Raw genomic sequence first — 215,161 nt, forward strand, 5'->3', positions numbered from 1 at the left:
ATTCCCCCCCACCCCCCCCCCCCCCCAGAACCGATTTGTGCGTCTCGCCACCTGAGCAACCAGTCTCGTTTCGGCTGGGCTGTCACTACCAGTTGGCTAAGGTCCAGGTGTGCCCCCATGAGACGGTTGACTGTGAACAATTCCCCCTTGCCCCCGATGTCCAGGGTGAACGTCTTGCCTGAGCGGTGCAGGACTTTGTAGGGGCCTTCGTAGGGGCACTGGGATGATACCCAGTTCCTGCAGTCGGGAAAACTCCTCCTGAGCCAGTTGCAGCTTCTCGGGGGCATCCACCTGGCTTTGGAGTGAAGGGGAAGCCCTGGGGGCCTTGGGTCGAGATGTGGTGGCAGTCTCCATGTTGGGGCATGTTGGAAGTAAACTGCGGCTGCAGGATGGAAGGGAACTCGTCAAGCATGTCTCGTCTTTGGGGTTGCTGATGGAAGCTATCCCTGGGCCGCACACGTCTGTGACATCAAGGTGGATAGACTGGAAAGTGTGAACGTTTACCAACCGCTTGTCTTTGATGACGCCCAGCAGGCTGTGCACCCAGAGGGAATTGGCGCCAAACAGCGCTGTGCCCTCCAAGGACTGCACAAACTTCCAGCAGAACTTGTCCTTGCCGATCTGGATCTGTGAGCTGCATGTGCCGAAGATCTTGATGGAGGATCCATTGGCCGCCCGTAGAATTGGGCCCTGTGCGCAGGTGCAGGTCTTGAGGGCGATATGGGGGAGCATGCTCAGTTCGGCTCTGGTGTCTATCAGGAAACGTCGGCTGCTGGACTTGTCAGTCACATGCAGGAGGGTGTTCGTGTGGTCAGACGTTCCAGCCATTAACTCGGTGGCTGGCTGGGTCATTTCCCTGGAACATACAGGGCTGCCTACACTTGTGGGCTTGAGCCCCCCCCCCCCCCCCCCAACGTTGATGGTAGAAACACCAGGTGGGGTGGTTTTCGTCTGGTTTGTGCTTGGAGAACGGTTGCAGCTGACTGGGCACTGGGCGAGTGACCTGGCTGAGGGCGGCCTCGTTTTCTCGCTTGGTCTGCCAGAGGACGTCTGTGCAGACCGTGACTCATCATGGGTCTGAGAAATCCTCATCTGCCGGCAGGAGTTGTATGTCCTCAGGGATTTGTTCGAGGAAAATTTGTTGGAAAAGGAAACAGGATTTCATCCATGAGGGCAGATGGGGTTCTGTCTCCCAGACCATCCAGGTGTAGGAGCCTGGAGGTGCACTGCTGTGGGGAGAGGCTGAAGGTGCTGAGGAGGAGATTTTTTAGAGTGAGGTATTTACCTTCCTCCAGTGGGTTGTAGATGAGGTCGTCCACCCTGGTCGTGGTTTCTTCATCAAGCACGCTCATGACGTGGTAGAACATCGTGTATCTCATGTGATGTGTTGGAGGTGAAACTGCGCTTCCGCCTGCCTGAACCAAGTGTGTGGGTGATGTGTCCAGAAAGGGGGGGGGCGGAGTTTCACCGTGACCATGTTAATTGCTGTAGAATCCATCTCTGGAGGCCAGAAAACTATCTGGGCTCACTGGGGTCATCAATGTAGCGGCTGCACAGCTTGAAACTCACCACAACCACATTGGGCGTTTCAACGAACTGTTTTATTCAAACTGCGCACATCCCTTTAAGGGCGGCATGAGCTCCGCCCCCACGTCGGCAGTGATGTCACCACGCTTGCCCGAGGCACATGCTTTGTTGAAACCCACGTGACACGGAGGTCCCCCGAAAGCGCCATCTTCTCTCGGTTGCCCCTTGGCGTGGCGGTACAAGCAGGGTCGGTTCACCATGAGTATCTGCACTGCCACACAGTCTTTATTTCAGTATTCCAGGGTTTCAAAGGAGCTATGTATATTGGAGATAGAACCACAGACTTCCCACCCCCACCCTGCACCACACTCCCCCATCACCCCCCACCACCAAGACAAGATTGGTTTTTTTGACTGGTCAAACAAAGTCACTTTAAAAATGCATATTGTTCAACAAATTGACAGGCGCATTAACAGTTCAGCAAAAGCAGGAACCCATCAGAAGCAGGAAATATTTTCCTAGGCAAACAACAGCTGTTGGAGCCACTACAACTGTCAACCACAAGATAACTATTAAAAGGTGAAGTGCTGTAGGCTTCACACTTCATTGAGAGGCACCAATAATCTGTCTTTTCCTCTCCTTTGTGAATCTTAACAACTCAACCAACTCAATTAATTCGAGACTTCTAATTTACATGTGTTATTTAATTCTTGTAAAACTCACATACACAAGGGATGGATATAAAGGTGTATTAGAAACATACCTTCTGAACAGGTTGTTATCCGTTTGTAAGATGTGAAATTTTACCCAAAATCTCTTGTACATTTAAATAGCTAATTGTCAATCATTTACATTTCTTAAGGAAGGATGTTTGTAACAATGTACTTCAAATGAATTCAAAGAGATCTGCTTATCAATTTGTAAGAGGTATGTAAGAAAATACTATATATACTCTAGGTTCTCACTGTGATCTTTGAATGAGCTTCTATCATTGAATGAGGTTCGATATTAGGCCCTTTCATAAAGCAAAAAATATGAACATAAAGGCGGAGATTCTCAGCCCTCACATCAGAAAACTTACCTTCCTGAATGCTCCCCAACTGGTTCCAAGGCATCAACTCCAATCCCTCTCCGAGGTAGAGTTAGTGGTGGAGCGGAATGTATCATGAATGTACTTCTGCTGCAACTGACTGGCTAGGGTTTGGCTGATGACATCATGGTGCTGCTGTCAGTTCTCTCTCCCACTCACTCACTCCTCTCCCTCCATAATGCCCTCAGGGCAGAGCGGCCAACAGGAGCCATCAGAGAGTGGCCAGAGTGGCTGTGACAGCCCCACCAGCCTTTCCAGCCTCCAGCACCTCACCAGCCACTTTGGCCTTCCGGGCTGCTTGTCAGCACCAGTGGTTCAATACACAGCAGAGCGATGGCCGTCTTCCCTACCCATAATCCCCACGCAGCTGGGAAACACAGAGCAGTTCCAGCTGTATGGAGGTTTATGGATAACGAAGTCGCCATTGCTCAACTCATATGTATGACATCATGGCATCAGTAGCCATGCCTCCTGAATACCGCATCAACGCCCCAGCCGCTTCCACGCTGAAAATAGACATCTGAGCAGGCTTTTCTGGGCCCGCATGAAAAGGTTAAAAAAAACCCTTTCATTCAGCTTTTAGCTTTCCTCCATGCGGAGGCCGACTATGAAAAGGCCTCGTGACTAAGGCGACATTGTCTACCTGACATTAATATCACTCATTCCCATTAGCGTAATTTAATAAATCTGTGTTGTATGCTCTATGGTTCTGTTTTGTGTTTTTCTACCTTGACAGCACGGATGAAAATAAAGTAAAATTCTTTAAGGTTTGTATATTCATGCAAGTGAAGTTTGTTCAATGTAAGGGCAGTATAGTATTTTTGTCTTTTAAACGTTATTCTTAATGCAGATGTATTAGTTAGGCATTGTAAGCGTTAGTCTCAAGCAACTAGGAAAACTCCAACATTCAACCAATCCCCATATGTGCTGAATATTGGGGTTTTTGCTGTACTTTGCTCATAGTGGAGTGTCAAGAGACACTGCAAAATCAAAAAGCATTTAATGAAATAGATGCACACTTTATTAAATGCCATTACAAGCTGCAGTGAAAAGTACATTATTTCATTTGTAGATTGTAAATGCTCTCTGATGTTAGGCTTCAAAGACATTACACTTCAGGGGCCATACTGAAATAGTTCCATCTCCTAAGAATTTGGGCTACATCTGTGTGGATAAATCATTTCAGATATTTGATGGCTTTTTTTTCCCCTGAAAATCAGCATAATCTTAATTACATTTGAATTTATCTCAAACTGACACATATTCAACTTTTCTATGCCTAAATATAAACAGTAAATCCAACAGAAGGTTGGATCATGAACTTGGGTGGAAAAAAAGTATCAGTCTTCAATCAGCTTTTAAGTATAGATATTTTTAAAAAAAGCTGGTAGCAGAAGGTATGAAACTAAAGCAATTTCGAAGTCTGACTAAAACACAGGTTAATGAAGCCCACACCTGCTCTCCAGGATATTGATGGAGAAGCTAACTTAAATAGATTAGTATACAGAACTAAACTGTTTTTTATTTATGTTTTCAGTTTGTATCTCAACTGTATTATCTAATATGTTTATTAGAAATACATATCTTTTTGACATGAGGCAAATTGAACAGTTTCTAACTGCAGTATTTTATTTCAGTAATTAACAATACCTATTTCTCCCATTGAATTGTTTTCAAACCTATTATTGTTCATTTCAAGATTCATATTCTGCATTGCCTTCACAAGATCATCTCTCTGATCACCTCCTGCAGCGCATTCCAATACCTCTTCATTTGTGTCTTCGCAATATCTATCATCTGGCTGAATTATGGTAACACCATAGCCATTATTGGAATGAACATAATTGTTATGGAGTTTCAGTTTTGGTGGTGGCAGAACCTAAAAAAAGAGTTTTCATTCAATAAAATATTACAAATCCCCTCAACCATATTCATAACCTTAGTGGAAACCTTTCAGCATTTTATAAGATGCTCGACCACAGTAAAACATCTGAAACTACTTCACAGGTGCATATCAAAACAAAGATTGACTGTACCTCAGTATGAGTAAATGATCACAAAATTTGGCTGCTTAGCACATACTGCTTGGTTAATATTAGGAGTTGATTTGTTTACTATGAGTCATGCTAACTGCCATAATGGCAAGACCACACAGGTTGCAAGGAAAACGCCTGCTTTTATATTTATATGGAAAGCACAAATGGCATTAAATAGGACGTAGACAGTATAGTTAACATTACATAATAAATAAGCAGAACATTTTAGCTTTCAGAGATGGGAGCCCTTCCCCCTTCAATCTCTGCACTATTTAAAAGTGGTGTCACATGTAGGCAGGGTTGTAAAGAAAGCTTTTAGCATATTGGCCTTCATAAATCAAAGTATTGAGTACAGGGGTGGGATGATATGGTGAGGTTGTATAAGACATTGGTGAGGCCAAATTTGGAGTATTGTGTGCAGTTCTGGTTGCCTAACTACAGGAAAGATATCAGTAAGATCAAAAGAGTGCAGAGAAGATTTACTAGGAAGTTGCTGGGTCTTCAAGAGTTGAGTTACAGGGAAAGATTAAACGGGTTAAGACTTTATTCCTTGAAGCGTAGAAGAATGAGGGAAGATTTGATAGAGGTTCACAAAATTATGAAGGATATAGACAGAGTAAATGTGAATAGGTCTTTCCACAGAGTAGGAGAGATAAATACAAGAGGACATGGCTTTAGGGTGAAATGTTTAGGGGGAACTTCTTCCCTCAGAGACTGGTGGGAGTTGGAACGAACTGCCATGTGACATGATAAATGCGGGCTCAACTCTTAAGTTTTAAGAATAAATTGGATAGAGACATGAATGGGAGAGGTCTGGATGGTTATGGAATGGATGCAGGTCAGTGGGACTAGCGGAACAATATTTAGGCACAGACTAGAAGGGCCGAATGGCCAATTTTCTGTGCTGAAGTTTCTGTGCAAGTTGTACTAAGCAGTGCGAGTAGGTTTGAATTGGGACTATTAATTTTAGATTAAAATTAATTTTTGTTTAGACATACAGCATGGTAACAGGCCCTTTCAACCCACGAGCCTGTTCTGCCCAATTACACCCAATTAACCAACACCCCTAGTACGTTTTGAAGGGTGGGGAAACCCACACAGACACAGGGATAATGTACAAACTCCTTTCAGACTGCTCAGGATAAGAAAGATGAGGTGGGATAGTTTTTTATTTGTGATGTCATTTAGGATGTGATTTGTTACAACTGCAATTCCTTGAAGAGATTGTGTTCAAGTGGGGAGAAATGATGAAGTGACACATTTAATGACTGGAAAGAAAACCACTGAAGTTAATTTCAAAAGTGAAAGAATTGAAAAACAGAAAAGTTGCCTTAAATTTGTACAGAATCTTGGTTAAACCACAGTTTGAATACTATACGTTGTTCTGGTCTCCTTATTTGAAGCAGGATGTGGAGACATTGGAGGTGATGAAACAAGATTTCTAAGAATGTTATGAGAGTTTATAGCTTTATGAAGGATTGACCTGTAAAGATACTTTTCTCTCAGAAAGGGTAAAATGTCTGGAGGGTTTTTTGATTATTAAGGGTTTAATTAAGTAAATGGAAACTTCCACCTCTGAAATCATAAATAAAATGCAATTTCATCAGTCTGATTGGAAATTTCAGAAATATCTCGATCCAGAAAGTGGATAAATGTGGAACTTAAAATACAAATAGCAGTTGAGGCCAATAGCATGGATGCCTTTAATGTAATTCTAGTTAATCATCTAAGGGATATGGGAATCAAACTACATGCTGACAAAGCTCAACAATGCCATGTTGGGGAAGGCTTATTCAGGGCACAAATACTAGTATATGCGAGTTAGTTGTGAAAAGCTTTGGGAAGATATATTGGCAACTATAAAGTATGGTGTAAATAATTCTATATACACATAGATATGCTCTGCTACAGGGTGCACAAATTCAGAAAGTTAATAAATTTATACAAGTTCTAGCTCAAAAGATGACCTGATTATGGTTGCCTTGGTGCCTTCATGGTTTCAGGTTTCACTCCAAGTTACTGCTGAATTAGATAATGATCTTAACCAAGAATAGGACATTTTGAAGTAAAGAGAGGATTAAAATATTCAGTCAGGGCTCTAATTCCACAAGTCTGCTTAATGGCCTGCATCTAAAATGTTTTATGATAATATGATTTGATGAGAATAGGATTGCATTGATTGGAATATTGCCTAAAGATTCATGATGATTACTGGTAATAGCCAATACCTTCCAGAATGTGTGGTAAGGAAGAGAACTTTGTGTGAGAAATCTAAATTCCACCTGTCAAATAGCAAGGTGTGGCAGTACACATCGCTCGTGGTGAACTGGTGGGGCAGCCACGGGAAGATGGCACCGTTGGGGTACCTCAGTGCTTCGTGGCTTAGGCCAAAGCGCTCGCCTCAGGTGAATGTGATGACATCACTGTCAGTGCGGGGGTGGAGTTCACGCCACCCTTAAAGGATGTGCATGAAATTTGAATAAACAGTTCCTCGGAAACCCCCTCCGTGTTCAGTGGTGTGTTTCTGTTTGCGTAGCAGCCGCTACATTAGTGACCCCAGCGAGTCCAGACTGGTTCGGGCAAGCGGAGGCACAGTATCACCTCAGACACCATGATGATCTACCATGTTGTGAGCGCGCTCGATGAAAAACTGCGGGCAGGGTGGACGACCTAATCCACAACCTACCGGAGGAAGGTAAATACCTCACGCTCAAAAGCCTCCTCCTTGGGACCTTCGGCCTCTTCCATCAGCAGCATGCTGCCAGGCTCCTACACCTGGATGGTCTGGGTGACAGAACCCCATCTGCCCTCATGGATGAGATGCTTGCGCTGGCAGAGGGTCACAAACCCTGCTTGATGTTCGAACAGGCCTTCCTTGAACAGATGCCAGAGCACATCCAACTCCTGCTAGCAGATGAGGATTTCTCAGACCCATGCAGAGTCGCAGGTGTGCTCTGGCAGACCAAGTGAGAAAGTGAGGCAGACCTCAGCCAGGTCACCCACCCAGGACCCATTTGGCTGCAGGCGCCTCCCACCCCCCCCCCAACACAAACCAGAAGAGCACCACACCACCTTGTGTGTTTCTACGATCAATGCTGGGGGGGGGGGCCCAAACCCGCAAGTGCAGGCAGTCCTGTTTGTTTCAGGGAAACGGCCTGGCCAGCTGGCTGTGACGGCTGGCTGCACTAATAGCCTCCTGAAGGTGATCGATAAGACCAGTGGCTGACGTTTCCTGGTAGACACTGGAGCAGAACTGAGTGTGCCTCCCCTGACTGCCTTCGAGACCCACACCCATGTACGAGGCCCAACCCTACAGGCAGCCAACAGTTCCTCCATCAAGACTTTCGGCACACGCACCGCCCAGATCCAGATTGGGAAGGACAAGTTTCGCTGGAAGTTCGTGCACTGCTGGGAGCCGATTTCCTTTGGGCGCACAGCCTGATAGAGGACATCAAAGGCAAGTGGTTGGTGCACACCTGCACGTTTCAATTTGTCTGCCTCAATTCCACAAACACATTCAACCAGGGAATAGCTTCCATCAGCGCCCCCAAGGACGAGTATTTTTGCATGCTCAATGAATTCCCTGCCATCCTGCAGCCAAAGTTCACTTCCGCCATGCCCCAACATGGAGTCCACCACCACATTTCGACTCAGAGCCTCCCCCTCCATGCCAAAGCCAGGTGTTTGCCCCCCGAGAAGCTGCAACTGGCAAAGGAAGAGTTCTCCCGACTGCAGGAGCTGGGGATCATCCGCAGTTCGGATAGCCCTTGGACTTCCTCCACATGGTCCGGAAGGCATCAGAGGGGTTGGCACCCACACAGGGACTACCATCGCCTCAATGAAGGGACCACATCAGACCGATACCCAATCCCGCATATACAGGAATTTATGGCCAACTAGCATGGCGCTCGAGTCTTCTCGAAGGTCGACCTGGTATGAGGGTACCATCAAATCCTGGTCCATCCCGATAACATCGGCAAAACCACCATCATCACCCCATTCGGCCTATTTGAGTTTCTGTGGATGCTTTTCTGCCTTAAAAACGTGGCCCAGACATTTCAACAGCTGATGGACGCAGTAGGCAGAGACCTGGATTTTGTGTTTATCTATCTCGACAACATCCTCATTGCCAGTCTGGACCACAATGAACACAAGGTCCATCTCTGTGCACTATTCCCCTCTCTGGCAGAGTTTGGCCTCACCGTCAACGTGGCCATGTGCCTGTTCAGTAAGCAGTCCTTGCAGTGCCTGGGCCAACCATCTCCGCGGATGGGGATGCCCCAGCACTCTAAAAAGTCTACAGGAATTCACTGGGATGGTCAACTTCTACCACCGCTTCATCCCGGGGGAAGCTCGCATCATGCAGCCATTGTACGCACTGATTGCCACCAAGAATAAGACCCTGGAGTGGACAGAAGAGGTCGAGAATGCTTTCACTGCGATGAAGGACGCCCTGGTGAGCGCCACCCTACTGGCTCACCCACAGCCTGATGCCCACACTGCACTCTCAGTGGACACGTCAGCCATGCTGTCGGGGCGTCCTGGAGCAATCAGTCAATGGCCAGTGGCACCCACTTGCGTTCTTCAGCAAGCACCTCCGCCACCTGGAAATAAAATACTGCGTCTTCAACAGGGAGCTTCTGGCCCTGTATATGACCATCAGACATTTCCGACACTTCCTAAAAGGCAGGCCATTCACCATTTTCACCGACCACAAACCGCTCACTCAGGCCCTCGCCATGTCCAAGGATCCCAGGTCAGCGTGCCAGCAGCGACAGCTATCCTACATATCGGAGTTCACCACTGACATCCGACACCGAGTGGGTAAGGACAATGTCATTGCAGATGTGCTCTCAAGGCCCACCATCCACAGCCTATCCCCCGGCCTGGACTATGCCTAGCTAGCAGAGGCACGGAAGGAGGATGCAGAAACACAAGCTTTCTGCACCGCCATCATGGGCCTCTGACTCGATGACCTCAAATTGCCTGACAGCCCTGACACACTGCTCTGCAACGTCTCCATCGGCTTGCCACGTCCAGTAGTCACACTGCAATGGAGTCCACAGGCCTTCAGCATGGTCCATAACTTGGGTTACCCCTGCGCATGGTGGCAGAACAATTTGTGTGGCATGGCTTCAAGAAAAAGGTAGCCCAGATGGCGAGAAGCTGCATGCAGTCCAGCGTCTTGTCAAGGCCCTGGTACAGTAGTTTGATTCCCCGACCAAGAGGTTTGAGCACATACACATCGACGTCGTGGGCCTGCTACTGGTGTCCAGGGATGCCTGCTACTTGTTGACTGTGGTCGACCGCACGACGAGGTGGCCGGAAGCCATCCTGCTGAGAAACACTTCTGTCAAGTCCTGCACCAGAAATCTACTCGCCCGCTGGATCGCCAGGTTCGGCGTTTCAGCACACATGACGAGCAGCGGGCCACCCAGTTCACATCTGCCCTCTGGTTGCACCTGGAAAACTTCCTGGGGAACAAGCTCCACCATACCACTGCATATCATCCCCAGGCCAATGGTCTAGTGGAGCGTTTCCAATGGCACCTCAAGTCAGGGCTCATGGTTTGCCTCACCGGCCCCAACTGGACGGACGAACTACCCTGGGTCCTGCTCAGCATCAGAATGTCCCCAAAGGAAGACCTACAGGTATCGTCCACGGAGCTGGTCTATGGCGCACCGTTGTCGCTACCCGGGGAGTTCTTCGGCCCAAGCATTATTCCATGACTGAGAATCGGACCTTACTGGCAGACTTGTTGGGCAAGCTCGGCTCAATAGCGCCCCCACCACCGAACCACCACGGCAGCCACCCGTCTTGCATCCCCTAGTCACGACTGATTTTGTTTTCGTCCAGCGAGGCTCATATCCTGCGCCCTTGCAACACCTCTACGAGAGCCCTTACAAAGTCCTGAAATGCTCAGGAAGGACATTGGGGGCAAGGAGGAGATATTCACAGTCGACAGACTCAAGGCAGCACACTTAGACCTTAGCCAGCCAGTTTTGTCGGCCCGACCAAAACAATGAGGTCGGTCACTGAAGTGGCGAGGCTCATAAGCTGGTTCTGCGTGGGTTTGTGTGACGGTGCACTTCGCTCGTGGTGAACCAGCCCCACTTGTATCGCTGCACCGGCAGGGCAGCTGCGGGAAGATGGCGCTGTTGGGGGACCTCATTACCTCGTGCCTTAGGCCAAAGCACGCACTTCGGGTGATCATGATGACGTCATGCCAGTGCAGGGCTGGAGCTCACGCCACCCTTAAAGGACGCGTGCAAAGTTTGAATAAACAGTTCTTTGGAAATCCCCACCATGTTCAGTGGTGTGTTTCTCTTTGTGTAGCAGCTTCTAGAAAGGACTAAAAACTACCTTTGCTCTTTAGAACACAAAATTATAAAGGCAGACTTGTAAATTATTTAACTAAAAAAATTCTTTGAGCAGAAAATTTCATTTAACTACACTTAAAATATTTCAATTTCCATTACAAAGCAGTTTCCAATTTCATTATTCGTACAGTGTTAAATAACTCTGAAATTCTTTCTGTTAATAGGAATGAATGAAAATTATATTGGCATTACCTTTAGTTTAATTCCACCCAACATGCTCTTGAGGATATCAGAACTTTTAATAATACTGCATTTGTGTATATCATTGCCTTCTAAAAAAGCCACACTTCCTGGATATAGCTCAACGCCTGGTCCCTATTAAAATAACATTTCCAAGTTAAACTTCAACATAATATATTCAGATGTGTATCTCATGTTTTTATGGTCACTGAAAATTACTAAACTAAATTATCAATTTTGGTGGAAATTGAATTACAAACTAAGATGAAATATTATGTTAATCAAGCAAAAAAATCACATTTCCAAAATTAATTTGGGGAAAAGACAAGTAATTAAAAATATCCACTTGTTCTTCCTAATCAATCATGCAGCTGTAGTTGAAAAATGTGCTTCAAGGTATAATTTAAGTGAATTAACTGAGAATTAGGAAGAGATCTAGGAATAAAAGACTTTTAAAAATACATTTTCAACTTGTAGTTTGGGTGAAATATTGATTTCATGAACTAGATGCTCATTACAGAAGTAGCTGTCAAAAACACTAACTGATATATAATTCAGTAACTCTTACAAAATTCCAACTGGGCTGTGTTACATGCTTAATTCAAATTACTGGATAAAACAATGATGTTAGACTAATTCAGGATAACACTGTACTGCTTGGTCATTGACACAGAGAATGAATGTCCAATGATAATGTACAGATTTGGTTTAATTTTTCTTTTGCCTTGCTGAGACATTGTTGCAAGTATCATGAATCCTCCACAAAAAGGGTGAAACTTCTGAAAACAAATATGCAACAACATTAGTTTGTCTTCCACCTCAAAGGAAATGTCACACGTTCCAAATGCGACAGGTTTTGAACCCAGCAACAATGAGGGACCAACAATATATTTTCAAGCCAGGATGGCAGATAAATGGAGGGAACCTGTCTTCCTCAATGGAAAAGGTTGAAGATTTAGGAAGTGCTGACTCAGCAGCCTTAGAGTTTACCATTTTATGATAGTAGACACAACAAAAATTGTGTACCAGTGGTGATGGGAATTAGTGGTGAATGGGGTTGGTGCGAGTCCCCATCAAGCCAGTTCAATATATTTTCCTAAAATGTTCCTATTTAGGTTGAATCAAATTAAAACTTTAATTTTTTCCGATCAATATGGAACAACTACAATTGGTCGTGGCCTTATGGGAAATGACTATCCTTTTGTGAAAATTTACCAAATCAAAAACATCACGTTTGTCAATTAAGTGACTCACTTGCAATAGTGATGCAGATGTGTTAGGAAAGCTATTAGAATCTAGTCACAGAAAATATTTTACTGACTGAGTGGTGTTACTTTTCACTTCTAAACAAATTTGGAATCAAACACAAACTTTCATATTTTCATCTCCATACAGAGTGACATGCTACATTCCTATCCTTCCATGAAGATTTTCTTAATGGTTAAAATCCATTGCTTCTACCCATTTTGAACAAAATTAAAAGTATGCTGGTATAGCATCATCCCTATTTCCTTGCACTTGATATCATAGCAGACCATAAGCTCAAACACCTCTTTGATTCAAATTCTATCAAATCCACAAGGTCTGCAATGAATTCCAGCCCTGAATGCTTAAGGTACTAATAAACATTTTACATTGTCATTTGGAGAGCTGGAATATCCTTCAAGATATAGACAGAGCTGTGAATGCCTTTCCTTAGATGGCATATGTTCACAACTCCATTTTGGAGAAATATAGATATGTATCATTAGGTATTTTTAAACTATCCTGTGAAATGGGGTTAACTGGGCAATTTGCCCATTCACAGGGCAGTTTGAAAGATTTTGTCACAGTTAGGTATGTTGGAAATCAACTGGGTCCCTGCCCTACCTTGGAGGTAGTTAGGGAACCCATTAAAACTTACCTAGATCTCGTCCTCATGTGGCTTGAAAGAGAAAATGGCCGACCCAGTTACTCCTGTGATATCAGCGCTTGTGTGCTGGCGTCACAGGGAATCCCCAGCAGAAGGGGAGAGAGGGGTCGCCGGCATGGCAGAGGGGTCCCCACGATTGGCAGGCTCGGGGGAGGATGCTGCGATCAGCTGCCGTGGGGTTGGCTGCTACGGAGTGGGGGGGTAAGCACTATTGACAGTGGGAGGGAGACTGACAGCTGGTGTGGGGGGACGGGAGACTAGTTTGTATGACGCATCACTTACCGCGACATTGTGGGGGTGGGATTCTCCTTAAATCGCTGGGTTGGCAATTTACTGGGGCTATGCCCCCTCAGCTTAAAATGTGCTGGAGGCACCTTTGCCCCACTAACTGCACCTGGGTCCTAGGGAGACTACCCAGGTACTGCAGCTTAAAAGCACCTAATGATTCAAAAAGATTATGACCATAAGCCAACAAAGGACACGAAGACCATCCTGGTTGTGGATAAGAACACTGGAGGATAACATTCTTATTCTCAGGGTTCTGCAAAGAGAGGAATGTTTTTTTGTCAAAACATTTTGTCAGATTATCTCAACCTGTTCAATATGGGGAAAATTTAGGTTGCAGTAGGTGCTCTGTGGTTAGTAAGGGATAACTTAAGGTGGTATTTGAGTGGTTAAAAAAATGTTGAGAACCACTGGTATATAGGATTCATAACAAATATGATCTATTGCAAAATGTTGCAAATTGTCCACAGAAATACATTCAAAGATAATGCTGTTTCAGTTTGTACACAGAATTGTGAACTGAGATGTGGTTAAGTGATAGATGCATGAAAAGTTTGCATCTGGTGTGGTGCGCTGTTAACCAGAATCAGACACACACAAGATAAAGACTGTACAACAGGCTTTAATCCACAGAGCCAGGCTGGCTGTCGCTGCAATAACTCTGAGTGAGCTTTGGGAGGCCGGCGCAGGCTTATATCCTGGAGGTTGATTGACACCCAACCGGATGGGGCTTGATCCCTTCAGGCTGACTGATTGACAGCTGGCCAGGTGTTGTCCTGTCCCCCTACACTCCTGCAGGTACAGAGGTTGCCCCCTGCAGTAGGCCGGCAGTACACTCCTGCAGGTACAGGTGTTGCCCCCTGCAGTAGGCCGGTGGAGTACCACCACATTCACCCCCTTTAAAATTGTCCTGGGATGGGGGCAGTAACAAGGAATCTTACCCACTATACAACATACAATATTTACAGGTTGAGATGATCCGGAGGTCGCTGGGGTCTCTGTGACCGTTGTAGGACTGGTTCCTGGTCATTGGTCGAAGGGGAAGTTGGGGGGGCTGTTGGCAGGGGTCTGTGTGACTGGTGTGGTGCCGCACGGAGCCGTGGTTGGGGGGGCCATGGTCGACGTATGAGGGTTGTATTGGATGGGTAGGGGGACATGTTTGTTTCCCAGGGCTGAAGTGGGCCCCTGGTGGTCAAGGAGGTCCTGCGTGCCCCATAGCTGCTTGGGGACAGGGATGTATGCCCAGTCGGCTTCATCCTGGGTTGAAAGATGGCATGGTGTGGTGGGTGTTCCTGCTGGTGCCAGGTCCCTGATTGAGACGGTGTCCTCCCTGCCACTGCCACCTAACATAGGCGTAGTTGTGGTTTGCAAGTAGGAGGAAGATCTGCTCGACCTCAGCTTCTGCCTTGTGTGTCCGTACATGCTTACGCAGGAGTACCAATCCCGGGGGTGTGAGCCATGCTTGGAGGGACATTCCAGTCGTCAACTTCCTGGGGAATGAGAACAGACATTCATGAGGGGTCTTGTTGGTAGCCGTGCACAGCAGTGACCGAATGGCATGGAGCACCTCAGGCAGGGCGTCCTGCATGTACTCAATGGCCCACCCTTTCGACTTGAGAGCCTGGAGGACTGCCTTCCAGACCACCCCGTTTTCGCGTTCCATTTGCCCATTGCCTCTCGGGTTATAGCTTGTCGTGTGACTGGTCGCGATGCCCCACGCCGTCAGGTACTGGCGCAGCTCATCCCTCATGAAACTAGATCCCCGGTTGCTGTAGATGAAAGCGGGATAGCCAAACATGGTGAAGATCTGCCCCACGGCCCTGATGACAGTGGCCGTGAAGGTGTCCGGGAAAGGGATAGCGAAAGGGAAGCATGAGTACTCGTCCATTATCGTGAGGAAGTAGACGTTTCGGTTTGTGGAAGGCAGGGGCCCTTTGAAGTCTATGCCGAGACGCGGCCGAGTAGCCTTTACAACATGGGCCTGGGGCGGGCGGAAGAAATGGGGTTTACACTCCGCGCAGACCCGGCAGGCCTTAGTCATGTCCCTGATGGTATACGGCAGGTTCTGGGACTTAATTAAGTGGTACAACCTGGTGACACCCGGATGGCAGAAGGATTTATGCAATGCCTGCAGCCTGTCATCCTGCATAGTCGCGCAGGTGCGAGAGAGGGCATTGGGGGAGTTGTTAAACTTCCTGGGGCTGTACTGGATGTTGTAGATGTAGATTGCCAGCTCGACTCTCCAGCGCAGGATCTTGTCGTTCTTGATCTTGCTCTTGTGGGTAGTATTAAACATGAACATCACAGCCCGCTGGTCTGTGAGGAGGGTGAATCTCCTCCTGGCCAGGTAGTGGTGCCTATGGCAGACCACTTCCACAATCGCCTGGGCCTCCTTTTAAATGGCGGAATGCCCGAGCTCAGAGCCGTGGAGGGCCCTAGAGAAGAAAGCAATGGGGCACCCCTCTTGGTTGAGGGTAGCAGCGAGGGCTACCTCAGAGGCATCACTTTCCACCTGGAAGGGAGAGTCCTCATCCACAGCCTGCATCGTGGCGTCCGCGATGTCTTTCCTGATGCGGATGAAGGCTGCCTGCATCACGGGTGGGAGGGGAAAAGTTGTAGCTTGGGCCAGTGGGTGGATCTTGTCCGAGAAACGAGGGACCCATTGTGAGTAATAAGAGAATAGGCCAAGGCACCTGCGGAGGGCCTTTAGCATGGGGGGGGAAGAGTTAACTCCATTAATGGGCACCTCCTTTCTGTATCTGGGCCGACGACCCCATGGGCCATGATGTACCCCAGGATGGCGAGGCAGGTGGTGCTAAACACACACTTCTCCTTGTTATAAGTGAGATTCAGCTCCCCGGCCATCTGGAGGAATTTCTCCAGGTTAGCATCGTGGTCTTGCTGGTCACGGCTGCAGATAGTGATGTTATCCAGATATGGACACGTCGCCTTCAGCTTGTGCCGGTCTACCATGCGATCCATCTCCCACTGGAAGATGGAGACCCCGTTCGTGACCCCAAAGGGAACTCAGCGGAACTGGTACAGGCGCCCAACCGCCTCAAAGGCAGTGTAGGGCTTGTCCTTCGGGTAGATGGGGATTTGGTGATATGCTGACTTCAGATCAATCGTGAAGAAAATCCGGTAGTGGGCTATTTCATTGACCATGTCAGCAATCCTCAGCAAGGGGTCAGTGTTCAGTTGGGTGTACCGGTTAATGATCTGGCTGTAATCCACAACCATCCTCGGCTTACTTCTCCCTTTGACCACCAGGACTTGAGCTCTCCAAGGGCTGTAACTGGGCTCTATGACACCTTCCGCCAGGAGTTGCAACACCTTAATGAAGTCTCTGTCTGCGGCGCAATAGCGCCTACTTCTGGCGGCAATCGGCTTGCAGCCTAACGCAAGATGTGGGAAGAGCGCCGGTGATGTGTGGTGTGGAGAGGCCGCAGGTTGGCCGGGGCTGGCAGGTTGGTGTGCTGTGTAACGTGAGTGGAGGATGTGACCCCCCCCCCCTCCCGAAGGCAAGGGTGACAATCTGCAGGTGGCACTGGAAATCTAGGCCCAGGAGGACTGGAGGGCAGAGTTTGGGTATGACCAGAAGCCTGAACCCTATGCAAGTCTCCCCTCCCACAGTTATATCGGCCGAGCAGCGCCCGAGGGTACCAACAGTCTTATCCTTGGCGGCGAGGGCGATCGAGCAGGTGATGGAGTGGACTTTTAATCTCAGGGAGTGGGCCACGCTCGGGTGAATGAAGCTCTCGGTGCTGCCACTGTTGAACAGGCACTTTGTTACCTGCCCGTTGACTTGCACATCCATCATAGAGCGTCCAAAGTCATGAGGGATGTCCCTGGTCCTGGTGGCGGCCAGGACCATCCTGGAGTTGTCGCTCTCCGGTTGTGCGCAGTGATTTATGGCGCAGAGGCATGGGGAGCATCGCTAGGGCGGCCTGGTCATCGCCAGTGTTGACCATGTCGACATTGGTCGTGGGTTGCGGCGTGCAGTAGCTGATGGCTTCCGCAGGTGTTGGGAGTGTCAGTAGGGCAGCCTGGTCATCTCCCGTGTTGACTACGTCGACGTTGGTCATAGGGTGAGGCGTGTGGCAGCCGTTGTCACCCGGAGGCGTGGGAAGCGTCAGTAGGGTGGCCTGGTCATCGCTCATGTTGACCATGTCATTCTCATCGTCGTCGGGACCATCCGTGTTGGCCGCTGCCTGGCCCAAGATGGCGGTGGCATGTGAGTGCCCGCTGCGTGGCTGGCCTCCTTCCGCTGTGTGGCTGGCCTCCTTCCCCAGCCATGTTCATTGCGCCAGAGGCAGTGACATCATTTCATCAGCCAGAAGTGATGTCACTGTAGTTCTCAGCGAGTGGCGCTAGCGAGGGCGGGGGCTGGTCCAGATGCTTGGGGCACACGCTTGGGGCTGGTCCAGGTGCTTGGGGCTGGATGCTGCACCGTTGGAAGCCGGGGAAGGCGGAAATTGTAGCGGGGACAATGGCGCCGCCCGGCACGCGCATGTGGAGGTGTCCGTGGGGAAGGTGGGGAGGTCATAGAGGGCTGCTGAACTGCCGGCTGGTTTTGAGAGGCACACTTTAGCAAAGTGGTTATTCTTGCCGCATCAGGAACAGTACTGGTTCCTAGCTGGGCAGTTTTGATGCGATCGTCAGTCAGCACCCACAGTACTTACAGGCCCTGCCGCAGCGACGTTTTCCTCCCTAGCTTGGTCTGGGGTTGCAGCTGCCGTGTGAGAGGGCTGAGGGAGCCTGGGGGAACCTGGAATCGAAGGCTTCGACGTGCAGGGCTGCCGTTTCCAGGGTTTATACCACATCCACTGTCTTGGTTAGGGCGTAGATATTGTCTTCCAACAGCTTCTGCCAGATGGCCCTCAAGCGTAGTCCTCGGACGAAGGTATCCTGGATCAGCCTCTTGACCTCCTCTGCGCCTACCCCGGTTTCAGCCAGACACGGTTGGGCCAACTCTCGCAGGTGTCCCAGGTAAGACTCAGCCGTCTCCCCGGGCTGCTGGGCTCAGATGTTGAGGATGTACCTTGCACAGACTGCATTCATGGGGGGGGGGGGGCTTGTACAAGTTCTCGAGAGTGTCCATTGCACTCTTGTACGTGAAGCAGCCTTTGGTTGCCTGGAAGGTGTGGGGACCCAGCTTTGACTGGAGTAGGACTAGCCTCTTCTGATCTGAGTCCAGAATGCCACCTTCGTGCACCTCGGTGATTTCCTCGACTGCATGCTGCCAGATCTTGAAGCGTGTCTGGGCTTCTGGGTGGCGTGGGTCGACTTCGAGGCTCCCTGCGCTCAGGAGTTTTTCCATGGCAGCTGTGGGAAAATTTTGTAGATTAAATTGTGGTGCACTGTTAGCCAGAATCAGACACACACAAGGTAAAGACTGTACAACAGGCTTTAATCCACAAATACTTCCACAGAGCCAGGATGGCTGTAGCTGCAGTAACTCTGAGTGAGCTTTGGGAGGCCAGCGCAGGCTTTTATCTCAGAGGGTGATTAACACCCGTCCGGGTGGGGCTTGATCCCTTCAGGCCGACTGATTGACAGCCGGCCAGGTGTTGTCCTGTCCCCTTTCGCTCCTGCAGGTGCAGAGGTTACCCCCTGCAGTAGGCTGATAATGTACCACCACATCTGGTGTGGGAAATCATTGGGAAAAGACCTCAAGAGCTTTTCTGATGGCAGTTACAAAATATCTGCCATAGAGGAGAATGGCAACACGATAATCTTATGTGGCTCTGTGCAATGTCCATGGAATTGTTTGTCCTGAATAAGTCTCATGCTGTGAGCAGTCTCATGGCACGGTCTTATCAAAAGGGTAACATGCAGCTCCAATGTTAATTATATAAGAAGATGGTGTGGCATGAAAACATTCTGGTCATCATTGATGGAGTGAAACACAAAAATCTGCAGATGATGTGATTTTAGTAAAAACACAAAAGTGCTGGAGAACTCAGCAGGTCTCACAGCATCCATAGGACATAAAGAGCATAGATAATGTTTCAAAACTGAGCCCTTCTTCAAGGTATGAGCAAAGAGCAGTCTGGTGCCTGAGGAAAAAGGCTGGGGGAGGACTAGAGCCATCAGGCAAAAAAATGCTGATTGGACATGGACTGGAGGACAGGAGAGGAAAGGTGAGAATTGTAGGGGGAAGGAGGTGGCTCTGTGAAAGCAGAGCTGGAGGAAAGGAGACAGGGAGAAGGGAAAGAGAAAGATGCAGCTAAAAAGGAGACATAGGGATAGGGGGAAAGGAAGAGATGGGGGGGAGAAATGAATGTAAATTGGAGGTTACTATTAATGCCATCTGGTTGGAGGGTGCCCAGATGGAATACGAGGTGTTGTTCCTCCAATTTGTGGCTGATCTCCTTTGAGCAGTGCAAGACCAGTGACAGATATGTCAACATGGGAATGGGGCAGGGAATTGAAATGGGTTGCCACTGGGGCTTACCCACTATTGAAGTGGACATGATGAAGGTGCTCAATAATGCGATCTTCCAGATTGCATCTAGTCTTTCCGATATAGAGGAAACTACAATAGGAGCACTGGATGCAATAGATAACCCCTGTATATTCACAAATGAAGTGTTGCATCAACAGGAAAGACTATTTGGGGCCCCAAATAATGGTGAGGGAGGAGATATGAACACAAGTGGAGCACCTCCTATGGTCACAGGGGGTGATTGATGGGAAGGGAGGAGTGGTTGAGGGAATCACGGAGGGAGTGGTCCCTGTGGAAGGAAGGGGGGAATGTATGTGTGGTGATGGGATCAAGTAGTACGTGGCAGAAATGGCATAAGTTAATATGGTGGATGTCAAGGCTGGTGGGAAGGTAGGCAAGGAAAATCCTGTCCTTGTTGTGCATGGGGGTGCAGGAACTAGGGCAGATGTGCAGGTAATGGAGGAAGAAGCTGAGTATTACTTTAAAAGTAAGGACTATTTAACAGAGCGGTAATTGAGAGAGTGGTCATCATCGGAGTGGGTTGAGTCAGAGTGGTAAGGCTCAACAGACTTTGGCGAGAACAGGTAACAGGTGAGGGATTGTAGGAGATGAAGTGAGAAATGACCATCATTCAAGGAACAAAAGGGATTCAGCACGTAGGCACAGTTAAGGCCCACGTGAGGAGGGCTCATTGCCGGCCATGATGGATTCAGCGTTGCAGTGGGCTGAATCTACAGTCTTCGCGAGCTGGAGGGCTCCCTGCAATGGCAGCCTGTCTTCCTCTAGCAGACTCTGGCAGATGTAATTGGAGCTCACCCCAGCCATGCAGGTGTCCCGAATCAGCTCTTCCACATACTGGTCTGCCGATACTGGGGCAGGGATATTGCCACTGCATTCTCCCCCCAGATCGTGCAGGATCCAAAAGAAATCATCCAGAGACTAACCAGGCTGCTGTTTTCTCGAGGCCAGGAGGTACTGTGAGTAGACTTCATTTACCCACAGTCTGTAGAGGTTGCGAAGCATGGTCATAGTTGTGGGATAAGTTGTGCAGCCCCTGATCGCCAAGAACACATGGTGTCCGACTCTCGCTCGCAGTAACTTGAGTTTATTCTCATCAGAGTCCTTGAAGTCCTTAGAAGCTTTAGGAAGTATGTGAAGTACTCAATCCACTGCTTGTACAGCTCTGGGGCTCTGGACTTCTGTGGGTCTGTTGGGTTGCAGTAGTTTGTCCATCCCATGTGGAAGATATAAAGTATAATAAATTAATAGGCTCTATCAATAACTTCAAAGCTGTAGAGTGAGGAACGATAGGTTTTATTATACTTTAGACTTGTAGCTGGCCCGATTCCGTGTGCTCAACTGAGGACGGGGAGAGGGAGGTCAACCTTTATTCCAGGGTCACAAGGGGAGGAGTCACCAGTGGGGGATGGGGACAGTCACATATTCGTATAACCACAACAAGAAAGTGATTAGGGATAGTCTACATGGCTTTGTGAGTGGTAGGTTATGTTTAACCAATCTTAGAGTTTTTCAATGAGGTTGGCTGGAAAGTTGACGACAGAAAGATTGTGTATGTTGTCTACATGGACTTGACAAGGAAGATTAGTCAGGAAGGTTCAGATGCTAGGTATTCATGGAAAGTAGTGAACTGGATTTAACAATGTCTGGATGAGAGAAGACAGAGAGTAATGGTGGGTGATTGCTTCTCAGACTGAAGGCATGTGACTTGTGTGTCTCAGGGATCGAAGCTGGGACCATTGTTGTTTGTCATCTATATTAATGATCTGGATGATAATGTGGTAAATTAGAACAGCAAGTTTGCAGACGACACTAAGATTGCAGGCAGCACGCTTCCTATTTACTTTTGAATTCAACCTACATCACAAGTTGCTCCCAGAAGCTTAATTTATCCGACGGAAGAAGACATGGATTGTGTAAAAATGTTAGCAGCGTTAAAGTGAAATGTGCACAAGAGTATCAATTTCCCATTGAGCATGATTTCATATGGAAACGATCACCATTATAATTCATCTTCTACAAATGAACTGTGGATGTGAAATGATTGGTAATAGATCCATCCTAAGATACAATTTTTTGTTTTTTAGATCAATAAATTTTTTTATTTTATTCCATTATCTGTTTATCTGTTCTTAATTCCTTTCTTCAAAGGCATATATCTGATCTATTTGTGCCCAGAAAGCTATTTTATTCTTTTTGTCCTGGGTTTAGCAAGGCAAAATCCTAAATCATGTAAAATATTTTATTATAGTAGTGCGGTATTTCAGCTGATAGTAGTTTCTACATTATCACTTACGTACACTAACCTGAGCTCCTGTCAATTCACAATTTTTCATGGTTAATGCTGCTCCTGTGAGGACGCAAACACCAGTGCCTTCGCATTTCAAAAAACAGTCGTCAAGTGTCATGTGACCTGATTCAACTACCACAATGCCATCAGTAGTTCCCCTCTGTTCTAAGGTCAGGTGAATTATGCTAATATTTTCAGATTTAGATGCCACAAAATTGTCTTGTGTAGGGTCTGAAAAAATTATGACTTCTTCCCGGCTTCCAGCTCCTGTCAGTGAAACAAACGTATTTTTGTCTTGAATTTAAGTTTTAGTGTTCCCATCAGTTGCTTTCTCAAAAGGCTAATTAATATATGAAGTTCAATTTTAGAAGACAAAGACAAAATCTAGAAGGGTGGTTGGGAAGAGGGAGATGATGATCTGTCTTTTACTTACTTCAATTACCTCACTAGAAATTAAAATAAAGTGCTATATAGGAGATATGGGTTAATTTTCATTCTAGAATTTTTAATTTGTGGTCAAAGTGAAAAACACTCCTTTGGTTGACTAAGGAGAATAGTGGAACCCAACTATCAATTCCAGCTTTTCCAAAGTGGAAAGTGTGATTTTGAGAAGAACAGGAGAGAACAAAACCTGGTTGACTCTGAGGTTTGTATACCCTCAAAAATAAATTTCAATGTGACATTAACCCAATCATCTGGACTCGTATTTATCATCTGTTTCCCTTTTGTTAAAAGTTTCTTGAAAAAAGAATTTAATCTTCAAAAAACCTTAAATTAAAACATACTTTATTACAGAAATAAAATCTGACATATACACAATATTTGGAGATGTTAGTTTAAAATAAACAAAAGGCATATCTCTACTAAAATAGAATTTATGTTAAAATAGTAAAGTAGATGAATGCATTCTTATACCTAAAATCCCATAATATTTCTGTATTATCTACTTACATAATTCAAACTCCACAGCATTTGGATTTGTACTGTTCAAATTGTAAAATCATCTTGATATTTCATATTAAAAATTATGCTGATTTTCCAACAATTCCTTTCCCCAATGTTTTCTTTTTGATTAGAGAATATAGCAGGTATCTCAATAAACAATTGTTCAAATGTCAATTAAAATTGCACCAAGAAAATACAACCAATGATTATGTTGAAAGTGAGCCTTCCAAGCAGAGGTTGAATAATCTCCAATGTACTAAATATTCATCAACCTTCAAATGTAATCAAAATGGTGATATAATAAAAGTACATCAATGACTTCATCATATACCTTTTATAATTATATTGTCTGTTAGCATTCCAAATCCCGAAGCTTGATACTCCCCTGGAAATATTACTACTGTGTCACCACTGAAACAATTATCCAAGGCTGCATCAAAGTTATCATGCTGTTGAATCAGTGTATTAGCAGAGAATCCCTTAACCTGGAGAAAACACACAGAATAGTAACCCAAATAAACATTTATATTTAGTATAAAAATATTGTACTTTATCATCTTCATTTTTATTTTTCATATGAGGAAGCCAGCACATAGAAAGATATATCAAAATTTTTACAGATGAATAAAGCAAATGAGAAAACTACAGCTACTCGTTTCCAAATGGAAGTGAAAGAGGGAAAACATCAACTGTTTATTTCTTTTCACAGATACTGCTTGATTGGCTGAATGCCAGCATTTTCTGCTTTTGTTTCAGATTCTAGCATCTACAATTTTATTTGTACTACTGTATTTGATTATCTGGGGGCTTCTTTTAAGCTGTCCTTGTGGTTTTATTGAGGTTCAGTCTCACATTGTGACATTTGCAGGCAAATTTATCTTAAGTACTTCTAAGAATTTCTACACTATCAACTCGCTACTTTTTTTGTAGTCTGCTGAATGTCTTAGCCTTGTTCAACATTTTCCTTGTGGTTTACTGTGTAAAAGAAAGGGTATGGCAAATTTCATTCTCTTCCCATTTCATTTTCATTGAAGTAATTGTGCTCTATATGTTATCAAGATTCATTGTAATTGATTCTGTGCAACCTCCAAGATGATTTCAAAATCAGATAAATAAGAATTAATGCTAAACTGGAAATAATTAATAAAAATGAGAATGGTGGACATCAACCATTCATTAAATTTTGCAGTCAACATATGGATGAAACAACATATGGATGAAATAGAAGTTAGTTCCCAAAACATTAATCTGGAAATCCATCATTGTTATGAAGGACAAGGCTACAATGGAGAGAATTTTAAAAATCAGCTACTGTGGTTAGATCAGAATCAATGGCATCTGCCAATAACATGATTTTCAAAGTATAACTTGTAATAAATTATATTACTTTTTGTTTCAGAAATTAATATTGCAAATTATTAATTATGTACATATCAGGGTTGATACTCAAACCTTGCAAGGTGACAGACAGACATCTTTAAAAAACCCAAACTAGTTGTAACCAAGTGGATAACTCACCATTTCAGCTGTCATAATTTTTGCCACAATATGAGTTACAAATTTTCCAGAAGGTCTTTGCCCCTTCTTACGTCGCAGTATTCGTGGGAAGAAAGGTCCCTGTGCTCTGGAATGATAAACAAAATAAACCACTTTAACTCTTTGGGTGTTGGTTGAGATACCCAAGGGAGAACTTTTGCAAGAGTAGATATTTAACTTTAAAAATTTTAGCAACAAAAAAGCACTCAGCATTGGAATCCTCATCCTGAGATGTTTCAGAACAGATCCACTTTAACAAAAGACAAAACAGCTCTTATATGTGTTGTGAATGTCCGATTTGGAATAAGAGGTCACCATATCTATGGATCACACCTGTATAGACAAAAATCAGAATGGTGCAGGTAACACCCATGAATGTCTTTGTGCATTTATATTTATTGAATATTTATTTTGATGTCATTACCTCAGTCGCAAGTCTTCCCAGATTTTTAATAATCCACAAATCATTAGGATTTCATAGTATTTTTTCCAACATTCCACTGCTTCAGCTGCTGATGGGTCTTCTCTTATATTGCTCTGGTACTCAATCAGCTCTACACGTTTGTTTCTATATTTTTCCAGTGTTCTTTTAAAACGTTGACCTATAGGGCCTGGTATTGTACCATCCTGAATATCATAAAATCTAAATATGGTTAAAAAGATCAATGTGAATATAAACACTAAAAATAGTTAATATGCTACATCAGTTTAACTAGTTTACTAAGATCTGTTATCCACTGTATCTTCACTAACAACTAGATATTTCTCACCTCGTAGAAAATTAAAGAAAAAAATTCACATCCCAATTTCAGTTCCAATAGAAATTTGAGTACCAACTTTGACCTTCTGAAATAAATGATCTGTGGTTACATTTTTTAAATTCGATGCAAATATCTGAAAGAAATCAATCTGTCCCAGGATAAACTATAATCCAATGAGAACTATGCTGAGTTTTTATAATTTTTTTGAAAATTTTATTTTTTCATTTGCATCAAATACAAATAATTAATCATTCATCTAATAATACAATACAATAAAGATTGATACAAAATGATACATTTTTTCTCCCTTCTCCCTCCTTCGGTCGTCCCCCCAAAATAGAAAAAGAAAGAAAGAAGAAAAGATAGAAAAGAAAGACAACACCTGGACATAGATCACTATTCATACTATTATAATATAATTATTTTATCTTCTAACTATCAATTAGGAGGAGCAGGATATGAAATCCATATATGGTTTCCAAAACAAAAAAAATTCCCAAGTTGATTCCTTAAACTATAAGTAATCTTTTCCAAAGGTGTACAATTTTGTACTTCAATCTGCCATATGTCCAATCTTATAAAATTATCCAATTTCCATGGTTATTGCTACAGTCAAAAACTTCTTTTTATATTTATGTAACTTCAATTCAGTATCTGTTTCATATATATTGACAAGTAAAAATTTTCTTGGGTCTTTTGGTATTTGTACCTTCATAATTTGTCCTAGTAATATATTCAAATCTTTCCAAAATTTTTCCACAAGACCAAACTGAGTGAACTAAAGTCCCTATTTCTTTATTACATCTAAAACATTTGTCAGAACAATTTGAATTAAGTCCATGTAATTTATATGGAGTGTAGTATAATTGGTGCAAAAAATTGTATTGAACCATTAGGTAACTAACATTAATTATATTTGTGACACTCTCTTGGCACAGTCTTGACCACACTTCATCTTGAATTTGTATATTTAAATCTATCTCCCATCTTCGATTTGATTTATATAATTCCTTTTTCTTCATCATACCTTGCAGTTTTATATACATATTTGTAAAAAAAATTCTTAATAAATGTATCCATAATTAAATATTCCAATTGACTTTGTTCCAGAACTCTTATATTCATGCCTAATTACTTTTTAACATCTGATTTAAGTTGATAATGTGAAAGTTTTATTATTTGGTATATTATATTTCTCTTTCATTTATTCAAAAGTCAAAAAGAAAGAATCTAAAAAACAATCTTTTATCCTCATTATACCATTACTGTGCCAAATATATAAAACAAGAGTTATTTAAAGTAAAAGGAATAAGTTGATTCTGTGTTAACAACATCTTAGGTATTTGATAATTCTTAATTCCACTTTCCATATGAATTCCATTCTAAACCTTAAGTAAATGAGTTAAAATTGGTACTTCCATTTTTCTTTTCAAAAATTCATCATTTCATTTATACAAAAAAATACTCTGGGTTAGTTTCTCCTATTTTATTCATTTGTCTGTATCCACGCTGTTTTTTTCTCCAGTTTGATAACAGGAGGACAGGCATCTTAATTGTGATGCTATATAATAATTTGTAAAATTAGATAATCTTAGTCCTCCTTCAAATTTCCAGGTTAGTCTTTCAATAGCTATTCTTGGCATTTTATCACGCCAAAGAAATTTTGTTACATTTTTATTTAATTTTTGGAAAAACCCTTCTCTGGAACTGAAATGGGTAATTGATTGAAATAAATACTGTAATCTAAGAAAAATATTAATCTTGATACAATTTACCCTCCCTATTAAAGATATTTGTAAATCTGTCCATCTTTTTAAAATCCTCCTCAATCTTTTTTAATCATAGTAAATAATTCAATTAAAATAAATTATTACTCCTAACTATTTATTTTTGCCACTTAAATTTTGTTTTTCATTTACATTGTGTAAAATTCCCACCATTCATAGGCATTACTTCACTCATGCTGCCAGTCTTTCCCCCTTGCCTGCCCCACTCGCACTGCCGGTCTCTTGCCCACCCGACGCATTTTCTACATTTACTTTGTAATCTGATACCTGACCATATTCTACCAATCTTACATTTATTTTCTTCAGTAATACTTCTGGTTTTGTTACATATAATATAACATTACAGGTACACAATCCTTTATCTGGACATCTAAAATCTGGAAAGTTCCAAAATCCAGCAAGTGGCAGCGCGAGTCGGGCGGGCAAGGGGCGAGAGACCGGCAGTGCGAGTCAAGCGGGTAAATGGGAGAGACCAGCAGGCGAGGGGCCGGCAGCACGAATCGAGCGGGCAAGGGGAAGAGACTGGCAGTGTGAGTCGGGCGGATGAGGGGGAGAGACCGACAGTGTGAGTCAGGTGGGCGAGAGACCGGCAGCATGAGTGGGGTGGGTGAGGGGGAGAGACCGGCAGCACAAGTCAGGCAGGTGAGGGACCGGCAGCATGAGTGGGGTGGGTGAGGGGGAGAGACCGGCAGCACAAGTCAGGCAGGTGAGGGACCGGCAGCATGAGTCGGGTGGGCAAGGGGAGGTGACCGGCAGTGTGAGTTAGGCGGGCGGAGGGAGACGGCAGCGTGACTGGAAGTGGGTGGGGGTGTATATGGCAGCACAATTTGGGTGGGCTTAAATCTGGCTTTCCGAAATCCGTAAAAATCCAAAATTCAGAACACACTGTTCCCCAAGGGTTCCGGATAAAGGATTGTGCACCTGTATTTGCAAATAAACTAATTTTATGTTCTTTTTCACCTATCTTAAAACCTTTAATCTCATTATCCCTTCTTATTACCTCTGCCAAAGGTTCTATAGTCAAAGCAAATAAAAATGATGATAATGGACATCCTTGTCTAGATGATCTTTCGAATAAAAATATTTAGATATTTACTTATTAGTAACCATTTTAGCTTTTGGTTGATTATACAAAGCCCTTTTCCAGTTTATAAAAGCATTTGGAACACAAAAAAAAACACCTAACACTTTAAATAAAAAGTCCCACTCTAACCTATCAAACACTTTTTCCGCATCCAATGCAACTGCTACTGCAGACATCTTTCCTTTCTGTGCTACATTTCATAAGCTCATAAATTTGACTATATTATCTACTGATCTTCTATGTTTAATAAAACCTATCGTCCATATTTATTAATTTAGGTAAATGCTTGGTTAATCTATTAGCTAATAATTTGGATACAATTTTATAATCTGTATTCAATAATTATATTGGTCTATAAGAAAATGTTTGTAAAGGATCCTTTCCTTTTTTGGAATAATCGTCATTATTACTGTTTTAAAAGATTCTGGTAAATCATAGGTTTCTCTCATTTGGTCCAATAGTCCCATTAATACTGGAATTAATAATTTCTTAAATTCTTTGTAAGAAGGAGGGAAACAATCTTCTTCCAGAGCCTTATTATTTGGTAAAGATATCAGAGTCTCATAAACTTCTACATCTGTAAAAGAGTTTGATAATTCCAATTTTTATCAATATTTATCTTGGACAATATAACTTGTGATAAATATTCCTCTATTTTTTTCATCATTTAATGACTTAGACTGGTATAATTTTTTTCATGGAAGTTCCTAAAATTATCTATTATTTCTTGTGTCTTATAAGTGACTTGACCAGTTTCCCTCTTTGTTGTGTGATGGAATATTTAGGAATGTTTTTGGGAGGTAAAGTGGTAAAATTAGAGTAGGTTACATACATACACTTTTAAACAGATCTTATTTGAAATACTGAAGAATTCATATTCAGTGACTTTACAGCAACTATGGAGAATGCTATGCACATTTCACAAGTAGGTGCTAATTGAAATTATGTCATGAAATGAATGGCCTATTGTCTTGGAAGAACAACCAGGAGTCAGGTGGTCCATTTTGGACCTTTTTGCAAGGCTTTTGACCTCTCTGCAAAGTGCTCACTCAGAGGTCATTATTGTTTACCTAAAACAACAGATAGACCAGAAGACCGACTCCTATTGTTTTCAAGTGAGAGAGAGAAGGATATCCTGCTGGCAGTTTGAATCTTAAATAGAGAGAGAGAGACAGAAGGGAGTCTTTGACTGTGTGTGACAGAAAGCTGTAACAAGCCAGGAGAAGCTTGTTGGAACTGAAACAGAAGCTCCAGAGTGGCAGATGGCTGGAAGTGCTATCTGTCTGATGTTTCTCTTGGAACAAGTGGAACAGAAAGGAATTCTGTGGTAGCCTAAAAGAAATAGGTTATCATCTGGAGAATCCTGATGGGCCAAGTTTCACCAGCAAGACATTAAGGTGGGGGCATGGCAAGATGGCATAGAGTCTAGACGCGCAATCTCGACATCTCTGGCCAGACTTTTAAATACCTGTTTTTTAACCCTTTGTTTCCAAGTTTAATTTTTTTAAATTTTAGTTTAAAGTATTAAGGAATTATTATGCCACTAATGGTAAAAAGACTAAATCTCAAATTCAAAAGAAAATACATTTTCGAAATGTTGAGGATTTGGGGCCTAGACGACTTGAAGCAGCCCCAAACTCAACTTCTTCATTGCCTAAATCCCAAGGATCGCCTGTGGAGGCTGAAAAGGAAATACATCAGGCAGCATTACAATCTGAAGAAGTCGTTTTTCTTCGCAAATGGATGAGAAGACAACAAGATGCGGGGGGAGACCAGCGGTGACTCCCTGAAGAAGTCGGGATGCCGTCGCTGGGAGTCCAGACCCGCAGTAAATCTTTTAAAATGCCTTTTGTTGAATTGCAGCAGGAGCTGCAGTTACCTTGTTCTGCCACTATGTCAGAGATAGCAGAGCTGAACTTTACTGATTCACAATTGAAGGCAGCTATTCAAGCTGTTATAAAACCTGGAATGGATTTGTTGATATCTCAAATGAATGCTGATATGAAGGCACGTGTGGGTGTAACTTATGAAAATTAAAAAAAATTCAGACTGCTTTTTTGGACTGTAAACAACAAATGACTTCAAACACAGAAAAAGTATTAAAGGTGGAAAAATCAGTCATAGAATTAGGAGAACGTGAGAAGGAGCTAGAAATAAAAATATATTATTTGGAAAATCAAAGCAGAAGGAATAATGTGAAAATTGTTGGTTTGTCAGAAGATATAGAAGGACAATATCCTCTTTGTTTTTTTAAAGACTGGATTCTGCAAATGTTAGAGCAAGAATTTTTCTCTGGGGGATTGGCACTGGAAAGAGCCCATAGAGCTTTAAGAAGAACACCCTCAGCTGGTCAACCACCGAGACCGGTAATAATTCGATGTTTGAGTTATTTGGATAGAGAAGCAATACTTCGACTTGCAGTACAAAATGCGAGACAATGACAAACCGCATTATTGATTCAGAATAGCAGTCTTTTTTTTATCCTGATCTGAATCAAGGGGTAATTAAATTCGACGTTGATTCAATCCAGTTAAAGAAGTTTTGTGGCGTAAAGGTTATAAGTCTACTTTTCATTACCCTGCAGTATTGAAGGTGTTTTATGGAGACTATCAATTTCAGTTTTTTGAAACTGATCGTGAAGCAATGTTTTTTGCTGATTCATTGGCAGAGGAGAAAGAGGAGAAAGACGTAGTCCACCATTATCTCCTAAAGAAAAATTTGGTAGCTCTGGAAATGGAAAAAATGGGAAAAATAGGAATGGAAAGAGTCCAACTTCTTTCAAAATGGGATCTTCGAGATTGGGATCTTCTGGATGAAAAGAAGAATTTTTTAATTCTATTTTTTCTTTTGTTATTATGAGATTTTGATGTTACTGTTTGGCTGGGGAGGGAGAGATTTGCACTAAGTTCTTTACTAGTCATCAGCTTGTTTAGGGGATTACTACTTTTTGGTAGTTTTTTTTGGGGAGGATTTTCTTTTTTTATTTTTTTTATTTTTTAATTTGTGATTTTTTTTATTGGAGGGCCTATATACGTTGATTTGAGCTTTTATATAAAGATATTATTGGTATTTAGTAATAATAGTAGATATGTCAAAGTTGAAGTTTGCTACTTTTAATGTTCGAGGATTAAATAGTACGATTAAATGTAGGCGAGTTTTGGCGTATATTAAGAAAATGAAAATTGATATTGGCTTTTTACAAGAAACACATTTGAATGTGAAGGAAAGCATGAAATTAAAAAGGGACTGGGTTGGGCATGTATATTTTTGTTTAGGTGGAATATAAATTTGTTACAAAAATATAATGTGCGTATACTAAAAAAATTTATGAAGTTATGGATAAAGAAAAATAAAATGATAGGTTTTAGGGGTAAATTATTGGCTTTGACTCCATTGTATAATAATCAACTTATTTCTTTTTCAATACATAATCAAAGTTTATTGCATTGGAGACTTAAAGGTGTGAAAAATTTGGGAGATTGTTTTAAAGAGGGTAAATTTTTATCTTTTAATCAGATGCGGGAAGATTTTGGTATTGATAAGAATTCTTTATTTCTTTATTATCAAATTCGATCTTTGGTAAAATGTATGTTTGGTAGAGATATGATTTTACCTAAAATGACTAAATTTGAGACTTCTCTTATGAAGGTACCAGAGAAGGGGTATATTTCATTTATGTTTCAAATATTACAGGATGGTATGGATAAAAAGGGTTGGGATAGATCTAAAATTAAATGGGAAGCGGATATTGGTTTTATTTTTTCTGAAGAGGATTGGTTAGATATCTGTTATGATAGTGTAACTAGATTGATAAATGCACGTTATGCAATGATTAATTACAACTTTTTACATCAATTATATTTGACACCTGAAAAATTTTAAAAATATGGTTTTAAAGAATCAGATTTGTGTTTTAGATGTGGTGATATGGTTGGAACTTTTCTTCATGCTGTTTGGTCATGTATACATATACAATCTTTTTGGAAAAAATTCAATCATTTTTAGAATATCTGTATAAGATTAAAATAATTTTAGATCCAACAGTATTTTTATTGGGTAGTTTGCAACTTTTGAAAGGTTTGGGATTAGATAAGTTCCAGCTTGATTTTGTATATTTAGCTTTATCCGTACAGAAAAAATGTATTGCTAGAACATGGAAAGATACAAATATGATTGATATTAATAGATGGCATAATGAGATGAAATATTGTTTAATAATGGAAACAATTACATATGTTTTTACATGATAATTATAATTTTTTAATTAATAAGTGGCTGTTATACTCAGAATATTTACATTTCAATTTATATTGATTAGATTTTAATATATATATTTAATTTTTAAAAATATTCTTTCTTTTTTCTTTTTTTATGGATCTCCTTCGGAGAGTTGGCTGAAGGGGGGTGGGGTTCTTTTTATAGAAAAAAATGTTCATGTTTAATTGCTGTATACGTCATATATTATTTGTTTTTTGAACAAATAAATAAAGTTTTTAAAAAAAGCCAGGCATTAAGGTGACTAATGGTGGTACCTCAGTTGTGGAAATCATGGAACAACACATCTCTATCTGCAAACCTACAAGAACCTTCCTGAGTGGTAAATATTTACCTTTCAAGCACCAAAGCCTGGTGAACTTTATACATGTTAAATTCTGTGCACAGTATAAGAATTGCCTGCAACCAGAGAACTTGGAAGAATGAGAAGTGAGATTGAACTGTGAACCAAAGATCTTTCCTTAAATTTACACACACATTACATACACATACACTTAGAATTAGAAGAGGGTTATGTTGGGTTAGTTAAGTTAATAGTGATATGTTAAAATTTGATTCTGTTTTCATTTTAAAGATAATTAAAAACAACATGTTTAAGTAACTACTTGTCATGGTGAATATCTATTGCTGCTGGGTTTTGGAGTCATTTGGGCTCATAACAGTTGTTATTATTGTTCTTGATACTTGCTCAGCTTTTAATTGCCATGCTAAAACTTAATGGGCTCTATCACCTAATTTATAATATTTCTGCTGGGTTCTCATTATATCTCTTTCTACTTTCCAAGATTGTATTGTATTAAGTTTCAATTTTTAAAATTCCAGTAATCTTTTTTCTCTTCATTGTTTTGAACATGCAATTCCTTTTCTAAATCCAAAATATTTTTCTCCAATTGATCTACCTTTCTTTCTTTATTTTAGATATATAGCTTATTATTTGCCCTCTTAAATACACTTTCATAGAGTCCAATAGAATAAATTTGTTCGTTACTGAATTTTCATTAGTTCCTAGAAACAAAAATATCTGTAGTCTTATAAAATCACAGAATTCCTTTTTCTTTAAAAGAATTGTATTAAATCTCCATCTATAACCAATATTCTGATCTTCCTCCAATGCAAATTACATAATTAAAGGTGACTGATAAGATAACACCCTAGCTTGATATTCAATCTTATAAAATCTAGCTTGTAAATGTGCAGAGACTAAAAACATGTCAATATGCAAATATGTTTTGTGTCTAAAAGAATAAAAGGAATAGTCCCTGTCCTTTGGATGAATTTTTCTCCAGCTACCAGCAAGTCTAATCTCATTCATAACATCTGTTGCAATATTAGCTACTTAGTTTTTTGTAACAACACCACCTGATCTATCTAATTTCAGATCAAAAGTAAAATTAAAATCTCCATCTACTAGTATTTTCCCCTTTGCACCTGATAATTGCATAAATATATCTTGCATAAATTTCCCATCATCTACATTTGGTGCAAATATATTCATTAATGTCCAATATTCTGAATAAATTTGGCAATTAATCATTACAATTTTATCTATAGTGGTATCCAATATTTTAATTGGTTAAGTTTTATGTATTAATATAGCTACCCATCCAGCTTTAGAGTTGAAAGAAGATGCCAGGGCCCATCCAACCCAATCTCTTCTTAACTTCTCATGCTCTGTCTCAGTCAAATGAGTCTCTTGTAAAAAATCTATATCTACTTTGACTTTTCATATAATTTAATAATTTATTCCATTTTATTGGGTTCTGTATTCCATTTATATTAATACAAATAAAATTCAAATTTCCTGTCATTAAGTACCATCATTAAATCTCTTGATCATCCATTGTCCCATTCTCACTCCTCTCACTCCCAAGATATTAATAACATATATCACAGTACCCATAGTTAATCCAAGCATAAAATAAAAATAATAAAGACAGAAAGAAAGATTAAAGATAGAACCCATCCAGAGGCATGTGATGTGATTACACCCTTAAAGCCATGATCTGTCCAGGATGTGATCAAAACCACATATGTGCACATGATTTTGTAGCAGTTAGCTCCATATTCCCAAATAATTCACTCAAAATACCCATGTTGAATTAATATTATACATATCATTTTTATAGATCTTTTTATGTAGATCACTTATAGGCTAAACATTCCTCTCCATTTCAACTCTTACAATTTTTTTTTCAGTTACAGCTAAACTCTTTCTGTTAAATAATCCATTCAAATGTCAACTACCACCTGTCGTTCTTTTTCAGGCAATGAATCAGCATACACCTTTGCCTCATTCGGTTTCCATAAAAAATCAATTTTTCCCCTCTGGAACAAAAACTTTCAAAACAACTGGATACCTCAAGGCACAGCCTTTGTTCCATAGGACATTTTTAACTGGATTAAATTCTTTTCTCTTTTTTAACAAATCAAAACTTATATCAGGATAGAAAAAAATCTTATTCCCATTATAAATCAAAGGTGATTGTCTTTCTTTTTAAAAACTGCCTTTTTTCTTTGTGTTCTGTGCATGTGTGACTCCTTGTGTATGTGCAGTGTTACTGCTTCACTCGAAGCAGGCAGCCATTGTCGAGGGGGACTTTGAACAGTACCTTCCGGATAGCTTCAAGGTAGGCCTTTCTTCTTTATCTTGTTCTGCTTCTTGTATTACTGCTTTTGTCTTTGGTGTCATTTTGACTTGTTCCATATGCCTTTAAACACTTCTTTCTTCTATTTTTAAAAACTTTTACAACCTTTTTTGACTCTTTTATCCAATTTTTTTAAGGATAAGTGGGGATTCATAGTCATTACACGCCCCCGAGTTTTTACAATGCTGATGACCAATTTTAAATGAGGATTTTTGAAAAAGACATGTATCTTGGTTTTTTGCAGTTGAGGGATGCAACTTTCAGGTAAGACAATTGGCAAGGAGTGGGAATCAGTCAAAAATGAAATAGGGAAAGTTCAGGTCAATATGTTACTGAAATGACGGCTAACAGGTTAAGGAAATTTGGATTACATGGAATTTTGTGGATTGGTTAAAGGATAATATAAAATGAACCAAAAAGGGAAAGAAAGGTTTGACATGAGGGGCATAGCATATAAGAGTACAGAAAATGCAATGGGAAGATTATGAAAAAATTAGGGGAGGAAAATATGGCACAAAATAGTACTGGGGCAAGATAAAGGAAAATCCCAAAGTACTTTATAAACAATTTGAAAAGTGGGTAATTAGGGCAAAAGTAGAGCCTATTATACTACAAATGGAGAAAACCTGAGCAGATTCTAGCACTCTGAAAGAAATGTTCACCTTTTCTTTGATATAATTGAATTGTTTATTGTCATGTGTACCAGGTTTTTGTGTGATATCCAGGCAAGTCAACCCATGCATACAGTGCCCTCCATGGTTTTTTTCTCTTTATTTGCCTTTGTGCTGCACAGTTTTACATTTATAATCAAACAATTCAAATGTAATTGAAGTGCATATTCCAGATTTAATTCAAGGTTATTTATATATATTTTGGTTTGACCATGTAGAAATTACAGCACTTTTTCTTTCTTTTTAAAATATTTTTTTATTGAATTTAACATATAAATCCTACATACATAGTCTTAATAAAATAGGCACTTTTTATACATAGTCCTCTCATTTCAGAGCACCATAATGTTTGGACATTTGACTTCACAGGTATTTGTAAGTACTCAGGTATGTTTAATTGCTTCATTGATGCTGGTATAAGGAGATGGGCTTGCTTCTAAGCTTTTGATCACCTTTGGAGTCTGTAGTACTCAATTTTCAACATGAGGAACAGGGTTATACCAATGAAAGTCAAAGAAGACATTATGAGGCTGAAAAGCAAGAATAAAACAGTAAGAACATCACCCAAACCTTAGGATTACCAAAATCTGTTTGCCACATAATTAAGAAAAAAAGAATGTACTGATGAGCCCAGTGATTGCAAAGGGACTGGTCGGCCAAGGAAGATCTCCACTGCTAATGACAAGAATTCTCATCATAATGAAGAAAAATCCCTAAATGTATGATTAACATATCAGAAATATTCTTCAGTAGGCAGGGGTGAATATGTCAATGACTACTATCCTCAGAGGACTTCATGAATAGAAATACAGAGACTACACTGCAAGATATAAACCATGAAAATAAACCATGTATGCTTTGGACTTTGGGCAGTTCTTTATGCCTCCTTACTTTGCTTTTGCCATCACTCTGACACCGTTTAATCTTGGTCTCACCTGTCCACAAGACCTTTTTCCAGAATTTTGCAAGCTCTTTTAAATACTTCTTGGCAAACTGTAATTTGGCCATCATTGGTTTTCATCTTGCTGTGTAGCCTCTGTATTTCTGATCATGAAGTCTTCTGAGGACAGTAATTATTGACATATTCACACCTGCCTCCTGAAGAATGTGTCTGATTTGTCGGGTGTCTGGTTGGGGATTTTTCTTTATTATGATGAGAATTCTTCTGTCCTCAACAGTGGCGGTCTTCTTTGCAAGACCAGTCTCTCTGTGATTACTGAGCTCACCAGTACACTCTTTCTTCATAATGATTTTGGAAATCCTATGTTTTGGGCAATGTCTCTTACTCTTTTTTTTCATCCTCATAATGGCTTCTTTGACTTTCACTGGCACAACTCTGGTCCTTGTGTTGAAAAATGGCAACTACAGACTCCAAAGGTGATCAAAAGCTAAGAAGCAATCTAGCTCTCTGTTTTGGGTAAACTTATACCTCTCATTTTGTTCGTTTTAGATTGGTCACAGTGTTTGAGCTACTGAAAGAAAATAGACACACACACACACACACACACACACACCGAGAGCAGTTTAGTTTATACAAGTCTTTATTACTAAATCTAACGCTGAATTCACACTACAATTATACTTATCAACGCCTGGACTGGTCCCAACTGCCGAAGCAAGGCAACGACTGCACACTTGTAGTAGGTTGTTGGGGCTTCTCCACCTCCCTCGACCGGGACGTTAGCTGGACTCGGAGAGTCTCAAACTTCAGCAGTGGGACCATGGCTTATATTACCCAAAAGTTGTTTACTTCAGATTTTATCTCTTTGAACAAATGATTTAATTATCTTCAAAGGTCTCGTCTCCTGACAGTCTGCGACCAACAAAAGACAACTGCATCTCTGGGCTTCATGGTGGAAGTTGGATAATGTCTACTGATTCATATGCATCCCTGGGCGCCATAGTGTAAATTAGATAATGTCTTCTGATTCAACTACATCTGGGCCCCATGGTGTAATTTAGATGTGTCTACTAATTCATATTCCTGGGCCTCATGGTGTCAATTAGATTATGTCTGCTGATGCTAAAAAACAAGCAGGTTCTCAGCCTTGCAGAAGCAAAGGATGCAAAAGTAAAACACACGGTTTAAATCTTCCATTACATTCCACTCCTGGGTCACAGGCTGTCAGACACAAGACTTAACAAGCATAAGAGTACAGAAGAAGCGAAAAAGAGAAACTAAAACTATAATAAGCACAAAAATAAGAAATAATGTGAGCAACCAATGGAGAATATTGTGGTCCAATCCCCCAAATGTACCATTTAACCACGAAAAAGGATTCCAATCAAAGCTCAAACTATCCTTGTGGGCCACAATACCCAGACACCGAAGCTCATGAACAGATTTTGAAACATGCTTAACAATATCAGATATATTAGTGGATACATCAGGCCGTGTCCCCCATGGGCAACTCCCTCGGTACGTCCTCGACATTACAAATCCAATTGCTGGCATCACAAGCCACGGTTAAGCCAGATCAACAGGAGCACAAGATGGAGGACTTGGAACAAAGAAGCCCGACATATGTCACTCACGATGGCGTAAGCATTCAGTATTTAAACAAACAAAACCATCCTGTCCCTCAACAGCTACCCACTGAGTGTTACCCTGGGCAGGTGTCACTATTTCCCCTTTTACAGGAGGGCCACAACCTGTTGGTGCCACCCATACCTTTTGTCCGGCATTCTCTGGCTCGGGAATGGGGGGGCAGTGACTGTTTTTCCTCTGGTCCTCCATCAGCCAGCTCCCCACCATGACTACCAGCCCCCCCACATCTCCATCGGGCACACAAAACTCAAAACGGTCAACCAGTTTACCTATCTCGGCTGCACCATTTCATCAGATGCAAGGATCAACAATGAGATAGACAACAGACTCGCCAAGGCAAATAGCACCTTTGGAAGACTACACAAAAGAGTCTGGAAAAACAACCAACTGAAAAACCTCACAAAGATAAGCATATACAGAGCCGTTGTCATACCCACACTCCTGTTCGGCTCCGAATCATGGGTCCTCTACCGGCATCACCTACGGCTCCTAGAACGCTTCCACCAGCGTGTTCTCCGCTCCATCCTCAACATTCATTGGAGCGCTTTCATCCCTAATGTCGAAGTACTTGAGATGGCAGAGGTCGACAGCATCGAGTCCACGCTGCTGAAGATCCAGCTGCGCTGGGTGGGTCACGTCTCCAGAATGGAGGGCCATCGCCTTCCCAAGATCGTGTTATATGGCGAGCTCTCCACTGGCCACCGTGACAGAGGTGCACCAAAGGAAAGGTACAAGGACTGCCTAAAGAAATCTCTTGGTGCCTGCCACATTGACCACTGCCAGTGGGCTGATATTGGCTCAAACCGTGCATCTTGGCGCCTCACAGTTTGGCGGGCAGCAACCTCCTTTGAAGAAGACCGCAGAGCCCACCTCACTGACAAAAGGCAAAGGAAGAAAAACCCAACACCCAACCCCAACCAACCAATTTTCCCCTGCAACCGCTGCAACCGTGTCTGCCTGTCCCGCATCGGACTTGTCAGCCACAAACGAGCCTGCAGCTGACGTGGACATTTACCCCCTCCATAAATCTTCGTCCGCGAAGCCAAGCCAAAGAGAAGAGGCTTTAGTTCAGAAGCGTGAAGAAGTCGATGGAAAGGTGTACCTCCCTTCAAAGGGCGATGATTTAAATTGTTGACTGCCTGCTGGAGCACATGGCACCACCCCTTCAGGGTCCCCAGTGGTGTTAACAAATGAATTTGTTCCTTCAGTAATCTGTTCATTCGTTCAACTAACCTGGTAGCCTGCGGGTAATAAGGAATATTGTGGACCCATAAGATACTGTTGTCAGTTGCCCAATCACATATTGCCTTCCCGGAGAAGTACGAGCCATTATCAGACTGAATTTCCTCTGGCACATCATAACGAGAAATTAAATGGTTTAGTCCTTGGATAGTGCTAGCTTGATCAGCCGTCTTGGTGGGAAAAGCTAAAACCAGGCCCGAAAAGGTGTCAACCATTACTAGGATGTAATATTTACCCATACAGTCTGGCATAGGGCCTGGTTTTAGTTTTTCCCACCAAGACGGCTGATCAAGCTAGCACTATCCAAGGACTAAACCATTTAATTTCTCGTTATGATGTGCCAGAGGAAATTCAGTCTGATAATGGCTCGCACTTCTCCGGGAAGGCAATATGTGATTGGGCAACTGACAACAGTATCTATGTAATCCATTTGCCAGACCGCAGCTGAGCGAGCACCCCGTCTTATTCGGCCATGCGGACTAGGAGGAACGGTGCGGGACTTCACAAGCTGGCATGCTGGGCATGTCCACACGACAATGTGGACATTGTTCTGATGGATGGGTAAGGCATGTGTACGGGCCCACATAGCTGATCCCTTCTCCCCCAAATGACCACTCTATTCGTGTGCCCATCGAGCCAGGTGGACGGTATCAGCATGGCTGATAGTGGCAAGCTGATCTGCTACTGCATTATGTTGTGCCATATTCGTCGTCGCATTGGTATGGGCGTCAACATGATATACGGTTATCTCACGATGATGGGAAGAATCCCACAACAGCTGCCACAACTGTTTGCCCCATACTGGGCGGTCATGTACCAGCCAGTCATTCTTTTGCCAATCAGGCATCCATACCACTAGTCCATTAGCCACAGCCCAGGAATCAGTAAACAAGCGAAGAGGGTGATCATGTGGGTCTAGTGGTAAAGTGACCACCTTCAACTCAGCATACTGACTGAGCCACCATCCCCTTCCTCCAATAAGTGAGTTCCTGACCTGGGATGGTAAGCCATCGCCTTCCACTTCTGCTTTCCACCGGCTGCTACCATCCTCTTGTTCTGCTTTCTGTACCATCTCTTCCGTGGCCCCTTGGATCATCACATCATCAATATAACGATGAATTGAGAGGGAAGGCGATACTGGCAAAATCTCCAAATCACGGGCAATTAGGCTGTGGCAAATAGTGGGAGAGAGTACATAGCCCTGAGGGAGGCGGGTGAAGGTATACTAATGCCCCTTCCAGGTAAAGGCGAACTGATCCTGTGAGACCTCAGCTATAAGAATACTGAGCCGGATGGCTCCTGGAGAATGACAGTTGATTATTGTTTCTTGAACAAACATGCCCCACCACTTGCTTCGGCAGTTCCAGACATTGTCACCCTTATTGAAAACATTGCTACTGGGAAATCAGGAACATGGTATGCTGTCATTGATCTCCAGTCCAGAGGTTGGGGTTACCAGGAATCACCGAGTGCTCCGCATCGGAGTCGACCAAGGCCTCTGCCATATCTCAATAGAGTAGATATGGGGACCCTGCCTGTACCCTCATGCTTTAGTAGGGTTCGGGGGCTTCCAGGCCCACATGCCACTATTATCCATAAGAGCCTTTTTAACCATTTGTTGTATCTCATCACGGATAACTGGAGCAAGAGAAGCTGGCTGGATAGGAGCAGCAGTGGGAGCAGAAGGCACAGTTGGGCCAGGAAGATTCAACAGCTGGGGATGATGTTCGCCTGCCTTTCTCTTATAAAGGGCATAAAGGATCGCAGTAGGTTTCCCATCAATATCACTTTTAGGTACGCCTAACTTTAACAAGGTTAGAAAAAGGTCCTTTCTTGTCGGTCCGTTATTAGCGGCAGCCCTTCTCTTTTCATCCTGCTTGTCAGATTTAACCTGGGTTGTACGTGAGTGGATTTTACTTCCCAACTCTAATTCTCGAAGCCCAGATAATGCGTGCACTGCCTCAGACACAGGGTGCCCAATTAGCGGACTAGTTACGGACAGAACCAGTCCCCGTACAGTGGGTTGGGTGGAACGAACCAATTGGATATGCATTCCTGCTGTAAATATCTCTTCATCAGGGCTCCGCCCATGTACCCACAGCCTCAAACACCCTGCATACAAGGCAGAAGCCAGAGCCTGCTGACGAATTACTGCTATACCCTCCTCTGGGGTGCCCCAATTGTTCTGCAAATGTAAATCCCAATCTACTGGTGGTGGGTATACTCGTAGCAGGGCATCCCCTAGTGTTGCAAGTAAGTAATCCATCTCTCCTCCTCTACTCCGCACCTCAGCAGTGACCTGGATATCAGTAGTCAGTTCCTAATCCCAACAATTTCTCAGGGGTTAAATATACATTACCCCCTCCTTGCTCCCAAACACGCAGGAGCCAGGCTGCCAGAGTTTCTCCCACCTTTTGCCTATATCGATCTCCAATGGCAACCAGCTCTTTTATAGAGAAGTCACGTATCATTGACTGCTCTCGACCTCTGCTCCCACTTTGGCCCACAGGGTTCTTTGTCCAGTGGACAGGACGAGGCCTAGGCCATCCCGTAGAGGGGTTAGGCCATAGAGTATAAGCAGGAGTTTGGGTATTTTCCCCTGGGTCCGCTTGGGAGATTGGGGTATCTATCCCTTCAATCTCTACCCTTACATCATCCCCCCTTCCGTCTGTTTGGGAAGTCTGCTGCCTTATGGGGCGGGCGTGAACAGCAGGTGGAGAGGGCAGTATGTTAGGCACATGCTGAGGAGTATCCGCAATATGACCAATATCTGGTCATCATTCCAGATATTCTCGTCCCATTCATCAATTACATCAGGATCGTCACCATTTCTTATCATGGCATGAATACGATGTGGATTGGGTTCTACTCCATGCCTTTCTTTATCTACACAGAGCTGCTGCCAGAGCTTAATATTACAGCAGATCGTTTGGACATGCTTATCTTCCCATTCTTTGGCTCGGTCCTGACTGGTGTGAACAATCTCGCTCATCATGGAACAGCGTTGTTGCATGGCTTCTAGCTCCTCCTCTAATTGCTCTCTCTTGTGCTGAGATTCTACTTCTCTTTGAACTAATTCTGCTTCACGCTGAACGGAGTGGTGTAAGGCTGTGGCCAGCAGCCAAAATCCGTCCATCAGTATCCCCTTTTTACCAGGAAATTTACTTTCTCGAAGGAGAGTGGCAACCTGCTCTCCCAGAGGTGCACTTGATGGGTCTAACTTCTCATCCCAACTAATAGGTGGTCCCAACAAAGATAGGGTATTGGCCAACATGCCAAACCCATCGTCTTTGGAAGTCCATCCCGGAATCAAGAACTGGTCAGGGCTCACCTCTTTCTTTCGGTGAGACATCTTGAGACCAACCCTGCTCGCAGCGCCAATTGTTTTGGGTAAACTTATACCTCTCATTTTGTTCATTTTAGATTGGTCACAGTGTTTGAGCTACCAAAAGAAAATAGACACACACACACACACTGAGAGCAGTTCAGTTTATACAAGTCTTTATTACTAAATCTAAAGCTGAATTCACACTACAATATGCAAGCCCTTCCCAATTATACTTATCAACGCCTGGACTGGTCCCAACTGCCGAAGCGAGGCAATAACTGCACACTTGTAGTAGGTTGTTGAGGCGTCGGTAGCAGCTTCTCCACCTCCCTCGACCGGGACATTAGCTGGACTCTTGAAGTTCTTCTTCTTGCTGAGAGATGTTGCCACCTCTTGGAGAGTCTCAAACTTCAGCAGTGGGACCATGGCTTATATTACCCAAAAGTTGTTTACTTCAGATCTTATCTCTTTGAATGATTTAATTATCTTTAAGATCTCCTGACAGTCTGCGAACAACAAAAGACAACTGCATCCTGGGCCTCATGGTGGAAGTTAGATAATGTCTTCTGATTCAATTCATATGCATCCCTGGGCCCTATAGTGTAAATTAGATTAATGTCTTCTGATTCAACTGCATCTGGGCCCCATGGTGGAATTTAGGTGTGTCTACTAATTCATATGTATTCCTGGGCCAATGAAGCAATTAAACATACCCGAATACCCTCAAACACCTGTGAGACCAAATATCTCAAATATTATAGTGCCCTGAAATGAGGGGACTATGTATAAAAAGTACTGTAATTTCTACATGGTCAAACCAAAATGTATACACATAACCTTGAATAAAATCTGGAATGTGTACTTTAAATTACATGTGAATTGTTTGATTATAGATTTAAAACTGTGTAGCACAGGGGCAAATAAAGGAAAAAAAGCGGCTTTGTCCCAAACATTATGGAGGGCACAATATGTACATCAGTTGTACAAAAATTAAAAAAAAGTGGAGGGTATAGTTTTACAAGAGAAGTTAAAATGTTGCCAGGGCTGCAATGAGATGGGGTGTGTAAGATCAAGATGTAATCTTTTACTAATGGAATTTCCTTTTGAGAGGTGGGGGAAGAAGAGTGTTAATGGGATGGGATAGGTCCTTAACATGTTTGTCTGCTTTCCTCAGGCAGTGGGAAATGTTGGCAAGTCCATGGAGTGGAGTCTGAGCAGCATTCACACTCTTTGGATTTTCTAGGAAACATTGGCAGAGCAGTTCCCATGGCAAGCTACTGTAGCCTTTTTCTACCTCTTACAAATTCCTTGTGGGTACAGTTCTTTGAGAGATGAGTAAACTTGACATGAAAATATGAAAGATGAGGAAACTAGTAGACACATGGAGTGATGGATTAAACCAGTATGAACAGGCTAAGCATGGAAATTAGGATGCAGGAAGCAGAGTCAGCCTATGTAAGATAAGAACCTTCTAGTCCTTTCGACAGGATCAGTGAGCCCACCGTATGAATAAGATAAGGAGAGGCAAGGAATAATAGAATGTAGGAAGTAGAAGTAGTCTGGGTGAGATAAGGGTCTCCTAGCCCTAGACAGAAGTGCCAAGTTCTACATATTTAATTAGTAAGCCTTACACGGATGTACCAAGTTATACATATTAAATTGTAAACCTTAGACAGGATTAGCGAACTCTGCATATGAAGAGACTGTAGCTCTGAGAGGCGGCAAGGTGTGAATGGGGACAAGGGCAGGGTTGTGAATAAGGACAAGGGCAGGGTTGTGAATAAGGACAATGAGGATAATAACATGAAGGGACACCGACAGGATACCCCCTGGTCCTCCAAGTCACAGAAACAGCACGTAGGCAGGTAGGATCGCCTAATGCCAAACCCATCCAGGAGGCAGAATGTAAGGGGGAGGGTATTACTATATTGAAATTCACTGTATCAAAGTTGGGTGAGCCCCAGTGTGTGTGTGTATTCCCAGGATAAGGGGAAGCACCCAACTTTGCATTGTTGTTATAATTAATGTTCTTTGTTCTCAATTTTTGTCTCAAGCAATTTCTGTTAAGGTACTTCTATTTCTAACAAATAGGGGATCATCCGGGATCCCACTCCCTCCACTGACAGAGTGCCCGACGATGAGAGTAGGTGCACCCCAGCTGATTCAGCTGGACTCACAGACGACGGGTGGCTGGTCAGTGGAAGAAGCGAGTGATATCTGAGAAGAGGCATTGAGAACAAACGACGGGAGAAAGTTAAGGAAGTGCGATAAGAGTAGCTACTGGATCTGGTAAGAGAAATTTTTATACCTGTCAGTATGGGAGGTATGGGCAGTAAGAAAGAGAATCCTAATGAAGGATTGGATGATCAGATAACCAAACAGAGTTCGTTAGGAGTAATGTTATCTGACTGGGGTTCGGGGAGAACCCGGGGAAAAGACAAACTTATCATGATTAAGTACTGTTGTCTGTAATGGGTTAAAAGCCCTATTAAAGGGAGCTCGGTATACTGGCCGAGGCTCGGATCCGAGGATGACTGGATGTGTCAGGAACTGAACATCCGGCTGTATAAGAATCAAAGGGATAACATTGAAAGCAGGGAATATGCCACCTGCTGGCTCAGGGGATCGGTTGACCAACTGGTCCTGAACGAACAGAGAAGTGAGGACAAGAGGGTTGAGGAACCCCTTGTACCTGAAACGCAAGGATGGGATGTGTTACATTCCCTTCCTCCACCCTATGCCCCTCCTTTACCAGCTCCTATCTCTCCCCACCTCCTGTGCTCTACCCTTCTGCACTTTCCCCTCCTCCCCCGCAACTAACGAAAGGCGAAGAGAATAGGGGTGGCATGTTAACCCGCTCGCAAAGTATTAGATTGCCTCCACGGTCGACGAGAGACAGAGGCAAGGTTAGTTTTGAGCAGAGTGAGAACCTACTGGAAGAAAGGACAGGATACTGTGAGTCAGTTTCTGAAGAGCAGGATTTCAGAAATAATAAGCTAGAAGTTAGCTGGATGAGACCCCTGCGGGAGGTTTCCGTGGGAGGGGGTCTCGGTTTTGTAAATGTGCCCTTGAACAGTACGGAGGTGCGTAATTTTAAGAGGGAAATGATTTCCCTGATAGAGGATCCCCAGGGATGCGCTGAACAATTGGATCAATTGTTGGGACCGAATATATATACATGGGATGAATTAACGGCTATATTTAGGACTCTGTTTACCCTGGATGAGCGTGGAATGATTTGCCAGGCAGGGATTAGAGTCTGGAATCGGGATCACCAAGGGGGACCAGATGCGGTACCTGGAGAAGCTAAATTCCCCTTGGCTAGACCTAAATGGGATAAAAATACCAATGATGGTCGGGTATTAATGGAAGAGTATAGGGTTAATCTGATTAAAGGAATCAGGGAATCTGTTCCGAAGGGACAGAACTTTAAAAAGGCATTCGAAGTTCCTCAGGGACCCGAGGAGACCCCCTCGGCATTTTTGAATAGATTGCGTACAGCTATACGGCAATATGGGGGTCTGGATATAGAATCCCCAGCAGGGGAACAATTAGTATTAACGAGTTTCGTTACAAATTCAGCCCCAGACATAAGGAGGAAATTACAGAAAACTGAGAATTGGCATGAGCAGGGAATAACCCAGCTTCTACAAATTGTGCAAAAAGCCTTTGTACAGAGATCTGAGGATAAGCAGAAGGGAAAGGCTAAGATTTTAATGCAGGCATTTAAGGGAGCTGTGGAGGGACAGCAAGGAAAAGGTAGGGACTTTGTGCCAGCTCCTGGGCATTGGGAGGAGAGCCAGGGGTGGGGAAATAGGGTCCAGAGTAGAGGAAGGAGTAGAGGAGGATTCCGGGGACGCCGACCATTCCCGGGACCCTGGGGAGACCCAACTAGGAATTGGGAAGTGGGAACAATGGTTTGCTACTATTGTAACAAGGAGGGACACTTCAAGAGAGAGTGCCCCATGCGAGCCAGGGAGACGCGATCGTATGCCCTGATGGAAACAGACTATGAATAGGGGAGTCACGGTTCTCAGTCAATACACACTGTGGGGTTGCACGGAGAACCACTGGTAAATTTAAGCATAGGACCCCACAGTGATAGGATGATATTCTTAGTAGATTCCGGGGCAGCCCGGTCTAGTATATTACACCCACCCAAGGGTGTGAGGATAGAAGGGACAGTAATGATTTCGGGGGTAGGGGGAAGAGATTTCCCGGTCCCTGTATTAAGAGATGTTAGGATACAGATGGGAGAAAAGGTTATAACGGAGGATCTCTTACTAGTTCCCCAAGCTGGAGTTTGTTTGTTTGCTGGGACGGGATTTACTAGATCAATTGGCTATCGGCACCAGACCACAAGAATCAGGTATTGGGGTTCAACTATATGTATTAAGTGAGGAAGATCGGGAACTCATAAATCTTGGAGTATGGGCAGGAAGAGGCAATACAGGAGTGTTAGATATCCCTCCCCTACGAGTTACCTTAAAAGATCCTGAGCAGATTATTAGGCGAAAGCAGTATCCCATTCCAATGGCTGGCCGAAAGGGGCTGCAGCCAGTAATTGACCAATTGGTGAAAGATGGCATTCTAGAACCTTGTATGTCACCTTTTAATACCCCAATCTTACCCGTCCAAAAACCAGACAGACTTGAGGGAACTAAACAAAATTATTCTCACCCGTCACCCTGTCGTACTTAATCCATACACAATAATGGGTAAAATCGATCCCCATAGTAAATGGTTTAGTGTGATTGATCTCAAGGATGCTTTCTGGACCTGCCCGTTAGCAACAGAGAGCAGAGATATGTTTGATTTTGAATGGGAGAATCCTTTTACGGGACGTAAAAATCAATACAGGTGGACTGTACTCCCTCAGGGCTTTACGGAATCACCAAACTTATTTGGCCAGGTCCTAGAACAAATATTAGAGGAGGCTCCTCGGAAAGAGAGTTGTCAGTTAATTCAATATGTAGATGATTTATTAATTACGGGAAGAACGTATGAATCAGCTAAACTATATACCATTGCACTTTTGAATTTTCTCGAAAAGAAGGGTCTCAGGGTGAGTGAATCCAAATTACAATTCGTACAATCAGAGGTGAAATACCTGGGTCATTTGGTAAGTCAGGGAACCAGAAAGATCAGTCCAGAAAGGATACAAGGTATTCTACAGATCCCACCTCCTAAGAATGCCCAAGAACTCAGGAAATTCCTTGGTCTAGTGGGATACTGTAGAATTTGGATAGAAAATTATTCTAATCTAGTTCGATTCCTTTACGATAAACTCGCGATTCTAGGGGGCGAAGCGCTTGTTTGGACGGAAGAAGAGATTAATAATTTTAACTTGGAGAAACAGCGCCTTATTAGTGCCCCAGTGTTGGCTTTACCCACCTTAATAAGTCTTTTGACCTTTATACTAATGCGAAAGGGGGTGTAGCAACCGGTGTTTTAACACAAGAAAGGGCAGGCTGCAGGCAGCCAGTTGTTTTTCTCTCAAAAGTTTTGGATCCTGTTTGTCGTGGTTGGCCAGAATGTGTTCAAGCTATCGCAGCCACTGCTATTTTAGTTGAAGAAGCGCAAAAAATTACATTTGGTGCCCCAATGATAGTGCACACTCCTCACACCATTCGCAATATTCTGTTACAGTGTGCTGGTAGGTGGCTTACAGATTCTAGAATTTTGAAATACGAAACGATCTTGATGGATAGGGATGATCTAACTCTGACTACAAGTAGAGAACATAATCCAGCAGCCTTTTTAGTCTCTCCAACCTCTCCCAACACAATCAATGAGTTAGAGCATATATGTTTGGAAGTGATAGATCTGCAGACTAAGATTAGAGAAGATTTGAGTGATGAGCCTTTACAGGAGGGAGAACGGTGGTTTATTGATGGCTCTTCCCGCTGTATTGATGGGACTCGCTATAGTGGATATAGTATAGTGGATGGGAATGAGGGGGTAGTTATTGAAGCCGGTCGCCTTCCCGGTCACTGGTCAGCCCAGTCTTGCGAATTATATGCCCTCTGTCAAGCTCTCCAAGGTCTGGAAAATAAGGTGGGCACAATCTACACAGATTCAAAATACGCTTTTGGGGTAGTTTCCCTTTGGGAAAATCTGGAAGGAACGGGGAATGATAACGGGAAAAGGACAGAAATTGATGCATGAGAACCTAATTGTCCAATCCTTGGAGGCTCTGACGTTACCTGAGGAAATAGCTGTGGTCCATGTACAGGGCCATCAAACTGGTGACAGCCCTGAAGCACAGGGCAACAGACAGGCAGATGCAGCTGCTAAACAGGTAGCGCTCACTGCGAAAGTGGACATGCAGCTGTTACTCCCCATCCCACAGGAGCTTAAAAAGACTCCCATCTTTTCACGAGAAGAGGAGGTTGATATGAGGGATCAGGGGATGCGTCAAACTAGTGATGGGTTGTGGTGGACAGCCGAAGGACGCCAAGTGCTGAACAAAGCATTGGCACGGCAAATGTTTGATCAGCTCCACCAACAAACACACTGGGGAGCCCAGGCACTTGTCGACACTTTTGTACGCTCCTTTCATTGTTCAGGCGTTTACCTATAGCCAAGCAGAGTACTCAGGGGTGCCCAATTTGTCAGAAAATTAATAAGAAAGTCATGCGCCAGGTAATGCCTGGCGGTCGCGATATCGCTGTACGCCCTTTCCAACGGATACAAGTGGATTTCACAGAGTTACCTAAGATAGGTGTTTACAAGTACCTGTTGGTGATGGTAGATCATTTCACGCGATGGGTTGAAGCTTTCCCGACCCCGAATGATCGTGCTAGCACCGTTATCAGAGTACTGCTGAATTCTGTGATTCCACGGTATGGGATGATCCAGACCACTGACTCGGATCGTGGTACACACTTTACTTCTCGGGTATTCCAGGGGGTTTGTAAAAGATTGGGCATTGACTGGCAGCTCCATACCCCATGGCACTCCCAGAGTTCGGGCCGGGTTGAGTGAATGAATCAGACTTTGAAATATCAGCTCACTCGACTTCATGAGGAAACTGGCCTCTCCTGGATTAAATGCTTACCTTTAGCTTTAATCAGGATTCGCACAGCTCCTCGTAAAGACCTTGCTGTCTCACCATATGAGATGATGTTTGGTCTTCCTTACATGGGATTCCACACTGATACTCCCATCCCTGAGGCTAATGACCAATATATCTCTAAATATTTACAGGAACTGTCTGCTTCGCTCCTTGATTTAAAACAGAAGGGTTTACTAGCTCAAACTCCCCCCCTGGAGTATCCAATTCATTCTATTAAACCTGGTGATTGGGTATTTGTTAAAGCTTGGCAAGATACACAACTAAAACCTGTCTGGGATGGCCCCTACTGTGAACTTTTGATTACAGACACCGCTGTACGGACGAAAGAAAAGGGTTGGAGCCACATCCAACGAATCAAATGAGCTGCTGAACCACAGACTACAGATCTTCAAAATCCACCCTTCACCTGGCGTGCAGTCCTTCATCCTGACTTGAAAGTTACACAATGCCGGGAAAAAGTCTTGTAATGTTGTTTTTATTATTTCTTTGGCTTGGCTTCGCGGACGAAGATTTATGGAGGGGGTAAAAGTCCACGTCAGCTGCAGGCTCGTTTGTGGCTGACAAGTCCGATGCGGGACAGGCAGACACGGTTGCAGCGGCTGCAGGGGAAAATTGGTTGGTTGGGGTTGGGTGTTGGGTTTTTCCTCCTTTGCCTTTTGTCAGTGAGATGGGCTCTGCGGTCTTCTTCAAAGGAGGTTGCTGCCCGCCAAACTGTGAGGCGCCAAGATGCACGGTTTGAGGCGATATCAGCCCACTGGCGGTGGTCAATGTGGCAGGCACCAAGAGATTTCTTTAGGCAATCCTTGTACCTTTTCTTTGGTGCACCTCTGTCACGGTGGCCAGTGGAGAGCTCGCCATATAACACGATCGTGGAGGGGGAGGACGTGGACCTGTCCTCGGGCCTGCGCAAAGGAGCTTTTAGGTGGAGTGCAGTGCGCGCAGTACTGGCCCCACCCTTTACACCCATGGTTCGTGTGCCGTGGCCAAGCAAGCTGGGTCGTGGCAGTGAGGTCCTTGGGTCGTAGGTTTTATATCGGAGTGGCCTTCTCCTATGCAGGTTTCTTACCCGGGCTGGAGGGGCCTGCCTCCCCTCCTAGGTCAGTCCATACTGCCCGGACCGGGGCCGGGGCCGCCGCAGCTCACCCTGTGCCTGGACTGGGGCCGCCGCCTCCCACTCTCTGCCCGGATCGGGGCCTCCGCCTGCCTCACTCGACTGAGGCTGGGGCCGCCGTCTCCCCCTTGTTCCTGCCCAGATCGGGGCCGCCGCTGCCTACCCTTCGCCCGGACCGGGGCCGGGGCCGCTGCTGCTCTCCCTGTGCCCGGACTGGGGCCGCCGCCTCCCACTCCCTGCCCGGACCGGGGCGTCTGCCTGCCTCACTCGACTGAGGCCGGGGCCGCCGTCTCCCCCTTGCTCCTGCCCGTATCGGGGCTGCCGCCGCCTACCCTTCGCCTGGGCCGGGGCCGCCGCCTCCCACTCCCTGCCCGGACCGGGGCCTCCGCCTGCCTCACTCGACCGAGGCCGGGGCTGCCGTCTTATTTATTTATTGTACTGTTTAATTGTTATCTCCCAAATTCTGAGACATCACTAAAATATTCAAAATGTATTAAGTCCTCCTGGAATAGGGGCAGCATAGATGGCCATTATTTTACTTTAGAATATAGACGGGACATAGATATAGGGTACGATCATAGTAAGGTAGGGGTTAATATAGATTTCAAATGTGGACCAGGGGAACAGAACACCTCTCAATATGATGATTTTAATGGTATTGTGGACTCTACAGATATTAACAAGATCAGTTTTAAGCGTTTAGCACAAAGCAGATGTGGGCATAAAGGCAGACAGGATAATTGACAGGATTGTACATGTGGCAGAGAGAGAGTTGATACATATGCTAGTGTTCGCAGACAGGCTACAACTCACAGATTAAGTGACAAGAAACCCCTCCCCAACCTGTGCTAATCTAAAGCATCCTTTGGGTTACACAGCCATTCCAAATGTTAAATACCACCACTGTAAGGGGAGTTCCAATGGTCAACGAAGTAAACAGCTCCAGAATACTAAAGCTGCTGGGCATTTAAATCGTTTGTTCACACTCCAGGCGGCTTTGGAGATCGTCGCCGAACGGACGGCGATGGCCCTTAATGTAGGGGCTGAAGAAAGACGGCAGCTACTAGCAACGATTCAACAAAACCGCCTGGCTCTCTATTGCTCGTTGGCTGCTGGAGGCAGCATCTGTGCGAGACTCAGTACTGACAATGCTTACAACAGTCAGGCGGTTAAAGACACTGCTTCAGGACTTCGACAAGAATCTGCCCATGCCCATGTTCAGACTTGGCAACCTTGGACTGATGTGAGATGGACTAGACTTTTTACTGAAAACGAGCCTGATACTCACAGCCCTTATAGCAGCAGGACTCACTATTCTGGTCATTGTGGTGCTCCCCTACCTAAATGCTTGTATTCATTTCATGATTTTGTGAAACCCTATTTCTATAATCTAAAGGATGTGTGTTTCCCAAATGGATGCTTATGACATTGCAATTCATTTATTGACCCGCTGGGAGAAAGACCAACTTTGCCAATAGCACAGTTAATTTGACAGATCAGTGACACTGATCTAAAAGAGAAGTGAGGATTGTGAGAGATGAGTAAACTTGACATGAAAATATGAAAGATGGGGAAACTAGTACAGACACATGGAGTGATGGATTAAACCTGTATGAACAGGCTAAGCATGGAAATTAGGATGCAGGAAGCAGAGTCAGCTTATGTAAGATAAGAACCTTCTAGTCCTTTCGACAGGATCAGTGAGCCCACCGTATGAATAAGATAAGGAGAGGCAAGGAATAATAGAATGTAGGAAGTAGAAGTAGTCTGGGTGAGATAAGGGTCTCCTAGCCCTAGACAGAAGTGCCAAGTTCTACATATTTAATTAGTAAGCCTTACACGGATGTACCAAGTTATACATATTAAATTAGTAAATCCTAGACAGGATTAGCAAACTCTGCATATGAAGAGACTGTAGCTCTGAGAGGCGGAAAGGTGTGAATGGGGACAAGGGCAGGGTTGTGAATAAGGACAATGAGGATAATAACATGAAGGGACACCGACAGGATACCCCTTGGTCCTCCAAGTCACAGAAACAGCACACCATGAGGCAGAATGTAAGGGGGAGGGTATTACTATACTGAAATTCACTGTATCAAAGTTGGGTGAGCCCCAGTGTGTGTGTGTATTCCCAGGGTAAGGAGAAGCACCCAACTTTGCATTGTTGTTATAATAAATGTTCTTTGTTCTCAATTTTTGTCTCGAGCAATTTCTGTTAAGGTACTTCTTTTTCTAACAGTTCCTATCATTCAAAAATATGCCACTTGTGAAACAAGAGCAGAAAATGTCTGTATATTCTGTTTGTTTTTAAAATTTGCAACATCTGAAAATTTTTGTTTCAAATCATTTTGTAAAGGTGTTTTAAAGATTCTGGCAAGCCACTATAAAATTGGAGCCTCAAGTACAGATTAATATATTACAGGCAAAATTAGTGTTAGTTGGTAAAATGACATCAGTATTTGGACTTTCTGTGTCTAAAGATATTTGTCCTTGATTAAAGTTTAAAGATTAGTTGAAAATCAACTTAATTTTATTGAAAAGACTTACAAACGTATACGTTCCTCTATAAGTGCAGTGTAATTTTCACAGCCTTCCTCGTCATCCCAATCACGCCACAGAAAGTCATAAAAGAATCTGAAAATGTTAGTAACAAAAATATAATTGAAATAAGGATCCACAGAAAGTGAAGTAATAACCAATGTATAACTTTTACTTATTCACCTAACATTTTCCAGAGCTTCAGAAATGGCACATACAGCAGAATCATGATTGTCTATTGGATAAACTTCCAACAATGGAACACAATGGTCTAACTCATCCAAAACCTCTTCAACAAGTTCTTTTGGAAGATTAGCAATATTGGAAGAATATGGTTCTGTAACTGATACCGTAGCTCGTAGATGAGAAGATTGGTTCTGCCATGGTGGCCTACATGTAACCTGAAAAGCATTACATAAGCATTAATGAGAATGAGTTTATTGTTATACATGTTGTATATACATATGCACCAAAATTCTTATTTGCTATGGGTACTTAATGGAAGAAAATTACAATTATTTATATTAAATTAAAATAGGCTATAAATAAATATTAATTAAAGATTAAATTGCCAAAAATAAATGTGAAAATCAGAAGGTGGTTGTGAGAGACTGAAGAGTGGTTATAGGACTGCTTCAAGTCATAAGATTGGGCGATGTTCAAGAACTCAGTTGAGGATCTGAATGATTAAACTAGGGCCATTTTACATTTTATTAAAACAGCTGTGGATGAATGTGTCCCCAACAAACCCTTCAGTGTTTTACCCAACCAGGAGCCCTAGACTTACTGAAAGCCAGATCACAGGCATTTATGTCTGGAGATCCAGAGAACAATAGAAGGAGCAGACACAACCTACAAAAAGCCATCTCCCAAGCAAGAATGGAAACAACGAAGGATAGGCAACAACTAAGAAAGGGCCTAAATTACGTAAACTGCTGCAAAACCAAATCTGGAGCAGTAGGAGAATGCAAAGCTTCACTCCCAGATCAACTCAATGCCTTCTATGCCCAACTTGACCACCAGAACAAGAAAGAACCACTATGCATCCCCCTGTCCACTGATGATCCTCCACTGTCAGTTTACGAAGATGATGTGCAGGCTGCCTTCAAGTGAATGAATCCAAGGAAAGCATCTGGTCCAGATGGAATACCTGGCTGAGTACTGAAAACTTTTGCTGACCAACTTGCCAATGTATTCACAGATATCTTCAACATCTCACTCTGGCAGGCATGGTGCCCACCTGTTTCAAACAGGCCTTTTCTTGAGCACTGGTACAATTAAGGCCTGTTTGAGTGTAGTAATCTATCTAATTAATTATCAACCAGTGACACTCACATCCACAGTGATGAAGTGTTTTGAGAAAGTGGGTAGAATAATATCAGCTCCTGTCTGAGCAGCAACATGGATCCATTCCAATTTACCAACCACAGCAACATATCTCTGGCAGATACCATCTCATCATCAGATTGCTAAACAACAAACTCAATCAAAGCCTCATTTAAGGATATTGTACTTTTTTTTTGTTTTACAGTTTGTATACATTTATTCTTTGTTTACATTTCTCTCTTGTAAACATAACTTTTCTTGAGTACAGTTTTTTTGCACTACCGATAAGTAGAAATTCGGCCTGGCTCACAGAAAAAAGAATCTCAGGGTAATATGTGATTTCATGTATGTCCTCTGAGAATCAATCTAAACTTTGAACTTCAATTTTCATTTAAATTAATTTAATTTAAAGTGTATGCTCAATATGTACCATGTACAAAAAGGTAAGGGGGAGAGGTGACTTCTCTGGTTTTGGCTAACCCGCTCTCCTTTCTCCCTCCCTTTCCTTCCCTTCTCCCTCCTTTCTTTCCCTTAGCTGTCCACCCCTTCCCTCTCTATTCACCAGGCCATTCCTCCTTCCCCACTTGCTGCTGTGCCCTTACTCCCTTCTCCACCTATTACCTCCTGCCTTTTGGACCATGCTCCTCTCCCAATCTTCCCCCCTTACCTTTTTGTTCAAATCCCTGCTGACAATTATCCATGTCTTAATGAAGGGCTCAAGCCTGAAATGTCAGATATGTATCTATCTTTGCTATATAAAGGCCACTATTTGACCTGTCGAGTTTTTTCAGCATTGTGTTTTTATTTCAACCACAGTTTCTACAGACGTCCGTGTTTTACACCTGAATTAAAAGACTGGGGAGAAGGAAAGAATGGGCAGAGGGAGGAGTACAGACCAACAGACAAAAGAATTTAATTGGATATGGATTGGAGGACAGAAGAGAGAAAAGGTGAGAGTTGATTGGGTAATGGGAGTATTTTTGGCCTATGAAAGCAGAATCACAGATAAGGTGACATAAGGAAAGATGAGGTTGGGGTAACATAATCTGGAGAAGTTGACATTAATGCTATCAAGTTGGAGATACCCAGATGGAATAGGAAGTGAGTCAGTGAGCTCATCAGGGGCGCATGAGGCAGCACCAAGCTAGTGGATCCATCACAAAACTTCAAAAACCCTCCATCACTGCAACAATTTCCATGAACATCCAATCACTATACACCTCCATCCCCCTAAGTCTTTCATTTCTTTCTCGATAACAGATCCAACCAGTTCCCCTCCACTACCACCCTCTGGCAGAACTTGTCCTCAGCCTCAATAACTTCTCCTTTAGCTCATCCCACTTTTTCAAAGTCAAAAGGGTAACTATGGCTATCCATTTGGGCCTGCCTTTTTGTTGGCTACATAGAGAAATCTATGCTATAAACCTAGAAAGGCAAGGCTCCTCAACTCTTTCTTTGCTACATCGACTACTTTTGTGCTGCCTCATACACCTGTGATGAGCTTGTTGACTTTATCCACTTTGCTGCTAACTTCCACCCCAGCCTCAAATTCAATTGGTTTATCTTTTGAAACTCCCTCTATTTCTTAATCTGTCTCCATCTTGGGAGACAAACCCTCAAGAGACATCTTCTATAAACCCACAGCTACCTCAACTCTATTGGACCTCTTCACACCTGTCCCCTGCAAGGATTCCATTCCTTTCTCTCAATTCTTCTGATTCCAGCATTTCTGCTCCCTGGTCAAGGTTTTCCCTGCTCCCATTCTTCCAATCAATCCTCACCTTTCCTCTTTCCTGTTTCCTATCCATATCCAATCAACACTTTTGTCTGTAGCTTTGTACTCCTCTCCCCTGCCCATTCCTCCCTCTCCCCAACCTTTCGGCTCAGGCTCAAAACATTGGTTATATATCTTTACCTCATATGGATGCTGCAAGACCTGATGAGTTCCTCCAGCATTTCTGTGTTTTTAATATTTGTATCATCATTCAACGTGGATGAGGTACTGGAAGACTAGAGGGTAGAGAATGTTGTGTCTTTATTTAAGAAAGTCTGCAAGAATAAAGCATGGAACTATTGGTCACTGAGCTTATCATCAGTCTTGGGTTGTCTTGGGTAAACTTATACCTCTCATTTTGTTCATTTTAGATTGGTCACAGTGTTTGAGCTACCGAAAGAAAATAGACACACACACCGAGAGCAGTCCAGTTTATACAAATGTTTATTACTAATTCAAAAGCTGATTTCACACTACAATATGCAAGCCCTTCCTAACTATACTTATCAATGCTTGGACTGGTCCCAAATGCCGAAGCGAGGCAACGACTGCACACTTGTAGTAGGTTGTCAGGACGCTGGTAGCAACTTCTCCACCTCCCCCGACCGGGACGTTGCTCGGACCCTGGCTGTTCTTCCTTCTTGACAAGGGGTGTTCCCACCCCTCGGAGAGTCTAAACTTCAGCAGCAGGACCACAGGCTTATATACCCCAAAAACAATTAATCATGCGCCTACTCCTTCTAATATTTGTCAGTCAAAATCAAAACTGAACATTACATTCTACAATTTAGAAGATTAATTATTATGGAACCAGGATGTTATAATTTCCTGGTTTATCTCGTAGATACAAAGACTTATTAAAACTTCTCGAGCAAGACAGGTTGTGACCAATTCGTCAATTTCAGAGTGTTGCATTTGACAACTGCTTTCCCTGGGCCTCACAGTGGAATTCCATTTCAAAGTGTATCTTCAGATAAGTCCCCATGGCTGAGTTTAATTACATCTGCTAGTTCTGAAAGTAAGGTGACCTGCGTGTGGACCCAGTGTCGTCAGTTCCACATAAGCAAAAAGCATCTGGGTACATGGTTTTAATCCTCCATTACATTCCACCCCTTGGTCACAATCTGTCATTTGCGAGGCCTAACCAGTATTTGAGTACAGAGGGAGCGAAAAAAGAGAAATCAAAACAACAATTACAAAGATAAGCAATGACGCGAGCAACCAACGGAGGATAGTGTGGTCCACTCCCCCAAATGTAGCAGTTAGCCATGAGAAAGGATTCCAACCAAGGCTCAAATTATCCTTGTTGGCCACAATACCCAGATACTGGAGCTCACGAACAGATTTTGAAACATGCTGAACAATAACATATTTATATAAGCTGCACTTGAGGCTGGTGACCGAGGACTTCCTTGGTGTAATGCATTGGACTGTGTTTCCCACGGGGAACTCCCTTGGAACGTCCTCGACATTACAAATCCAATTGCTGGCATCAAAGCAGCTGTTAAGCCAGATCACCAGGAGTGTAAAATGGAGAACCTGGAACAAAGAAGCCTGACACATGTCACTCACAATACCATAAGCGTTCAGTGTTTAAACAGACTAAATCATCCTGTCCCTCAATAGCTACCCACCGAGTGTTACCCTGGGCAGGTGTCACTATTTTCCCTTTTACAGGAGGGCCACTACCTGGTGGTGCCCCCCATACCTTTTGTCCAACATTCTCTAGTTCAGGGATGGGGGGCACCACCAGGTAGTGGCCCTCCTGTAAAAGGGGAAATAGTGACACCTGCCCAGGGTAACACTCGGTGGGTAGCTATTGAGGGACAGGATGATTTAGTCTGTTTAAACACTGAACGCTTATGGTATCGTGAGTGACATGAGCTTATCATCAGTCTTGGGTAAGTTACTAAAGGGAGGTCTAAGAGACAGAATCTACATGCACTTTGAAAGTCAAGGACTAATTAATGAGAAATTGCATGGTTTTGCATGTGAAAATAATGTCTCAGAATTTGATTGAGTTTTTTGGAAGAGATGTCCAAGAAGATTGATGAGAGTATGGCAGCTGATGTTATCTACATGAACTTTACCAAGACCTTTGACAAGGTCCCACATGGTAGGCTAGAAGGACATATTGCATGGGATCTAGGGTGAGTAGGCTAATTTGATATTGAATTGGTTTGATGATCAGAGTCATTTTATTTTAGTGTAATTTTGTTATTCACATTAGATGCCAGTGACCACTGGTGTGCTGCAAGGATTGGAACTGGATCCACTGTTCTTTGTCACGGATCACAATGCAATCGTATTGTGTATGACACCAAAATTGCTGGTATGGGGTACACTGAAAAAGATTACCCCAAATTACAAAATAACCTATATCAATGGGAAAAGAATGGGAGATGGAACTTAACTTGGACAAGTATGAGATATTGCAGTTTGGTTGGTTAAACCAGGGCAGAACATCAATAATAAATGGGAGGGACCTAGGGATAGAAGAAAAATGTTCCATGAAAGTTGTATTACAAATAGACAGGGTAGTCAGGGTAGAAGGTGGCTGGCATACTTGCCTTTAGGGCATTAATTACAGGAGCTGAGTCATCACATTACAACTTTACAAATTGTTAGTAAGACCACGTATGGAGTAATATGTGCAATTTTGGTCACTCAGCCACAGTAATTAATCTGGAAAGGCTGCAGGAAAGATTCACAAGAATTTTACTGGGACTGATGACTGATGGCCTTAAGTGGCAAGGAGAGACAAGATAACCGTGGGACTTTCTCCTTGAGGCAAAGGAGGCTTATGGGAGGGGATTACTAAGCTAGGGCTGAACTCTCCCAAGCAATCTGGAAGGCAAAGTGAGGATATGCACAGAAGATCCACAGATAGCTGTGTGACACCGGCGACACGAGGTGCATGTGGTAAGGGATCAAGACCAATGTTCCCTCTAATTATTAGTAGTCAGTGTGCGCAAAAATCTTATGTTGTGCAAATTTTTTTCCTGTGACAAAAGTATGTATGTGCACTCTGAATGCTTGTGCAAATGTAAACTTGAAATTGTTTCAAGATAATGACATAAATTAGTGATGTGCAAATGTGGTATTTGAAAAAAAAAACAACTAACTAGTTAATAGAAACAGTTAGCTAAGAGATTATTTTCAATAAGTATTGTTATGAGCCCAGAGGACCCCAAAACCCAGCAGCAATAGATATTCACAAAGACAAGTGGCTTTCAAAACAAAAGTTATTTTTAATTAACTTCAAACATGAAAATATAATCAAACATTAACTTAATTCTATACTTAACTAACCCAAATTAACCCCCTTCTAATTCTAAGTGTACGTGTATGCAATGTGTGTGTAAATTCAAGAAAAGTTATTTGGTTCACAGCTCAATCTCATTTCTCCTTCTTCCAAGTTCTCTGGTTGCAGGTACTCACCATACTGTGCACAGAATTTAACATGTATAAAGTTCACCAGGCTTGGTGCTTGAAAGGTAAATGTTTGCTGCTCAGGAAGGTCCTTATAGGGTTTACAGAGAGAGATATTTGTTGCTCCAGGATTTCTACAATTGAGGTACCACCACTAGTCACCTCAGGGTCTCGCTGATGAAACTTGCCCCATCAGGGTCTTCTAGATGGTAACTTTCTTCAAGCTACCACAGAGTTCAATTCCTTCCTCTATTTCAAGAGAAACATCACACAGATGTTTCCAGCCATCTACTGCTCTGAAACTTGCTTTCATCAGTTTCAAACAGTTTTCCCTGGATTGCACTTTTCAGTTACTTGTCAGAGTCCCACACACTGACTGACTGAGCCGTTAACTCAACTCTCTCTTCCAACTGAAACTCCAAAGAGAGCATGTGACTCATGTCTTGCAAAACCCCCACCTTTCTGCTCCCATCTGTTGTTAGATAAAATCCAGGAGTGACCTTTCTATGAGCACTTTGCAGAAAGGGTACTGATAGCATGACTCCAGCAAGACAATGGTCAAGCATTTTATGATGTCAGTTCAATGGTCAATTAACACCTACTTGTGAAAGGTGCTTACATTCTCCAGAGATCCTGCAATGTGAATTCTTCAGTCTTTCAAATAAGATCTGTTTTAAAATGTGTGAATGTATGTGACCTACTCTAAATCTTATAAATTCTCCCCAAATTTTAATATCATTAGAGTATAATTATTAAACACTAAATTATTTTAGGTGAAACACGAAAATCTGCAGACACTGTGGTTGAAGTAAAAACACACAAAGCTGGAGAAACTCAGCAGGTCAAGCAGTGTCCTTTATATTAGCAAAGGTAAAAATACATAACCAATGTTTTGGGCTTGAGCCCTTCATCAAGATATGGGAAAATGTCGGTAGGTGTCTGAACAAAAGAGTAGGGGAGAGGGTGGGAAGAGAATGGGGGGGATGGTGGGGAAGACGAGAGCAAGTTAGCAGAAAATGGAAAAGTCGACGTTAATACCACCTGGCTGGAGAGTGCCCAGATGGAAAATAAAGTGTTGTTTATCCAATTTGCGGGTAATTTGGTGGGTCAGTGCATAACGCCGTGGACAGACGTGAGTGTGAGAGTGTGACACAGAACTGAAATGATTAACTACTGGGAGGTCTCTGTTACTGCACAGATGGAGTGAAGGTGCTCAGCAAAGTGATCTCCCAATTTGTGCCCAGTCTCTCCGATGTAGAGAAGGCTGGTCGCTTGTTGCAAAACGTGTGTGCACATGCACATGCGTACAGCTTAGAGGGCACAGTGATCAAGAATATTATGATCGCAAGTCAACCTTCCAAACTAAGGATAGACTGAACACCTTCTATGCACGGTTTGATGAGAAGAACAAGATGACACCAAAGAAAGTTCAATGCCCTCTTGATATAGCCGTGGCTGAGATGAGGAGAACCCTATCCAAGGAGAATCCACACGAGGTGGTGGGACCAGACAACACACCTGGTTAGGTACTGAAGGACTGCTAGACCAATTGATGGAGGTCTTCACGGACATCTTCAGCACCCCACTGCAGCAGTCCATTGTTCTTGCAGGGTTCAAGACAGCCACCATCATCCCGATACCCAAGAGGGCGACTGACTTCCACCATTATGAAATGCTTTGAGTGTCCAGTGATGGAATGCATCAAAGCACACTCCCAGAGATGCTGGATCCATTTAAATTTGCCTATAGAAGAAACCGTTCCACAGATAATGCTATAGCCTTGTCACTTCACTCAGTCCTGGCCCACTTGGAGAATGACTCCTTATAGGCCAGGCTGCTGTTCACTTTAGCTCAGTATTTAATAAGATAATTTCCCCAGAGGCTGATGGAGAAGCTGCCCTCACTGGAACTCAACACCCCTCTCTGCAATTGGATCCTGAACTTAGTAATGAAAAAAACCCACAGTCTTTGGGTGGGTAGCAGAATATTGAGCACCATCATGCTGAGCACTGGTGCACCTCAGGGCTGTGTGCTCAGTCTGCTCCTGTTAACACTACACTGACCCACGACTGCATCACCAGATCCAGTTCCAGCAGTGTCATCAAGTTTGGAGATGACACAACAGTAGTTGTCCTCATCAGCAACAATGAGTTGCACGACAGAGAAGAGGTGGAAAATCTTGTGAAATGGTGTGAGAGTAACAACATGAATCTCAAGGTGGACAAGACGAAGGAGATGATTGTGGTCTTCAGGAGCATCTTGAAATGACCACCCTCCACATCAACAACTCTGTAGTAAAGAAAGTGGAGAGCACCAAGTTCCTTGGAGTTCACTTAACTAGTGACCTATTGTGGACACTCAACATTTCTTCACTAGACGAAGACACAACAACGACTTCACTTCCTGAGAAAAATGAAGCGGGCAAGGCTACCGGGCACCATTATGTCAACCTTCTATAGGAACTCTATTGAGAGTGTCCTGGCACTGGCAGCTGCATCACAGTGTGGTATAGTTACTGTAGAAAAATGGATCAGAAGTCAATCCACAGAACCATAAGAGTGGCAAAGATGATCACTGGAGTCTCTCCCCCCCCCCCCCCCCCATTGATGTGATATATTGGGATCGTTGTCGAACTGGGCACACAAAATTATTGAGGACCTCTTCAACCTTGCACAAAGCATCTTTCAGCTGGTCCCATTAAGGAAGAGATACAGAAGTATCAGAGCCAGCACCACCAGGTTGAGGAACAGCTTCTTCCTATGGGCAGTGAGAATGCTGAATGACCAAAGGAACTGCTCACACTAACCATCTAAGACTCTCATTTGCACAAAACAATATTTATTTATTATAGATTATTTATTTATCATATGCTTGTCCTGCATATGTATTCTTTGTCTGTATGTGTGTTATGTCTGGTTGTATGTCTGCATGGTTTTGCACCGAGAACCAGAGAATGCTGTTTCGTCAGGCTGTACTTGTACAATCAGGTGACAATAAACTTGACTTGATTTATAGAGATATATAAAATCATGAGAGGCAAAGATAAGGCAAATTGTCAAGGTATTTTTTCAAGTTTTGGGAATTCTCAAAGTAGAGGGCATAGATTAAAGTGAAGCAAAATTTAAAACTGATGCAAAGGGCATCTTTTCCATACAGAAGGCGTTGGATATGTGGAATGAGCCACCAGAGGAAGTAGTTTAAAGTTACAATTGCAACCTCTAAAACACTTTTGGATTGATATTGGATTGATATAGTGATATTGTAGGAAAGGCTAAGAGGGATATGGACCAAATACAAGCAAATGAATGACCTTAGATGCACACTCAGGTCAACAAGGATAAGTTAGTCCAATGGGCCTGTTTCCATGCTGTAAAATTCTCTATGGTAGTAAGAGTCAGAGGATGGTAATGGAGGATAGTCCAGAAAGTCTGCCTGCATTGAATCTATGGTTTGCTAGCCAATTAGATACAGCATTGGCTTAATGGTAGGAGTAAGAGCATGGTAGTGGAGGGTTGTTATTCAAATTAGGTATCTGTGACCAGTGGTCTGCTGCAAGAATTGATGCAGGGTCTGTTGTTGTTCACCATCTTTATTAATGATTTGTTTGAGGAAATGACTTGTAAGTGTGCAGATGACACGAAAATTGGTGGTAGAGTGGATAGTGAACGAGGTTATCCAAGATTAAAACAGAATCTAGATCAACTAGGAAAGTGGGACAAAGAATGGGAGAGGTGTTGCATTTTAGGAGATGGGACTAGATATAATAATAGTTTGGCATGGACTAGAAGAGCTGAAAGGCCTGTTTCTGTCCTGTAATGTTCTATGGTTCTAAATCAGGGTACAACTTATACAGTAAATGACAAGGCACTGGAGAATGACCTTAGGATAGAGGTGCAGTATATAGTTTCATGAAAGTGGCATCACAGGTAGACAGGATGATGAGGAAGGTATTTGGCATGCTTGCCTTCATAGATCAGGCCATTGATTAAAGCATGTGTATTTTGGTGATCAATCCAAGGCAGGACATGCATAGTAAACAGTAAGGCCCTTGGGATGTTGCAGAACAACCAAAGAGTACAAATACATACAAGTTCCCTGATAGTAGCATTGCAAGTAGACAGAGAGATAAATAAATAAATTAGCATGCTTATCTTCATTTGTCAGGCATTGGGTACAAGGGTTGGGACTCTATGTTACAATTGTACAAGGTAAATGCAAGACTACACTTGGAGTATCATGTGCATTTCAGGTCACCTAGCTATAGTCAGATATAATTAAGCAAAAAAGAATGCAGAACAGATTCCTGAAGCTGTTTCCAGGACTGGAGGATTTGAGTTTAAAGGGGAGATTTGACAGGTTGAGACTATTTTCCCCTGGAATGTAAGGGGCTGATAAGTGACCTTAAAGAATATGAGTGACATTGTAAAGGTTACAGTCTTTTACCCAGTCTAAAATAGATCTATGAATAGAGGGGAAAGTTTTAAAGGGAATTTGAGAAACTTTGGTGAATATATGGAAATATGCTGCTTGAGGATTTTGTGCAGTTAGCTACAATTTTTAAAGGACATTTATAGAAATACATGGACAAGAAAGGTAGGCTATTTGGCTGGCACAGATCCATGATGAATAAAACTATGATTCTACTTTCAGATTTCACTATCCTATTGTTCATTAATTTGTCAGGTTATACCTGGTATGGTGAGAAGGATTCTTTCACAAGAAGTCTAACAGGTCAGCTCTAACATTCATACAATCAAACACAGTGGAAGAGCAAGAATACAATTATGGAGTATATGAAATAAATAAAAAAGATCAATTAGAGCAAACAAAGGGCAGCATTTCCAAAAGGTGCTCTTGAAAGTAATTATCTGGAGCGTAAGGAAAATAACGCATGGCCAAGGTGGAATAACGGAATAATTCAGCCACTGAAGTTGGAATTCGAGGGCCAAACCCAACGGGACCATTGCCTGAAGAGGGCTCACAAAATCAGTGAACCGGTGTGGACTCGAAAGGCCAACATGGCCTGTTTCCACTCCGTAAATGGTTATATGGTTATAATGATGCATATTTAGAAGTTGCTGTGGAATATGATGGACATGCTGAACTTCCTTAGTCTTCAAAGAAAATAGAGGCATTGGTGTATTTTCTTAACTGTTGCAAATCAATTCATTGGAAATATTTACTTCCAAGAACTTGAAGCTATCTACTCTCTCCAGTAGATAGATATGGAAAGGCTGTGGTCTCTATCATCTCTCCTGAAGTCTCTGATCATCTCTTTCATTAAGAGAGAGGTTGTTATCTCAAACTTCTCCTGTATGTAACTCTTGTTTGATGTTTTCTCCTCATTTAAAGCTCTACATAAAATGTATCTCTATGATCCAGCATTGCCTATTCTAATCTGGAAGTAAAGATCTGCCAGAGTATAATGTAGATTGATCAATTTTAATTAATGTCAAAAATGTGCCTTGCTGCTTTGTGAAAGAATGAAAGGATTGGCAATACCTTAAGAGAAGGGTGGGGCCTCATGATATAAGGTAGGCAAACCTCAGCCTACTAGTAAATCTCCATTACCTTTATGTTCCTCAGACTAGGTGACTCGCAGAAACAAAGGTCAATAAAATGTGCAATCTAAACATTTATGTGGTGATATGAATATGTTACTGCTAATAGGTAGCTGGCCTGACCCCACTGGTGACTCGCTTCCTGGTAACCCCTCCCCTTGTGACCCTGGAATAAAGATCGACCTCCCTCTCCCTGTCATCAGTCGAGCACTTAGAATCGGGCCAGCTACAGGTATAATAAAATCTATTGTTCCTCTCTCTATGGCTTTGGAGTTATACAGCTTATCAATTTATTATACTTTAAATTTTCCACATGGGATGGACAAACTGCTGTGACCTGACAGACTAGACCTTGACCCACAGAGGCCTGGAGACCCAGAGCTGTACGAACAGAAGATTAAGTGCTTCACAGGCTTCCTGGAAGCCTCTGAGGACCTCGTGGACTCTGACAAGAAGAAACTCAAGTTACTGCAAGTGAGAGTCGGCCACCGTGCGTACTTGGTGATCAGGGGGTGCACTACTTACTCCACAACCTCTACAGATTGCGGGTAAATGAAGTCTACTCATGGTACCTCCTGGCTGCAAGAAAACAGCAACCCAATGAGAATCTGGATGATTTCTTTCGGGTCCTGCATCATCTGGGGTGAGAATGCATGGGCAATATCCCTGCCCAGGTATTGGCAGAACAGTATGTGGAAGAAATGATCCAGGACACCAGCGCGGCTGGGGTGAGCTCCGATTACATCTGCCAGTGACTGCTAGAGGAAAACAGGCTGCCGCTGCAGAGAGCCCTCCAGCTCCCTAAGACTTTAGATTCAGCCCACCGCAACCCTGAATCCATCACTGCCAACAAGCCCTCCTCAAGCATCACAGACTGTCTCAGTTATAGGGAGGCCCTGACCCCACTGCTGCTGCTGCCACCACAGTCGAGCACCCAAAATACTACTTCTGCAGCAAGCAGCAGCACCCATTGGTGACGCTGCCCCACGAGCAAAGCCATCTGCTTGGGATGTGGGAAGAAAGGACACTATGAGAGTATGTATAAGTTGGAGCCTTCCCTACTGAGCAGCACCTTGTGCACCCCCGGGGGGTCGCCATCTTACCTGACTCCACTTCTGCCATCATGGATGACATCACTTTTGCCTTCTTCATCTACCTCTCCTGATGCGACCGCATGATCAACATGGGGGCCACCATCTTACCAAACTGTCCCCCTCCTCCAAAGGTGACCTGGTACTAGTGTCCACCATCTTGGATCAGGGCAGCCCTCAGCCAATCACCTATTCGATGATGGAGATTGAGGTAAATGGGAAATGAACTAACTGCCTGTTCGACAGTGGAAGCACTGAAAGCTTCACCCACCTGAACACTGCTCACAAGCTCTCTCTTTCCCGTCAGACCAACGAGTGGCACGATATCAGTGGCTGCAAAGGACCAATCTACAGAGATCAGCGGGTATTGTATTGTGATGTTAACAGTGCATGATAAACATTATGACAATTTCTATTTACTGTTAATGCCTCAGCTCTGCGCACCAATCCTTCTGGGGCTGGACTTCAAAAGCCAGTTCAGGAGTGTCATGACATTCGGAGGGTCCCAACTACCCATCACCCCGCAGCCAGCCCCCACCTGTGGACTCTCCATCCTCCACATATCCCCACCATCGCTGTTTGAGAACCTGACCCTGGAGTGTAAGCCCATAGCGACTAAGAGCAGACGCTACAGCGCTGAGGACAGGGCATTCATAAAGTCCAAGGTTTAGCAATTTCTGGTGGAGGGGGTCAAAGTGCCCAAGTCCAGAGTGGAAGTAAACCCCATATGGTGATTAACTATAGCCAAACGATCAACCACTTCACGCAGCTGGATGCATACCTCCTTCCCTGGATCGCTGACATGGTCAACAAGGTCGCCCAGTCCAGGGTGTTCTCCATCACTGACCTAAAGTTGGCATACCATCAACTCCCCCTATGTTCAGGAGACCATCAATATACTGCATTTGAAGTGGATGGCAGGCTCTACCACTTTCTCCGTGTACCCTTCAGAGTCACCATTGGTGCCTCTGTATTTCAGATGGAAATGGATCAGATGGTGGACAAGCACAAACTGACAGCCACTACTCACCTGCCCTTCCTTGGATGTGTCATGGCACATGGCATCACTGCACTCAACCTTGACCGCATTCATCCCCTTATGGAACTCCCAATCCTGCACAACCTTAAGGTGCTAAAAAAGTGCCTGGGGTTCTTTTCCTATTACGCCCAATGGGTGCCCAACTAGGTCAATAAAGCCTACCCCCATTAAGATCCACAACCTTGCCATTATTGGCAGAAGCTCAGGCAGCCTTCACCCAGATCAAGGGAGACAGTGCCAAAGACACAATGCATGCTGTGGACGAATCCATCCCATTTCAGGTGGAAAGCAATGCCTCTGACTGCACTGGCTACTACTCTCAACAAGCAGGCCAGTAACCTTTTATCCCCATAGCCTTCATGGTCCTGAGACACGGCACTCCTCTGTTGAGGAGGAGAAACAGGCCATTGTTGAGGCAGTATGCCACTGGCATCATTATGTGGCCGGGAAGAGATATACTTTGCTAATGGACCAACCAGCCATTGTATTCATGTTCAATACAAAATTGCAGGGTAAGATCAAAAATGACAAAATCCTGAGGTAGAGAATTGCACTCTTCACCTACAACTATGACATCTTATACCAGCTGGGCAAGCTCAATGACACCTCCCAGTCATCCTATCATAGGGGACGTGCACTTCTCAACAGCCTCCAGTCCCTCCACAACAACCTTTGCCACCCTGGAGTCATGAGATTGTTCCACTTTGTGAAAGCCTAGAACCTTCCTTACTCCATTGAGGATGTCAGGTCATTGACCAGACACCACTGGGTCGCACCTCATAAAGGCCAAACACCCTTGCCTTCGTCCAATAGGAACTTATACTTCCTGAAAGTCATTGACGAGTACTCCTGGTTCCCTTTTGCCATCCCCTGTCCCAACATGACCTCAACCTCTGTCATAAAGACACTCTGCAGCATATTTACCCTCTTCGGCTACCTGAATGACATCCACAGAGATCAGGGGTCCTCTTTTATGAGTGACAAACTGCGGCAGTACCTGTTGGCTTGAGGCATTGCCACTAGTAGGATGAACAGTTACAATCCCTGGGGGAAACAGCCGGGTAGAGAGAGAAAACACCACAGTTGGAAAGCTGTCCTCCTAGCTCTTAAATCAAAAGGCCTGCCAGTGTCCCATTGGCAGGAAGTCCTACCAGAAGCACTCCATCCCATTTGATCTCTGATGCAAGCAAAAACAAACAGGTATCTGAATAAAAGGATGGGGAGAGGGTGGATGAGGAGAGAAGAGGGAGGAAGGGGCAGGAGGAGAACAGTCTAACAGGTCATAGGTGGATAGAAATGGGAGGGTAGAAGAGAAAAATGTTGAGAAGTGATAGGAGGAGAGATGGCTCTCTAATAGGAAGGGAAGGGTCAGGGACCTGGCAGAAAAGAGAAAGAGGGATAGGGAAAGAGAGAAACTTGGGATGATTTAATGAAAACAAGAGAAGTCAATATTCATGTTTCTGGTTGGAGAGTGCCCAGACAGAATAAAAGTGTTGTTCCTCCAATTTGCAGGTAATCTCGGTTTGGTTGTGCATGAGCAATGGATATACATATTGGTGTGGGAATGGTGTGTGGAATTGAAATAGTTGACCATTCGGAGGTCCTTGCTGCACTGGACAGAGGGAAGGTGCTCAACAAAATGATCTTCCTGTATGTGTCTGCTCTCAGTGACGTAGATGAGGCCCTGCAGAATCACAAGTGTTGCTTCATTTGGAAGTACTGTTTGGGGCCTTTAATGGTGTTGAGGGAGGAGATGTGGGTGCAAGTGTAACATTTCTTGCAGTCATGGGGTAGGTACCAAGGGGGTGATTAGTGGGAAGGGATGAGTGGACAAGGGAATCCAGGAGGGAGTTGTCCCGACTGAAAGCGGAGAGGGCAGGGGAGATGTGTCTGGTGGTTTGTTTATTTTATAAGTGGCAGAAATTAGAGCATGTATTGGATGTAGAGGCTTGTATGGTGATACAATGGGAATCCTGTCCTTATTGCATCTTGGGCAGAAGGGGTCAGGGCTGTGGGAAACAGATGTGAGTTGATGGCAGTAGAGGCAAAGCCAAATTTTTTAAAACAGGACATCTTTGATGATCTGGCTAGAAAAAAATCTACTATCATTTTTGGATAAAAATTTTCTAACATATTAATCCTTACACAATCCACGGCTGCATTCTTGCTTGTCCTGGCTGAAATTAATTGTTTCATTCTATGTGTTGAATTATATGTTCTCCCAATGATCATGCAAGTTGCTTCTCAATGCTCATGTTTCAACCTACAGTCTGTTGTTGATGGAAGAATCTGTTGGAGGAGTTGATAGGAGCGAGCAAAGAATCAAATTGAACCACTTCAAGAATGTTGTAAATGAGAGCTTGATTGTTGGCATAGACGTAGGCTAAAGGGCCTGTTTTCTATGCTTATTTTTCTATTTAAGATTGATTTTTCAGATTTCCTATTTAAGATAGATTTTTCAGATTTCATATTTATTGTCAGAGTACATACATGGCATCACATACAAACTTGAGATTCTTTTTCCTGTGGGTGAGGTAGAATTACCACTTATTGGTAGTGCAGAAAAAATGCACACAACGTACACATGCAAACAAATAAAGAGATGTAAACAAACTGTGCAATGCAGAGAAGAAAAAAAATCATTAAAGTACAAAAGTAAGAGTCCTTGATAGACTCCCTGATTGAGTTTAATGTTGAGGAGTCTGATGGTGGAGGGTACCAGCTGTTCCTGAACCTGGTGGTGCTAGTGTTGTACCTCTTTCCAGTGAGAACAGAGCCTATGCTGGGTAGTGTGGATCCTTGATGATTGTTGCTGCTCTCCGACGGCAGCGTTCCCTGTTGATGTTTTCTACAAACGTCTGAGGAATACAGGTGGTGATATGCTTTCTTCATGATCATGGTCCATTCAAAGAATCAGCCAATGATCAGTGTGCTGCGTATTTTGCCAATCAGATTCACTCTAATTGTATGATTGATATTCTGCCTGAATTTAAAAAAAAATTCATTTTATTTACAAGGTAGAAGCCGATTCCAGCCATGGAGACACTAATTAACATGGGTTGGAGGACGGGAGGAAACCAGAGCACCCAAACAAAACCTACACAGGTCACAGGTAGAACATATAAATCTACAGATAGCACTGGATTTGAACCTGGATTGCTGGCTCTGTAATAGAGTCATACTGACCACTACACTAACTGTGCCTCCAATTTCATTAACAAGGTTTTTTTTATTTTTTCCCATAATTGTTCATAGAAAAATTCTCCAATAAAAAATATATAAAACTTTTTCCCTACAAAAATATAAACAAAATAACCCCTCCCCCTCATATTATAAATCCACATACCATCAGGGCTCACATTTATGCTGATCATCAAAAATTCTATATGGGGAAGTCACTTGCATTTGTACTTTAACAGCATTTATTATTATCATTTTTATTATTATATTTATAATTACAATTGGGCTCCTATATGGTGCAAATATGGCTACCATAGCTTTATAAATATGGCATATTTATTATTTAATTTGTATGTGATTTTTTTTTCCATAGGGATGCAACTATTCATCCCAGCAGTCCATCATGCTATACATAGAAGGGAGAAAGATTTCCAAGTAATTGCAATATTTTTCTTAGCCACTGCTAAGGCTATTTTAACAAATAAAATTTGGAATTTAGTTAGTTTATTACTTATTTCAATGAAATTGCCCAATTTCACGTGAAGGCCACCCCTTTTATCCTTGTTAATATTTCAGTAATATCCTGCCAGGAAGGTCTCACCTTCACACACAACCACATAGCATGCAAAAATGTTCCTATTTCTATCCAACACCTAAAACCCATTTCTGATATTTCAGATTTTGATTTACGCAACTTCAGTGGTGTGAGATATAATTGGTGTAGGAATTTATATTGCACTAATCCATATATTGCATTTATAATTGATATTATGCTATCCAAACACCAATCAGACCAACATCTTCCCATTATTGCGCACCTAGATCCGACTCCCATTGTTCTCTCAATCTCTATAAACCTGGTTTTGTAATTTCATTCTGGAGAGCATAATACACCCTAGTTATAAATTTAGGTGTATTCCCCAGCCAAATTGTTTGTTCCATTTCATTAATTTCAAGTGGGGCCAGACTTGACCCCCATTTTTCTCTTAGGAATGATCTTAGCTGGAGAAAACAAAAGAAAGTCCCATAGGACGCTCTGTATCTTTTTCTTAATTGTTCAAAAGACATAAGAGATCTCCCCATATAACAAGCATCAATATAACTTATTCTTTTATCATACCATGTACTCAATATTTTGTTACCCAGAATCATATATTTACATAATGGCATTCTTAATGATATATCTGCTTTTTTTCCCAATATACTCATTTATTTCTTGCCATATTCTAATCATATGTATAAATATAGGATTATTTGTCTTTTTGTTATTAACAACATTCCACATAAATAAAAGTCCTTTGCTATTTCTTCTATTAAATTCAATCCAATTCAGATCCAAGAAGGGGGACTGCTATCTTCTTCAAAAAAGAATGACAAAAATCTTGCTTGTGCAGATAAATAATATTTCTTAAAGTTTGGAAGTCTCAGTTCTCCCAATTTATAATCCCATGTTAGCTTTTCCAATGAAATTCTTGGCACTTCATTATACCATAGGAATTGCCTTATGTAATTATTCAATAACGTAAAGAAATTTTTAGGTAGTGCAATTGGCAATGATTAAAAAGGATACTGTAATCTTGGCATCACCTTCATTTTACAATTTACTCTTCCCACTAGAGTAATCAGCAGGTCTTTCCATTTCTATAAAGCTTTCTCTATTTTTTTTCTAAAATTTGTGTAATTAAACTTATATAAGTTCTGTAAATTATTATCTGACATTATCTGTCTAAATATTTGATTCCATCTAACTTACATTTAAATCTACTACCTTTTTGATATCTTTCATAATCAAAATTTTTCAATGGCATTATCTCACTCCTGTCCATGTTTATTTTATAACATGATATTCTTCCATATTTTTCTAATGTTGTTTGTAATTCTATCAAGGATTCAGCTGGGTTAAACATATATAGCATCCTTAGCAAATAAATTAATTTTATGTTCATTTTATGTTCTTCTTGTCCAACTCTGAAGCCATTAATGTCTGGGTCTCTCCTTATAATCTCCACCAGAGATTCAATAGCTAGGATTAAAAAGTGCCAGAGACAGAGGACACCCCTATCTACTTGATCATCTTAAGGGAGGAAAAAAAAGCAACTGACAACAAATTGTAAGTTATAATTCTGGCTTGTGGTTTATGATAAAGAGTTCTTATCCAGGTTATAAATTTTCTGCCGATACCAAATTTTTCCAATGATTTAAATTGGAAAGACCATTCTAATTAATCAAATGCTTTTTCTGCATCTAGAAAGATGGTTATACTTAGGTTCAACTTTGATTTTGCCATATGCATTATATTAAATTGTATACTTAGACTATTTAAAGAATTTCTTTCCTTAACAAATCTCACCTGAACTCTATGCCTTAATTTTGGTAGATATTGACCCAATCTATTAGCTAATGCCTTTGCCAATATTTTATAATCACCAGTGAGGAGTGATATAGGTCTATATGAATAAGTTTTCAATGAGTCTCTACCTTTCTTTGGTAGCACTATAATTATAGCAGTTGGGAAAGATTCTGGGAGGGTCTGAGTCTCCACTGCCCAGTCTAATACATCCATCATAAGAGGTATCAATAAATCTTTAAATTGTTTGTAGATCTCGGGAGGAAATGCATCCTCCCTGGGGATGATTAGCTTGTAAAGAATCCAAGGCTTTCTCGATTTCTTTTCTTGTGAAAGAGGCATCTAAATTAATTTGTTCTCTATCTTCTAATTTTAGAAGTTCAACATTTGTTAAAAATTCATCCATCTCATTTTCATCTCCTAATAGTTTTGATATATATAGTATAATATTGCCTAAAAGTATTATTTATTTCCTTATGATTAAATGTTATATCAGCCTGTTTTTATTGCATTTATCATTCTACATGAGTCCTTTGCCTTTAACTGCCAAGAAAAAACTTTATGAGCCCATTTCCATAATTCAGAATGTTTTTTTATTTTTTTTAACATTCTATATGTTTGTGATGTGTTATATTTCAATTTTTTATTCTCTAATACTCTACATTTTCCTTGTGACCCTGTTTTCTGATTTTTTCCCCCCAATTTCATTATATCTTTCTTTAAGCCATATAATTCAGTAGCATATTCTCCCATGATTTTTTGCATCAGAAATAATTTGTCCTTTTAGATAAGCGTGTTTCCCATATTAAAAAGCTATTATCAGTAGTTGAACGATTAGTTTCACAGAATAGTTCTATCTGTGTCTTAATAAACTCACAAAGTCCTTCCTTTTTACAATTGTGATGCCATCTGTATACATTTTCTTGTTTTTGCATTATTGCAATAATTAAAGTTAGTGGTGAATGATCTGATAGAAGTCTTGACAAATATTCCATTTTTACCACTCTATTTAATTGGGCAGTCATTAAAAACAAATCAGACCTTGTATATTTTGAGTAGAATAAGTAGTCTCTTTCTACAGGGGTTAAGCTGCCTCCAGATATCAATCAAATTTAAATCCTTCATAAGTGATAGTGACGTTTTGCAGCTTTTGCTCTTGTCACTGTTCTGGCTGATTTATCCAGTATTGGATCTAGGCAGAAACTGAAGTGTCCTCCAACCAGTATATTTTGTCTTCCCTCTGCTGTTTTAAAAAAGATATCTTTCATAAAAGCTTCATCATCATAATTTGGTGCATAGATGTTCATAAACGTCCACTATTCTGTGTAAATTTCACAATGTTCCATTATAAATCTTCCAGCATGGTCAGTGTCTCTTCTATTATTAATGATATATATATTTGAATATTTTATTTTGGATTTTCAAAGACTCTTGTAAATTCAACAAACAATATATTACTTTCTTTTCCCATGCAATACAATTTACAGAATCCTTCCCCCCACCCTCTGCTCCCTCCCCTCCCCATCCTTAAATTATACAAAGACATGAGAATACAGAAATGCAAAAATACCAGTGAAATCAACAATTCCCCTCAAGGCTAGAGCACCCTGGACATTAAATAAAAATGGGTGGGGGAAAAAACACACAGTCTGTGCCATGTTCCACAATTCACACTCTTAATTATTTACTACTGGGACATATCATTTCTTTTCTCTTATTCATTTATTCGGGTGGGGGTGTGTGGTGGGAGGAGTTTGTAGATGATATGTGATTCAGATAAGGTTGCCACACTTCAACAAATGTGTCATATCTCTTCGTTAAATTGTAAGTGATTTTCATATTCCATATTCCATCGTGTGATATGTAGCAGGGAATCAGACTTCCATGTAACCGCTATACACTTCCTGGCTACTGATACGGCGATCTTCACAAACTGAATTTGGTGTTTGGACAGTTTAAACTGTACTTCCCCAATATCCGCAGAAGGTATAGCTCTTGTGGAAAATCCACTTTTAAAATCTTTTTCAGAATGTCCTCCAGGTCTTCCCAGACAGATCTCACCCTTGTACACAGCCAGGTGGAGTGGACAAAGGTACTAACCTCCATACCACAACTAAAACGCATTTCTGAAATTTCTGGCTTTGACTTGTGTAATTTTTGCGGTGTGAGGTACAATTGATGTAAGAAGTTATATTGCATCAGCATTGACAATTCCCTTCATGTTATTCAGACACAAATCTTCCCACCATTGTTCATCAATTATTATGCCCAAGTCCGACTCCCATCTTTCCCTCGACTGATCTAAGCCCAGTTTCAGGCCCTCACTTTGGAATATGGAATACATCCTAGAGATAAATTTACATGTATTACCCTGTTGAATTAGAATCTCCATGTCACTACAGTCAGAGTCATCGTTGGTCCCAATTTATCCCTTAGGAAAGATCTTGATTGCTGAAAGCAGAAGAATGTTCTATTCGATAACTCATATTTGATCCTCAACTGCTTGAATGACATGAGCTGCCCTTGATGATAACAATCCTGATCCCTTTCAGGCACCAGATGTCCAGGATCTTATTGCCCAAAGTCATAGGTATTAAATTGTTCTGGGTCAAGGGCATTTTAGGAGATATCTCCACCTTCAATCCAATACATCGATTTATTCTTTGCTGCATCTGTCACATATGTTTTATGGGTTTTTGTAATATATATTTTTTCATATATATCAATTTGATTCCCCCAGTTGTATATAAATTCTCATGCTATCTTCTTCTCTATCGCATGTAGCCCAATTTGTGCCAAAGAAGGGGGAACCCCCTCCCTCAAAAGATGAGGCAACAAATCTCGCCTGGAATGCCCAGGTACTCAATGCCGTCCTGCGGCCACTTAAATTGACTTCCCTGTTTGTAGGATCTATAATCCCCCTTTTGTCGTAAGTATTATCTTGCTTTTGTCCAGATTAATCTTATATCCCAAGACCTTCCCATAATTCTCCAGTGTAGTCTTCAGTCTAGCCAATGACCCCCCCCCCCCCCCCCAGGTTCCGACAAATACAATAACACATCAACAGCAAATAACTTGCTTTTGTGCTCCACCTGGCCCACCATGAACCCCTTTATGTCTGGATCCTGCTGAATGGTTTCCACCAGTGGTTCAATAGATAGTATAAACAGAGCTGGGGACAGTGGGCAGCCCTACCTACTAGATTAACTTGGCAGGAACACATCTGCTCATTTGTGATAATTTTAGCCTGGGATTTATAATAGTACCCTTACCCATTAATAAATATTTGTCCTAGTCCAAATGTCTCCATGACCTTGAACAAAATAAATCCCACTCCAATCTATCGAAGGCTTTCTCTGCATCCAGGGATATGGCCACTCCCCCATCCACTCCTGTCTGTGCCAGATGTATTATATTAAACAATCTAGCTACATTGTCTGCTGATTGCCTCTTTTGAACAAATCCAGCTTGATCTGGATTTATTAATTTCAGCATATGTTTTGCCAACCTTTTGGCTATTGCTTTTGCTATAATTTTATAATCTGTATTCAGTAAAAATATAGATCTGTAGGGGACATTCAATGGGTCCCTGAACTTTTACATGATCACCATAATGATTGCTGTTGAAAAAGACTCTGGGAGGTTATGCGTCTCTGCTGCCTGATCCATCACCTTCACAAGAAGGGGCATTAAAAGATTTTTAAATTTCCTATAGCATTCAGCAATGAAATCATCCATTTCTCTTGACTTACCCACTTGCAGAATGCTCAGAACATGTTCGATCTCTTCTCTAGAGATGGATCCTCCTGATCCAAATTTGGTAGTTCCATTGAAAGCAGAAATCATTTATTTTAGCAGGGTGACCCCGTGATTCTGATCTATACAACTTTCCAATTTTTGTTTATTTCTTCTGGTTTTTGATTCTTAGTTAATTTTGTGTGTGTGTCTCTTTAAGAGAACTATTGTTTGTAGTGTTACCATAGTGACTATGATATATGTCATAATATCCACTTTGGGTAACCACTTGCTCTCTTTCTACAAGATGTGAAGGAAATGTGAGCACGTGAAATTTTTCTCATATTTCTGTATCTCTAAAGTTTTTGTATCTCTGTGCAACTTTGTTTCATACCAGGCTTTGGTGCTTGAAAGGTAAATGGTTACCACTCAGGAAGCTTCTTGTCGGTTTTCAGAGAACGATTTGTTGTTCCTTTTTAATCAGCCACTTCAGTGTCTTGCTAATGAAACTTGCCCCTTCAGAGTTCTCCAGATGATAATCTCTTTCTTTCAGGTCACCACAGAGTTCCTTTTTGTTTCCCTTATTCCAAGTAAAATATTAGACAGGCAGTTATCTCCTCTTGCATGAACCAGGCTGTCTTACAAATGGGCTTTCCATAAACATGCCAGCATGCCCCGTTCCAGTCCCAGATGCTTCTGCTGGCTGTAATACTGTACAAGTAATGTGTGTATGTCTCTCTCTCTCTCTGAGAGAAAGCCTGTTTGGCTCTCTCTGCTTGCAAAACCACATGACTCTCTTACAACAGCAAGCTCTCCTTCAGACAAAATGTGGTTCCAACAAGCTCTTTCATCTGTTGCCTTTTGTAAACAACAATCCATGAGTGAAGTCTCGACCACTCTTCAAAGCTCTTGCAAAAGCTCGGAGGCCTTGATATGTCTAGCATTGGACAGAGCTCCAGTATTTCAAATAAGATCTGTTTTAGTGTTGTATGTAACCTACTCTAACAAACTTTTCCCAATTTATCTCCAAAAAACATATCTATATATTTTGTAATACTCTTGTCACAACAGTAAATGCTTGTTATTCACCGTTATGAAAGTCTTGTGGCAAAGCTATGCAAAATGTTTATCTGTTTTAACAATGAATTAAAACTACATAAAGTAACAGTTACAGAGTTTGATTAATTGGATTAAAGAGATCTAAATTTGGGATATTGTAGCTCATGCTTTGGAAAATGATACTTTGAAATTAGGATATTAAAATAAGGAAAGTGTCATTTACATATATATTCATAAGTGTCCAGAATTCTGAATATATTTGACAATGTCTCATCACGAACCTCCCTGCTGGATCAGCGACCACCTTCTGGACCGCTTCTGGAACATTTTTCGTATTAAGATTACCACTCACCAGGCTCTGCAATTAAAGGAGGATGCTGCTACCTGGCTCACCCACTCCTCTTTAATTTTGAATGCTCCTGGTTCACAAGGTGGGTTTCCTGCAGGAAAACTACATCTGTTTTGCAGCTTCTTAAGATGTGCCAAGACTCTGTTGCTCTTAACTATTTAATTTAATCCATTTTCACTTATAAACTTAATTGTTTTATCCATTACCCCAGTGCTTCATCTTCCTCTCCTCCTCACCTCATCTTCCAATACTTATTTTCCATCCCTTTTGTCTTATATTGACTCCTGGCACAGACCCCATGTGTGAAACAAAACTTAAACAAACTGAAAAATCCCCAATACCTCAGGGATCCGCCCTTTAATAAACGTAATGGGGTCTTTCATCTCCTTAAGCCCTACAATTTTTATATTGCTTCTCTTATTAAAATTATCCAGCAATCTTATCCCAAATCTTTTGCTTGCCTGAATCATTTTCTTTGCCATCGTTCTTTGGCTATCGTCTCCAACTTTTCTACACTGTTCTCCTTCCTATTGACACTCTCCTCCACTATATGCACCCTTCCAGATACTTCCCTCAAAGCCCTCCTGAGTTCCCATCTCTCTCTAATGTCAAATCATTTAATACTCTCCAGCCTTTTCTTGGAGGCCTTTACCACCATCTCCATTGCCTTCATAATGCTTATTATGGAGGGCTCCGAGCCCCCCACCCCACCCCGTTCCCTTCCTCTCCTGCCCGTGACTATAGATCTCCTAGCTTACTGCTCTATCTCTTTCAGTCTGTGTCACTCCCAACAATATCTCTCAATGCTCTACCACTGCTGCATCATCACTGGTCTCCCCAATACCGCTGCCTCCTCATCACCTCCGCTGAACCTGGGTTGCAGGTAAGGCTGCTCCCATTACGCTACCTTTTCCTCCACCTCAACCTCAGCACAGGATTGGAGTCACCTACTTCCTCCACCATCTCTCCTGCACCACCACCTTCAGCCTGCTCTTGCTGTCGCCCGTGGGACTCATCCCTGCCGCCTCCACCACCACTACTGCTGTCACTACCCCCACCTTCACCATCACCGCTATTGCTGCCAATACAGCTGTTCTCACCACTGCCGCTGCCACCTCGTCAACTTCGCTGTTCGCATGGCTGTTCTGGGCCCACAGGTAAGGCCTCCTCCATGAAGGTCTTCCTGCCGCCACCTCCCTCGGCCTGTTTTTGCTGCCATCCATGAGTCTCGCCTTGATGTGCAGGTATTGGTGCTGTTCCTCCTGCTCTTGATGGCGATGGGCTAACAGTTGGCAGACAGGTTTGGGAACAGAGGCGGGGGGGGGGAGGGTGGTTGACGTTCAGCGTAGAGAGGCTGCAAGTAGGTCCTGGTTTTGAGAGACCTCCATTTCGATCCGTTAACGTGGAAGGGGACCAGAAATCTCCAAGATCACACATTTAAGGTGATACCAGGAAGTCCAAACCCAACAATACTGGAGTACACAATTCTTCTAAAATGTACATATGAAATTTACAAAATTTCCCCTCTTCAAATGACAATGTTTCTGTACACATGCTGAATAGGACTGGGATGCTAGGAAGATTCGGTAATTGGATGGGTACATTTTTAAGTTATATTTCAGTGGAGCCTGGTCAATCAAGCACTTGGTTGAATGTCCATTTACCTTCACCATTAAGTTGCTCAGCTGGTGAGGTCTATTCTGGTCAAGGACCAGTGATGCCAGGTTGCTGGAGACGCCATGTTCTTCCCTCGAGTGACCCCCTCCATCCTGAATCGACCTGTGCAGGTAAAATGGTGCCTACATTGTGGTTGACATGATGGCCACCCTCCTTCCTCCTTTGACAATGATGATGGCACTGAATTCAAAATTGGGCTGCTGCAAGATGGCCGCTGAGTCTTTTCGTGCCATTTCTGTAGGCAGCACGATGCCCAGCAGGCGATCTCAGGCGAGTCCAGTGCAGATGGCTTGGGGCTGGAATCAGATCCAGGAGCGGTACAGGCCATGGACTTCCCTGAATCTCACTTCACGTGGCAGATCCTTGGCCAATGTCCCTTCTTCCCACAGCTGGAGCATGCAGAGTCTTTGGCCAGGCAATGGGCATGGTGGATCTGTCCCTTGCCGCAGAAAAAGCACTCCTGGGCTTTGGGAAGTGGAAGCCATTAGGGAGGGGACTGCCAGTCCTTGGAGCTGCTCACCTGAGAGCACAATTTCGCTGGCCTCAAGATCGTCGTTCTTGAGACTGGTCTGTTCTAGCAATTTTCCCAGCTTGACGTGGCTAGCGAGGTCCTTCCTTCCCGACTCGAGCAGTCGCTGCCTCACATACCTTGAGCCGACCCCTGCGACTAGAGTGTCCTGGATCTGTTCATCTTCCCGGACTCATCCCAAAGCGGCCTCATACCTTCACTTCTTAGTCAGCGTCTGCAGATCCAGCAGGTAGTCTTCATTTGACTATGTTGGGCAAGCCAATGTCTCACTAGGACCTCGTTCGGGGACTTCATGTAGCGGGCCTTCAGCGCCTTGACAGTGGCCTCGTACTCGGGAAGTCTCGGACAACTGCATATCCCTTCATCACGACCCTTGAGATGAACACCGATCTCTGGAGCTCGTCTGGATGGAAGACGTCCCTGGTTGCGTTCAGGTTGGCCTGGAAGCAGTCTACCGAATATACGAACTCCTCAGCTACTTTGGGGGACTGGGGGGCTATTAACAGCATACTGGGCTTGAGCAACACCTCCATCTTTGTTTGTTAGCTAATAAAATTGTAGCATAGATAAAAGCTCACACCCAACTGGAGCGAGAACTAACCCTTTTATTAGCTTACAACACAGGTAGAGTTCATGAACAGACTTCAGGTGGGGTTCTGGGTTTAGGTGGGAAAGCAGGGTTATATATGGGTCTCGGGGGAGGGGCCAGGAGGCGGGACCAGTCGTCAGGTCAGCGCACTTGTGGTGAATCCCAGTTCACTACACACAGCATCTGCAGACTTTCCTATTTAACTTTCACAGGATGGGTCTGGACATTCCCACAAAATGTTCCTTCACCTGGTTTGTGCCATATCATGTGTCCCTCGTAGACAAATTTGTGAAGACCTTTCACTATAAGTCATCCAATCAGTAGATTGTATACAACATTCTCAAGGTTCTATGGAAAACAACATTATGAATTCTTTTAGTTGGTTCCACATGCAAATTTTAAAGGTTATTTGTCAGAATGCCTCAGCAGTAGAACTTTTAACCAAGCAATACCATTTTCCTTAGCTAGTGGAAAGAAGGGTTTTTCCTTCTTGTCAGATCCTTCTACAAATAGATGTAGTGGTCTTCATCGAGGTTCATCTCCAATAACTGTATTTCACAAAACCATGTATTGTGGGCTGTTCCCAGGGATTCCCTCAACAAAACAACAAATAACAGCTACTGGAGGATCATGATAAAAGACATTCTCTGGACTGCTTAAAAGATCTGGGCTTTCTAGTACACAAAGCTATTCATGAGACCAAATGTTGCACATTCCATGTTGTAACTTTACATGCTGAGAAGTTATTTAGCCCGATGCTTTTACCTTAAAATCTATATGTGTATAAGCCCACCTGCCATTGCACATTGAGGAGCTACAACCCATGTAAAAATAAATCTTTTGGAGGCATGGTGGCAGTCTTGGTAACAGCTTTGTGAATTTCTTCTGCACACTTAAACACAATTATTAGAGCCAGGTTCCTGCAGGGCCAAAGATCTGTGTTCAATACTGACCTCAAGTGCTATCTGCATTAAGTTTGCATTCTCCCTCTGATTGCATGGCTTTCCTCCAGATGCTGCAGTTTCCTTCCACATCTCAAATGACATGAGGGTTGGTAGATTAATTAGGAAAATTGTCCCTAGTGTGTCGATGAGTTATGAAATCTGAGACAAGATGGTAAGTACACGAGAATAAAGAAAATGGGAAGGAGTATAAATGATATATAACTGTTTACATGGCCTCAAGTGGGCTGGACCCATTTCCTGCTGTCTTTCTCTATGTCTTTGAATGCTTGCTCAATCTTTGTTTGTTAGCTAATAAAACTATAGCATAGATAAAAGCTCACACCCAACTGGAGTGAGAACTAACCCTTTTATTAGCTTACAACACAGGTAGAGTTCATGAACAGACTTCAGGTGGGGTTCTGGGTTTAGGTGGGAAACCAGGGTTATATATGGGCCTCGGGGGAGGTGCCAGGAAAGTTTTTGACACGTTGATGTGATGCAAATGGATGAATATAGCTTGAATTGAAAATGAAAGTATGTTTTACATATTTGTGAAATTCAAGCATAAAGTAATATTTTTAAAATTAAAAAATGGAAGTCACACATCTTGCATTTGGAACCATGGCTAATTAAAAAAGACTAACAACAGCTATAGAATTTTTAAAAAGCGAGATATACTGAAAATTGGAAATATGAACATCAAATACCAGAAAGGTCCAAGACATTTAATCAGTGATTTTTCTGATCAAAGGACATTAACTTGACAAATGAAGTCTGCCTCTTTTACTACAAGTACTCAATGCAAATAATAAAGAATGGAAAAAGAATGCGACTTATTAATTAGAATTTTCAATATACAGTGAAGATGGTATCTTTGGTCTTATTGCCAGCAATAGATGGAGCACAACCACTTATGGAATTTCTTCCCTCAATTACCTTTTGAGGCAAACAGATCAAAAGATTTATAACATTTTAATGAACTATCTTTAGATTTTTCTGCAATTTGTAGAGAATAAAAATATATATTTTTTAAAAATGTAACCTACCTCAACTAAAACACCAACATAAGGTATAGATCCTTCATCATACTTTACAAAGAAAAGCTCAGGATTTGTTTTCCATACTCCTAACCAAGTACTTCTTGAACGTAGCTTTTCTATGAGGTATTTGCTCATAGCTTCATCTGCTTCTTCTGCCTTTGTAGAAATGACGAAAATAATTTTTAAAAACTATTTTATTCCACATAAATTCAATTTAATTAACATACAGTTAATAAAGGGTAGAAACGGGCCCTTCAATGCAATTCGTCTATGCCATTCAGTACTTACTCAAGCAAGCCCGATTTGCCTGCATTTAGCTCGTATCCTAAATTGTTCCTGTTCAAATGTCTTTTAAGCATTGTAATTGTACTAACCTCCACTATTTCCTCCAGCAGCATGTTCCATAAACTCACCACCCTCTGTGTGGAAAGTTTGGCCTACATATCACCTTTAAATTTTCCCCTCTCACCTTTAACCTATTCCCTATTGCTTTAGACTTCCTATCCCTTGGGGAAAAAGATGGCGACTATAGTATTTAACCTAAATATACCCTTCATTCCTTTATAAACCTCCATAAGTTCTGACCTCAGTCTTCTTCACTCCAGGAAAATCAGTCCTAGCGTATCCAGCCTCTCCTTAAAACTCAAGCTCTCCAGTCTTGGCTACAGCTTTGTGAATTTATTCTGCACACTTAAACACACAACCTTTGTACATATTCTACCTGCAGAGTGACAACCATAATTGCTTGTAATACTGTGTGATCTCATTAATATTGTGTTGCTGCCATGTACTTGTACCCCAAAGCCCCACTGTTCAACATCACTCCCCAGGGTCCTGCTATTCACTGTACTGTTCTGGCCTAACTTCTGAAAATGTATCACTTTGCACTTGTCTGAGATAAATTTAATTTGCCATTCTTTGGCCATTTTCATGGTTATTTTAGATTTTATTGCAACCTTAGAAACTTCTTCACTGTCTAATTCTGGTACAATTCAAAACATTAATTATGCCACCTACATTCTCATCTAAATGACAATGAGTTTATTGAAATATACCCAAGTACAATGAACATCAATATGACAAAAGTCAAGGGGCACACCACAATCCCTATAATACACTGGTTGTCATAGTCTTCCAATCTGAACAACATCAGATTTCATAGAATTATGCAGATTTACAGACAATTGGCCAGTATATCTGGGATCCATGGTAATCTAATCTTCTGGACTAGCCTATCCATGGAACCTTGTCAAATCCATATAGACATCTGCTTCCATGCTCTCATCAGCAGTCTAAGTCAACAAACTTAATCAAATTCATGATTCCCCATACATAAAGACATGCTGACTATTTCTAATCGGTCCTTATTTTTCTAAATGCTGTTAGATACAGTCTTTCAACATCCCCTCTAATAACATTCCAGCAGTGATGTTTGGCTCACCAGCCTGTAGTTCCTTGCCATGTCCTTGCAGCTCTCCTTAAGTAAAGGCACATGAGCTATCCTCCAGTCTTCAGTACCTCATGTTTGGCTGCCCAAGATATAAAAGTCTCTAACAGGTCCCCAGCAATTTCTCCCCTTGGTTCTCACAAAGTACTATATGTCTGGAGATTTATCTGCCATAGTGTACTTCAATATGTAATAAACTAAGAAGTCCTTGCTAGTACTAAATACAGGAACAGCAATGGAAGATTCACCAGATAATGGTAAATTCAAAATAATAGTTTTTTAATTAAACTATTGATAACATAACATTTCTTACTTATCTCTAAACTACTCTAAATTTAACCCCACTATACGCAAATGTAAATGCATTCTGAAAAAGTCAATTTTAAAGTCCAGTTTCAAACATCTTGTGGACTTCAGGATCCTTTTAAATCACAGTTCAGAAGTAATTATGAAGCACTTTTAACATTTTAATTTCAGATCTCTTTAAATTCAGGAGTCTCTTGATGAGCTGTCTTTCAGAGTGATATTCTTCAAACATGAGTGATCATCTTCTGGGCACAAATGAGGCTGCCTCTCTTTTCTTAAAAGAATAGTTCTGTCTTTACAGGATGTCAATATTCAGATCTTCTGTCTTCAATTTTCTTGCATGGTGAGGCTGCACTCATTATTTTCAAAAGAGCAGTCGGAAAGTGGTCTCCCTTTCGAAATCCATTTATTTCCCTTTGATTAGGAGTAACACACAACAGCACTGTAATTCAACCCTGTCTTTCATAAGGGTCCAATTCCTCTGTGTGTCCTACAGGGTCTTGATGTCTGAATTTGCCAATATATTTCTCAAAATCATGTGATAATACATCTTCAACGAGACAATCTCAATTCTTGGAAATCATGTGACCTTCAGAACTCTGGCTTGTAGACGTCACAACTCCGAAAAATGATCTCATTTCAGAATGTATTGTATGGGTGTGTGTCACCCCGGGCCAGCCCACAACTAAGAACACATATTTAATGTTCCCCCTCCCGATGAATCCCTGTTCCCCACCCGCGCTGGTTTAAACATCAGTACCTTGCAAGAAGATAAAATCTGATCACAGTACAACTTCATCCTGCTCTCTGGGGTGAATTTGACGGTTGACACGTAAACCGGTGGTAGAACATGCGCTTCTTCAATCTCCTCTGACTCCAACGGCTTCATTTGCCGCTGTGCCGCTTTCACTGGCTGGGCAGACGAAATCAAAGGGGGGACAAAATTGGCTCCGGTGCTTTCTGCCGCGCTTTGATCATCTTGCTCAATTTCTGCTGTCGCGCTTGCTTGTGCCTCGCACACAACGGCCTTCACAGAAGAGCACGACGCCATGACTGGTCTCTCCCGTGGTTCTACGGCTGTCCAACCGACCACGGGGGCGCGAGACGGACGTTCAAGCAGGAAGAGCGAGACGTTCGAGGACAGAATGGGTAATGACGATCAGCGAAAAATCACAACCGCGCGACTGGTAAAATAAGCGCGAGGCATTTAACGTCCAACGGCACAGCAGCCGGAGAACACGAGCACATGGTTTGGGGGAGCTTGCACGTGAGATGCTCTGGTTTAAATAGGCTCGTGCCGAATACCGAACGTTGGTGATGGTCCAACCTTCGGCGAGACGTGTACGCCAGTTGCAAAGTCTACTTTGGGCAATCGGATTCCTTGCTTCCTTATTCACCACCTTGCATACAGGTATAGAGAAGAGCTGACAGTCAGCGTTGATCCAGAACTGCACCCCTGTCTTGGGTAAACTTGTACCTCTCATTTTGTTCGTTTTAGATTGGTCACAGTGTTCGAGCTACCGAAAGAAAGTAGACACACGCACCGAGAGCAGTTCAGTTTATACAAATGTTTATTACAAATTCAAAAGCTGAATTCAAACTACAATATGCAAGCTGTTCCCAATTATACTTATCATTGCCTGGACTGGTCCCAACTGCTAAAGCGAGGCAACGACTGCACATTTGTAGTAGGTTGTCGGGGCACCGGGACCAGCTTCTCCACCTCCCCCGACAGGGACGTTGGCTGGACTCTAGAAGTTCTTCTTCTTGCTGAGAGATGTTGCCACCTCTCGGAGAGTCTCAAACTTCAGCAGCGGGACCATGGCTTATATTACCCAAAAACTGCTTACCCAAGCACCTATTCCCAGCACAGCAAGAAAAATAAGCGAACAAGCTAGCATGCTAGGCTTCTATCAAATAACATAATTTTCAGCTTATCACTTTGAATACAATGGTTTATTTTGCATCAAGGCTAGGCCTCTGACGGTCTGTGACCAAAACAAGCAGGAAGATTAAATGTTCTTGGTACACAGATGTTCTTTTGCCAGATAACTGCATCTCTGGGCCCTCGGTGGAATTTAGTTTATGTCTGCTGATTCTAAAAAACAAGCAGGTTCTCAGTCTTGCAGAAACAAAGGCTGCAAAAGTTAAAAAAAGGGTTTAAATCTTCCATTACACCCCCCAACCCCAGGCGTAATCCTTAAGATTATATCTTTTAGACAAACAAATTCTTCTGAATGTCTTTTCAGCGTGTGTATTCCGGTTATTTAATTAATCAGTTGGAACGCTTCTTAACTGCTGTTTGTTGATCTGCTGTGATAATTTCATTGTGACTGTTCTGGGAAGGAGAAGTGTCACGACTAATTACTTCTCCAATTTCACTCATTTTCTCAAGATCAAAGTTGTAGTTGTGGACAATGCCATGGGTCCAAGCTATGCTTATTTTTCTGTCGGTTTTAATTAGGAGTCTTTGTTTCAGATGGACATGGGCCCATTACCTCTGCATTTTTAACCAATGTATGGACAGCTGCATATTAGTGATTCTTGCTCTTAAGCTGAACTTGCAAATTTCATCGATTGGAAAAGTGTCAAGTAACATTTGCATTTCAAAAATGTGGATAATATTTCTCTCCAACTCTTTTCTTCTTCTTTGGCTTGGCTTCGCGGATGAAAATTTATGAAGGGGTATGTCCACGTCTGCTGCAGGCTCATTGGTGACTGACGAGTCCAATGCGGGACAGGCAGGCACGGTGGCAGCGGTTGCAAGGGAAAATTGGTTGGTTGGGGTTGGGTGTTGGGTTTTTCCTCCTTTGTCTTTTGTCAGTGAGGTGGGCTCTGCGGTCTTCTTCAAAGGAGGTTGCAGCCCGCCGAACTGTGAGGCGCCAAGATGCAGGGTTGGAGGTGAGATCAGCCCACTGGCGGTGGTCAATGTGGCAGGCTCCAAGAGATTTCTTTAAGCAGTCCTTGTACCTCTTCTTTGGTGCACCTCTGTCTCGGTGGCCAGTGGAGAGCTCGCTATATAACACTATCTTGGGAAGGCGATGGACCTCCATTCTGGAGATTTGACCCACCCAGCGCAGTTGGGTCTTCAACAGCGTGGATTCGATGCTTGCAGATTCTGCCAGCTCGAGTACTTTGATGTTGGTGATGAAGTCATTCCAATGAATGTTGAGGATGGAGCGGAGACAGCGCTGATGGAAGCGTTCTAGGAGCTGTAGGTGATGCCGGTAGAGGACCCATAATTCAGAGCCGAACAGGAGCGTGGGTATGACAACGGCTCTGTACACGCTGATCTTTGTGTGTTTCTTCAGGTGATTGTTTTTCCAGACTCTTTTGTGTAGTCTTCCAAAGGCGCTATTTGCCTTGGCGAGTCTGTTGTCTATCTCTTTGTCGATTCTTGCATCAGATGAAATGGTGCAGCGAGATAGGTAAACTGGTTGACTGTTTTGAGTTCTGTGTGCCCGATGGAGATGTGGGGGGGTTGGTAGTCATGATGGGGGGCTGGCTGATGGAGGACCTCAGTTTTCTTCAGGTTGACTTCCAGGCCAAACATTTTGGCAGTTTCCGCAAAACAGGACGTCATGCGCTGGAGAGCTAGCTCTGAATGGGCAACTAAAGCAGCATCATCTGCAAAGAATAATTCACGGACAAGTTGCTCTTGTGTCTTGATGTGAGCTTGCAGGCGCCTCAGATTGAAGTGACTGCCATCTGTGCAGTACCGGATGTAAACAGCGTCTTCATTGTTGAGGTCTTTCATGGTTTGTTTCAGCATCATGCTGAAGATAGTAAAGAGGGTTTGTGCGAGGACGCAGCCTTGCTTCATGCCATTGTCAATGGAGAAGGGTTTGGAGAGCTCATTTCTGTATCTGACCCGACCTTGTTGGTTTTTGTGCAGTTGGATAACCATGTTGAGGAACTTGGGGGCGCATCCGAGGCGCTCTAGTATTTGCCAAAGCCCTTTCCTGCTCACGGTGTCAAAGGCTTTGGTGAGGTCAACAAAGGTGATGTAGAGTCCTTTGTTTTGTTCTCTGCACTTTTCTTGGAGCTGTCTGAGGGCAAAGACCATGTCAGTAGTTCCTCTGTTTGCGCAAAAGCCACACTGTGACTCTGGGAGGACATTTTTGGCAACACTAGGCATTAGTCTATTAAGGAGAATCCCAGCGAAGATTTTGCCTGCAATGGAGAGCAGCGTGATTCCCCTGTAGTTTGAGCAGTCTGATTTCTCGCCTTTGTTTTTGTACAGGGTGATGATGATGGCATCACGAAGGTCCTGAGGCAGCTTTCCTTGGTCCCAGCAGAGCATGAAAAACTCATGCAATTTGGTAAGCATAGCTTTGCCGCCAGCCTTCCAGACCTCTGGGGGGATTCCATCCATACCTGCTGCTTTGCCACTTTTCAGTTGTTCAATTGCCTTCTCTTCCCGGTTAAGGACCTCATCCAGCTCTAGACTCAAGGGTTGTTGAAGGAGCTGGAGCAGGGCGGATTCTTGGACTGAGCGGTTGGCACTGAAAAGGGATTGGAAGTGTTTTGACCATTGATTGAGGATGGAGATCTTGTCGCTGAGGAGGACTTTGCTGTCTGAGCTGCGCAGAGGGCTTTAGACTTGGGGTGAGGGGCCGTACACCGCTTTTAGTGTCTCATAAAAACCCCTGAAGTCGCCAATGTCGGCGCTAAGCTGGGTTCGTTTGGCAAGGCTAGTCCACCACTCATTTTGGATCTCCCGGAGTTTGCGCTGAAGATGGCTGCATGCGAGACGGAAGGCTCATTTTTTTCTCTTGCCAGAAAGGCTTTGCAAGGTGAGCCTGGTGGGCAGATCGCTTCTTTGCTAGCAGCTCCTGGATTTCCTGGTTGTTTTCATCAAACCAGTCCGTGTTTTTCCTGGAGGAGAAGCCCAGTACCTCTTCAGTGGATTGCAGTATGGGCATTTTCAGCTGATCCCAGAGTGTTTCAGGAGACGTGTTCGTGAGGCAGTTTGCATCCTCGAGCTTTGCTTGGAGGTTTGCCTGGAAGTTTTCTCTCACTACGTCTGACTGCAAGGTTCCAACATTGAACCTCTTTCTGGGGGCTCCACTGTTCTTGAACTTTGGCTTGAAGTGAATGTTGATCTTGCAGCGAACAAGCCGGTGGTCAGTGTGGCATTCCGCGCTGGGCATGACCCTGGTGTGGAGCACATCTCGTTTGTCTCTTCCTCGCACCAGAACATAGTCCAGGAGGTGCCAGTGTTTGGATCGGGGATGCATCCAGGTAGTCTTCAGGCTGTCTCTCTGCTGGAAAAGGGTGTTAGTAATGACAAGCCGCTGTTCTGCGCAGAGTTCCAACAGGAGGCGCCTGTTGTCATTGCACTTGCCGACACCATGCTTGCCAAGGATTCCTGGCCAGGTTTCTGAGTCTTTGCCGACGCGAGCGTTGAAGTTGCCAAGGATGACAACCTTGTCGGCTGTAGGGGTGCATTGGATGAGGTTGCGCAGATCAGTGTAGAACTTGTCCTTATCTCCTGGTTCCACCTGAAGGGTTGGAGCATAGACACTGATGAGAGTGATACATCACTTGTTTTGAAGGGGGAGTTGCATGGACATGATCCGGTCAGAGTGGCCTGTCGGGAGGTTATTTGAGTTTGGAGGCAATGGAGTTCTTGACCATGAACCCAACACCAGATAGGCGTCGTTCAGCCTGAGGCTTGCCAGACCAGTTGAGTGTGTAGCCCGCGCCATGTTCTTGGAGGCTGCCTACATCTGCAAGGCGGAGTTGGCTGAGAGTGGCTATGTCGATGTCGAGTCTGAGGAGTTCATGTGCGATGAGGGCAGATCGACATTCAGGTCGGTGGCTGTCAGCCTTGTCTAGCATGGTTCTGATGTTCCAGCATGCTAGCTTGAATTTGTGTGCATCTTTTGAGGGGGAGGACGTGGACCTGTCCTCGGGCCTGCGCAAAGGAGCTTTTAGGTGGAGTGCAGTGTGCGCAGTACTGGCCCCACCCTTTACACCCATGGTTCGTGTGCCATGGCCAAGCAAGCTGGGACATGGCAGTGAGGTCCTTGGGTCGTAGGTTTTATATTGGAGTGACCTTCTCCTATGCAGGTTGCTTAACCGGGCTGAAGAGGCCTGCCTCCCCTTTTAGGTCGAACCATTTCTGGAGATCTACAACCGCTGTCCATAGTTATGGAGTGGTGCGCCCTGGAATCGACCTGCATGCGTTTACTCTGCCGCGGCCGAGTAAAGGGGATGCAGCATTGGTTGAGGATCAGAAAGAAAAGTTCTAGTAGAAATTTTTAAGACTGGAGAGAACTTTGCAATGGAGTTCACAGTTGTTAGTTTTTAGACTATTGGTTTTTGAGGTGTGTATTAAACTTTGAAATACACTAAACAGTTCTCATTGACCACTCCCGGCCCGGGGCTCGGCTGCCAACAGTCGGGCTGTGCAGGTTGCCGGTGTTTGCCTGGTGACGGCGGCCTGTGTTCGGTGCTCGGGCATCGGTGTGGGAAGGCCCGGTCTTGGCTGGCTGTCTCTCCCCGCGATGCGGCCGATACCTCAGGCAGGACTTCGGGCCCCCCCGGGCGGCAGCGGGTCCTCTGGCCTCTGGCGGCGGCAGCGGGTCCTCTGGCCTCTGGCGGCGGCAGCGGGTCCTCTGGCCTCTGGCGGCGGCAGCGGGTCCTCTGGCCTCTGGCGGCGGCAGCGGGTCCTCTGGCCTCTGGCGGCGGCAGCAGGACCTCGGGCCTCCGGCGGCGGCAGCAGGACCTCAGGTATACACTAACTATTTCACTCATATTCGGCAAAGTCCATTCATTTGTTTTTCTTTATTTCTGCTTTTTAGAAATAAAAAGCAGTTAATACTACTACTCCAATGCTCCAGATCCAGGTTTGATCCTGTATTTTAACCCTGCCCGTACATTCCTCTCGTGGCTCTATTTTTAACCAGGCTAGTTATCCCCGGTTTTTCTCTCGCATTCCATAAATATGCTCCAACTAGAAATAATTTAATTGCTTAAGTCTTGTTCCATGGAATCGCCAATGCCAAGTTGATGCAAACATGCATGTCATCATTGGCCAGAAACTCAATATCAAAAGCAGGTCAAAGGTTTAGTTTCTGCATGTGGGTGATACACCTGCTGGTATCTAAAAGCCTTCATGCCATCTACAAGACAAAGACTGGGACCAGGATGGAATATACAGAACGAGCTCAGAGATTTAGTGGTGACTGACCACTATTCTTATTTGTATCAACATGTGAAAATCAGAGCGGAAAACTGTGTGTGGAGCCTAGAGAAATGGGGGAGATATTGAACAGTTTCTTTTCTTCGGTATTCACTAAGGAGAAGGATATTGGGAGATGTGAGATAAAAAAAAGCAAATTGGGTAAATATGGGGAATATAGAGATTACAAAAGGTGTAGTTTTAAGGCTTTTGAAGAATATAAAGGTGGATAAGTCTCCGGGACCAGACGGGATCTTCCCCAGGACATTGAGAGAAGTGAGGGAGGAAATAGCAGAGGCTCTGGCGGTAATTTTCCAAATGTCATTAGATATGGGGATAGTGCCAGAGGATTGGCGCATTGCGCATGTGGTTCCATTATTTAAAAAGGGTTCAAGGAGGAAGCCTGGCAACTATCAGCCTGTAAGTTTGACGTCTGTGGTAGGTAAATTAATGGAGAAAATTCTTAGAGATAGTACTTATAAACATCTGGATAGACAGGGTCTGATCAGGAGCACTCAACATGGATTTGTGGGAGGAAGGTCATGTTTGACCAATCTGATTGAATTTTTTGAAGAGGTGACTAGGAATGTGGATGAGGGTAGCGCAGTGGATGTTGTCTATATGGACTTCAGTAAGGCCTTCGATAAGGTACCACATGGAAGGTTAGTTAGGAAGGTGCAGTCTTTAGGTATAAATTTTAAGATAGTCAAATGGATTGAACATTGGCTGAGAGGGAGAGGCCAGAGAGTGGTAGTGGATAATTGTCTGTCAGTTTGGAGGCCGGTGACCAGTGGTGTGCCTCAAGGATCTGTATTGGGCCCATTGTTGTTCGTTATATACATTAATGATCTAGATGATGGGGTGGTGAATTGGATTAGTAAATATGCAGACGATACTAAGATAGGTGGAATAGTGGATAATGAAGAAGGTTTTCAAGGATTGCAGAGGGATTTGGGCTGCTTAGAAAAGTGGGCTGAAAAATGGCAGATGGAATTTAATGCTGATAAGTGTGAGGTGCTTCATTTTGGTAAGAAGAATCAGAATAGGACATGCGTGGTAAATGGGAGAGCATTGAGGAATACAGAAGAGCAGAAAGATTTAGGAGTAACGGTACATCGTTCCCTGAAGGTAGAAACTCACGTGAATAGGGTGGTGAAGAAGGCTTTTAGTATGCTGGCCTTTATCAATCATTGCATGGAATATAGGAGTTGGGAGGTGATGTTGAGATTGTATAAGACGTTGGTGCGGCCTAATTTGGAGTTCTGTGTGCAGTTCTGGTCGCCTAATTATAGGAAGGATATAAACAGAGTGGAGAGAGTGCAGAGAAGGTTTACCAGAATGTTACCTGGGTTTAAGCATCTAGAGTATAGGGAGAGATTGGACAGATTAGGTCTTTATTCTTTGGAGCGTAGAAGGTTGATAGGGGATTTGATAGAAGTATTTAAGATTATGAAAGGGATAGACAGAGTGGATGTGGATAGACTATTTCCGTTAAGAGGAGGAAAGATTAAAACAAGAGGACATGAGTTAAGAATTAAGGGGCAGAGGTTTAGAGGTAACATGAGGAGGAACTTCTTTACTCAGAGAGTGGTAGCCGTGTGGAATGATCTTCCGGGAGAAATAGTGGCGGCGGAGTCAATTGTATTATTTAAGAAAAGGTTGGACAGGTATATGGATGAGAAGAAGATGGAGGGTTATGGGCATTGTGCAGGGAGGTGGGACTAGAAAGGGGTGTTTGGTTCGGTGCGGACGAGAAGGGCCTAATGGCCTGTTTGCGTGCTGTAATTGTTATGTTATATGTTATGTGCTTAAATCACTATTTTTTGATATTATACCATGCTTTAATGAATTACAAAGAAGCATAAGAATCAAGGATTTAATTTTAAAGAAAATGTGGAAACTGAACATGGTGAATCAGAAGGTAGTCTGGAAAGTGGGTCCTTGGTGAACATTATAGTATAGTTTCTTTCTTTGGCTTGGTTTCGCGGACGAAGATTTATGGAGGGGTATCTCCACGTCTGCTGCAGGCTTGTTGGTGACTGACAAGTCTGATGTGGGACAGGCAGGCACGGTGGCAGCGGTTACAAGGGAAAATTGGTGGGTTGGGGTTGGGTGTTGGGTTTTTCCTCCTTTGTCTTTTGTCAGTGAGGTGGGCTCGCAGTCTTCTTCAAAGGAGGTTGCAGCCCACCGAACTGTGAGGTGCCAAGATGCACGGTTGAAGGCGAGATCAGCCCACTGGCAGTGGTCAATGTGTCAGGCTCCAAGAGATTTCTTTAAGCAGTCCTTGTACCTCTTCTTTGGTGCACCTCTGTCTTGGTGGCCAGTGGAGAGCTCGCCATAGAACACAATCTTGGGAAGGCGATGGTCCTCCATTCTGGAGATGTGACCCACCCAGCGCAGTTGGTCCTTCAGCAGCGTGGATTCGATGCTTTTGGATTCTGCCAGCTCGAGTACTTCGATGTTGGTGATGAAGTCATTCCAATGAATGTTGAGGATGGAGCGGAGACAGCGCTGATGGAAGCGTTCTAGGTATAGTACAGGCCCTTTAACCCACAATGTTGTGCTGACCTATATATCTACCAAAATATTAAACCCTCCCTACCTCATAATTCCCTTTTTCTTTCATCCATGTGCCTGCCTAAGATTCTCTTAAATGTTCCTATTAATCTGGCCTCCACTGTACCTCTGGAATTCCAGGCATGCACAACTTGTCCCTGATGTCTCTCCTCAACTTTCCTCCCTTCATTTTGTACAGTTGTCCTTTGGTGTTTTCTACTCCAACCCTGTGGAAAAATGTGTTGGCTCTCTGCCTTATCTATGCCCTTCATTGTTGTGTAGGCACTAACACATTTAAGACTTGGAGTCATGATACTTTCTCATCCTTTGCTTCTATTAGAGTAACATGGCTACTGACACACGGGGTTTTTTATATTTGTAAGGGTGACATCATGACACCCAGCAGAGGGCAGACTTATACTCAACACTCCCCTCCACCCCCCCCCCCCGGTGTGGTAAATGCTGACTGTGTCCCTTCTAACTGTTAAGATTACTTCGGGCCCAGGGCTACTAGTGAGAATTAGAATATATCTCCTGAGTAATTATAATTATAAAAGGGAAAGTATTTAATAATAATCAGGGCACATAGTTTTTAAAAAGTTTAGGTGGTCTTCTTTCCCTTTTGGACTGCCTTGGCGTGGTTTGCTGTGCCGGTGTTTGCTCAGGACCCATGGATAGTCAGGTCAGCGGTCAAGTCAGCGGCATCTGCCCCCTTTCGCTAACCTTTGGTGGCGACTGCCCATTTTCATTGCCCTTCTGCCTGCGTGTCTCAGTTACTAGACTCCTTTGCTCCGCAGCCGTCTCTGCCCCACCCCCCCACTCGGCCTGAGGGGTTGGATGTTTGGGGCAGGCCATGGCATGTGTCAGTCAGTGGTCGTAATTGGTCAATGTGTCTCTTCCACAATCTGTCCCCCACTAGGACAGAGTATGAGCAGGGGCTCAATTTTTTTAAGATTACTCCTACCACCCATGGGTCTTTATATTGTCTATAATCTTGTGCCAAAACTCTCTCGCCCATTTCCAGTGCTCTAGGTGAGGTTTGTGGCAATGTAGTTTTTTGCAATTGGAGACCCATGTGCAATCGGGATGAACTATGGAAAGCCTGGTCCACAGGTTGCGGCCAAACATTAGTTCTGCTGGGGTGTGTTTTGTGGTAGAATGTGGTATGTTTCTATACCCTAATAGGAAATCTACAATTTTGTGTGTCCAGGAGTTATTTATAAGATTCATTGCTTTTTTGAATGTTTGTACAAAATGCTCTGCCTCCCCATCAGTACTTGGGTGATAGGATGTGGACAAAATATGTCTGATATCGTTGTCATGCTTAAATTTTTTTAAATGTTCTGATGTAAATTGGGGCCCATTGTCCGTAACTAATTCATGAGACAATCCGTAAATGGCAAAGATAGCTCGTAGACAGTCAATTGTGGGATCTGCTTTGGTGTTTTTCAGCTGTGAAACTACTGGCCATTTAAAGTGTGCATCCACAGGTATAAGGAAAGTCTCACCCTTGAATGGTCCAGTGAAGTCTACCTGAATTCGATGCCAGGGTTTGGATGGTCATTTCCATGGGTTAGCTTCGGCTTGCAGCATTTTTGGCTGCATTGTCTGACGTACTTTGCATTCTCTTACTGTTGTTTAAATGTCTCTGACTATGGAGGGCCACCAGACATGCATTCGAGCCAGTGCCTTCATTCGTACCATTTCCAGATGGTTGTGGTGCAGTTCTGATAACATGGTAGTTTGCCATTTGGCAGGAATAATTGTACGGGTACCCCATAGTAAACATCCTTCTTTGACTGATAACTCATGGTGGTGTAAGGTTTTAGATCTTCTGGGATGACTTCAGATTCGGGCCACACATTAAGGGTGGAATATCTTCTTCTTTAGCTTGGCTTCGCGGACGAAGATTTATGGAGGGGGTAAAAAGTCCATGTCAGCTGCAGGCTCGTTTGTGGCTGACAAGTCCGATGCGGGACAGGCAGACACGGTTGCAGCGGTTGCAGTGGAAAATTGGTTGGTTGGGGTTGGGTGTTGGGTTTTTCCTCCTTTGCCTTTTGTCAGTGAGGTGGGCTCTGCGGTCTTCTTCAAAGGAGGTTGCTGCCCGCCCAACTGTGAGGCGCCAAGATGCACGGTGGAATATAGGATCTTGCTTAATGATAGCTCTTTCAGGTTTCCTTTCCGATCATCTGGGCTGTAATGGGCAGTTATTGAAGTTGTTCTTGGTTATTGGCTGCTCCCTCTGCTGTCCATTTAATAATTTCTTCTTGTGGTTCTGTCTCAGGTAGCGGCATACATGATAAGGCATCTGGATGGCTGTTGAGTGTTCCTAGTTTATGTTTTATATCATAGTTATATGCCGCTATGCCTATCTTTGAATTCTGACTGCAGCTAATACAGGATTAAATCAAGATGCTTGTTGTCTATGATTGGGGTGAATTTTCTTCCATAAAGATATTGGTGGAATTCTTTTAACACCAAAAATGATTGCCAATCCTTCTTTTTCTAGTTGGGTATAATTGCGTTCTTGAATTAATGTTAGCGAAGCTTACGCTATCGGTTGCTCACCCTTTTCTGTGATTTGGGATAGTACTGCTCTTAGTCCAACTGGTGAAGAATCCACAGCTGGTGGATTCAGCACCTTATTTGCTGAAGTTAGTATTTCCTTTAATTGATTGACTGTTTTTAGTTTCTTTGTTCCAATACCATGTTTGATCTTTCTTGAGTAACTGGTTCAGTGGGCTGCATAGTGTAGAAATATTAGGGATTTGTTTTCGGTAGTGATTAACAAATCCAAGGAAAGACTGTAATTCTGATTTGTTGGTTGGGTATGGGGCATTGCGAAAGGCTTCTGTTCCTGCTGGATTCATTCATACCCCCTCGTTGTTGATGGTAAATCCAAGATATATTACTGAGGGGCACATGAAGGCACATTAGTCCTTTCATAATCGTATAACTAGTTAAAACCTTTTCAAGTTTTTGTAAATATTCATTGTCATTTCGGTGCTTGATGATGATATCATTTCGGTATCCCCCAACTGAGAGTCCATGTAATAATTTGTCCATTGTTGCTTGAAAAATCACAGGTGTTCCTGAAATTCCGTAAGGCAGGTGCGTGTACAGGTGAATAGTCCCAGATGGGGATTGATTGTCACATATTCCTTTGATTTTTTTTGCCCAATTCTTTTTGTTGATATGCTTGTGACAAATCTAGTTTTGTGAATTTTTGCCCTCCGTTTAGTGCTTGGAACAATTCTTCTGCCTTGGGCATGGGGTGTTTGTGTATCTTGAGTGATGGATTGATGGTGACTTTGTAATGTTACGGAGTCCAGAGAACCTCAAAAACCAGCAGCAATAGATATGCACCACAGCTCAGGGTTACTTAAACAAAAAGTAGTTTTTAATTATAATTGAACAAGAAAACAGAATTAAACTTTAACTTATTACTTAACCTACTTACTTAACCTACCTAACCTACTTAATTCCCCCCCCCCCACCAATACTAAGTGCAGGTGTGTGTAATGTATATTTAAGATTTAAAAAATTATTTGGATGACAGTCCAATCTCACTGGTTGCAGGCAATTCTTGTACTGTGCACAGAAGTTAACATTAACAAAGTTCACCAGGCTTTGGTGTTTAACAGGCAAATGGTTATCACTCAGGAGGATCCTTGCTGGTTTTCAGAGAGAGATTCCTTTTCCAGGACATCTGCAACTGATTCCTTCTCAATCAGTCTTGCTGACGAAACTTGCCCCCTTCAGGGTTCTCCAGGTGATCTTCTTTCTTTCAGGTCACCTTTCAGACCGCCAGTCTTCTCCTTTGACCAGGCAGCCTTCCAAAGTTTGCCAGCTTTATCCTTCTGGAACTGATTTCTGTGTCTCTCCTCTGTTTCACTCCCTTCCTCTCTGAGAGCAAAACTCTTCTGAGTCTGCCTGCAGACATGCTCTCCCAGGCAAGCTATATTCTGCAATTTTGTTGCTCTCTTTGCAAAAAGCATTCTGCAAAAGTCCTGCAAAAATGCTGTGTTTTGAAATGTGTTGTGCAAGCTGCTCTAGCAATTCCTCCCAAGCCACCTCAAAATACTCTGTCACAGTAATCACTACAAATGCGAATCTCACCGTTTACTTTTCGTACGGGTATGATGGGTGCTGCCTAATTGCTGCATTGTATTGGTTCTAATATATTTTAGTCTGTTGAATTCAGCCTCAATTTTTCCTTTCATAGCAAATTCTCCTCTGGCTTTGAAGAATTTTGGTTCTGCATTATTTTTTAATTACAATTTGGCTTGAACACCTTTGATTTTTCCCAAACTCTTGTTGGAAAACTATTGCATGGTTGTTGAGGATTTGGTGAATTCTGGCTAGGAGATGTGTATATGATTTACATTAAGTATTGCATCGATTTCCAGCCAGTCGAAGGGAATGTGTTGTAGCCAGTTTCTTCCAAAAAGTGCTTGTCCCTGGATATCTACGTAGTAGAGAGAGTGTTTTTGGTTGCTGTTGTTTGTATTGTACTTGCACCGTACATTTTCCAAACACTTTGATTCTGTCCCCTGTAACAGATCTTAGAGTTAGTTCAGTTTTTTTTTTACCGGGACGTGTGGTAGCAAGCGTTCCTTTACATGTAACGGCATTAAGGGCACCTCTGCCCCTGTGTCTAACTCCATCTTCAGGGAATGTCCGTTTATTTTTAGCTGTATAAAGATTGCTGTGTTTCCGCCATTTATTCCTCGGATGTGTAATATCTCAGGAGCTGAAATTTCAGGAGCTTGAAGGTCAGCCGTTGGGCTGTTATCATCGTCGTTGCTAGGTTGCTTGTCTCTCACTGCAATTGTTTTGACTTTAGCTGCCTGCTTATCTGCAGGCCATCTGTGCTTTAGAAATGGACATTTAGCTTTGATATGTCCTTCTGTTTTGCAATGGTTGCATTTAGAATTTTTGGAGGAAACAGTTTTCTGGTCAGTGGTTGTGTTTCCCACAATGGAAGCATTGATGGTGGGAAGATCTCTCGACCAGTAGGTCTGGTTGACCCACATCCAAGTTTTTATCTGCCATTTCAGAGCTGCAGACAGTTCTGCATGCAATTTGTAGCATAATATCTTCATCCATTACTAACAATTTTTGTTTTGTTTGGCGATTTGCCAGCCCCATCACTAATCTGTTTCACAGTGCCTGATTGAGAAACTGCTTGAAATGACAGTTTGTACAATATGCCAGGTATTCACTTACTGTTTATCCTGGTCTTTGTCTCCTTTCATAGAATCGTTGCCTTTCTGCCATAACTGGTGGTCTGGGGCTTAAATGTTTCCTTAGAGCTGTGCATAATTCGTTGAATGTCTTGGTCCCTGGATCCTCCAGTGCCAGCAAGGTCTTAAGGAGGTCAAATGTTATGCTGCCTATTATTCTGAGGAATAGGCATGTTTGTGGGTTACTGGACCTTCCACAATATTGTGGGCTACACAGTAGTGGTTAAACCTTTTATGTAGTTATCCCAACTTTCTTCTACTTTATTGAATTTTCTGAACTTTCTGTCTGCCATTTTGGCGTGCTTTTGCCTTGATCGTTTGGCAGGAACTTGTTGGGTTGTTAGGTAGTCGTTTTCTACCTTTCTTCTGTTGTTTTCCTTCTCACGGTTGGTGCATGAAATATGTATAGGGTTTGTTTTGTTCCTTGTGGCCAGTGTTGTGTATGCAGTCACACTATTAAGACTCGAAAATGTGATGCTGACTCATCCTTTACTTCTATTGGACTAACATGGCTATATAGGGTTTTATATATATATATCTGGAAGGGTGACATGAGAAAAGCCTTGGGTCTGCTAACCTTACCTCGTAAGACATATTTTCCAATCCAGGCAACATCCTGGTAAACCTCCTCTGCACCCTCTACATTAGCTTGCATATCCTTCCTGTAATGAGGTGACCAGACTCCACACAATATTCTGAGTGTGGTCTCACTAGAAATTCATAGATCTGCAACATTACCTCATGACTTCGGAACTGAATCCCACGACTAATGAAGCCCAGCATACTATGCCATAGGTTAGCAAGGGATTACATATCGACACCGTGAGTAGGAAAGGGCTTTGGCAAATACTAGAGCACCTCGGGTGCCCCCCAAAGTTCCTCAACATGGTTATCCAACTGCACGAAAACCAACAAGGTCGGGTCAGATACAGCAATGAGCTCTCTGAACCCTTCTTCATTAACAATGGCGTGAAGCAAGGCTGTGTTCTCACACCAACCCTCTTTTCAATCTTCTTCAGCATGATGCTGAAACAAGCCATGAAAGACCTCAACAATGAAGACACTGTTTACATCCAGTACTGCAAGGATGGCAGTCTCTTCAATCTGAGGCGCCTGCAAGCTCACACCAAGACACAAGAGCAACTTGTCCGTGAACTACTCTTTGCAGACGATGCCGCTTTAGTTGCCCATTCAGAGCCAGCTCTTCAGCGGTTGACGTCCTGTTTTGCAGAAACTGCCAAAATGTTTGGCCTGGAAGTCAGCCTGAAGAAAACTGAGGTCCTCCATCAGCCAGCTCCCCACCATGACTACCAGTCCCCCCACATCTCCATCGGGCACACAAAACTCAAAATGGTCAACCAGTTTACCTATCTCGGCTGCACCATTTCATCGGATGCAAGGATCGACAACGAGATAGACAACAGACTCGCCAAGGCAAATAGCGCCTTTGGAAGACTACACAAAAGAGTCTGGAAATACAACCAACTGAAAAACCTCACAAAGATTAGCGTATACATAAGCTTGTTCTATTCTGCCCTCACATTGACCAAGGTCCTTTGATACTGTCTCAGTGGCAGAATTGGCGCCAACTGTAGGGCATTTGCAAGCATTGCTCCCCTGACCAAAGTATTATGACCCCCCACCCCCCCCCCCCCCCCATGTTAGGGTATCCAGATATCTAGATTTAGGCTGGATAGTCTGGCTTTTGAGTAATCTATCCTCTGTCCAGCACCACCTTGAGCCAGATGTCAATTTGTCTCCATTTGGGGATGTAGGAACAGAAAGGGGCCACTGACCATGTTAAACGTGGCTTCCCGGGCATGGCCTTGTTTCTTCTTGGGCGCATGGGCTAGTGCCGGCTGGTGTAGGCACATTGGATTGGAGTACAGGGGCCACTTGCGTCAGTTCTGTCAGCGGTTACTCTAATGCCTCCCTGCAAAGACTTGTTCTGGTGCTGACCTGTGGAAGTAGTCCATAAATGTCTTCCACATTACTTCTGTGCTTTATCTCGAGAACATTTGTTCTCAACTTGCTCTCCTTAGTTTCTGCCTCATCCCATTGTAATTAACACTTTCCCAATTTTGTCTGCATTTATCCTTGTACATAGCTATGCTAAAACTTGGAGTTGTGGCCACTGTCACTGAAATGCTCCTCCACTGAGAGGTCTGTCACCTGACCAGGTTCATTACACAGTACAGTATCTGGACAGCTAAAATCCGGAACGTCCAAAGAACCGGACTTTTTTTGTGGAGCACTTGTTTGGTGACCCGACTTGTGCAGGTATGACATGGCAACGCTTGAAAGGTAGCCTGCCACTTACCATCAAGCGTCAGTTGTGGCTCGGCAGTCATAGAGAGAAGACGTCCATTTGCTGTTTGCTGTCTTTTTGTGACTTTGTAGATAAAAATGTCAAAAAGAATTGCAGAAACCTCAATGGATAACAGTGAGAAAAAGAAAAGGAAAAATTTTTCATTATCAATAATGCAGAAAGTGGAATTACTACAGAAACTTGATTGTGGTGTGTCTGCGCTGGCTCACTGAAGAACATGGTGTTGGAGTTAGCACTGTTTATGACTTAAAGAAACAGAACAACAAATTACTGAAACTTTCTAGTAACAGTGATGATCACAAACTTATGAAAAATAGGAAAACACACATAGGGTGAAAAATGAAGATATTGACTGTGATGATAGAATGGATTCGACAATGAAGAAGGGAACTTATTGTTGGTAATGAAACAAGCTAGAATGTATCATAAAGAATTGAACATTGAAGGAGAGTGTCAATATTCAGAAGGTAGGCTGCACAAATTTAAAAAGCGTCATGGTGGAAAATATCTGAAAATCTGTGGTGAAAAAGCTTCTGCAGATTATGAAGCTGAGGAAAATTTACATCGAAATTGCCAAGATCGTATCCGATTGAAAACCTTTCTCCTGAACAAATTTACAATGCTGATGAAACAGTTTTGTACTGGCGCTACATTCCAAGAAAAACTTTTAACAATGGCAGATGACACAGCACCAACTGGTTTCAAAGATGCTAAGGAAAGGTTAACTATTCTTGAATGTGCCACCAATGCAGCAGGCACACACAAGGTGAAGTTGGCAGTCATTGGAAAAAGCCAACATCAGAGATGTCTGAAAGACTTACTTAATTTGCCTGTGCATTATTACGCAAACAGGAAAGCATGGGTAACGCAAGAAATATTTTATGACTGGTTCAATAACCTCTTCGTACCAGCAGCACGAGCTCATTGTAGACAAGCTGGACTGGAAGAAAATTGTAAAATTCTATTTTTCCTGCCGAACTTCTTGTGAAAAATAATGTTTTCGGCATTTACTTGCTCTTCAGGGAGCGTAAAATTCCTTGGTTACAAGGCTGTAAAATAGATATCACACTGGGAGGCAAGTATAAAAATCATTTTATGAACTGAATACAAGACTACCTGAAACAGTTCACTCTTAAGGATGCCATTTACGCAGTTGCTACTGCTTGGAATTATGTTGATAAATCAACATAAATCAAATGCTTGGCACAGAATTTGACCACTAACGATGTTTGATGAAAACGATCCTATCGATGATGAGTTAGAAGGATTTTGTGTCACTAATGAGAAGAAGATGATATCAGACCTCCTAACTTTCGTTAAAAGTCTATCAGATAGAAATCTAAGAGAGCTAGAAGAAACGGACATTGAAGAAATGCTAAACATTGACAATGATGCACCTCTTGTGCATTCCTTAAGTGATGGGGCAATTGCTGAAGTGGTGTTAAATACGGATAAGAATGAAGATTGTAGTGATGTTGACATAGTGAACACAGGTGAAAACATTCCTATAGATGATATGGTAAAACTTTGATCAGTTGATATCTGGCCTTAAACAATGTGCTTTTTTCAGTGAGCAACAGATTATGGGAGTTTACTCAATTAAAGAGACATTGCTTGGACAAAAACCTATGCTGATGAGACAGATGACACTTGAAGAAGTCTGTAAAAATACCTTCTCTCATAGTGCTACTTCATCACTTTAGAATCCCATTCCTGCTGCATCATTGGAAGTCTGCAGCTACGTATTTATCCTAGTTGAAACAAATTTATGGCTATAGCATATAAATAAACTGTAATAGTATTTGTATTCTTTAGTCAAATTAGTGTGAATACTCATGCGCCTCTCTACAGGAATATTGCAGTAATGTGTACACTTATGGATCATGTATTTTCATTTCAAATGATCCCACTACAGATATTTCATTATTCATTACCAGTATATTACTCTATAAATAAATCGTAAAAATGTTTTCCCACTGATTGTGAGTATTCATATGTTCTTGTTGCTGTAGTAGGACATCTGTTTTGATGTCTAGTTTACAGTCGGGCTTTCGTTCCAAAATCCGAAATTCGGAACACACTCTCCCCCAAGGGTTCCGGATAAAGGATCATATACCTGTACTAGATAAAGTATGGTCTGTCTTCTAGTCGGCTGGTTCACATACTGTATCAGGAATTCTTCTTAGATACCTGACAAATTCTGCCCCATCTATTCCTCTTGGAATAAGGAGGTGCCAGCCAATATTTTGGCAACAACTCTGTTATTTCTGCACCATTCAAATATCTGCCTACATATCTGTTCCTCAGTTTCCCGAGGGCTATTTGGGGCCTTTAGACTACTCCAAAACAGTGATTGCTCCCTTTCTATTTATGACTTCCACCCACATTGTCTCAATGGACACTCCCTCCACAGCATCCTCCCTTTCTGTAGCTGTGATGCTATCCCTGATCAGTAATGCTACTAGCCACCCCTCTGTTACCCCTCAACCTATCCATTTTAAAGCATCTAAACCCCAGTGCCTGCATCAGGCAATTCTCTCTAATGAGAATGGTGTGTGACAAATGTCTGATGACTAGATGCTTACTCATTGGGATTTCCCAATCTTCAAATAGCAAATTATTGGATATTTATTGTAACTCTTGCCTGGATGAGTGCAGTGCCAACAACTTCAAGAAACATGATTCCTTTCTGGACAAAGCAGTTGGTACTTCAATAACCACCTTAAATGGTTATTTCCTCCACCATCGGCATGCAATGACTGCAGTGTGTATCAACATCAAAATGCACTACAGTTACTCATGAAGATATTCTGATAGATCTTCCCAAATCTGCAGCCTTTATGTAATAAAGAACATAGGCAGCAAGCATATGGGGCAGCACCACCTGAAGGTTATGCACCAAGAAATAAACCAGAAAATCTGCAGATGCTGGGTCCAGTGCAGTGTACAAAAGTGCTGGAGAAACTCAGTAGGTAATGCAGCATCCATAGAAGATAAAATATAGTCAATGTTTTGGGCCTGAGCCCTTAAGGAGTCATCTACCAAGTTGCACACCTTTCTGACTTGAAAATATATCATTGTGGCTGCATTAAATTCGGGAAACCCTTGCCTAACAGCACTTTTGTGAGTAATTTTGCTGCAAGAATAGCAGCATTTCAAGAAGGTGGTTCACTGTAATTTTCTCCAGAGCAATTTAGGGATCCTTTGGGTGCTCCAGTTTCCTCCCACCATTCAAAATGTACTGGAGATTATGGTTCAATTGTATGTAATTGGGTGGCATGGGCCTGTTACCATGCTATATGTTTACATTTAAATAATAGCATGGATAGGAAATTGAATTAAAAGCAGAATGTAGAGTTTAATAATTCTTTGATTAATGAAAGGGTTTCATGAGGGGGCAAGGCCATGCAGAGGATCTGAGCAGAATATTTTGAAAGCGCTCTCCATAAAAAGTATTAAAAAGATGGTTTGAAAGCTCAATAATCAGAATTTCATCATCAAAAATAGACATAACTAGTACTGAATGAGCAAGGCAACCAAAAACAAAAACTGAAGAAGCAACAGCTCAACCAGGAACGTTCAATGAAAGCCCAATGAGGAGCAGCACAGCGGGGGGTGGGGGGGCTGGCCCAAGATGTAGCTAACATCCTGAATAAGATGGAAACTTTGTGCACTCATTTTATGAGCATTGAATCAGTAATATGTCAGAAATTATATCAGAAGTTAAATCATGGAAGGTTTAACGGAACAAATAACTCAAGTGGAGGCTGAGCTGGACAAACCAAAAGACAGGCTAAAGGCTCTAGAAGAAAAAGCAAAAACATGGGACACAGAAAAGGAATGATGGACAAGATCAATCACATGGAAAATTTCATCAAATGCAATAATGTAAGAATCATTGAACTGAGAGAAGGAATCGAGGGGAAAGACCCGGTGAGCTTATTTGAAACATGGATCCCATAAATGCTGGGACAAAACAAGTTAAATGCAAAGCTGAAAATTGAAAGGGCTCACTGGTCCCTCGGACCCAGAAGAACTGGCAAACAGCAACAACGTCCAGTCTTGGTAAGACTTTTAAGCTACTGGGAGTAGGATGCGATCTTGGGAGCATCATATGATTATTCAAAAAATAACAATGACCATTAGTGCTGGACCACAAAAAAGTAATGTTTTTTCAAAACTTTAGCCCTGCCTTTGTCAAAGAAAGAAAAGAATTTGATGAGGTAAAGAGACAACAACTTACCCAGCAATGCTGAAGGTTGATGTCCCAGAAGGTAATCAACGAATTTTGAAGAATATGAAAATTATGAAGGGATTTGAGATGCTAGATAAGAAGATCGAAAATACTTGTTTTTACTCCTAAAAGAAAAATAATTGTAATATACACACAGAGCTCTGGGGAAAAAAAAGGAATGTGGGGAGGAAAGTGGCAGGGTCGGGACCCAGATTTAAGGGGGAAAATGGCATCGGGAGAGGAGCGATTTTAAAAGATGGTGCTAAAGGGAGGGGTTATTCTTCTTCAGAAGATTCCATGGGCATTTTTCACAGGTTTCTGGGTTCTATTGTTTATATCAATGTCAGAGCTAGGGATGTGTGTTTGTTAAAGGGGAAATGTGTGTGTTTATTAAAAGGGAAATGTTACAGTATTTTAAAAACTGGAAAGATTTTATTATACAATATTTGTTTGAAAATGGTATGGATAAAACACTAATGTTTATTAATCTTAATATTAATGGGTTAAATGGAAAAGTAAAATGGAACAGGGTCTTGGCATACCCAAAGAAATTAAAACCAGATATAATCTTTCTGTAGGAAATGCATCTTACCAAACTGGAACGTGATAAATTAAAAAGAGGATAGGTAGGACAAATAATATCATCTTTCTTTGGTTCAAAGGCAAGAGGGGTAACGATTCTAATTAATAAAAATACACCAATATTAATAGAAGACACATCAATTGACCGAGCTGGAAGGTATATAATGGCACATTGTAAATTTATGGAGAAGCATGGACATGTATGAATATTTATGCCCCAAATTATGACAATGAAGCCTTTATGAAGGATATCTTAAAAACAGCAGAGGGAAGACAAAATGTATTGGTTGGAGGAGATTTTAATTTTTGGTTGGACCCAATACTAGGTAAATCTGCAAGAACAGTAACAAGGGTGAAAGCAGCAAAAACTACAATTTCGTATATGAAGGATCTAAATCTTATCGATATATGGAGGCAATTAAATCCCACAGAAAGAAACTTCTCCTTTTACTCAAGGGTGCACGATTAACATACAAGGATTGATTTATTATTAATGTTTCCCTATTAAAAAGTAGAGTGATAAAAACAGTATACCTCGCGAAGCTTCTATCAGATCACTCACCATTAACATTAACTATCACAATAATGGATAAGCAAGAAAATGTATACAGATGGCATCTCAAAATCACACTACTTAAAAGAACAGACGAGTTTATAAAGAGACAGATTAAAAATATCAGCCATCTTCTAATTATAGTTTTTTGATGTGGGATACACTCAAAACATATTTGAGGGGCAAATTATATCCAATGCAAAGAATCCTATGCAGAAATAAACAGTTTGAAGAAATATTATCGAATTAGAAAAAACAATCAAAGAGCAGGACTACAAGAAGAATATAGTCTACTGGAGAATAAAAAGCTAAGAATAATGCAATCCAAACATATAGAACAGAAGCTATATTAAAAACAACAATATTATGAATATTATGAATTAGATAAAGTCTTGCAAATTAAAGCAGAGGAGTCATGAAGAATGATAAACTCTATAAAAACAGACAGACACTCTAATATATGAACAAAAGGAAATCAATTACCTCTTTAAACCAATTGTCCTGGGTAAACTTGTACCTCTCACTTTGTTCGTTTTAGATTGGTCACAGTGTTTGAGCTACCGAAAGAAAACAGACACACAAACTTTATACAAATTCAGTTTATACAAATTTTTATTACTAAATCTAAAGCTGAATTCAAACTACAATATGCAAGCTGTTCCCAATTATACTTATCAACACCTGGACTGGTCCCAACTGCTAAAGTGAGGCAACGACTGCACACTTGTGGTAGGTTGTCTGGGTGCCGGTAGCAGCTTCTCTACCTCCCCCGACCGGGACATTGGTTGGAGTCTAGAAATTCTTGCTGAGAGATGTTGCCACCTCTTGGAGAGTCTCAAACTTCAGCAGTGGGACCATGGCTTATATTACCCAAAAATTGTTTACTTATAGCTTATCTCTTTGAATAAATGATTTAATTATCTTCAAGGTCTCCTGACAGTCTGCGACCAACAAAAGACAACTGAATCTCTGGGCCTCATGGTGGAAATTAGGTAATGTCTACTGATTCATATGCATCCCTGGGCCCTATATAGTGTAAATTAGATTATCTCTTCCGATTCAATTCATCCCTGAGCCCCATGATGGAATTTAGATTATGTCTTCTGATGCAACTGCATCCCTTCTTGCATAAGCTGGTCTAAATCCTCTATTACATTCCACCCCTTGGTTGCAGCCTGTCACTAACGAGACCTTACAAACATTTGAATACAGAAGGAGCGAAAAAAAGAAACTAAAACTATAATAATCACAAAAATAAGCAATAATGCAAGCAACCAATGGAGAATATTGTGCCCCAATCTCCCAAATGTACCAGCTAACCATGAAAAAGGATTCCAATCAAGGCTCAAACTATCCTTGTGGGCCACAATACCCAGACGCTGAAGCTCACGAACAGATTTCGAAACATGCTGAGCAATATCAGATACATTAATGGATACATCGGGAACATATGAGCAACATTCAGAACTGACAACAGCACATGTGCCACCCTGTTTTGCTAAAAGAAAATCCAGGGCCATACGATTCTGTAAAGCCACTGTCCTGAGAGCAGAGAGCTCGTGATCAAGGCCATTAAGGCCCTGACTGACAGATAAAAGGGTGAAGGATGTCTCATTGGCAATAGAGCTCATCAGATCATATCATTTGTGAACCTCTTGGGAAATGTGAATAACGCTATAACCTGGGATCAAGGGTCCAAAGAAAATCTCGGCACCTGAGAGGGCACGTCTATGCCGAAGGACAGGGGACATACGCATAAGCGAGGGATGATCCTGTAAATGGGAAATATGATGCAGCTAGGGGACGGTGTATACCAAATAGTAGCAACGACCCCAAGTAAGGGGTAGCCATGCAAAGGCACAAGACCCACAAACCCAATAGGTCCCGTTGATAGGATGCTTGGAAATAAAAGGGGAATATGCCAGACAGTCACTGTATCCCAGTGCATCAGCAGGCCTATCGGGGAACTTACAAAAGCAGACAGAGCCCTTCACATGTTGAGAAACAATAAAATACGGGGGGTGTTATATTATAAGGGGAGGTAGAAATATGCCATTCTTGAAAAATACCCAAAATGTCACTTAGACTAAAGAACCGGGCCTCCTCAGGCACAGGCTTATTAACATCAATGTGAACCCTGCCTTTGGAGGGATCAAAATATTTCCAAGCAGCAACCTCCTTTTGGGTGAAAGGAATGGGGTTCATAGGAATGCCTGTCCCAGTATGCAAAGGGTCTATGGTAAAAATCCAACAATCAGATATATTCAATCGGTGAGCATACGCATAGGAAACATGGAGAAAGGAATTGTCGGACAAATCTGAAGGAATGTTAGATGATGAAGTAGACAACTAACCCTCCACAGAACCGGAATCCTCCCACCACTTAGCAACAGGCGGTGCAGAGTTATCACAAGATAAAAAGTGGGTACAAAAATAACCATCACAGAAGTAGGGGGCGACTCCTTCAGTTGATCCATCCACAAACAGAATAAAGGAACTGTGACTGGCAATAACATTTTTATATAAGCTGCACTTGAGGCGGGTGACCGAGGACCTCATTGGTGTAATGCATTGGGCCGTGATCCCCACGGGCAACTCCCTTGGAAAGTCCTCAACATTACAAATCCAATTGCTGGCATCAAAGCAGCGGTTAAGCCAGATCAGCAGGAGTGCAAGACGGAGGACCTGGAACAAAGAAGCCTGACGTAAGTCACTCACGATGCGGTAAGCATTCAGTATTTAAACAAACTAAATCATCCTATCCCTCAATAGCTACCCATCGATGTTGCCCTGGGCAGATGTTGTATTTCTCCTTTTACGGGAGGGCCACTACCTGGTGGTGCCACCCATACCTTTTGTCCAGCATTCTCTGGCTCGGGAATGGGGGGCAATGACTGTTTTTCCTCTGGAATAGGCTGTAGTTCAGAAGTGTGAAGAAGTCGGTGAAAAGGTGTACCTCCCTTTGAAAGGCGATGATTCAAATTGTCAACTGCCTGCTGCAGCACATGGCACCACCCTTTCAGGGTCCCCAGTGGTGTTAACAAACGAATTTGTTCCTTCAGTAAGCTGTTCATTTGTTCAACTAACCTGGCAGCCTGCGAGAATTAAGGAATATGGTGGACCCATAAAATACTGTTGTCAGCTGCCCAAACACAGATTGCCTTCTCGGAGAAGTGCGATCCATTATCAGACTGAATTTCCTCTGGTATATCATAATGAGAAATTAAATGGTTTAGTCCTTGGATAGTGCTAGCTTGGTCAGCCGTCTTGGTGGGAAAGCAAAAAGATGTCAACCATTACTAGGACGTAACATTTGCCCATACAGTCTGGCATAAGGCCTATGAAATCAATTTGCCAGACCGCAGCTGAGCGAGCTCCCCATCTTATTCGGCCATGCAGACCAGGAGGAATGGTGCGGGACTTCACAAGCTGGCATGCTGGGCATGTTCGCACGACCATGCGGACATCATCCTGATGGATGGGTAAGGCATGTGTACGGGCCCACATAGCTGATCTCTTCTCCCCCAAGTGGCCACTCTGTTCATGTGCCCATCAAGCCAGGAGGACAGTATCGGCATGGCTGATAGTGGCAAGGTCATCTGCTACTGCATTATGTTGTGCCATGTTCGTCGTCGCATTGGTATGGGCGTCAACGTGATATATGGTTATCTCATGATGATGGGAAGCATCCCACAACAGCTGCCATAACTGTTTGCCCCATACTGGGCGGTCATGTACCAGCCAGTCATTCTTTTGCCAATCAGGCATCCATACTAGTCCATTAGCCACAGCCCAGGAATCAGTAAACAGCCGAAGAGGGTGATCATGGGAGTCAAGTGGTAAAGTGACTGCGTTCAACTCAGCATACTGACTGGAGCCACCATTCCCCCTCCTCCAATAAGTGAGTTCCTGACCTGGGATGGTAAGCCACCGCTTTCCACTTCTGCTTTCCTTCCACCCACCGGCTGCTACCATCAGTAAACCAGGCGTCCTCTTGTTCTGCTGGAGTGAGTGAATTATATGGTTTACCCCACTGAACTGGTGAAGGGGGTAGGGGAGGGGGCAAGGCGGGTTCAACGTCCTCATGACGAGACGGAAGATCAGCCACCTGTTCGTGTATGCAGCCCACCCCTTCAGTCCCTCTGATCGCATGACTCTGAATATACCACTTCCATTTAACAATAGAAGACTGCTGAGCCCACCCGATCTTTAGATTAGCGTCATTAGCCAGGACCAAGATCATTATTGGAAGTGTAGGTTGCAACTGGATATCTGCATCACCTGTCATTCTTTCCGTCTGCAGCAGAGCCCAGTAACAGGCCAGTAACTGTTGTTCAAAAGCAGAATAACGAATGGCAGACTCGGGCATGGTTCGTGACCAGAATCCCAGCGGGTCTCGGCGGCCCTCGTTTTTCTGTCAGAGGCTCCTGGAGGCCACATGATCAGTAACGGAGACCTGTAGTTCATAGGGGGTATTTGGGATGCAGGGAGAAATGGGCAGGGCCTGAAGAATAGCCTGCTTGGCAGACTGGAACGCCCTTTCCTGATCGTCACTCCATAAAAAGTGGAATATGGAATGTGGAATATGGTGTCGCCAGTATCTCAATAAACCTAGGAAACACTGGGTCTCCTTTTTACTAGTAGGAGTGGCTAAGACTGTGATCTTATTGCGAACTTTATCGGGAACCACCTGTTCTCCAGCATGCCACTGAATCCCAAGGAAAATAACCGTCTGGGACAGGTCCTGTACCTTGGCGGGGTTAATGGCCTACCCTCTTTGCATCAGGGGATCTTGGATATTCTCCATACCTTCCTGTACCGTCTCTTCTGTGGCCCCTTGGATCATCACATCATCAATATAATAGTGAATCGAGAGAGAAGGCGATAATGGCACCGCCTCCAAATCACGGGCAGTTAGGCTGTGGCAAATAGTGGGAGAGTGTACATAGCCCTGAGGGAGGTGGGTGAAGGTATACTGATGCCCCTTCCAGGTAAAGGCGAACTGATCCTGTGAGACCTCATCTATAAGAATACTGAAGAAGGCATTAGCGAGATCAATGACAGCATACAATGTTCCTGAGTTCCCAGTAGTAATGTTTTCAATAAGGGTAACAATGTCCGGAACTGCCGAAACAAGTGATGGGGTATGTTTGTTCAAAAAACGATAATCAACTGTCATTCTCCAGGAGCCATCTGGCTTCTGGATTGGCCAAACAGGGCTATTAAAGGGCGACGTTGCAGGCCTCACTACCCCTTCTTCTTGCAAAGCATTGATGGTGGCAGTAATCTCTTCCTGCCCTCCAGGGAAGCGATATTGTGGAATGCATACTGGTTTGGGGGAGTGGGGGGAGGCACCATCACAGGATCCCACTTAGCCCAACCCACCACTAGTCTTTTTGTAATAGTCCGAATTCCAAATGCAAATCCCCCTTGACTAGTATTAAGGGCCGTACCGGCCAACATATTGATGCCCAGGATACACTAGTCAGTGGCAGCCACCAGGCCATGTAACCATATAGGGGAAGGGCCATCACCCACCGTGGCACGGACTTTTGTTTCCTTTGCCAGGGTGATCGCTCCTCCCATCCCCTCTATTCGAAATGTCAGTCCAGTCCAGAAGTCGGGGTTACCAGGAATCACCGAGTGCACTACACCAGTATCAACCAAGGCCAAATATTGGCGATCATTACCCCCACTCCCCCACCCCAATGGATTGTTAATGGTATGTAGGGCCATGGGTCCCCGTATATCCGCCGTATCTCAATGGAGTAGAAACGGGAACCCCGCCCGCACCCTCATGCCTTAGTAGGGTTCGAGGGCTTCCAGGACCACATGCTACTATTATCCATAAGAGCCTTTTTAACCAATTGTTGTATCTCATCACGGGTAATTGGAGCAAGAGAAGCTGGCTCGATAGGAGCAGCAATGGGAGCAGAAGGCACAGTTGGGCCAGGAAGACTCAACAGCTGGGAATGACGTTCCCCTGCCTTCCTCTTATAAAGGGCACAAAGGACCGCGATAGGTTCCCATCAATATCACTTTTAGGTACACCTAACTTTAACAAGGTTAGAAAAAGGTCCTTTCTTGTCAGTCTGTTATTAGCAGCAGCCCCTCTCCTTTCATCCTGCTTGTCTGATTTAACCTGGGTTGGACGTGAGTGGATTTTACCTCCCAACTCTAATTCTCAAAACCCAGAGAAGGCGTGCACCGCCTCAGACACAGGGAGGAGAGCCATAAAGAAAAAGATAATGAAAAGTAAACATACATATTAAGATCTAATCAATGTAAATCAAAATGTAAATATTCTGATTATAACAACCAGTTATTAATAAAAAACTATAGTTATCATGTGATTTTTTTCCATTATTAAGCAATATTTAATCTCATTATCCCATCTATTAATATCAATCATATTCATATCTTTCCACGTACTAGCAATACATTTTTTTGCTACAGATAGTGCTAAATATACAAAAGCAAGTTGAAATTTATCTAATCCCAAACCTTTCAAACTACCCAATAAAAATACAGTCGAATCTAAAGGTATTTTAATCTTATACAGGTATTCCAAAAACGATCATACTTTCTTCCAAAAAGATTGTATATATTATATATACATGACCAAACCACATGAAAAAAAGTTCTTACAGCATTACTACATCTAAAACACAAATCTGATTCCTGAAAACCATATTTTTTCAATTTTTCAGGTGTTAAGTATAATTTTTATTTTTTATTTTTTATTTTTCACACCATAAATCACATTTTTCACACATTTACAGTGACTTTTTCTCCCCCCCCCTCCCTCCTCCCAAGCCACCCCCCCACCCCCCCTCTCATCCATTTTAGGTATACAATCTAGGTTGCATTAATTCAGTCAGACAATGTTGTCATTCAACAAAAATACACCAGAAATTCTACAGAGTCCATTCTTTTCTTTCCTTCTCCTTCCATCAACTTAGGTAATGTTTGTCCCCGGTAGGTTTTCGCTATTGTATTTAATGTAAGGCTCCCATACTTGTTTGAATATTTCAATATTATTTCTTAAACTATATGTTATTTTTTCTAATGGAATACATTTATTCATTTCTATATACCATTGTTGTATTTTCAAATTATCTTCCAATTTCCAGGTTGACATAATACATTTTTTTGCTACGGCTAGGGCTATCTTAACAAATCTTTTTTGTGCATCCTCCAAATCAATTCCAAATTCTTTGTTTTTTATGTTACTTAGGAGAAAGATCTCTGGATTCTTTGGTATATTGTTTTCTGTTATTTTATTTAATATCTGATTGAGATCATCCCAAAATTTTTCTACTCTCTCACATGTCCAGATTGCATGAATTGCTGTTCCCATTTCTTTTTTACATCGAAAACATCTATCAGATACTGTTGGGTCCCATTTATTTAACTTTTGCGGTGTAATGTATAGTCTGTGTAACCAATTATATTGTATCATACGTAGCCTCGTATTTATTGTATTTCTCATCGTTCCAGAACATAATTTCTCCCATGTTTCCTTTTTTATCTTTATATTTAAATCTTGTTCCCATTTTTGTTTAGTTTTACCATTTGTTTCCTCATTCTCCTTTTCTTGCAGTTTAATATACATATTTGTTATAAATCTTTTGATTAACATTGTATCTGTAATCACATATTCAAGGTTACTTCCCTCTGGTAAACTCAAATTGTTTCCTAATTTATCCTTCAAGTAGGATCTCAGTTGGTAATATGCCAGCGCTGTATCTCCAGTTATATTGTACTTATCCCTCATTTGTTCAAAGGATAAGAATCTACTTCCTGAAAAACAATTTTCTATTCTTTTAATCCCTTTTTTTTCCCATTCTCTAAAGGAAAGGTTGTCTATTGTAAAAGGGAGTAGCTTATTTTGCGTCAATATTAGTTTTGGTAATTGATAATTTGTTTTATTTCTTTCTACATGGATCTTCTTCCAAATATTGAGGAGATGATGTAATACTGGAGAAGTTCTATGTTGTACCAATTTTTCGTCCCATTTATATAATATGTGTTCAGGTATCTTTTCCCTTATTTTATCTAATTCTAATCTCGTCCAGTCTGGTTTTTCCCTTGTTTGATAAAAATCTGATAGGTATCTTAATTGTGCGGCTCTATAATAATTTTTAAAGTTTGGCAATTGTAAGCCTCCTTGTTTATACCATTCTGTTAATTTATCTAGTGCTATCCTCAGTTTCCCCCCTCTCCATAAAAATTTCCTTATTATTTTCTTTAACTCTTTGAAGAATTTTTCTGTCAGTTGTATTGGCAGTGCCTGAAATAAGTATAATATCCTTGGAAAAATGTTCATTTTAATACAGTTTATCCTTCCTATCAGTGTTAGTGGTAGATCTTTCCAATGCTCTAAATCGTCCTGAAATTTTTTCATTAGTGGATTATAATTGAGTTTATATAATTGGCCTAGATTTTTGTTTATTTGTACACCTAGGTATCTTATTGCCTGCATTTGCCATCTGAATGGAGATTCCTTCTTAAATTTTGAGAAATCCGCATTATTCATAGGCATTGCTTCACTTTTATTTACGTTTATCTTGTAACCCGACACTTCTCCATATTCCTTCAATTTCTTATATAATTCTTTTATTGATAGTTCTGGTTCTGTTAAGTACACTATAACATCATCCGCAAATAGACTGATTTTATATTCCCTGTCTTTTATTTTTATTCCTTTTATATTATTATCTATTCTTATCAATTCTGCTAGTGGTTCTATAGCTAGCGCAAACAGTAAAGGTGATAGTGGGCATCCCTGCCGCGTTGACCTGCTTAAGTTAAATTGCTTTGATACATGTCCATTTACTGTCACTTTCGCTAACGGTCCCTTATATATAATTGATGTAAAAAATTATAGTTAATCATCACATAACGTGCATTTATAAGTTTAGTTACACTATCAAAACAAATATCCAACCTATCATCCTCGGCAAAAATAAAACCAATCTCCTCTTCCCATTTACCTTTAGATTTATCTCAACCCTTTTTATCCATACTATCCAGCAATATTTGATACATAACTGAAATATATCCCTTCTCTGGTACCTTTATAAGGAAAGTCTCAAATTTAGTCATTTCAGGTAAAATGATATCTCTACCAAACACATGTTTTACCAAAGATCGAACTTGATAATAAAGAAACAAAGAATTCTTATCAATACCATAACTGTCTTTCATCTGATCAAAAGATAAAAATTTACCTTCTTTAAAACAATCTCCCAAATTTTCCACACCTTTAAATCTCCAATGTAATAAACTTTGATCATGTGTTGAAAACGAAATAAGTCGATTATTATACAGCGGAGTCAAGGCCGACAATTCACCACTAGAACCTATCATTTTCTTTTTCTTTGTCCATAGCTTCATTAAATGTTTTAATATAGGCACATTATGTTGCTGTAACAAATTTACATTCCATCTAAACAAAAATTGATGTATTTCAAATTCAAAAATATTTGCCATCTCAATTTTGGCCCAACTAGGGGGCCATTCCAGATCCATCAATGAACTAATAAATTTAAGTTGGGCTGCTTCATAATCATTTTGAAAATGTGGTAAACATAATCCCCCTAGTTCATATTTCCAAGTTAATTTATTCGAAGCTACTCTTGAAAATTTACCTCTCCATAAAAACTCCCTAACCATTTTATTCAAATCTCGAAAAAAAATATTATCAAGTAAATACGGAATAGATTGAAACAAATATTGTATACATGGAAAAATATTCATCTTAATTGTATTTATTCTACCCAATAAATTAATAGGTAAATCTTTCCATTTAATCAAATCAGTTTTAATTTTTTTATGAATGGAACATAATTTAATTTATATAAAGATTGATAATTGACATCCATAATTATACCCAAATACTTAATTTGATCCGTCCATTTCAAATTAAGAATGTTCTTATAAGCTGAATAATCTCCTTCACTCACCGGTAATATTTCGCTTTTTTCCCAATTAACTTTATATCCAGAAAGATGTCCATATTGCATCAAACACTCCTTCAAATGCAAAATTGATTGACTGGATTTGTTAGGTACACCAATACATCATCAGCAAATAAATTAATTTTATATTCCTCATCTAAAACTTTCGTACCCTGTATCTGTGTATTCTGTCTTATCAACTGTGCTAAAGGTTCGATCACTAATGCAAACAAAGCTGGTGATAAAGGACAACCTTGACGAGTAGATCAGGTCAGTTTAAACGATTCTGAAATCAAACCATTCATCACTCTGGCTACTGATTTACTATATAAAGCCTTAACCCAACCAGTAAAAAAAGGACCAAACTTAAATTTCTCCAAAACTTTGAACAAAAAATTCCACTCAACTCTATCAAACGCTTTTTCGGCATGTAAAGATATCACCATCGGATGATCTGAGGATTCTCGAAATCTATTAATCAAACTAATCACACGTAAAATATTATCCAAAGCATATCTATTCTTTATGAAACCTGTTTGATCCATATGAATCAACTTAGGTAAAAACTTAGCTAATCTATTCACCAAAATTTTACCTATAATTTTATAATCTACATTCAACAACAAAATCAGTCTATATGAAGATACTTTCAAAGGATCTCTATCTTTCTTTGGAATTACTGTAATTAAAGCACTAGAACAAGACTCAGGCAATTCATAATGTTCTCCAACCTGGCGTAGTACATCTACAAACACTGTAGAGAGGTCATCATAAAAAACTTTATAAAATTCGACCGAGAATCCATCATCACCAGGCGATTTACTGTTCGGCATTTCCATCATAGCCATTTTAATTTCCGAGTCAGTGCTTCCAACTCCTGTATATCTACATCCTCTAATGTTGGTAAGTTCAACTGTGATAGAAAAAGATCAATCGATCTGTTTTCTTGTTTTCCATCAGATGTATATAATTTTTTATAAAATGAACAAAATTCATCATTAATCTCGCGAGGTTTATACATAATAAACGAATTCTGTCTAACAGCATTAATAGTCCTCGAAACCTGTTCTTTCTTTAATTGCCATGCCAATACCTTATGTGCTTTCTCTCCCCATTCATAATATCAATGTTTAGTCCTATTAATCATACACTCAAATTGATAAGATTGCAAAGTATTATATTCCAATTTCAACCTGGACAATTCTATTTTCTGATCTTCTGTAACATCTCTCTGAAATTCCTTTTCTAACTCACCAATCCGTTTCTCTATCTCAAGACTCTGATTTAATCGATTCTTTTTTTATTTTAGAATTATAACTAATTATTTGTCATCTCAAATAAGCTTTCATAGCATCCCATACTACAAATTTACTTTGAACAGAATTAGAATTTTCTTTCAAAAAAAAATTAATTTGTTCTTTCAAAAAATCAATAAATTCCACATTTTTTAACAACATTATATTAAACCTCCAACGATAAGCCACTTGAACTTTCTCTGAAGTTATATATGTAAATTATAACAAAGAATGATCCGAAATCACCCTACTTTTATATTCCGCTTGTTGTATTTTCCCCTGTAGATTTGCCGATACTAAAAAAAGTCAATCCTTGAAAATTATTCATGTCGAGTTGAATAAAAGGAGAAATCCTCTGTCGGGTTAAGACGTCTCCAAATATCCACTAAATTGAGATCTTTCATCAATGCTTGAACCTGAACTGCCATTTTAGATTTCTTAACTTTCTTCGGAGACTTATCCAAGGTGCCAAAACACAATTAAAATCACCACCAACTAAAACATTCTCATTAACCTGACCCAGGTATAGAAATGCATCCGAAATAAGTGGTTCATCATCTTCATTTGGGGCATAAATATTAAGTAAAGTCCAAAATTCACTAAAAATCTTACAATTTAATTTAAGAATACATTCTGCCTTTTCCTTCATTGTTTGTAATTCAAAAGATAAATTCTTATGTATCAAAATTATAACAGTTATTCTTAAAGAGAAAGATTCTTTAAATACTGGATCTTATAAACCAATTTCTTTGTTAAATGTTAAAATTGTAAGAAAGGTTCTAGCAAATCAATTGGCAAAATACTTACCAGGCTTAATACATTTAGAGCTTAATACAAGCTGATTTTAATAAAAATTTTTTTTTTCTGCAGATAATAATGCAAAATTAATTAGTTTGATTCATATTTCTCAAGAGGAATCCAACTTACTAATGGTCTTATCATTAAATGCTGAAAGGCATTTGATAGGCTAGAGTTGAGTTTTTTTATTTAAAGTATTAAAAAGAATTGGGTTTGGGTTTGGGCCAGTGTTTGTTAGTTGGATTGAATCTTTATATAAATACCTTTCTGCCAGAGTCGTGACGAATGACCAAATATCATCATCCTTTTTATTAGAAAGATCTACTAGACAAGGTTGCCCTTTGTCTCCAGCATTGTTTGTTCAGCATACTCGTTACCCATGGGAAGAAGCTCTTCCTCAGCCTCGTGGTGCTGGCTCTGATACTCCTGTATCTCTTTCTCAACAAGAGCATCTGAATGATACTATGTGCAGGGTGGAAGGTGTCCTCAATGATTTTGCATACCTTCTTCAGACAGCAATCCCAGTAGATCATGCTGATGGATGGGAGGGAAATTCCAGTGATCCTCTCAGCTATTCTTATGGTCCTGTGGATTGACCTCTGATCCACTTCTATGCAGCAACTGTACCACACTGTGTTGCAGCCAGCCAGGACACTCTTGATAGAGCTTCTATGGAAGGTTGACATAATGGTGGCCGGAAGCCTAGCCCACTTCACTCTTCTCAGGAAATGCAGTCACTGTTGCACCTTCCTGACAAGAGAAGAGATGTTGAGTGTTCACAAAAGGTCACTAGTTAAGTGAACTCCAAGGAACTTGGTTCCCTCCACTTTCTCTGCTACAGTATCTCTGATGAGTAGTGGAGGGTGGTCATTCCTGGTCCTCCTCCTTTGTCTTGTCCACATTGAGACTTGAGGTTGTTAAGTTTATAAATAAATGGTGTCAATTATTTAGAATTGATTCTTAGTAAAGCCTACAGCCCACACATTTTGAGGAGGGTATCACAACCAATGATATATGGACATCTGCATTTAGATCTACTCTATATATGTGATTGCTAGAAATTGTAATCATTATATTAACAGGACTGCTGACACTTTGTTCATTAATACAAATGCAAACTTAGAACCATTATATCTATTTTTTTCATACAGTAAAGGTCCACTTTTCACCTGTTTTTAAAGCCAATTGTATTTATATTCATGATTATAATGAAATGAGTTTATTGCCAATATACATTAAACAATATAATAGGCACCAAAATTCTCGCTTGCTGCCTCATTTAAAAAAAACTACAATAACATACATTAAAAAGAGAATAAATAGAAAAGAAAGAGAGATGATAAATGTTCACTGTTATCTAAATGGAAGAAAAAATAATAAATTAGCAATAGTGCAGGCAGTCCTTGTGGCGCCTGTGCAATCTATTGTTATAGACCCTGAACAATTTTGATTTGGTCTCGGGACAGGACTGAACCTATGGTGGGAGAGAGATGATCCTGTGCTGCTGTGAATTGCTGAAGTAGTGCTGGGAAAATTGATAGCTGTGTGGGAAGCGCTGTTTCAGCGCTGGGAAATACAGTTGTCAGAAGTGTGAGAGCCACATGCTAGAAGCTAGTGGGCTTGTGGAAGGCATGCCTGTTGTAGTCAATTTCTTTCCACCAATTGGAATATCTGAAGGCACGTACGGGGGCAGTTGAAGAGCCCAGCACTCTTGAGTTTTGAACAGGTTGGTCATTCGGTCAGAGGGCAGTCGGTCAGTCAGATGGTTGGTCTGTGTATGCGTGCAGCTTCAGCAAACAAGAGGCTGAGTTGCTTTGTTCACGGGTTCTAGCACTGCCATCCATAGCTGTCTGTCAGTGTACTCACCTAATAATTTCAGTGGGAGAAAGGAGACAGCTATTTTGTAAGTGGGTGCCAGCACTGTTGTCTTGACAGAAGTTTGCGCCATTCTGATACCCAGAGTATCTGTGTGTCTAACCTGAGCTTCCCCAGCCCCTTCCAAGAGGACTTTGTGTGACAGGAGTCACTTGACGACCCAAGACAGAGTGTTGAGAGGGGAAGACTTGTGTGACAGACGGTCACTTGTTAATTTTAAATTGGTCTTCGGAGGCGTGAACCTTGTGTAGTGACTAGGAGGCCACTGGGTGAAAATTCCTGTGCGAAGAAATCAAAGTTGGTTGTTGCTACATTTGAAACACAGGAAAGTCATAAGTCTACAGTGATCACGGCCGTCTGTCTCCACATCCAACTAAAATACCAGACTCTGCGAGCTGTTCCTTTTTGACTGACAGACTTGACGTGACTGATTTGAGGTTTTGATATGGGAGTTTTCTTTTGGAGCATTTTGAACTTGGACTTTAATGGTCTGGGTTTTTTTCCCCACATACATTTTTGTTAATTTGTTTATAAATTTTATGTTAAACTTAAATAATCTGTTTATGCATCTCTCAATTGCTGCTGGTGAGATGTAACACTACAATTAGTGTAATGGGGGAGGTTCAAAAGCCAAATAGCTATTGAAAAGAAACTGTTTTTGAATATAGAGGTGCTCGTCTTAATTTCTGCACCTTCTGCCCTAAGGTAGCAGTGATAAGTTCTGTCCAGGGTGATGGGATCCTTTGTTACTGGCTGCCTTCTTGAGGCAGTGCATGGATGTCTTCAGTGGCTGGGAGTTCAGCGCATGTGATGGATATGGTTACATTTGCTACCATTGAAGTCTTCTGCATTCCTGGGTATTTGAAGTATCAAACCAGGCTGTGAGGCAACTAGTCAGCGTACTTTCCACAGTGCATCTGTAGAAATTTGAAAGAGTATTCAACAACATGCCAAATTTTTTCAGACTCCTTAGAAAGATGAGGCACTGGTGTGCCTTATTCATGGTTGTCTCTGTGCTGGGCCCATCAGAAGTTTTCTGAAACGTGGACAGCCATCAATGCACACAGATGTGTGGTCCTTCGTCCTCCCTTCCTAAAATCTCCAATAAGCTCCTTGGTCTTGGTGATGATGATTTTTCTGGCACTAACCAACCAGATTTTCAAACTCCATCTTGTATTTTGATTCATCACTTCCAATTATTTGACCAACTATGGTGGCATCATCAGTGAATCTGCAGATCAGGTTGGAGCCGAACTTGGCTACACAGTCAGAAATGTACAAGGAATAGAATAGGGCATAGAACATACAGCCTTGGGGTGCCCTGGTGTTGATGGTCAGTATGGAGGAGGTGATTATGGCTTATCTTTACTGATTGGAGTCTGCCAATGAGGAAGTCAAGGGTGCAGTTACTGAACAAAGTCCCAGATTCTTTCATTTGATATGATGGTGTTGAACACTGAGCTGTAGTCAATGAACAACATGCTTTCAATTAGGAACAAGGTTGGTGATGCTTCTCTGCATTCCATACAAGTTTGTAATAGTAACCTAAACTAAATATAATATTTACAACGTTACGATAAATTTAATTGAACTTAACCAGGATATTTTTCTCTATTATGATGCTCCTTGAATGCAGTTTATAATTGAAGTTGTGCCTATTGAAAAAGCTGAACAGGCTATTTTTGATTTATCTAAACTTCAAAGTTCAAATTTGTTGTCAGAGTACATGCATAACATCACTTAACAACCCTGAAATTCTTTTCCTTGCGGGCCAGGCAGATTTTCTACTTGTTGGTAGGGCAAAAAACTACTCAAGAAAAGATGTATATAAAAAAGAGAAGTTAAACAAAGAAAGAAATGAATACTTACTCACCTTCTCCATCTCTGATCACTGGGTTGTAGATCTTTGGCTTTTCCCTCCTAAAGTCCAGAGTCAGCTCCTTGGTTTTGGTGACATTGAGTGTGAGGTTGTTGTTAGTACACAATTCAGCGAAGTTTTCAATCTCCCTCCTGTATGTTGACTCATCACCTTTCTTTATACAACCCATGACCATGGTATCGTCAGCAAATTTGTAGATGGTATTATTGTTGTACTAAGCCACACAGTCATTGGTGTAAAGCGAGTAGTGGGGAGGGGGAGGGGGGGATTAAGAACATAGCCCTGTGGTGCTCTGTACTGATGGAAATTGTGCAGGCGATGTTCTTGCCCATCCTCACTGAATATGATCTGGAGGTGAGGAAATCCAAGATCCAATTACACATTGATGCTCAGATCGTGTAATTTGCTGATCAGTTTGAGGGATAGTGGTGATGAATACCAAATATAGTCATTAAACAGCATCCTGATGTATGCTTCTTTGCTGACCAGGTGTTCCAAGGCTTTGAGTGGAGCCAATGAGATGGCAACTGCTGTAGACTTGATGCTGCGTTAGGCAAATTAGTATGGATCCATGTTGCTGATCAGACAGGAGCTGATGTGCTTCAACATCAGCCTTTCAAAACACTTCATCAATGTGGATGTTACTGTCACTGGTCAGTAGCCATTTAGGCAGGTTACCACACTCTTCTTGGGCACAGATATGATTGAGATCTGTTTAAAACAGGTGGGTACCACTCCCTGCTGGAGTGAGATGTTGAAGATATCTGTGAATACATTGGCAAGTTTGTCAGCACAGGTTTTATAGTACTCAGCTGGGTACTCGACCAGATATTTTCATTGAATTCATTCTCCTGAAGGCAACTCGCATGTCATCTTTGTATACTGACAGTAGACGATCATCAGGGGGCATGGGTGTGCATAGTGGTTTTTCCTTGTTTTGGTGGTCAAATCGGATATAGAAGGTATTGAGTTCATCTGAGAGTGAAGCTTTGCTGTCTCCTACTGAACCGGATTTGGTTTTGTAGCAGGTTGAGTCATTTCGGCCCTGCCACAGCTGTCAAGTATCCTTCATTGTTTCCATTCTCATCCGGAATCTCAACTTCTCTCGGGAGATGGCTTTTTGTAGGTCATACTCCTTGTGTTGTGTTCTGGATCTCTGGATTTGTATGCCTGTGATCTAGCTCTCAGCAGCTTCCAGATTTCATTGTTCATCCAGGGCTTCTGATTGGGGTAAATGCTGAATAATTTGGTGGGGACGCACTTGCCCACAGCAGTCTATTCATATTTCATAATCAGAATTTATTGTCGTGAACATGTTATGAAATTTGTTGTATTGTGGCAGCATTAGAAGTACAAATATTGCTATAAATGACAGTTTAAAAATAAATTAATCCTAAAAGAGTAGACCAGGTGACATGGTTGATGTAGCAGTTAGCACAACACCTTTATAGCGCCAGCAATCAGAACCTGGGTTTGAATCCCACATTGTCTGTAAGGAGTTTGTATGTTCTCCATGTGTTTGTGTGGGTTTTTCCTGGGGGCTCACCATTTGAAACATACTAGGGTGTAGGTTAATTGGGTGGTCTGGACTCATGCACCAAAATGACCTGTTACTGTGCTGCATGTCTAAATTTAAAATTTAAGAGGTGAGGTAGTTTCTGTGGTTCATTGTCCATTCAGAAAACTGATGGCTGAGGGGAAAAAGCTGTCATTGTGCTGCTCAGTGTTAGTCTTCAGGTTCCTGACCCTTGTCGTTCTTGTGTACTGACTTGTGTCAGGAGTGATGCCGGTCTCAGTTGGTGATGTAAGTGAAGTGACATGTGGGAGTAATAACGCACATGTGCAGGTGTGTTAAGGATGATGAATCTTGGACGCAGGAAGAGGAGAGTGAGAGCGTCAAGATTACCTGTGTGGTGGTGAGCCAATGAGATCAGAGAGATTTGGCTGAGTGGTGTTTGGGGAGTTGAAGAATGCAATGTTGTGTCTGCAGAAAAAAGAGAAAGTCTACTTCATGGTGTGCTGAAAAAAAATGAGTGAGTTTGTAAGCTGGGGTATATGAATGCCATTATATGTGGTAACCCATGAATTCACAGTATCTTCTAATTTAAAATGGTTAGTGATGAGGATACACCCATTACAGGAGCAGTTGAGGAGGTCAAACTGGAGATCTCCCCCACTTTTTATTAATACAATAATGCACCAGTGTGGTTCATGATTCCTGAAGCATGCTTCTCTGCCCTCAGCATGACGAGTCAGAAGGCAAAGTACAGTTTACTTGTGGCATGTCTTCCAGAGCCTGTGAAGTGGAAGATGTCTTAGTGGATCCGGATGGTAATCTTCCATATGACATGCTTAAGGCAGCAATTGTGCGGCATACTCAGCCATCGAGGGAGACTCGTATTGCCCAATTACTAGCTGATGACAGCCTAGGCGATAGGCACGCATCACAGATCTTGAGGAGATGGCGGAGGCTAGTTGGAACAGACCATGTCAAAGGCAATTTTAGGAAATGGGTTCCTTTGATGTTTACCTTGTCATGTTCAAGAGCATTTAGTGAGTGTCTTTTGAATGTCCACCCTCAATCAGTTGGCGGATCATGCTGACTTCATTATATCCATGACCTGAGCAATGAAGATAGAAGGATCCCCATCAGCAGGAGCAAATGGAGCTGGAACAACTGCTTACTGCACCTTGTGAAATGCCAGCACCTTTCAATCGAAGATAGTGCCAGTACCTTATCAATCGAAGATAACGGAGTTGGAACAGCAAATGGCAGGAATGTCATCACAGGTCCAAGCTTTGGGCACCCAATGGAATTTCTTCTGTCGATCGGCTTGGAACTATGGTGGTTGAGGATGTGGTAGAGATGATGGGTGGTGTATTTGATGGAAGCATGGGAGGTTTGGTGTTGCTGCCTGGTCCTGTCTGCCACCTTGTAACTTCTACAAATGGCAGCTGGCAAGTGACCAGGCCCGGTAGAAGAGGCAACTGCAGCTGATGGGCACATTGACTGCCGTCTCTTCCTCAAAGACTGTCTCTCTGGTGTTCCATTTCTTGTTAGTTTCGGTGCAGTGAGGAACACAGACACCCTAATTTGTGATGTAAAGTGTGGCCAGAGGTAATTTACGTTGGATTTTGGTTGCAAAAAAAAAAACATTTTTGCTGCGTTTTCATGGTTGAAAATGTGGAAAATTCTATTTTTGGAGCAGATTTCTTGTCACATTTTTTGTTGGTAGATTTTTAAAATTGCTGAGGCGTGGACTGCAGCTCTTGTATGCAAGTGAGCTGTATTTGTTGCCCCCCAATGTTGTTGGGCGCCTGACGAGCCTTCAACCTGGCTCCTGCCATTTCCGAGCCTTGTTCAAGTGTTTCCCTGGCCTAGTGACTCCATTGTATTGTCATACAGATGTTAAGCATACAGTAACCCACCATACTGAGACTAGGGGTCCTCTGGTTGTAGCACGGGCTTGTAGATTATTCCCAGACCGTCTTAAAATTGCAAAATCAGATTTTGACCACAGGCAAGAGTTGGACATAGTCTGGAGATCTGACAGTTGCTGGGATTCACCGTTGTATATGGTTTCGAAAAAATCCGGGGATTGGCAACCTTGTGGTGATTATCATGCCCTAAACAATTCCACCATGTCTGACCAACACAATAAGCCCAATTTACAAGACATCTCAGCAAACCTCTGTGGCAAACGTATATTTGAGAAAATAGATCTAGTGCATGCTTTCTATCAGATTTCAGTTGAGCCTTCTGATATTACGAGGATGGCAGTAATTGCACCTTTTGGCACATTTGAGTTTCTGTGAATGCCATTTGGTCTGTGGAGTACAGCTCAGTCAGTCCAGCATTTTATGGACCATGTACTCGCCAGCCTCAATTTTGTGTTTGTTTGCATTGACGATATTCTGGTCGTGAGCATGGATGAAGAGGAGCACAAGTAACACCTTAATTCATTATTTCAGAGGCTTGTTGAGTTCGGCATTGTGGTCAATCCCACTAAATGCATTTTAGGTGTTGCTGATCTTATATTTTTGGGACATGGAGTTAAGCAACATGATATTTTGCCTGATGAATCAAAAGTGGAAGAAAATTCAAGAATTTCCTACACAAATTACGTTTGGCCATTTGCAACTTTTTTTTAGGCATGATGAATTTTTATCACTGATTTTTGCCAAAAGCTGCAGCATCTCTATTACCCTTTCTTTTCTTTGGCTTGGCTTCGCGGACGAAGATTTATGGAGGGGTAAATGTCCACGTCAGCTGCAGGCTCATTTGTGGCTGACAAGTCCAATGCGGGCCAGGCAGACACGGTTGCAGCGGTTGCAGGGGAAAATTGGTTGGTTGGGATTGGGTGTTGGGTTTTTCCTCCTTTGTCTTTTGTCAGTGAGGTGGGCTCTGCGGTCTTCTTCAAAGGAGGTTGCTGCCCGCCGAACTGTGAGGCGCCAAGATGCACGGTTTGAGGCTATATCAGCCCACTGGCGGTGGTCAATGTGGCAGGCACCAAGAGATTTCTTTAGGCAGTCCTTGTACCTCTTCTTTGGTGCACCTCTGACACGATGGCCAGTGGAGAGCTCGCCATATAACACGATCTTGGGAAGGCGATGGTCCTCCATTCTGGAAACGTGACCTACCCAGCGCAGTTAGATCTTCAACAGCGTGGATTCGATGCTGTCGGCCTCTGCCATCTCGAGTACTTCGATGTTAGGGATGAAGTCGCTCCAATGAATGTTGAGGATGGAGCGGAGACAACGCTGGTAGAAGAGTTCTAGGAGCCGTAGGTGATGTCGGTAGAGGACCCATGATTCGGAGCCGAACAGGAGTGTGGGTATGACAACGGCTCTGAATACGCTTATCTTTGTGAGGTTTTTCAGTTGGTTGTTTTTCCAGACTCTTTTGTGTAGTCTTCCAAAGGCGCTATTTGCCTTGGCGAGTCTGTTGTCTATCTCGTTGTCGATCCTTGCATCTGATGAAATGGTGCAGCCGAGATAGGTAAACTGGTTGACCGTTTTGCGTTTTGTGTGCCCGATGGAGATGTGGGGGGGCTGGTAGTCATGGTGGGGAGCTGGCTGATGCAGGACCTCAGTTTTCTTCAGGCTGACTTCCAGGCCAAACATTTTGGCAGTTTCCGCAAAACAGGACGTCAAGCGCTGAAGAGCTGGCTCTGAATGGGCAACTAAAGCGGCATCGTCTGCAAAGAGTAGTTCACGGACAAGTTGCTCTTGTGCCTTGGTGTGAGCTTGCAGGCGCCTCAGATTGAAGAGACTGCCATCCGTGCGTTACCGGATGTAAACAGCGTCTTCATTGTTGAGGTCTTTCATGGCTTGGTTCAGCATCATGCTGAAGAAGATTGAAAAGAGTGTTACCCTTTACTGAACAACTAAAAGGATCCGATAAGTCCATTTTCAAATACCATTAACTTTGGGAAACAATGCTATGCATGCTTTCAATGATGTGAAGACTGTGCTTGCGAATGCCACATGCTTGTATATCAAAAGCCCAATACCTTGCTCTCTCTTATCACAGATGTGTCTGCCAGTGCTGTGGGAGCAGTGTTAGAACAATGAGTCCATGGGCAATTGAAACCTCTGGCATTTTTTTCAGCCAAGCTGTCACTGGCTCAGGCAAAGTATAGTATGTTTGGTCAAGAACTCTTAGCCATCTACCTTGCCATGAAACATTTCTGCTTTTTATTGGAAGATCGTCCTTTCACCATTTATACGACCAACATCCTCTTTCACATAATATGAGTACAAGAACACATCTTTACTCGCCCAGAGAAATTTGGCACTTGGGCTTCATCTGACAATTTTCATCGAACATGCGGCATATTCAAGGAAAAGCGAATGCTGTGGCCAACGCCCTGTCTGGCATTGATATCACTACTATGACTCATGCACAGCACACCGATCCCGATCTCATCCAGTTTTGCCAGATCAACTCTGGTCTCCATCTTCAAGATGTGAATCTGGATGAATCAGGTGAAAAGTTAATCTACGATTTTTCCACCGTAAGACCTAAGCCTTTTGTGCCGGTGGCTATGAGGTGGGAGATTTTTGAGTCTCTTCACAATCTATTGCAGCCTGGTAGAAGAGCATCAATCAAACTAATGGAACGTTTTACCTGGCCTCTTGTTAAATGGGATGTTAGATTATGGGCACGTACCTGCTTGCCGTGTTAACGCTCTGAAGTCTCCAGGCACACAAAATCCAAGCTGGTGGATTTTGTTATTCTAGATTCCCATTTCCAGCATGCACCATCTTTGGGATATAATTATCTGCTCACATGTGAAAACTGGACTTCCAGGTGGCAGGAGGCAATTCCTGTCACTGACATCTCTGCAGAGACGGTTACTCAGACTTTCATGGATTGTTGGATTTCACCTCTTGATGTTCTGGTCACTACTACGATGAACTGAGGGTCTCAGTTTGACTCAGTGTTGTTCTGAGCTCTCACTGAGCACTACCTGTAATCACACTGCAGCTTACCATCTGCAGGCCAATGGCCTCATTGAGCATTTCCTTTGACAATTGAAGGTAGCATTGACAGCAGGTGCAAATGTTTGACCATGGTTCTCCTTGGAGTCTGTTCTGCTGTAAAGTCGAATCTTAGATGCTCAGCGCCAGAGCTAGTATATGGCACTACATTGACCTAATTATGTTGATCGTTTATGGGAAAACATAAGATTACTCCGACCTACTCCTACACGCATGCGTCATCTGCAGTGTACGTGCCAAATGATTTACAACAGATACACGTGATACTTTGGCATGATGCTGCTTGCAAACCACTTCAGGCCATTTATGATGGTCCTTTTCAGGTCTTATGATGCCACCTGAAAACCTTTGTGATCAACAAGAATGGAAAAGCTGACATGGTTTCCATTGACAGGTTGAAGTATATCGATAGTCCATGTTCTGTGTTGGGGTCAGAGGACTAGTCGCACCTTGCCAGTCAGTCCATGCATTGTCTCTCTTGCAGTATCATCCGAGGTTGGGCTGAACTGTTAGCCCTCTGGACATGTAGCGTTAACATGGGGGGATGGTTCCAATTAGTCGCCTTATTGCATGGCTTGAAGGCTGTCGCAGTCGCATACTGGTTGCCACTGATGATGAAAACGAAGCGAAGCATGGGAGTAATAGCAGGTGCTTTAACCATCAGTATACAGGTGGTGGATCTCTGACATAAAAGGAGAGTGACAGTGTCAGGATCTCCTGTGTGGCAGTGAGCCAATGAGAAAGTCAGAGGGATTTGGCTGAGTAGTGTTTGGGGAGTTGTGTCTGTAGAAAAAAAAGTCAACTTCATGGTGTGCTGAAAGAAATTAGTAAATGTATTCTTTATTTGCTTGTAAGCTGGGGTAAATCAGTGCCGTTACAATGTCTTTCCTGATGGTAGTAGTGTGAAAAGGTCCTTGAGGACAGAGGTTTCTTTTCAAGACACCACCTCTTGAAGATATCCTCGATGGAGTGGAGACTGATGTCCATGGTGGTCACAACTTTCTGTAGTCTTTTCCTTTCCTGTGCTTTGAAACCTCAGTACCAGACAGTGATGCAACCGGTCAGAATGCTCACCTGTTGAAATTTGAAAGAGTCTTTGGTGACATACGAAATCTCCCTAAACTCCTCATGAAGTTTTGTTATTGGCGAGTCTTCTTTATGATTGCATGATCAGGACAGATCTTCAGAGATGTTGACACCTAGGAACTTGACATTCATAACGCTTTCCTCTGCTGATCCACCAATGAGAGCTAGTTCGTGTTCTCCTGATTTTTCCCCCTCCTGAAGTCAAGAATCAGCTTCTTAGTTTTGCTGACATTGAGTGCAAAGTTGTTGTCACACCACCAAACCAACTGATCTATCTCCCTCATGTATGATTCCTCATGTATGATTCCTCATTGCCATCTATGATTCTGCCAATAACTGTGTTATCATTGACAAATTTGTAGATGGCATTGGAATTGTGCCTGGCCACACACCCATGGGTGTAAAGTGAGTGGAGCATTGGGCTGTGGCATCATTGAGGCACACCCATGTTGATTGTCAGTGAGGAGGAGACATTGTTTCAAATTCATACTGACTGCGGTCTTCTGATGAGGAAGTCAAGGATCCAGTTGCAGAGGCTGTGGGTGGGGGCGCAGAAGGCCAGGTTTTGGAACTTGTTGATGAGTACTGAGGATATAATGGTGTTGAAAGCTGAGCTGTAGTTGATGAGAGGAGCCTGATGTACATGTTGCTGTTCTCTAGGTGATACAGAGCTGAGTGGAGAGCTGGTGATATTGCATCTGCTGTGGAGTGGTTGTAGCAGTAGGCAAATTGCAGTGGGTCCAGATCTTTACTTAAGAACAAGTTAATTTTGGCCATGAAAAGCATTTCATCACAGTGGATGTGAGTGCTATTGCGCAATAGTCATTGAGGAGCTCATTCTTCTCTTGGGCAGCAGTATAATTGATGCCGTTTTGAAGTAGGTGGCAACCTCTGACTGCAGCAATGATGTCCATGAACACACATTTTGTATTCAGTTAATTAGTTTTTGGTGTTAATTTGTTGAAATATCCAAATAGCAGCACAATATTTTCAAACTTAAATAATGAAATTGTTAATTTAGTGACAATGTGATTAAAAATAAATCATTTGAACATTAAAAATATATATATTTTGGCAACCTATGGCCAATCCAAATTTATCTGGCTCACAAGCACAAAGGCTGCAGACCGGATATCTGGCCCACAATCTAAATTTATCCATACAGTGCTGCTGCTTCTTCCCCCATTCCAATGTGGCCGTCACACCCCCATTCTGATGTGACTGCCAGTCCTTCCATTCCAACAAGACCACCACCCCACATTCCCCCTGCCCCAATGGGGCCACTATCCCCTGCCTCGCTCCAATGCGGCCACCACCCACCTCCCCACTCCAATGCAGCTGGCATTACCCCCTGCACTCTGACACGTCCGCCAAACCCCCAACGCTGCCAAGAAAGCAGTGCGGCCTGCCATTCAACAATGACTCACCATCTGGCCAACACATGATCAAAGGTTTCAACCCCCCCCCCCCCAAAATAGGAACAGGCATAGCCATCCAGCACATTAAGCCTGCTCCTCAATTCAATTAGATTATGGTTGATCTGATAATAGACTCATCCCCACCTACCTGCCTTTTCCCCATATCCCTTAATTCCTTTATGATGTAAAAACTGATCCAAACATCTTAAATATATTTACTGGGGCACCCTTCACTACTTCAATGGGCAGTGAAAGCTCTAGAGTCACCACCCTCTAGGAAAAGCAGTTCCTCCTCTTCTCTGTCCTAAAGCTATTACCCTGAATTTTGAGGCTGTGTCCCCTAGTTCTGGTCTCCCCTAGCAATGGAAACCACTTACTTACTGTGTCTTATCTGTGCCTTTCATAATTTTATGTTTCTATAAGATCCCCTCTCATTCTTTTAGATTCCAGCGAGTGCAATCCCAGATGACTCAATCTCTCCTCATAGGCTAACCTCTTCATCTCTGGAATCAACCTGGTGAACCTCCTCTGTACTGCCTCCAAAGCTAGTGCATCCTTCCTCAAGTTTCTTCTTTCTTTCTTTGGATTGGCTTCGCGGACGAAGATTTATGGAGGGGTAAATGTCCACGTCAGCTGCAGTCTCGTTTGTGGCTGACAAGTCCGATGCGGGACAGGCAGACACGGTTGCAGCGTTTGCAGGGGAAAATTGGTTGGTTGGGGTTGGGTGTTGGGTTTTTCCTCCTTTGTCTTTTGACAGTGAGGTGGGCTCTGCGGTCTTCTTCAAAGGAGGTTGCTGCCCGCCGAACTGTGAGGTGCCAAGATGCACGGTTTGAGGCGATATCAGCCCACTGGCAGTGGTCAATGTGGCAGGCACCAAGAGCTTTCTTTAGGCAGTCCTTGTACCTCTTCTTTGGTGCACCTCTGTCACGGTGGCCAGTGGAGAGCTCGCCATATAACATGATCTTGGGAAGGCGATGGTCCTCCATTCTGGAGAGGTGACCTACCCAGCGCAGTTGGATCTTCAGCAGCGTTGATTCGATGCTGTCGGCCTCTGCCATCTCGAGTACTTCAATGTTAGGGATGAAGTCGCTCCAATGAATGTTGAGGATGGGGCGGAGACAACGCTGGTGGAAGCGTTCTAGGAGCCGTAGGTGATGCTGGTAGAGGACCCATGATTTGGAGCCGAACAGGAGTGTGGGTATGACAACGCCTCTGTATACGCTAATCTTTGTGAGGTTTTTCAGTTGGTTATTTTTCCAGACTCTTTTGTGAAGTCTTCCAAAGGCACTATTTGCCTTGGCGAGTCTGTTGTCTATCTCGTTGTCGATCCTTGCATCTGATGAAATGGTGCAGCCGAGATAGGTAAACTGGTTGACCGTTTTGAGTTTTGTGTGTCCGATGGAGATGTGGGGGGGCTGGTAGTCATGGGGGGGGGAGCTGGCTGATGCAGGACCTCAGTTTTCTTCAGGCTGACTTCCAGGCCAAACATTTTGGCAGTTTCCGCAAAACAGGACGTCAAGCGCTGAAGAGCTGGCTCTGAATGGGCAACTAAAGCGGCATCGTCTGCAAAGAGTAGTTCATGGACAAGTTGCTCTTGTGTCTTTGTGTGAGCTTGCAGGCGCCTCAGATTGAAGAGACTGCCATCTGTGCGGTACCAGATGTAAACAGCGTCTTCATTGTTGAGGTCTTTTATGGCTTGGTTCAGCATCATGCTGAAGAAGATTGAAAAGAGGGATGGTGCGAGAACGCAGCCTTGCTTCACGCCATTGTTAATGGAGAAGGGTTCAGAGAGCTCATTGCTGTATCTGACCCGACCTTGTTGGTTTTCGTGCAGTTCAGTAGTTCAGAAGGAGGTGGCGGCCCCGGTCCGGGCACAGGGAAAGCAGCGGTGGCCCCGGCCCCGGTCCGGGCAGAGGGTAGGCGGCGGCGGCCCCGATTCTTCCTCAAGTAAGGAGACCAGAACTGCATGCTGTATTCTAGATGTGGTCTCAGCAGTACCTTGTACAGTTGCAGAATGACTTCCCTACTCTTAAATTCTCTCCCCCTAGCAATGAATGCCAACATTTCATTTGCCTTCTTGATAGCTGGCTGCACCTGTAAATCAACCTTTTGATATTCCTGCACAAGCACTCCCAAGTCCTTTTGCACAGCAACATGGCTGCAATCACTTGCCATTTAAACAATAATCTGATCTCTTTTTCCTTCCAAAGTGGATAACCTCACATTTACTAACATTGTACTCCATCTGCCAGACCCTTGCCCACTCACTCAACCTATGTATGTCTCTCTGCAGACTTTCTATATCCTCTGCACAAGAAAACTTGGATGGTTATTGGATTTTATGAAAGATTAGATGGCTGATAAATTGAATTTTAATTTTTGATGTTCCTTTTCCATCAGTTGCGTTTCCTGTTTTAAAAAAAGCTACCTCTTTTTTAATTTTTTTCATATAAACTAATAATTTATTTTTTATTTGATTCAGAATCCCATTAATGTTAATACTAATACAATTCAATTTATCAGCCATCTAATCTTTCATAAAATCCAATAACCATCCAACTTTCCACCTCCACTCCTCTTACACCCAAAATACTAACTAAATATTTTATAATACAATTGTTAAATTCAGGTGTATTAAAGAGAAAAAAGGAAAGAAACAAAGAAAAGGACTGAAACCCAACCCCCCCCCCCAGGGCTACATTATTAACAATATGTCTTTACACCTCTGATCTGTAGAGTTGTGATCAAAAACCACACCTGCTCACTAGATTCCGTAGAGGCCAGGCTCATACTCCCACTTAACTCCCCCAAAGCATTATATTATCTCTTATGCCTCAAATTTACTCAAACTTATAGTTATCATTTCATTTTTTTACACAGATCTATTGTGTAAAAACTGTCCTCTCTAATATTCTCTCTCCTCGTAAACTTGTATCCTTTCATTATATATCCTCAACTGCAATCTTTCTGCTTCCTCTCTCTGCAGATATCTCCCAGCTCTTGTCTCATTTTCTCAGGCAGCAAATCTGCAAACAGTTTCACTTCATTGGGTTCCATACAAAAAAATCTGTTTTTGCTCTCAGGAACAAAAACCTTTAAGACTGTTGGGAACCTTATGTAGAGCGCGTCGAAAGAATCAAAGGCTTGTTGATTCAAACCAAAGCTTTTATTAACTAGAAGACTGGAGCGTATCACATGTAGGTCAACCAGTCCAAAATGATCTGGTCTGGCTAGGAGCAACCCTTTAAGACCTGCTAGTAGGCATGGCTACACTCTCAGCCAATCACAGTCATCCTACACTACAATCTGTACATATACACATTGGCGATAGAATCTATACTATCACATATTCTTTGAGAACTGACCTCGGAGTGGATGGAGGGCTGTGAAAAAAAGAAAGAAAGAAAGGGCCCGGTGGAGGTTAGGGGGTGTACCAGTCAAGGGGCCTGACCATCTGGCATGACTGCTGTTGTGCCGGGATTGGAGTCGCTGGAGCTGTGTCGCCGGCAGGCTAGTCGGGTGCGGCCACTGCTTCGCTCAATTCCCCAACAGCATTGTCGGCAGTCTGGCCTGAGCTGGTGGGGTGGTGCTGGTCCCTCTGTTCGAGCACATGTCCTGGGGGAGAAGGATTTGGGGGAGGTTGGGTTGGAAGCACTGCTGGAAGCCTAATCTGGCTTACCAAGACTGTGTCCTCCCACCCATCTGGGTACTCAATGTAGGCATAATGTGGGTTCGCCTGGAGCAGAGTCATTTGATTAACCGAGGGGTCGCTCTTTGAGTACCGGATGTGGTGTCGCAGGAGGACCAGCCTGGGAACCGTCAGCCACGCTGGTATGGTTGTTCCCGATTTGGATTTCCTCAGGAAAGAGAACATCCTTTCATGGGGGGTGCCATTGGTCACGGTGGATAGGAGGGAGCAGATGGAGTGTAGGGCACTAGTGAGCACGTACTGTCAGCAAGAGGTGGGGAGACCTTTGGACCGGAGGGCAAGCGTAACCGCTTTCCAGATAGTGGCATTCACTCTTTCAACCTGCCCATTACCGCGTGGGTTATAGCTGGTGGTCCTGCTTGAAGCAATACCACACTTCAGACGGTACTGCAGTTCCGTGCACATAAACAAGGAACCCCTGTAACTGTGGATGTAACTGGGGTACCTAAAGATGGCAAAGATGCTGTGCAGGGCCTCTATGACTGAGGAGGCGGTCATGTCCAAGCAGGGCACAGCGAACGGGAAGTGGGAGTGCTCATCAATGACCGTAAGGATGTCAGTATTATGGTTGGTCGACGGTAGGGGCCCCATGAAGTCCACACTGAGATGCTCAAAGGGGCAGGTGGCTTTGATGACCTGGGTGTTCTCCAGACAGAAGAAGTGGGGCTTGCACTCAGCGCACACCGGGCAGGCTCAGGTCATGGAGCGAATCTCCTTGACCGTGTAGGGGAGGTTGTAAGCTTTGATAAAGTGTGCAAATCTAGTGACCCCTGGATGACAGAGCTCTTTATGGAGTCTCTGCAGCCTGTCCAGTTGTATGTTGGCGCAAGATCCCCCTGGAGAGCGCATCAGGCGGGTCATTGAGTTTACCAGGCCTAATTAAAGGTGGAGAGTTCGATTCTCCAGCTGACAATTTTGTCATTCTTGATCTTACCTCGTTGGGTATTGCTAAACATGAAGGAGACCACACGTTGGTCGGTCAGCAGTGTAAAGCGCCTGCCAGTGAGTAGTGTCTCCAACAACGTACTGCTTCGACTATGGCCTGGGCCTTCTTCTCGACAGAGGAGTGTCGGCTCTCAGGATCCTGGAGAGTTCTGGAGAAGAAGGCTACCAGCCAGCCAGCCTGGTTCAAAGTGGCTGCCAGTGCAAAGTCGGACACATCGCTCTCGCCTTGGAATGGGATGGACTCGTCGATGGCGTGCAGCATTACAGCGGCGATGTCCAATTTGATGCGGTTGAAGGCTGCTCTGGCTTCGGTTGACAGGGGGAAGGAGGTGGTCTTGATAAGTGGCCATGCCTTGTCGGCATAGTGTGGAACCCATTGGGCATAGTAGGAGAAGAAGCCCAGGCAGCGTCTGAGGGCCTTCTGGGTGTGTGGGGGGGGAGGGGCAAGTTCATGAGGGGATGCATGCAGTCAGGGTCTGCCATTACCACCCCTTTCTCCACCACACAACCTAGAATTGCGAGCCGAGTGGTCCGGAAGACACACTTGTCGAAATTGTAGGTCAAGTTCAGCCGAATTGCAGTCTGAAAAAATTTCTCGAGGTTGGCATCATGATCCTCCATGTCCAGATACGGGAAAGTAGCTGTTAGCCTGTTCTGGTCCACCATCCAGTCCATTTCCTGCTGGAAGACCGCGACGCCATTTGTGACCCCAAAGGGTACCCTGAGAAATTGATACAGCCTGCCCATTCGCTTTGAAGGCTGCGAAAGGTCGGTCAGTGGTGGAGAACACACGGTATTGGGCGATCTGATTTACCACATCCATGATCTGTGGGAGGGGGTACGCATCCAGAAGCGTGAAGTGGTTGATTGTCTGGTCGTATTACCTACATGTGATACACTCCAGGCTTCTAGTTAATAAAAGCCTTGGTTTGGATCAACAAGCTTTTGATTCTTTCAACGGGCTCTACAATTTTATTAACTAGAAGACTGGAGCGTATCACATGTAGATCTGGTCTGGCTAGGAGCAACCCTTTAAGACCTGCCAGTAGGTGCGGCTATGCTCTCAGCCAATCACAATCATCCTACACTACAATCTATACATATACACATTGGTGATAGAATCTGTACTATTACACCTTAAAACAAAAGTGTAACCTTTTTTCCATAGGACATTTTTAACAACATTGAATTATTTTTTCAACAAATCAAAACTTATATCAGGATAAAAGAAAATCTTATTATCATTATAAATCAATGGTGATTGACTCTCCTTCGCTTGCTTCGCAGCCAGCTCCAAGATCTTCTCCCTCATTTCATAATCAAGCAACTTGACAAGAATCGAACGTAGCTTTTGATGTGGCTGCAGTTGAGATTGCCATGCTCGATGAGCTCTTTCAATCTCAGTATCTCCTTGAAATCCAGTTACCCCCAAGGTTTGCGGAATCCAACGTTGTAAAAATCTCTTCATATCTTGTCCTTCATCACCTTTTTTAAGTCCAATGATTTTTATATTATTTCTTATGAAATTTTCTAACATATCAATTTTTTTGAGTTAATTGATTTTTAGTTGTGGCTGCTTCATATTGAACTTTCTTCATTTGCTCGTTATCATGCTGAATTTCAAATGCATTACCTTAAATTTTTGCATCCATCACTTCAAATTTTTGTTCCATTTGTGATAGCATTCTCTCCACCTTATTTATAGAACCCTTATTTTCAATTATACCCTGATTACATTTTTTAACTTCCATTATTAACTGTAGCAAAGTTTGCTAGAAATAATCCATACACTTCTTAATTTTAGTTGTAGATATATGTCTTTTGTTTTCTCCTGTCTTTTGGCCAAAACTCTCTGTTCAATATACATTTTTTTTTCTTCCTTCTCCTCTTCTTGATTGCTGGTGCTGGAGGCTTCTTGAGCTTTTTTTAAAATTGTATCTGTTTTTTTTCGGTGCTCTGCGCATGCACGACTCACAAGTGCACAGTGTCACTTCTTCACCCGTGGGAGATGCCATTGTTGCGGGAGACCTTATACAGCGATGTTCAAGGTCTCCCCAGCTCCAGGCTTATCACCATGGGCACCTAACCTCAGGAGAGCTCCAGAATCCTCCTTATCAGCTTCTTTTTCTTGTTCAAGTTCTTTAAAAGTAACAGTCGTATTATCTTTCTTAGGTGGCATTGTGTATTGTTCTATAGGCCTTCCAATAGCTTCCTCTTCTATTTTCTTTCAATCAGTTCAGGCTTTTTGACTCTTTTTTAAAACTTTTTCAGAGAAAGTAGAAAATTCAAGTCTAGCCCCACGTCATCACATGGCATGCCCCAGATGCATAATTTCTTGAAAGTGGTATCACAGATAAGGGTTGTAAAGAGACCTTTTGGCATATTGGCCATCATAAATCGAAGTATTTAAGAGTTGGGATGTTGTATAAAACATTGGTGAGGCCAAATTTGGAATATTGTGTACAGTTTTGGTTTCCTAACTACAGGAAAGATATCAATAAGATTGAAAGAGTGCAGGTAAAATTTACTCTGATGTTGCCCACACTTCAAGAACTGAGTTACTGGAAAAGGTTAAACAGATTAGTACTTTATTCTCTGGAGCGTAAAAGAATGAGGGGAGATTTGATAGAGGTATTTAAAATTGAGGGAAATAGACAGAGTAAATATTGGTAGGGCTTTTCCACGGAGGGTAGGTGAGATACAAAGCAGATGACATGGGTTAAGAATGAAAGGGGATCACTAGTGGGAACTTCTTCACACAGAGAGTGGTAGAAGTGTGGAACGAGCTGCCATCTGAAGATTGCGGGCTCAATTTTAATTTTTGAAAAGAATTTGGACAGGTACGTGGATGGGTGGGGTATGGAGGGCTATGGACTAGGTGCAGGTCATTGGGGCTCAGCAGAAAAATAGTTCAACACAGACTAGAAGGGTCGAAAGGGCCTGTTTCTGTGCTGTAATGTTCTATAGTTCTATACTTTTGCACCATGAATAATTTATTTTTTAAATAGAAACTTGTGAAAAATACTATTTTGGAAATCTTGTCACCAAAAATGATGACCACCAGAGGGCAGACCTTGTACAGCAATCAATTGCAAAGTCATTTGAAGAAGTAAAAGTAGAAAGGTTATCATTTTAAAATAAGTGTGTGGATTTGAAATATTGTTCTAAGGTTTTTCTGATTTAATTTTTGTCAATTTTAAGGTAACATAGAGCTTTTCTGGAAAGTACAAGTGCTCAAATCTGAAAACTTACTGAAGGGTATCTTGCACTCGTTGTTCCTCTCTTTTTTTCTGGCATTTTAAAACACTAGAAAGACTGAAGTAATGTAGTTACTGTTGTAAAGTCAGAATTGCAGTAATCAATCTGCATTGGTAAGCGCACACAAACATTGTTGTAAAAACAAGCAGATTACTGAGTTTAGTCATGGTCAGTGAGTGATAAATATTGACAGAAAAGTGATAACTCCCTATTTTTTTTCAAAAATGTACCTGTTTTTTCCAACAAGAACACAACGGTTTTATATAATGCATCGATGGAAAGGCAACACTTTTAGAAGTGCAATATTTTTTCTCAAAGCTCCATGAGAGGGTCAGTTATACTACATTTTACAATATTCTTTGATATGCATTTAACTTGTTCTCTTGGGACAGTGGATGACTTGTCTCACAGCATTTTGTGGACTCTGAAGAGACCGATGAGACTACAATTCCCATCAAAAGTCAGAATTGTCATCTCTTGCACATTTGTGCAGGAGATATATGATGGGATGGGTGGCTAGTTCTATTTCTTGCCAAAAGTGTCTAACCTTCACATATGACCAGGTGGTGTCAAAAAAAAAATTATTCCTTCTTCTATTTCACACCTAAACCACACTTCTGATATTTCTGGCTTAGATTTGTGCAACCTCTGTGGAGTAAAATATAGTTGGTGTAAAAAATTTATATTGAACCAATGCTTATCTTGCATTAATAGTTGAAGTTACAGTATCCAAGCACCACTCATACCAGGATTGTTCTGATAAAGGAAGACATTCTTAAGTATCATATTCCTATATACATTTTTCAGAGGACTGGAAAATTGCAAATTTCATGAAAATTCCACTATTTAAAAAGGGAGAGAGGCAGCAGAAATGAAATTATAGACCTGTTAACCTAACATCAGTGATTGGGAGTCAATTGTCAAGGATGAGTTTATTGGAGTTCTTGGAGGTACATGATAAGATAGGCCAAACCAAAAATCTTGCCTGACAGACTTACTGTAATTTTTTGAGGAAGCCACAAGCAGGCTAGACAAAGGACATGCAGTGGATGTTGTATATTTGGTCTTTCATAAGTCCTTTGACAAGGTGCTACACATGAGTCTGCTGAACAAACTGAGAGTCCATGGTATAACAGGAAAGAATTAACATGAGTAAAACATTGGCCTAAAGCAGGAAACAGAAGAGTAGAAATAAAGGGGTCCTATTCTGCCTGGCTACTGATTACCAATGGTGCACTGCAGGGGTCAGTGTTGGGACCACTTTTTACCTTGCATGTTAATGATTTGGATTGTGGAATAAATGGCTTTGTGGCTAAGTTTTCAGAAGGCACCTTACTTAATAGAATGTATGAATGTTCTACTTAAAGAGAAAATTTGCACACTGACACTCGAACATACGGGTGGCTCAGTCTGCCCCAGCAGGAAGTAGACCAATTAAATTCACGCCCCAATGGACATGGGTGTTCCCCACTCTCACACTACCTGGCATCCTCTGATGCCCCAAAACTGACAAAGTTGACAGTCAAGACTCTGAGGAGTCTGTTAGAGTGTGGGTGCAGCAGCCATAGGGATCACTGGAAAAAAAAGGGGAGATCATTGTGCTTGCTTGATCTGGGCGATTACATGATGGGTCACGATGATGGACCCATGTTACCACACCCATCAACTCACCAGACATTAGAGAGTTCACCCAGGACCCCCCCCCCCCCCACCCAACAGAAGATGACTACCTTTCAATCTGCTTCTCTTCTAGCCTATGCTGATCGATCAGTGCTGTGGGAGCCTATGAATACTCATGCATTTAGCACACACAGTTCTTACTCTCCCAGTGAGTCCACAAAGGGAGCATGCCTTGGCAGTATGGTGCATGGAGTTCAGAAGATAGCACTGGTCCAAGCAATCAATGGGAATGTGAACAGAAACACCATCCTGGCACGAGACAGCCAACAGTCCACAGCCCAGCAATCCTACATGAATCACTGGTACACCCTGGATGCGCACCTACTGGGCTGACCTCTGGCTTCCCATGGGCAGCCATCTGGGATGTATGCCTCCAGTAGGATGGCCACCATGGTGGAAACACTGGCCAAAGAAAGGGCAGACTATTATTTGAATGGAGAGAAAATTCAAAATTTGGAGGAGTAAAGGGACCTTGGGGTCCTTATGCAGGATGTCCTAAAATTTAAGCTCCAGATTGAGTAGATGGTGAAAAAAGCAAATGCAATGTTGGCATTCATAACTATAGGAATAGGATATAAGTGCAGGGATGTGATGTTGAGGATATACAAGGCACTAGTGAGGCTTCACTTGGAGTACAGAGTACAATTTTATATGCTGGCATTAGAGTTCAGAGAAGATCTACAAGAATGATTCCTGGAATTAAAGGATTAGCATATGAGCAATGTTTGATGGCTCTTGGAGTGTACTCCTTGGAGTTCAGAAGAATGAGGGGATTCTCTGTAGCGCGACTGAGAGCACTCAAGTCCAGAGAGAGTACAACACACTTTTATTCAACAACAATGGCACACATGGTCTGTGGACTGAACTGGGGTTTTGGCGGGGTCCAGAGTTTATATGCAGGGGGCAGAGTCCTTAGAGCATTGCCCCAGTAGTGAATTCCCAGTTCACTATATCCTCATAGAACCATTTTGAATGTTGAAAGGCCTGAACAGAGTAGATGTGTTGTTTCCCATGACAGGGGAGTCAAGGACAAGATGGCACAACTTCAGTATTGAAGCATGCACATATAAAACAGAGATGCAAAGGAATTTCTTTAGCTAGAGAGTGGTGAACCTCTGTAATTTGCTGCCATGGGTGTCTGTGGAGGCATGGTCATTGGGTGTATGTAAGGCTATGGGGAGTATATAGGGGAATGGGGCTGAATGGGAGAATGGATCAGCATATGTGGAATGGCAGAGCAGACTTGATGGGCCAAATGGCCTATTTTGCTCCAATATATTATGGACTTCTGGTTATTGTACATTGTTTTACCATTGATTTAGTACATAGCATCCTTGCAAATATGGTCCAAATTGTTTGGGGTGGGGGCGGGGGGGCTTCTCAACTGGTCTCAGACCCTGGACTGTATAACTCTTTAAAAAGAAATTTCATAATTTGGGTCTTGGTCTTTTGACATGTGTAAATGCAGGTGCCTTCTGCATCTTTCGAGGTTGGGATGACCTTGGTTTTGAAATGTGGTTGTTGCAGATTGCAGTCTTCCATTTGTTGTAAAGATTAGCTCAACTCCTGCAGAATTTCTTTTTGTGTGGGACACAGCATTGCAACAGGAAATGTAGACATTATTTAGCAAAGACTTTGCTTTGCTTGACAAGTATTCACTGAGGTTCTGATGTGCACCTGTAAGCTATTATTGACTTGCATGCCATCAAGAAGCAAATATACGATGGAGATGAATTGTGTCATAGCTTAATTTGTTGAGGTTGTTTCATAGTTCCTTTTTATAGCATATGCTCTTCACCAAAATGCATCTTGCATTATGATTAAATGGCGGGCAGACTTGATGGACTGAATAGCCTATTTCTCTTTCAATGTCTTATGATCTTATATTCCTTGCATGCATAAACAAATGTTTAAGGATGAAAATATTGTTCAAACACCAACTAAAATCCTCTAATCATGCTAATGCAATATGTACAGACAAAAATAAGGTACATTTTATAGTTTCTAGAGAAAAGGTAATGATCAAAGAGTTATTGCAGAATGTGTAATAAAATTAGTTATCAGATCATGATTTTGTTGTTTCAAATATTTTTGTTATGCCTATCAGTGATAATTGTCATCTTTTCTAATGTATATTGCTTATTTTGTGATCTGTAACAATATTTAATTAAATTATTCAATTCTAGATATTGCGATCCTCAATCAACAATTGGTCTTACATTTCCAACAAAGGTTTGTTAGGAAGTTCACAGGCAAAGACTATATTTCTGTTTACTGAGCTAAGAGTGCTGTGACTGATTGCAGTCTCTATTTGGAGTACAGCTTCATTGTGAAGGTTGAAACTGGAGCATTTCCAAGTTTGATCCTATATTTATTTTGCAGCTGACTCAAGTCTTGTTTTTTCTCCTGAAGGCTGGATGCCATTTGATTGAATTCAGGATATCAGCAGCTTTCTACACCAGTGGCCAATCATGAAGGAGGGTGAATGTCTCCAAATAATTTAATTATGGAAGCATGTTTCAGGACAGGATGAGAGGTAACTAAGTAAAAGCCTAAGTCTGTGGAATTTACAGCTTTCAGCTAAAAGAGAATGTTTGATGATGAATATGTGTAAACATGGTCTTAAAAGTGTTACTAGGAAAGATATTAAGAAAATCCATAGGAAAAATAGAGGCCAAAAGGGAAAATACAGCTGAACTTGTAGATTTGCAAGATATTCTAATTTTTTTTTGACTGCACAGGCATAGATTTGAACAGGAATTTTTCAAACCTGACTGAAATTTTGACTTCAGCTTGATCAATACAGACCTTTTGATTAGTTTATCATAAGCGCTCCTTTACATTTTTCCTGGTGGTTATTACTGTATGTAAATTAAATACCACAGAAGATGTTTTAGAAGATTTAAGTCATGTTTATCAAAACCATTTAAAGGGAGTAAGAGAATGCAGCAAAAGTATTGAAATTACCAATACTTTTCAGGCTCTTCCTTAGCCATGGACAATGTTAACAGAATAAAAGGAACAAATAGACATCTTAAAATGCCAACTGATCTTTTATTGTTGCTGATTAACTTGTATATTTCCAGAACTTGTCTGCCAAATACCAACACAACATGAGTATATATAAACATGTTTGAGTCCTTGTAGTTGTTATTCACCTGCAATATATGGGTGAATGTTGATGCAACAAAATACTGTCATGTTTCATGATTAAAATTTACATGAAAACTTTCCTTAGGTTTAATCCAGTATAAATACAGAAGAAGTCCGAAAATCTGAACTGCTTGGGGATTGAGTGGGTTTGGATTTTATGGATTCTCGGGCAGTACTTTTAAAATTCAAATTTAAGGAGGAATAAAGAAGAGATGAACAAGGAAATTTTAATAGTGTATTCATTAGCAAATTCAGCATGCTTCAATCAACAGAACAAGGAGTTTTAAAGAAAAATAAAAATGCTGCTGCTCACCTGTGGCATTTATGCATGCATGCATACACACTAAACCTCACTAGATATAAAAAGCTTGAGAGTTTTCGAAGTCTGGATTCTCAGGTGGTATAATTTTCTGGCATCCATATTTTTGGACTTCTGCTATATAATTCCTTCTCTTCTCCATATAATATGTGGCATTCAAAAATATTTTTTCGAGTCAGTGGAATTTTTGCAAGAACTTGTTTGCTATTCTGCACACCATGTTATGTTGATATTAAGTTTGGGGAAAATACTTTATTTCTTTTATTTGCTCCAATGCTCCACAATTTTAAATTTGTAATCATTTCAGGGCACCATAATATTTTGGACATACCAATGGTATGTATATTAAAGTAGGCATGTTTAGTAGTTTGTTGCATATAACCATATAACAATTACAGGACTGTCACAGGCCAGATTGGCCCTTCTAGTCCATGCTGACACCTTCTTCCACCTAGTCCAATTGACCCTCCCCCAGCCCATAACCCTCCACACCTCTCCTCCATATACCTATCCAACTTCTCAAATATTAAAATCGAATCGGCATCTACCATTTCGGCCACAAGCTCATTCTACGCTCCCACCACCCTCTTGAGTGAAGACATTCCCCCTCATCTTTCCCCTAAACTTTTCCCCCTTCAATCTCAGTTCATGTCCTCTTGTTTGAATCTCCCCCACTCTCAATGGAAAAAGCCTGTCCAGATTGACTATCTGTCCCCCTCATAATTTTAAATACTTCTATCAAATCACCCCTCAATCTTCTACACTCCAGGGAATAAAGTCTCAACCTCCTCAAACTTTCCCTGTAAGTCAAACTCTGAAAACCAGGCAACGTTCCTGTAAATCTCCTCCGCACTCTCTTTATTCTATTTATATCCTTCCTATAATTCGGCGACCAAAACTCCACACAATATTCCAAATTTGTTCTCACCAATGCCTTATAAAACTGCCACGTGACATCCCAACTCCTGTATTCAATATTCTGATTTATGAAGGCCAACATACCAATGCTTTCTTCACTACCTGATCTACATGTGACTCCACTTTCAAGGAATTATGTACCAGAATTTCTAAATCCCCTTGTTCTACTGCTCTCCTCAATTGTCTCCCATTTAACGTGTATGACCTTTGCTGACTAATCCTTCCAAAATGTAGCACCTCACATTTATCAGTATTAAACTCCATCTGCCATCTTTCAGTCCACTCTTCTGACTGTCCTATATCCCACTGCAAGTTTTGATAACCTTCTTCACTGTGCACAACACCACCAATCTTCGTATCATCTGCATATTTACTAATCCAACTTACCACTCTATCATTAAGATCATTAATACATAGGACAAACAATTTTCCACCACTACTCTCTGGATCTCCCATCCAACCATTGTTGAATCCATTTCACTACTTCAACATTAATACTTAATGCTTGCAATTTCCTAACTAACCTCTCATGTGGTACCTTATCAAAGGCCTTTCTAAAACCCATATAGACAACATCCACAGCCTTCCCCTCGTCAACCTTCTTAATAACCTTCTCAAAAATCACTAAGTTTTGTTAAACATGATCTGCCATGTGATGGCTACTCCTAATCAATCCCTATCTTTCCAAATAATTGTATATACCATCTCTAACAACACTCTCCATTAATTATCCCACCACCAACATCAGACTTACAGGCCTATAATTATCATGTTTACTTTTGAATACTTTATTTAAACATTTTAAACCACAAAACATTGAAATACATTCAAATATAATAATGTAGTTAAGGAAATACGTGGCATATATAACACCCCCTATCCCCCCCACCACCCTATTACCCCTCCCTGTATCCCCAAACCCCAAAGACAGAAAAAAGAAAAGAAAGAGATCCAAACCATCAATCACATAACTAAATACCACAAACTAGAGTAACACCACCACAACGCACCATAGAAAGTTCAAAATTTTAAACCCACATAATCCAAATAACTGCTCCAAACTTTCCGGTAGAAAAACTAATAATCATGCAAATTATACATTATCTTCTCCAACGGAATACATGATCTCAACTCTGTATGCTATCGACACAAACTTAAATCAATTTCATTTTTCCAAGTAATCGCGATACATTTTCTTGCTAAAGCTAATCTCAAAAAACACAATTTAATACCTAGGTAATCTCAATTTCAAGATCAACATTTTAATATTACTTAATAAAATTAATGTTGGTTCATTCAGCAATTTATTCTTAAGAACTTACTTTAAAAACTCTAAGTAATGTCCAAAAAGTTTAACCATATCACATAACCAAGTAGAATGTAGGAAATAACCTACTTCCTTATAAAACATAAATCTGAAAGAATTAAATTATATCTTTAATTTTTCATGGGTTAAATAGAGCTGATGTATGAAGTTATAATAATCTTTATCTCACATTTTTCCTTCACTCTTTGAAAAGACATTAAATAACCAGCTTCATAACAATCTTGTACAATTTTAATTCCTTTCTGATCCCATATTTTCAAAAGTTGATTATTAAGCATAAAAGGAATAAGTTTATTCTGGTATAGAGGGGTCTTAGCTGAAATTTCCCCATGTATCTATTTCCTCATTTATCATATTCCATACTTCAATTAAATGTCTCAAAATAGGTAAATTATATATAAGCAGCAACTTATAATTCTATTTATAAATAAATTGCTCCTTATTCTTCTCACCAGTTTTGGTTTACTCAATATTAGCCTATACCAATGGATTATCCAAATCAAATATTCTATTAATAAATTTCAATTGTGCTGCTCTATAATAATTTTGAAAATTCAAAAGTTGTAAACCTCCCAGTTCATACCTCCAAGTTATTTTTTGTAAAGATACCCTAACCATTTTATCTTTCACAAAAATATTTCTAACTTTAGAATTCAAGTCCCTAAAAAAACTTTTGAGGAACTTTACAAGAAATAGATTGAAAAAGATATTGTATTCTAGAAAATATATTCATCTTAATACAATTAACTCTACCTATTAATGTTATAGGTAAATCTTCCAACTATTTAAATCACTTTTAATTTTATGAAATAAAGTCAAATAATTTATCCCATACAAATGATCTAAATTCTAATCCAATCTAATACCTAAATATTTAATTTGATCTGATCATTTAAATTGAACATTCTTTTTACAATGAGTATAATCAGCATCAGTCAACCTCAAAAATCTCACTTTTTCCCCAATTAATTATGTAGTCTGATAATTCACCATATTGTTTCAATCTTTCACATAAAAATTTAAAAGTATTTTGAGGTTCTGTTAAATAAATCAAAACATCATCAGCGAATAAAGGAATCTTATACTCCTCAGATTTCACTTTAATACATTTTAATTTTCTTATCTTATCAATTGAGCCAAAGGTTCAATAGCTAATACAAACAGTGCTGGATACAAAGGGCAACCTTGTCTAGTAGATATTTCTAATAAAAAGGATGATGATATTTGGTCATTCGTCACTACTCTGGCAGAAAGGTTTTTATATAAAGATTCAATCCATCTAACAAACATTGGCTCAAACCCAAACCTTTTTAATACTTTAAATAAAAAAACTCCACAATATTTAATGATAAGACCATTAGTAAGTTGGATTCCTCGAGAAATATGAATCAAACTAATTAATTTTGCATTATTATCTGCAGAAAAACAATTTTTATTAAAATCAGCTTGGTCTAAATGTATTAAACCTGGTAAGTATTTTGCCAATCTATTTGCTAGAACCTTTCTTACAATTTTAACATTTAACAAAGAAATTGGTCTATAAGATCCAGTATTTAAAGAATCTCTATCTTTAAGAATAACTTATAATAGCTTGAGAAAAAGAAGCTGGTAAAGAATGACCTACATTGCTTGTTTCAATACATCCATTAACAATGGCATTAATAAATCTTGAAATTTTTCATAAAATTCAGATGTAAATCCATCGTCACCAGGAGATTTGCCATTAGGCATTGATTTAAGTACTCCTATAATTTTTCTATAAGTAAAGGGAGCATCCAATTCATTATGCTCTCGAATACCCAAAGAAGGTAACTGAAGATCAGCTAAAAAATTATCAATTTTGACCTTATCTTTTTCAATTCCGATGTATATAATTTCATATAAAATTCCTTAAAGGCACCATTTATTTCTTGAGGCTTATGTGTAAGTTTAGAATTTTTTTTCCTAATAGTATTAATTGTTCTTAAAACCTACTCTGTCTTTAATTGCCATCACCTTATGAGCTTTTCCCCAATTCATAATATTTTTGTCTAGTTCTTTGTAATAATTTCTCAAATTTATGTCTGTAATGAATCATAATGGAATTTCTTATGTGTCAATTGTATCTTTTTAGTCTTTGTTGAATTCTGTAAATCATTTTCTTTTTCCAATTTATCAACCTTATTAGAATACTGTTCCTTAATTTTAGTCAAAAAACTAATAACTTGTCCTCTTAGCTATGCTTTTAAGGTATCCCACAAAACAAAGGAGAACAATCTGACAATATTCTACTTTTATATTCAGCAGTTATTGCACGGTCCTGCAAAGTAGCTATTAATAAGAAAAATCTATTTGAGAATAAGAATCATATTGAAACTAGTAAATCAAAAAATAATTTTCCTTTGGGTCAACCATCTCCAAATAGCAAATTCATTTTCTTCATTAATGTTAAATTTATTTTGCCATCTTAGTTCCAGTAACAATTTTCAAAGATTTATCTCATAATGGATCCAGGCAACAATTAAAATCCCCTCCAATCATTACCTTATCATGTGCCTGCAACTATTTAAAAAAAAGGACCCTTGAATAAATGGCTCATCATCAACATTTGGCACATAAATATTCGAGTTTCAAAATTCCAAATAAATTTGACAATTGATAACTTCATGTTTACTTTTTAAAAAAAAACAGCAGAATATTATGAGCTACCCTCCAATCCTCTGGCATCTCCCCTGTGGCCAGTTACATTTTAAATATTTCTGTCAGAGTCCCCATTATTTGTAGACTAACCTCCATCACGGTCCTAGGGAATATCTTGCCAAAACCCCGAGATTTATCCACCTTGATTCTTTACAAATAGCCAATCCTCATTAATCTGTACATTGTCCATGACCTCACTTCCAGATTTCCTTACTTCACCTGGCTCAATATTTATTTCCTTAGTGAATACTGAAGAAAAAAATCATTTAAAATTTCTTCCATTTCTTCTGAATTCTCAAATAGCCGACCCCTCTGATCCTCAATGGGACCAATGTTATCCCTCACTATTTTTGGCCAAACTGCATGAGTTTTTCAAGCTCTGCTGGGACCAAGGAAACCTGCCTCAGGACCCTTGTGATGCCATCATCATCAACCTGTACAAAAACAAAGGCGAGAAATCAGACTGCTCAAACTACAGGGGAATCACGCTGCTCTCCATTGCAAGCAAAATCTTCGCTAGGATTCTCCTAAATAGAATAATACCTAGTGTCACCGAAAATGTTCTCCCAGAATCACAGTGCGGCTTTCGCGCAAACAGAGGAACTACTGACATGGTCTTTGCCCTCAGACAGCTCCAAGAAAAGTGCAGAGAACAAAACAAAGGACTCTACATCACCTTTGTTGACCTCACCAAGGCCTTTGACACCGTGAGTAGGAAAGGGCTTTGGAAAATACTAGAGCACTTCGGATGCCCCCCAAAGTTCCTTAACGTGGTTATCCAACTGCACGAAAACCAACAAGGTCGGGTCAGATACAGCAATGAGCTCTCTGAACCCTTCTCCATTAACAATGGTGTGAAACAAGGCTGCGTTCTCGCACCAACCCTCTTTTCAATCTTCTTCAGCATGATGCTGAAACAAGCCATGAAAGACCTCAACAATGAAGACGCTGTTTACATCCGGTACCGCACGGATGGCAGTCTCTTCAATCTGAGGCGCCTGCAAGCTCACACCAAGACACAAGAGCAACTTGTCCGTGAACTACTCTTTGCAGACGATGCTGCTTTAGTTGCCCATTCAGAGCCAGCTCTTCAGCGCTTGACGTCCTGTTTTGCGGAAACTGCCAAAATGTTTGGCCTGGAAGTCAGCCTGAAGAAAACTGAGGTCCTCCATCAGCCAGCTCCCCACCATGACTACCAGCCCCCCCACATCTCCATCGGGCACACAAAACTCAAAACGGTCAACCAGTTTACCTATCTTGGCTGCACCATTTCATCGGATGCAAGGATTGACAGCGAGATAGTCAACAGACTCGCCAAGGCAAATAGCGCCTTTGGAAGACTATACAAGAGTCTGGAAAAACAACCAACTGAAAAACCTCACAAAGATTAGCGTATACAGAGCTGTTATCATACCCACACTCCTGTTCGGCTCTGAATCATGGGTCCTTTACCGGCATCACCTACGGCTCCTAGAAAGCTTCCACCAGCGTTGTCTCCGCTCCATCCTCAACATTCATTGGAGTGACTTCATCTCCAACATCGAAGTACTCGAGATGGCAGAGGCCGACAGCATCGAATCCATGCTGGTGAAGATCAAACTGCGCTGGGTATGTCAAGTCTCCAAAATGGAGGACCATCGCCTTCCCAAGATCGTGTTATATGGCGAGCTCTCCACTGGCCACCGAAACAGAGGTACACCAAAGAAGAGGTACAAGGACTGCCTAAAGAAAGCTCTTGGTGCCTGCCACATTGACCACCGCCAGTGGGCTGATATCGCCTCAAACCATGCATCTTGGCGCCTCACAGTTCGGTGGGCAGCAACCTCCTTTGAAGAAGACTGCAGAGCCCACCTCACTGTCAAAAGACAAAGGAGGAAAAACCCAACACCCAACCCCAACCAACCAATTTTCCCTTGCAACCGCTGCAACCGTGTCTGCCTGTCCCGCATCGGACTTGTCAGCCACAATCGAGCCTGCAGCTGATGTGGGCATTACCCCTCCATAAATCTTTGTCCACGAAGCCAAGGCAAAGAAAAGAAAAAAGAAGAAAGAAACCCTTTGGATTTATTTTTACTTTGCTTGCCAAAGCAGCGTCATATCTCCTTTTAGCCTTTCTAATTTCTTTAAGTTTTTTTTTTAAAAACACTCCTTATATTTCTCATCTATTCCCTGCTGTCTATACCTGTGGTACACATTCCTCTTCCTCTGAACCAAATTCACAATATCCTTTGAAAACTAAGCCTCGCTTTATTTTCTAACCTTTCCTTTAATCCTCACAGGGACATACGGACTATGTATTCTCAAAATTGCCCCTTTGAATATCCTCCATTTACCTGTTACATCCTTTCTTGAAAATAAATTATCCAAATCCACGCCCTCTAAATCCTTTAACATCTCCTTGAAATTTGCCGTATTCCAATCAACAATCTCAAACTAAGGCCCAGCCTTATCCTTCTCCACTATTACCTTAAAACTATTAGTATTATGATCACTAGATCCAAAGTGTTCCCAAACACAAACCTCGGTCACCTGTTCCGTAATAGGAGATCCAATATTTCCCCTCTCTAGTCAGTTCTTCTCTGTATTGATTTAGAAAACTTTCCTGAACACATTTGACAAGTTCCAACCCTTTTACAGTATGGGCATCCCAGTCAACGTGTGGTAAGTTAAAATTTATAATCACCACCTTGTAGCGGCTACTGCAGTATATGCTACTAAATAAAGGCAAACACACAAAGGTAGTCAACTCAAGACTGCTTTATTGCAGACAAACACAGACCTTTTATTCCCTGCCTGTTAAAGAGCTCGTTAGTGAACAGTTTCTGGTCCACAGGTTAAAGCTATGAGCCATTAGAACCCCGCCCCTTTAAGCAGGGGCTTCATCTGATCCACTCGCTGTACTTTGGCGCCCAGCACTGCTAGCCCGATGTGTCAGGCAAGTCTGAACTGATGGTGGTGGTTCGCAATACTGCACTGTGCGCCCACTACATCACTCCCCAGAATCATCACCATAACTTGAGGTGCTAGATCCACTTGACTTAGGCGGATGTCCACATTACCTGGGTTGAAGGCACTGAACTGGTGAAGTAGGGTCCTTATGGGCAGGTTTAAGTCTGCTGAATAGCTGCAGATGCCTTCCGATGTCGAATGTATATACCACCCCATCTCTCTTAATCACACATAATGGTCCTTCATATGGTTTTAGTAACGGTGCCCCTGGAACCTGTCTTCATACGAATACAAATTCAGTGTTTAATAGTGATTGGGGCACTTGTTGCCTACGTTTGCCATGCCAGTTGGTAGAGGATGGTTTGCTGTTAGCAATACCTTTGCAGAGTTGTTGCAGGACATCCATGTCTGAATTGCTTGTGAAGTGAATATCTCCTGGAACCATACATAAATTCTGCAGATGATGCAGACAGCCTATTCGTATTCCTAGAAGAACCCAAGGTAATTCATCAACCCAGTTGGGGCCAGTGAGTCAGGCCTTCAGTGAAGATTTAAGTTGTTGATGGAAATGTTCCACCAGGCCGTTGGACTGCGGATGGTACGTAGTAGTGTGATGCAACTGTGTACCACAAAAATGAGCCAAGGAAGCCCATAACGCCGAAGTGAACTGTGGTCCACAGTCCAAAGTTATGTGTGTATGCACTCCAAATCTAGCAATCCCATTTTAGATGAATGCTCTAGCACATGCCTCAGTATCACTGACTGATAATGAAATGGCCTCCGGCCAGCGTGTGAAGCGGTCTACTACTGTGAGAATATACCTCATGTCCTGTGATACTGGTAATGGTCCAACCAGATCCATGTGCACATGCTCAAATCTTCTGCGTATTTTCGGGAAAGGCTGCAGGGGTGCCTTGGTGTGGTGTTGAATTTTCGCAGATTGGCAGGATATACACATTTGTGCCCATTGCACGACGTCTTTTTTCAGCCCATGCCACATGTACTTGTTTGACATTATTTTGACTGAAGACCTGATGGATTGTGAATGTCATTAAAAAGACGCCATCTCCAAGATAATGGGAGCAATGGCCGAGGATAGCCCAATGATACATCACAAAGGAGTTCTGGACTACTTTGTTGTGGTGCCACCTGTTGAATGTTGAGTCCAGTAATAGCTGTACTGTACGCCTGTATATCCGGATCCGAGGATTGTGCCGCAGCCAGTTCAGTAATGTTGACTCCACCTTGAATATGGCACACACTTGATCTAGAGAGCACATCCGCAACCAGATTGACCTTTCTCGAAATATGACGTATGTCTATAGTAAACTCTGAAATGTAGGACAAATGTTGTTGTCTTGCTGACCAAGGATCTGTGACTTTGCTAAAGGCAAAATGAGCGGTTTATGGTCTGTGAAATGTCAACCTTCCAAGATATAACGAAAGTTCCTTATAGCCAGATAAAGTGCTAATAGTTCTCGATCAAAGGTGCTGTACTTCATTTCCGTTGGTCTTAGATGACAACTAAAGAAGGCAAGGGGCTGATAATGGCCATTGACGTATTGTTCCAGAACTGCACCCACAGCTGTTCCCGAGGCATCTGTGCTAAGTGTCAAAGCAGCTTCAGGATTTGGATGTGCAAGCATTGCTGCTTTGGCTAATGCCTCTTTTGTGGACATAAATGCGGCCTCTGCCTCTGCAGTCCAGGTAATATTTTTGTTTGGAGCAGAGATTATGTCAAACAGGGGTCGCAGGATGTCAGCAATCCCTGGAATAAATCTGTGATAAAAATTTATCATTCCCAAAAACTTCTGTTGCCCTTTGACGGTGACAGATCTGGAGAATGTACGGATGTCGTCTACCTTGCCTGATAATCCAGATATGCCATCTGCTGTAATTTTATGCCCTAAGAATTCTATGGTTGACTTGCCAAATTGACATTCTTCAAGGTTAATTGTCAGACCAAAGTCTTGTAGCTGTTGGAAAAGACGGCGCAAATGCAGGCGGTGATCTTGCTCATTTTGACTTGCTACAAGGATGTCGTCTGAGTAAATATACGCAAAGTCTAAATCTCTGCCTAAAGCATCAATAAGCCGCTGAAAAGTTTGCACGGCATTCTTTAAGCCAAACAGCATTCTGAGGAATTCAAAAAGACCAAACAGCGTAATAATTGCTGTCTTGAGAATATCATTCTCATGAATCAGTATCTGATTATATCCCTTAACCAAATCAATCATTGAAAATATGCAGCAATGATGCAAATGGGTGGTGAAATCCTGTTATGTGTGGAATTGGGTATCTGTCAGGTGTAATGAGATCATTAAGTCTACAGTAGTCACTGCAGGGTCTCCATCCGCCTGTCTTCTTTGGTACCATATGCAAAGGTGAGGCCCAAGGGCTGTTTGAGTACCGGATGATACCCAATTCTTCCATTGCTTTAAATTCTGCCTTTGCTTGCCGCAATTTATCAGGCACCAGACGATGAGCCCTGGTATGGACCAATGTGCCTGATGTGTCTATGTAATGAGAATATGGGTAAATTCGTTGAGTAGAGCAGTATATGCTTCCTTGTGTAATGTATGTACTCAGAGCTGTGAAACTCTCCCCTTGATGCACGCCAGTGGATATGTCTGAAAGCTGGTGGCGTGAACTAATTTTCTGCATTTTACGTCTACCAAAAATCCGCACTCAAAATGGGTTAAGCGACAGAATCGAGGACACAATTCCAGTGGAACGTGGTTCCACCTATTCCGATTGTGACTCGTCTAGTGCCGAAACTTGGATTGGCGGTTCCATTCGCCGCTCGCAGGGTCATGGCTCCTTTCAAAATAGGTCGGTGGGAGAAAACTAAGTTCAGCACCTGTGTCTACAAGGAATTTGCGCTTACCCACTCATCCTGAAGATGCAATAGGCCTGTATGTATGCTAGCTGCCGAGGCCACTACTGGCAACCGGTGCTCTCGTTTCCCGACTTCTTTTTGTAAAAGGTACATGGCTGGACACACTTATGGGCATTTTTCCCCCAGTGGCGATGGTAAAAACACCACTCACGATGTACATCAGCACGTTCCTCTTTCTTGGATTGGACTGCAGATACAGGAGGCTGGTAGGATGCAGGAGATGCTTCTGCTGAAAAAATTGGATGTATTCGTGCAGACTCTCCTGTAGGATATGATAGAGCCTGTCAGGCTCTTGAGCCACATCATGGGGACGGCGGAAATCCATGTTACCAATGGGTATGGCAACGTGAGCTGGAAGTTTTGAAAAGCAGACAATGGGAATGACCATCTGAAAATGCCAGCATCTTATTTATCAGGTCTGATGGATTCTTGTCACCTAGGCCTTCCATGTTCAAAAGACGCATGCCACGCTCATGCCTAGTAAATTCCAATGTGTCAAAAAGAAACTGGCGGAACTTGGTGTATTGGTCTTCTGCCAGAGGATGAGCAATAAATTCACTTACTCGTGATGCATTGGCCACGTCCAATGTACTCACAACATGCCAAAATATTGCGTCTTCCGCCATTATACCCAGAAGATGAAACTGGGTTTCACCTTGAAGAAACCAAATTCGAGGCTAATGTGTCCAGAAAGGAGGCAAATGAAGCCCAACTGCATTAACTGCCATGGTGGCGGCAGTTGTTACTGCTGTTGAAATGTCCTCCTTTTCCATAATGATTCAAATTCGTTGAATCTTAACTTCGGCGTCACCAATTTGTAGCGCCCACTATGGTATATGCTACTAAATAAAGGCAAACACACACAAAGGTGGTCAACTCAAGACTGGTTTATTGCAGACATACACAGACCTTTTATTCCCTGCCTGTTAATGACCAGCAGGTTAAAGCTATGAGCCATTAGCACCCTGCTCCTTTAGGTAGGGGCTTCATCTGATCCACTCGCTGTACTTTGGCACCAAGCACTGCTAGCCCGCGATGTGTCAGGTAAGTCTGTGAACTGACCGTGGCGGTTCGCAATACCATGATGTGCGCCCGCTACAACCTTATGTTTATTACACATATATGCTATCTACTTACAAATTTTCTCCTCTAATTCCCTCAGCCTATTAGGTGGTCTATAATACATTCCCATTAGTGTTTTCATGCCTTTCCCATTCCTCTGCCCAAATAGCCTCACTATCCTCAAAACTATCCTGACATAGCACTGCTGTAATGTTTTCTCTCACAAATAATGCAACTTCTCCACGTTTTATCCCCCCCCCACCCCCCCCCCGCCCCCGTTCTATCACGCCTAAAACAACGGAATCATGGGTTATTTAGCTGCTAATCATTCCCCTCCTGCAACCAAGTTTCACCGTTGGCTCCAATATCATATTTCCATGTGTCATTCCATACTCTAAGCTCATGCACCTTTCTTACAATGCTCCTTGCATTGAAATATATACACTTGAGAAAATGTCCCCCACATACACTCCTTTGATTACCATCTATTTTTACCCCTTCATTAACTTTAATATTCTGTTCCCTCTCTCCCTTCAAATCTAGGTGTTCTTCTACCTTAATCTCTGCACTCTGATTCCTACCCCCCTCCCCCCAACAAACTAGTTTAAACCTTTCCCAACAGCTCCTGCCTGCTAGGATATTAGTCCCCCCTCCAGTTCATGTGCAGCCTGTCCTTTTTGTACAGGTCAGACCTTCCCCAGAATAGATTCCAATGATCCACAAATGTGAATCACTGTCTCCTGCACCAACTCTTTAGCCATGCATTCATCCACCCCATCTTCCTATTCCTACCCTCTCTAGCATGTGGCTCAGGCAGAAATCCTGAGATTACCACCCTTGAGGTCCTGCTTTTTAACTTTCCTTACTCCATATATTCTGTCTTCAGGACCTCATCCCCACTTCTACCTATGTCGTTGGTCTCCACGTGGACCATGACATCTGGCTGCTTGCCCTTCCTCTCCAGAATGCTGTGTACTCGATCCCTGACTATGGCCCCTGGGATGCAGCATACGAACTAGGAGTCTCAGTCTCATCCAGCAAACCTTCTATCTGCTCCCCTATCCAGCGAGTACCAATTACAAGAGTTCTCTTCCTCAGCTGACCCCTGACTATTTGGAGTGACTGTCTTCCTGTAACTCTGTAAATCTGACATTGTTACTGCCTCTTTTATGATCCAAAGTTCATCCAGCTGCAACTCCAGTTCCATAATACGGTCTCCCAGGAGTTGTATCTGGATGCACGTTTTCCAGGTGTAGTCATCAGGAACCTTTGTGCTGTCCCTGACCTCCCATATCCTGCAATAGGAGCACAGGGCTACTCCAACAGCCTCCATACCCTATACTTAAATTAGATTAATTAAAATAATCTTACCAACCTTACCTCACTGGGCCACTTCTTCAGCACCTGCTCGCTAAAGCCTCCAAGTTCCATTCCTTCACTACACCATTCACTCACAGGGCCGCTCTTCAATGGGCCACTCCTTTATCTTACCCTTTGTTGGTCCTTGCCAATTAACTAAATTATCCAGTTACTCAATTGGAACAGCCAAAGAGCTGAACCCGCGCCCTTTTTAAATTCTCCTCAAATCTACTTACCAATATGATCCACTCGACCCACCTCCATCTCTGTCTCTCCTCTGACTGGAAAGGCCAAAGAGCTGACCTTATGCCCTTTTTAAACTCTCCTAAAATCTACTCATCAAAACGACACACTCAACCCAGCTCCGATTCTTCCTATGGGTGTTTTTATGGAGGGTGCTGCTTTGAGGCCAGCTCCATCCGTGGAGAAAAATGTACACTTACCTTTTTATAGAGAAAGCTTTTATGAAGAGTGGCACCTCACTGCGTCCTCCAGAGCTGATGGAGACGGGGCGACTGATGCTGTAGCGCCACCCTTCAACATAATGGCATACATACACGGCAAGCAATGGTGATCTTCATTACCCATAATCCCCCATGCAGTTGGAACCGTTCTGGGAAATGCAGAGCAGTTCCAACTGCATGGGGGAATATGGGTAAAGAAGACGGCTATTGATCCTTCTGCCTGGCATTGCCCCTCTGGCACACCAAGGGACTCCGACCTCAAGCACTTTTATGCAGTGTTATGCTACAATGACTGGGTCCTGGGTTGCGGGCTGACGTCATTATCACAACATCATCAGCCCACCCTCTAGCCAGCCGCTTGCAGTGGCAGTAGATTTATGGAGAGAGGTGGAGCACTCCGCTCCACCTGTGCGACCAGCCTGAGGAAGGATTGGATTCAGCTTCTTGGAGCCACGTGTGGAAGATTTATGGAGACAGGTTCAGCAATGTGAGGGTAGAGAATATCCACTTTTTCAATCACATTTTTTTTCCCTATAAAAGGGACTTTTGATTCATAGAAATCACCAGGCACTGAATATCTTCCCTGGTGATGCTCTGCCAGGCCTTCCCAGCAGCCATCTTCAGCTCCTGTTTGTTTCTGGGGCTTGTCCTCTTAAGTTTTCTATTCAGCATATGGAAGGCATGCTCAGTTGGATTTAGATCGGGTGACTGACTTGGCCATTCAAGAATTATCCAGTTTTTAGCTTTAAAAAATTCCTTTGTTGCTTTTGCATTATGTTTGAGATCATTGTCTTGCTGTAGGATGAAGCGCTGTTCAATGAGTTTGGAAGTATTTGCTTGAACTTGAGCAGACAAGATGTTTCTATATACCTCAGAATTCATTTTGCTACTGCCATCAGCAGTTACATCATCACTGAAGATAAGTGACCCTGTGGCCATACATTCCCAGGCCAGAACACTCCCAGCATTATGTTTCACTGATAAGGTGGTATGCTTTGGATCTTGAGCAGTTCCTTAACATCCACACTTTGCTCTTGCCATCACTCTGATACAGGTTCATCTTAGTCTCCCCTGACCACAAGACATTTTCCCAGAATTCTGCAGGCTTTTTTAAATACATTTTGGCAAATTGTAATCTTGCCATCCAGTTTCTATGGTTTGCATCTTGCAGTATAGCCTCTGTATTTTTGTTCATGAAGTTTTCTGCAGACAGTAAGCATTGACACATCCCCACCTGCCTTCTGAAGAGTATTTCTGATCTGTCAGACAGATGTTCAGGGGCTTTTCTTCATTGTGATGAAAAATTCTTCTGTCATCAGCAGTGGAGGCCTTCCTTGGCCTATCAGTCCCTTTGCAATGATTGATCTCACGAGTACACCGTTTCTTTTTAATGATGTTCCAAACAGTTGATTTTAGTAATCCTAAAGTTTGGGCAATGTCTATCACTGTTTTATTCTTGTTTTTCATTCTCATAATGGCTTCTTTGAGTTTAATTGGCACAATTCTTGTCCTCATGTTGAAAAATGGCAAAGACAGACTCCAAAGGTGATCAAAAGCTTAAAATCAAGTCTAGCTCTCTTCTACCTGCATCAATGAAGCAGTTAAATATATCTCAATAATCACAAAAGGTTGTGAACCCAAACATTATGGTGCCCTGAAATGGGGAAAATGTATAAAAAGTGTTATAATTGCTACAAAGTCAAACCAAAATGCACACAAATAACCTTTAATAAAATCTATCATGTCTGAGTTTCTTTACCTCCAGATTATTTTCAATCCCCATGTAATTTTTGACCTGAGACATCTTGTATAAGGAGAAGGGAGTTCAAATGGAGTAGAGATATTTTAGGCCACAATTATCTCCTGAGTCAGGTAATTTGTCAACATTCACTGAAAGACTTATACATGAAGAATAGCTTTTTAGAAAAGTTTTAAGGAATTACTGCCAACTGGAATGTAGTCAGAGCTTTCATTGGAGATATCTCTGGTCTCAATCAGTAAATGTCAGTATGTAATGTTTTGTCATACACTTCCAGATTCACTCTATGATTTGACAATAATTTTCCACTGGATGTAAAGGTATAGCATTCTTGTGGGGGGTGGGGGGGTGGGGGGGAGGGTGTGAGGCGTGATGGCTTAGGTTGTAGATGTGGAAATGTGTATCTCCCGGCAGAATTAATTAAAAAACAAAGAAAGAAACTTTTTAAAAAAAATTACAACCTTGAGACTTGTTCTGAACTGAAATACAATGGCTGCAAGAATGGCAAAGAAAGTGACTATTAAAAAGGTTAGCATGATTGAAGAAACTGGGCCTACATTAACATTGGAGCTTCCAGACTTGCCTCCTCTCCCTGTGAGATCGACCCATCCTGCAACAGCTAAAGTTAATGTAACTCCAGCACTGCTTCTCTGGGGAGCTGGCAAAGACGGCGCTGGAGTTCAGAAAAAGGTTGTTGAACTACAACCATCGCAAAAACAATTGTGCATGTGAGAAAGTTTGCTCATGCGCACAACCGAATCAATGTCGCTACAGGGATTGACTGAGCCAGCTAAACCCAGGTCTACTAGCATTGCTAGTCAGACCAGGGTAAAGCAATGCGTTCACAAATAGACTAGATTAATTTCACCATCTAGTGAAGAGGAAGAAGGAGGAGATGAAGAAGCAGAAATGTGTGAAGAACTGGAGGGAGTAGAAATGAAATATATCGAGAAGAACCCCAGTATATTCAAGGTATGGAGAAGCAATGTTTGAATATTCTGAAGTTAAACTTCAAGGTACGGATTCTTCAGTTCAGACTTCTTTAATTATGAATCAGATGTATAAAATGATTAAACATATAGGTGCATAATTTTTTTCTATTAGATCTGATGCCAGTATACAATTTCAATATATCAAAGGTGAAATGAATTTCATTAAACTAGAAATGGTAAAATATGCTGAGACTGTGGTTAAAATTAAAGTCCATAAAATTGAAGAAGGTGTACAAGATTATCGTTTTGAAGAAGAGATACAATGAATAAAATGGAAGATTCTTTTATGGCTTGGGAAGCTACAAAAAAATCGACATGTTAGAGAATCATAGCATCAGAAATAATGTTAAAATTGTTGGGCTGCCTGAAGATTTTGAAGGTCCCAATCCAGTACAATTCTTTCAAAAATTGATTTTGGAGATTATAGACCCTGAAAATTTTCCAAATAGATTAGAATTAAATAGAGCACATAGAGCTAATAGAAAGAAACCATTCCTGGGACAAGCGCCACACTCAATTCTGATTAGATGTTTACGTTATCAAGATAAAGAAATGATACTAAGATTGGCGGTCCAAAATACCAGAAAACAAGAAGGCCTTTTAACAGTAGAAAACAATAAAGTATTCTTTTATGCAGATTTAAGTATATCTATTTTTAAAAGAAGAAAATAACTTAATCCTGCAAAATCAGTTCTTTGGAAAAAGGGATACAAGTTCTCTTTCTGATACCTAGCCATACTTAAAGTTTTTTTATGGAGAAAATTAGACAATTTTTTTCTGATGAAGATGAAGCTCTGGAATTTGTCAGTTCTCTGCCTAATATTAGACAAGATTAAAGTCAACCTATTCAAAAGGTGAGATTGAGTTAAGCTGAGAAGATACAAGATTTACATCAGAAGTCATAACACCAATGTAGTGTAGCTAAGTTTACGGATAATACTAAATTGAGTGGAAAAGCAAATTGTACAAAGGATGTGGAGAGGCTGCAAAAGGATATAGTTAAGTTAGGTGGATGGGCAAAGGTCTGGAAGATGGAGTATAACATTAGTAAATGCGAGGTCATCTACTTTTCTAGGAAAAATAGAAGAGCAGATTATTATTTAGATCAATGGTTCTCAACCTTTCTCTTTCCACTCAGATACCACTTTAAGTAATCCCTATACCATTAATGCTCTGTGATTAGTAAGGGATTGCTTAAGGTGGTATGTGAGTGGGAAGGGAAGATTGAGAATCACTGCTCTAGATCCAATTGTTACTGAAATATTTTGCTTGAGAAAAATTATCATTGGTCCATTTCCTTTGGAGTTATGAAACAGTGTATAAGTCAGTTATGTAGAATGAAAACAGTGGTTTTCAAACTTTTTTTCCACTCACATACCACCTTAAGCAATCCCTTACTAATCACAGAGCCTCTATGTCATAGGGAATACTTAAAGTAGTATGCAATTGGAAAGAAAAAGGTTGAAATCCACTGGATTATACTCAATGTAAACAATTTGCTCAGTTTAGATGGACAGGTAATGGAATTAAATATTTAGGGATCAAAATTGATAAAGATTTTAATAATTTTATATAAATTGAATTATTTACCATTAATTAATAAAATTAATGTTGATTAAAATATATGGAATGATTTGTCTATAACCTCAAAGAGTAGAGAAAATTGTATTAAAATTAATATTTTTCCAAGGATTCAATACTTTTTTCCAGTCTGTTCCTTGTGATATACATAAAAAATTATTTAAGGATTTGAATTCAATTAATTAGGAAGTTTTTATGAAAAGGAAATATGGCTAGAATTTGTTTAGAAAAAAAATAACATTGAAGTTTGAATCAGGAGGTTTACAGCTTCCTCATTTCAAGAATTATTATAAAGCAGCCCAGTTGAAGTTTATTAATGGAATGTTTTATTTAGAGAGATCTTTAAATTAGATTAAAATAGGTGAAGAACAGGAATTTATTTATAAATGGAATTCAAAACTGTTAACAGGAACTAAAGATACACCTATTTTTGAAACATTTAATTGAATTATGGAATAAAATAGTCTATGAGATAAGTGGAAAAGGTTTAATTTCTTGGAAAATGCCTTTTCTATGAATAATCAATTGTGGAAGATTTGAAGTCAAATAGGGATTAAAAAAAAGATTGTTTTGAAGATGGTTAATTTATTACTCTTCAAAGAAGGAAGGAAAACTTTAATGTGCTGAATACTACTTTTTCTGTTATCAAGTTAAAGCCTTCTTGACTGATAAATTAAGTCAAAATTTGAGACTACCTAGACAGAATGAATTATAATTATTAATAACTAAGGGTGTTATGAATAAATTTATTTCAGAAGTTTATAAATTACTTCAAAAAAGCTCCTAAGTTAGGTATTCATAAATCAATATTATGATGGGAAGTTGATTTAGATACATAGATAAATGAGAATGATAGGATGCAGTTATGTAAAGATTGTATGATGAAAATTATTAATGTAAGATATAGACTGGTTTTTACATCAACTATATTAACTCCTCCAAAAAATTTTAATAATCCAACATTATCAGATTTATGTTTTAGATGTGGTCAAGAAGTAGGCTAATTTTTTCACTCTACTTGGCAGTGTCCTAGAGTAAAACATTTTGGATAGAGGTGAAAGTATTTTTGGAAAAAATAATAAAGGTAAAACTCCCGCTTGATCCAACTTTATTTTTGTTGGGTAATGTTAAAATAATTAGTCTTAAATGAAGGTTCACTATGTATAAAATTGAATTCTTACAATCAGCTTTAGCTATTTCTAGAAAATCCATAACCATTACTTGGAAATCAGATATAGATTTAGGAATGCAGAGATGGCATGCTGAATTACATTCTTGTATTCCATTTAAAAAAAAAGTATAACCTATGTAATAAATATAATTTCCTTTTGAAAATTTGGAGCCAATACTTACAATTGGATGGTTTTAAAGTTAGAGAGCTCTTAACAGCTCGTTTCAGTGGTAATTTCTCCGCACCATTGCTATTTGAATTGAGGTTATATTCAGCATCGAATCCACGCTGCTGAAGATCCAACTGCGCTGGGTAGGTCACGTCTCCAGAATGGAGGACCATCACCTTCCCAAGATCGTGTTATATGGCGAGCTCTCCACTGGCCACCGAAACAGAGGTGCACCAAAGAAGAGGTACAAGGACTGCCTAAAGAAATCTCTTGGTGCCTGCCACATTGACCACTGCCAGTGGGCTGATATCGCCTCAAACTGTGCATCTTGGCGCCTCACAGTTTGGCGGGCAGCAACCTCCTTTGAAGAAGACCGCAGAGCCCACCTCACTGACAAAAGACAAAGGAGGAAAAACCCAACACCCAACCCCAACCAACCAATTTTCCCTTGCAACCGCTGCAACCGTGTCTGCCTGTCCCGCATTGGACTTGTCAGCCACAAACGAGCCTGCAGCTGACATGGACATTACCCCTCCAAAAATCTTCGTCCGCGAAGCCAAGCCAAAGAGAAGATATTTTTGTTATATTAAAAATATATGTGTGTGTGTGTGTGTGTGTGTGTGTGTGTGTGTGTGTGTGTGTGTGTGTGTGTGTGTGTGTGTGTGTGTGTGTGTGTGTGTGTGTGTGTGTGTGTGTGTGTGTGTGTGTGTGTGTGTGTGTGTGTGTGTGTGTGTACATATATGTATATATATATGTGTATGTGTGTGTATATGTATATATGTGTGTGAGTATGTATATATACATGTATAGGTATACATATACATATATATGTGTATGTATAGGTATACATATACACATACTCATATGTATATATACATACATATTTATACATATATATGTATGTATATTTATACCTATACATACATGTATGTATATATGTGTAAATGTATACATATACATATTTATATATATGTGTAGATAAATACATATATGTATGTATAGATATGTTTGTGTATATCTATATATGTGTGAACACACCAAATGCATTGTTTTTTTTCAATTTATTCCTTTAATAATTGGTTATGTGGTTTTAAAACTTTTAAATAAAATATTAAAAAACATACAACATTCTTCATTCCACCTGTAAAGTTAAAACCTTGTTTTTGATTCTTAATTAATTTTGTGCTTGTCTGTTTAAGAAATTCTATTGTTTGTAGTATGTCGTAATAGCCATGTAGACTAAGAGCCTGTATCTCATTCTTCGATGAACTATGAAGGAACGTGAGCTCAAGATAATTTTCTTTGAATTTGTCTTAATTCTTCTTGTATTTCTCTTTAAAGTTGAATATCGTTATATCTTTAAATACAGTATATGCTTTATTTATTCATCATTATGAAAATCTTAGTACAAAGTTATGCAAAATGTTTATCCATTTTATCCTTGAATTAAAGCTACATAAAGCTGCATTTACAAAGTATGGTTTATTGGATTAATAAGACAGTAATTTGGGATATTGTCTTCACGTTTCTTTGAAGATGACACAGTTTGAAGTTAGGAAATACTAGAACCTGGAAAGTGTCATCTATCCATCTATTTTTAAATAGTTTTAAAAGATTCAAAGGGTATTTGATGTGAAACGATAACCTTTAATCTCTTTCTACAGATGCATGACTTGCTGTGTGTTTCCATAATTTACTTTTGAAAATCTTTGCATCACGTCTTTTCTACAGTCCCAATGGGGAATTGACCCTCACCCACTACTACCTCTTAAGTTAATTGCCTAGATAAATTTAGGTTTGGCCAAACTTTCATAAATTGGATCAAGGCACTAAAGCGAAAGTAGTAATTAATGGACAATGTTTGCTTCATTTCAGTTAGCAAGATCTAGCAGAAAAGGCTGTCCCTTAGCCCCACCTTTGTTCATTTTAGTTATAGAGCCAGTTGCAGAGTTAATTAGAAGTGATTTAGAAATTGAGGGATTTAAGGTTGGTCAGGAAGAGTATAAAATTAATTTATCTCAGATGACATTTTAATATTACATCTAAATTACATCTAAATCTGGAAGAATATGATAAGATTTCAGATTTATAAAATAAACTGGGATAAAAGTGAGATGATGCCCCTTACACAAGGAGATTATAGCCTTAGTTGAAGAAATACTCCATTTAAATGGCCAAAAGAGGCAATTAAATATTTAGGGATTCAGATAGATAATAATTTAAATAATTTATATAAACTGAATTATTCACCATTACTTAAAAAAGTTAAAAAGGATTTGAAAAAGTATTAAAATGAATATTTTTACACAAATACAATATCCTTTTCAAACCTTACCAATATTATTACCACAAAAGCTTTTTCAGGAATTAAATAAACATATAAGGACATTTCTTTGGAAAGGTAAAATGTCAAGAGTTTCTATATAAAGATTAATGTGGAAATATGAATTGGGAAGTCTACAGATTCCTAACTTTAAGAATTATTATCAAGTGACTCAAATGCAATTTATTTTTTTGAGGGATCAGGAAAACCGACATGGGTCAAAATTGAGTTGGACAAAATAGGAGAGAAAACAACAGAAGAATTTATAAAAAATTGGGTTTTTACTGGCTTGTCGCGAGTTTGAAAATTCTTATTAGGAGAGGTAATACCAAGAAAATTCTGTAATGTACCTTTTATTACAAGTGGGCATTATTAAACAGGGAGTTACTAAATCTAGACCGAAATGGGAGGTAGATCTAAATATTACAATTGATGATAAAGATGGTTAGATCTTTGTCAAGACTGTATGACAAACATTATAAATGTAAGGTATGGATTAGTTCAATGTAATTATCTGCATCAATTATATTTAATGTTGCAAAAATTGAATAAAATAATATCAAATTTATCAGATAAATGTTTTAGATGTGGTGAAGAGATAGGAACTTTTTTTACATTCTTCTTGAAATATTTCATATTTGAAAGTATGGTCTTTTTGGGTGGACTTAGAAAATTTATTGGAACAAATTGCTGGTATTGTAATATCCAGATTTGCTTTTCAAGGGAAATATAGAAAGACCAAGACCTAAGTTAAAATGATCATTTTATCAAATGAAATGTATTGAAATAGCATTAGCAGTGACTTGGAAGTGTATTTCAGTAACTTTGAAATCAGATGCAAGATGGAATGCAGAAATTCAAAGTTGTATCAATTGGAGAAAATTGCATATAATTTAAGAAATAAATATGCTGCCTTTTAAAAAATTTGGAGCCCATATATGCAAAGTTTAGGGATAAATATGTAAAAATGTACTTCCAACCTTTTAAGATCTGTAGTAATCTTCTTCCCTAAAATGGTTATATGAACACTGTAAGATCCCAGTGGGCAAACTGACCCTTTGTGCAATCCAGGAAACTATTTATCTCTTTTCTCTATATTTTATGCAACTAAATATCATATTTATATCTTTTGTCTAGTTTTTATGACTGGGAGGGTGTACAAGGAGGGAGGGAAGGGAGGGTAAGGGTTGGGTAAAACCAACATTTAATTATTATAATTTTAAATTTAATCAATATTTGTTTGCTTATATATTTATTAATTACATATGGAAATTTTAAAATAAAATATTTTTAAAAAGTAAGTTAATCACATCTATTCTTACTGCATCCTTTTTTTTTTAAACTTTATTTAAGATTTTATAACATGAATAAAATATAAGATTACATTTTAAAAATTTAAGAATAAGATAATGAAATTACAATACAGCATCAGTAATCTAAATAAACTATACCCCCCCAATAATTATTACACAACATTAATAACCCAACTCAAATTAGTCCAACTCCCCCCTTCCCCCAAAATAAAAAGTGAAGAATTAATAAAGTTAGTAATATTTATAAGAAAAAAACCCACTTACAAAAAAAACAAAAACATAACAGATTAAAATACTAACAAAAAGAAAAGTAATTAATACTAAGATATCACACTTAAAAACATATTTAAATCAAACTTAAATGCATATATTTAACAAACGGAGTCAAGATAAAACATGTATTTAACTCAAACTTAATATAAAAAATTAGTAAAATTAGTAATATTATCTATCAAAAATTCTTAAACAACAATCAATTCTTAAAAAAGAATTGTAGCATGAAAAAAAGATGAAAAAAAAACTTTCTCTATAGAAATAAACCTTCACCAAATATCAACTAACTTCACATCTATCATCATATTAGTCACATAAACCACCATCTTAAAACAAAATTCAAACCTCATTAAGCATTGTACAATTCAATTTTAGTACTCTTCCACCATTTTTCTCTTTTACTCTTGAATACTTATCCAATAAAAGCTCCAATACCACATTTAAATATCCCCACTTATTACATTAAAATTCACATATCCAAATAATAAAAACACATCTACCACAAAAACTATATCTTCAACAAATGGACCATAAACCACAAACAAAATTCAAGCCTCATTAAGAATTGTACAATTCAATTTATAACTTTCACCATTATTCCCTTCGTTCTATAACTAAAATAATAAAATAATATACACCACTCCTTTCACCTTGAAGTTAAAGAAAGAATAAAAAGCTTATCTATCCCATTCACATTTAAATTTCAAATATTCCTTATCTACTAAATAAACTTTACAAAAAAAACCACATCAACTTTTAATTTTTAAAACAATCAAATACTTTCTTATGCTTAATAAAGTTATTAAAACCGTAAATATTAGAAAAAAACAAATTTAAATTTAAACATTACTTAAAAAAACACAAAAAAAAAGAGAAGGAAAAAAAAGGAAAGAAAGAAAAAAAACACCCCCTCCCCTTATCCCCTCCTAGAACTACAAAAAAAATATATAAAATTTTTTTTTAAAAAATAGAAAAAAAAGCCTTCACTCCTCAATCCAAAAATTAATAAGAAAAATAAAACCAGGCAGGAGGCAACTGCTACCTCCTCCTGGGTCAACCGCTCATTGCGGTAAGTCCCACAAAATATTGGGTGTGAGATAACTCACACGTAGCTGATGACTTCTGGAAAATAGTGCCCACCCAGCTCCCTCTCCCAACTCATGTTTCACTTAAACTATCATCATTATTTAAAATTTTCTCAAAGAAAAAAAAATTTCTTTTTATTATTATTTTTTAATCAACTTTATCACTTCGACCACCATTATTTCCATTTCTCCTTGGAATTCGATTCCCATCTTGTGTCTCCACTCTCTTTGGGGACCGTGAAGGACTACATCTTTCCTGAAATTGTGTAATTGGTAACGATTGAGCAAAATCCTTAGGATCATCAAAAAATTTTGGTTGGTAACCATCTTGAAAAATCTTCAATACCGCAGGATATCTAAATGTTGCTTTATAACCTTTTTTCCACAACACTTCTTTCACAAAGTTAAATTCACGTCGTTGAGACATAACTTCTTGACTCAAATCCGGATAAAAATAAAACACGATTATTCTGAACCATCAAAGGAGATCTTCTTTGTTGTGCACTTCTTATGGCCACACGCAAAATTGTCTCTCTATCATAATAATTTAAACAACGAACCAAAACAGGTCGTGGCTTTTGTCCAAAAGAAGGTTTTCTTCTCAAAGCTCTATGAGCACGTTCCAGTATTAAGCCTTCCGGGAACTTATCTTGTCCTAATACTTGTGGAATCCACTCAGTAAAAAATTTTCTTGGATCTGATCCTTCCATATCTTCTGGCAAACCAACAATTTTTATATTATTCCATCTGGATTGATTCTCCAAATAATCAACCTTTTTCACTAAATTTTTATTCTGAATTTGTAAAGTTTCAATTGTTTTATTGACATCTTGTAATTGATCTTGTACCTCAACTAAACCTTGGTCACAAAAATCAAGTCTTTCACTCGTTTTAAGCTTAAAAGCTCCATAATCAGCCATCTGTTGAATATTAATATCCACCAAGGTATTAAGTTTAGTATCAAGTTGATCTAAAGTTTTAGCGAATTCTTTCAATGTAACAGCTAACTTAGATTCAAGACTCTTAAGAAACTTATCCACTGAAGTAGATTCAGACACAATAGGGTCCTGTTGTTTCTGAATAGCCAAAGGATCTTGTATTCCCTCCCTTAATTTAATTGCTTTTCTTGCAGTGTGACTTTGTGTAGAAACCCCTGCCATAACATTCCCAGTAATATCTGGAGGTTGATGGCGAGGGTTATCCCCAAGCCATATTCTGTCAAGCATCTCCGACACATTGAAGTCTGTAGAAATCTTCATTTCAGGTGGTGCACTTCACAGCGCCACCGCTACATCAGTCAGTGGACGTCCCTTTAACTGAAAGCGTTCAGCTGGCGGCTTCCCAGCTGTTTCAGCTGTCAAAGGTTCTGTAACAGCGCTCATAGCGGGCGTTGATTGAAATACATGCGCCCGGCTAGCCCTTTGTTCTAAGGGCTGCCGGGCGCCATTTTTAAAGAGGCCTACCGGCAAAGAACGGAGCTCCGCTGCTGATTCCTGTGCTTCTCCTCCTGGATCCATTCCACGCTGAGTCCTGGCTTCTTGTAAACAGGTAGGCTCTGATATCTTCGGAAAATGTAATTTCTTAATGATCTGTTGCCGTTTTTTCTTGCTTTTTTTTCAACAATTGTACCAGTGGAAACTAGTTTAACAACTCTAACTATATCTAACCTTTAAAAGATTTTAACGGGCATTTAAAGACAAAACAATACCAAAGAGTCGGGAGAGGGCTGGAAGGCACGTCTATTCCTTATGCCATCTTGCCACGCCCCCACTGCATCCTTTAAACCAGCCCAAAACCAGGATTATACTGAAGGACTTCATTTCTCTCACAAATTTTGTTTACCTGCTATCATTTAATGGTTAAATGCTATCAGCCACCTTGTGTAAAAATTGTGCAACTTGGGAAGTTGTTCTGTAGTCCTTCATATACAGTACATGAAGCTCTTTTCATGGAGATTGTTAGACACTGGATTAGATAAATGTGCCTGTCTGGGCTGCTATGGGAAAGTTTGGCAGTAAAGGCACTACATAATTTCTCAGAGATGGTCCCATGCTCATTCTTCGAATTATTACAGCAGAGCGGAAATTATTTGTCCTATTGTTAACAAAGCAATTCAGTCAGGTTCAGTCCTTATTCGTCCTCATCGCCCCTTGATTTATTTACCAATTTGCTTTTAAAAGTCATAAAAAAGGCTCCCTCAAAATTTTGCCATTTGCTTATCTCTTCACTTGTCCAATACTCTTTTTCTTGGCACCTGTCAAATCTCCTTTCAACCTTTTCTTCTGGAGAACAAACCTGTCCTATCCAATTTATACCCATCCAATCAAAATTCAAAGTTTAAATATATTGTCAGAGTACATACATGGCATCTTTTTTCTGCAGGCCAGGCTGAATTATCTCTTACTGCTATCTGTAAATTGTACTCAAAAAGAAAGACGTAGTCATAGACGAGAGAAATTTTAACGAAGAAATATAAACAAACCATGCAATACAGAAAAATTGATATTCAATAATAAATAAGAGTCCTTAAATGAGTCTTGATTGAGTTTGTTGTTTCGGAGTCTGATGGTGGAGTGGTAGCAACTGGTATGAGTCGTGAAACCTTTTCTTCTTTCCTGATGCCAGCAGAGAGAACAGAGCATGTCCTGGGTGATGTGGATCCTTGATGATTGCTGCTGCTCTCCAATGGCAGGATTCAATTTCTTTGATGATGGGGAGAGTTTTGCCTGTTTGAACAAAAATGCTGGAGAAACTCATCGCCACGCAGCGTTGTTTATGATGAAAAAAATAAAGATACATAACCAATGTTTTAGGCTCATCTTTATCAAGGTTTTAGCAAAAACCAGGCAGATGCCTGCATAAAATGAAAGGGGAGGGTCAGGGGAGCACAGCCCCACAGGCAAAAGGTAATAGGTGGATATGGGTTGGAGGGCAGAAGCAGAAAAAGCTAAGAGGTGATGAGGGAGGGGATAGGTCTCTGATTGGAGAAGGAATGGGGTGCAGAGCTGGAGGAAAGAGAGGGAGTGGTCTGAGGAAACTAGAGGTCACTGTTAATGCCATTCATTTGGAGAGTGCCAAGTTGGAATATTAGGTATTGCTCCTATAATTTACGTGTGGCCTCGGTTTGGCAGTGCATGAGGCCATGGACAAATGTCGGCGTGGGAATATGACGTGGATTTGAAATGGTCAGCCACTGAGAGATCCCCGCCATTGCTGCAGACAGAGTGAAGGTGCTCAACAACTTTATCTCTGAGTCTGCATGTAGTTTCCTCGACGTAGAGTAGGTCACAGCAGGAACACTGGTGCAGTAGATAACACCCGCAGATTCACATGAAGCATTGCTTCACTTGGAAGGACTGGTTGGGGCCCCAAATGGAGCTAAGAGAGCAGATATGGGTGCAAATGTAGCACTTGAATGGAGGAGGGAGTTGCAGAGGGCGTGGTCCCTGTGGAATACGGAGAAGGGAAATGTATCTGGTGATGGGATCATGTTTGTAGGTGATGGATTGGAAATTGCAGAGGATAATATGTTAGATGTGGAGGATAGTGGGGTGGTAGGAGAGGACAAGATGTCCTTGTTGTGTCTTAGGGCAGGTGGGGCCAGGGTAGATGTGTGGGAATATGGAGGAGATATGGGTGAGGGCTGAATTGATGGTAGCTGAGGGGAAGCCATGCTTATTAAAGAAGGGGACATCTCAGATGATCTGGAATGGAAGATCGCATTCTGGGAGCAGATGTGACAGAGATGGAGGAATTGAGAGAAAGGAAGAGAAACCTTACAGGGAACAGGTTGTAAAGAAGTATCGTCAAGGTAATTGTGGGAGTTTAGCCTGTGATGAACTGGGCTGTGTCCACTACCTTTTGCAGAGATTTTCTCTCAGAGGTATTGATGTCCACACACCAGGCCGTAATGCATCTGGTTGGCACACTTTCCACTTCACATCTGTAAAGGTTTGCCAAGGTTTCCAATGTTATACCAATTCACCACAAATTTCTGAGGAAATCGAGGCACTTTCTTCATGATTACATTAGTTTGTTGGGTCCAGGAAAGGTCCTCCAAGATAGTGACTCCCAGAAATTTAAATTTGTGGGCAGAGCAGCTGTGTGGTGCTCCAATGCTGATGGAGATTGTAGAGGAGATGTTCTTGCCAATCTGCACTGATTGGAAATCCAGGATCCAATTACATTGAAGCACAGATATTGAAATTTACTGATTAATTTTGAGGGGATGATAGTGTTGAATGCTGAACTGTAGCCAGTAAAGAACATCCGGATAGACAGAGATGTTCCAGGGTTTTGTGTGGAGCCAGGGAGATGCATCTGCCTTAGATCTGTTGATGCTGTAAGTAAATTCAGTGGATCCATGTCGCTGCCAAGATAGGAGCTGATATGCTTCAATACCAGCCTCTCAAGACACTACAGGTCTTGTGGGTGTAAGTGCCACCAGTCATTTGTCATTTGGAAGGTTACCACACTTCTCTTGGCCTGTTTGAAACAAGAGGGTATCATGACCTGTCAGAGTTAGATGTTGAAAATATCCATAAAAACATTGGCTAGTTTGTCAGAACAGGTTGTTAGTACTCAGCTGGTACTCCTTCCAGATCAGATGTTTTCCTTGAGTTCTCTCTCCTGAAGGCAGTAGGGGATCAGCAGAGAACATCAGGGTGTGACATAGTTCTTTCTTGTTCAAGTGGTCAAATCAAGCATAAAAGACACGAGTTCATCTGACACTGAAGCTTTGCTGTTTCCTATTGCACTAAATTTGGATTTTGTAGCAGGTTATGTCATTTAGGCCCTGCCAAAGCTGCCAGGTGTCCTTTTTTGTTTCCTTTCTTGTTCAGAATTTTCACTTTGCTTAGGAGAGGGCTTTCCCTGGGTTGTGTGGTGCTCTGGATCTACGAACTTAAATGCCTGAGATCTGGTTCTCAGCATGTTTGGATTTCATTGTTCATTCAGGGCTTCTGGTTGGGGAAAGCCATGAATTATTTTGTGTAGATCCAATCATCCACAGCTGTTTTGATATAAAGTCCATTACAACTCAGGTATAATCATTCAGATCCTCCGCTGAGTTCTTGAACACTGCCAATCCAGTAACCATTCTCCTGCAACCACCTTCTGGCTGTCCTGTTCTCTGGACCCTCTCTTTCTAGGCTGTGTCTTTATGCAGGCAGAAAGAGCATCGTGTTGTGTGAGATTTAAGTTGGGTTTGGTGGGTTCACAGAGAAGCAAATCCAGACACAAGCTGACAAACAAGGAGTAATCTTTATTGTACACATGAGGATATCATAACAGGGAAGATACAGAACAGCACAATTTACTGGTACACTCTTACAAGACAGGGACTTCAGCAGACACTCCTGATCCCTGTACCTCAGGGTGTGGCTTAGTATAAAGTAACATACGGTTACTAAGACACTCTAATAAGACGGGGTTAAACGCACACTCATTGATCCCTGTACCAACATGGTGGGGGGTGGGGGGGAATGCGGCTCATTGCTTAGTATTGATTATCAACACCTCCTCCAGTGATGACCACAGTTAAGCAGCCTGGCCTACAGCAATGTTCATAGTCAGGACCAAGGAGCAGAGAAAATGTGCAATGAACAGGGTGTACCTTTAAAGTGCAGTAAGATAGGGAGTCTGGCCCAGGTGAACAATCAGTGAAAAGGGCCAATGGTTATCTGTGATCCAGAATTAAAGGGGCCATTGGTCAGGTGTGCACTAATGGGTGGGCAGAGACCCACCTTGATTGGCAGGTGATGTGACTTCGGACTAAATTCCTGATAGAGAAGTCCACAATCCACACTACATTTTACCCATTGGAAGTCACACCACTTGACAATCATCTATAAATGTTATTAGCACATCTATAACATTATTAACAAAATTATATACAATGGTTAACAGAAAAAGAAAATAAATATTCAACTGACAGCTATACTTAAATTAAGTGTACATACACTATGCAAAGCAAAATATACAATGAATACAGAGGTAACACAAGTGCCTTTTGTGGTGATACAACCACTACCAGGCTACTGCAGGGGGCAACCACTGTACCTGCAGGTAGGCTGGCCCCATCATGCCGGCTGTCAATCACTAGCCCCTTCCTAATTAGTCATGCAAATGGATCCAGAGGCTATAGAGACCTGGAGTTCATCTTTAAGCTGATTAAAGCCTGTAGAACAGTCTTCTTGAGTTTTGTGTTTGTTTGCTGCACCACAGCTCATCACACCTTTAAAATGAGAGAAAAGGCACATCAGCAAGGCAAGGTGATGTTTCAGGAAATGACAATGCACTACTACCGAACAGGATCGTTGTGTTCCCAATGGAGCGGGGTACTGTGGGAACTGCTCCCAAGTGTGAGAGGGGAGGAGAGAAGAAAAAATGTTTAGTTCCTGACTCACATACGTTTTCTCTCCGACTTGCCTGGCATATATGTTCACCTTTGCCATCAACATCAACATTAGTGCCACCTCCATCTGCGAACAGGCAGTGGAAGGCCATCTTTCCAGTGCCATAGCCCTTCCTTGACCAGTGCCTCCTGCAGTTTGGTCATGCATCCGGTGCTCCCCCATCATTGTGAGACACACAGCCCAGATGCCGTTGTGCCGTCCCATGGGGTAGCAGGGGTTAGCCTGGCAGGTGTGCATTAGGATGTGCTGGTACTTTCCTGTGAGTTCCCCATTTTCTGGGCTACCGTCTGGCACCAGGATGCCATTCCCGCTCACTTTCTCATTTTGTGTGTACAAGTGTCTACCGAAATAGGTGCAATGTATTGCCTGCTCTGGCTCCCTTAATGGACTCACAGGGAGAGTCAGGACTGTGTATTGTCTGAATTAAGATTATTTTAAACAATGATGTGAAATGTCTGTGAATGAACGTGTTCCTTGTTGAGGGATTAAAATGGCTGACCCCAGGATACAAGAGTAGGATGCACTCCAGGGATCTCGGGAAGGGGGACATCACTCTCAAGGAGAGATATAACTTGCTCATGCAGACTATTGACCCCCTCTGCCCCAGCCTCTACCCAGTCTGCAATGTACCACTGCCATTTTACAATGGAAGAATGCTGGGCATGGTCCTCTTTGTGGGTGTCATTGGTGGACTTGACCCACCACATGATGGGCTGGTGAGGCTGGAGTACTATGATCCAGTGGCTATTTGGTGCTCCGTGGCAAGGAGTGCTAAATAACACACCAGGAGCTGGCATTCAAATGGGTTATAGCGGACGGTGGGCTCGGAGAGCTTTTTGGTCCAGAAGCCTAGTGGGTTTCTGCAGCCATTAATTTTCTGCCAGAGACTCCACTCGGTCATTGTAATAGTGATGGAAACTTGCAGTTGAAAGGGTACTCCTGTCTGGCAGGGTCTCCTGTCTTGCAGTGCCTGTTCAATGGCCTGCTTAGCCATGTCGAATGCCATCTGCTGCTTGGGACAACACTGGAACATGGCCTTTTTCCTGGGTTCTGCATAAGGTGGGTGTAGCAGAATGGTGAAGTGGCGAATGTTCACCTCTGGAATAGGAACATAGGAAGTAGGAACAGGAGTAGGCCAAAAATGGCCCATCGAGCCTGCTCCGCCATTCAATACGATCATGGCTGATCTAATTTATGACCTAACTCCACCTACCTGCCTTCTCCCCATATCCCCTAATTCCTCTATCATGTAAAAATTTATCTAACCAAATTTTAAATATGTTTAATGAGGCAGCCTCAACCATTTCCCTGGTTAGAGAATTCCAAACATTCACTACACTCTGGGAAAAACTATTTTTCCTCATCTCTGTCCTAAATCTACTCCTCCGAATCTTGAGACTGTGTCCTCTCATTTTAGTTTCCCCGGCCAGCTCAAAAAACCTTCCTACATCTATCCTATCCATACCCTTCATAATCTTATATGTTTCTATAAGATCTCCTCTCATTCTTCTGAACTCGAGCGAATACAATCCTAGACGATTTAATCTTTCATCATAAGTCAACCCCTTCATCCCAGGGATCAACCTAGTAAACCTCCTCTGGACCGTCTCCAAAGCACATATATCCTTCCTCAAATATGGAGACCAGAACTGGACACAGTACTCCAGGTGCGGTCTTACCAGTACCTTATACAGTTGCAACATTACCTCCCTACTCCTGAATTCAATTCCTCTAGCGATGAAGGCCAACATTCCATTTGCCTTCTTAATAACCTGCTGCACCTGCAACCTTAACTTTTTGTGATTCATGCACAAGCACTCCCAAGTCCCTCTGCACAACAGCATGCTGTAGTTTTTCACCCTTTAAATAATATTCAGCTCTTTTATTTTTCTTGCCAAAGTGGATAACCTCACACTTACTAACATTGTACTCCATCTGCCAGACCTTTGCCCACTCATCCAGCTTAACTATATCCCTCTGCAGACTCTCCACATCCTCATTACAATTTGCTCTTCCACTCAATATGGTGTCATCTGCAAACTTGGCTACACCACATTTTGTTCCCTCCTCCAAGTCATCAATTTAAATAATGAACAGTTGTGGGCCTAACACTGACCCCTGCGGCACCCCACTTACTACTCTCTGCCAACCTGAAAAACTCCCGTTTATCCCGACTCTCTACCTCCTGTCAGAGGAGGCCAATATACTTCCCCAGACTCCACTTTCCTGTAACTGACTGATAAGTCTCTTGTGTGGCACCTTATCAAACGCTTTCTGGAAATCCAAATATACAACATCAACCTGTTCCCCTCTATCCACCGCACCCATTATATCCTCAAAGAATCCTAACAAGTTTGTCAAACAAGATCTTCCCTTTCTAAAACCATGCTGCGTCTGCCTGATTGAACCCTTACATTCCAAAAGTTTCACTATTGCATCTTTAATGACGGTTTCAAGCATTTTTCCAACTATAGACGTCAAGCTAATTGGCCGATAATTTCCAGTCTTCTGCCTATATCCCTTCTTAAAAAGTGGCGTGACATTTGCTGTCTTCCAGTCTGCCGGGACCTGCCCAGAATCCAAGGAATTTTGGAATATGACCAATAATGCATCAACTATAACTTCTGCCATTTCCTTCAGAACCCTTGGATGCATATCATCAGGACCAGGTGATTTGTATGGCTTTAGTCCCATTAGTTTCTCCATCACTATTTCCTTTGTAACAACTATTTTATCAAGGCCCTCCCCAACATTCGCATCTTGGCATGCTGGACGTGTCTTCCACTGTGAAGACTGACGCAAAATATTTGTTTAATGCCTCGGCCATTTCCTCATTTTTTGCTACCAGTTTTCCTTTCTCATCCTCCAAGGGTCCTATGTTAACTCTGGCCACCCTCTTCCGTTTTATATATTTATAACATTTTTTGCTTTCTGTTTTTATATTCTGTGCCAATTTACTTTCATAATCCTTTCTCCCATTTCTTATTACCTGCTTTGTAACCCCTTGTTGTCTCTTAAAGTTTTCCCAATCTTCCAGTTTCCCACTGCTCTTTGCGGCTTTGTACACCTGCGCCTTCAATTTTATACTCTCCTTTATTTCCTTTGTTAACCACGGTTGAATTTTCCCTCCCTTGCTGCCCTTTTTCCTGACTGGAATATATTATTGTTGAGCATTACAAAATATTTCTTTGAAAATCTTCCACTGTTCCTCAACTGTTTCATCAATTAGCCTGAGCTCCCAATCCACTCTGCCCAATTCCTCCCTCATCCTATGGTAGTCACCCCTGTTTAAGCATAATATATTAGTTTTAGATCTATTTCCCCTTCCATCTGAATGAGAAATTCAATCATACTATGATCGCTATTTCCCAGATGGTCTCTGACTATTACATCATTTACTCTACCTATCTCATTGCACAACACTAGATCCAGGAGAACATTTTCTCTTGTGGGTTCCTTAACATGCTGCTCAAGAAAGCTATCACGGATGCATTCTATGAAGTCCTCTTCCAGACTCCCACGACCAACTTGATTTTCCCAATCTATGTGGAAGTTAAAGTCCCCCATGACTACTGCCGAATCATTATTACATGCCTCACTTATCTCTCTATTTATTTCCTGTGCCACTAAACTATTGTTATTTGGTGGGCGATAGATAACAGCCACCAATAATTTTTTCCCTTTGTTATTCTTTATCTCTACCTAAATGGACTCAAGATTATGCTCTTTAGATCTTATATCATTCCTGGAGCTTATCTTTGATTAAGATTGCAACTCCACCTCCCTTACCATCCTGTCTATCTCTTTGCACCACCTGATACCCTTGAAAGTTTAATTCTCATTTAGGGTCACCTTGTAGCCATGTTTCCATGATGGCTACCAAATCATAGGCATGGGTACCGATTTGCGCCTCAAGTTCACTAACCTTATTTCTAATACTGTGGGCATTCAGATAAAGTGCCCTTATGCTCTTTGTCCTTTTAATATCTAGTGACTTCTGTAACCTTTTCTTTTGATTTTTCTGCCCACTATTTTTCTTTGTAATTTTCTTAACACTATCATTGACCCGAAAACTCACTGCACCATCTGAATTTTTTTACTTTCTCCTCCCAACATTACTTTTCCTATTTTACTTTTCCTGGCCATTTCTTTACCTTCCCTACCCTTTTCCCTATCACTCTGGTTCCCATGCCCCTGCCAAATTAGTTTAAACCTTGCCCCACTGCTGTACCAAACATACTTGCCAAAATGTTGACAGCTTTTGGATTTAGGTGCAACCCGTCCCTGTTGTGAAGATCATGCCTTCCCCAAAAGAGATCCCAATGATCCAAGAAGCCAAATCCTTGCCTTGTACACCAGCACCTCAGCCACACATTCATTTTCCTTATCCTTACATTCTTTTCATCACTTTTTGCATTTGGAACAGTTAGTAATCCCGATATCACCACCCTAGCATTCCTGTCTTTCAGCTATCGTCCCAGCTCACTGTAATCCCTTTTCATTACCTCCTCCCTTTTCTTGTCAATGTCGTTTGTACCCACATGTACCAAGACATCAGGCTGCTCTCCCTCTCCTCTCAGAATATTTTGGACCCGATTTGTGATATCTCGTACCCTTGCACCAGGGAGGCAGCACACCATGCGGGTATACTTATCTGGCTCACAGAACCTCTTGTCTGTACCCCTGACAATGGAGTCCCCAATAACTACTGCATTTCTCCTTTTCCTTTTCTTTTGCACCACTCTGCCAGGCTCATTGCCATTGACCTGGTGCCCGTGGCCATCTTTCGTCCGGTCATCTCCCTCAACAGAAACCAACACAACATAACTGTTGCTGAATGGGATAGTCACTGGTGTGCTCTCCATTTTTCTCGCTTTTTTCTTTCCCCCCCTGACGGTTTCCCACTTACCTGACACGGGTTCTGGAGTATTTATCGCCCTGAAAGTTGAGTCGATTAACTCCTCACTCTCCCTTGCAGGTCATCAATCTGCAACTCCATATCCCTAATTCGCTCCCTTAGTAACTGCATCTCGGTACACCTGGTGCAGATGTGGCCATTTGGGAGAGTGGAGGTCACCCATTGTTCCCACATCTGACACCCAGTACAGAGCACTAACCCTATTGGCATGACTCTGAATACGAAGGCAAATAACTTAGCTTACCTTTTCTCCTTGCCTGCTTTCGCCGAAGCCTGATAAGCCAAAGCCAGAAAGTCTCACTCCTTCACTGCTCCACTTACTCACTGCTCCACTCACTCACTGAGCCACTCCTCGCTGGCCGCTCCCTCCCCTGTCACTCCTTTTATTGGCCCCTTGACCAATTAACCCTGTCACTTTCAGCAAGCTCCTCCTCCTCTGATTCACAGCCCAACTCTCTCCAAGCTCCTCCTCCGACTCCCAGCCGAACCAAGTAGGCCCAAGCCCCGGTAAGCCCCCGACTTTAATAGCTTACCTTCTCCTCTGCTTTGAGTGCCGTTGAATATCCAGAAAAAGGATTGTCTGACTGGGGTCCTGCACCTTCTCTGGGTTGATTGGCTAGCTACATGCGCATTGTCCTGAGATCAAGGACTCTAGAATTTGCACTTGGATTCTCTTTGGTGCCCTGTTGGAGTATATCATTGATGTAATGAGTGACATTGACATATATTTTTCACATTGCGGGCTATTATTTTGTGGCAGAGTGTGTGGATGTGGATGTATCTCCGGGGCACCTAAGAGAATGTGTATTAGGTTCCCCCACCCCCCAAGACAGGGACTTAAACACACACTCCCGGTTCCCTGTACCAACAGGGGGTGGGGGGGAGCTCAATGCTAATTCTCTTTGGCTTGGCTTCGCGGACGAAGATTTATGGAGGGGGTAAAAAGTCCACGTCAGCTGCAGGCTCGTTTGTGGCTGACAAGTCCGATGCGGGACAGGCAGACACGATTGCAGCGGTTGCAAGGGAAAATTTGTTGGTTGGGGTTGGGTGTTGGGTTTTTCCTCCTTTGCCTTTTGTCAGTGAGGTGGGCTCTGCGGTCTTCTTCAAAGGAGGTTGCTGCCCGCCAAACTGTGAGGCGCCAAGATGCACGGTTTGAGGCGTTATCAGCCCACTGGCGGTGGTCAATGTGGCAGGCACCAAGAGATTTCTTTAGGCAGTCCTTGTACCTTTTCTTTGGTGCACCTCTGTCACGGTGGCCAGTGGAGAGCTCGCCATATAACACGATCTTGGGAAGGCGATGGTCCTCCATTCTGGAGACGTGACCCATCCAGCGCAGCTGGATCTTCAGCAGCGTGGACTCGATGCTGTCGACCTCTGCCATCTCGAGTACTTCGACGTTAGGGGTGTAAGCGCTCCAATGGATGTTGAGGATGGAGCGGAGACAACGCTGGTGGAAGCGTTCTAGGAGCCGTAGGTGGTGCCGGTAGAGGACCCATGATTCGGAGCCGAACAGGAGTGTGGGTATGACAACGGCTCTGTGTACGCTTATCTTTGTGAGGTTTTTCAGTTGGTTGTTTTTCCAGACTCTTTTGTGTAGTCTTCCAAAGGCGCTATTTGCCTTGGCGAGTCTGTTGTCTATCTCATTGTCGATCCTTGCATCTGATGAAATGGTGCAGCCGAGATAGGTAAACTGGTTGACCGTTTTGAGTTTTGTGTGCCCGATGGAGATGTGGGGGGGCTGGTAGTCATGGTGGGGAGCTGGCTGATGGAGGACCTCAGTTTTCTTCAGGCTGACTTCCAGGCCAAACATTTTGGCAGTTTCCGCAAAGCAGGACGTCAAGCGCTGAAGAGCTGGCTCTGAATGGGCAACTAAAGCGGCATCATCTGCAAAGAGTAGTTCACGGACAAGTTTCTCTTGTGTCTTGGTGTGAGCTTGCAGGCGCCTCAGATTGAAGAGACTGCCATCCGTGCGGTACCGGATGTAAACAGCGTCTTCATTGTTGGGGTCTTTCATGGCTTGGTTCAGCATCATGCTGAAGAAGATTGAAAAGAGGGTTGGTGCGAGAACACAGCCTTGCTTCACGCCATTGTTAATGGAGAAGGGTTCAGAGAGCTCATTGCTGTATCTGACCCGACCTTGTTGGTTTTCGTGCAGTTGGATAATCATGTTGAGGAACATTGCTAATTATTGTCAAACAATATTACAGTCCTGCTCTAAGCGTAGTTCACACCTTACCAACAACTCCTCCAGCGACGTCCACAGTTAAGCGACCTGGCATACAGCAGCATTCATAGTCAAGACCAAGGAGCAGAGAGAATATGCAAGGCACATGATGTGCTTTTAAAGTGCAGTAAGCTGGGGAGTCTGGCTCAGGTGATCAGTAAGTGATTTAAAGGGGCCGATGGTCATCCGTGAGTGATATAAAGAGGCCAATGGTCTGGTATGCACAAATGGGTAGGCAAAGGACCACCTTGATCGGCAGATGATGCAACTTCTGACTAAATTCCAGACATACATGACCCTCTACAATCCATATTCCCACTAAATTCCAGATGGAGAGGCCACATAGCCCTCCACAATCCACATTAAACACCACCAGGTGATTTGATCTACCAAAATACTGTGTCAGGAAAGAATGAAAGGCTTTCTTATCTTGGTGTAGCTGTGATCAGTGTGCTGGAAGCTCTGGTACATCAGGTTACATGCAGGTGATAATTGGACAGGGTTTTTTTAAGACTGGACTGGTTAAGTTCTTCAAACCTGGCAACATCCTGGCGAATCTTTCTCCTCTCTCTCTATTACATCTCTTCCTGTAGTGTGGTGATTAAAATTGCACATAATACTCTAAATGTTGTCTAACCAGTGTTTGTAAAAGTTACAAAATGAAGTCCCAACTTAATTCCCTGATCTATGAAGGCAGGTATGTATATGTCTTTGGTACTATCCTATCTACTTATGTTATCAGCTTTAGAGAACTATGTACTTGAATCACAAGGTCTCTCTGTTTATCAATATTCTTGAGTGTTGTACCATTTATTGAAAGTGTTCTACTCCAACTTGACTTGCCAAAACACATCACCTTGTACTTGTCATGATTAAATGACTTCTGCAAATGCTCTAGCTAAATTTCCATCTGTTGTATCAGGTTCATTTGGTTCAGAGGACGAGTCTGGACACAAGTGTTACAATCACAGGTAACTTTAATTAACACACAGGAGACAAACAGGGGAGAATGTCAAATGATATTCAAACAACTATATAGACATTCACATCGGATCCAGGTTGGACTCTGATACCAGTGGTTGTCTATACTCTATATGCTCACACACATGCACACACTATGGACAGGAACTTTCACGCACACTCCCATTTCCATGTACCAATGGGGGTGCAGCTCTCTGCAAGCACTGATCTATCGCAGTACTATGGCTCAGCTTAAGTGTAGAGCACACCTTACCTGCGACACTTACCAGCAATGTCCATAGTGGTAACTTAGCATGGAGCGATGTCTAGGGCTTGGCCCATGAGACAGAGAGAAAGAATATGCTATGTGTTGATGTTATATACAGTTCTGATCTGGGTGCCTAGCCAATAATGGCCCTAGGAAATTTAAACGAACTAACGGCAAGGTGTGCACTGATGGGTGGCCAGAGTCCAACCTTGATTGACAAGTGATGTGACTTCTGAATAAGTTTCAGACAGGGAGGAAACATGACCACCCACAATCCACAATATTCCAGACAGACTGGGAGGTACAATCTGATCTGTATTCTGCTGTAGCCTTGGATAATCCTCCTCACTTCTCAAAACCAATATCTAGTTTTGCAAACTTACTAATCATACAGTGTGGTGATACACCATAGCCTACTGCAGGGGGGCGACCTATGTACTTTCAGGAAGAGCACTGGAGGGTAAGATGGACCAATCCCCATCCAGTCGGCTGCCAATCATCTGCTGGGATATAAGCCACATCCTGCCCCTTGAGGTCAATCACTCAGAGCTACATCTAACTACAGCAGTGACTTTAAGTCGAATAGAACCTGTTGTTCAGTCTTTGAATCTTGTGTCTGCTTACTTTCTCTACAGTGCATCACATGCAGTCACATCTAGTTTGTTAACAAATATTGTAAACAAGGGACCCACCACTGGTCACAGACTTCCCTTCAGAAAAACATTCTCCTGGTACTCCCTTCGACATTTTACCACCAAGCCAAGTTTGAGTTTAGTTGGTCAGCTCATCATGGATCCCATGTGTCTTCTGGGTCTACCTATGATATAGAATCTTGTCAAAGTCCTCTATATAGTTGTCTACAACCTGATTTTCATTAATCTTAATAGCCTTCTCTAAAAAAAAATCCACCAAGACATGCTGACTGACACTAATCAGCTCCTGCCTTTCCGAATTTAAATCTTACCCCTTAGATTTTTCTCATCACTGATGTACTGGCCTGTAGTTACCTGCTTTATACCTGCTGCTTTACTTGAATAAAGGAATCATATGAGCTATCCTCCAGCCTGCCAGCAACTCGACTGTAGAAGGGGGTTAAGTTGGGTTAGTTAAGTCAATAGTGATAAGTTAAAGTTTGATTCTATTTTCATGTTTAAAGATAATGAAAAGCAACTTTTGTTTAAGTAACCATTTGTCTTGGTGAATATCTATTGCTGCTGGGTTTTGGGGTCCTCTGGGCTCATAAAACTGGAGACTGGTTGAAGGGGTACCAGGTATCGGAACCAGGATTTGAGAGGGTGCCAAGGCTGTGAAAAGTTTCCTAATTGTGTCGGAGCTTCGGATTGCTAATGATTTGCACTGAACTCTGTGTGGCTCCAGCAGAACTGGAGGCAAATTTACAGACACTCGGTGAGACTGAGGAACTCTGTTTTGCTTCTCTTTCTCTTACTTTAAGAGGTGCTTCAGGCAATTTGTGCCAATGTCAAATCTCTCTGCCTTGTGGCAGACTAAAGCATATTCTGTGTAACATTGCACTGTTTTTATTGCATTACAATAAAATGAATCTTGAATCACAAAAATGTTAATAGGTCGATCAAGCAAATAGTTAGAAGGCAAGGAGTATGTTTATTGCGCAGGGGTTGGAGTTTTGGAATAGAGAGGTTATATGGGGTGTTCAGGAGGCCACACCTAGAATACGGTACATGGATTTGGTAATGTTGGAGGCAGTCCAAACAAAATTCACCTGGCTAATTCCTGAGATGAGAATTTGTCTTAGCAAGAATGGCTAGACAGTTTGGGCCTGTATTCCTTGGAATTTAGAAGAATGAGGCATGATTTTATTCAAGTATATAAGATCCTGAGGATGCTTGACAAGGTAGATGTTGAGATATTTTCATTAGTATGGGAGTCACAAACAAGAGGACTTAGCTGCAAAATCAAGGCCACTCATTTAAAATTGAGCCATGTAAATTTTTTTCTGAAGGTAGTAAATCTATGGTATTTTCTGCCCCTGAAACTGTTGGAGACCAGGTATTCAGCTATATTCAATGTGGAGTTTAAAATATTTTTGACATATTGAGGAATTAAGCAGAGGGAGAACTGGGACAGAAGAGTTGTTGAGGCCAGTAAGGATCAGACATGTTTATATTGAATGTCAGAACAGGCCTAGTCCTGCTCTGATTTTTTTTTTGTCTTAAAATATGGCATCTGGTGCAACCGTAAATATACAGTATGTGCTTTTAGTTCTCAATTTAATCTTTGCAGACAGCATTTGATTCATGGGTGATGGATTAATGGAATTCAAGGTCATTGTCATTTTCTTGAAAGGGTTTTATATCCTTGTTCATTGAAAGATAGAAGTTTACAAGTGTAGTTTAGTACAATCAACAAAGTGTAATGGCTAGATTCTCTCAAGCTCTTTACGCACAGAGTAATAAATTTGATTCGTGAAATAAAATTGGTAATTCTGTTTGCTGTGAAATTGTCCTGCATTCCCCTGTGCAAGGGCTTTTGTGGAGCTTCATATTTTAAAAAAAGTGAGCATTGCTACTTTTTCGAAACTGCTCTGTTAAGTTCCTTTGTAGATTTTGAAAGTTTTGATGTAAACACCTTTATAAATATAATCTTGATTATTTATTGCATGTTCAGGGAAAGTTTATAGATCCAAGGTGAATTGGACACAAAGAAGATCTCTAGCTGCTTGCCTCTATTGTGTGCCGTGGAAATGTAACATGCAGTGTCCACTAATATTCTTCAGACTTCCTGTCGCATTGTTCATCACAGCACAGATTTTCTAATTAAAGTACTCGAACTCCAGGGAGTTCTACCAGGTCATTAGACCCCTAAAGAACACATGGATCCAGCATATCTAAATTCCAAAATAATTTAAAGTGGGTCAATACATAGAAAGATTGGTTACACATCATTCAGCTCCTCAACTGATGCCCTTTCGACGCAATGTGTATTTTCAAAAAAAGTTAAATACATACCTGTTCTACCCTCCAGAGTTGATCTGTGTGAATGAGTTAACTTTTTGAATGAGCTTCTGTTCAAATAAATGAATGAATGTTCCCATTTCCAAACATGAAACATCATAATTGCACTTTTTTACAGATAACAATGGATCCAAAGTATAATTTTAAGATATTTCTAGATACGCAACATTTGCAATTTCTCTTTTTCATTGTACAGAGTGATCTTCACAATTTGCTAGATTTACCATCTTAACATTTCTGAGGGAGGAGCATATTCCCTGTAACACTGACCAGAGTTTGAATGGGGGAAAAAAATCATTGTTTTCTTGAGGTGAATTCATAGAACTTGAAACTATTACATCTTTAGCCTTTGCCTTCATCTCCATTTGCCATCTGTTAATACCCTTTCTTACAGGATACATATTCCTTCACTTGTACCCATAAGCTGCTCCCCTGACCTGGAACATCTAGCGATCATGTGTCGCCCATTCTACCTGCTGAGGGAATTCACCGCCATAGGCTAATGTCAGGCTGGCAGTGGAGGGACTGAGCATTGTGATAAACAGGGCATCGAATGCCTTCTTGATCATTGTGGGAAACTTCAATCAAGCCAATCTGAAGAAGTTTCTGCCAAACTACCATCAATATGTTACATATGAGACCAGGGGAACCAACACAAAAGACCACTGCAACATCACCATGAAAAACGAATACTGAGCCATACCTCGTCAGCACTTCAGCAAGTCGGATCACCTGGCTGTACTTCTTCTCCTGGCATACAGGCAGAAGCTGAAGACCACAGCACCAGTGGTGAAGATGGTGAAGTGTGATCGAGGGAGGCGGAGGAGTGTCTGCAGGACTGCTTTGAATCAATGGACTGGAACATATTTAAGAACTTATCCATAGACTTGATGGAATATGCAACAGGTGTCACTGACTTCATCAATACCTGCATGGATAAGTGTGTGCCCATGTGCAAATATCAGGTATTGCCCAACTAGTAGCCCTGGATCAATCAGAGAATCCGCAACCATTTGAGGACGAGAACAAGGGTGTTTAAGGCCAGGGATTGAGATCTTTACAAGAAATCCGGGTATGACCTGCAAAAGGCCATCTCCAAAGCAAAGTGGAAATTCCGGAGGAAACTAAAGACAGAGACTAGAGATACACCCCAGCTGTGGCAGGGAGTGCAGGCCATTACAGCCTACAAAGCATGAGCGAACTCTATAGATGGCTGTGATACTTTACTACCTAATGAGCTCAACACCTATGCCTACTTTGAGAAGAACCAAACAATGCCTACTAGAATCCCTGAAAAGGGTGATCACCCTGTAATATCTGTCTCTGAGGGCAACATCAGAATTTTCAAGAGGGTGAACCCTCACAAAGGCCCTGATGGCATACCTGGCAGATTACTCAAAATCTGTGCCAACCAACTAACCAAAGAAATTTTCAACCTCTCATTGCAGCAGTCAGAGGTTCCCATCTGCTTCAAAAGGACATCAGTCATCCCGGTACCCAAGAAGAGTAGCGTGTGCTGCCTCTTCGACAACCACCCAGTTACATTAACTTCTACTGTGATGAAATGCTTCAAGTCGCTGGTCACGGCCAGAATTAACACATGCCTAAGTAAATATCTGGACTCACTGCAATTTGCCTATCATTACAATTGCTCCACAGCAGATGCAATATCACTGGCTCCCAACTACAGACGTTAAGCTAACTGGCCGATCGTTACCCGTCTTCTGCCTACATCCTTCTTAAAATGTGGCATGACCTTTGCTGTCTTCCAATCTGCCAGTTTACTATTACTGATATTGTATAATCAGAGTTGTACTGTATTTAAGACACCATTAGATGTTTGAATAATAGGAAAATTAAGGGTTATGAGGAATCAGCGAGAAAGTGGAGCTGAGTCCACGGTCAGATCAGTCATGATCCTATTGAATGGTGGAGCAGGCTTAATGGGCCTGATCACTTACTCTTGCCCTTATTTCATGCTTTCGTATGTTCCATATTCCTTGCAACATAGAATTTTAACCAGCTTTCAAAGCAATCAAAATCAAAGTTCAAATTCAATATATTGTCAGAGTACATGCATGACATCAAATGCAATCCTGAGATTCTTTTTCCAGCAGGTCAGGCAGAGTTTCTACTTAGCAGTAATGGTAAACTGTACTTAAGAAGAATATGTATGGAAAGAGAGAAATGTAAACAAAGAAACAAATGTAAACAAACTGCAAATACAGAAATAAAATATTCACTAATAAATAATGTGCAAGAGTCCTTAACAATTCAATGTTATCTCACACTCCCATGTTACCAGTAATTCTTCACCAGAGCTAATTTAAACAGCCATGACCTTAACTTTTAAAACATCTTTGCGATCAAAGAATCTGGAATAGAACTACATACTCACTGGGAGAATGTGAAGACAAAAATCAAAATCAAACTTGGGTCAATGGGATTGAGTGCAAACTGCAAATCTGCAGTGCAACAATGCCATCCTTATTCCATTCCCTTGTCTACCTGCATCTTTTATTTTGTTTCCCTGCTTTTAAAAGACATAACCTTTTATGTCCCTTCACAAAACATGGACAACTTTACCAGGGCAGAGGGAACACACGAGTCTCTAGACTTGTGGCTGGCTAAGTCAGACAGATATTCCAAAAGGCAAAGCTGAGCTCTATTGGGCTGGGTTATGAAAAGTTGGAAAGATGAGGAGGTTATCACAATATCAAGGAGCAGCCTTGAAAAACTGAAATTCTGTATCTCAAACCGTCTCATTCTCCTCCTTCCCATCCCCATTATTTTTCTTTTTTTTCTTTTTCTCTTTCCTGTCTCTCATTCTCTGCCATGTGATAATGCACACACACGTGCAGTTTTAATTTTAATTTTTTTTAGATGTACAAGCCCTTCCAGCCCTCGAGCCCATGCCACCCAAGTACCCCAATTAACCTACAATCCCCATTTGTTTTGAAGGGTCGGAGGAAGCCAGAGCACCCAGAGAAAAACCACACAGGCATGGGGAGAACATATAAACTCATTACAGACAGCGCCAGATTCAAAGCTGTGTCACTGGCACTGTAATAGTGTTGCGCCAACTGCCACACAAACACACTTTTTCATTTTTTTCTCAAACATATTCTTCTTGGTTAGTCCCTTAGTTTCTCGCATGAGTTCCTTCCAATCAATCTTCATGGATTCTGAGGGGCAAGTGGGTGGGCGATATGGGAGATAATGCAGCTTCTTCCATTTTTATTGGGCTTCTGCATGCTCTAGAGCAGGGGTGTCAAACTCAAATTCACGGAGGGCCAAAATTAAAAACTTGGACTAAGTCGAGGGCCGAACTAAATATTTATTGAAAATTTTCAACAACATCTGCATGTTTTCTCTTCTTTCAACATATGTAATGTTAAACTTTAGGATATAACTTTAGGAGGATAATGTTACAGGTCAGAGTAGGTAGCTCAAGTTCACCCTTTGCTTGACCTGAGGGAAACCTATTTGGTCCCTGTGGAGATGTAGTCAGCATTCACAGGCTGTGTCCATTTTGGCCTGCATCAGGACTCAGCATTTCCTGCTCACTCCTCAGGCTCTAGGCCTCTATTCACCCTCGACCCACCATCCCTCTACCTGACCAGTCCTTTACCCAACCTCTACTCACCCCTCACTCCACTCGCTCTGCCTCTACCCACCCCATCCTATACACGCCCCTCTACTGCCTCTCCCCTCAACCTGTTCCTCCCTCTACCCGTCTCTCACCCTCTAATCACCCCTCCCCTACTTGCCCTGCCACTCCCCTTTTACCTCTTCCCTATCTACCCCTCCTTCTACTCATCCCTCCCTCTAACTGCCCCTCGCACCACCATAACTTCCCCTGCCCATTACTCCTCACCTACACCCTCTGCCCACCCCTGCTTACCCACCCACTCAGGCCCAGCGCGCTGCCGATCAGCCTTTGCGGACAGCCACCATCTCTCTCTTCACGTGCAGGGCCGAACCAGCCGTCCCTGGGGTCCGCGCAGGTGCAAGCGCTGAAGGCCGTGGTGACCGGGAGAAGTGCGCTCGCGCTGTGGAAGGGCCGTCCGGTGCCAGTCGCGCGGGGCTCGTGCTGCCCGGGGGCCGTGCGCAGCCTGCCATGCCCGTTGCGCCGACAGGAAATCACAGGCACTCGCCCATCCGCCGCACCGCTCGACAGGTGGGAGAAGCGACTGGTTGTGCGGAGAGCCTTCCAACTGGCTTGCCGGCTGATGACATCGACAGACTTCTCGTGTTACAATTTCTCGTGTTACAATGGGGAAGGATGTGCAATGAAGGGGGAGGATGGTGGGGGTGACATTACCAAAAAACAGCATCGGCTCTCACTGCAGGGCGGGCCACCTCTAATACATTTTTGAAATGATCTTGCGGGCCAAATATAATTATATTGCGGGCCAAATTTGGCCCGCGGGCCAGAGTTTGACATGTGTGCTCTAGATGAAGGTTCTCGATGTTTTCCTGGGTGATTCTTCACTTTAATTGGTCATAAGCCAAGTAAACCTATATGTCAGTGAGATGTTAAAAATGTTTAAGTAAAGCTTTAAGAATGTAGATGAAGCATTTTCACTGACACTTGCTCTTTTTGAGTTCAGAGTCAAATGTATTTTTTTAAAGAAGTATGGCATTAGGCACACAGATGATATCTATTCATCGTAACTGGCTAGTGTAATTTGTCTTGATGCCTACGATTGGGCATGGAAAAGAATGCTAACATTTGTTTGCTTGGCCTGCTACTAAATTTGGAGAATTTTGTGCAGGCATTTTTGTTCTTGTCACCACAGAAATATGAAATGTCTGCTCTAGATATTCTGTTGTCCAAAGTGTGCAGCGGGGAGGAATCACTTTAGCCTGGTAGACATTGTACTAACTTCCAGAATGCTCTTTTCTGCAGACATTTAAGGCTGTGTGTGCACATTGGAGATGGTGGTTTCGTCATTGACATGTGAAATGGTTCCTGGGTCATGAATTGTAATTAATACTTTCCACAATCATATTGTTGACCTTTTTTTGTTGGAAGGTGGTGTTGTGATTACAGTTAATGAATGTAAGGCTTTTTTTTAGGTCAAAAAGCACCCTTTTAATGTCAATCTGCAATGGTTGAACATGCATACTTTAAAGATGAAATAAAATCTGTAATCTGTTGCCCAGGTTGTTATTTTTCAGTTTTGCCAATTCTAAAATTTGGTATCAAAATGGAAGGAAAGATGTGAACCATGATAGATACACTAGAGCAGTGTGAATAAATATTCAATGTTGTAATAAGCCTTACTTTGTTTTAATTTCTACAAAACAAATGTTCTGGAATTGAAAACTGTTCTGATATAAAAGTATTGCGCCCAAGTTTCTTTTCATCTGATTGTACATAAACGATCTGGTGAAACAATGACTCTCTATCTACATGTGCACAAAACATACACAATGCACAGTACATAACAATAAATCAAAATAAATATTTGGGGTGAATCATTAGTCATCAGTTCATCAGTCTCACAGCCTGTGGGAAGAAGTTATTCCCCAGCCAGGCCATCCTGATTTTGGTATTCCTGTACCTTCTTGATGGTAGTGATTTGAAGATGCTGTGCACTGGATGGAAAGGGTCTTCTATAATTCCTTGAGCCCTCTTTAGACATTGCTTCAAGTAAATGTCATCTATAGAGGAAAGGGAGACCCCATTGATCCTCTCAGCTGTTTTAATGATCCTCTGTATAGACGTCTGGTCTTATACTTTGCAGCTATTACACCATACAATGATGTAGCCAGAAAGGACACTCTCATTTGTCCTCCTCAGCCACCTTACGAAGTGGAGGTGCTGCTGCACTTTCCTGACAATTGAGGAGGTGTTGTGAGTCCAGGATACATTATCTCTTGTATGCATGCCAAGGAATTTTACGCTCACCTATCTTTCCATGGCAGAACTGTTGATGTGTTGTGGTTGACCTTCATCCTCCTGAAGTCCACAATTATATCCTTTGTCTTGTTCACGCTGAGACTCAGGTTCTTGTTCTGCACCTTTTACAAGGCTTTCAACCCTCTCTCTATAATGTAACTCATTGTTGTTGATGAAGTCAAGAACTGTGGTATCATCTGCAAATTCGATGATTCTGTTGAAAATGAGTCTGGCAGTGCAATCATGAGTCAGTAGCGTAAACAATAGCAGGCTGAACACACAGTACTTAGCATGATGGAGCTTGAGGATTTGCTGTCAACCCAGACAGACTGTGGTCTTTCTGTCAAAAAGTCCAGAATCCAGTTGCAGAGAAGGGGGTTTGAGTCCCAGTGAGGGCATTTTACCCATCAGCCTCTGAGGTATGATCATGTTAAACCCCAAGCTGAAGTCATGAACAACATGTAAACCCCAAGCTGAAGTCATGAACAACAACCTGGTGTATGAGGTATTGCTCTCTAGGAGGGTCAGGACAGAATGAAGGGTCAAGGCTATTGCACCATCTGTGGATCAATTTAGATGGTAGGTAAATTTGAACAGGTCCAATGTCTTTGGAAGATGCACTTTGATGCATTTCATCACCAGCTGCTCAAAGCATTTCATGATCGTAGACATATATATCTTCCTTCAGATTTTTATTATTGTTGTCAATAATATAATCTAATTAAAGAACCTGATTTGGCATTGAAAGTCTGAGCTTTTTCAGAATGATTTGTTTAAGGAAATACATAATTAACTGCATTGTTCATCCAAATCTCAGATCTGCTGTAGAAGACAGTATTTCAGGTTTATAATTTGCAGTTGGCTTCTGTAAAAATACCTACATAAGATTAAATGCTTGCAGCTGAGAGTTAAATAAGACCCACTGTCTCTGGTTTAACTGCTAAATCCCTTTTAGGCCACTGAGGATTGTAGACTAGAGCTAATAATGGCCACTGCTGTAAAAAGGATGTCAGTATGACTGCAACATACTAAAAACAGCAACAAATTTTGGGCATGGTTATTTTTTGCTTTTAAATAATTCTCTGGATGAATGAAAATAAATTGCAATAAAAGACATGTATGATTTCTTTTTATAATTTTGCTTTGTAGGAATGTTCTTTTGTTGACTAGTTCTTGATGCCTTGGGCAATGTTAACAAATCATTACTATTAATATTATTTTATTTACAATAAGTTTTGGAGTGTGCAGTTCTTGATTCTGTATGATTGATTGGTGTACAAATTTGAAATATCATCACTGAAGTATCAAATTGTAATTTTTGGAAGTTTTTAAAGTTAATTGAATGGAAGTTGGGAACTTGTGAATACTGTGTCAGAAAATGAGTCTGTAGATGCTGGAAAACAGGAGGACACACTAAGTGCTGGAGAAACTCAGCTGGTCGGTCAGGTAGCATCCATGGAAAGCAATAGATGGTCAACTTTAGAGGCCAAAAACCCTTCATTGGGAATGGCAAGAACCAGCTGGATGCCCAAATAAAAATGTGGGGAAGAGGGGAGGAGGGTGAGAGGAGCAGAGGCAGATGAATACAGGCAGGAGGAGGAAAGGAGCTAAGAGGTGATGAAGGAAGGGGCAGAGGGCTGAGAAAGATGCACTCTGATAGGAAGAAAGGGGATTGGAAGCTGAAAGGAATAGGTGACAGATTGTTAGGGGGTAGGGGAGGGGAAAGAAGGAAAAGAGGAGGAATGGGGCCAGAGACATCAGGGAAAGTGGAAGGGAGAGGGTGTAAATATGAAAAGGGGAGGGGTTACTGGAAATTGGTATTGATGCCATCAGGTGGGAGACTTCCAAAGCAAAATATAAGGTTCGTCCAATTTATGTGGCCTCAATCTATCAGTAATTAGGTCATGGACAGCTATGTCAGTGCAGGAACAGTAAATGGAATTGAAGTAGCTACCCAATGGACAGAGTGGTGGCACTCAAAAAAGTGATTCCCGATTCTATGTCTAGTCTCCCCAATGTAGAGGAGGCCAATGATGAACATAGTATATCTAGAACATCGAACATTTCACTCACAGTGCAGCGCCCACCCCCCGCTCCTCACCCCCCAGTCCACTATGTCGTGGAAATTTTGAAAACCTGTTCCACAGCAATCTAATTCTTCGCTACCACGTATCCATAACCCTCTATTTTTCTTGCATCGAAGTGCCTATCTAAGGATCTTTTGGATGTCTCTTTTGTACTAACACCTCCACTGCTGGCAATGCATTCCATGCATCACTGCTCTGTATTTTTTTTAAAAAGCTTATCTCCTCTACACTTTCTTCCACTCACCTTAAACAGATGTCCTCTGGCATTTTCCTTTCTTGCCCCAGGAAAAAGGTGCTGGTTGTCCACCCTATTCTTCACCCCTCATAATCTATGTTATGTCATCTCTCATCTTTTGTCGCTCCAAAGAGGAAAACTCTAGTTCTGTCAACCTTGCTTCATGACACATATTCTCCAAACCAGGTAACATCCTGCTAAATCTCATCTGCACTCTATCTAAAGTATCTACATTCTTCCTGTAATGAGGTGACCAGAACTTAACGTAACATCCAAAGGTGGCCTAATCAGAGTTTATGGAGCTCCAACATTACCTCTTAATCCCTTGACTAATGATGGCCAGCACATCACATGCCTTTGTAACTACACTATCAACCTGCACTTCAACCTTAATGAATGTGTTGGACCTGGTGCTCAAGATCCCTCTGTTTCCTTCACATTGTTAAGAATACTGCCACTTATTCTGCCCTCATGTTCAACTTTCCAAAGTGCATCACTTCATACCCATCTGAATTGAACACTATCTACCACTTCTCTGCCCAAATCTGCATCTGGTCTATATCCTATTTTTAGCCATGACAATCTTCTATGCCATCCACAATTGGGCAGCCATTTGGATTCCATTTCTCATACCCACACTAACATGTCTGTCCATGGTTTAATGTACCTACTGCCAGGTTGAGAGACCACACTTAAATTGGTTGAACCACACCTTGTGTTCTGTCTTGGCAGTTTCTAACCAGGCAGCATCAATTTCAATTGTCCCCTTCCCCCTCCTTCTTTTTCATATGCCTCTTTCCCCTCCACCACTGTCCTTACCTGTCTTCTGCATCTTCCTTCCTCCAGCCCCACACCCACTTCCCTATCAGAGTGCACCTTTCTCAGCCCTATCTCCCTCCTCTATCACCTCTTAGCTCCTTCCTTTTCGCATCTGCCAGGTTTTTGCAATTCCTGATGAAGGGTTTTTGACCCAAAACGTTGACAGTCTGTTGCTTTCCATGGATTCTGCCTGACCTGCTAAGTTCCTCCAACACTGTGTGCCAAAAAAAATGCTATTTTGGCGGCTGCAAGTGGTAAAAATTAAATAATTGGACCAGAAAATAGGGTTGGAGTTGTGAGTGATTTTAATTTTACCAATATTGACTGTCATTGCCTTAGTTTAAGGGTCCTAGATAGGGTGAAATTTTTAAAATTCACCCTGGAATTGTGTTAAAGCAGTATGTAGAGAGACCTACACGTAAGGAATCTGTGTTCAACTATATTTTAGGAAATGAGGGTGGATGAATGGTGGAAGTACTTATGGAAGAACCCTTTGCAATAGTGATCACAATTCAGTAAGCATTCATATAAGGGGGGAGGAGTCACGTGATGGAGTAGTGGCCGGACGGTGAACTCCAGCCCTCTCCAGAAAAGTCGGAAAAAACAAAGGAAAACACAAAGGCACAGAAATAAAAGTTAAAGAAAAGTGAGTATAAAGGTGGAAAGAAGATGGTGACAAAAAAAGAAAAATTGAAATCAACGGTAAGAAGAGAGGAAGAGAAGACAACGGAGGAAGAAGGAGAAGGCCTTACCTGTTCGAAGAGGCCCGCGGTGGAGAGAGAAACCCGCTCCCTCAGGTCGGTAGAAATTGGACTACAAAAATGGCTCGCTGAGCCGAGTAAAAGTGCGCAACCGCGCATGAGCGAGGAGTCGCGCATGCGCGGTGCGCATGAAAAAAAACACACCGACGGGAGGGGTGACCAGCTGGGGAGTCGATCTCCACAGCCGGCAACGACAGCTGCAGAACACCTGCACCAAGAAGAGAACACAGAAGACAATGGAAACAAGATAGAAGAGAAGAAAAGGGCAACAAAGAAACAACAGATGGCCAACCCAGAGGAAGAAGAAGAGGAAGAGGAAGAGTACAGTGAAATAGAAGAAGAAGGAAAAGGCAAGATAAAGGATTTACTTTCTCTTATTAAAGAATACATGGAGTCATTTAAAGAATGGCAAACACAGGAATTTAATGATTTAAGAAGAAGAATAAACAACACAGAAGAGAAAATGAATAAAATAGATATGACCTTAACAGAAATGGGAAAGAAAATGGACAAGGTGGAAGAGCGGGCAGTAGCAGCAGAAATGGAGGTAGAGGACTTAAAAAAGAAATTAGAGGAATCTAATAAAAAAGCTATAGAGACACAAGAACTGTTAGCTCAGAAAATAGATATAATGGAAAATTATAACAGAAGAAATAACATAAAGATAGTGGGCCTTAAGGAAGATGAAGAAGGCAAGAATATGAGAGAGTTTATAAAAGATTGGATCCCTAGGATCCTAGGATGTCCAGAACTACAGCAAGAAATGGAAATAGAAAGGGCACATAGAGCATTGGCCTTTAAACCACAACCACAACAAAAACCAAGATCTATTTTAGTAAAATTCCTAAGATATACTACAAGAGAAAAGGTACTGGAGAAGACAATGGAAAAAGTAAGAGAGGGCAACAAGCCACTGGAGTATAAAGGGCAAAAAATCTTCATTTATCCAGATATACGTTTTGAACTCCTAAAGAAGAGAAAGGAGTTCAATACAGCAAAGGCGATTTTATGGAAGAAAGGGTATAAGAAAGGGTATAGAAAGGGTACCGCATCCAGCGGTATTGAAAATATTTATTCCAGGACAACAAAACAGACTATTCTTGGATCCAGAAGAAGCACGAAAATTTGCAGAACAATTACAAAATAGACTGAGGGATGAAGACGTGTAATGAGAGTAAAAATGATCACGATTGATATGTATGTGGGTAAAGAGGTATAAGAGTGTATAGGTATAATGTGCATACGTGAATGTATCTGCATTTAGAGGAAAATATAGATAGTATAGACAAGAATTAATAAGGGAAGGTAATGGAATAGAGAGAATAAGGAGGAAATTAAAAGAGTGACCTTTGTTACATATGAAAAGTGAAATCTTTTCTGGGTGGGGGAGAGTTGCGGTCACTGCAAAATCAGTTGACGCTTGCGAGTGAATTCGCAAACCCAAATGGAGAGGGGAGATGTGGTTGTCCGACAAGGGATAAAGGACAACTCAGGAGGGGAAGGGGAGATTGGGGCTAAAGAAGTTATAAATAGGAGAATAAGGAAAATGTTTGATGTTTTAGGAATGTTGTCTTATAAAGGGTTTAAAATAAGAAAACAGAAATGGAAAAGGAGGAAAGGTAATGATGGAAAAACGGAAAGGGAAGATAAACAAAGTATAAAATGGCTACGTTGAACTATATGACTTTAAATATTAATGGAATACATAACCAAATTAAAAGGAAGAAACTGCTAAATTTACTGAAAAAAGAAAAAATTGATGTAGCATTTGTCCAAGAAACACACCTAACTGAATTGGAGCACAAGAAATTAAAGAGAGATTGGGTAGGACATGTAACAGCAGCATCGTATAATTCAAAAGCAAGAGGAGTGGCTATATTAATTAGTAAAAATGTGCCATTTAAAATAGAAGAGGAAATAATAGATCCAGCAGGGAGATATGTTATGATAAAATGTCAGATATATTTGGAGTTTTGGAATCTACTTAATGTATATTCACCTAACGAAGAAGATCAAAAGTTTATGCAAGATATCTTTTTGAAGGTAGCTAATACGCAAGGGAACATACTAATAGGAGGGGATTTCAACCTGAATTTGGATCCAAATATGGATAAAATGGGGAAAAAATTAACAGGAAAAACAAAGTAACCAAATTTATAATTAAATCAATGCAAGAAATTAAACTTTTGGATATATGGAGGAAACAAAACCCAAAAGAAAAGGAATACTCATACTACTCGGCTAGACATAAAACATACTCAAGAATAGACCTATTTTTGTTATCAGCTAGTATGCAAAATAGAGTAAGAAAAACAGAATATAAAGCTAGAATACTATCGGACCATTCACCCTTAATATTGACAGTAAAGCTAGAGGACATCCCTCCAAGAATGTATAGATGGAGATTAAACCCCATGCTACTTAAAAGACAGGATTTTAGAGAATTTATTGAAAAACAATTAAAAATGTATTTTGAAATAAATACGGAATCAGTGGAAGATAAGTTTATACTATGGGATGCAATGAAAGCATTCATTAGAGGGCAAATAATAAGTTATGTAACCAAGATGAAGAAGGACTATAATCAGGAAACAGAGCAGTTGGAAAGGGAAATAGTAAATATAGAAAAAAAATTAGCAATGAAGGAAGATACAATTAAAAGAAGAGAATTGGCGGATAAAAAAATAAAATATGAAACATTACAAACATATAAGGTAGAGAAGAATATAATGAAGACAAAACAGAAATATTATGAACTGGGTGAAAAAACGCACAAAATCCTAGCATGGCAGCTTAAGACAGAACAAGCTAAGAAAATGGTATTGGCATCAAGGAAAAAATACAAACAAATTACATATAATCCAAAAGAAATTAAGGAAAACTTTAGAGAATTCTATGAACAATTATACCGAACTGAAAACGAAGGGAAAGAAGGGAAAATAGATGAATTTTTGACTAAAATTGAACTACCAAAACTACAAATAGAGGAACAAAATAAATTAACAGAGCCATTTGGAACAGTAGAAATACAAGAGATAATAAAAAAATTACCAAATAATAAGACACCAGGAGAGGATGGATTTCCAATAGAATTCTACAAAACATTTAAAGACTTATTAATTCCGCCCCTCCTGGATGTAATCAACCAGATTGATGAAACACAAAACTTACCAGATTCATGTAAAACAGCAATAATTACAGTAATACTAAAACAAGGGAAAGATCCACTTTCACCAGCGTCATATAGACCAATATCTTTACTAAACACAGATTATAAGATAATAGCTAAACTATTAGCAAACAGATTAGCAGAGCAGGTACCGAAAATGGTAAATTTAGACCAAACTGGATTTATCAAAAAAAGACGCACAACAGACAATATTAGTAAATTTATTAACTTAATTCATGCAGTAGAAGGAAATAAAGCACCTGCAGTAGCAGTTGCTTTAGATGCAGAGAAGGCTTTCGACAGAGTAGAATGGAATTATCTGTTCAAAGTATTGCAAAAATTCAGTTTACCTGAGAAGTATATTAATTGGATTAAAGCATTATATAAGGGACCGTTAGCGAAAGTGACAGTAAATGGACATGTATCAAAGCAATTTAACTTAAGCAGGTCAACGCGGCAGGGATGCCCACTACCTTTATTGTTTGCATTAGCTATAGAACCACTAGCAGAATTGATAAGAATAGATAATAATATAAAAGGAATAAAAATAAAAGACAGGGAATATAAAATCAGTCTATTTGCGGATGATGTTATAGTGTACTTAACAAAACCAGAACTATCAATAAAAGAATTATATAAGAAATTGAAGGAATATGGAGAAGTGTCGGGTTACAAGATAAACGTAAATAAAAGTGAAGCAATGCCTATGAATAATGCGGATTTCTCAAAATTTAAGAAGGAATCTCCATTTAGATGGCAAATGCAGGCAATAAGATACCTAGGTGTACAAATAAACAAAAATCTCGGCCAATTATATAAACTCAATTATTATCCACTAATGAAAAAATTACAGGACGATTTAGAACATTGGAAAGATTTACCACTAACACTAATAGGAAGGATAAACTGTATTAAAATGAACATTTTCCAAGGATATTATACTTATTTCAGGCATTGCCAATACAACTGACAGAAAAATTCTTCAAAGAGTTAAAGAAAATAATAAGGAAATTTTTATGGAGAGGGGGGAAACCGAGGATAGCACTAGATAAATTAACAGAAGGGTATAAACAAGGAGGCTTACAATTGCCAAACTTTAAAAATTATTATAGAGCCGCACAATTAAGATACCTATCAGATTTTTATCAAACAAGGGAAAAACCAGACTGGACGAGATTAGAATTAGATAAAATAGGGGAAAAGATACCTGTACACATATTATATAAATGGGATGAAAAATTGGTACAACATAGAAATTCTCCAGTATTACATCATCTCCTCAATATTTGGAAGAAGATTCATGTAGAAAGAAATAAAACAAATTATCAATTACCAAAACTAATATTGACGCAAAATAAGTTACTCCCTTTTACAATAGATAACCTTTCCTTTAGAGAATGGGAAAAAAAAGGGATTAAAAGAATAGAAAATTGTTTTTCAGGAAGTAGATTCTTAACCTTTGAACAAATGAGGGATAAGTACAATATAACTGGAGATACAGCGCTGGCATATTACCAATTGAGATCCTACTTGAAGGATAAATTAGGAAGCAGTCTGAGTTTGCCAGAGGGAAGTAACCTTGAATATGTGATTACAGATTCAATGTTAATCAAAAGATTTATAACAAATATGTATATTAAACTGCAAGAAAAGGAGAATGAGGAAACAAATGGTAAAACTAAACAAAAATGGGAACAAGATTTAAATATAAAGATAAAAAAGGAAACATGGGAGAAATTATGTTCTGGAACGATGAGAAATACAATAAATACGAGGCTACATATGATACAATATAACTGGTTACACAGACTATACATTACACCTCAAAAGTTAAATAAATGGGACCCAACAGTATCTGATAGATGTTTTCGATGTAAAAAAGAAATGGGAACAACAATTCATGCAATCTGGACATGTGAGAAAGTAGAAAAATTTTGGGAAGATCTCAATCAGATATTAAATAAAATAACAGAAAACAATATACCAAAGAATCCAGAGATCTTTCTCCTAAGTAACATAAAAAACAAAGAATTTGGAATTGATTTGGAGGATGCACAAAAAAGATTTGTTAAGATAGCTCTAGCCGTAGCAAAAAAATGTATTATGTCAACCTGGAAATTGGAAGATAATCTGAAAATACAACAATGGTATATAGAAATGAATAAATGTATTCCATTAGAAAAAATTACATATAGTTTAAGAAATAATATTGAAATATTCAAACAAATATGGGAGCCTTACATTAAATACAATAGCGAAAACCTACCGGGGACAATCATTATCTAAGTTGATGGAAGGAGAAGGAAAGAAAAGAATGGACTCAGTAGAATTTCTGGTGTATTTTTGTTGAATGACAACATTGCCTGACTGGTTTAATGTAACCTAGATTGTATACCTAAAATGGATGGGAGGGGTGGGGGGGGGTGGGGGGGTGGCTTGGGAGGAGGGAGGGGGGGGGAGAAAAAGTCACTGTATATGTGTGAAAAAGAAAAAGTGTGTATCATGGCTAATGTGATTTATGGTGTGAAAAATAAAAATTTTTTAAAAAAAGCATTCATATAAGAATGGAAAAAGATTGAAACTGAATTTAATATCTTATGTGCATTACTGTGATTATCAAAGTAGCAATGAAAGAGTTAGGGAAGATAATACTGGAAGGTTGTTTTCTAAAATATGAGGAACATTGATAGAGAAAATAATCAGAAACATTTTCCCAGGAGTAGGGTAGTCTCATACTAAAGGACATAGGTTAAAGGGAAATATTTAAAGGAAATTTACAGAAGTTTTTCACAAAGAGGGAGGTGGATTTATGGGAAACAAAAAACGATTGTAGGAGATGTTAGAGGCAGTCACAACATTTAAAAAATATTTTGGCAAGTATATGGATAGGAAAATAATAGAGGGATATAGGCCAAATGCAGGATAAAGAGATAAAGCATCTCAGTCTGCATGGATGAGTTGGGCTGAAGTGTTGTCATTCAGCATCTGTGGAAAAAGAAACTGATGGGACATTTTGCATTGGTGACTTTAGATTGGATAATGAATTGTCATGGGGTTTGTTCTAGCATCTGCATTTTTTGACTTACATAAAAAAAATAATAAATGGTACCCCTCTATATTTGTCTGGTTGTGATCTGTGAACATGGATTTTCCTGGATGTATATCACACACAAACGCTCTCTGTGTTCAAAAAGGGAACAGTCATTTGAGACTATTTGTGTTCTTCTTTCCCTTTATTTTCCATTGATACCATCAGTTCCCATATATTGAGAATTTACAAGCTATTCAAGAGTTGGATTCCTCCTGTCATTATCCACTAATCATACATATATGCATTTCACTATTAGATTAATCTCAATATCTTGAAGGAATGCGGATGTTCAGTTGTTCTACGTATTTAAAATCATTGACTAGTTCGATAGCATTAGACCAAAGAATATTCCATTCTTGCTTTTTTTTTGAGAAGCGTTTCTTTTGACTTTTATTGGAAATTGTTTTATTTTCTCATGTACCATGCAGGTTTAATTATGGAAAGCTTCATATGAAGTTGTGAAAGGCATGGTTTCACCAGTTATTCCTAACTGTGTGCGAAGAATATCTGAGAGTGTGACTTATATATTCATTCCTCCAGAGGGAATCAACCTGGTTTAGTTATACTCTCCTCTCATGCAGCTCAGACATTAGCAATGGGTATTCCAGTTGTCTTCATTGTCTGTTCTAATGGGGGGAAGAGCAGATGTGGAGGGAAAGAATTATAAAAATTTGCTGCACCTAATGGTTAATCATGTCCTGTGCACAAATATGTACTGTTGTGGCGACCAACGCGGTTGGTGTTCAAGAGAACTGGGTCCAATTGTAATGTGCGCGGTTGGAGCAGTCTACACCAAGATGGCACCTGCATATTCCCCTTCCCCTCAAGAAAAGAACCCACACGTGCAAAGTATGAATAGCTGCCCGTCAGTGAAGCAACTTGTGGTTCCCAGCAGTGGGAACATGGAGAGCCTTTAAAACGCTCAATGAGCAAACAATAAAACAGCAATGTTTGGAACGAACCTGTCGATGCCAGTTTCGTTATTCACTCTTTAGCATGAATACTATATTGGTGACCCTGATGGCCCAAAAGGTATTTTGGACCCAACATCATGGAAACAGCAGCAGTGAATATCATTGCATTAAAACTTTCTACCTTCTGGGTGCTGCGACCCCGCACTTGGTTCAGTCAAGCGGAGGCACAGTTCCAGATCAAACAAATAACATCAGACTCCACGAAGTACTTCCACGTGGTGAGCTCCTTGGACCAAGAAACCGCGACCCGGGTATATAACTTCATCCATGCCACATGGAAGGCAAATATGCAGCTCTGAAAGCCCGGCTGCTCAGCACCTTCGGACTCTCCAGATGTGAAAGAGCAGCCAGGCTAATGTAATTAGATGGTCTGGGTGACAGAACCCCATCAGGTTTAGTGGTTGAAATGCTAGTCCTGGCAGAGGGACACAAGCTCTGTCTCATGTTCGAACAGGCATTCCTCGAGCAAATGCCCAACGACATCCAGCTGATGTTGGCAGACGCTGACTTCAGCAACCCCTGGAAGGTAGCAGCCAGAGCAGACATCCTCTGGAAAACAAGGAGGGAGAATGAAGCTGCCAGCAGTCAGCTGTCCAGAACAAGGACGTCAAACAAGGACCCCTGCAGCCAGCCAAGTCCAATGGGACACAGGAGCACCAGCAACCCCAATGGAAGACAGAGGACACAGAGGACCCATGGTGCTTCTACCATCTGAGATGGGGTACGAAGCCCGCCGCTGCAGACCACCCTGCATGTTTCAGGGAAATGCCAGGGCCATCAATCACTAATGGCTTCAGTGGCTGGCCACCCGTCTGCTGCACGTATGGGACAAAAAGTCTGGGCACTGTTTCCTCATGGTCATGGGGGCAAAAATCATCGTCATCCCACCAACCGCACTAGAGACAAGGACCAGACAGCGTGGACCCACCTTGAAAGCTGCAAACAAAAGTTCCATATGGACCTATGGCAAATGCAAGGCCCAACTACAACTCGGCACTAACATACTTAAATGGGACTTCAAGTTGGCCGTCGTGGACAAACCACTCCTCGGGGGAAGACTTCCTTTGAGCCCATTGTTTGTTGATTGACCTGAAGGGTTGGAGGCTGGTCCACGTTGAAACCTTTCAAATGTTCCCTCTTAGGGAAGCCAGACTACCTGCAATGCACCTGGACTAGTACAGCAGGCTCCTTGCCCAATTTCCATCACGGATCATCTACAGGTTCAATAGCCCCTGGGCCTCACCGCTACATGGTGCCAAAGACTGCTGGGGGTTGGCAGCTGTATGGGGACTATAGATGGCTGAACAAAGTCACTATGCCAGATCGCTACCCCCTACCACACATCCAAGACTTTGTAGCCAATCTACATGGAGCCCACATCTTCTCAAAAGTCGAAATGGTACAAGGCTACAATTAGATCCCTGTGCAGCCAGATGACAACCAGAAAACCACTTTGATCACCCCCCCTTTGGCCTGTTCGAGTTTCTGCGGATGCTTTTTGGACTAAACAATGCGGCACAGACTTTTCAGAACCTAATGGATGCAGTGAGCCAGGATTTTGATATCCTATTCATTTACTTATCCCACCTCTGCCACCTGTATACCCGACTGAGCAAGTTTAGACTGACCATTAACCCAGCAAAACATCAGTTCGGGCAGCAAACCATCAATTTCCTGGGCCATAAGATCTCAAATGATGGCGCAACTCCTCTACCAAACAAGGTAGAAGCCATCCGACAGTTCAACAGGCCTACCACAGTCAAAGGGCTACTGGAATTTGTGGCCATGGTAAATTTCTACCACCGCTTCCTCCCATCAGCAGCCAACATCATGTGACCACTGTTCACCCTGATGTCGGGTAAAAGGAAAGGCATCACTTGGAACCTAGAGGCTGAAACAGCTTTTGTCCAAATGAAGGAGTCTCTGGCAAAGGCTGCCATGCTAGTACACCCGAGGACCAATGTTCCAACAGCCCTCACAATCGACGTGTCAAACACGGCAATTGGAGGAGTACTCGAACAACTCATTTATGGATATTGGAAGCCCTTGGCCTTCTTTATTAGACATTTAAGACCACCTGAGTTGAAATACAGTGCTTTTAACAGAGAACAGTTAGCACTCTACCTGGTGATCCAGCACTTCAGATACTTTCTGGAAGGCAGACTGTTTAGTGATTTCACCGACCACAAGCCCCTAACCTTTGCATTCACCAAGGTATCAGACACCTAATTAGCCTGACAGCAGCGGCACCTTTTGTATGTCACGACAGTGATCCAGCACATCTCCAGTAAAGACAAGATTGTGGCGGATGCTCTATCTAGGCCAACCATCGAAGCATTGGCACAGGGGATCAACTACTCAGAGCTAGCAGAGGCACAACGAGGAGATAGGGAGCCACACAGCTACAGGACCACAGTCTCAGACCTGCAGCTGCAGGGCGTACCATTGGGTCCAGGTGAGCAGACATTCCTTTGCGATACAGCCATAGGCCATCCCTGCCCCATCATCCTGGCAGTCTGGAGATGCCATGTATTTGACTCCATGAATGGCCTAGCACACCCCTCTAGCTGAAGCACAGTCCATATGATATCCAGTCAGTTTGTGCTGCATGGCCTCAAAAAACAAGTCAGCTACTGGGTGAGGACATGCACTTAGTGTCAGACAGCCAAAGTCCAGAGGCTTACTAAAGCCCTCCTGCAGCAGTTCAAAGCCACAACCCACAGATTCAACCACATCCACATCAAAATTGTAGGGCCACTGATGGTATCACGGGGAGCACGGTACCTCCTCACCATGGTGGACCATTTCACCAGATGGCCAAAGGCAATTCCTTTCACAGACACTACCATCAAATCCTGCACCAGGGCCCTAATTGCAACTTGGGCAGCATGCTTTGGCATTCCAGCCCACATCTCTTCGGACAGAAGGGCTCAGTTCACATCAGGCCTGTGGGCTGCCTTAGCCAGCTTGTTGGGGACTCAACTTCATCACAAAATTCTGGGTAAGTTGGCACCCCTCTCGACCTCCCAACATGGACAAACACTGACCTCCGTTTCCAGACATTAAAGGACTGTGAATATGTCTTTGTTAGAAGGGACACGCACCGCCCATCACTGCAGTGGCCTTATGAAGGGCTGTTTAGAGTAGTAAAAAATAATGGGTCTATATTTATGTTGGACATGGGGGGTAAAGAGGAGATATTCACGATTGACCGATCAAAGCTGGTGCACGTGGACTTGGAAAAGCCGGTTGAAGTGCAAGCACCCAAGCATAGAAAGGCAGGGCACCCAAACAGAAGAAAGTGCCAACTTTAGATTGTGGTGGGTGAGATCGCCGGTTCTGTGGGGTGGCGGGGTAGGGGCGGGGGGGTTTGTGTGGCGACCAACGTGTTTGGTGTTTAGGCGAACTGGCTCCATTTGTAATGCGTGGTTGGAGCAGCCTACACCTAGATGGCACCAGGCATCTTCCCCTTCTCTTCAGTCAGCAACGCAACTTCCGGTTCTCAGCAATGGGAACAGGGAGCGCCTTTAAAATGGTCAGTGAGCAAACAATAAAGCAGCGAGTTTTGGAACAAACCTGTTGACTGTCCGCCACATTATTCGCTCCATAGCGTGAACGCTACACTGTAATGAAACTGGGATTGGGTTTAGATATGAAATCTCCTTATCTAATTATCTTTCCTCTACTCCATAGTTGGTTACCCAAGAATAGTTACTTGGGTAAAATACTGGGGGTTTGCTCATTCTTAAGAACAGCACCTCTGCAGGAACAACTGTTTTTAATAGAGATTTCAAATAAATTGGAAAAATAATGTGTGTCTTGTGATGTTAGGTTTAAACGTACCACTATCCAATGCCGTTCAAATGTATCTTCTCTTGATATGTATATCACAAAATAAACAAGTGTGAGTGTCATTATAAAGTGTTTGTTAACTTGTCAGTAATGCAGATTTAACACCTACTGTATATGGCAAAATGTTTACTTTTGGTGCTATATTCCTGAGATTATATTAGATTACGGTAAACACAAACCTAAAAGTAATATTGATATCTCTGCTTGGAAGCATTTACTACTTTGCAGACATGTATTGGCAAGTCTGGATATATAAAATATGTAGCTCTGCCCTTTATCCTGTATGCATGAGTGTGCAGATACTAGTGCTGGGGCTAATTGGAAATGGTAAATGTTATGATTTAGATTAAATGAATTAACAAAGATCATGAACTGTTTTGTACTGCTATTAATATTGTGACCAATATGCTTATTGGAAGGTGAGTAACTTTATCAATAGAAGGAAGTAAGGAAATAGGCTGCAATGCAGCTAAACTAGAACATTACACATAAAAAAGGATAAGTATTGACTTGAAGCATTAGCTGTTTTATTCTCGACATGATGTCTGAATTGCTAAGTATTTACAATATTTTCTGTTCGTATTTATAACCAGCAAAAAAGCAATAATTGTTGCTAACTTACCACAAGTTATTCTTATTAAATTCCCACCATTCAAAATGTACCGGGGTGTAGATCAATTGGGTGACATGGGCTCATGGGCTGAAAGGGCCTGTTACTGTGCTGTATGGCTAAATTTAAAAAAAAATTAAATTGACCATTTGTTAAATTTCACAAGCACAGCATTACCAATGCAAAAATAAAATATTGTAAATTCCAGCAATTAACCTCAGTATGCTTAAAAAATACATTGGAGAGAAAAGTGAAATTAACATTTGAGGATAATGACTTCGTTGGCTCTGTTATTTTTTTTCTTCTTCAGGAAAGGCTTGGGAAAGGTCACCAAATTGAGATCTTTATTACAATGAAACAATTTGATTGAGTGGATGCAGAAAAACTTGTGGAGAAGAGCGTATCTGGAGGTAAGAAATCCAAAATCTTCATTACCCAGAAAGTGGTTTATGCTGCCTGTCCCGCATCGGACTTGTCAGCCACAAACGAGCCTGCAGCTGACGTGGACATTTACCCCTCCATAAATCTTCGTCCGCGAAGCCAAGCCAAAGAAGAGAAGATAGAAGCTTTTAAAGGAAGGCAATAGATAATGGATGGAGAAGAGATTAAAAGGCTCTGGATGAAAAAATGGGAGGAGTGCAAATGTTAGCATGGACAGCTGAACGCTCTAATTTTGTATTATTGAACCAATCTAATCCTATTAAAATTACTCTTATTGTAGATATTGTCCAATCCAAGCATTTCTATGATTTTCTGATTGTATTGCAGTATTTCAATATCTATTTAAATGAGAGATTGACACTACCTGTCAATTAATTATCTATAGCTACATTTCAAAGGTTTATGTTGTATAAGCACCAAAATTCATATTCTCCTTGGAACACCAAACTCAGCATGAGATGCAGCTTCACAATGCAATGTTATAGAATTTACAATGCAATGTTACGGATTGCACAAATACGGCCAGTTACCCAAACCACATAAAACAGTAAAATTCCAATAATCCAATAATGATGCTGAACTCACATGTTTTCCACTTAATCAGACATTATTCTCATAATAACTCATAATATATTTTATTCACTCTTTCTAAATGTTCCACTGTTTTAAAGTACATTTTCCAATTAATCTGGCAAATTTAAAGGGAATGTATGAAATAGGGCCATGGTGACTTTTAATAAACTTTAGGAATCAGGCCCAAGAAGTGCAGAAAAGAGGACCCAGTGAGCCAAATAGCAAACTGTCAGTATTTCTGAACAATAGGAAGGTTGACTATTGAAATGTTACTGTGCAGAAATGGCAAAGAATTCCTCCTTTGGAACATTTGGATTCTCAACTCTGTATTCTAAAAGGTAAATACTTGCTTTCTAAAATATTGTAGTGGCCCACACACAGAGACATGGACCGACCCGCAAAATGGCCGATAAACACGGCAACTGCATGGACCTGGGGGTGACACTGACCATCATCCCAGGTGATCTCCTGCATGGCAGGAAGATGGGGAACTGTGGTGGGAATGGTGGCCAATCCCAGGCCGGCGCACCGATGACACAGGGCCTTGACGTCAGCGCTTGGGGCCCATATAAACATGATGGCCAATGCAATAAACCTGTCTCAACTTCAAGGCTTTGGTGTGTGTGTCATTCTTATCCTTGCCCCGTAGCACGATTGCTACATTGGTGACCCTAACAAGTCCACCTGGCAGTTGGACCCAAAGATTATGGACCAGGAAGAGCCAGCGACCATCCACTTGGTCTCACTCAGGCTCCCAAAGTTTTGGGTCTCGCAGCCACATGTTTGATTTGAGCAGGGCCCAGAAATGAAGGCAGCCAACAGCTCCTCCATCTGGACTTTTGGTACCCACACTATTCCCCTTTGATTCGGTAAAAGCTGGTTTACACGGACCTTCACCCTCACAGCAGTGGCACAACCACTCCTGGGGATCAACTTCCTTCATGCCCACTGCCTGTTTGTCAACCTCAAGGGATGGTGGTTGGTGCATGTCAGAACTTTTCAAACTCTACCTCTGGGGGAAGACAAACTACCCGCTCTCCCACCTTGACTCTATAACATTTTCAGACAACTTATTCACTTACATCCTGATGGAGTTCCCCTCAATAGTGGCACCACAGTTCTCTGCAGCTGACGCAAAGCACGGGGTAAGGCACCACATTCTGTCTGAGGGCCCCGGGCTTCACGCCAGGGCACGCCAGCTCCCTCCCGAAAAGCTCAACTTAGCCTAGCGAAGGAGGAGTTTGAGAAAATGGAGGAGCTCGGGATTGTGTGGTGCTCCGACAGACTCTGGGCCTCTCCCTCCACATGGTGCCAAAATCAGAGGGGGTAGGGGTGGTGGAGGCCATGGGGAGGCTACTTTCACCTCAATGAGGCCCAACAGATATTGTTTTCCAAGGTGGACCTCATCCGAGGTACCACTCTTAAACAGCCAGTTACAGGTGCCGACATTTTTAATTAAAATCCTGCAACCTTGGAGTCTATGTCCAAGATGACAGTACTTATGTTTGGCAGCGGTCACAAGGGGTTGCAGAACTTTGGGGGAGCAGCAAACCAGTGCAGGGCACCAGAAATGAGGAGAAAACCCCCACTGAGAAGGAGAAGCAGAGGATTCAACCCTATAGGAAGATGATCATGGCAGCAGATCAGTGAGGAACTCAGTGGCTGAATGACTCTGCAGAACAGTAATCATGGCAGCAGACCAGGGAGGGGATTAGAGGCTGAAGGACCCACACAGGCTGCAGGGGTCAGCAACGCCGTCGAGAGACTCATGGAACCAGGGATTGTGAGGGTGCTGAGGGCATGAAGGGCTCCTGAATGGCCTTGGGCACTGAAAGCTTCCTGATCATGGAGCTCAGGTTGCAATGGATTAAACAGAGGTCTGTGCAGTTACATAGGCTGCAGGAGCACCAGAGGTGAATGCATGGACACTCAGTGCTTCTGGAGGGACTATCAGTTGTATAACACATTGGTAAGGCCAAATTTGGAGTACTGAGTGCAATTTTGGTCACCTGACTTACATCAACACTTACATCAACAATGATGAAGTGTTTTGAAAGGATGGTGTTGAAGTATATCAGCTCCTGACTGAGCAGCCACATGGATGCATTCCAGTTTGCCTATTGAAGCAACATGTATGTGATAGATGCCATCTCATTGGCTCTACACAAAACCCTGGAGCACCTGAACAATAGGGATGCATTCATCAGGATGCTCTTTATCGACTACAATTCAGCATTTAACACCATTATCCCCTGATCAGTAAACTCCAAGACCTTGGCCTCAACACCCCAGACCACAATCAGTTAGGAATGATAAGAATCTCCTGCACAGTCTCCATCAGTACCAGAGCACCACAGGGCTGCGTTCTTAGTCCCTTGCTTTCCTCACTCTACACCTACAACTGTGTGGCTCGGTACAATGATAACACCATCTACAAATTTGCCAACAATACCATGGTAGTGGGTTGTATAAAGGAAGGTGAGAGTCAGCATACAGGAGGGAGATTGAACATTTGGCTGAATGGTGCACCAATAACAACCTTGCACTCAATGTCACCAAAATTAAGGAGCTGATTATTGTCTTTAGGAAGGGAAAGCCAGAGGTGTCCAATCCAGTGATCATTGAGGGATCAAAGGTGGAGGCGGTGACCAAGTGTAAGTTCTTGGGAGGCATTATTTTGGAGGATCTTTCCTAAACCCAACACCACTTACTCAGGAGTTTGCGAAGGTTTGTTATGACACCAGAAACGCTGGCAAAATTCAACAGATGTGTGGTGGAAAGTGTGCTGACTGGCTGTATCATGGTCTGGGGACTCCAATAAACCTGAGTGTAAAGTCCTGCAAAAGGTAGTGGACACAGCCCAGGTTATCATAGGAAAAACCTTCCCCACTATCAAGAATATCTACTGGGAACACTGCTGTCGGAGAGCGGCATCAATTATCAAGGATTCATACCACCCAGTACATTCTGCTACCATCAGGAAAGAGGGCTTCAGAACACATGGACAACTAGAACATATGGAAAAAAATTTGAGGATATATTTAAAATGTTCAAAAGTTTCCAATTAAGAACCAGAAAAATTGCTTTCTTCGCATCTTTAAGTATTGTTGGAATATGAAGAATTGCTATCCCCTGAATCATCCATTTGGAAGTTAATCACTCTTGTAAATAGGAAACAAGACCTTATCATGGCAAAAATTTACTTACATAAATGTATTGAGGAGGAACTTCCATGTATTTACATCCAAAGTCCGAGTATTGCGTGGTTTTTGCTTAACGAAACTAAGTCTGCTTTCTTTTGAACCACAAAATGGGCATAGCCCTGTTTTGGATTTGTTTTATGAAGTGTCCTTAGTCCCTTTTGCAGCTCTGTGGTTCCCCAAAATTTGGTCATCAGAGACTTACAGAAAGAGTGAAAATAATAATGCACGATCAATTACACAAAGACTGAAGTTATTGAAAACTGAAGGCTTTTATTATCAAGAGATGGACAGCATCCCTTCTGTTGCTGGCTCACACTGACCTGGACTCAAACTGGGGGCAGGCTTATGGCATGACAGACTTTACGGGGGAGAAAGGGGAGGAGTCATGAGCCGGCCAATGAGAACAGGGTCAAACATAAAAGGTCATGTCATTTACATTTACAATAGTGGTTTCATCACAATAATTTTGAAGAATTAAAATTAAAACATTAAACTAAATGAAGCATTAAAAATACACATTTTAGGGAAAGATTGTTGACACTGTTTAAATGAAACCCAGAACTTATGTGGAAATCTGGACCATTGAAGAGCTGAATTATAGAGGTGTAGAGTAATGACTGGAATGCAGTAGAATTACTATGCTACATCTAGTCACATCGCCAAGATAGTTCACCTTTCACTCCACAAGACTCAGCATCCTGTATATCATTCATCATCACATTGCCATTTCTGACATGATCCTACTATCAGCTACATCACCACCACCTCCCTTTTCTGCATTCCACAGAGTTCACTCTCTCCATAACTCCAGAGGTCGCACATGCCTTCCCACCCACCACCAACTGTAGGAAGAATGTGGATGTGCTGGAGAAAGTGCACTGAAGATCCACCAGAAAGTTACCAGGTGGGAGGCACTAGTTATGAGGAGAGAGTGGATAAACTGGGATTATTGGTAGATGATCGAAATCTTGTTCTCAAGGTATGGATATGAAAAACAAGAGAACATTATTTTAAGGTGAGGGGTAGAAATTTTAAAGGGAATTGTGAAGGGTAAGGTTTTTTTCGCACACTATATGGCTGCTAACAAGAATGTGGACCAGCTGACTAAAGGAGAGACCATATAGGATTTAGTACTGGGTAATGCACCTAGTCAGGTGACAGACCTCTTGGTAGGAGAGCATTTTGGTAAAATGTCCAAAGCTCTCTGAGCTTTAGCAAAGCTCTGCACAAGGATACAAGCAGACTAAATGGTAAAGTGTTTAATTGGGGAAGGACTAATTATGAGGCAGGAATTATGGAGAGTAAATTGGGAACAGATGTTCAGAAGAAAGCACAGAAGTAAAGTGGAGGATGTTTAGGGACCCACTTGTGTCAGGTTCTGGATAGGTTTGTGTGGTAAACCACTGTCTGTATATTTATCTGTCGGGGACACCCATTAACTGACTGTACCTATGGCTCCACCCACAGACTCCTGAATAAAAGAGACTGTCCAACATCCCCCTCCCCAGCTCAGAACAGTCAACCAGCATGGACATGCCTTCAATTCTTTTATGATTAAAAACCTGTAAGTTTTGCATAACTTCCAGTCTTTTGGTGTTATTGATGGTGCATCAATTTTATTCACAA

The 215,161-nt window shown here is 41.7% G+C and overlaps 1 protein-coding gene and 1 long non-coding RNA gene across 3 annotated transcripts; one reads left to right on the plus strand and one right to left on the minus strand.

The window, feature by feature from the left end:
• Positions 1 to 4,220: 4,220 nt before the first annotated feature.
• On the minus strand, positions 4,221 to 86,299 carry LOC138763665 (testicular spindle-associated protein SHCBP1L-like). Its single transcript, XM_069938201.1, has 10 exons — positions 85,901 to 86,299; positions 83,394 to 83,543; positions 53,899 to 54,116; positions 53,725 to 53,811; positions 25,072 to 25,290; positions 24,630 to 24,735; positions 23,443 to 23,596; positions 22,183 to 22,433; positions 11,226 to 11,348; positions 4,221 to 4,496 (listed from the first exon to the last, which is right to left on the minus strand). The coding sequence occupies exons 1-10, from the start codon at positions 86,189 to 86,191 to the stop codon at positions 4,251 to 4,253; spliced, it is 1,845 nt and encodes a 614-aa protein (XP_069794302.1). The 5' UTR covers positions 86,192 to 86,299; the 3' UTR covers positions 4,221 to 4,250.
• A 47-nt stretch (positions 86,300 to 86,346) lies between these two features.
• Positions 86,347 to 210,029, plus strand: LOC138763666 (uncharacterized). Of its 2 annotated transcripts, none has more exons than XR_011357705.1 (3): positions 86,347 to 86,605; positions 144,651 to 144,774; positions 209,629 to 210,029. It is a non-coding gene; the product is annotated as an uncharacterized lncRNA (long non-coding RNA). The 2 variants fall into 2 exon arrangements; XR_011357706.1 differs by having other exon boundaries at positions 86,348 to 86,551.
• Positions 210,030 to 215,161: the final 5,132 nt, after the last annotated feature.

Source organism: Narcine bancroftii, chromosome 5, assembly GCF_036971445.1.
Source record: "Narcine bancroftii isolate sNarBan1 chromosome 5, sNarBan1.hap1, whole genome shotgun sequence".
NCBI classification, from domain to species: Eukaryota; Metazoa; Chordata; class Chondrichthyes; order Torpediniformes; family Narcinidae; genus Narcine; species Narcine bancroftii.

What these genes read in the sequence shown, in the direction of transcription:
- LOC138763665 (XM_069938201.1), bottom strand. Translation starts at nt 86,191, where the DNA reads ATGGCGTCGTGCTCTTCTGTGAAGGCCGTTGTGTGCGAGGCACAAGCA. An exon ending in AGATTTTATCTTCTTGCAAG is followed by an intron (nt 83,544 to 85,900) that starts GTACTGATGTTT and finishes ATTTCTACAAAG; the next exon opens with GCAGAAGAAGCAGATGAAGC. An exon ending in ATGTTGGTGTTTTAGTTGAG is followed by an intron (nt 54,117 to 83,393) that starts GTAGGTTACATT and finishes AATGCTTTTCAG; the next exon opens with GTTACATGTAGGCCACCATG.